This window comes from Peromyscus maniculatus, chromosome 15 (assembly GCF_049852395.1).
Source record: "Peromyscus maniculatus bairdii isolate BWxNUB_F1_BW_parent chromosome 15, HU_Pman_BW_mat_3.1, whole genome shotgun sequence".
Lineage (NCBI taxonomy): Eukaryota > Metazoa > Chordata > Mammalia > Rodentia > Cricetidae > Peromyscus > Peromyscus maniculatus.
The window spans coordinates 12,524,101-12,812,458 of NC_134866.1; the positions used below are offsets into that span (position 1 = coordinate 12,524,101).

Below are 288,358 nucleotides of genomic sequence, written 5' to 3' on the forward strand. Positions count from 1 at the left end.
ACTCAAGCTCCTCACTCTAACCTGGCCTTTTATGATCTGACTTCCCGCATCCTTCCATAGGATCCACCGCTACCTGCCTGTTCTGCTCCTGAACCTCTTGGTCCCTGTCGGGCCATCCCTCCAGACTTCGGTTCTGCATGCTCAAGGCTGAAAGCTAAGCCTCCTCACTCACCTCCACTGCCTCAGCGAGGAAACAGTTCATGTCAGCTCTTGGAAGTGTCTGTTAATACCTTTGCTCTTATTCTTAAATAAAAACTACCAGAGGAAGCAATACATTCAAGGTTACACAGAGTGCTGCGCTTGCTCAACTGTGACCCCGCAGCCGCTCCTAAGGCCACGCGGGCGGCTCCGTGGGCTGCGCTGTCACTCAGGAACCGGTGCCAGCCAGAGTTTTCCAAGGACGGAGGGTGAAGTTCGGAACTCACTGGGACCCTTCACTACCAGGGCCTTCCATCTCCACACCGCCCCGCCGGGGGTCCTGCCCGGCCTCTCACACCCACTCCTCCCGCCTGGGTACCCGGGGGGTCCAGAGACGAGCTCGCTTGCAGGATGTGAGCATGCGCAGTGCACGTCCGGCACCCGCGGTCTCCGGCTCCCGCTCTGCGCAGGCGTACCCCGCTCCGGGGACGCCCCGCCTCCCGCCCCGCCCCCTCGGCGCGGGTCAAAGGTCGCGGGGCGGGGCCGAGTGACGCGCACGGAAGCGCTCTGCGGACCTCGCGAGGCGCGGGGCAGCGGCGGCGGCGGCCCCGGGACGGCGGCAGCGCAGGGCCCGGCGTGGCCGCCCATGAGTCGGGGAACCATGCCTCAGCCCGGGGCGTGGCCCGGAGCCAGCTGCGCCGAGACGCCGGCGCGCGAGGCGGGGGCCGCGGCGCGGGAGGGCGGGAAGGTGACGACCGGCGCGCAGCCCCGGGCCGCGATGCGGTGCCCGGCCGAGCAGTGAGTGAGCGGGGCGGGCGTGGACGCGGGGCCGCCGTGGGGGGCTTGGGCGCCCTCGGCTGCGGGCGAGCCCGAGGAGGCGAGCTGGACCGAGGAGGAGGAGGAGGAGGAGGAGGCGTCCGGAGTCCCGAGCCCCGAGCCTGTCCCCAGCTGGCTCACCCGGGCCGCCCCGCTCCCGCTTTGACAGCTGGCCCGTCCCTAAAGTGAGCCACAGCTCGGGGAGTTTGGGGAAGAGATGAGTCCGGTTTCGTGACCCGCTCACTCCCCGGAGCTCTTTCCCCCCCATCCCCCGACCCGGCTCGGAGGAAGCGAGGTCGCCCCTGGCACGGCCGCAGGGCTGCCCTCGCCACGTCTCTGCCCCGGGAAGACTAGTCACCACTTGAAGAGTGTCGCACCTGTTGGACAGACCTTGGCCACAGGCTAGCCCTCTCAGTTTTACCCTGTCAGAGCCTGGCGGGGTGTCCCTTCCGCCCACCCACTGCTTTTACACACACACACACACACACACACACACACACACACACACACACACACACACACACACACACAATCAGTGCGGTTTCAGAGCAGTTCCTTACTGGCCTAAGTCAGAAGCGTTTGCATTTTGCTTGGTCTAGAGTTGTGTCTACACTTCAGAGTTCGTGGCACGGTCACATATGCCTTTGGACATATTTAAAAAGCTCGGCCAGACTTAATCTTCTTCTTCTTTTAAAAAATTGTTTTCTTTTTGATTGATTTATATGTAGGAGGGTTTTGCCTGCATGTGTGTCTGTGCCTGGTGCATGAGGAGGTCAGAGGAGAGTGTTGAACCCCAGGGACTGGAGTTACACATGGTTGACAGCCACCGTGTATGTAAGTGCTGGGAACCGAACCACTGAGCCATCTCTCCAGCCTCAAACTAATTCTCTTATTGACCTGAAATTTAAATCGTAAGGTGTGTCTAAATGGACCTTTAGGGCTCTTGTAATCTCCTGAAAAGGGGTCTTTTGAAGCCTGGTTAATGAAGATGTGATATAATAGCTCATTTGCCTAGTGCACTGTGGTGGGCTTTGATCTCTTTTATTTATTGAGCACCCTTTTGCGATGGTAATTATTCGTGTAATGAGCTAACGGTTACTGAGGAAAGATTTAGGCTAGGAGGCCTTAACTTTCTCCCGGAGCTAGGCTGGCAATTTAAGAGTCAGTGACATTGGCAGTTAGCTTTGGGACTTGGAGAGCTTTTAGCTCTTTATTTGGGTCAGCATGCTCTGAGCTCCAGGCGTAGTCACTGGGTCTTCTGTAGTTGATGAATCTAGGTATTCTGGCTTTTGCTTGAAATGTCCTGATTTTTCTTTATGTTGAATTCCATAGACAGGTCCGTGTGTGAGTTGGTCTAATCTATGGCTGCCAAATTGAGACTGCATAGGTTAGAAACCTAGGATGTCTCTTGCCTCTGCTCTTCCTCTGGGCCCAAGATGCTTCCTAACTGCTCCTCCTGCCCACCTTCCTCCTGTCCTGAGCCCTTCCCTGCGTGCCCGGCCTGTTAAGTCCTGCAGCTCAGCCTTGCCCTAGCAGTTCCACAGGGCTTGAAAGATAGCTGAACTTTTGAGGCCAGAACCACATTCCCAGAAGGACGCATAGTCGTTTGGTAGGTTTTCTGAGGAAATAGGTTGCAGGTTCTGCAGACACAGCTTGTTAAGGAAGACACAGGTAGGGGATTTCAAGACCAAGTTTCTTGATGCTTGGTTGAGCACGCTGCCCGGGCCCCAAACCCGGGTCTTCCTGACCTCCTTAGCAACACTGGACAGAGGCCTGATTTATAAAGACAGCAAACTTTACCACCCCCCTGTTTGTAGTTGGTGGCTTTAGTAGCTTAATTTCTTTCTCTCTCACTGTCTGTGTTGCCTTAATTATCCCATTCTTCTTTGACTCTTTATCAGGTGGGGAAATGGCGCTAGTATAACTTAATGTTGCTATTTCAACATCACACCACTAGCATATTTTATCTTTCTGAATCAGCATTATATGAATAGTTAATTGGGCTATTTTTCTTTGTGAGGCTTAGGGTCATGCATCATAGAAACATTACATGGTTCACAGTATAATAGATGCATATGTGATATATGCAGCTTAATAGTTTGGGTGTAAATTTAAATTAATATTGTTAAGAATGTGCTTTAAAAATCTGTTTTGGACCATACGGGTCAGATCTTTCTTTCCACTTGGAATCATTGAAAATATTTGCACCTTAAAATAGGGAACATAGTAAGACTAGTCACGATTTGAGATGTTGTATGGAGTCATTTTTTACTACATTTGAGGGGAAATTAATTATGACAGCAAATAATAGCCAATCTCCTGCAGCTGAATTCCATGTTTGGGATGTGACTCTGAGGGTCTGATGGATGGCTGTAGTGGCAGAGGCTGCTCTGATTCTGTCTGGTAAGCTCACATGGCACTTCACAAGGGAGAGACTGGGGAAGAGGGACACATAAACCACATGTGTACGCCGCTTGCTGCCTAGGCCTCAAGGATGGCTGGCAGGAAAACTTGGGCTCCCTTTTGAAGACCAGATGAACTGACTTTCCGTAAGCTCCCTGGCTGCTCGCGTTACAGTTCTCCTTTGCTCTGTCTTCTGCTCATCCCCCGTCCCTTCATGCTTGATCTCTGCTCCATCTGTTGACTACCCCTTAGACAGTTATACCACACTGTCTTTTTCAGGGATGTGACCAAACCAGAAGTGGTTAGGGAAATTCACAGACCACCCCATGCACCCTCTCATTCTACTTGAGGATGGAACTGGTGTTGAATGTGGGATTCACGGTGGGCGGGCTATGCGTGGAGGTGTACCAAGTAGTCTGTGAAGCGCTATGAAATTGAGGGCAAACTTGTGTTTCCATGCTAAAGTATGGATTCTTAAAAGGTCTGGGAGCATTCCCTGACCTGTAAGTATTAAGCCGTTTTCAGGGATTGCCACGCCTACTGTTATGGTATGTGTTTTCTGCCCTTGCCCAGTCTAGTTCACAGGGAGCAGGCTGAGAATAGGTGGAGTGGTGGGGTAGTAGTAGACCCCTCTCCTTCCCTCACCTGAGGAAGAACCTACGTCAGGAATCATCTAGGATGTCTCCCAACCTCATTGTTGAAGGCGGCTATATTGTCCTTACGCACTTCTGGAAGTCACATGGAGCAGCCTGAGCTGGACGTGGGAAGTCCGCTTGCAGAGCGGGTGGACTTTTGGCCCAGGTGCTGGGACTTTCCTGCATTGGCTGCTTGTTTACCCCTTTCTGCAGTCACTGAACAGGGGAAAAGGCTAGGCTGAGTGGTCTCTACTTTTCCTGTGTCTGTGTGGGAAGACATGGTGGTGTCACACTGGCTGACTGTGTCTCACCAATACTGCTTGAGCCATTAGTTAAGTGTGAACGGCAGGGCTCCAGTTCAGACCTAAACAGAATGACATACTCTGCTCTTTTCTCAGATAACTAAGGGGCCTCGGTCAAACACTCACATATTGACGAAGATACTATTTTGGAGGCTGGAAAAATGGCTAGTGGTTAAGAGTACTTGCTGCTTTTGTAAAGGGCTTGGTTTAGGTTCCCACCATCCACACAGTGTGGCTCACAACTATCTGAAACTCCAGTGTCAGGGCATCCAGTACTCTCTTTTGGCCTCAGGCACCAGGCACACACATGGCATACAGACACGCATTCAGGGAAACATTCATACACATAAAATAGCAAAATCAAAATAAATACATTTTTTTTCTGATAAAGGAAAACATTTATTTTATAGTACATCTTTTTAAAACAAAAAATATTGTCTTGTAAGTTGTGTATATAAATTAGAATTGATTTTTCATTTCATGTCTTGAATTAGAAATTGAAACTATGGTTTCACAGAAATCTGCTTCACTGAGCTCTGCCTTTAATTTGCTATTTTCTTGGAAATAATATAATATTGTCTGTACTAGTGAGCATTTACAAGCAAGACTTATCTGCATTTAATGGTCCATTCCTGTAATGCCAGTCAGTACTCTGAAGGTGGAGGTATAGGGGGCTCAGGAGTTCAAAGCCGGTTCATCTGCCTGAGACCCTGTTTCAACCCCCTCCCATCACACACACACACACACACACACACACACACCCCTTTAAAATTTGTTGACATGGAAATCTCTAAGCAGGGTAATAGGTACTAGTTATAATTTAGTATGCACTGGAGCTTACTCAATTTGACATGTTGCTTTCAGAATAAAATAGTTTAGCTCATGAGAAAATGGGTAAATAGTATTTAATGGAACTTGATTTAATGGATCCTTTCAAATAATGCCATGGTGCTAAACTAGGGAATTTCTGGTTAGGAATTATTATCATTTTGGTTTTAAATGTAACTGTCCAGTTTAAACATTAACTAGCATGTCTAGACATTGAGTCATGTTTCTCTTTACTATTTTATAGCTGTCATGGTTTATAGGAGAGAAGCTTTGGCTGTGGTGATGGTCTGAACCTGTGGGGTTTGTGGCCTTTGTTCTTGGCCAGAGTGGACACATCTTTACCAGTAAAAGTTGCCATCCTTTTAGAGCTGTCAGCATTGGTGACTTTATCTTAATGATACCCCTTTTCCTTGCATTGTTTCATTGTCTTCCCTTCCCATAAAAGAAAAACAAAACAAAACAAAACCAGACCTCTACCTGCTTCACATTCTCAGCTTTAAATACAGTTGCCTTTTGTAGTTGTTTTCCGTGTCATATTTTGACTCTTAAAACATCAAGACTATGGTCTGGTTTTGTTCTAGTTCTGGGGATAAAAAGCCCCTGAGCTCCAGCCCCAAGACAGATAATAAAATGGAGTCGTTTTATTTTATTATTTACTGTTGTAGGGAGTGAGCTCCAGAGACTGGGGTACTCTAGGCAAGTGCTGTTTCTTCCTGATCACCCTTAGGTGGTTCCTCCTGGTTGTCACATGCTTTCCTTTCTGACTGTGTCGATCTTCATTCCTTAAAATTGACACTTACCTGGTTTCCAAGGAAACACAGCTTTGGGATCATTTCTAAAGGCTCACATAACAGCTCGATTTTGGTGGCCAAGGAAGTTAGCATATGCTGGTGCAAGGATCTGGGTGAACTGGGTGAAAGTAGTTTGTAGATGCTGTGGGCTGGTCAGCAGCTTCTGCCCCGCTCCTCTTGTGAGGACTGTGTCCTGAACCTCTGCCTTTTTCTGCCCCCCATCCCGGGAATGCTCCTGTTTGCTCTGCTCTGTTTCCTTTAGTTCTTCTCCTGTTGGCCCTCATAGGAGGGTTTTGTTTTGTTTTGTTTTGTTCTGTTCTGTTCTGTTTTGTTTTGAGACAGGGTTTCTGTGTGTAGCTTTTGGAGCCTGTCCTGTAACTCGCTCTGTAGCCCAGGCTGGCCTCAAACTCACAGAGATCGCCTGCCTCTGCCTCTTGAGTGCTGGGATTAAAGGCGTGTGCCACCACTGCCCAGCTTGGAATTTGTATTTGTATTGCCTCCTCTGGGCACTGGGGTTGTGATTATGGTTTTGGTTATTTTGTAAGTTAAGAACAGAGGACCAGAGGGGAGCCAAGTGTTCATGCAGGCTAGCCACAGAATTTGCCTGAAATGCAAATATATGATAGGCGATTAGAACTTAGCTGGAAGAGGAACCGCAGACCATACAGATCTTACCAGCCTTCTCATTGAAGCTGAGAAAGCTGAGGGCAAGATTGGGGAAGTGTTGTCCAAAGACAGCTTCTGAGAATTTAAATATATTAAGAAAGTGATTTGTTTCAATGACTGTTTTAGAGAATCAGAATTTCTCTAATAGGTATAATAGTGGGTTTGACAGAAAGATGTTATTAAATTTGAGAGAAGAATGAAAGCATGTGGTCATATTTTATTTTTGGCCTTTGATCTGTTGTTCCCACGCATCTGTTTGCTTTTAACTTTGGCACAAGCTCTGTGGGTGATCTCATGTCTTTTGCTTGAAATGTCACTGGAGCATATGATCCTTGCTCTCTTACCATCACACTGCTAACACATATACATACATACACACTAGGGAAACAAGCCTGAGAAACCATCACTGGGCAAATTGTTTATTAGGACTCTCTGTATCAGTGGGTATATGAAAATTAATAGTAGCTAAGTATTTTTTGAATACTCATTATTTTAAGTATGTCTTTCTTAACCACAGTCCTATGAAGTAAATACTCTAGTAACTGCTGTACTTAGAGGTAATAAGAGCTGGGGTAAAAGGTAGCTAAACTCTGCCAGTCTGACTTGGGTTCCCATAGCATCTGTTGCTCTCAGTAGAGGGTGGGCCCATACAGAATGTGTCAGGATGTCATAGGAAAGAGACAGATCAGGATTCTGAACCTGTTGGGATGAGAGAACACCTGTAGGAACTCACAGATGTGAAAGTACAGAGCAGTTGTGGCTGTTTTTGGACTGAATTCTGGGTAGTACCTAGGGGAATAATCAAAACCATGCTTTAGGGAAGTGGCAGATATGTACTTTGTATATATTTCACACATATATAATTCATATAGATCAGTATTCGTTTATATGAATGACAAGGTCTTTCCATACTCCAGGCACACCTTGACATCAAGATCTCCTGCCATAGCTTCTTGAGTACTGGGATTATAAGCATGTACCACCACATCTGCATGGTGCAGATTTAGACATTGGTTCTCTCACAGTTGGGAAACACTGGATGATTTCATAAGGTGCTTGTTAGATTCTCACTGCAGTCTATCTCTAGCACCCTTCTTCATCTGTCTCTCCTGATCCGCTGTTTGTCTCCCAGCTCTGTCTGCCAGGCCATGTCCACGGATAGAGATTAGAAGCAGAAGCACTGCACTCGTTCACTTGGTTCCTTCTGTCTGAGCCTGGCACCTCTTCCTTCCTGGTCTCCATTGTGTTTGAAGCTCCTCTCTCCCCAGTTTGCTGTGAGCATGGGGCACTGTCATGGGAGATACTGAGAGTTGGAGGTCTGCACACTCCTTATGTGGAGTCTCCTGATTTTTAAGCTCAGTGCGTTGCTATTTCTTCAGATGGACTTGCTTCTTCTAGTTCCCGAGCCTGGGACTTCCTCCTGGCTTACTAGCTTGCCTTGCCTAGCTGCCCTCCAGCAGCCTTGGGCTTCCCTGCCTGCACCATTCGCCCCTCTGCTTCCTACTGTTCTTTCCCAACACGTCTTTTGCTTTCAGCAAAGGTAGTTGTGTTCTGTTCTCTTTATTGTTATTTGGGGGGTTAATAGTATTTTCGAGGTGCTGGGATTATTACTGAAGCTGGAACACACTGGGCAGCTCTAGCCAAGCCTCTAAATATTCAAGGAAAGGGAGGCATTTTCAAAGTGGGAGCCCTATTCATTATCTTTGTCCTGAATTCCCCCCCCCCCCTGCTTCCTAATACTTAGTAGTTCACTGGTAGTGATTATATTCTTAAAGAAGTTGTCATTAGTGGTAGCCATTGAAGCTTGTGGGGGCACAGCAGCATCTGGGGGGTTGGTTGGTTGCTGTTTAGGGAACAGGTGAAGCCTGGAGGAGTTTTAGCTAAGGGAGCCTGGAATAATTGATTCTCTATTTGCATGTTTTTAGAGTAGCTGCTGTCAGAATTGCTTGTAACATTACAAAAGTTGACATTCCTGTGTAAATGCTTTTATTAGCACTGTCTCTGTTCTTGGAACTTGGTGGAGTCATTTCAGGAGTGTCACTGATTAAGATGCATGCTAGTCGATTTTATTTAAATGGCATTGGAGTCATGTGATCTATGAATGGTCTCATTTAAAGGAAGCAGTTCTGAAGTGGAAAAGTGTTAAGATAGACACATGAGCATCCTAGGACCCATATTTTATTACTGTGGCATCCTGTATATGAAAACAGTTAAATTTCTGTGTCATAAGCATTTCATAAGCAGCTATATATTATCACACATTGGGAAATGTCAGTGAACAAGAGTTTGAAAATATCTACTTTGGTGTGATTTCAGCGAGGAGGACATGTACCGTGCTGCAGATGAAATAGAAAAGGAGAAAGAATTGCTAATACATGAAAGAGGGATATCAGGTATGTTTGGAATTGTTTTGTTTGTAGACCTTTTTTGTTTATAGAAAATCCAGTTGGATTAGTATATCCGCTTTCATGTAATGCGGCATGTATTTCCTAGGAAGTCCTCTAATGCATACAGTCTTTTCTCTATGAATTACTCACTTTGCTGAAGTAGATTTAGGGCAGACTTTTCCTTGCCTCTGTTGACTGCCTTCTCTCAGTTTATTTCTTTACATTCTTAGAACAGTTTGGATGTGAACACAGTTCTCATTTTCAATTGCAAGATGTTTTGAGAAATTAGCTATCCACATATCCTTGTCTGAAGAAAGCCATGTGGCTGTGGTTGACTGCAGCAAAATGGCCATGTGCTTGAGAGCACCCGTCATTTTGTGACTGTACGTAGTCTGTGCTGCTCCCTTGGGCTTGCTCTCACTCCCGCCAGTGCTCCTGGTGTGGACTTGGTGCTCCTCCTGGCTCCCTGGCCTGTGGTGATCTTCCCAGCAGGGGTACAAGTGAAATGTGTCCTTCCATTGCAGATAGGCCTATGCAGAGGCTGAGTGGAGATCTTGATAGAGTGTGTTTGAATGTTACTATCTTTCTCACTGCTTGTGTAATTCACATGTTCTACTTTTTTTGAGAACTGGCTTCTATTTCACTTATGGCTAACAAAAGCATTGTAATTAGGATACATCAAGTTTTGATGTTTTCTGAGTCTTCCTCCAGAGCTGGTCAACTCATTCCAACATGTAGCAGGGATGTTTTGTAGTGGTCCTCCCTAGAACTTCATAGGATGCTCATTCTCCATGGCTCTGTTGTTCCAGATCACTCAGGACACAGAATGCTGTTCGAGCACCATGCTCTTCTGTGTTCACCCATTGCTTGCTGATGCTGTAGAACCTGCTCTTCTCTTCCACTTTCTAGGCTTTGTTGTGAGTCTCTTCTGTCCAGCTCTGTCCCCACACAGGCGTCCAAGCTTTTTAGTGAGTCTTGTGACGTGCAGCTTCAGTCTGACAATGCTCCCGATATCTCAGCCCTGCTGCGTTCCTGCTCTTCCTAAGTGTCCTGTAGCAGCACCGCCTCCTCCACCACAGAGCCCAGAGCAAGACTGAGAGGCTCTGGTTCTCTTGGTTGGTGAAAAGACATTCCGTCTAACTTAGCTCCGTAAAGGCTTCCCAGGCCTTGACCTCCTATCCGGCCTTGTAAATAAAGATCTATTGGACCTTGTAAGTTTACGTTGGTCTTTGGTAGCTTTCATGCGAGCTGAATAGTTGTGATAGAAGCTGTATGCTCCTAAAACCCAGGCTGTTTTCTACCAGACCTATTGCAGAAGGATTTTGAGATTCCAGTCCTAGTCTGTCTGCTCAGAGTCCCAGCTTCCTGGAGGAGCCCCAGTTTTGTTTCTTACCCTTTGGGGTGTGATGAATAAGGTCCAAACCTTACCACTTTGGGTTTTTTACTTCCCTTATTTAATTTTTGGTTTTGGTAATAAAAATGGTCTTCTTCCTGGAAGCAGCAGTGGGAGCCTGTGTAATTTACAGTTAGGAGGAGGGTATTGTAATTCAGTGAGCTGATGAGGTCATCCTGTGCCTCCATCTCCTAGTCTAGTCAGTATGTGGGGATGGCTGGTGTCCTCCCAGAGACAGTAGCCCAGTGGAATTCAGGTAACATTATGCTGTAGCTGTGTAAGTTCTTCATTTCCCCAAGCCTCCCACCTCATACAGACCTCTCATTCAGGACAGGACTAGCCTTCTGGCTTGACCTCTTGCCTTTAGAAGACCGCTGGGACAACTCTACCCTGTAATCTGAGGTGGTAGGATTCCCCTACCCTGCCCAGGGGTCAGGAGTGAGGACAGCAGAGAGGAAGACAGGAAGGGAGTCTTCCTGTCTGGAAGCCCTTCCTCTGCTAGTACAGTGCTTTCTCCACAGGCTCACACCCCTGTTTGGGAAGAACTCAGAGCCCAGAAAGGGTCCCGACCGCCTGTTAGCAGTTCTTCCTGTTTGTGGGGAGGAGAGTAGAAAGGCAGATATGGGAGTACTTCCTTATTCTGACCAGCCTCTTACAATTATTTCTGAATTTCAAAGAAGAAAGGTCTTTATTTAAGGGTGGGTTGTGCAACAGTGATACTGTGACTCTTTCCCTTCTAGGTGAGCCCTGATGTACCCATGCAGAAATATGTCTGTGTTGTCTGTGCATGGATTATTTCCCCCTTTTGTAAAAGGTTGATTTTTCTTTATGAAATGATGAACAATCAGAGTTTTTTGTTTTTGTTTTTTGATAGACAGTTTTTATAATATACTTAGAAAACAAATTGCTGCTCCTCTGTCATTCTGGCTTCCGCTGTCCACTGGCTTGTAAGTGCTTGTGGTCTCTGCTCCTCCTGGAGAAGTCCATTCAGGTCAGGAGCTGTGTCTTCGTTATCTTTACGTTGCCAGTAATGGCACAGTGCTTGACACATCAGAGCTTCAGGGAATGTGTGTTGAGTTGAATGAAACAGTTATTTCACGTACAAGATATGTGGGCTCTCTGGGTTCTGAAGTATTTCTAGGTTCATCTCCTAAAACAGTTGTTAATATCTATATCCTTTATAGTCTAAGAAAGAAGCCAAGATGAACCCAAGAATGTGCCTGTTTCCCTTTTGAAATAACCAAGTGTCATATACATACATGCACATAGTCATAGGTATATATCAAGAAATCAAACCTCATCCATTAAATCAAGGAAATCTTACTTAAGGCCCTAGGTTTATTCATCAGTGTACACACACACACACACACACACACACACACACACACACACACACACACACACACACACACGAGAAGGATGTTGTGGGGAGAAGAGCATCTAAAGGCATTAAAAAAAAAAAACCTGGTAACATTTGTTTGATCCTGAGGTATACTAATTTTGGGGGACATCAAAGGAAGTCTGTGGATTAGCCAACAGCGAGAGCTCTGTTACTTTTTGACTTACTAACAAACTGTAGTCTTTTAGGTAAATACAAATATAATTTTTGTTCGGTATTATCTCTGCCTAATAGATGTGAAATCACAGATGGTGGAAGTTTTTTCTCATGGTTCATCTGCTTACTTCTGATTATAAAAGTGTTCATTGATAACCGTGGGTCAGATGAGTGTGATCTAGGAGGCTCCTGCAGCCGTCTGAGCATAGGGAGAAGGGCTGCCACCTGACTCAGGATTTAAATGAGCAGCCTGACTAACTGCTGTGTGGAGAATGATCTGGAAAGTGGTGACAAGGGAGACCCATTGAGAGACCACTCTGGAGGTGGCATAGTGGTGGCCTGAACTAGAGGCAAGGGCGGTAGTAGGATTCAGGAAATTTTAAAATAGAGAAAGTAAGGAGTAAAGAGTGGATTCCCCTCTACCCCAGGTAAAGCAGTACCTTTATTTCCATTACTCTTTGGTTCATGACTTGTTTTGTTTATTGTTGCCATTTTGATTCTTCAGCAGAACCCAGGCTAAGTGTGGCTCCTGAAATGGATATTATGGACTACTGCAAAAAAGAATGGAGGGGAAATACTCAGAAAGCCACATGTATGAAAAAGGTACAGCCAGCGTGCACCTATTTGAGTCTTCACACCATCTGTCATAAGTTACATATCATCATATTATGTTTTTAGACATTGGTTAAGACAACTGCTATAATAAGACAATGCTGTAAATATTGGAGTTCTAATTTTAGAGATGAGGAAACAGACTGCAAAGATAAGGACTTTGTTTGAAGTCACAGTATTAATATAGTAGCAACATCAGTTCTTCAGTAACTTAGCTTCTTTGAAGAACACATAGCTGTGTTGTTGAGAATTGAGTCAGCAATTGATGGCTCTCTTTTCTGAAATTTGGGAATGCCCTCCTTAACCTGGTGTTGTAAAAGCCTCAAGGATAGTCAGGGTGATTCTACACCTCCTGTGTTTGGACACATGATGTCTAAATCCTAGGGTATAAATTCTCCTGTACTCTGTGGTGATATTGTGTCCCCCAATATATTGTGCACCATAATAAACTTATCTGGGGTCAAAGAACAGAACAGCCACTAGACAGACATAGAGGCCAGAAAATGGTGGCACACACACCTTTAATCCTAACATTCTAGAGGCAGAGATCTGTCTGGATCTCTGTGAGTTCAAGGCCACACTGGAAACAGCCAGGCATGGTGACACATGCCTTTAATCCCAGGAAGTGATGGCAGAAAGAAGAAAGGTATATAAGGCATGAGGACCAGGAACTAGAAACTGGTTAAGCTTTCAGGCTTTTGAGCAGCAGTTCATCTGAGATACATTTGGATGAGGACTGAGAGGCTTCCAGTCTGAGGAAACAGGATCAGCTGAGGAATTGGCAAGGTGAGGTTAGCTGTGGCTTGTTCTGTTTCTCTGATCATTTAGCCTTCACCGCAACACCTGGCTCCGGGTTTGTTTTTATTAATAAGACCTTTGAAGATTCATGTTGCAGTACTCTATGCAGAGAGATCTTGAACCACTTCCCTTATTTAAGGTGTGCCAGGAGCTCCCTTCACTTAGTTCCGTTGCATATACTGGCAACACTAAATAGTCTCCAAGACTGTGGGATGATAGTAGAGCTGCAGCATGCTGTGGCCTCTCCTTACAGAATGATTCCCATCCAGTATTCCTAATCAGAGGGTAAATATGTGAAAGTGCTACTGTTGGACACTCTTGAGCTAGAGAACTGGCAGAGTCAGACTTCCACCTAGCACTTAAGGTTCTAAGTACTTTTTTTCTTGGATTATTTACATTTTGAATATATTTCTTGTGTTCTAGAAATACTGACCAATATTTTTGTTTTTATTATTTATTTCTTATGTATATGGTCTGTTTTGCTGCCATGTATGTCTACACTACATGTGTACAGTGTCTTCAGAGGCCAGAGAGTACATTGGCTCTCCTGGGACTGGAGTTAGTGATGATTGTGGGCTGCCATGTGGGTGCTTAGAATTGAACCCAGGTTCTCTGGAAGAGCAGCCAGTGCTCTTAACCACTGAGCTATTTCTCCATCCCATATTTGATAGAATCATATTTGGTAGAAAAATAGCCTATAATTTTTTTGTTTAGGATTTTAAATTTTTCAAAATTTAATTAGTTTCCCTCAGAGCTTGTGCATTTTTTGTTTGTTTGTTTTTTGTTTATTTTTTTTTTCTTTAAGAAAATATTATTCGTCTTATAGGGTTCACCTTAGGTCCCCAAATGCCTTTTGCCCCTTGGAAATCTGAGAGAAAATGACAGCCTCAGCCCTAATTCTTGTAAATTTGTATCCTAGGCCCTTATATGTGAACTCGGTCACAAAATACCCTGGATCAAAATACCTGCTAAGAGTGAAAGACTTACCCTTCAGAGGCCTTCTGCTGACCATGCTATCAGCTACCCAGGGGTTCCAGCTTCCCACCCAGAAAGCTGAGTGGAACCATGTGTCTTATTTTTCTCACCTGCCCCAGAAATGCCTCACTGACTTAGTAATTTTATTCTGTTGCCTCAGCCTCTTCCAAAGCTCTGTTTTATCAATTGGCACATTAAAGTCCAATACTGAAGATAATCAGGTTACCAATGTCTGCCATGTTTTAGAACTTATGGGAAAAATCATTCCTCTCTGGGATTGGTTTCAGGGAAAGATGGGACCAGTCAGTAATGAGATCAAAGCACCATTTAGAGGCGCAGGTCTGAGAGCTGTGGTGGAAGCTGGCTGTCGTCACTGCCTGTTAACTTCTTTCTTGATTTTATGTTAGTCTTTCCTTGCCTAGTTACCTGTGTTTAGTTTCGGATATTCTCTTGGAAGTGTTTATAAATCTAAATTAACTTTTTAAGGAGTTGGATTCCTCTTTATAATGATATGATATAGATATCATATATATAATGAAATAATAGACTCCACATCTAGCTATGGACCTGTCAGAGTCCAAGGGCTGAGACTTTGTGATCACCCGATGGTGTAGCTGGGGTGTGTCGGGTTGTGTCATTACTGCAGTGACGCTGTCACAGCCCTTGTTAGCTGACCCCTTCACTCTTCTGTGGAGAACAGTGTGCCATATTCTGCCAGCAGCCACTTTATACATCTCATGGTCACTGTGTCTCTTGACTGTGTTGTTGTCTCACACTTGATAGAATCTCTTTTTCACGGTGGCTTGTTAGCACAGTTCCCCAGCTAATACTCAGTAAGAGCTTATCTAGCCCAAGTGTATAGTAGGACACACAGGTAGGTTTGTGCAAGTGCACTCTGATGTGTCCACAGTGATGACATTGCCTAGTGACTTAGTCTCAGAATGTATTATCATCGCTAAGTGACATATGCCTGTATGTACACACACACACACACACACACACATACACACACACACTGGAAACTCGAGATTTTGTATATTTTTAAATCTGGAGATAGAGATACTGCATGTTTCCCCTCCTTTTCCTGTTCTCTTTATTAAAGCATTTGAGATTAATTAACTACAGATTAAACCTTAGTGAATGTCACCAGTGAGTGGCGGCGAGTGCTCCCTCAGTTCATTAGGAAAGGGCTTTGAGGGTGGCTAGTGCTGGATAATTATTTTATATGTCAGATCTGTTGCAATTGTTATAGATCAGTGGTTCTCAATCTGTGGGTCGCAACCCCTTTGGGGGTCGCATATCAGATATTTACATTATGATTCATAAAAGTAGCAAAATTTGCAGTTAGGAAGTAGCAACAAAATAATTTTATGGTTGTGCCGGTCACCACAACATGAGGAACTGGACTAAAGGGTTGCAGCATTAGGAAGATTGAGAGATGCTGATATTTCATACAGCATCATTATTTTAAAATAAATGGAATTATAGTCGAGAAAGACTGAGCTGTTCTTGTTTCCCACTTCCCAGTGATTTAGGGCCATTTTTTTTCTGTAGGGATGGAACTTGTCTTGCTCTCTCAAGCCAGTAACTATCATCTGAACTCTTTGATGTTTTCTCCCAAGGGCTATGAGGAAGTTTCTCAGAAATTCACATCTATAAGGCGAGTACGTGGTGATAATTACTGCGCGCTGAGGGCCACACTGTTCCAGGCCATGAGCCAGCTGGCAGAGCTGCCCCTCTGGCTGCAGGACCCGGAGCTCACGCTGGTATGTTGCTGCACGGATCCAAGTCTCCATGTTTCAGGAAGTTCTTGTAAGAAGATATCTCCTTTCTGCTCATGCTGCCTGACGGTGTTATATGCAGCATGATTTCAGTGTATGGATTTGTTCAATTTTGCATGTCTAAGATGACTTTATATATTAAGAAGATGACTAGAAATAACCAGTGTTTTCCAGAAGAGAAAAATGATAAAACTTAATACACACAGCTAAGCTGAATTAGAGACCAGATGCTTAGAATTCATAAAAAACACATAGAAACAACTTGACTTTATTTTAGTATTTCTGTGAAGTAGGTTGTAGAATTTATTATTGGTGTCCAGCCAGTGTTTTAGGTGCAGTTCAAAAATGACTGTTCTTTCCATGGTGAAATGTTAGTGTTAACGTAGAGAGACGTTTCCTGGGCCTGGCTGTCTTTGGTGCTTTAAATCTGTGGTAGAGTCCTCGGGATCTGTGCCTCCAGGTGCCCCAGTACAAAGGAGGTCACATGCTGATATTTGTGTAGTGGGTTATAAGGACGTTTTGTAAACCCTGGCACTAGTTAACACGGCTTTGCTATTTCTTGTTTACGTGTGAGATGAAGGGCTTTCTGGAGTGTGGGCTGGACAGACTTTTAACTCTGTAGCCCAACCCAGGCTGGCTTCAAACTCGTGGTCATCCTTCTGCTTCAGTCTCCTGTGTGCTGGTGTCACAGGTGTGAGCCAGCATGCCTGGCTGATAAAAACATGGCCAAGATGTTACTTCTGTGTGGTCTAACACTTATCAGTAAGGGTTTCCTAGGAGGAACAGTTAAATGCCAGTTGCACTAATCAGTACTAAGTATAGTGAATGAGTGAGTGTGTGCTGACTAACTTGTTCTTATTACACGTGGGCTTCAAAAGAGAGTACTTTGAAAATTATTATTAAATCATACTGATCCTTTTGAGCCTTGACCTTTGAGGGGCTTTTTAGATTTCTGGGCTTATTTGATACTGAACTTAAATTTTTATACTTTCTAAGAGCTTTTGGTGTACATAATGTCCTAAATGTCACATTTGAAACAGGCCAGGTAAGCAAGGTGGGGTGGTACATGCCTGTAATCCCAGCACTTTTGATGCTGAGGCAAAAGGATTGTGACTTTTAGTCCAGCCTGGTCTCTATAGTGTGGCCTTTTCTCAAGAACTGCCTCCCCCACCCCCGAAAGAGTGAGTAGATAGGCTGCATTTGATATTGATCAATATTAAAATGTGTTCCTTGTAGGAATGATGTGGCTGTCATGTGGTTTTCCTGGCTTAATTGGAGTAATGTACAAACAGCTGCTCAATTCCCAGCGGCTCTGTGTGGTTTCCTCTTCTCCATAGCATCACAAGTTTGCCTTGCTGAGGGCATGGCCACTGGGAAGTCAGTATTCACGCTGACTGATTTGGTGCTGCTCAATCTGTGATGAAGTGACGTTTTTGTTCTCCTGCCCTCAGAAACTTAGTGTGTTTGGATCTTTCTTGACAGTTCGTTTTGTTGTTCCCAAGACTTGAGTGAAACACCGGCCTCGAGCTCTGTTGAGGGTGCTAGGCGAGGAGGGGTAGATGGACAGATGTTGCCCTGTCCTGGGGCCCCCCTGAGTGAGCAAGTGTGCAGTTGTCTGCTTCCGTTTGCAGACCGTGTAACCCTCCGCCTGATGCCAGGACATGAGAAGAAGACACCAGGCTCAGCAGTCCTCTCCTGGAAGGGACCTTCCGTTCTGCTGCTGCTCAGCTTCTCTGACCTTGCTGCTTTCCTGCTTGGCCGCTGAGCTTTGTCTCCTTTGCCCCTCTTTACATACAGCTGTCCCCTTTTGTCTTAGCCCTAGGCTCCCTGTTGGTTGTTCCCATTTCTGTCCAGAACCCAACCTGCTTGACGGCAGGCAGGTTCTCTGACCCCAGCCCCAACCTGGATATGGATGGCCAAAGCTTTTTAGTTTTTAACTTTACTGTGTTTTTAAAGATCTCTGAATGGGTGAAAACTGTGACAACATTTACTAGAGAATGACACTAAAGCTCTCTGTGACTTCATTTTGGGATGATGCTTTAGATACTTGCCATTGTCGTGTTATCAAGGCTAGGTATTGTTAGAGAAAACAGGCTATTCTCTAGGTTAGTCACAGTGGTCCTTAAACACTTACCATAATCATTTCTTGCTTCAGTCTGTTTCTTTCTTTCTTTTGGTTCTTTGAGACAGAGTTTCTCTGTAGCCCTGGCTGCCCTGGCACTTGCTCTGTAGACCAGGCTAGCCTCGAACTCACAGAGATCCTCCTGCTTCTGATGGGATTAAAGGCATGTGCCACCACCTGGCCAGTCTGCTTCTTGCATCTCTTACTCCAACAGAAGGCAGGCAGGCCTGTGTGCTTAATAGAAAGGAATGATGATTTATGTGGACCCCATTGTGACTCATGAAAGCATTTAAAGTTGTATTTACTTCTTCTCAATAAATAAATACAACTCCATTGTTCTTTCCTAATAGTTCCTTAAAAAGCGTGTGTGTGTGTGTGTGTGTGTGTGTGTGTGTGTGTGTGTGTGGCGTACGTGCACACATGCGTGCACGCCTGTGCGTCCATACACACAGTGAGTGTATGGAGGTCAGAGGACAGTTTTGTGGCTTAGGTGGGTTCCTGGGATTGACCTCAGGACAGCAGGTTTACATGGCGGTGCTTTTTCCCCACTGAGCCGTCTTGTTGGCCCTCTCACCTGTGCTTTTCTGTGCTTTATGTTTTTGGACTTTTCTCCAAGATTCCCACATCTGGAAATGTACACCCTGGACCTGGTTAATCACTTTGTCAGCAGATTGACTAGTGAGTAAATGAGATGAGGAAATTAACTTGTATCTCTCAAAAGTAACTGAATTGACTGTTGCACCCGCTTGTTAGATAACTGTCCAGTGTTACAGAGTCCTCTGCTGTTCTGGGCTGCTGTTTATCTCCTTTCCCACCTTACACATCGTTGGGACAGGTACTTTTTGTCTTGAGTATAGTTCTTGAAGGTAGGTTGTAATTTCATTTCATTGCCACTTGAGGGCATGTTAGATTCTGGTGATAGACTAAACTGCGAAACTGCCTGTCCAGGACTCAGAAGTGCAGGAACGTGTGGGCACAGGGTGGGCCTGGTGCAGTTTTCGGTGAACGGTCATTTGTCACAGGAAGATGATAGTGACCACATGCCTTTCCTCCGTGAGTGAGGATGCAGGGCACCAGTACTGTGCTCTTGATTTTTATAGTGACAAAACCATCTTAGCCGCATGTGATTGTCACAGACTAAGAAAGCACAATCAGAAAATTTTTCATAAACGGGCCTCTGAGTCTTAGGTCCCAGTGCAACTGAACGTATCTCATTCTAAGCTGTTTATTACTGTTAAACAAATCCAGCATAGGACATTGGGAATGTGTTTTTTTGTTTGTTTGTTTTTTTGGACTTCAGGGGTGAGTCTTTTTATTTATAAAATTTTAATTCATTTGTATGTATGTGCCTGCCTCTCCTGTGGAGCCATCTCACTGGACCACAGAGGTGAAGTCTTAGCAGTGCAGTGACGTGCCCATAGCTAGCCCAAGTCTGGTTTTTATCCTGACAGACGGTTGGGAAGGCATAGTTTCTCATGCTGTCATCTTTCCAGATTCTTTGATATGTAGGGACAAATGAAGCAGTCCAGGAACCAGAACAAAAAATGAAGACCATAATAGTTACTGTCTTTCTGTCAGGAAGGAAGGAAGGTACAGCTCCCTGACCCTCCCAGTGCTGCTGAGTCTTGCTCATCTTTTCCACCTTATGCTGTTGATTAAATGTGTGTTAATATTGCATAACAGACAGGTCTTGTGTTTTAGTGGGTTGTTTTTATCAGGGAAGGAGCAGGCTTTGACTTGATCATGGGCCTTCTGTGCCTACAATTACCTTGCTGACTACTAATGAGTGGTAAGGTTGCCAGTAAACCCAGAAGCCAAGGTGGTTACTGTGAAGACCCAGTGTGGTACTTCCTTAGCTTAGCCTCAGATTTGCCTGTTAGGTCCCCACCTGTGGTTGGTGTCCTGCAGGCTGGACTCCTGTGCATCTGAGCCAAAAACATTCACCCTAGCAGCCCTCTGTGTGGCTGCTTTCTGAATTTGTGACTTTCGGGTTCCAATTTTCCATCCTGAACCCATATGCTAACTGCAGGAATTGATTCTGGAGATTCAGGTGGGTTTTGTCTAAAGGCTTTGTGGTGTCCCTATGTGTCATAGATATCTTGTAGTGTTGACACCTCATTGTCTGTCTCTGCTCCTTGATGTTCCAGTTACCAGAGAAGCTGATAAACAGGCACAGCTGGATCAAGCAGTGGAAACTCGGACTGAAGTTTGATGGGAAGCATGAGGACCTGGTTGAAAGAATCAAGGAGTCTCTTGCCCTGCTGAGGAAGAAGGTCTGACCCATGTAATCTTTTGTCTCTGATTGGTGCAAAGCTTTCTCTTTTGTTCTCTCAGCAGGTTCAGTGCGCTAGGCTTGTTTATTTATTCATAGTTATTTTTTAAATTTATAAAGAAGGTTCACTATAGCTCTTGGTTCTCTTTTGAAGCCAGAATTTGCTGGTTTCAGACAAAATAATTTTGGGCTGGGTTGTGTAGTCAGTAGAATGCATGCATGACCAGGAACTGAGTTTGATATCCAGAACTCATGTATAAATGCCAGATGGGGTGGCACATGATTGTAGTCCCAGCAATGGTGAGCAGGGCACAGGAGGATCCCTGAAGCTCACTGACCATCTACTCTACCCTAATTGATCAGTGAGAGACCCTCATCTCGACATGCATGCATATACATACATATATACCCTTACACATGTACACACATATACATGCTCACACATTGAAAAAGCAAACTTTAAAAGAACATAAATTCTTCCCATAAAGTCTTTGGTAAAATGGAGAAACACCACCAACATTCTGTATTCTTTGAGGTGGTGCTATATGAGAGTATCTCAGATAACATTTAATTTTTTTTCAGAAGAAACCTTAATAAATATATTTTTTATTCTAAGTCATAATTGTAAGTTTCAGGATTATCATTTAGCCCATATTCCTTTATTAATTTATTTTGTGTGTGTGCGCACGCGCGCTTGCGTGCATATGGGTACCAGTGGAGACCAGAGGAGGGTGTTGGATTCCTGGAACTGCAGGCAGAAGGAGCTGTGAGCGCCAACATGATATCCTCTGCAAAAGCAGCAAGTGCTCTTAACTGTGAGCTGTCTCTCCAGCCCGTTAGCCTGCATTCATATTCTCACTGACCACTGTGTGTTTGTGAAGTTCTTTGCAGTTACTCTCAGATTTTAAGAGTCTGTCCATATGTGTTAAAAACAGTTTTTCAGTAAGTAGATTTAATAACTTGTCTTTTAAAACTATCCCGAGCCTGTGGTCTGGTGTGTATAGTTAACTACCTTTCTGTGGTAGAGCACACTATAAGAACACGGTTATTCTCCTTGCCTGTTGGAGTGTAGTGTGTAGTGTTTAGGGCTAGAAGCCTGCATCTACCCAGTTGCTGGCCTAGTGAAGTGGTGAGGGCAGGCTGCAGCTCTGTGAGGGAAGGAGTGGTGAGTTCATCAGCTTAGCTGTAGATTGCAATTTCTTTCTCATGTTTTTTAGGGTCTGGAAAAACTGTTAGTTTTGTTTTATTATGTATGTTGACTGTAACTAGACCCTCCTTTGGGGGAATGTGTATGTGATGCCAGTTTACAGTAACATTAAAATTGCTCATTAGTAATCTGTGCCAGCAGCTGTCAGACTTCTCTTTGTCATGGTTGGCACTAAAAGGTACTTGGGCTGCTCTACCTTTTCAACCAAAAAAGTGGGATGGCTGTGGTCATCCTGTTCTAAAGATGAGGGGACCACAGCCTGGAGGTTGGCTAAAGCCCTGCAAAAGCCGATTTTAATTGCATCTTGACTTTCTAACTTTAGAGCCATGCTTCTACCCAGCACTATGGTCTGCTTCTAGAAAATATGAGATGTGGACAACATATTCCAGCTGTTAAGATTGGAAAGAGTTTTGAATAGTCATGATCATTAAAATTTCTCTTAGGCTTAAAATCTGGACTGGTGTTTGAAAGAATGCTAATTAATGCTTATTCATAAGGACTGGTGTTTATGGTGACATCTTTTTTTTTCATGGCAACTTAGCAGTACACATATTTACAATGTTTTCTTGTTCATTTAAAGAGTTTGCCTATTATTTGGAAACCGTTATTTTTAATTAGGAGTCAAGGCTTTCCAATTGGATTTATTCATTAGACACTCATGTATCTTTTTAAGACATCATAGGGGTAAGTTTAATAAACTAGTATTCAGAAGATCCCACAGTCTCCCTTGGCAGTCTTCCATTTTGGAGGCTTGCCTGCATATTTCTGGGGTAACTGTCTACAACCTCTTCCAGGTGTAGCCATCACAGCTGTGCTTCATGGCTCCCTCTCACACACGTTTTCTGTTGGGTAGCTCTGATTGTTAATGTTGTTCTTGTTGCCTGGGAAGTTTCGGCGTCAGCATTTCCACCTCACATCCCCGTGCTTCCCCTTACTTACTGTGTGGTACTTCTTTTTCACATTAACAAGGGGAGACGCTCAAAAAGGGCTTCCTGTAGTCTGAAGAATACCACTGTGTGGGGTGAGAACTTGAAGCTTTTCACATTGGCGGCATGTGTCTTATCCCCCTACTTTTGGAAATCACCTTGTACTTATGGTATAGAAGTATGCCAGGGATTTTCAGAACAGTAATTCTAATTGTGACAACTTTTCTTACTGTAGTGGGCGAGCCTGGCTGAAATGAAGACTGCTGAAGCCAGGCAGCTAGCGTGTGATGAACTGTTCACAAATGAAGAAGAGGAGTACAGCCTCTATGAAGCTGTCAAATTTCTAATGTTAAACAGAGCTATTGAACTCTATGATGATAAAGAGAAGGGAAAGGAAGTCCCATTTTTTTCTGTGCTCTTGTTTGCTCGAGACACATCAAATGACCCTGGACAGCTGCTAAGGAACCACCTAAACCAGGTGGGCCACACTGGTGGCCTTGAACAGGTGAGTTGTGCCTTTGAGAGTGTTGTATCTCTGTTAGCCATCACATGGGATCTCACACTTGGTAGGCCAGTTCAGGAGCAGCTTTTCTAAGTGCTTCCGGTCCAGCATCTTGTGAGCTTCGGTTATGTCATTTAAGGCTTCAGTCTTGATTGGGGCTGGAGGGCTTCCTTGCATGTCTTACATGCGTGACTTTTGGCAGAAAATCTCAGTTCTTCATTGGTAACCAGAAGGAGTATTCAGTTCCTCACGGCCCAGGCCCTTCTCTGTAGGGCTGCTCTTGGTGTGGAGGAAGATACACACTCCCACTTACCCCATGTTCTGTTTGGTAGAAGCTAGTCACTAAATATATTCCTTACTCAGGGGAGGGAGATGAGGGTCTACCTTTTTTAGGGAGGCATGCCAAGGACCTACGGACATATTTGTTAGTCCCGACCCTCACGTAGTCCCAGGATTGCTTGTGTAAAGTGGTGGATATCGTTGGTTCTCTTGACTCTCGGGAGGCTAAGCTATTTTATAAAGCACTGGGTGGACCCGTTCAGGTGCCCGCTTCCTCTTGGCTGCAGGAGCCAGTAGAGCCCAGCCTCTCAGGTCTGCCTTTATGGAAGCTAAGTTTGGACTGGGTGGACCCGTTCAGGTGCTTGCTTCCTCTTGGCTGCAGGAGCCAGTAGAGCCCAGCCTCTCAGGTCTGCCTTTATGGAAGCTAAGTTTGGAGTGCTGTGCAGGCACCTCGTGCAGTAGTGACCCCTAAGCCAAAGGTCAAGTCACCCCACTGGGGTTCACTTTTTGTATCGTTTCTTTAAAAAAAATAATACTCTGTGCATGTGTGCGTGTGATGAGCTAACCACTAAAGTAACATGAAGACTCTGAATCTAACCTGCTCCCTCTCTACTTGGACTCCTGTGCCTAACTTTTTGGGAAAAGGCCGATGTGCCAGGACAGATACTTCAAGGAATAGAGAGCCAGATTGGGTTTCTCTTAGTCTTTCTGCCTGGTAGAAATCTATGAAACCTATTCAGTTGTTTTGCTTAAGGACTAAGAAAGAGCAAAAGACTGGTGGTTACTGCCAGACCAGAAATATTTATGATTACTTAAAATAACTACTCAGAATGCAGGCTGCTTATGTCTCCTGAACTATATGTAGCAGAGTCTAGTAGGACTTGGTCTACATGCTAGGCTGAAGTTAGTCCCTCAGGGATCCAGGGAGCTCTGCTGCAATGGTGAATCCTCTTTCAAAACTGCTCTTTTTGAACTATAACTTAAGCACATTAACTCTTCCTATTGAAGCATTGTGACCACCAGTGCAGTCTAGTTCTAGACCGTGTTGGAACTTCATAAAGAAACAAAGCCCATTAGCAATCAGGCTTCCTTTCCTCAAACCTTAGTAGTCATAGTCTACTTCCTGGCTATAGATCTGCCTATTCTGAACATTCTTAGTAATGTGTATTTTGGGATTGGCTTTTTGACTTAGCATGTCTTAAGATCCATTGTGATTTAGAATGTATTGATACTTCATTCTTTTTTATTAGCAGGTAATTTGACATTGTATGGGAATATTGTATTTTACTCATCAGTTTGATGTGTAGTTGGGTAGTTTCTTCTAATTGCTGTGAATATTTATTGACTCTGTGTGTGTGTGTGTGTGTGTGTGTGTGTGTGTGTGTGTGTTCGTTCATTCATGTATTTCTCTTGGGTATATGTCAAGAGCAGAATTGTTGTGGGCATATGGTAATGTTGTGACATTTTGAGGAACAAAATGCTGTACAGGTCTGGAATGTAGCTCAGTGCCAGAACACTTGCATAGCATGCATGAGGCTCTCCCCGACTTTGATCCCCAGCATTGCCAAATGAAGAAAAAGAGAAGCACCTGCCGTGCTTTACATTCCAGCAGCAGTTTATCAGCAGTGCCCCAACTTTCCTTGTCTTCCTTCTGCTTTCACTGCCCTTTAAAATGATGAAGTTCATAGAGTGTAAATTAACCATTTCATGTCTGATGAATCGATAGCATATTTTCAGTCCCCATGTTTTTATCACTCCCAAAGAAAACACTGTATTCATGGGTCCTCATGAGTATGAGTATATACTCATAGACATTCTCATGGGTATGAAGTACTATCCCATTATGGCTTTGGTTTGCTTTTCTCTAAGGGCTTATGATTTAATGTGGTCATTGACCATTCATATATCTTCTTTGGAGAAATGTCTTTCAAGTCCTTCATTCAATTTTAAACTGGTGTTTTATTAATCATTGATTTGGGAGCATTCTTTGTATTTCTGAGTATAAGTTTCTTATCGGATATGCACTCCATTCTTTATTACCCCTGCCCTTGACTAGGTTCAAAGGGGAGGAGATAGGTTGCAGCTAAGCCACTGCTGCTCATTGTCTGGGATAATGGATGCAGCTTGGTGTTGGGCCCCATCTTTCCTGTGGCTCCGCTCAGAACACTCATTTGCTTTTCCTTCCCAGGTTGAAATGTTCCTTCTTGCCTACGCTGTGCGCCACACCATCCAGGTGTACCGGCTGTCCAAGTATAACACCGAGGAGTTCATCACAGTCTATCCTACTGACCCCCCCAAGGACTGGCCAATGGTGACCCTCATAGCTGAGGATGATCGGCACTATAACATCCCTGTCAGAGTGTGTGAGGAGACAAGTCTATGAGAGACACACAGGTGGACAGCCATGGGATGCAGCACAGGTGCACACGGAGCTCCTCCTCCGAGGGCCTCAGGTCTGCAGCTCTCCAGGAACAATCTGGGAGAACTCTTGGGCCCCTGGAGCCTACTTGGACTGTGATGTTCTGAAGACTAGCTGTTGTAATGAGAACTAGCCAAGTCTTCACTCACTGTTCTCTCTGTTACTCAGTGTGATTCACTGGGGGCTTCAGCACGTGCCTTTGGAAGTACAAACTGTGTCTCCATAAGGCAGATGCTTTTGTGTCAGAGGAAACTGTTTGGAAAGGAGTATGTCCAATGAAAGTTCTGACGGTAAACTGGTTGTACTTTTTAAGACAGTAGTTTTGTTTTTGATTTTTATTCTTTTAGGGGGTGGTGGTGATGGGTCTCATTAGTGGTCTTCCTATGAGATATGCTTAAGTGATAATATCCTGGAATGGATAGTTACAGTATCTTTGGACAGCTTTGCCTGCTTTTGGAGGGATGGGCAGTGAATTTATATGCCAGTTAATACTTTTTAAAGTAGATAGTCTCTTAGAAGATTAAGAATTGGGTCCCAGAGTAGATTTTTTGAAGCCCGGAAGAAATACAGGAAAGAATGGAGAGAAGTCTAGACATTGGTTTCTGAGGCTTGGTTCCCTGGCATTGAGAGATCCTGTTGGCACATGGGCTGTAGTGTAGGGGTTGTGGATTATTATAAGTTCCAATGATTATGATTCTACAGTCAGAATTGCGTTTATATCCACCTGTTTATAGAGGTGGATATCAAAACTGTCACGTAAGTTGATGTGGGGCTGAGCTGGCTGCTGGTCCTACTTTGCCCCTTTCAGGAAGATCTCACGAACTGCCAAACTCATGTAACTCATCCTGTGACAAGATGAGAGAGAGCCAACTATCTGGGATGTCAGATAGGCAAGTCAAAGCAGAAGCATGTGGTAAGCAATGCCAAAGTACATTGGAGCTGCTTGGGCAGCTAGGAGGAGGCCGCTGTGCTGGCTTCGATAGGTCTGTGTGTGTGCCACACGTAGTGGTCCTGACTCGGACACGGGTGATGGGGAGAGGTGCTCAGCATGGGTTTCCTCGTGGCCTTTGTTTCCCTCGAGGGCCATAGCCCTTGGCCTTTGTTCATGGGGACTACACACATCCCTCTTTAGGATTCCATCTGTAGCACCCAAATTGGCTTAACATTTGTTGGTGGTGTTATTGGGGTGTGTTGAACTTATTTTATGATAGTTAAGACCCTTAATTTGATCCAGTTTCATATAGATAATAAGCAACTTGTTTTGGGAGGCAGAACAACCCTTTAAAATATAAATTGTCATTTCATTAAAAATTGTCTTAAAAAAATAACTCAGGATATACAAACCAATCAGACCCTTGATGTAGTATTTCTTCCATTGCCTCATAAGTAAAATCACCACATTTTGTTAACTATTTATTCATTAGAATGCTAGCATCAAATGCCATTCTGAATGTATGGGACTATGTTAGAAAGACTCGGTGTTTTCACTGTGAAATGCTATGGTACCCTTGGGTGAGGAGGCACCTAGCAGCCAAGTTAAAATAATGATGGCTTACTGTTGACTTTGACACTTTATTTTATTGTTTGTAATTAAATAGTAGGAAATGCCTGGCATCCATGTTTGAACAGTTTTGAAAGCAGAACTTGAAATGTTTAGATAATTCCCAGCGTGAGTGATATGTGCCCTGTGGGTACCTTTAAGCTGTCCATTGGGCTGACATCGCTATAGAATGTTAGTGACGTTCTTGGTAATACTCATGCTTATCTACACTTTAAAGACAATTCTAATCTTAGTGAACTTGAACTGGACTTCTAGGAACATCTTTATATGTAATAGTACTGTCTTGTTCTTGTGTGTGACATTGTTAGGTACAGTTTCCCTGTATTATGTCCCATAAAGTTAATGTTGCCTTTTCAGAATATTTTCAGATTTTCTCACTCACCTGCACTGGTTGCGGATGTGCAACACCTGTTGGTTGACACATGCATGTGTCATGATGGCAGCATTAGTGCCCCGAACTTAGAGTTGGATCTGAGATAGTTGCATTTCCTCCTGTACGTGTAAGGAAATTCTCTACCTGCACAGAGAAGAAACCATCCTGTTTTCCTGTCTAGCCGCTGACACTTAGATTATACTACACGATATTCAGGATGTCTGATGAGCTTTTTCTTGAAGGAAAACGACATTGCATGTCGTTTTGTGTATTTTTTCCTTCCAGTTTTAGGACTTACTAAGTAAAATCTCATACCATATGGATTGATAAAACTTCTGTTAGAAGAATATCTTTGTTTTTTCATTTTGTTTTGTTGTTAATTTAGTTGATTGATTTTGACTTTTTGAGACACAGTCATCCCCCAGCTTTCACCTCTTGAGAGCTGTGATTCTAGGTATTGCCACCATGCTAGGCGCATTTGTGAGCTTTTGTGTTGAAGCTTTTCGTTTTGATTTCTGAAGTGGCTCTGTGCTATCCTTCCTGTCCCTCCCACTCACCACATGTGCTCTCTACCTAAGAACCAGTAGTCTTGTTTTTGTGACGGTTGTCTAGGTGTTTTTGAGGTGATGTAGCGCCAATGATGAACCTCTAATGGTGAATCCACGTGCAGGACTGACATATACTTCCTGCTGTGTCGTCTTTTGAAAACGTTTAGTTTTATCAGTTCCCTATCTTTTTTCTTAAGCATTACTTTGCAGGTATTCCCTGTTGAAGGCTGGAGCGTATTTTTAGGAGCATAAACCACTGAGGAATCTTGCTTGTAGGTGTACATAAAATAGATAGCTTTGCTGTAAGATCTGTTGTTTCTTAAAAAAGCAATAACCGCAGTAGAAATAGAAAGCCTCCACTGTGTACTTTTCATCTGAAAGAAACACCAGATCCCCAGTTTGGCAGAGGTGGGGTACAATGTCAATTTACAGTTTTAAGAAAGTCTAGGGAACTGTGAGAGGTGAGCTGAAGGATGAACTGGCTTTAGAATGCACTTTAAAATGATATATGTGTTAGTTTCTTTTCTTGTTGCTGTAATAAAAAGCTGTGACAAGCAACTTAGGAAAAGATTTTATTTTAGCTCACTGTTCAAGGATCCATCATGGCAGAGAAGTCAGGTGGCAGGACCTTGAAATAGCTAGTCACATGACATCTGCAGGCAGAAACACAAAGCATGCTGCTGCCTACTCCTTTCTCCATTTATACAGTCCATGTCCCTAGCCAGGACAAAGTGCCATCATGGTGAATGGATTCTCTTACCTCAGTGAAAGCAGTCAAGGCCATCTGCAGGCAAGCCCAAGAGGTTCATGTCCCATGGGAGTCTAGATTCTGTTGTCAATTAACACTAGCTGCCACACTATATAAAAACAAAAGCAGCAGATGCCCAACAGACCCGTGATTAAATTATAAGAGAATATAAGAGTTAATGAATAATAACAATATATTCTATCAACTCCTGCCCCCCAAATTAACTATTTTAGGAAACCTTTTATTTTATCTTTCAGAGAGATAGGGGGATCTGGCACTTAGCCAAGCAGCAGTTGAATGGATGTGAGTGAAGACATTCATGAGCCATGAAATCTTCAGAGTCAGTGGTTTAGGATCTAGTTCTATGCCCTCTGCTGTTTTTTCACAAGTCAGTAACACATAAGTCAGTACAAGAAAAGGATATTGAACTCAAACTATCCAGTCTTGGTCATTATTTTCTTAGTAACCATGGGTGCTTGACCCTTAATTTGGAACCTCAAAATAAATTTTGTGATTAGCTTTCATTTATCTACTGGGAATTGCCTTGATCTGCAACAAAAATCAATGGTGCTAAAAATATGGTAGTCCTTATGGGAACACAGCAGCCACTGCAATGCTGTGACTTCAGAGTAGCCAAGATGATCTTATGTAAGGAACTCCCTTTCGTTTCCAGTTGTCTGTGAATGGGCTGTGGCCTGGTTACCTGCATTTTAGCAGCTCCAGGAGGTTGGTGGCCTAGTCTTAGATTCTACCTGTGGGGAGGGTGTTTTTCTTTCATGGGGATCATTGTGACAGGAGACTGCTCTTATGAACTTGGCTGTGCTCTTGTCTGCTTGATAGCCAAGTCTGCTCTTTGCACACTGGCATGGCAGTGTTGGTCAGATGTCCATTGCCCTGAAAACCATGCCCCCTAAGCTGTGGGCAGTTTGGGCTCTTGATCTCTTATTTCCTACTTGTGAACTTATTTTAGATGCCGAGCACATGGGGGTGAAAGTTTCCTGTCATTTGCCTCTTGTCTTCACTGTTTGAGGCTGAGCCTACTCTGGGTCTTTGCTTTTGATCCCTTTAGTACACACAGATGCCAAGGATTGTGAAAACAACTAAAAATAAACTTAGAAAACTCCAAAGCCTGCTTTGTTGCTGTGGTTAAGCATCTGCTTTTAAGGACCGTGGCAGTCTGGGACCTGCGCTTGAACTTCCTGGCATCCTGTTGAAGGCCTAGCTCGTGCTGAAGTCAACCCAGACATGTCACTGCTTTTGGGTCAGAGGGGTTAAGATTTGATGTAGTGTTACTGGACAGTGCTGAAGTTAGAAGACATGATGTGATCAGCATAGTGCCTAGAGGTCCAGAGTTTTGGCCATGGATCTGGGTTGGAAAAACAGTTTCACTGCCTACTCTAAGCAAGATGAGTTTGGCTTAGGTAAATAACTGATCCTCCCTAAATCTTTCTTTGTCTTGACCATACATAGTTTGGCTCATGTAGTCAGAAGTTTCTCCAGTCCTGCCCAGGTCCTGTGTTTCTGCAGCCACTTACAAAATAATTACTCAGAGGCTTGTATTAATTACTAATTGCATGGTCTATGGCAAGCCTCTTGCTAGCTAGCTCTTATATCTTAAATTAACGCACATGTTTTGTAGATTTACCTGCATCCCATTATGTGTTGCTGCTTGGGTGGCTGGCTCTCATCTCTCCTCTGCCATTCTCCTTCCTGTCTCTGTCTTGGATTTCCTGCTATAACCTGACTTGCCATAGGCCAGAGCAGCTTCTTTATTAACCAATCATAACAATACATAGTAACAGCATACAGAAAGACATTCCACAGCACTTCCCCTTTCTGTCTAATCAAAAGGAAGGTTTTAACTTTAACATAGTAAAATTACATATAACAAAACAGTTATCAAGCAAGAATTATAGTTACAATATCTAGTCTATTTGTATTTAGCAAAATTAAAGAAAATAATCTATCCTATATTTGTGAGTCTAAAGTTTCATATCTAATTTATCTTTTATCATGACCAAGGAAAATTATAACTATCTAGCCTTCAACTACATCAAAGACCCCAGAAGGATATAAGTAAACAAGGGAGAGCATTGTAAGCAACTTCCAACAATCTAGAATGAGAGAGACAGCTGGCTGCCTGGACAGTCACCCAAAGTTCCTCTGCAACATTGGGGCATCCATCTTCAGCCTGTAGACCTAGAATTTTTTTAGCTACTTCTCCCTGTGCCCTGTAGAATATTTGGCAGTCTCCTCTGTGAAGCGGGAATCTGAAGAACCATCTTGTCTTGTTTTGGCAAAATGTAGTGGTCATTTTTCAATGGGTACTGCATGTCTAGCCTATACAACATTTTGTCAAGCAGTCCAGGCAAGAGCAGTTTCTTGCCCAAATGGCCAGTTCTGCCAAGAAGAAGATAAACTCCATATGGAGTGTCTTCGATGCCCATCTTCCTCTTTGAAGTAAATTGGTGCTTCCAGGAGCAGATCTGTCTCATTGTCCAGGAAAGTCTAAGTTTTTAAAACATTTTAAATGCCATATTCTCTAGGTCTTTGAAGTGTTTGAAGATTACCTACCTAATTGAAATATATCTTTACCTAAAAACTTAACTAACATGACTATAAATTTTATTGTCATAGCTAATTATCTGCATTTCCTAATTATATATCGCAGTTTCAAATGAGCTGCACAAATATAATACCTTAAGCAAGAGTAGAATATACATACAGTATAACAAAATTAACTCTAAATTTGTTGCAATAAACTAAAATCCATAGCAATGTAAAGTATTTTAAACAATTTGTTGCTCTTTAAAAGAAGATTCAATAATCTACCTTTTTATCCTATCATATCTATATCCTACATTTCTATATCATATCCCCAATTCTTCTTTTAGAAAGAGATTGCAGTGATAATCAACCCCCTTTAAATAAAAATAAACATTTATAAACAATATTTTGGGAATTTGGACATAGCTTCTCATACTACTTCCTGCTACTTGAGGGTGCTAGCAATCTTATGGGGATCCTGAGAAAATTAAGAATTATGGTCAAGTCCTGACTGGAGTAGTCTGTGATGCTGCATTCTCTGAGCCAGTTGCCTTGAAGCTGTTTTGGATGTTGAATCATCTGGAGACCTCTCGGTGGGCCTTCCTTGATCAAATCATATTAGCCTGGAAGCAATCCATAGGTTCTTGTCTTCTGTGGAAACAAAAGCAGAATCTCTTTTCCAAAGCAATATATCCTTAGACATAAATTTTGAAGTCAAGATACCATATATATATATATGTATTGGTTTAACTTAGCAGCCTTTTCAATCAAATGTCTTTCTGTGGTTAAAAATCCCAATGACAACACAATCCAGATTCCCTGTGTAAAATCCATCTTTACATGGCTTGTTTTTATATTATTTTTACTGTCTCTTTAAAAACTTTATTTTTTAAAATGATTTCTTTATATAACTGTATATATTCCCTTTTCTCTCTTCTAAGCCTGTGTACATTTTTACACATACTATAAACAGTCTTTTTGTGAATCTGTTGCTGTAAACTGTAGCATGGCGAGGACTGAAACAGCAGCTTTGGCTGCTGACTCCGCCCATCTCAGCTTCCCAACATGGCAGAGGTAATTCACCACCAGTGCTGGGAGCCATGCTCTCTGCTGACTCTGGGAGGCAGTGGGTCCATGCCTCCATCCAGCAGCCTATAGCCCAGAAACTTTCTCTCTCTCTCTCTCTCTCTCTCTCTCTCTCTCTCTCTCTCTCTCTCTCTCTCTCTCTCTCTCTCTCTCCCCCTCCCCCTCCCCCTCCCCCTCCCCCTCTCCCTCCCTCTCTCCTCTTTCCCTCCCTCCCTCCCTCCCTCCCTCCCTCTCCCATGTTACTGACAGGAAACAAAACAAACAAACAACAAAAAAAAACCCTTTGTATCTTGAATGAGAGAGTGCTCCAACTCATTGCCGACAGCCTTGGCTCTCTACAGTTGGAATCTGAGGAAGGAGGCAAGAGACAGAGCCAACCAAGATCTTAACTTACAACAAGTACTGCCCCAAGCCAGCCCACCCCCTGGGCCTGGCCAAGGCTTAGCTCACATTCTCTCCTCTTGGGGTCCAGTCAGGGACCCTCCTGTCCTTCACCCTTTCCCCAGTTCAGGCCTTTCATTGACAGCTGCCTTGGTGTGCTAATGCTTCCTCCTTGTAAGCTCCTCAGAATCCAGTGACACCCAGCAGTCCGATGACGGAGCAGCCTGAAGATGACCCTTTGTCTCCAGCCAGTCTTGTTACTGACACGGCCAGCTCTGAGCCAAATGAAGACGTTCGCCGCTTAGCCCCGTCCTGCCTGGCGTCTGCCAGGCTGGACAGTGCACCGACTTGAAAGGATGATCTCGTGAACTCTCTTTTGCTTTTGTGCCCTTATGGACATGAAGTGTCAGTTCAAGCTTTATAGACCCTCAGCACCTAGAGTAGAAGGACCAGCCCAGAAAATCAATGTACTGGCCATCCTAGTAGATTCCAGAACTTTCTCTGTAGTACATGAGGTAAAGCAGTGTATGTGTGTGTGCCAGTAATGGGTGTGCAGGGCGGAGGACACAAAATACCAGTTGGTGACATCCTGGTCCTGAGGACACCTGCGCCTGGATAAAAGGCTGTTCTAGAGGCCCACACCCAGCCCACACCTAGCCTGATGACGCACATGGTGGAGGGAGAGAACTGACTCCTGCAAGTTGTCCTTTGGTAACACCCCCACCAAAAAAAAAAACAAGTTGAAAGTGAATACATTTTAAAATAAAACGTAAGAATCGTGGAGTAACAGGAGCGGGATGAGCTACACAGTGGCTTGCCTACCTCCATCCAGTGCTGCCCTTGGTACTGTCAGAAAGGATAACTCAGAAGAGGGTGGCTGGCTCCCCAGGACTCCTGAGCTAAGACACAGGAAGGGATGACGTGAGAGGCATTAGGAGGTAGGACAGGGTTAATGGGACCTTGATTGTGTATGTGTGTGTGTGTGTGTGTGTGTGTGTGTGTGTGTGCGCGCGCGCGCGCGCGCGCGCGCGCGCGTGTGCGTGCGTGCGCGTAGGTGAGGCATGCGACTCATCTAGACAGGGATGTCATGGAAATAGGAGAGTCGTGTAGACTTTCCCTGTGGTGCCATTCTTCGAGGAGGGAAACTCCTGCCACTTGGGCAGTGCATCTCCAAATTGTCTTCAGGATGGCCAGATGCTGAACTCACCTTGACTCTAGCCAGATGGGAAGACACATAGGTCCCAGGTCCTTGGTGGAAGCAAAGAACATGACCTCTTAGTGCTTCAGAAATGCAATGGGCATGATGACGTGTCTACAGTCAGCATTTGGAAAGCTGGAGCAGGAGGGTTGGGAGTTGTAGGCCATCCTAGGTAAGTTAATGAGACCATCTCAAAACAAAACAATACAGCATGAGGAATATGAAAAAGTCATCGTTTGGGTTATGATGTCAAAGGGCTTTTCCCTCAAAGACTGTGGACCAGACTTCAGATGGCAGGAGTTGGCAGGTTTTCTTCTCAGTCCTGAGCAACTTTGGGACTTGCATATCATGAGTAGGGCAGAGAAAAACTGGAAGAGAGTTCAGAGAAGGACTGTCAGTATGCCTAAAGTGGTGGGAAATAAAAACCATAATGCAGAAAAATATCTGAAGTAAAGTAGATCATTTAACTATGACAGGAAGTTGGGGGGGGGGAAATCTCTTGCTTGGAGATTTTAGCTACTGAGGCAAAGGGCCAAACTTAATACGTAAATTTGAAAAATGAGGAAACCGTAGTTAAGATTACAAAATCAAGTGGCTGGTGAGTGACCAGACCAATGATTAGGATAGGAAAATCCAGAAACTACGAAGAACCTAGTTCTACACGGGCACTTTAGTCTGCAGGGTGCTGTGAAGCTGAAAGGCTTAAGCGGACAGCGTAGCGTGTGTGAGGAGTGGTTCCCAGTCTGGATCTCATTAGAGCAGGAAATGTGCATTGCTGGTCGTGGTCCGACCTTAGGAATGAGGCCACTTTCCCACTGTCAAATTGCATACTGTGTTCTAAAACTGGATCATACATGAAATGTTGGGGCAGGAAGGAGCCTAGACCGTGAGTGGGCAGATGATCAGAGGCCAGAGAAGGGTGGAAGGCTCTGCTCTGGGCTCCAGGCCTCTAGGCTGGAAGCTTCCCTTCAGGGAGCGAAGGAGGGTGTGCTGGTGGGGGACAGAACCTCAAGTGTGACTCTCAGGTTTCTGGAGCTCTGACACCTTACCATACCAGCTTTAGATGGTCACTTCAGTAGGAGACCACAGAGCAAAGCAAACTGGAACAAGGTACTTGCCTCCAAGACCATATAGATGTGGCACCCCCGGGGGTAATGAGCCTGCTTCGTGGTGACATGACAGACACTGTGTGGAGTGCTAGCTCCTGTGGTGTATACCCTGAATCTGCTCTACGACATGAAGGTGGTATGACCTTCACCTTCAGGAGTTGGTTCATGCAAATAGGGGTCTTGGAATTTCACAGCCTTACACCCAGGATCCAGAGTCCTCCTGACCTAACAACGTTCTGCAGCTCCAAAGGCTGCCTTTCCTGGACTCATGGTTGGAAACGTGTTTCTGACATTTATAGCAACCACCACTGTGCATGACACTGAATTTCCATGAAGTTATATACTGTATAGCAGCTGATGCTGTCTAGGGTGTAGGAAAGGTTCATTTTTTCTGCTGATTAAAGAATTAGAAGGCAGGAGAGTTTGAAAGTCAAAAATCAAGGTTGACTCAAAGTGAAAGGACCTGGAGTACCCTCTTGGGGTTCTTTGTCTCCTTAATGAGAGTTTTATTAAAAATGGATCAAATGGAAGCTTGAGGACAGTTTTACAAGTTTAAAAAAGAAAACTCCCAGAGCAGGCAAGCTGTAAATCTCAGTGGTTGCCTCCAGGAGAAAGAGAAGGAAGAAAGCCCTGCCACACTGCAGCAGACAGCCACATGGTGGGGAGAGAGCTTTAGAGAAAAAGCATGGAATCCCGAAGTACTGGAGAAAACGTACTTCGCTTCTTGCCAGTCTTTTAACGGAGACAGAAAAATGGGGAAGTTGTACCTTTTGATGTAAGAACGCAGCTAAGCCGCAAGGCAGCTTAGAGGGACTGTGCTAGGGGGCTGGGATTCTGGGAAGTAAAAGTATCTCATGAAAGGTATTTATTTCCCTTATCTCTTAAGCTTGGCTTAAGGTGAGTCTGCCTTCTTGTGGGTGCTCCACCTTCCTGGTGTGCTCCCAGGTGGTAGACCCGCTGGACTGTGTTCACTCTGACGTGTTGGGTAACTTAGATGTTAGGCCTCTGCCCAGGCCAGAGATTTTTATCCTCTTGACCAGAAGAAACAGTGGGACTTGACTGCTGCTGTGTTAGAACCAGTTTTAGCTGGTCTGTCCTCATCTCCTCCTTGTACATCAAGGAACTCTTACTTTGGGTGTAAAAAGACTCCCAGTTCTTGCATGTTGTTTCAGTGTGTGTATTTGGTTGACGTTTGTTTAGGCAGAAGTGGATGTCTAGTCTTGCTGGTAAAGGGCACTTGGAGCTACATGACCTTACTGAAAGGAGGTACTATCTGACAACATTCACTAAATCCATCCATGTGTATCCGGCAGCTATCAAAGTGCATCTCTCCTCCACACAGGTTTTGAGAGATTCTGGTTGATTGATTGCAAATGAAGGAGAAAAAATTATCAGTGGACTGGAGAGAGAGCTTAGCGGTTCAGAGGGCTTACCCTGAAATCATGAGGATAAGAGTTCGGGTCCCCAGCATCCACTTAACGAGCGATGGGGGTCAAAGACAAGATTGATGGGTCTTGATGGCTTCCAACTTGGGCAACAGAATTTGAGCCCCAGGTTCATAAAGTGACCCCCTTTGTTTGCAAGGAAGCAAGACAGTGATTTCAGACTCTGTATTGTGTACACAACTCACTAAAGTATACATACTCAAAGACGGGTACTAAATAAAAACCTTAAAAATTTATTACTAAAATTTTTGAAGGCACTAGTTACAATTCTGGAACCACTTGTACTTGGCCGAGAATTTGTTTTCTTTGATGGAGGTGCTTTTCCCAGCAGGGAGCCACATCAGTTAGCAGAGCTAACAACAGACCTTCCATCTTGCGAGGGGGAAAAAAAAATGAAGTTTCAAGTCTCTGTCTTCTCGTTATTTTCCCTTTTGAGATCAGTCAGTAAACTATGCAATTAGTTGTGTTTCCTGACTTCTAAGTGTAGTTTGGGTTGTTTGGGTTCCGGGCCCCTTTCTTTCCTGCTTAGCTTTGGGGTGTTAATTTTAGTGGCCAGCCTTTGAATGAGCAGGCACCCGGGCTGGCTTTCTTGCGTTTTTTTCTTCAGATTTCTACTACATCCTGTTTCATGTGCGGTTAGATCATCTGATGAGTCACCTGATGTTTTGCTACTTGGAATGACAGAAATAGAGGCTCCGAGTAACCACACAGAGAAGCATCTCTGGTGGTTTCCAGATACACTGCTCAAAACTATGCTTTCTGATGCTTCAGATGCTTTCTATAAAAGAGCCCTGTGTAGGGGCTGTGTGGCAGTGCGGACAGAAATCACCCGGTTTGCACAGGTAACCCCGACGTCACCCACCTCACCTTCCCAGGTCCTACCAGACCAGAGCCCGCATTGTACTTCTGGCTCTGCAAGTGTGGGGCGGCGTTGAGAACACAGAAGACCCCTCCTGATGGTGCCCAGAGGTTCCCTTCTGAGTTCGGCAGTTAGCTCTCTTGCAGTACTCTAGGTCTGCCACCTGCCTGGTCATCACATACCAGCACGTAATGTTCTGTCACACTCTATTGAGAGTTTTACTGAAGCAGGGGGAAAAAAATCAGTACCAAAAAACATTTCTCCAGGTAACAATTTAATGACAAGAGGTCAGATGTGAAGGTCCCAGCATTCAGGAAGCAGAGACAGGAGGATCTCTGTGAGTTCCAGGTCATCTTGGTCTACGTAGTGAGTTCCAGGACAGCCAGGGCTACACAGAGAAAAACAAAACAACCCCCCCCAACCCTAAACATAAATAATTACAAGAATATTGGTCTTTCCTATTTTGTAACACATAACTCACTCTCGTTTCAGTCTGGGGAGAATGTGGTGAAGCTAGAAGAGAGTTCTTTTCCCTCTGCCCATTTCAGAAGAAAATATCCCCAAACAGAACAGGTAGGAGGGTGGGAGAGCTGGGAGCTAGGAGTGTAGCTCAGTGGAGGGTGTGTCGGACTAACCCTGAGATTTATCTCCAGAGCAGGCATACACACACCCACACTCAGGCCTGCGCTAAGGGAGCGGTTTAATTCCTTCTTTAAAGATAAAGATGGAGTAACCGTTCCCATGATTGAGGTGTGTAATTGTCTCAATCTTGCCAGGGGCAGAAGGGGGCTGCATTGCAGGGATGCAATGCCCAGAGTCCTTGAAAGTTGATGTGCTGAAACTACTGCAGGCCAAGTTCACTCCGCCTCCTAACGCAGCTTAAACCAATAGTAAGTGTTTTCATTTCTGAGGCCCTCCACGGACATCGCCAAGGAAAGCCATCAGCGAATGCCAAAAAACAGAAGGCCTCAAATGAGAGAGGAGTACCTGTGGTGTGAGAGAAGCCCACCAGGGCAGTAGGGGGTGACTGACCAGCTGTTACCCACACATGCAAACAAGTGGCCTTTCCAATGAAAGAGTCCTCGGTGGCAAGTTTCCTGCCAGCTGCAAGCCTCAACACTCCCTGGCCTGCAGTGGCAGGCTTGTCCTGCCGTGAGTCACAGCAATCCTGTTTACTCAGTTCCCGGGTGCCTTAGAGATGCCTTGTGTGCCAGGACCCAGTAAACAAGGGCAGAGCAAATGGCAGGTGTGCACTTAGAGTGACCCCCTGTCACCCCTCAGGAAAACAGTCCTCCCTGCTTCCTTCCAGAGAACCCTCACTCTAGAAAGGCTGACTTCGCAGTATTCAGATGGAAACCTGCCTCAGGCCCTTGCAACTTTAGGTTGTAATTGTCTACAGTTGCTTAACCTTGAGAAAGCCAGACCTGGTCTTCCCGCAGTCCTCGACAAGGGGATTTCACAGGCATGGTCCTTTTCTGTTTCTCGGCTGAGCAAAGTGTTTGAAATAACACTAGGCTGGTGAAGTAGGCTGCTCTAATGCCTTTGGGAAGCAGAGAGTGACCCCTTCCCCATTCCAGACCCCAGGTCCAGACTATGGAATTCTTGGTTTGACCACAACGGCATGGCAGCTTGGAATGTCAGGAGACACACAGGCCAGGAGAAGGTAATGCGTGAAGAAGCCTGCCCTCACCAGAAGATGAAGGTCTGAACAAATCCGGCAGAATTGCAGCTCCATTGCAGAGGCCTGGGCTGGCACTACATCCTGGGTTTTCAGGGACCTTTTCCACCTTGATCAAGTGAGGTGGCTTTGGACTTAAAGCCACATGTTCGAACTGCACAATGGAGAGCCACTAGCTGCTCTTTCTTAAATTTAGAGGGAAAGGATTTTGCTTTTGCAGTCTGATACTTAAGCTCCAACCCCAGAAGCATGAACATAGCCACACGTGTTAAAAAATACTGCTGTTTAATTGTCTAGTCATGTACTTTAAAAAGCCAATACAATTAAGACTTTGAAGTTACCTTTTCAGATCTGCCCCTGAAATCACCAACAAGCACTACGGGAGCACAAAGGACTTGTTCCCACGGTGGGCACGGAGGAAGGACATTGGGTATCCAGAAATGGGAATGCAAGCCGGTGTAGCTGACAGCCAACCCTTGCCCTTCCAGTCTTAACATGAGGATTACACAACACTGAAAAAATAAACACAAGAGATCTGCCTTCTCTTTCCATTTTCCTTTGCCCTTCCAACCTTTACTTGTCTGCTCAAGGGGCTTATTTTCTCTGTAGGTTGCCCATCATGAAAAAGTGTTTCCTTGGCATCTACAGGCCCATCCATTCATAGACAAAGGGCTTTGTAAGATGGTTGTGACATACAACGGTCACTGGTACAACATACAACATGAGTGAGCTGCAGGTATGTGGAGCACGTAGGCAATCACTGAATTGTATTAGAGACATTTTATTGAAAATGCGAAAATAGGAAATGTATTATAGCCTAAAATAAATTACATAACATATACAGCATATATTTATATCTTTAAAATATTTGTTTTGTTTAGGTTCTTTCAGTCTAGTTATTTTGACTAAATCAGGAATTTAGTGAACTGTATCCATAATTTTTTTTTTTAAAGGAAAAAACCCGCTTTCCAAAACTTAGAAAAATATACTGCACTAAATGGATTTCCAATGCACTATTTCAGGGGTATCACATAGTGACTTTGATACTTGTTTATAAAATGTCTTGCTTTATGGTGTGGAGGGGAGTACCATAGCACACTCAGTTGCCTGTCCTGCTGGGCCGTGACTACAAACGGCAGGAACAGGCAACGCATCTACATCAGAAGTTACGAGACAGGAACCTGGCATTAGACTGCTAGATTACGACTTAAAGCTCTGCTCACTGTAAAGAACGAAATGGACAGTTAGAATGCTCCACTTCTCTTGATCTAGTGCCATCTTCAGGGAAGGCGAGTGAAAAGCAAGCCTTCGGGGAAAGTCATGCGGAAGGACGCTGACACTTGGAGGGGCACTTCCGTGACACCCCTGGAAAGTCAGCTCATGTATATACACTGTGGGGAGTGGGGGGTGGGGTGGGCGGCAACTCAGGGAAACCAGGAAAACAACGCGAGATGCTGATGATCAAGTCCATCTGCGACTCTGATCCAATTTCTACAGGAGATTAAATTTCCTTTCTGCCGGCCCAATGTGACCCTCAGCTCTTCGTCTGGGAGCAGGGAGACTCTGGGCTGCAGCCTGTGGCTCACTGGTGTGTGTGGTAGATAGTTCAGGACCCCAAAGTGGGAGGGGTGTGATGGGCACCAGGTCACATCACTGTTACAGCCACAGTCTTGGGGAGCAAGTCAGAAGAGGCTGGGTTTCATTCAACCCGTTGATTCTTACGAGGCGAACACGGACAGGAAAGAGTCTGACCCGAGAGGCAACGGCACAGCCCAAGTCCTTTGGTTCCAAAGTGGAGATTGTCCAAGGGAGTAGAAACGTCGACCAAGAGGTGGCTCTATCTTTTGGGTTTTTAAGAAGCAGGGGCATGAAGTCAGCGGTTCTGTGTTTACAAAGTGACAGTCAAGACCTTTCTTTAGGTCCCCACATCTGTGAGCATACCCAGTATGCTAGAGAATTTATACGAAACCTTTAAATCAAGGCCTCTTTCATAACCAAAAATAAAAATTAAAACTCAGAAGACAACTTGCGGGGAGGAGGAAGAAAGAGATGGTGCTGTTGTCTTGAGCGTCCCTGCACGGGCCCTGGCGGCCTGTGCTTACTCGTTTTCCTCCCTCATCTCTACGATGTCCGTCACCTCCTCTGCGGGAGGCATGTCGGTCATTGCTGAGTCTTCCCCCTCGGTGGCTGACTCATTCTCCATCTTCTTTTTCTAGATAAAAGAAGACACATCAGAGTGGGTGTGTGGACAGGACACACCATAGCAGTACTGTGAGCGGGGATTTAGGGTTTGAGGCATCCTGACCCAGGATGGATCTAGTTCAATGTATTCCTTTCACTGTGGTTATTCACGTACCTGTTGTGTATCTGGCACACAGTGCTAGGTACTTTGGGGGACCCTGTCCTCCATATCCTTGCTGTCACTCTGGAATGTAGCCTTGGATGCCAGCTCCCTACAGCCCTTTCAAATGGAGGCTTTGCTTCTCCCGTGTCCTGCTGAAGCCCCGAGCTTTGACTCTTATGTTCTAGACTAGTCCTTCCATCTGTCATTGGTTGGTGTCCCCTGTGACAGCTCTGGCTTCACTCTGTCCTGCTCACTGCACATCCTAATTCCTGGTGGCCTCTCTGCCATGCTGCTTTGTCCTTGCAGAAGGTGCCTTTTTGGCAGTCAGTCACCACTCAGTCATTTCTGGGCCCATGTGGACCTTGTGTTATCAAAGCTCTAGGCAGCAGATCCAAGGGAGAGGACTTCTACTTCCGCCTGCCTCTCGCAGGACTTCCTCCTCAGAACCTGGCTCCCATCACTGCTCTGCCCATGCTGGTCCTGGCTTCTCACCCCTCCCTTGTGATGTAAATGGAACACTCAGCAATTACAACGACATTCTTTCTTGCTCTTCTTGAGTCCTATTTGCCAGAGAGAACTCTGACCTCAGGCTCAAATCTCCAGTCTCAGCAGGAAATGCCAATGTGGCTGGGGGCCCCCAAGAAGTCCTGTGCTGCAGTGCCCACTTCAGGGGGGCTGTCCTCTGTGGCAAGGCCTTCCCAGCCTGCTCTCCCAGCCCTTCACTCTTTACTCTCCTGGCTAGCTCAGGCTAGCTCAGGCTTTCACACGCCCTTCTCTGTCTTCTGGCCTTCATCATGGCCTGTTGTCAGGGGCAACTTGGCTTTTTACTTAACTGACCCAAGCAAAAGCAACCAGAAGAGCTCCCAGGACTGTCCCCCAAATTGAATGGGGATTCCCATCAGCTGCCCAACCCCCTCGGTATGCACTTGACCAACTGGCTCTGCTGTCCTTCTCCCACTAGTATCCCATTCATTGGGTGCGTCCCCAAAGCAAACACTTCACTCAATTTCATCTTAACTGGCTTTCTGAAATCACATTTATAGCCCTCTCCTCTTCAGAGCAAAACAACTCAAAAGAGTTGTCTATACTCAACAGTCTTCAACATTTTCACCCTTTTCTTCCGACCCCCTAGGCCATGAGGCACGTGACCCCTTCTCCCCTGAAGTCTACCCTTCACAATGAATTCCATCATCCATCCCTGGGCTCTCCTGATTGCTTCCCTGGGCTTTTCTTAGCAGGTTTGTTCCTTTGTAACCCCCAGCCTGAAAGCATTGATATGCCAAGATCTGCCTTGGGCTCCTTCCATCTGTCTATATTCACTCCCTGGTTAATCTCATCTAGGTGAATAACATGGGCCCTTAGATCCCAGAGAACTTCAGAAGAGATCTGAGGAAAGCTGAAGGCAGGGTGTCCAAACTTCATGGGGTACATATATTTCTTTCCTCAGATAAATATGCCCCAAACAGTTTGAATACTCTGCCTTCAGGACAGACTAGCTCTGTGCTTTCAGGTTAAGGGTCTATATAACAGAGTGGGTGTGGTGTGGAAGGGGTAAGGTAGCCCAGCAGGATTAGAATGGATTTCCTGAGAGAGAGCTGATAAGGGAAATTATCTGTGAAGGCAGAGAGAGGTCCTCCTTGTCCCCAAAGTTGTGACCAGAGGTTCTCACCTGTTTCCTATAGACATAGCACGCAGCAATGGCAACCATGGTAGATTCTCCCACAAACCCTGCTAGAAGGGAGCCCACACCTAATGTGGCTCCATGCACCCTGGAAATGAGAACACAAAGACATTCTGTCTGTTAAAACCAAGTCATGACATGATCAAGTTGATGACAAACTCAACTGATACTGCTTAAAACTAGGACTGCCACAGAGCAGTGAGGGACAGAGCAATGGTGTCCTCCATCCACTGGGTTCAGGACAGTACCTACCAGTCATCCATCTTTGTGGTGGACCCCTGTGACTTAGGGCAGAGCTGTCAGCTCCTAGTCCATTGCTATCATCTCAGCCCTAGAGACCAGTCTGTGTCCCCGTCACTAGAGAAAAGGAGTTCTGAGGGCAGGGCCTTCCTCCTCCCATGGCTTTGCACATTCCTCACCGCAGGAAGTGAGCCCTGAGCATCACCTGTGTCCAGGCTAGTGTAGATCTCAAGGCACACTGGTGCAGGCAGACAAAGCACCCTGAACTTCCCGCTCTAATATACTTGGGGATTTCAGTTGGTTATGCAGCTTTAATCCTCTAGACAGAAGACTTCAGGGCAGAGGACTCGCAGCCACATAGCTATGCCAAACGCTGCAAACACATACCCCAGGTAAGGCAGGACCACGAGGCTGGTGATGAGGACGATGATCCGCAGCACTGAGCTGGGAGCCAGGACGAAGGTTTTCTTAAGTGTCATCAACCATCCAGTGAGATGGGCCCTCACAGTCACTGTTGAGGAGAGGACTTGTCAGCTGTGGGGCTTGTTACCACCCTGCTTCATCCCACCCTCCGCTGTGGGCCCAGGAGAGCAACTCTAAGAAATGACGGCTGGCAGGAACTCCTGGCCATGCTGCTGTGACTCAGGCCTGGTCACTGTCTTCCTGTGGTTACTGATTCCTGCTTTGGAGCCTCGCTGGGGTCAGGCTCCTTTCCTACCCAGCTTCCCGCCTCCCCAGTCCTGTGTCTAGGCGGCCAGCGGTAGGCAGCTGCTGCCTTGTTCCACTGGGATCGCTGTTGTTCTGGTGGGCCTGGCTATTCCCAGGATGGCCCAGCCCTGCGCCTCTCCCCCGAGTCTAGCTCTGACCACCCACCCTCTTCTAGGGGGAAAGCTTCTAGAAAAGAGGCAACGCTGATGCTGGGTGAGCAGAGAAGCTGGGAGCAGAGGCTGTCACCCTTCTGTCCGAGAGGACAGAGGGGACGGGAACAGCGGAGAAAGGAGAATGACCTTGTCCCCATCTCCCACTATGCCTTAGGCCGGACTACCCCACCCTGGGCCGTTTTCCTTTCTCCCTCCTGTCACAGTGCCGCTGCTCACTCATTCTGTTGCCATTGCACAATGGCACCGCACATTATTTCCCACACCCGCGCTGGGCATCCAGATTGAATGTGAAGGAAGGACCAGGTGGACAGCACATGCACAACTGAAAGACACAGCTGTGCAGAACACAGACCTTGGCGCTGGCTGGGAAGAAGCGCCCTGACCCCGTTTAGGCAATGCCAGCAAAGTCTCCTGGAGAAGATACGCTTACTCTCGGGTAACTCTTACTTCCAGGACTGGTCTGTGTGATGAAGAACCTGCCGTTTTTTTTCTTTTCTCCTTGTAGTGCTGAGGGTTGAACCCAGGGTCTCAACACGCTAGGAAAGTACTCTACCACTGAGCACCATTCACAACTTTTCCGTCTTCTTGGTCTAACAGTGCATTCTGCCTTCCACGCGGGGGGGGGGGGGGGTGTAACAACGTAAAATGGATGAGGCTTATTTTCTTCTCTTAAGGGAAAGATAGCTCCGCTTCAGTTTGGCCAAGGGAGAGGGCAAGAGTCATGATGGGTGCTGATCTGATGCCCAAATCTAACACTGCTAAGGACCATTGGGGCCTGACGGCTGTTGAGCTTTTCATTGTACAAGAAGGCAGCAGAGTTGAGACCGCGGGCCACCAAGAAGAGCTCACCTCCACCCAGGAGACCACCTGGTCCCCCCTGTGCTTGCGTCTCCAGCCCCCTTCATATCACTGCGAGGGAAGGTGAACTGCACGTGTCGGGTCCTCAATGGCTGCCTTCGCCAGCTGCCGTCAGCTTCCTAAAGCTTGCTCAGCCAGTCCACCCAACGCAGCCCCAAGTCTTTTGTCAATCCCTTCACTCCTGTCCCAGTTCAGAAGATGGCAGCCTTAAGAACTGGCCTCCAGAGGCTCGGGGGCCTCTGTAGGGAGGGGCTGCTTGTTGCCCGACATGTGGCTAGATGGCATGCCCTTGGCCCTGCTCATATCTCTTTTTGTTTTTAAATGGATTTCCCCCCCTCCCCATATTTCTGATTGTGGTTTCTATTCTCCAAATTCCTCCTGGATCTTCTCCACCCTCCCAAATCCACATCCTTTCTTTCTCTAAAAAATAATAATAATAAATGAAATAAGAAAAGAAAAACAAGCAAACCAGAATAGGACAAAACAGACTAAAACATACAAAAAAGAAAAAAAGAAAAAAAAAAGGGAAAAAAAATCACAGTTTTTCTTAAGTGTGGACTTTTCACTCTGACTTCCACCCTAACAGTTCCGAGGCGTCCTTTCTTTCCTCCCTCCCTCCGGTCCTGTGTGCCTGCCTCTTGCTGTGGACTAAACCGAGCATACGGCTACACTCGAAGCTTTGTATATTTTTTGACTAGTTGCCATGCATTCAGTATAGCGTTTCAAAGAGCAGAAGCAAATGTACAAAGGTCTCCCTCTCAGTAACTGATTCCTGAGGCTTTGTTCTTGCTTCTCACAGGTTACCGGGTTAGCAGATGACCTTTAGAGATGGAATATACTTCCGGAGCACAGATAAACGACTGCGATAGCAATAGCTGATGCTTCCTGATCACTCAGCCCACAGCCCGCCTTTCTTGCCCATCAGCTCAGGCACCCTCACAACACTGAGTCAGCTTTCCTCTGCTGTATGGTTTGACATCATTGTTGGCCAAGAGCCATTTGGACCTTGTCTTCTTTTCTAAGTGTCTTTTTCTTTCTCAGTTCATCTTCAGGTTGTAGCAGTAAGCTCATTCATTTTACTTTTCTTTTAACTCTGAAGATTAGCCTACTATAAAACTGGTTCTCTGGTGTATGCTCTATGAGGAACGCACAGATTTGAGGAACCCCAATAATCAAGATAGAGGACAGGTCAACTGTTTCTCACAAATTCCACCCACTGCCCCTGTGGTTCTACTTCCTTTAATTGTGTTTGGAGCTTACAAAAAATAAGCTGTGCTGTTTGAGTCATTTGTAGGGTGGTTAGCCTGCTGGCTGGTGTCTTTGCATCCTCCTAGCACAGAGCGAAGTAATTATACTTTCGCTGGTGATGTGATTCCATTGGGCGGGAGGATAAAGTGGAAACGTTCATCCCCTGCTCCTTACCTGGTACTGGGAAGAAGGAGAAGATGCGCAGAGGAATGACGCAGAGTTCTGCGAAGGCGAAGTCTACTCCAATGATGTCTATCAAAATCTTCTCAGAGACGTTGGGGGTCCAGAACATTACAAAGCAGAGCTGGAGGGTGGGGCAGGACAACATTGAACAAGGTTGTGAGGAGAAGGCATACACAAGTGAAATGAAAAGGTCAGGTCTGACACGGTCTCTAAGTGTTCTAGAAGATGGTGAACATGCTCATTGGGCATCCAGCTGGTATTCCAGGCTTGCAGCTACACATTCCTGCCTTGCTCTCACCTGCCAGTGGGGGGCACCGGTCCACTTGCTGCATGTACCCCATGAGGATAGCCAGTGTGGCACATCCACTGTAGGTGACATCTGCATGGATAACTGGACTAGGAAAGGAGACCACTTTGCTTTCACTGAGGCTTAGCCAGGCTCTTCCATGGCTCACTCAGTCAGTTCTGGGCGGACATGCCCATTAATACACCATTTACAGCCTTAGCAAAATACTAGACTGTGATCTGAAAGTGTTCGGGTGTTGTCTGCCACACTGACATGCAGAGTCATCTGTAACCTGCTAAGTTTTAATGTTACAAGGGTAAAGGAAGGAACAACAACCACAGACTCTGGAATGCTGGGAAAGCAGATGGGCAGGTATGAAAGTTTAGTTAGCTCCAGCAAAAGGAGCCCAATCTGACAGAAATGCAGAACTCACTTTCCACTTCCCTTCCCCTCAGATTAGGAAGTGGGGAAGCACGGCCCTGGGAGGCTGGCTGAAGTCAGCTGGGAGCAGTTCATACACTGTCCTTCTGCATGGCTTGGGATTGTTTCCCTTCAGTTATCAGAGCAGATCAGTCTCTGGGTAAGGAGAAATGGTGCCTCGTATGGCTGAGGGCACAGTTCTGGGGACTCCAGGCAGGGGACCTGCCTTTTCCTCAGCTCACAGAAAGCCGTTGAGGCCCACAGACAGGAAACCAGAGCAGCTTCTCACTGGCCTAAGAAAGACCTGGCGTTCTGAAGGTTTCAGACTCCCTAAGAAGCACAGGTGACATCTCAGCCCTGTGTCACAGTCACAGCTTCCAGGCAGCTGTCAGGACCCTACTTAGACACATGAACCCACAACCAGGGGGCCCCAGACTTTGGTCATAGCCTCAAAGTCAAAGCAAAAAGAAAAGACAATGTAGAAAGAAGAAGAAAAAATAAAATAACAACAACCCTTTGTATCTCACTGGCATTCTCAGAGAGCTGGGGGAAGAGATGGTACCCATGGATCAAGAACAGAATGGAATTGTTCTAGAAGACAATCATGCAACAAGGAAGAAGAGCCAAGGATTAGGAGGATAAGCATAGAAATGAAGAGGGTATTAGCTGAACATGGAGTCAGAAGTCAGCCACAAAGACAGAGCTGAGGAATAAAGGGAGAGTGAGACGTGTGTGTGTGTGTGTGTGTGTGTGTGTGTGTGTGTGTGTGTGTGTGTGTGTATTAAAACAAGTCTAGTATTCTGATACCAGAAGCTCCAGAAAGAGGGCAGAGCGAACCTTTCAGAGGTGGAAGAGGAATTTCAGGATGGAGAAAAACCACCTTTGGGAGGCAGAGAGCCAGCAGGGCACATCCAGCAGGGCACATCAGCATCAGTGCTGGGCACAGAGCAGACAAAGCTTACAGCGCCGGGAGCCAGAAGACCCACAGGGACGGGGTTCAAGGGAAGGCAATTTCTCTCCTAGAACTCCCAACCAAACTGACTGAGCGAGCCTTGAAAGAAGGACCGCTTCCCTACTCAAGACCTTCTGTGTTAGCTACTTGTCTTAGCTCCGGCAAAATGCCTTAAGAGCACCTTCAGGGCAGCCTTATCTTAGCTCTGTTGGAGGGTTAGACCATTACTGTGGGGGAGGCATGAGGGTAGGAGTGGGAGGCAGCTGATCGCATGGCAGGAGGCAGAGAGAGATGAATGTTCATGCTCAGCTTGCTTTTTCCTTTGCAGTTCATTCAGGGACACCCCCCCCCCCCAGCCTATGGAATGGCACCACACACATTTAGGGTGGGTCTTGTCACCTCAACTAATGATGTGGAAAATCCCTCACAGGCAGGTGCAGAGGTTTGTCTTCAGGGATGATTCTAGATTCTGCTAGGTTGACAATATTAACCATCACACCTTTCAGACACACATCCCCAACATGTTCTTAGGGAATTGTCTGTTAAATCAGGGGAGTCAGGGAAAGAAAGAGGAAAAACAGAGAAGATCGGGGAAACTGCCAGGTGAACAGAGGTCATCCAGTTATACTGCCAGTGAGACATAAGAAACCTGCCGAGTCAGAATGCATTACAAGAGATATACAGAGAGAGAATGTGGAACTAAACAAAGGTTAAGAGCACAGCTAATAAAAACGATAAGACAATTATTAACTGTTTAAGATTTAGGATTTGGCTATTATAATTCATCAAAAGAATTTCCTGTAGTATAGGTCAACACAATTGCAATCCACCCAAAGGATACTTGGGGTTGATTGGGGGGCATGCCTTTAGGAGCAGGAGAGGGAACAGGGATGGAAAGAGAATGGATGGGCAGTGGGCTAAGCCATGGTTACCAGGAACAATCCTAATAGAATCAACTTTATATTTTGTGCTGATTTAATTTAGAAATGTAATGATATAACTTTGGAGGATAATGTTCAAACCATGCCATTTCCATCAAATATTTATTTCCTTTTCCTAAAATACAAGCAAGTCTTGTCTAAAACAAAACTGAGTACATTAGAAAATGAGTTGCAGTCACGTGAAAACAGAACACGGAAATCTTAGAACGTGACATCATCATTTACACTTGGGTAACTTAAGTCTCATGGAATTAGGCTGGCCACAGTGACACATTAAGTGTACATTAACTGTGTTTTCCTTACATGTGATGGGCTTTTCCCCCCTGGCTCATCGGCAGCTGGGAGCATATTCATCTGGTTTACAGCAGCAGCAGGTGTGCTACCCTTAGTCAGAGGGCTTGCTGTAAGGATTCACGCCCATTCCCACTCCCTCAGATAGAGCAACTTGGAGCTTGGGGACTTTATTACCTGAGTACCATGGAAAGTGGCCTGCCACCTTTCCCCAGTGCTGGCTCAAATAGTGTGACATCACTCATGCCTACAGCCCAGCACGGAAGCAAATTTCAAGTAACAACGTGCGAACAGCATGGAGTATGGTGCTGGAGACAATTTATCTCCCGATCTGTATCACATCCCACAAACAGATGAAAGATCCCTCTTTCAGGGCTGTTTTATGGTGGGCCCTAAATATTTTCCACAGCAGTAAAGCTATAAACCACCCCTCCAGTCTGCCATGGATCTGTGCATTGGATTTTTCCTAAATGAGCCATTCTGTTTCCTTAGCGGGTAGAATGTGACACAGAGGCCATATTCTGCTCAAAACTCAGGCTTCCCAGAGAATCATTAGTGCGCTTTGTTCTGCAGCGAGAGATGATCTGAACAGGAGACGGTGCCTCAAACACAAGTTGCAATCTCTGTGGGTTTTGCAAAATCATTGTAAAGTAGCTTTTAAGTCACAACACAGCAAAGCAAAGGAGGGTGTTATTGCATGTCAGAAGTGTGGTGGGGGCATGCTTCTGCAGCAAGTGGGTAATTCCTCCCTCTGGCCTTCCCACATGGACGATGGATGCTCCCTTGAAGCCTTTCCTGTCTTGTAGGAAGCGATCTGCTCTCTAGGGGAAGGGCAGTTAATAAGGGGGCAGATAGGGAGCATGGCCCCCGTGTTGTCAAACACACACACACACACACACACACACACACACACACACACACACACACACACACACACACATGCAGGGTCTAGCTCTTTGTCTTTAGGAAGACTGAAATCAAAAGCTACTGCTCCACCCAGCAGAAGGCCATCAAAGGGCAGGAGCCTTGCATTTGGGAGGCCTCTTTCTCCCTTTCCGTGAAGTCTCTGAAGGCAGAAACTTCATGCTTCTAGTAAAGACAAATGGTATGTTGCCTTACAGTCTTCCACAAGAGAACATTTGCTGCACTCTCTGGAATAGGACATGCAAACCACGTAGGAGCAGAAGGACATTTGCTAAAAGCTACGACACCTACATGGCGGCCATGTCCTAGCATGAAAACTGGAGCCAGTGCTTGAGAAAACAAGACTTGGGAGCTCACTCTGCAGGGGGCATTTTAGGAAGCGCTCTACTGAGTTCACCTAGTGTAGTCTTCGCTCAGAGCATGCCCTCCTGGTTGACCATGACATGCTGTGTTCTTCAAATATTTGCAGAGGCCAGTGACATTGACTTTTCCAAACCAGAATGAAAACCTAACAAACGACTGATGACGACGGGCATGATTTGCGCCCTGGAGCGGCCGCGGGGTGGATTTTCTGCTGCAGAGTTTGCTGTCCATGTCATCTCATTAGGAAGGAGCCTTCAAAATAGAGCAGCCCAGCTGGTGCCCAGATCTTGAGTTTTCTATTTATTGTTCAACCAAAGGACCCAGAGCTCCTTAGGGAAATGACCCAGCCTAGGACCGGCGCTGGGAATAGGCAAGACTATCACCATCCAGGAAGGTCTATAGTGCTAGGAAGTAAGGAAGTGCCCAGAAAGCAGAACAATAGTAGGACATGCCAAGTGGACATTAGAGCCACTGGAGTTCCCAACAGCCAAGATGGAATATGAGCAACACAATCAAACAGTCTTGATACAACCCCAAGCATACAACGAGCATCCCAAAGCCCATGCTGACAGAAACGAACAAATAGGGGAGAGAGCACACCTTCCGGCTGACCAAGGACAAATCCTGTCAAAGCACACAGAAAGGGAGACAACCGCCACACAGCATTACTGGGTCACATGATCAAAGTCAAGGTCAACAATGGTGAAGTTTCCTTAACAGGATTTGAGAAGCCAGCTGTTCCCCATTGGCATTTCAATTCGGAACACACAAGGCTTCTGTGGGGTAAGAGAGAGGTGCATCCATTGTTGGGTGTCCCGAGCACTCTGCTCTACAGTGTTGCACAGTGATCTGTGCTTCTGAATTTCCTTAAACCGATGGTTCTACATTTGAGGAATTCACAAAGTTTTCCCCATGGCCTAATAACTAGAATTAGCAGTCAAGGAGAAATTCTGATCTCCTGAAGTTAGAAAGAAGTAAAATGCATACAGCTGTCCTGAATTAAAATGCCTGGTCCAGGGCATCATTGTTATTTAGAGCATTTACTAGAAAGAACAGATGTGCAACTGGGTTGAACTCCCCCACTGGGAGGCCAGTGCTTAATGGCACGATCAGGAGTTCGGCTCGGTAATGAGGTGTTAGCAGTAACTAGTACCGAGTCCCGGCCGCCCCGGGGTGAATTCCAACCACCATTTCTTTGTATTTTGCTTCCAGGCGAAAATGCCCCAGCACCTTCATTTTCTAGATGGGATGGTACCCGCCCTTACAGGACTGCTGTGAGCACCACCCTCCTCAGAGGACCTGTGTGCTGAGTTGGGTTTAACCCAGAAAGGCAGTCTACGCCAGCTTCCTTCAGTGAGAAAGTCGGGCTGTGGACGCAGTGCTTCTGTGTGGCTGGATACCCTTAGCTCATCACTGTCTGCTTCTTCTGATCCAAGTGGCTTCCTGGGATTCCAACAAACATCACTAGTGGACTCACCTAGATATGTTGGGGTCAGGACTGACTTCATTTCCCTGTTTGTATTTGCCCACAGTTTCCACAAAGAATATTGATGAGCAAGGGTGGTAGAATTTGCCTAGGCAGTTAAGGGTAAAAAGACCCCCAAAGAAAAGTGGCCACTTTCTTTCCTAGCCTCCTAGCTGGAGCCCAGAGATGCCAGAAAAGTAAGGTCTAAGCCGAAAATGTCCTTGGTTCTGTCGTGGACAGAGGCTTTGAGAAGCCAGCAAGGGGTGGGCTGTTTCCTTAGCTCTTTCCCTGAAGGAGCACTCTTTCCAGGAAGACACACTCAGGCCACAGCCGCGGCTGCAAGAACTGGACTGACAGCCGTTCCTTCCCTTCCCCTCCATCAGTGAAACATTATGACTCCACAGCTGTGTGGCTGAGGGCCCGTCCCTCCCTGGGACCCTCCGATACAGCTGTCTTCTTCCTCTCTTAAGCCCCCTCAAGTAAAGTAATTCTTCCTGAAATCACCCCCTGTGGCCTGTGAATTTCACTGCTCAGATTCACAAGACAAGAAGGGGGTGGCTTTGGTGGCCACTGAGCTTCCGGGATCCTCACCCCTCAAACTATATACAACAAAAGCTAAGAGATGCTCCCTCTAGTTCAAAGACACCCTGGTATCCCCCTCTTCACCGCCAAACAGAAACAGTTTTAAATAAAACAGATCCCTGTTTATATCTTTGCAGAAAAATGGGTCTCCATGTATATTTTGTCAGGGACATGAGAAGTCATGTTTGGGAGGGAGGAGGCGTCCGAAGGAAGCCGCGGGCTCAGTTTCAGCAGCCAATGTCTCGTGTGCACATCTCAGTTCTGAAGGAGGAAGCCATGATGTCTTGCCAGCGTGGAAATGCCTAGTAACAGTAGCATGCGAAGGTCACGGGTAGGATTGCCTCATGGGGGAGAGCACCGTGGAAGGACAGGGGGCAAGGCTGGAGTGACTACCACCTCCCAGGGAACTGCTAAGCCATCTGCTGAAGGGCGACTTCATGAAAAAACCACAAGAGCCGGCACCTGAAAAGGACAGCGGGGGTGGGGTGGGGGGGGTGGCGGCTTTGGGACAGGCGCTCCCCCGGCAAGGAGGAGGGCACAAGTGGGGAACCCTGGGAGGAAGGATGACTGACAGCAGCCTACAGTGCGGAGAGGTAGGGACTTCTGTAAGGTCAGGCTGGCCAAGGGTCGGCCTGCTGAATACAGCGGCCGGTCATATGCATCCCAGAAACATCTTGGGTTTCTGTGCTGGAGAGCCGGAAAACGCATAGGATAAGACACCGACATTGCACCTGATACTCTCCGTCTGGCCTGCTGGCCATCACAGCTATTCCACATCTGTCATGAATAACTGGTGAAGACGTGGATGCTACCATTTCCTTTTCAAGTGTATTTATGGTAAAATAATAATAATAATAATAATAATAATAATAATAATAATAATAATAATAAGCATCTTCAGATGGAGTTTTATAATCCCCGTTTTTCTATAGAGACGAAAACCATTCCTCTGACTGAGGTTGGATGACATGGTCAAAAGCACATGTCTTGGAGTCACACAGTACTACATGGAGGAAAGACGACATGTCTAACATGTCGAACAGCAGGGGGCGCCATGCACCAAGCACGGAGAGGGTGCTGGGTGCCACACACCTGCCTGCTCCACAGGCTGGATCTACAGCACGTTTGATTCCAGGTCTTACCAGAGCTGCAGGATGTTGAGAAAGTTCCACACCCTAGCTTCAGGGTAGCTTTTCCTTGCTGACTTAACAATCAACCCAGAATTTGAGGTGTAGGGGGAGGGGCAGGGTGCACACAGACTCAGTTCAGCGAAACGAGAGTTCTGTGGTTGGGGGTGTGGTGCAACCATAGGAATGTAACTCTATGTAGCAACACAGTGGGCGAGATGGTAACTTTGGATTAAGTGTTGTTTACTACACTTAAGATGTTTTCTTAGGGGCTGGGGAAACGGATCAGTGGGTAGAGCTCCTGCTGTGTGAGCCTGGGGACCAGAGTTAGATCACAGGCACCCACCCATAGTTGGGGATGCCTGTTGGCTACCTGGAATCTCAACACTTGGGAGGCAAAGACAGGGGTTCTCTGGTAAAAGCTGCCTGACTAGACTGGCTGGAACTGGCCAGCTCCAGCCCAGCAGGAGATACTGCCTCAAAAAATAAAGTAGCCCCCGGTGGTGGCACATGACTAATCCCAGCACTCAGTAGGCAGGGGCGGTGGATCTTTGTGAGTTTGAGGCCAGCCTGGACTACAAAGTAAGTTCTAGGACAACCAGGGCTACATAATGAAACCTAATCTCAAAAACAACAAAGAAAGAAACAAACACAAAACCTTTGGAGTTGGAGAGTTGGCTCAATGGTTAACGCACCAGCTCCCCTTTCAGAGGAGCCAAGTTCAATTCCCAGCACCGACCTGGGTGCTCTAAACCACCTGTAAGTCCAGTCCCAAGGGATGCAACACCCACTTCTGTCCTCTGAGGGCACCGCATGCATGGGGTGCCCAGGCAAATACTAATACACATAATATTAAAGTAAAAATTATCTAAAAATAAAGTAGAGAGCAACCGAGCAAGACATCTGACATCAACTCCACGTGAACACACACACACACACACCTGCATACACCTGTGGACCCACACATACAAACACACAGAGTACATATACGTAAATGCCATCAAATTTAGAGAAAAAGGAAAAAAAATGTTCAAAAAACTGCATCGTAACAGCATAAGATGCTTGACGTCTGTTTTTTCATAGCACATGTGGATATGCACAGTCTAGTATGAAGAGGGCTTGGGGACCAATTTTAATTATTTCAAATTTTCTGAATCTCTCCCACAAATCAATCTCCCAAATCTGCAAGGGGTGCGGAATTAAAAAGCCAGACCCTGTCAGCTTCCAGAGAGAAGCGTGGAGGGGAGGGAAACAGTTCGGTGGGGACAAACTCGGCTCAGTTACCTCAGGCCGAGAGCTTTCCCTGTGATTTCACATAGTCCCCATCCAATGCTGGACCAGCGATGCTATCACACCCTGTGACCGAGACTCAGCGGGCCCCCCCTCACCCCCCCACCCTGGCCCGGCCCTTTCCAGGATGCCCTAAGGCACTGGAAAGAACCCCGTCCTGTGCCTTGGTATGAGAGAGCGGCAACCTCTGTTCCTTTACCTTCCGCCCCATTCCTGCCCCTATACGCACAAGGGAGTCATTTTCCTCCGCGGGATAATGGGAACAATGAGGCAGCAGTCTCCGCCTCATGGTGCGGGGGAGGGGCAAACAGCAGAAACAAAGGCTGACACAGGCAGCCTTTGTTCTAGACAAAGGGTCAGCACGGTACCAAGGCTGGGACCGGCCCCAGCATCGCCCTGGACAGCTGAGCGACAGCTGCACAATGGGGCAGTTGAGCAACCAAGAGGTAAGACCGGGTCATGCCTAGGAGCTCCGCGGCTAATCTGGACCAAGAGGCCACCAGAACAGAACCACTGGGAGTGGTTTCCAATCTTTCACAGCTTGGGTGTTGCCATGGTCTAGTCAGGAACAATGGGATGCTACCAGACAGGAGGTGGTCCTGAAGTGACCGGCATATAGACGACTCTACCTATTGAGCCAAAGCAGACGACAAAATGGGGAGTCAGGCAGCCCTTGAATTATGGTCAGTAGCTCCCAGACGTGGACCCTGAAGACATGAGATGCTGTGCAGACCCTGATCCCGGCTTCTGACTCCTGACCTGGGCGTTTTGGTCACCGTGCCTCTCTATCTACCCGTGGTGTGTGACTCAGACGCACAGGCAGACCTCAGGAGCAGGTGGCTGCCTGGCTCTCCTAGGGAATCAGATACTGTGGATATCAACATGGAGGTGACCTTGTTACCTTTCAAAGGTGGAGGCCAATTGGGGGTGCAGAGGCAGAGCTCCTACATCTTTTTTTTTTTTTTTTTTGGTTTTTCGAGACAGGGTTTCTCTATGTAGCTTTGCTCCTTTCCTGGAACTCACTTGGTAGCCCAGGCTGGCCTCGAACTCACAGAGATTCGCCTGGCTTTGCCTCCCAAGTGCTGGGATTAAAGGCGTGTGCCACCACTGCCCGGTGCTCCTACATCTTTGAATTCACTGAGCCCACTGGTATTAGATCACACTGAGCCTATCAATCAGCACTGGAGGTAATCTGTGACTCATGAGAAGGATGCATGTATTAAAGGAAGATCTGACAGAGCAGATTCTGTTGCTCTGAAGCCTGAAATTCTAAGGCTTTTGGACTAAGATCTTCAGAGTACCAAACGCCCTCCTCCTCAGGTCTGGGTGACCTCCGCTGCGATGGCACTCATGTGCCTTCTGGCGTTGGGGCTTGGGAGACCAGCTGGCTGTGGAGTGAGTTCAGGTCTGGATTGGCAAAAAGACCCAAGAATGGCCTCAGGGGATGCATGGCTGCCCTCTTCTTCCCAGAGGCTACACTATCTGCTCTCTTTAAACTGTTCAGGCTGTGGCATCCTGCTGTGGCAGTGTGCACCAGACTAGGGCACAGCACAGACTTAAAGCCGGAAAAGGTGCACAGACAGCATGAGAGGATCTGAAAGCCAGGCGGGAGGGATTCGGAGCATTCCGTGATAACATCCAGAGGCTCAGATCATGCCCTCAACTTGCTGAAAAACTCCCACGTGACAGCGACTTCTGGAGATGGCTGGAGCCCACTAGGATCCCAAAGGAGGATTCCACGAGGGGCCAGTTCTGGACTGCCAAAATAATATGGCTGCCTGGATCTTACTGGGCTCAGGCTTATTTTGGTGCCCCATGGCTAATCCATAAACACTTGTGGTCTTAAGTTAATGAAAACTCAAGTCAAAGGTGACTTGGCGAGGTCAGACCTGATTTATAGTTTGTGTTTCATTTTCTCAGAAGAGCTACAAGGAAAAATAAAAGAAAATGTCATGGGTTAATAGGTAAATAGGCTTTTGCACATTCTACTGGTATTTACATGGTCCTCAAGACAGTCCTCTGTGACATCCTGAACAACATGCTGTAAGAAATACCAAATATGAATCTGATATTTTATTGTATCGAATACTATAAAATTTGTGTTTAGGTCAAGGAATTCAGTTATTTTTAAACCCTATCCTGTAAGACTTTATGCAAATGTCTGATCCTCCTCACCCAATAATCCCACCGCTTTACTCTAAGAAGTTGATGGCTTGGAGCAGTGACCTATTTCCTATTCCTCCTTCATTTCCTGTGCACCAATTCTTTCCAAACTAGCCAAGTGAATACGATTGTGAGGTTGGACCCCCCCCCCCCCCAGCCAATGGAGGAAAAGGTTCAGCCAGCACCTGAGTTAGAATAGAAACCAGGCGCACTTCCTGCCTGCCCTGGTGTGTGTTTGCTCTTCCCCAGCTCACCCTCTTGATCAAGACCGAGTTTGCCTCGTCCAGACCCTGCAATTGGAGTGGTCATCTCTTTCTTTGCGGCCCTTTCATAAGAGCTCCTTTTTATCCTCCAGGGACACACCCCAGGAATCTTGGGGGATGTGTAAAAACCATACATAATACCAAACCCTATATATACTGATTTTTCCTGTGCCTATATACCTAACATAGAGTTCAACTTACAAATAAAAAAGCAGGCGATTAACAACTAATAAACAACAACACTAGCTGTTATGTCATGGTGTCCTGACGATACTTATGTCAGGGTGGCCTCTCTCAAAATACCTCACTGTACTGTGCTCACCCCTCCGCTGTGGGATAGTACCAGTGTGTGTGATAAGATCAGTGGAGGGGAACAACACAGGCCTGTGATCCAGAACTACAATAATTCAAGAATACGGCATGTACGAAATCACTGCGGTGTGATCTGCCAACAGCAGTCAACCTCACCCGTGACATGGCCACACGTTGCTACAATCAAATGCTAGAGAGATCGAACTCAAAGGGAGGAAAGGCTTTTTTGGCCACCACTCCAGCGGTTTCAGTCTGTCACAGCTGGGCAGGTGTGGCCGGAAGAGCAGCTCCCATCACAGGGCCAGGAAGCCGAGAGAAGACCCATATGCACTGGAGACCTCTCCCTTTCATTCCACCTGGGGGCCCAGTCCATGTCACGGTGCTGCCTAGACTCAGGACAGGTCTTCCTGCCTCCCTTCCCCTCTGGAGAAACGCTCTCAGACACACCCGGAGGTGTGTTGTAACAATCACCCAGGTGTTTCTCAAGCCACCGAAGCTGACAAGGTTAACCCTGGCAGTGACTAACATGCCTGGACCACATGCAGAGTGGCAACACTGGACAAAGGGTAGATTCACGTTCTAGGCAGGAATGAACAAGACGGCATGGGATTTCGTTATGCTACTCAGAATCGTAGTTATAAACTCTCTGGAACTTTCCATATCATATTTTGGGGCTGTGGTTGACCACGGGTAGCTGAAACCGCAGAAGGAAAATCTATGGGTAAGGAGAGATGACTGTATTTTATTTTTCTCTAAAGTACCCGTTAGTACCTGTAGTTGGAGGTATATGGACCACCCAGAGGTAATACATAGTCCCTAATCCCCACAACTACTAAATATACTTTCTCTGGTAACAGGTGTGATTAAATGAAGGATTTTGAAATGAGATCATCCTGGTGGATCCTACATGCTTCAATGTCTTGCTGAGGGTCCATGCATTCTTCAGAGCTATCAGCTAAGATCCCCCTCTACACAGAGAGAGGCTCTGGCAGCTTTCAGTGACTGGCAAGCAGGTTTTCTTGTCACTTATCACATATGCTATCTTTTAGTCCAGTGGTTCTTTGGGGCCTCAGAAGGGATGACAAGATCCCCAAGAACAATTTCATGGCACTATTCAGAGCTCTTTCTTGGGTCTGGACTAGTGACCCATCTGATCCAGAGCCCTTAGAACAGAATGCATGGAACAAAGCCCGGGGGAGCGTCCCTCTCCCTGCTGGATTCCAAGAGTAGCTGCACTCGGTCATGCTGAGGTCCTGGCAGAGCAAGCCAGCACCCTTCTGCTGACCCGAGAGGGGGCTGATTCTTCCAGATTGTTCCTGAACCAAATCATCTCTCACCTCAGCAAAGGTTTCCAGTGGCAACTTAGCATTTAGACCAGGCACTCTGGGTCTTTATTGGGCTGGTTTTACCCTAAGCTTAGTTGGTAGATTTTTTTTTTTTATTTTAATCTTTTTGAAGTCTCATGTAATCCCGGCTGGCCTTGAACTCATTATATAACCAAGGATGATGACCTGAACTTCTGACCCTCTCTCTTTCCACTTGTGGCGTGCTGGATTATAGGCATATGTCACTGTGCCCAGTGCTGGAGATCAAAGCCAGAGCTTTGTGTGGCTAGGCAAGCATCTTACCAAGTAGCCACACCTCCAGCCCTGTATTTTGAGGTAAGTGTCTATGTAGAACAGGCTGGCTTTAAGCTCCTGGAGATCAGTATGTCTCTACACCACCATGCCCAGCAAGATAATATTCCAAAGAATTGAGATACTTTCAGATTTGCTGGGTCCCCACCGGCTCCATGCAAGGCAATCCATCTGTTTCAGGCTCTCAAGGGGAGGAGAAAAGCTCTCACAGGAAGAACCTCTAACGTGAAAGCCTTCAAGACAAGCCAGGCGTCACATCCTCGAGTCTCTCTGACATTTCTTGGGGGTTGTCAGTGGGGTTGGACCCAGCCACATTAGAGCTGAGAGCTGCTTCGTAAACACTAACTCCCATCAGGGTCCCTGGATGGGTTTGGTTTCTGTATTGAAGCGGATCTACTAACACCCATTTTTCTCATGTCCACAGAGCATCTTCAGGCATGCTTCCTGATAGTACACTAATTATCTTCCCGATTCCTTGCTCTGTGACAAGCCAAATGGATCCTGGTCCAGCCACTTCTCTCTAGGACTTTTCTGGTCTCTAAAGGTAAATTGAGGATGGAACGGAGCCTGTGCAGTGGGACTTGGTAGGTAGTGCCATGTCTCAGTGGGTGATGTATTGGAATGTAATCCCCACTGGGGGGTGTTAAGCGGGTGGATATATAATCTGTCCGGTGTTTCAGGTGGGGCCTCAAGGAAGTGATCGCCGTTAGAGTGGACTCTGGTTGGGGAAAGACCAGACCCAAGCATAAGTATTTGAGGACCTCGACCACAGAATGTGAGGTTCACAATCACAGGAAAGACTTCCAAAACCCTGGAGAGCGGGTGAGAGCTCCAGGGTTTGGGGCTCCTCACTCTCCTGTTTTGAGTGTCCCCATACCTCTGCCATTCTGCCCATCATCATCATCATCATCATCATCATCATCATCATCATCATCAACAACATTATTTTGGTTTTTTGAGACAGGGTTTCTCTGTGTAGCTTTGCTCCTTTCCTGCAACTCACTCTGTAGCCCAGGCTGGCCTCGAACTCACAGAGATCCATCCGCCTGGCTCTGCTTCCCAAGTGCTGGGATTAAAGGCGTGCGTCACCACCGCCCGGCTCCATTCTGCCCATCTTTCTGTGGCAACCTCCTGTCTTTTTTCTGACTGGCTGACCCCCCCCCCTCCCGGCCACACCCTCCCCATCTGTCGGATGGTTTATTTCCTCGCTATGGTCCTTGCTGTTTTGCTTCACCGACTTTCGTGGGATCCAGCATTCAGGGCGGGTTGGGATGGCCGGGTAGACTGTTCACTGCACAAAAGTGCCCCCCCCCCCCCCCCCCCCCCCCCCCCCCCCCCCCGGCTCCGCTTGCCGAGGTCCATCTGGACCAGTGCCTGTTCCTACTGTGTACAAAGGGGCTTGGGAAGGCCTCCAAGGCAGCCAGGCCAGTGTTTTGTGTAGATTCCTTTCCACTTCTCCTGGGACGGAGGGGCCCCCATTCTTGGCACCCGCTCCCCAAAGCTAAAGCACTGGGGAATCCGAGAGGAGAAATACCAGTGCTCTTCAAAGGCCATTTGTGACGTCAGCCGGAAGCCGGTCAACTGCGAGCAGCGGAAGCTGTTAGGGCTCCCCGATGTACCACAAATTGTTACAAGTGTCAGAAAGAGTTCAAAGGAAAAGGGACCCCCAAACAAGTTTTGGGTTAACAAGTAAATGCAGTAAATTGAGCGGCCTGATTTCTTGGCTTTCATGGAGCTGACCTGGGTCCTAGACACATGTGGTCTGTCACCTTTTGGGGATACTTATTCCCTACCAACACTACTACTGGGGAGACATGTGCCACGCTGGTCACCGTTTTTACTTCAGCCCCAAGTCTAGAGTCCAGCGGGAACCACGATGCACTCTGTGGTCTTGCACGTGGCAGGGGTTTCCAGCTCAGGTAGCCATTTCCTCCCTCAGCAAGGGAAGTCTTCCTCATTGCCGACTCTGCACCTGCCTCTCCTCATGCTCCTAACATCATCTATCCAGACAAACAGACTTCTAGGACATGCTGGCTGTCACAGGACCTAATCTTTGACACAAAAGTAAAAACAACCGTGGCTCTCTCTGAGGAAAGGCTCTGGCGGCCGAGTGGCCACCGCACGGACGGCCACCTGGTCTTTGAGGCTGGCTTCTCGTCTGGATCACAGCCTCTCCTGTGTGGCTGCAATACAGCATTCTCAGAGGGCAAGCCATCCTCTGACGCTGTTCGAGTCTACTCCCCTCTTCCTCTTAAGGGCTTACTTATCCGACACTCTACTCATTGGAACTGGATCCTTTAGCTCCACTAACGATCCCGAACCGTTCCCTTATCTCACGGGATCTGGCGGTTCCCAGACCGGACAGTTCTGTAAACTGTGATCCGAAGGGTGAGCAGCAAGATGCTAATGAGCCACCATAGCAAGTGTTGCTTTTCTGATTCACAGTCCTCCTGAATAACATCTTCGTAGAGAGCAGGAGCCAGAGACAAGGTGTGACAACGCCTTGGTTGACTCATGGGTTATCATGGATGGGTTATGTGGCCTAGGGACCAACCACATACACACAGACCTGCCTTGTGTATGTCAGAGACTTAAGGGTACCAGTAGATATGCAAGAATTAATGTGTCATGTGATATCAAAAGGTACACACACACACACACACACACACACACACACAGTTCAAGGTTCAGTATAGAAAAACCCAGTTTTACATTTTCTATGTGCTTTTTAGAGACAATTCCTCTGGCCAAGATGTTGGATCAACAGGCTGAACTATTTATTATACGGACAACTGAGCTACAAATTCAAATACTGTAGCTTTTCAGGCTGAAGAAACAATTTCACCTGGAGACTTGGGGAGGTTAATGGGGCCGAGTTCCAGGTGGCTGAGCTCTGGCAGGTTCTATTCCTGGGCATGTGGACGGATCACTATCCTAAGTTGTTTCTTTTTCTGAAACTTAAAGGTTTTAACTGTTCATCTCCCAATCTTCTCACAAGGGCTTCCGTGGCCGTTTCTAAGGTAGACTCATAAGCCAGTGCTCCCTGCACGTTTTCTTGATCTGGCATTAAAATAAGAAACCAAGATGTGCCTGGGAGAATAAGGATTTTTCCAAATCCTGCCATTATTTTAAACCTGCTGAAGATCAAATTTGCAGAGGTTCAAGTTATTGGCTACAAATCACAGTGGGAAAGGCTGTCCTCACACCCAGTGTGGCCAAATTCCCCTTCACTCAATTCCAGCTACAAGCAGGTATGTCCATGTGAGAAAAGACAGGCTGGGGACTCTGGCAGCTGAGTCAATGACAGCCCCCCCCCCCCACACACAACGACAGCCCCGAACTGTCAACTCTCCAAGCAGATGAGGCTGTCCCAGGACCTGGCTTCAAGTCAGCTTTGGACTCCAAGTCATTTAACAGTCTCCAAAAGCTGAGGCCTGTTCCTGGAACAGAAACTTCTCTGGTTTTTTCCTAAAATACCCCTTTGAGCAGTTTCAAAGTTTGTTCAGTGTTTTGCTAACATTTTAGGGAACTATGGAAAAACTGGCACACCATAGGAAGAAAGAAAAAAAAAAAATTGCCAACAGGGGAACAGGTCGCCTGGGGTCAACTCCAAGCACAGATGTGATCAGAAATTCCCTCCTAGCTGGGAGCCCTGGGTTCAGTGTGTGTCACCCATCTCACAGGGACAGGTGGCCGGAGGGGGAGGGTTAGTGGTGCTGGGTGCTGAGGACATGATGCTATGACTCAGTGATTCCCAGAGGCTTTGTGAGCAGATACCTTGGGTGCTCCCTGTCACACACTATCCAGGTGCTGGACCAGATAGAGCGCTGTAGGTTTTGAGTGGCCGCTGGAGGCTTGAAACACATTCAGGGCTAGCTTTTCAAGGATGACCAGCGCCGCTCATCAAGCTAAATGGCTCTTAGGACGATGGTGAAGGTGGCAGTTAGTGTCTTCCCCGTCTCAGGAAGATACCCCAGCCCTTGGCCCTCTGTACTGGTGGTTAATGGTGACTGTGCAGTCATTATACAGCATGTATAGATCAAAATGAAGTTCTGTAGGATTTTAGGAGTAGCATAAGCCACAGCAATAAAGGAAAACCGAGCTAAGTTCAAAGGAGCCATATTCTTTAATCCCTTAGTAATCACATGGCCCAGCTACCATCTAAATTGGTTTGCTTTTCCCTGCCTTTAGTAAATGTTTAAACTATCAATCTTAAAGTGTATAGTATGTCTTCTGGCTTTTATAGCCCGGGCCCTTGCCCTTTCCCTTTCCCTCTTGTTTTCTGAATATTATTTTCCACATGGCAACTTGCTAAAGCCGGGATGTGTCCTTTGCTCAAGAACGCGCACCCAGCTCCTTGGGAGGCAGAGGCAGGCAACTCGCAGTGAATTCTAGGCCAGCCTGGTCTACAGAGTGAGTTCCAGGCCAGTCCCGGTTACAGAGTGAGACTCCACTTAAGCAAAGAAAGTGCCCCCAGACTCCAGGGATTCAGTGGTGCTCTCTCTTATCCACAGGCCCGTCTTCTGTATTCATGCAGAGGTTTGGGAACTCAGGAGAGGCCCCCACAATATGGCCAAGTAAGTCAGCTATATGGGTACAATGTACTTAGGAATTTCTACTAGAGAAAATAAAATACTACTAGTTAAGCTTGGGAAAGGGCAGTGGTACTTACAAAGTTGACTGGAAGTTTAAAGGATGAATCGGAAATGATGTAGCAAGAGAAGAATCCTGGGCTAGGGGTGTACAGCTCCAAGACAGGGAGCTCACCTAGCATATGCAGTGCCCTACATTCAATTCCTAGAAGCAGGCGATGCCTGCAAACTAAATCGATGGCTATGACAGCTGTCTGTAAGCCCGGCGCTTGGGAGATGGATGCAGAGGATCCCTTGGGGCAAGCTGGTTAGCCACACTAGTTGAATCATCATGTCAAGGCTAAATGAGAAATAAGTAAGATAGAAAGAGGTCCAGGAAGGGGATATTCATACACACACACACACACACACACACACACACACACACACACACACACACACAAAAGATAGACAAGAGTATTATTCAATTTTATGCTGCCTTTCTTGATCATGTCTGCGGGCCTGGGAAGCAATGGAACTACTTTTATTCCTAGAGCCCATGGTCTTGAACAACAATCCGTCATTAACTAAGATGGCCAGGTATCACAGCATGGGCTACACGATTCTTTCTTCGAAGACGGCAGGTTCCCTCTTTGTGAACACAGCCGCTCACACTGAGGAAGAGGGAGAGCATGCGCGGTCCCCCACATCCCCCCTCTCCCCTTACCGTCAGTGACAGCGCCATGCAGACGAAGGTGAACTTTTTGATGTGGGCCGAGGTGACCGTGTTGCTCGTGTTCGCCAGTTTATTGCTGGGGTTATTCTGGGAAGAGAGAACGGCAGTGATGACGAGGGCTGGCTTACCCTTGGCTGGGCCCCCAGGGCGCAGAGAGCACCTTCTTTTATTTGACGGGCCTCAAGGACGGATTTCAAGTGACAGCTTGTAAGACGGCTGTCACGTCGGGTCTCTGAAACAGCTGTCAGGTTCCTGCCCAGAAACATTAACCAGAGGCAGCTCTGGGCTCATTCAGTCCTCTGCCCTTGGCACCAGGCTGCCAGCTCACCCCGAAGGGCCTTGGCGCTGAAGCCTGCTTCCTGACTCATGCGTCCCCTTTTGGCTTCAGCAGATCTTGTGCCTGGCCACCTGGGTTGGTGTCTCCTTAAATGCCATAGCTCCCTGACCTCTGGGGTCCTCTCCTCCCTACCAAAGGGATAAAACTTTCCCTGAGCACTTAAAGGCCTGCCCGGGAGCCCAGACGCACCTTCCCACCGTTATTTCTCCCCCTGCATCCCAAACAGGGCTCCTCACTCTCCTCCTACATCCACACATCCATCTTTCCTCCCTTTGCTGGATCTTTTGGTTTTCAAAATACCCCTCTCTTGAAGACCCACCCTCTTCCAGGACCATCTGCTGGGGGAAGCCTCTGTAACCTTTGACTTAGAGATAGTTTCCTGGCCTCACTCCTGATGACAATGGAGCTGTTTGGGTAGACAATGTGTCCGCACATTTTCAGACCCCTGTGCACCTCTGAGATTAAATACTGCAAATCTTGCCCACTCTCTGGCCCAGAAGCACTTTGCCGTCTTCCTTAAACAGAACGGGATCTCAAAGAGCAGTGGCTACCCTGAATTGTAGGCAAATCCTGTAAGCAGGTAGTCCATGAATCCTCTCACAGGTCACCAGGAAGTACAGAGGGAGGAGGCCTGCGGAGGCTGTCCCGGTCCACTGCCAAGCCTGCTCCCAACGACCGTGAGGATCTGGCCTCCCCCCAAGGGGATCAGAGAAGAACCCTGCTCCACTCCAGATCACCTTAGCTCCAGAGCTGACGGACAAAAGCTATGCATGACACCTGGCTCCACATCGGCTTAAGGGGGCTGGGGAGGGAGGTCCACGGTAGAAACCAGGCAACCTCGCCCAGACACACTTAGCCCATGCTGATGGCCGGTGTGAGGACTCCTGCAGAGCACTGTACGAAAGCACATACATATCTCTGCAGATGTGGTTGAAATGAGCTGGCACACCAGCGTTAGAGAAATAGTGCCATTCTACTTGCCTTGGTGAACTCTTTGATAGACACCAACCAAAAAACCAGAGAATTTGCACCCGTGGTTCATATTAGTTAGAAGCACTACAGTTTTCAAGCTCTTCTAGAACCCACAGAGAAGTCAAAGACGACAACAGTCAGACAGGGAACGCCGGGAGCCCACTCAGACAGAGGGGTCTAAGATATCGGTGGCCAGATGGCATTCCCAAATCGGCTTGGGATCACTCACTGGAATGTGTGGAAACAATGGGTGAGGTTTGAAAAGGATCCCAAGTAACTCCAGTTTCTGGCCAGAGGTAGGCTCATTAAAGGAAAATTTTCAAAGCTCCTAACCTCTGTGATCAAGAGTAAAACAATGTTTTTCTTGGGTGCTCCTGCTGAAGACAGAGAGTGTGGCATTGTTGACGTTGTATTATTATAAGGCAGCCGAAACCAATTGCAGATGGGACAGTCCCAGCCCAGAGCTCACCCATCTCAGTGCCTGCCCTTGTCTTTAAGTTGCATTGTATAATCTTATTAACCAAAGGGAGAACTGGAATTTAGCAAAGACTGACACCTGTGTTTGTTTACTAGGACTTACCTCACACGTTCCTTGAAATGAAAGCAGTGATTCTATCTACAGGTTGCATTAACTCACTAAACAGAAGGTCCCTCTCTTAAAGCGACCCAGGCCTTGCACAGTCTCGGGTGTCTATAGGAATCAACTAAAAATACTACCTAGGAGAAACTCTTCATGCTGCTGCTGCATCCAAATGTCTGTAACTGGTGGTGGGCGGGAGCCAACGGACGACTAAGGGAGGGTTACAGCAGCACCGTCCTGCAGAAGACCACTAGGCCGTCTCATGCGAGGATCCCTGGAGGGGCCGCTGCAGTTGAGAGGTGCGTCAGACTTTATGATGAGTGTGTGTACCCAAGGAAAGAAGGGGGAGGGAAATGGAGGAGCAGCAGGAGGCTGGGCAGAATGGAAGAATGCTGTCATGGGAGGTGAGAACAGTGTGTGTGTGTGTGTGTGTGTGTGTGTGTGTGTGTGTGTGTGTGTGTGTGTGTGTGTAGGGTGATAGACGGATGGTGGTCTTTGTCTAGACTTGGGGGATGCCCTGGGCTTAGAGTGTAGAAGGAGTTGTGTACCTTTCTTGGAACCTATATTCTACAAGTCTGGCCTTCCTAATAGACAAGCAAAGGAGATCTTTCAGAGCTGGTGCTGTGAGTAAAATGGAAAAGTTAGAAACCTCTGGCCTGGCCTTGTTTGCACGACTCCACGGGCCTTTTGTGCCCACAGGAAGATGGAGTGAGGGCTAGGGGAGGAGGAGGAAGCAGGTGTAGTATAGTTAAGAACCAGAGCTCAGCGGACCATTTTGACCTGCTGAAGACATTGGCCCTGGACTTTTCTCCCTGTACTCACTGGGCTCTTACTTGGATAACAGAAAATAGAGGTAGCAATGACTCTCAGCTACTGCTAGGAAACATCAAGGCAAAAACACATAACAAGTGGCAGGCTATTTGTTCCTCTTCCATTTTTTCTCTTAGAACATTACACACCATTATATATTAATAGTACACCTTGCTAGCTATTTGCTGCAGAGCAAAAGGCTGTAAGTTTAAACAAGAGAGGTACAGTGAGAAAAATGTTTACTAAATGACAAGCAGGACAGTTCCCACCAAGTCAAAGATGAGGTCAAAAGGGTTAGATGCCTCCCTTGGAGGGACCAGCAGTCGCAGAGGGTAGAGCTGCTGGCCACTGAGGTTTTTGGTTGAGTTGGAAAGGTGGGGTATGGAGCTGGAGAGATGGCTTCCAGCACCCACACTGGGTGGCTCACAATCACCTGTAACTCCCAACTCCAGGGGATCTGATGTCTTCTAGCCTCTGAGGTCACCTGCTTGCATCTGGTGCACATAAACTCATGCAGCACATACATATACACAAATAAATATACCTTAGGAGAAAACCCCAAACAAAACAGGAAGCAAGTCTTGCTACATGGACACTGTCTGTGCCTATCCCCCTGCCTCAGCAAGACAGCCATGAGCCTAGGAGCTCAAGCCCCAGCCTCACACGCCCACAGCTTGGACCTCTAGTATAGGATCCACAAGGTATGACACGGACTAATCAACAATAAGCCACAGGAACAAAGCCCGAAGAACTTGACTGGGGTGGGGATTATTTGCTTCCTCCTTGAAAATACTCAAGAGGAATAACGTGACCACAGGAATACCAACTGGAAAAACATTACAGAATCTGCGGCAAGGAAAGCCTCACTTTCCTCTGCTATTCTCAGAGGAAAACGTCCAGTGTCTGTCCTCGGAGACCCCTGTCCATCAAGTGGCAATGTTATGAAGTGTGTGTCTGACACCAGGCCATCGAGGTCTCACCTTGTCAAAAGCAGGATAGACAGCACGGATTTCTGTCAACCAGCCATATGGCATGTGACCCACGGGGTAGGTAGCTGTCAGAATTGCCACTGCCTGCAAGAGAAGAATGGACAGTGTTAGTGTGGGCATCAGCAGGAAGCCCTCCAGGATTTGCCAGGCCAGGTGTCGAGGCTGGTGACAATCTGCCCAGGTATTCACTAGCCACAAGAAGGTTTGAAACAGAGTAGAGATGATACCAGGGAAGTGTTTCACACGAACTGAATGAGGATCAGGCCAGATCCCCTGCTTAAAACGCCAACATTTCAATCCAGTTTCCTCAGACGCCAGATTCTTGGCTCTTTCCACTGGGGCCTAACCAAGCTCCCGAGTCAATCACAATCTCATGTGGTGTTTTGCATGTGTGCATGGTATGCAAGTGTGTGTTCACATATGTGTGGTGCGTGTGTGGCGTGTGTGTGTGTGTGTGTGTGTGTGTGTGTGTGTATGTGCGCGCGTATAGTCCAGGTTAACACTGGGTGTCTTCTTCAGTTGCTCTCCACCTTACATGTTGAGAGAGGGTCTCTCACTTGAACCTGGAGCTCATTCATCTGGCTAGCCTAGCTTGCCAACTTGCTCAGAGGATCCCACACCTCTGCTTCCCATGCTCTGGATCACAGGTGATCTGGACTCTGGTCCACACTAGTCCCTACACCAGGAGCAGAGTCTTGGGTTGGCTCCCCTTCTCCTCCTCCATGCTGTCCTTCAGAGCAGTGAACCTGTTTGTCAGCAACTTTGTGCCACAAATTCAACACGTGTCAGGCTGCTCCGTCCTTGGGGCCCAACTCAGAATTTTTATTCAGCATAATCAATAAATATTCCATCCAGGAAAGACTACTGACAGGTTTCCATGAAAAGATTTTTCGTTTCTTGCATGAATGAAAAGGAGAAAAATGAAAATTTGGCATCTACGGCCCCACTCTGGTAGTCAGTGTCTCAACTCACTGGTGAAAGAGGAAGTCAGGCTTCATTTGTTTTAACAGACCGAGCAACTGTACCCAGCACACAAGGACACGATGCAGTCCACAGCTATGGGAGGAAACTTGGTGTGATGTGGTGTGGCGTGGCGTGACATAAAAGCACATCGTGATCAGGCAGACCTGGATCCAAGCCTTCCTGTCACTCCTGTGTGAGGTGGGAACCCTCGCTCTGTTGGACTCCCATTTCTGTTTCTCCACAGGAATGGCACTGGCAATATTAATCAAGGCAGGCCTGGTGGGGAATGACTGAAATGCACACGAATGTTCGAGACATAAGCACACAATATGTAATAACCATTGGCTCATTTCCCTTGGGCTGAGCTTCTGTGCCGTGGCTGGCAATTTGGAAATGCCTAATACAAAAATCTGTCCTCTTTTGTTTTATTTATGGGAAGGTGGAATTCTAGCACGTAAGCGATGCGGGTTTCATACACTTCACTTGGAAGATCAGTATTTGACTGAGAAAGCTACTACAGTACTACAACAGCCACCCAAGATGACACCTGCCTGTGCCTCAGATACCAAAATCCAGCAACAAATGGGGGCCAGAGAAAGCACTCTGCTTTTGATTGATAGGCGTCTTCTCCGGGCCAACAGGAGCTCTTCCCAGGCCATGGAAACTGGCAGGGTGCTCTGGACTGGGGAGCTGCTGACGGCGCAGTCAAGGCCAGGTATAAACAGGAGGCCTTAATGAGAAGTCACCAGCCTTCCTAAAGGACCAGCGGTGCCAGCAACAGAATTAATTCTCCAGAAGGCAATGGAGGAGGAAACAAATGAAGTCACTGTTTGTTCATCCCCAGCTCGAAAGAAGGAACGGATGAGTCAACCCCTGCTGCGGCCCGGCAGCCAGTTTCCAGATTCATTTCTGGAGCTTTGAGTGAACGCACACAGGGGACCCTCAGCAGAGGAGGGCTGATTACCAAAGTGTCGTGTGTGTGTGTGTGTGTGTGTGTGTGTGTGTGTGTGTGTGTGTGACACACTGGGACAGAGTAGGTGAGGCCAGGCCGGGTCACCACAGGCCTCCGGGCACTGCTAGAGCTCCTCTCTACAAGGCATGTCCCATCATCCTTTGCAACAACAGTGAAGAAGCCGCACGATGACACCACAGAGAAACGGAAGGGCCATGGGAAGGAGATCAGAAAGCTAGAACGGTCTCTCTATCCCAGCTTCCAGCAGGTTCTGTCCGTGTCTTTCTCTCCCGATGCCTCAGTTTCTCATGTGGTCAGTGAGAAGGATGAAGCAGACGTTTTCTTCCACAGTCATAGAAATGCAAAATTTCACAGGTCACCCCAATCATGGCTTCCTTTGTCACGGTGTCACATGATTTAGTATTTTAGAATTGCTTGAGCTCTGGAGGTGAAGTGGAACTAGATCGGAATCACCGCTATCCCTCCACGTGTGCCCACCACGTGCCCACCACGTGCCCACCACGTGCCCTACCTCTGTGGCAGCAGAGCTGCCGCCCAGGTCCCGGGACACGAAGAGATTGACAATGGGCCGACTGATCCGCTGTGTGGCCAGGATCAGAGCCAGAGGCCACCAGAAGCTCAGCATCTTTCTTATGGTGGCATCGCCCTGTGTGGAGAAACGGAGGGAGGTCAAAGCTCACTCGGTTCCAGAAGCAGAACAGAAAATGGCTTCAAATCAAAGCTTGGCCTTCTTACGCCAATCAACAGCTACTTCATTATGCTTAACAATAACATACAGAAAAGCCCCTGTAGACACGCCAAGTTGAATTAAAATGAACCGTACCGTCTTATTAGAAATTAATTCAGACAGCTGGCAAGCTACTGAGAAATCAAAGCACACACTGGAGCTCGATGGATCCCAACCACTGTTTTCCATATGCGGAACCATACAAGGTGGAGCCCAGCTCCAGGACCTGAGAAGCAGGTTTGAAATGAGTCTCTGTTTATGTCATCACCGTGACTGGCAAGAAGCCACGCCAGTAGGAGGTAACTCTGAGAAATAAAAAGCTATTATAACCTACTTTGGAATCAGTCAATATATATAAATGTGTCTAATGAATGTAGGACTATTTAGCTCAGCTACGGAGACTCCCGCCTTCAAAGCCTTCCTAGGAGTCACACACACTGTGCAGAGCCATAAGGGAAACCAAAGCACACTAAAGGACCAGCCATATCTTAAGACATCCATGGCCAAGGTGTGTGCTATCTTTCAAGTGTGGCTTCTGTTACACAATTTTGGTTTTGTCTCTTAAGAGGGTAGGTGTTACATCATGGAACCATCTCAGGCATTTTGATTTCTTCCCCTCTGCTGGAGGCTGAACATTGAGAGAGAGGAGAGAGAGACTGGTCCCTATCAAAGATAATTGTGGCAGCCAAGTGGTGGATATGACTAGGTAGGATGTCAAGGATAGCTTGACCTAGGATGAGGTACAGGATCAACACAATTACTGTTGTGACATGATGAAAACATTGTATGGTTAAGTTGGGGACTGGTGGTGGAGTGTGGTCAGGGTTAGACATGATCATTCCTGCTTGCCTTATAGCTAGATGGAGAGAAGTGATGCCTAATGTACATGAGCAGAAGCCAGCATGCGCATAAACCCAATACTGTTCATAACTTGTGATGAGCAGAATGCTTGGCCTCTTGTGAAAGGTTGGCTGTTCTACTCTAGACTTGATTTTTTTTATTTTTTTTGTTTTTCAAGACACGATTTCTCTGTGTAGATTTGGTGCCTGTCCTGGAACTCACTCTGTAGACCAGGCTGGCCTCGAACTTACAGAGATCAGCCTGGCTCTGCCCCCTGAGTGTTGGGCTTAAAGGCGTGCCTGTGCTGACTTGATTCTTAACTCACTTTAAAGGCCCGGGACACACCCGGACTTCTCCATAGAGGCTTCCAAGACCACATGACCCAAACTGGAGGCCTGTGGGGTTCTTTGCAGTGCAGATGCTGTTTTGGACTCATCTAGTTTTTGTTTTGTTTTCTAATTATTGCTTCTGTGTTGGTCTTCCCTGCCTAGTGAGTTATAAAACTTGTTGAGACGAGAGGCCATATCTCAAGATTTCCCATCACACTATGGTACCTAAAGCTCTGCCGAGTCCCTAGGAGGTGCCACACTGGCTGGTATGGAGAATATAAACAGAGCCTGGGCCTGTGCTATGATGTTAAAGACAATATAACATGAATACAAAGGTTCCATGGATCCTAAAACTTTCTGGACCATAAAGGAGGTTACCGAGGAGTACAAGGAGGTATGAGTGCTGTTACCCATGACATGACACCCTGTCTCCTCCTCATTTGGTGAGCAGGAGGCTGGATGGTCACTTCTAAGATGACTTTCATCTGTAGAGTTCATGGTTCTCTGACTGCCTTCCCCTCCAAAAACCCTGAGCACTTGAACCTTATTACATTGAGTTCTTATTTCACATTCTTTGGGTCTTGGGCAAATTGGGGTTGAGCAGATAAAGGCTGCCCTGGGGGTTAGGGAGAGAGGGATAGGGGACCGGAGAGAGAGGAGAATCAAGGTGGCTGAGTATGACCAACACGTGATCCATGCAAGTATGAAAAATGCCCAGTACGTCCTGTTGCTTTTTGTACAACTAGCATGTGCCGATACTTTAAAACGTCACAAGGGGCACGCACCCCCAGCTCTGGGCCGCTCCTGTCAGGGATGATGTCGTGGATGTTCTTGTAGTAGCCCAGGCACAGTGTGGTACAACGCACAAGCGCACCCATGTACAGAGACAGGATGGGGATGAGCAGTGGCTCTCGGCATTCCAGGTGACTGTGAAGCAAGATGGCTACGAAAACAACCTGTGGGAGGGAAGACAGGGCAGGTCAGCAGAGTGGGGGAGCAGGCCCAAGAGGCTAGGCCACCCGCCAGAACCCAGCAGCTGAGGGGAGAGCTCACCAGGGGCTCTGACTCCATCCTGACCTCCTGTGACCCAGGTGCAGATGCCTGGGGTTCACTGGAGGAAGCTCAACCATGATTCTGTTAGCCTGCCACTGGGACTCTTTTAAGGCAATTTCTATCTCTGGTAACAACTAAGAACTACCTAGAAACTTGGGCTTCTTAGCCACCTCACTCATGGCTACTGGAGGCTTTTTCCACCGCAGAGGAAAAAGCTGTGGCAGTCGGTGATGTACAGGGACATACGGCTGGAACATTTACAGGACAGAACTCACCAGAAAGGCCGTTCCAAACACCACTGGCAATGATGATGGAACAACCCAACTTAGAAAAATATAAAATTCTCAGCTTGGAAAGGCATTAAAATATTAACTATTATGTGACTACAATGCCCGTTTGTTTACTGAGTGGGAGACCTGGACGTCTTGTGCTTGGAAGGAGCGGGTTTCATATTCACCATCGACAAACCTTAACGCTCCGAACCACAGCGGTGATATTTTAGAGGCTGCAAACAGGTTGTGTGGATGGCGGAAGTGACCACGGTCGGGAGAGACTCAAGTCATGATGAAGTGTTAATCTCTCTTGGATGTCTCGCTCTCGAAAGCCGAGTTTATGATGTATTAACCTCCTCATCCTGCAGCTGCCTGGAGTGTGGCCAACCTCACCACCGGGTCCTCAGAGCACGGGGGGATGGAGGTGCTACACGGATGTGTGGCTGGGAGCGGGCAGCCGAGAACACGGGCGACCTGAGCAGACCCGAGCTGGGGAGGTGTCCACTCTCACTAAGTCGCTCACTCAGTCTCACACATACTGGTCATGCCAGGAGGACATGCTGGGCAGTGACAGAAGCAAGGATGCCCACGACTGCCCCCATGCTGCTTCTAACTGGGACCAAAGGCAGTGAACTCAACGATGTGGAGACCAGAGGAAGAAGCCTTGCCAGGGCACATAAATTGAGCCCGAAGCTTGGGCATTTGAGGCTGTGGACACGATGCCCATACTCAGCTAACTAGTCAGAGCTCCCTTTTAGAGCTTAGACTGGCATATCCATAGCAAGCTTGACATTTTTTACCATCTGCATAAAGTGCACTGGAAACCACAGTGGTGATATGCAGAGTCTGAAGCCTGGCTGCATGAAAAGGGAAAACGTAAAGCTCAGTGTATCCTCTAAATCCTAAGCAGTCAAGACAGTTCTGCAAGACAGAAGTCCGAGGAGCAGGACCTGATCAAGGAGAGGGACACATACCAAAGAGAGGTAAGCCCACACAGCAGAAGGGTGATGGGTGGACGGGCTTGGCAGGGGAGCCCCCAAGGCCAAGGTGGAGATGCCGTCAGCCTCCCCCAGAAATTCTAACTGACTTGAAGCATGTGGCCCAGCACTTGTCACCGGCCACCGCCCTTACCACATCACTTCCCAACTCAGCATTACACCTGTGCACTTTGCCTGCTAGTCTGGAATCACAGCTCTGAATCTGTCAGGGCCACCAAAAACATGTCAGGTTATATAAGAAAGGAACCTGCTGCGTCAGTGGTGAGGACGTTCCCCGTGAAAGCATGTACGGGCCCCAGGCCAGACCCTGGTACTCAGTGATAGAGACAGTCCCGGACTGACCTCTTGGGGCTGACAATCCAGCAGAGGGGACAGACACACCAATCAAACTATGGGCCAGTGAGTACCCACTGCCTGTCATGACAGAGTCACTGTGGAGGGTGGAGTCGGGGGTCAGAAGAGCATCTCTGCAGGGCTCTGCCTGAGCTGAGACCCTTAGACTGAGCAGAGGTGGAAGGAGCAGAAAGGAGGAGAGGGAAACTGAGGCAGAGTATTTCTTCCAGGTTGGAGCTGTGGTAGGTGGACGGTGGACCAGAGAACAGGGTGGTACGAGGACCAGGCTGGGGCTGGACAGGCAGTTTAGTAAGGTTTGTGGGCTTCAGCCCCTCCTCGGTCAGCATGAGGATTGAGAGTTTCAAGGATCCCCGAGGTGGTCAGGATTTCGATGGATAAGACAACTATGGCGGCACTAGGAACAGCAGACGCCAGGGCCGCTGGGTGGGGGTGCGTGAGGAGGCTGCTCAGCACTGTGGGTGGGAAGGGATGACTTTTGATTAGAATGAGTAACAGTAGCGAGGGGGGGGGGCACAGCAAAAGGAAGTGATGCTGGGGACGAGAACATCACCCTCCATGATAAGGGAAGTGCTCCAAGGGTGGCTCTGGAGTTTCTAACCCGATGGTCGCACTTGCCAATTTACTCAGCCAGATTCTTGTTACAGAAGATCTTCAGTTCAGGGGCCCGTTAGTAGCTCCGTCTGGATCTCTAAGAGGGGGAGCCTACGGATATTTAACGGAGGAATCGCAGTCATGTTGTAGTTGCTATAATCCTAGGAGACAACACGATTGATTTGGTTTTCTTGTTATTATAAGAGGGCCTATTTAATGCGGATTTAGAGGCTGGGCATCCTAGACAGCATGGGGCAGGCCCTGGTGGGACCCCTCTACCTACCTTGGCTGTGTTGCTTCATGGCTGATGGCCACAGTGAGAGTGTGTATGACAGGAAAAGATCACTTGAACACATGAAACCAGAGGGGCTGGAACCCTACAACCCTTCCAGGGGCAGCTCTCAATGAACTAAGGCTCCACCTCTTAAAGAGATCAACCCTGCTGGATGGATGAGAAACTGGGGGATGGGAGCGTGGGCAAACGGCATCCACACCAACATGGGCAGGAGTGAAGAGCCCTCATGGACAGCATGAGGCCAGTGGGGGGGCGGGGAGTGTTTCCTAGGGAAAGAGGAGTCTAGAGTGAAGAGCCATTGAGCTGTTGATGAGACAATGGAAACCGCCTCCTGGGTCGAAGGGCACAAGGTTCTTAGTAAGAACCTTCTGGAAGAACTGACAGAAGTAAAACCAGACCTCTGTAGGGAACACACTGAAAAGGAAGTGGGGGGAAAAAGGAGGCAGTGAGTGGAAACCGTCCTTCTAAGAACTGTGGCTGTGAAGTAATACAGAGAAAGACAGGACTGTAGCTAGCTAACAAGATAGGCGGGGATCAAGAGAAAGCCGTTCCGCTGCCCTTGGGTTTTCTATGTATGTGAGCATGCGTGCATGCCCAGACACTCATCCATGGACACACGAGGGTCACTGACAACTAATTAATAAGGCTCCTGAGAAAGCCTGCCAGATCAGGACCAGAGGGACAGGTAGAGGAGAAGGTGGCCCTGAGAGAGAGAGAGGGAGGGAGAGAGAGAGAGAGAGAGAGAGAGAGAGAGAGAGAGAGAACCTCTTCAAATGAGAGAGTGTGGAGGCTGTGAGTTAAGTTGGCAGGACGGGGGGGGGGGGGCACAAGGTGAGAATGTGCTTGCTTCAGTTTTCTCTGAGACCTGGGAGACCTGGGAACCGAGGTCACCTCCTGGGAAGTGTGACAGGGGAGTGACCTTCCGCAGCAGCTCCCCAGGGTCGGCTGAGGTGACTTACAGTTCCTGCAGAAGCATTTGCTGCTGGAGACAGGTGAGGCAGGCACAACAAGGGTCAGCCCAGGGTAGGGTCTTGCCAAAGGCTGAGGCGAAAAGACCATGAGCAGAGAGGGCTCCCAGCTGACCTCTGAAGGCAGGGGTGGAGGGGGGGTGTCTCAGCGGAGGGCAGGGTCTGGGAGGCACCAGGAAGGACAAACAGCATCAGGAGAATTCTCACTCTGATGCCGAACAAGCAAGGGAAGTCTGGATGAACACAGACTAAAGCAAGACAAAGTCCACGGCGATGTCACCGACAGGGACACCTGGAACTACAACTCAACATGGAGGTGGAGAACAGGTCACGTGCCTCACCTTGTACTGTTGTGTGAAACCAACACTTTGGGGCAGTTTCCTAAAGTGGGAGTTGCTGCTAGAACTCTGAGTATTACTAACCACTTTTCTCACTGATTTATCTTCACGCCACGAAAGTTCCTGAAAAAAGCTGCACCCTCCATGGAACCTTCTGCGAGGCTGATTGGATGACTAGAACTGTAGCAGCCCTGGAGAGGTTGGAATGTTGCAGGTCCGCAGCCTGGTTATAATTTATTCTAGTTATAATTGATCTTGAGCCTTGTAAACAACCATTCCTTGTCCACCTTGGTCTGAACTGACATCTTGGGACTAACAGATAAAACCTTCAGGATTCACGAGAACCCCAGTTTCCACCAGCTGAGGCGTCTACAACTTGTAGCTGAGTCTTCTCCACTTTGCTTGGCTGTGACCTGCCTACATACTGTGGCTGCTGATGTATTTCAAGTGTCTTGACTAATCATTTTCTTTGTACTGTTAGAATAAAAATTTCTTCAAACTATGGACATGGAATTTGGGGTACTCTAAATCTGTACTCTTAGGACCATGGTTGCCGATATTTAGCTTCAGAATAAATTATCTCTTATCCCTTTGGAGCTGATGGTTATGTTTTTGCATTGACAAGGGTAGATAGTTTAAAGTGCTTTGCATAAGACCTATTTGCAAACGATCAGGTTAGGTGCCCCGGACAGCTTTCAGGTAATGAGAAGAATGAAATGGGGTGGGGGATTGGGAGGGGGAGCAGGAGAGAAGACTTCCAAAGGAAAATGATATTTATTCCCCCAACCACACTGTGACAGGAACTCAGACAACAAGGTTTAAAATAACTGCTCTACCAGGAACAGCCAGAAGGCATCTGTACTCAGCCTCGCTTGCTTCCCCCAACCAGATCTGTTGGTTCCAAAGAGCAGGGGTCAGGATCGGGTTGGAAAGGAAGGAGGAAAATGTCTGTGGGCGTATGGCAAAGTATTTTCCATAAGCATGTTTTCTTTTTTCTGTCCCTAGATGCTGACTCCATTTATCTTAGGCAGAGCTAAAGCTCCTTCTTCTTCCTTTTGTCTTTCTGCCTTTGTAATAACACACATCTGCAAACTCCCACTGAGTTGCTGCTTCTGTTTGGAAGGCGAGATATTTCTTTCACTTCAAATTAAATGGCAAGTGAACAAGGCGGCTTAATCCAGCTCTCAGAGGATGCTGAATGTAACTCCGGGACAAAACTCTAATAGCGGTACAGGAAAATTAACAAGATAGATCAAAGGATGATGCTAGCTGGTATTCAGGCACACGCATACATGTTAGCAAGAATTATTTTCAATTACTTTCCCACGGAATAAATGCAATTAATTTGGAAATTTAATGCTTGGTCTTTAGGGAGGTTAAACCTAACAGTTTAACTGTAGATTATTTCCATGCAGTGGTTTATAGATGAAGTTGTACAGTTAAGACAAATGTAGGAGCTGACTGTAGGTGGAACTGAGAATTGGGATGTGTGAGCTGAAATGATGGTCCAACCTCTCTTCAGAAAAACGTTATGCTCAAGCCCCATCCCCCTGCATGGCTAAGTCCTGCTCAGAATGATAGGACTGCATGCATCTTCTTTCCCAGAAACGTCTCCTGTCTTATTCTTAGAGGGAAGAAAAAAAAAAAAAGGCGGGCCAGGGCTGGTGCCAGCCCTGAGATTGAAGGGGAATGAAAGGCCTCTTCTCAGACAATGTGGTCAGGCAGTGGAACCAACTTCCTGTTCATTTTAAAATGTGGGAGTGCTGGCTAGTTTTATGTCAACTTGACATAAGCTAAAGTCATCTGAGAGGAGGGAACCTCCATCAAGAAAACATCTCCTTAAGATCAGGGCTATACGCAAGCCTGTAAGGCGTTTTCTTAATCAGCGATTGCTGGGTGAGGGCCCAGCCCATGGTGGGTGGTACCACTCTGGGTTGGTGGCCCTGGGTTCTATAAGAGAGCAGGCTGAGCAAGACAGTGAGCAGTACTCGTCCATGACCTCTGCATCAGCTCCTGCCTCCAGGTTCCTGCCCTGTTTGAGATCCTGTCTTGACTTCCTTTAATGATGGACTAAGATGTGAACGTTTAAGTCAAACAAACCCTTCCCTTCCCAGTTTGCTTTGGTCATGGTGTTTCATCACAGCAATAGTCACCCTAACGAAGACAGTGGGGAATGATGTGTGAGTGACAGAACCTCACAGCACCCACGCCAGAAACCATGTTTAAAAATAATCTCAGTGTTTTGGAGTTTGAGGCAGGAGGGTCGGAGTGTCCAAAGTCAGCCTAGGCTATAAAGAGAGAGACAGAGAGATCTTGTAACAAATAAACAAACTGGAACCCAAACCAAAGCCGAAACAACAATAACAGAAAACCCAGGTCGGTCAGATGGCTCAGGAGATGAAGAGCTTGCTGCTCAAGCCTGGGGACCTGAGTTCAGTTCCCAGATCCGGGCAAAGGAGGAAGGAGAGGACCGATTGGACAGAGCCGTCCTGTGATGCCCTGCATGTGTGCCCCACCCATAACAAGACATAAAGCTTTAAAAAAGAAGGAAAAGAGAATAACCCCATGAGTCCCAAGAGCTCATTCAGGAACCAAGTGACAGACTGTTCTATCAGGCCCTGTAGGGAGTATGTGGACAAGGGCAAGGGCGAAGGGACTACATATGACTGGCCCCACATGTACCTGGTGATCATTGTGTGTGTGTGTGTGTGTGTGTGTGTGTGTGTGTGTGTGTGTGTGTGTGCCTGTGTGCACATGTGCATGAGCACCCTCACTTGTGTCTGCACATGTGGAGGTCAGAGGTTTCTGTGTATCTCTTCTCTCACCCTCCATCTTCCGTTTTGAGACAAGGTCTCTCACTGAACCTGGAGCTGGCTGCTTCATAGACTGGCTGGCCGCACGCCCCCGGATTCTCCTGTCTACCTCCCTGGCGCTGGGGTTACAGACAGACACTCTTACACATTTCCCCCGGTGCTGGGATTCTGTCCTCTCGTCCTCAAGCTTGCAAAGCAGGCACTTTATCCACTGTGTCACGGTGCCCGCACCCTTCCTAACCACTTCACATTCACACGCTTTAAAAACAATGGTTCAAATCTCAGGCACTTCATTTAAACCTGTACAACCTCATCCTAGCAAGATTGCACAAGACTGTACTCTGATTACAGGATATTACCTTTCCTCACTCATCAATCAACCATCAGAATCCATATCTGCTGGGAGCCAAATAACTGGGGAGTACCACCCCCATAGAACTGGAAATACAGTTTCAATGTCTCGGTTCCATCAGTCAATCATTCATCAGACAGCCACTCTGAGGAGCTGTGACAGATACACAGACCGTAGTTACCTGAGCTATGACATCTGAGATTGAGGCACATCCCACCAGGAAACTGTATTTGTGTTTTAAGAGAATGCCAGCATGGGTCCATGCCTGCCGGAAAGAACAGAATTTTTAGTGAGAGACGTAGCTGGGATTATGGGGTCCCTTACATTACGACTTAGTAGGTATTCCTAAAATACACTCTGTGCCTCCAAAAGTCAGAGCAGCAGGTTTGAGAAGTCTTTCACTGGTAAAAGTAACTTCATCCGGTGGCTGGCTAGTGCCACACTGGATTTTCAGTGGAATGAGTGAGTGCACACATTTATTCAGTAGCACCGATAAGGAGATAAGCCAGCTGATTGGGTTGGTCTCCATGGCTGAAAGCTGAATGACCCCCAAGAGTGGAGACACAGGTCTCCCCTGGAGCAGTCTTGATCCCCAAAAGGACATTAGAGCGAGACTTCTGAGGTGGCTGGGACTGAAGTCATCAGCTCATGAGAGGATCAGGACTCTGTGATGACGTTGTCTCCAGGGTCTGAGCTTGGCTTTGTGTGTTGGAGGGAGGCTGGAGGGAAATCCTAAAACAGATGCGGGCAAGGCAAAGCTCAGCAGGTAGCGGGTGTGGAGGTTGATATGCTCACAACAGGATGTGTATAAACTTCACATCTTCCCTTGATGGTTGATTTTGACCAAAAGACTGTACTGGTTAGATTGTTGTCAACTTGACACAAGCTAGGGTCATCGCGGAAGAGGAAACCTCACCTGAGAAAAAGCCTTTAGCAGAATGGTCTGTAGGCAAAGCTGGGGGGAATTTTTTGATTGACAGTTGATATGGAAAAGGCTCAGCCCACTATGGACAGAGCCACTCCTAAGCCAGTAGGCCTAGGTTGTATAAGAAAGCGGGCTGAACAAGCCATAGGAAGTGAGTGGCTCAGTGAGCAGTGTTCCTGCATGGTCTCTGCTTGGTCTCTGCCTCCAGTTCCTGCCTGGCTTCCTCAGAGGTGGACTGCACATGGGAGCTGTAAGAAGAAATGAGCCCTTTCCTCCCCAAGCTGCAATGGTCTTTATCACAGCACTCGAAAGCAATCTAGAACACAGAGAACTAACATGACATCGGAGCTGAACACAATGAGCAAAGCATTGGGTCTGGGTCACGAGTTTGTGTGACAGTGGCTGCCTCTACTTCCTTCCCTGGCTGGGGTCCCAAGGTGTCAAATGTCTGAAAAACAATGTAGATAACATTTGTGAATAGCACTTTGTGGGTGGCCTTGTTGTCTTAATGCCATGGGTGAAAAGCTTCATGACTTCTAAAAATTATCTCCTCAACCAAGTTATAAGGACGGTGCTGCAGGTATGTAGATGTGCATGCCTGCTTGTGCACAGGGAAGATGGTTGCTTTTTATAAATGTTTATTATTTTGGCTTTTATTAGCAGCATCTTACTGTTCTATTGGGGTCTTCAGAAGAATTTATGAATAAAACATGAAGGAAAGGGCCCTCAACACACATACACTCTAGTGTTGTGCTGGGTAACTATCGAAAAATACTTGGGACTAGAATTGTTAGATAACAAAGCCTGGAAGACTTCAAAATCTGTAACAAAATCTGGGCATCATTTTCTTTCAAACCACCACAACTACATTAAGCAAAATAATTCCTGTCTGTCTGTCTGTCTGTCTATCTATCTATCTATCTATCTATCTATCTATCTATCTATCTATCTATCTATCTATCTATCTATGTATCTAAGTTATAGATTGATAGAGAAAGACAGACAGATAGATAACCAGAGGTTGGGACCAAGGTCTAAACACAAAATTTGTATTCTTATACAAAGAGTCTGAAGGTAAGTTTACACAGTATTTAAGGGATTTCTGAGTGTGAATTAGAATCTCACACATGAAATCGACTGTATGGTTTCCCAGATGTGGTTACCATTCAGGACGCTTTAGGTCTTTGAGAAGTTAGGGTCTGGGATTTGGGATGAGGGATACTCAGTGTGTACTGAGCTTTAAAAATGCTGTTGTGGCAAAGAAAACAGCTGGCAGGGACAGAAGGCAGAGCATCTAGGAGTCTGCAGCTCCCTTCCATGAAAAGTCATGAGTTCCCAGAATTCACTGTATAATTACAGCTCTCTGTTTAGATCCCCGCTTCCAGTTTATAGGGTGGACAGAGTGACATCATAGCTTCAGTCTATCCAATTCAACCTTAACTATTTCAGCACCAAGACTTGACTCTGATCTCTGATGAAGCTGCCTATATGCACCAGGTTCCTTGTGTAAAAGTGTGGGGGTATGGGGACTGCACAACCTTGAACTGCCCTTGGGTTCACCTGCATCAGCTGCCAGAGGCAACACAGCTGGCCAAAGTAATAAAAGGGAAATCCAGGTGCAGGTGGCCACAGGTGACCCAGCTCTCCCGCCTATGGTAATTTACATAGAAGCCAGTGGAAGATTTTATTACCAGGTATTACATATTAATTTTGTATTGTCTCTTTACAGCTATACCTAAATGAAAAGAATAAAGCCTTCCCTTCATGACTATTGACATAGGATTCACGACAGCTCTTTTCTTTACATCATAAGCCTGGTAACTAAGTGATGCCACAGCCCCTCCAACTGTTCAGGAGAAGCAATATTGTGAGACCTGCATGTCTGCATCACACAAGCAGCCAGTGTATGAGAAAGCTAGCCTCATCTTCTGTCACTGAACCTATCAGAAAAACAAACGAATCAAAGTGTCCAATTGCGCTTTCTTGCCGTCTGTTAGAACGTGTGGCAGATATATATGTAAAACCATCACAAATCGATGAGACACTGGCTCAAGTTCAAGGGTCAGCTGGGACCCCCTACGCTGTAGGTGGAAATGGTAAGCTGCGGTGGAAATGAGCTTGATGGTTCCTTGAAAAATTAAAAAAATATATAAGCATCAGACAATCTAGCAATCCCATTTCTGAACGTGTACCCCAAAGAACTGAAAGTAGGGACTCAAAGGATATGCGTACACTCAAGTTCGCAACTTTATTCACAGTAACCAAAATGGAGAAGTAATATAAATAAGTAGATAGGTAAAAATATATTTTATCTATATAAGGAAATATTATACTCTTTATAAAGGAATGAAATTCTGACACATTCTAAAGCACAGAGAGAACATTGATGCTATCTATAACAAAATCAGCCAGTCACAAGAGAATACACACAGTTTGAATGCCCTTGTGTGGTATCTTCATAGGGTCACATTCATAGACACAGAAAGTGGAGAGTGGTTTCTGGGGTAGGGCATGGTGAGGTGGAATTACTGTTTAATGGGAACAGTTTTAATTTGCAACATAAAAGGCACTCTAGAAACATGAATGCTCTCCTACTATTGAACCAGACATAGAACAACGCTTAAAATAGTGAATTCTATGATAAACAGATTTTGCCTCAAGAAAAAGGAAAGCCCATGGTTTCCTCTACTTACCATAGCATCCATAAAAGGGAAGGCAGCGAGATAGAGGAAGGCCCTTCGAGTTTTGCTCCCCACAGACTCATCCACATGATGGAGCTTGTTGATGATGTAGTACCCTAAGTCACTGTAGGCTACAAGGGACCAAAACAGACATGGTGTTTACACGGTTTTTGTCTAAGACACTTAAAATAATTTTAATTGTAATATCTGCTTATTGTAGAAAAGTTAAAAAAAACTGGAAGAGACTCATGCATAATCTCATTCTTTTACTGGTGGGGTAGGTGGGGCTTCTAGTTACCAAGTACTTTTATTGGTGTGTCAGGTATGCATGTGAGTTCCAACATGCTTACCTAAGGAGGTCAGACTATATCCTCCCTTCTAAGCCACAACTATCTCGGAATGATCTCTTCTCACTCACCGGATGACTCCCAATGGGTTGATTTTCCTCTGTATTTGCTAAGTAGTGATTTGCCCAATTTCCTAGTATACATTCATGGTATTATCTGACATACTCACAGAATGCTTGGTGGAAACAGTTGAAGCTAAATATTTAAATATTATTAGGTATTTCCCAGGAGAAAATTTCCAGAGTTTAGCATGAGTTTTCAGCACAAGTTTTAACACTTGCTGGGAGGAGGGTGGTCACTACTGGAAATTGTCCCATGAAGCAGAAAGTGATACCCAGAGGGTGTTTTGGGAGTGCTCCTGCATCAAGACTTGTCATGGTGTGGGACTGATGCACAGAGGGAATCCAACACATACTCAGGGTATAACCAAGCCCAACAGGTAAGAGGAAAGATGTAGGCCTTGAGGATCCTGATGGATGCTATTAACAAAGACTAAAGGACGGTCTGCTAGTTTGACCTCACGGACTCAGATTAAGACAAAAATGAATCGACGCTCTTCAAGGCTTTGCAAGTACTCTACCACATATGTCCCGCTGGCATAACTATGGATGTGTACACATGACACCTAGACACGACTCTGACATCATAATGGAGCTAAGGTGAAAAACAGGACCCCCATGTCAGAGTTCGGAGGGCAGGGACTTATCACCACACAAACCAGTCAACGGAGATCCTAATGCTCCTTTGTCAGCATTGGTCTTGAGTCACAGGGATTTTGTAGTAATTCGACCTTGAACATGACTCTTAGAACCTAAAATGGGTCATTGGATCATTGGGAATTGCAGAGGTCATGGTGGGCAGGTAGCCGAAGGAGCTAAGATAGTTCCGAGGTCCAGAGAACAAGGTGGGGTTGAGGTGACGACTGCAGAGGGAGCCACAGTGTTAGGTGAGGAGAGTGGCAGGTCTGTCAAGGCCACTGAGGAGCAAGAAGAGAAGCCCCAGGAGAGGACATCCTGAAGGAAAGAGCAGCTCTGGGAAGATGAGACTTGCTGTAGAGGGGTGGCGGGGGTGGGGTGGGGTGGTGGAAGAGACAGCTGTGCTTGGATCTGCCATTTGGATCAGAAGCCCTGACCGAGATGAGAAGCAGACAGGTGGCCCGAGCTGACCCTGGAAGGCAGCGTGAGCGCTTTTGTCTGAGTCTGCAGTGAGGTACACTCAGCCCAGCATTCAGCGGATGGAAACACAAAGCCCGAATGTAAGAGTCCTGCATCTCACACAGTCTGCTCTGGGGATAGAGCCATGGACATTTTCTTTCTTTTGGCCGCTTTTTACTTACGTGTGTGTGTGTGTGTGTGTGTGTGTGTGTGTGTGTGTGTGTGTGTGTTTATGAGATCGACAAACGTTCACTTGTGCAGGGGCTTGCAAGGGGACAGTCTTGACCCACCCACACGAGAAACCTACTCTGGCAGAAACCACTGGGACGGAAAGGTCAGTGGCGCCACATGCAAGAGCATGGGGCTGCTATGAATAGCGGGTGAGTGAAAATCCCCTGGTAAAGGTTACCGTCCATGGAGCATGCCAGCTGACAAGACCTGACCCCAGGGACCATGGGATAGGGAAGGGCTGAGGGCCAGAATGGTAGTGACATGGGCAAACCATGTCTCCCTAAAGTTCAAACATCAAAGTCCGAACCTCTGACCTTATGTAGCTACAGGACTATTGCAGATATAATAAGATGGGTTCATACTGGAGTGGGTGTCCAACCCAATATGACTAGTTAAGTTGTAAAAAGGGGGAGAGATTAGATGCAAAGACAGGAAGAAAAGCCCTTGTGAGGGTAGAGACTGGGTGATTCAGTTTCATGCTAAAGGCTGCCAGGAAAGTCTCAAAACCAAGGGACAGGCAAATGGTGGCTGTCCCTCAAAGTGCTCAGAAGGAATCAGGCCTGTCTAACACTTTGACCTCAGACTTGTTGCCCACAGAACTGTAAATTCCTGTCATTTAAGCTACACAGTCTGTAGGATTTTGATATAGCAGCCCTACCAATGACTCCCCGTAGGTTCCGAGGAGGGCGTGGGAGTGGGGAAAGATGGAGCCGGGAATGTGTGCACCTGACAGCAGGGCACGTGATCTGCACCTGTTACCTGGGAGAGGGGAAACCAATGGAAGGGAGCATCCTGACTCTCGCAGTGATGGATTTTAACTACGGCATCAAGATGAGAACTTTTATTTGTAAGAGGACAAACAAAAAGGTTAATGGCGGCTTAAGCACAGTGTGGTTCTCTAGCCTTTCTCCCAGATCTGTCTCTGGATGTAAGTACCGCCCTTGTTCTTCCGGTTCCCAGCGCCTGCCCGGCTCCATGTACCCAGCTTCAGAGCATCTGGGACTCATGGGCACCAGGGCTACTTTTGCTTTTTTCTACTTTAGACCCTTCCTCTTTCAGCTACTGGAGGGGAAACCTGGAAGCCAAAGACGGTTTTTCTCTCCTATTTTCTTACTTATTCTTTCTGTGGGAGAAGAATCTGATTGTAACTAAGTGGCTGTTTCCACCCTGGACATGGTGTGCATAAAATCCCAGGAACCATTTCCACCTCATCTTTTCTGTCCCCCAACTCCACCCTCCCATGCCAGCCATCCCCTGAGCTGTTTCCAGATGAGCCAAAGCTGGGGGCTGGGGTGATTTGTCTAAAACGCTGTGCGTAGTCACTAATGACTATTTAGTAGGCGTCAGCACCCAACAACCATCTTCCCAAGACTGCTCTGCAAACTAGTCTTCCTCCCAAAGAGGAGAGCTATAAAACAAATTCAACAAGGCCTGAGCAGAGGAAACGGGCATTATGACTGCAAACAGGAGGAGGACGCTGAGTTGATGCACCCTAAGAGGCTCAAAACTAGAGCAAATAAAGAGCGAGGAAGTCCCTTTCAGTTCATTGATCTCATTACTCCAGGCAACCGAGAACAGCCCTTTCTGCAATCAGTGCTTCGCAAACTTACAGGGCTAGGAGTTACCAGCAGTTATAGCAAACTGCGACATAGTCACATTAATGAGAGATTATCTAAGACAGAATGTCTTCTGGGAACCGAGACCCCATCAATTTCAGTAACATCCTAATGTAGTCATTTCCAAGATGTAAAATGCAGAAACAGGTAGAACACCTGTTCTAATTCAAATTGCCCAGGTATCGATGGGTCAAAGTCTCTCCAGGACCATTTATTGACTCATTGAGTCCTACTTAGGAGGCTTTTTGTAGGAGCCTGCAAGTTCATCCTGGGTTTCTACTGTATGTATTGATTCCAAAGAGCGTGTGCTTACATGGCTGATAAGCCACATTTAAAGCGCTTCGGCAAATATGTGTTGAATGACTTATTCATATGGGGCGCTGTGCCAATCACCCAGCTGTGAAGGGGACAGCTTTCTGCACGAGAGCTGGGACACTGATGCATAATAGACTCAACTATACTCTGTACTGAGCAGCGTTTGTCTGGAAAGCGTGGGGATGGGAGGTGGACATATGGCCAAGGTCTTGTAGAAATAGCCTGGGACCACGCATAATACAAGCAAAGTAAACATGAGATTGTATCCCGAGAGCCAGAGCCTCACTGGTACAATACTTGGCAAAGTAGGAGTCATTATAAGTTACTATGGCTATCGGCATCTCACTGGAGGGTATGTTGTATTCCTGAGTGAAAAACCAGGAAGTAACCTGGGTTTTGATAACTACAGATCGAAAACATTGATAAATCCATCATGCCCCAAAGAAGCAACTGGAAAAGTGTCCTCCGATCTTCCCACCTCTTTACAGCAATGCTCTTTATGAGTTTTCAGCTCCTTTGCCACACGCTGTATGGTTTATGTGCCCACCCCTTGGCCCTAGGCTGGCCAGCAATGTGTTCTGGCCAACAGTGTTCAAACAAAGGGGTGCTACAGTGCCTCTGATTCTTGACTTCAGGGTGCTATGCCTCCACCCTGACAGCGGGAGTCTAGCCGCGGCCATCCAAAGAAGCACAGACAACGCTACTGGACTAGGAAGGAGGCAGAGTAAGGAAAGACTCAGTAGAGGCCACACGGCCATCCCCAGAGAGCACCCTCACTGTCAGCGGAGCCACATCCTGATCTTCAACTGCTCATGTGGGTGGGAGCCCAGTGAAGTCCAAAGGAATCTCACCTGGCCAGCCATGATCTGGAGGCCAAAAGTGAACATTTGCTTTTTAACCCACTAAGTCCCGGGGTGGCTTTTGCTCTCTCTCTCTCTCTCTCTCTCTCTCTCTCTCTCTCTCTCTCTCTCTCTCTCTCTCTCTATTATTTTGAGTCAAAGTCTCATGAAGTCCAGGCTGGGCTCAAACTCACTCTGTACTGAGGATGTAATGGATCTTCTGGTTCCTCTGCTTCTACCTCCCAGGTGCTAGGATTACAGGTGTGCGTCACCACATCTGGGGCTCAGATATGGAGCTCTGTGAATGCTGGGCAAACATTCTATCTACTGAGCAACATCCCTGTAGTGGGAGGTTGTTGGTGCCATGCCCTGAAGCACCACCCCTAGTGAGGCAGCAGGTAGCTGCTAGGTACATGCCCCTTGGGTGACCACCAGGGACCCTTAAGACCTGGGATGTGCATGGATGCTCTCTTCTCTTTGCTACCTTGAGGTCTTGGATGCTGGTGCGTATCAAGGCACAGCTCTCCTGAGAACTGCGTTGGACCATGCCCCACCCCTCCAGGATTCTGTGACCAACTCCTTTATTCTGGTTGTGAGTTAACTTCCCAAATAAATTCCTTTGACCATCAAATAGACTCCGTGGAAATATCCCATTACATTCCCCATCCTCACAGTGGGTTTTCAGACCATAAATGAAACTGATTGGTGTGGTTTTCCATATGGAATCCATCTACCCTTCCTAGGGTTGGTCTGTGATTCATGAGTAAGTAGGGAATCTGAAAAGATAAGGCAGACAGAAAGAACAGTCTAGAGATTATGAGTTACCTATGTTACGAGCCTGTGTGTGTTCAGTTCCCCTACTGGCTTCCTAGGCTCCTTCAGAACATAAAGCTGGTTCCCACGGGGAACAAACTGCACAGCAACAGTTCCTCTGTATGAACAAGGAAGTCAGAGGGACTCACAATGCCCTGGTAGATGAAAATAATCGGGGTTCAACCTGAACTAACTACAATATCAGGTCAGCGACCGGTCCTCGTTACAGGTTTGCTAAGCACAAGCAACGGAATATTACCTGCACCATGACCGCCAGGCTTAACTCAAGTGTGGTGGTGGCAAGTCCTGTCTCTGCAGTTTTTAATAAATGGAGTCTCACAGTGAGTCCAAGGAAGAAGTCACAGCTATGATTAAACTCCAAAGGGAGGCTAAGTGGCAGCCGCCCAAAGAATCTGTTCAAAGCTCCCGCAGTTCAGCTAGTTAGAGACAGGCTGTGGGTGTACATGGGACTGACAGGGACTTGACAGCTACAGAGTCTTCTCGAGGTAAAGGCTGCCAAATCCAACACAGTTCCAGCTGTCTACTCATTTGCTCCATGGCATGAGGCCTGGGTGGGTTGGGTGTCGCGAAGTAAGAGCTGGAGCCATCTTTCCCTCACGGGCTCCACCAAGCTTTCTCGGAGGAAGGGCCCATGTGGTTGGTAGGGCCTGCTCCAGCTGTGTCTGGAAAACTGACACCCATGTGCAGAATTTAGGGACAAGAGACTACCTGTGGTTCACTCTCCAGTGAGAAAAAGAAAATCGGGAAACAAGCGTGAAGGAAGACGACGACATTAGCTACTGCCCAGGCAATGAGGACCCAAGGTAGGTTCTTTCCTTCATCGGGACAAGAACAATTAATAACAGATGATGCAACAAAGGACATCCAGTAAATGCAGCCTTGTAGCCACTAATTGGCGCACAGAGATGACATCAGCAGCCTTGTAGCCACTATCTGGCACACAGAGATGACATCAGCAGCCTTGTAGCCACTAACTGGCACACAATGATGACATCAGCAGCCTTGAAGCCACTATCTGGCACACAGAGATGACATCAGCAGCCTTGTAGCCACTAACTGGCACACAATGATGACATCAGCAGCCTTGTAGCCACTATCTGGCGCACAGAGATGACATCAGCAGCCTTGTAGCCACTAACTGGCGCACAGAGATGACATCAGCTTGATGAGCCTAAGGTGCTAAGTCTGCAGTCAATTTTTCAGATACGGGCATGGTTCAACTTGAAGCCCCTCTGAGTGAAGACGACCCCCCGGGGTCGGCAGATCATTAGCACCAGTACTGTGAACAGTGGCATGTTCACGGTCCCCCGGTCACTTAGTTAAAGTGCATGCTCATTGTTAGGGTTTCTGCAGTCTCTGGAAACATCTGGGAATGACACATGGTTTTAAAAAAACAAATCTAAGAGACCTAACTAAACGGAGCATCAGTTTACAGCATGAACATGATGCATAGCTACAAAACATAGCCAACTGGTCTAAATGTGAAAGGAGATTTTCAGAGCCCATGAGGTTTAAAGACGCACATTGAGAACACGTGACCTCGATTGATTAAAGCTCTATTTAACATACATGAGCACTAGAGTGCTTATCCCATGGGATTATCCTTGAGGCCTCACAGATGTGCCCACTACTGGTAAAGGCATATATAGTAGGCACCCCATCACATCTGTTAATGGCTTCCTGGCTCTACGCTGCTCTTCCTTGTGATTCTGCCCTCTCCCTCTCCAATGCTCTTTGGTTTCCATGTGTCCAGCAGATCTCTTCCTAGGTTTGGGCTCTAAGCTCTGGCTGGTTACCTGACTCTGGCTCCAGCACATGGCAGCCATCTTGCACCTGTCCAATTCCGGTCTGGACTAGTTTGTTTTTGTCCTTTTTCTTCTGTTATAAACACATGGCTGTGCCCACCTTCTCTTCATTTCCTTCTAAGGGCTTGTCCTTTGGTCATGACTACCTGGCCCCAATCCCTCCAAGTCTGGGGTGGGAAAGGCCCCCTTGCTTTGCCATGGGTTTACTCTGCTATCATCTCTCAAAGCTCTCACTGACAGAAATCAGCTTATGCTACAGTTCTAGAAATGGACACCAAATGAATGAACGCGTGCGCACACACACACACACGGACTTGAGGAAAATAGTTAAATTCATCAAAGCAGTGACAAAATAATGCCTAAAGAAACAATCAGACTAGTTTTGTCTGAAAAAAGAATATAGAGAAGTTCAGTTTATGCTCAGATTTCTCAGTTGTGTGTGTGTGTGTGTGTGTTTTTTTAATCTGGCGTTAAGCTCTATGCATTTGTGCTTGTGGCTTCTTGCTGGCATGCCCCGCCCAGGGGGGTGTACGTGATAAGAATTGCTGCTCCCTCGGTCTCAGCCCTGACACAGGTGATTAGGAAGGCACAGGGCTCACACCATGGCTTCTCAGTTCAAGCAGAAGTGACTGTGTGAGGTTTTCACATCTGCGTCACTGGCCCTTGCTGCAAGCCCAGTTAGGAGCTGACTGCTTTCACCCTCACTAAGAGGTGAAAATGGGCTTCGGCGTCCCCTACAGATGAAATGTACCTGGAGCAGAAAACTGCACTGTAGGGAAACGTTCACTGAGTGAGAAGATAGTAACAGGAAGAGGTGTGTGTGTGTGGGGGGGGAGAGCCGCAGTACCCAATATGGAAGACAAGATGGGAAGATCTTACAAACTCCTGAAAGAAGAAGGAGAGAAGAACGTGTGCAAAGATGCCTGATGCAAAAGAGCAGAAATGGGAGAGATTCACCAGTGGGGTTGCTAGAGAAGCTGCAGAGGGAATCCTGAGAGCCTAGATGTAGGGGTTCAAAGTCAAGTGCGGTGTACTTCCTCAGAAAGTAGTCAAAGCATTTGTTAGGTGGAAGGAATAGAAGTGTTAGCTATAAAAAAATAGTCAAATGTAATAAAATTATTTAGTCTAAGTGGGATAAAGAGTACGTTTGATTTAAATTTAAGATCTTAGCATCTTAAAATTTCCATGTTTAAAAGGAAAAAGCAATGGGCTATATCTCGGTCAGGAAAACGTTGCCTGCCCTGCTTGCAGCCCTGTGGTCCACCTCCCTTGCTTCAGGAACTGAGTGTGGTGGTGTATGCTGGTAACTGGAGCTCAGAAGGCTAAGACAGGGGAGTCAGAAGTTCAAGGTCAATCTCATCTACAGAACGTGTCTGAGGTGTCTTGGATTCATAAGACCTTCTCTCAAAACTACAACACAATAAGATGGCAAAGCTCAGAGGTCACGTTTTCCTCATGGACTGTCAATAACATGCTCTGCTCAGTTTTTCTCTTTCCTGGAAGTTGACAGTCACAAGCAATCATCCCAAAGTCTCATCCAACTGTGGCTAAAATAGGGGAAGTTGGATTTATTTAAGGGTCTTCATAGAAAGACGAATAGCAAAAAGGAATTAATTTACCTGTGTAGACAAGACCTTTATTTTAAAATGTATGACAGTTTTCTCAATATATATGCCGTCTTTGGAAATGACTCAAATCAAAGGTAGCCGCAGAAATTGGGTCCAAACACTCGCTAGGGTATAAGCTGATAGAAAGAAAGGCCCCCAGCTCGGCCTGCCCACCCCCTGAGCTCTTAAGCACAAATGAAATGATCGATATCGGCGCTCAGCTGAATTCACCCGCCAGCAGGGCTCCTCACCTCCGCCCTGCTCTTAGAACAAAATTCTATGCCACGGTAGAAGGGAAAACCACGAAGGCCCTTTCCCTGTTTACTCCCTGATTCACAATTACGTGAGTAAACACTGGCATTCTACGAATGAATACACCGTAAGTGGTTTGGGTTAATCCTGTGGCTCCTTTACTTTGTGACATTCATACCTCTCATACAACCAGTGACCATTTAAGGTACACAGCGGACTCATGAAGTACCATTCAAAGTGCTTTAGGCAACCGGCTCCGACAGATGTGCCCTGCAAGTTTTATGCCAGGTAGACAAAGCTGTTTGAAACCACACCCCCATGAGTTCTAGGACCACCCAGAAGGCAGAAGCAGAGCAGCCCAGCCCCGATACAACATGCTTTTCCTGGGTCTTCAGGAGCATGTATGTACAAGGTCACTGTAGTTGGGATTTAGCTTTCTAGTTTCAGTGACAGCCTTGCCAAGGGTATTTAGGCATGCTTTTGAATAAAGTAACATCCAGGAGCCCTGGAGAAAATTAATCTCAATGAAACAACCTGTCATTGTTTGGTTCCCAGTAGTAATAAGCACGAATTCAAAATAACAGCCGCCATACTTCTGTTCTTTGAGAACAGAGCTATCTGTTATTTTGTCCACCTCCTGGAATGCTATTTTTTTTAGGTACTATTGCTAAATACCATTGGGTACTAATACTACTTTAGATTTCACCTCCTGATGAAACCACTCACTCTCTGACTTTGGGAATCAGAGGCACAAAACTATAGTTTTCAGGGGGGAAAAAAGTGTTTTAAAATTTTATTGATTCAGGAGAGCACAAACTTCAATCCTTCAATCCTCTGAAATTTTCATAAGGAGGTTTAATAATTACTAAAGAAGCCACTTAGCCTGCAACTATATTTAAAGCCACTGAGAAGACAAAGAAGCGACTAAAATGAAATGCCTAGGGATGGCGGCAGCCTTACCTATGAGGGTATGGAAGACAGCCGCGACGGCACCGGCCACCACCATGCACAGGACGGCTTTGGTCCTGTCTCTCTTGCTGTTCACAAACACCAGGCCCACGTTCTTAAAGTCGCTCATGGGCCCCGTGAAGAACTTCATCAGAGAGTATGCCAGCCCGTAGCTGGCCAGCATCTCCACAGCATCTTCCTTGACTGCCGCGATGCCCCGGTTCAAGGCCTGCAAGGGAGAGAAGAGCCAACACTGGCATGAGAGACAGAGTCACATCTCTGGAGAATGCCACCTCCAACATGGCACTTGGCAGATGCGCTGTCCAGGGAAATGATGGGCAGTGGGTAGGGTGAGGCTACCCCTAAGTTTGTAGAAAATACTGGCATTTCATTTTTTTTTTTGTTTTTTTTTGTTCACATTAGCTTCATTCTGAGTACCTTTTTCGGGGGAGATACCTACCCATTAGGGAAAGTAACACACCCAACAGTATTTCTGAGTATCAAAAGACAGTTCTAAGAGTATTATTTAAAAGTTGATGTTTTAAAACTCCTAGCCTGTTGTAGTAACTCATGCCTGTGACCCCAACATATTGGAGGTTCTTGGGTTCTAGCCCAGCCTGGGCTACTTTGCTCATATTCACCTCCTCACCTTCACCTGACCTGACCCCTTTTCTCTGATCCCCTTTTTCCTCCTGAAATAGTCTCTGTTCTGCTCCCATGTCACATGTGTGCGTGCGTGCATGTGTGCGTGTGTGTGCGTGCGCGTGCGTGCGTGCGTGTGTGTGTGTGTGTGTGTGTGTGTGTGTGTGTGTAGCTAAATCTAGACCTACTTAAGAGAAGCCCGCACCATGCTGTCCTCCGCATCACCCTCTCTTGTTCCTGCCTGCCCTTTTCCCTTTAGACGGGTTGTACACTGTTTACAGTAGACTTATTGTTAGAGTAGCTTTAAGTTCTTGGAAAAAGTGAACGAAAATGACAGAGCTCGCTTTCGTCCCCTCCCTCCACAAACACAGTGTCTCCCCAGCTATCCTGGCCCAGAGTGGGGCGTTGGCTACAAAGGATGAGCCTGTGTTGACACCCTGTCATGACGCGTCTGTAGTCAATACGAGGGCTCGTTCTTTGTGTCCCACATTCCAGTAGGATTTACTAAAGTCTAATGACATGTATCCACCGTCACAGAGTCATCATTTAAAATAACGACACCCCAAAGCCTTCGCCTGCTGTGTTCACTCTCCCAACAGGAGAGTCTTCCCACAGCACAGTCACACTCATAAAAGCTGGGTTCAGCACGCTAACTCAAAGCAGAAATGCGTTTTCCCTGTCTGCCCCATTTCTTCTGGGCAGATAGGAGTCCATAATTTTCTCTGTAAACAGTTGTGGCACAGCCTAAGTGCCACTTTGCAATCATCTTTAAAGATGCCGTGCAGAGCACTAAGTGTGCCAAAGAGAAAGACGAAAAGCTGGACTCAACCAACAGACCCACGATGGCTCTGCAAACACATAATATTTAAGAATCATTGCGCTAAATTTTAGAAAAGCAAACACCTTCTATGTTCCACTGGCTGTAAGGCTGTTGGTTGTAAAGTATGTTATTTATGTACCACTTAGGTTTATGTACCACTAAGTAGGGATGAAACCCTTCCAATTATAATTGAACACCACCTGCTTATACAATGTATTCAGACTGCAGACATGCTATGGTGTGTGTGTGTGTGTGTGTGTGTGTGTGTGTGTGTGTGTGCGTGTGCGTGAATGTGTGGTGGGGTATTTCATATTTTACTGAAAATTATTCCGAAGGCCAGGTCTCTAATATCACGCACTGTCAGTTCAGGCTTTGCAAAACTCAAGGGCTTCAATTCCTCCTGGACACTTTGTTTCATTGTCTTTAGGAGAGATGCTGCTGAGTCACACAGTGAACACCGACAGAGCAGAACCTTCTGCGCAAGGCACCACTGGGAAGTCCCAGATGCATTTGTAGAAAAATACCACTGTGTGAAACAACCTTAGAAAAGCCTAGAACAAAAATGTCTGACAGCTGAGGAATACATTCTTTTGCTGACAAAGGTGGAATTAAAATGCCAGTTTTTGACAAGTCTTTTCAATTCTATTTCTAATTTATCTTCTTTTTCCCTGTAGTAACTTGAAGTTATCCACGAGATAGTGTTTATAGTTTAGTGTTTGTAGAGCAGTGATAACTCTTAGTTTTTGTTTGTTTCTTTAGGAAGCAAACGTTTCCTTCTATCAAAGCAGATCAAATACCTTAACACCACAGGGCAAACTAAAAACCAAGAAACTCCCAGGTAATAAATCCTGTGTTTAACTAGAGGGCTCCTGTTATGGAATAATCTTCTTATACACTGTGAAGATGTGTTACTCTGATTGGCTTAATAAAAAGCTGAACAGCCAATAGCTAGGCAGGATTTCTGGGCAGAGAGGACTCTGGAAGGAAGGCGGAGACACCAGGAGACACAGAGCAAGCCGGGTGGGCAGTACAGAGATGAGGTAATAAAGCCATGAGGCAGCACATAGATGAATAGAAATGGGTCAATTTAAGTTATAAGAGCTAGTTAGAAACAAGCCTAAGCCAAGGCTGAGCTTTCCTAATTAATCTGTCTCCATATCATTAATATCAGTTTCTATGTGAGCAGATGGTCCAAAGAAAAGCCTGACTACAGACAGGCTCCTGCTACGCTTCAAAGTTTACCAAGTTAGTCCACTGTGAACCCGTGGTACCCATCATGTCTTGCAGATCCCCAGGTGGCAGGAAGCCAAGAGCTGATAGTCACAGGTTATGAGGATGAGTTCCCTGCTTCCATGTGGGTCACTCACACACAGTTCCCCATGGGACCTGGAGGTAGACTCCAGCAGACCCCGACTCTTGCTTCCTCTCCTTAGCACCCTATCCTGCTCACTCCACTCTCTTCAGGATGTGCTTGCTTGTTAATGTACGATATACAAGCACCTATTCTCCTTAGGTCTGGCTCCACTAAAAGTCAATGTAGAACAGTTTTTAATTGCTAGCTTCTCAGCCTACCAGAACCTGCAGAATCCACAGTGCCAACATTACACCATGGAATCCTTTCTTGACCTCCCAGAACCCAAAGAATCCACAGTGCCAACATAACACCATGGAATCCCTTCTTGACCTCCCCAAACCCACAGAATTCACAGTGCCAATGTTATACCATGAAACCCCTTCTTAGTCTCTTAGAAATGGTACTAGTTTAAACCCTCCCCATCTTTCCTAAAGTCTATGATTTTGAATTTTAAATATCTTTTTTTAAAAACATTTACTCTCTCTCTCTGTGTGTGTGTGTGTGTGTGTGTGTGTGTGTGTGTGTGTGTGTATATACACATGCCAGGGCATGTATGTGGAGGTCAGAGGACAACTTGCAATAGTGAGGTCTCTTCTTCCATCATGTAGGTTCCAGGGACTGAACTCAAGTTGTCAGGCTTGGTAGCATGTACCTTGTCCTGCTGAGCCATCTCACTGGCCAGTGAACTGTTTTTAGTGCAAAAAGTATGTTAAAATTTAAATGACATTATTTAGCACAAGTTTCAAATATACTTAGTAACATACCTTTTGTTTACGTGCTTTCTTGACCATTTTTTTTTTTTGTTAAAAACAAATAACCACAACCACCCATCAGTCCTGGCTGTACTTTCTCTTTCCACCAACAGTTTCTGATTTGAGTCCTAAACCTAGAGCTGAGGTAGGCGGGAAGAAGGGCAGAGCTAACGGCAGCTGCTGGCAAGGTTGAGAAGGGCCATTAAGTCCAACAACTATGGCAGTTTGAGGGAAGAGCATGGGGTTCACATGGGCAGACTTCAGCCTGGATCAGCTTCCATCACTCAACTGCTGAGTGGGTCCCTCACCTCGGAAGAGACACGGACAGGCTATGCACAGGGCACTAGTTCCTAGGCTAAAAAGGACACTGAGAGCAAGGACTTTCAGTCAGGAGATGCTGTGGCCCACAAGACATCCCACTGATCTAATGTTTGTGGTGATGCTGTTAGATGCATACCTCACTTCAAAAAAAAATTTATCCTGACTTTAATATTGAAATTCATAAAAAGCTTCAGAATTAAGAACATGTGCTAGGTTAATGCTTTGGTTCTTTTTATTCTTGTTTGTAGTAATTTCTTCCAGCCCAAATTATTAATTTTATGATTTTCTTGATATCAGAATACTGTTATTATGAAGCACCATTGATCATTCCACAGAACTTGTTGCATGCATTTTTAGCCTTTGCTATTTACCCATCTATAATAAGATTATTTTGTTCTACTTTATGGCTTTGCTTACACACTTCACTTTTTTACTTAATCTTCCAGGCACTTTTGAGAGGTGGATCAAAATGAACTACCTCCAAACAGTTTACATTTCTTCAAAACCACATAGGGGACAGACCACTCATCCTCCCCTTCTTTGCGATGACTTCTTACCATCTGTTAGGCTCTGACATGTCCCTCAGCCACCTGCTGTTTGTACCATCTACCCCCCCCTCTTTTGTTCACAACACACACACTTCCTGGCACACTGTATATTCACTGTTATCTCAGGTATCTATCTCCTCCGAGTACAAGCTCCAGGGAGTGGAGACCGACATGGCATGGCTCTGTCCCCAGAACCACAGCTTGGCAGGGTATCCCATGTATGACAGGAGGATGGACACACTGGAGAATGAAATCAAACATGTGTAAGAAGTATAAACATCCACTGTGAGGTGTCCTGAAGGAAAGCAATATGCCCAGGAATTGGCAGTCCTGGAGAAACTCATTTAGGGAGACCGAGGAACCCCCACAAGGGAGCCCTGGAGCTGACATGTGAGAGGTGAGGAGCCGGCAGGATGAAGAGCAGGAGGAAGGCTGAGCCTCAGGAGTGAAGCGCACACAAGGAGAGTTTGAAAAAGCAGAGCATACCAGACAGGGCAAAGAATGTAATTCTGTCACCAGCTGCGGTGACAGGAGTGGCCTGGAGAGAAAAGGGCATAAGCAGGAAATCAAGAGCTCTGGGGGAACCAGACCAGGTGTGGTGGCATGGAAACGTAGGGTAGTACAGGCAGATAGAACCAGATACTTTGGAGGCTAAGTAACGAGAGCAGAAGATGGTCTTCATGGTGGGTGTGAGGCAAAGGGGGAAACGGATGACTGTTGAGGTTCAGGGTTGAGCAGTTCAGAGTTCCCTAAGATAGGGTAGTGGAGACCGAGAGGGTAAAGCTCTACCCAGGTGTGTGGCATGCAGGGGAGCCCTCTGGGTGTAGACCTCCTTTGTAGTCATCAGCATGGGGACAGCATTTAAAGCTGGTGGCCTGTGAGAGATCCTCTGGGAAGGCTATAAATAGAAAGGACCAGAAAGCCAAGAATCCTCCATGTAGGTCTCTGGGGATAAACCCAAGCCTGTCAAGGGCACACACGCCGAGTCCTGTTGGCATGTGACTAGGCTGCATTGCCAAGTTAAGTGGGTTGGTCAGAGGTCTCTGGCAATGCTGCTTGAAACCCAGCTGCATCTTAGGCCAAGCCAAGGAGAGGCTGCTGTGGCTGGGGAAGGGGACCAGCAATGGCTTTAAGATTCAGCTCAAAAAGTAGCTGCGATGCCATTGAGATGAATGAGGTCCCCATGAAGGCAGAATTGCTAGTTCAAGGCCGGTTCCTACACCTTCAGTTTTCCAAAGCAAAGACACTTGAGCTTAGATTGTGGCCGGACCTAATAGTACCCCAACACACGATGATGCTAAAGACGACGCTACCCCTTGTTCACAATTCAGTCCTAGTCCCACATGAGACAGCACGGGTCTCTCCTCCCACTTCAGATCCCCACTGAAGACCAGCAGCAGTGTGGAGCATGGCTTACAGGCACAGCAACTTTCCAGAAAAACCGATGGGTCGCGGGCACTTCCGTCTTGCTTATCCTAGCATTGTCCAGATTCGTGGTTGCCTATTTGCTCTTTTGTTTTGATGCAACACGTTTGTCAAATCACAGGACATTTATTAAAAAGTAAAATTTACACTCTTCAGGGAAATAGAACTCACAGGTTTGATCTGGCCTCCCCTGGAAGAAACTGTCTAGGACAGGAAATCCTAAACACCCAACATTTATTTGTTTGTTTGTTTGTTTTTGTTTTTCAAGACAGGATTTCCCTGTGTGTGACCTTGGCTGTCTTGGAACTCACTCTGTAGACCAGGCTGGCTTTGAACCCACAGAGATCCTCCTGCCTCTGCCTCCTCAGTGTTGGGATTAAAGGTGTGCATCACCACTCACCAGCAACACCTAACATTTTGAACTTGGGACTGGGAGACCAGGCTAGTCTGCTAAACATGTCACCTGTTCCTTCAAGCCTGCTGTCACCCCACACCCATGACAGCTCAAGCAGTCACTGTGAGCCACCTTCAGAGACACACACAAGTCAAGTCTTTAGACGGGGACTCAGTACTTAGTTACCCAGTCTACTCTTCCCATCTTCTGTAAGCTTCAACTTGGAGAAGAGCTGGAATCTGGTACAGAACCTAACCCGCTTCCATGACAGTCTCCAGCCTCCATGGTGCAGACAGCAGCTTGGCTGTTTCCAATCTTCCTTATGGTAGTCCTCATTCCCTCTTAGAAGGACCCGGCCTCCTACATCTTCTATAGCAAGGGCACCAGTCTCTCCTAAATTCCTGTTTGCTTGTCCCCTAACATAAGGTAACTAAACAAAACACCTGTGGCCCAGGCCTTTCCTCATCGCCTTGCTCCTGTTACAGTGTAAAGGTCAGTCTGATCAGGGAGATCAAGGGATGGCCTCTAATCCTCTGGGGGGCCTTGCTCGTATCTGCTCCTGTTTGATCTGGCTTCTGCCTATCAGGACATGTACAGCACGCATCTTGTCCATCTCAAGAAGAAACCTCTTGACTCCGTCCTAACCACGCTCTTTTCTCTCTCTTGTTCGGCATCGCTCTATGTACCCCCAGACCCCACGACTGCACATACGCTGTGTGTTCTGGTCACCTTGAGGCAGAACATGACAGGTTCATTTGCTACCAATTTTCTCAAATTTACTTAACACCATGGATGTCTGAATTCAACATAGGAACAAAGACGAATGATCTGTAACTTATATATGATCATTACTGGGTAAAATCCTAGCTTTGGGCTTGGTTTTATAGGTTTCAAAAAAAATTACAATTCTTCATAGATTTTTATGGACTTAAAATATGGAAAGTGATGACAGGTACACTGTATCTAACCTCATGGTTCTGATATTTGCTGAGTAGATAGGCAGGGTGTCTCCTGATATGTCTGCCCCAGAACACTCTAGCCCCACATAACTGGGCACCCAGTTGTCTCTTAACCACAGTAACAGGGACACAAATAGAATGCAGCATTGGGCCACATGATTAGCCTCGTAAGTATTAAGCTTAAACACAAGTTTTTTTCAACTCTTCTCTTACACTTGCTTTGGAGGGTTCTGGAAAACAGGACAAACTATTCCCTGACAGAGGCAGGCCATGTTGAAGAATTTAGTTGCTTAAGGAGAAAATTAAGCTTATAGGTTAAGACCTAGAGAAAATGAGAGAACCAGCTGAGAGCTGAGTGACTGGGCTGGTAGTCTGGCTTGGAGGTAGAATTCTTAACTACTTACTATACAGGAGACCTTGGTTCAACCCCCAGAACAGCAAATAAACCAACAAGGATAGAGGGTGAGTGTGCCATTGTGGATCTCCAGGTTCCGAAGATGGGGACTGTGAGGACACAAGAGGGATGGCTATCCAATTCAGGAAGTGCCTAGAGCTGGGGACCCAGAAGCTACCTGAAGACCAGGGCCATAGCAGGAGAAGCATCTTGTTGTTCATTCAGAAATGGCTTTTCAAATTCTTCTACAAGGTTTCCAGTTGGGACTTGATACTCAATGCTCAAAGTCCTATTTCTTTTTTTTTTTTTTTAAATTTTAGTAAGATGTTTCCTTTGTCTCATCTTGGATGAGAGAAACCCTGAGACTTACAGGCCTAGACAACCCTTTGTTGTGTGTGGAGACAGTCCAGGATGTTTTCTAAGCCTTTTGATAAAGTTGATTTTTCCCTCTAAAGCTTCAGAGTATCTGTTTCACACATTACACCATGAAACAGATAAAGGGTAGTTCACAAATCTTTCCTGAATTCAACATCTTCAGGAAGGTGACATTTGTGGAGGTGTAGGAATTAGAAGAGCATGGCTAGACCCAGACACCTGTGGGGTCAGCTGCTTCTAATGACTGGGGTGGTCAGACATTTTGGATGGCAGTCCTCCCCAGGATTCTGGGTTCCTGTAATTTTCCACTGTTATTGTTGTCTGTATTTTAAAAAGTGGTTTGAGTTAAATTGGATCATTTGTCTTCCAGGTGCTTTTCCAGCTACGTTTTGTTTTTTTTGAGGGTTTCTCTACAGCTCTATCTAGCTGGAGCTCCAGCCAAGAGCTTGACACCCACGTGTGAGCCTGTGGTCTGAAGGGAACAGCAGGCAAATGAGGCTGGTCTCTTTAGAAATCAAATATGGCTCTGCGCTGTAGATCTCTATTTAGTGTTTGCTGAAAACCCCGGAGATGACCAGGTCCAGCCAAAAGATGATAATGGTGTTTGCTGCCACTTGTGATACATAGATGAGAGTTTATGAGAGAGAGAGAGAGAGAGAGAGAGAGAGAGAGAGAGAGAGAGAGAGAGAGAGAGAGAGAGAGATTCAGGAGGCAAAGGCAAGTGAGTTTGAGGTCAATCTGGTCTACATGGCAAGTTCCAGGCTAGCCAGGGCTGCACAATGAGACCCTGTTTCAATAAATGGATGAATAAATAAATAGATAGATGATAGATAGATAGATAGATAGATAGATAGATAGATAGATAGATAAATGCCAATCACCAGAAAAAGTGTGGCATAATTCAATGTGTTCCTCTTAGTATCTTCATAGGTCTGGGGTACTAAAAAGCATTTTTTTTTAAATTACTGTCTTAATTTGAAGACCGATTTAATCACGAAAGGACGTATTTTAGAGTCACAGAACTTCTCCACTCTCCATTATTTAGACATAAACCTCGTCTACTCAGCCAAATTTAACTGGCGAAGGTTTGACAAAGAAGGAATATTACTAAGGAAATTCTACTGCTAGTCGCTTGCATGCCTATAATCCCAGCACTTGAGAGGTGGGAGGCAGAAGGATCAGGAGGAGTTCAAGGTCGTTCTCAGGCTACATGATTATCTAAAAAAAAATCAGAAAAAAAAAAAAAGAAAATTCTAGTGTCCTTTAGAAAAACACTAAAGGCTTCCTGTGCTCTTAAAACAAAATCAAAACCTCATTTTCACCATGATGTCACATTTTTACTGAACCATCTTATTTCTTAGTGGCTTTTTATACTTACACATGGTCCTCAAATATTTCCTGGTGAATACGTCAACATGATACCTGTTCGTGTCAGACCTGAGTTTAAAAACAACAGGAGGCAGTGGGGGCATGGTGGAGTTGGTAAAGCATGTACCCTGCCACCATGAGGACCTACTTCAGACCCCTAACATTTAAGCAAAACTCTGCTAGTCGGAATGTGCCTGTATTTCAGGCTGGCAAGGAAGAGACAGGAGGGTGCTTGGGGATGGCCTGTCAGCCAGTCTAGCCTAATTGGTGAGCTCTGGGTTCCTGGAAAGAAAGCTCTTGTGTGGAGCCCACTGGTGGACTAGTATCATAAAAGTCACTGGGATTTCGGATTGGATTTGGAGGCCTGCTCCAAAGCAGGAAATTCATGGTTGGTATTGAAACCTTGCTCAAAGGTCCATGGCACGGGAAGTCAGAGGTCCTAGGGAGAACCGACTGCTATTATCATGTTGTTAAGGTGCTTTCCAAGTATTTGTTTATACACATTAGGGCTGCCTTCAGCCATTGCCAGAGAAGCTCCCCTCTGCATCTGTCAGCCATTGATGACAGATTCATAACTGGTCTTCAAAGTGCTGAGAGTAAGTGACTATTAAATACTTAGCCCTAAACAGGGTATTATTTATACCACACTGCCCCGAGGTTCATTATGGAAAAGGGAACAGAAATGATGGAAGGGCTGGAGGATGGAGAGCTGTGTTGTGAAATGCTGTCCCCTGATACGACATGGCCCTCGCACTCACAGACTCACTACAGCTATGGTTTCCTGCACAAGATTCCACACCATCAGGCCAAACACTCTAGCAGGCATCAGTGGGTGCATTCAGTGGGTTCCGAACAAACAACTCAAGAAACAAAAAACAAAACAAACAAACCAAAAGAAAAACAAACGAACAGGGCAGCAGATAGGGTCTGGAAAGGGTCTGGAAAGACGGCTTAGTGGTTAATAGCACTGGTTGCTCTTCCAGAGGACCCAGGTTCAATTCCTAGCACCCATGTGGTGGTTCACAACCACCTGTAACTCTAGTTGCAGAGGACAGGATGCTTCTTCTGATCTTCAAGTGCACCAGAAACACACGTGGTACACACACATGCAGGCAAAACACTCACACACATATAATAAAATAAACAAACCTATTTAAAAAAAGAAAAAGAGTCTTGGGGGTGGTGACCCACGAGAGTATGAGGGGAGAGATGGGGGGTGGATATGATCAAGATACACTGCTTATCTGTATGATATTGTTGAAGAATAAATAAAAGAGATTCTATTAGACAGGCAGTGGTGGAGCACACCTTTAGTCCCAGCACTTGGGAGGCAGAGGCAGGCAGATCTCTGTGAGTTCCCAGCCAGCCTGGTCTACAGAGTGAATTTCAAGACAGCCATGGGCTACACAGAGAAACCCTGTCTCTGAAAACAAAAAAGATAATCAATTAAAGATAGGTGGAGAGACAGAGCGGTTGGGCCAGCGTCTGGCCTCCATAGGCATGCACATGCATAGGGATGCAAATAAACAGAAGTCTAACTTGGGGGTGGAAAGAGCACTTCTAGAACTTTCCATGCTTGCTCTGTCTCTGCTGGCCAGATTTTTCCTGATTACTCTGCCACCGTAGCCTTGGCTGGGGATATCCGGGTGTCCGAGCTGCTCAGAATCTCTACTCCCGGCTGTTCTAGTCCCTAACTTAGATACGTATTGTTCTGTTCTGTCTGTCGTCTTCTGTGATGTCTGCAAATGTATTTACACACTAAGTGACAAGCAATTTGCACTTGGCCCCTCTGACGCCTGTCACTACGGTAACGGTGATGACGAAAGCAGCTGAGCAGCCCGCACCTGCTGTGGGAAACCCTGTGCTAAGATCTCTTTTTCTCATGGTTCTGTGACTCAAATCCCAAGGTTAATCTTCTATTTCAGAAGATTGTTTGTGGAATTGTTACGGCTTTTTAGTGTGTGTGTGTGTGTGTGTGTGTGTGTGTGTGTGTGTGTGTGTGTGTGTATGGAGGAGGTGTTCCTGCTCATACGTATGTCAACATCGGGTATACTTTCCAATCTCTCTCCATATTATTCTTTGAGTCAGGAAGGAGCGGGGTCACCGTATCTAGTGGCAAAGCCCAGGTCTGGTTCCTGTCCTGAAGACGGGGCATGGAAGTCCCCCAAAAGCAGCAGCTCGATGACTCTCCTGGACTGTGGCTTCCAGGGAGTCCTTTGGGGGAAAAGAACAGAACATCAGTGCTGGCTCCTGTAAATGACAGGGGACGTTGGTCCCTGGAAAGGGCACCCGTGGAAGCCAGCACAACCCCAGTCAAGGCCTCACTGACTCCAAACAGAGGAAGACTGTGAGGTTCCCATGGACAGTAGGACAGTGGCCTGGCATCGCCGGGCTACAGGGTGGCCTGTGGGTTTTGCCCAGTGCCCTTGCAGCAGCTCACACCCTGCTAAATCTTCCACAGGTGATGTGCTTAGGGTTTCCTCACTGCTGCTCCATCCTCTGGCAGCTGAAGAACGGTTCCCCTCAAGGCTTCCCACTGCCCAAAGGGGTTATTTCTGTCTGTACAGGTCCTGTGACATTGCTGCTCAGAGCGGACCCCAAAGAAAAAAGAACTTACATGTGGAAGTATTAAATCTTCCCAGGTAAAATGGAGATTACTTTAGATATTAATAATATAACTGTGTGCTAGGAGATTAAGGCTCTCAATCTTCTTTAGTAAAACTCCCTACTGTATATTTATTATTTAAAAGCAACCAGTGTCAAGGAAAACAAGAAAACTGAAAGTGGATATTCTTTCTCCGTGTCTGATGGACACACATTCCCATTTTATTAGACTAATATGCTTATTAAAACTGCACTGGACTCATAAAATATCTCTCATGAGACAAAATTACAAAATTCTGGGAATGCGTCAAACAAGATTCTTTAAATTTTTTCCCATTGATTGACTGTGTGTGAGCATGTGCATGTTTATGTCATAGAGTATGTGTGGAAGTCAGGGGACAACTTAAGGGAGTTGGTGTTGCATGTTTTTGCTCTTTTGGGGGGCCCACCACTCAGCTCCCAGATAAATCATACTCAGGCTTATTCTTACTTATAAATACCTGGCCCTAACTTGACTTAGTTTCTAGCCAGCTTTTCTTAACTTATCCTGTCTACCTTTTGCCTCTGGGCTTTTCCCGTTCTCTTACTTCTGTAAATCTTACTCTTACTCTGTGTGGCTTGCTGTGTAGCTGGGTGGCTGACCCCTGGAGTCTTCTTCCTTCTCTGGCTCTTAGATCTCTTCTCTCCCAGATTTCTCCTTCTATATATCCTCTCTGCCTGCCAGCCCTGCCTATCCTTTCTCCTGCCTCACTATTGGCCATTCAGCTCTTTATTAAACCATCAGGTGTTTTAGACAGGCACAGTAACACAGCTTCACAGAGTTAAACAAATGCAACATGAACAAAAGTAAAACCTTAAAATAATACTCTACTACAAGTTGGTTCTGTCCTTTCATGATGTGGGTCCCAGTATCAAACTTAGGTCATCAGGCCTGGCGGCAGGTACTTTATCTGCTGAGCTAGCTTGCCAGCCCTTCCAACAAGTATTCTCAAATGAAAAACAAATCCTAGCATTTGGCTCCTCAAGGACAAACAATAAGATACAAGTAAATGGAGACTCAAACTGTTTCTTGATGAGAAAAACAACAGAAATACATGAAAGATCTTGCTAGATTTATCTGTAATGGGGTCTGAGTTATAATCTAGCAATTTGGGTTTTCACTTGGACCTAAGACAAATGATTTTTAACTTCATACAGGAGAAATATGACTAGGAACACACAATGAAGTTCAGAAAGGCCTGGCACTGTGGACAGCGAATTGCAGGAAAGGAAAAAGACGCCACGCTTCAGTGGGTTTTGGGGAAATGAAACAGCCAGGCCATCACCATCACATTCAAACTGAAAACAACTGATTAAATCTTCCTGGAATCCAGGCACTTGGAGGCTGAGGCAGGAGCCTTGGGACTTTGAATCAGCTTGATCTACAAGGGTGAGACACTGTCTCAAAAAATAAAAACAAAAACACAGAAAAGAGGAATAAAATTAAAAGTATAAGAACCTCCCGATCCCGTGATCCCCCTTCAGAAACGGATGCACACCACAGCGGAACAGCAGGACACAAGCATGTTTATCAGCAGTCTGGAAGAGCAGGCAGCTGACAACGGTATGGCTGTCCACTGAGAGGGAGACACTAAAGATACGGTATCTCCACGTAGGGAAACAACAGACATAAAGCAGGATGGGACAAAAGCTCAATATATTGAACCAGTAACCAGGGACAGTAGAAGTAAGCAAAGTTATGTATATGAGCGCAGGGAAAGAATTAGAGAGTGACATAGAGCGAGCTGTGAAGACTGGCTACTTTAGGAGAAGGGAAAAATTGTTACACATAACTGCATTACTTATTCAAAGACCAGGGGGTACTTTCACTGGCTTAACCTGGGGAAGTAAAGAGCTGTACGAAGGCACACAAAAATCAACGAGGCGCTGCTTTTCCTCGTGTGCAAATGTAAATACCACGCTCCCTCAAGCAAATGTTGGTGTATTGTTGTCAACACACTCTCAATGCTTACGTGGGAGATCATCTCTAAGCACAGTCCTCCCTGTTCAACATGTTGGAAATGCACCATGATTTCTGTCATTCAAGGATAAATGTTAGGAGCTGTGTGCTGCCCCAAAGCCTGCGGTTCCTCGGGCCCTGATCCTTCTCTTTCTGACTTCAGTACCTAAACTGTGACTTGTCTGAAACAGGGAAGACAATTATAATGGAGTCTCTAGAGCTTGAAGGCATCTTGGCCAATCTGCAGGTCAATGACGGCTTCCCAGAGCCCTAGAAACTTTACAGGACCATCAGGGTTGCCTGTCTGAAAACTACGAGAAGCCAGGTGTGGCGGCTCGTGTGTGTAATCCCAGCACTTGAGAGGCAGGAGGATTGCCGTGAGTTTGAGGTCAGCCTGTGCTACTTAGTGAGTTCCAAACTGGCCTGGGCTAAAGTAATCTTGCTTCACAAAGAACAAAGCAAAGCAAGGTATGGTGACCTGTGCCTGCAATACCATTTGAGAGGCAGGAGGATTGCTGCAAGTGATAGGCCAGTCTGAGCTATGGCATGAGCCTCTCAGGCTCACTCACAAACAAGTGGAAAACACAACAAAAACAAACAGAAGTGCTCTTTGCAGCTCTTTCTACCTTCCTTGGTTGTTTTCCAGCTCGGCTGAGGAGCAGCGGATGGACGCCTCCTCTTACCTTCTACCCAGTTTCTGAGAACAGTCGGGTTGTTCCCCCTGTAGCCCGCTAACCACTTGGTGCCCCGTGGCTGCTCCTGGCACAGCGACTGTTGGCATTTCTTATTTACTCATAGAAATATTTCTCTCACTCAGCTATGCTTAATGATTAGGCCTAGCTGTCTAGCATCATGCTTGCCACAGACAGTGGACATCTTATAACTTTTTATGGCCAGTGCACCATGCACACGGGCTGGGAGCTAAGAAGATGTACCATATGCATTCAATGTATACATGTAGCTCTTTGGTTGGTTGCTTGGTTGGTTGATGTTTTGAGATATGTATCCCAGGCTGGCCTCAAACTCCCTTTGCAGCCAAAGATGACCTTGAATCCCTGATCCTCCTGCTGCTACCTCAGGAGTTCTGGTATTGCAGACATTCATCACGACTTACCTCATCCTGTACATTTCATTTTAGACCCAGCAAACTTTAGAACCAGGATTAACGCATAAGACCCTAAGGTGGACAGACTCAGTAAGCTGGAGACCAGAAGCCAGGGGAAGGGCAGAAAGAGATTCCTAAGAGGGACAAGGACTGAGCAAATAGTCAGATATGGGCAGGATGGCTAGACGAGGCCCACTGTTAGGACTGTAACTCTAGCTGACCAAAATGGGTAGGATAAGCCTTTAGAACAAAGGGCTGTGGAATGTGCCCAGTGTAGCTGTACCAAAAGTAAAAAGTATTTCGTGAGTTAAGAGGTCACTGGGGCTGTGTGGGAATGACCACATCTCAGTTCATCCAGCATTATATATATAAAACAGCGTTTATTCTAAATGCAAGAAGCATTCCAGCTCAGTGTTGACATGGTTTAACTAGCAGTGCTCTGCATTTAGCATGGCTTAAATGTAGTTTGTAAAGGAAACTTAATAACCTCTGACGACATTGGGGTTCAGAGCAATTACTCAGATTCATGCTGTACTTCTGGAGTCCTGGGAACTGAGAAGCCAATCCCCCTTTCTAAGACATGTACTCACTTTTTAGCCTTCACAACTTTGAGTGTGTGTGTGTGTGTGTGTGTGTGTGTGTGTGTGTAATATGTTCAGGCATATGGGTATGCATATATCTGTGGATGTGTGCACACATGTATGTGAGGCCAATGGCCAACTGTAGGTATCATTACATAAGCACTACCCACCTTTTAAAGGTGTGTGTGTGTGTGTGTGTGTGTGTGTGTGTGTGTGTGTGTGTGTGTGTGTAGGGGGTGGATATTCACTGTGGGAGGTGCTGTTTGCTCGTGCATATGCATGTAGAGGCTGGGGGTTGACTTCAGGTGTCTTCTCTATCACTCTCCTGTATTTTGGGGGACAGGGTCTCCTACTATCCCTGGATTCCACCAATTCCACTAAATTGGCTGGCCAGTGAACCCCAGGGACAGCTTCCTCCCTAGCACGGGGATAACCAATGTGCACCATCACTGGTAACCTTCAATTCCATAGAATAGGACACAGCAGACTGTCACAAGCTCAAATGCACTCAGATTCTCCTATAGTCTTTCTTTAAAAAAAAAAAAATACAGAACAAAACGATCTCTCCACAGAAATTTGCTTCCATTTGAAGATGGAAGTGCAGTCAATAGAACACAACAAACTATTTTATCACCTACTTTTAATCCTCACATGGGATGTGAGATTTGTCCCATATGACTGTATTGAATGTTTTCTTAGCTGGTGTAAAAATTGAAGAGAAATTCAAAGAGAAAAACAAGGATGAGGAAAAACAGGAAGTCCCAACTTTGAAAAACATCCAATCTACCTTCTATGCAAACCACAGGAAGATTAGACAAACCAACTACTTGTTGACATTGGCTGTAAACTTTGCAGAAAGGATAGAGCCTTAAAATACACCTGGAACAAGACCAAATCACCTCCTCACTGGCTCTTTTCTATCTCTTTGTAAATTGTATTTTAAAGGAACTGCTAAGCAGAACTCTAAAAACACTTTCATATCCACCTCTGAAGAGAACTGTAGGAAGATGCTACTGCCCTCAAGTACCTTCCTATGCATGCTCTGGGGTCTGGCAGGGCATAGCTCATGAGTCACCACATTTAATTTGATCCTTCTGAAATGCCAGCAAGGTAGTCAGACTTAGCTCCTGTGAAAGGTGGAGAGACAGGGACCCAGTGGGGAGAGTAAGCTCCCAAGGCTACAAAGCTCCTAAGAGGCAGGACTGGAACTTCGGTCAAGTGAGCAGGCAGCCTCTGCCCATCAGATTCACATCTTTCTTTCCCCACATGCAAACAGGGTGATTGTAAGTGACTCAACCTTTCTGAGATTAACTGTCCTCAGCCAAATAAGAATACCCCTAAAAGTCTGCCTCATATACAATGGATGGATTTGAGATCATATTTTGTGGTGGTTTGAATGAGGATGGCCCCCACAAGCTCATGTATTTGAATACTTGGTTCCCAGTTGATGGAACTACTTGGGAAGGATTAGGAGGTGTGGCCTTGTTGGAGGAAGTGTGTCACTAGGTGCAGGCTTGGAAGTTTCCAAAGCCCATGTCATTTCCATTAGCTCTCTTTCTGCTTCAAGTTTGTGGATCAGATATAAGCTCTCAGTTACTGCTCCAGCACCATGCCTGCCTGCCTGCTGCCAGGCTCCTTATCAAGATGGTCATGAACTGTACCCTCTGGAACCATGAACCCAAAATTAAGTGCTTTCTTTATGAGTTGCCTTGGTCATGGTCTGCTGTCACAGCAATCGAAAAATGACTAAGACATATGCCATTCACCTTCTTGTTCTTCCCAAACACGAACAGTAGAGACGTGACAGCTTAAGACAAGAGTTCCAAATCTAAGCCCTGGCACATAGGAATCTCAAGGCTCCAAGCAGAACTCAGTGTGTTATTTTGCTTCAGCGCAGACTGAATACTAGTCATGAAGACCTGTGGCATAAAATTCTAGTGTAAATCTACTGGAATTAACTTCCTTTTTTAAACTAGCCGTAGCTGATAGCCATAGTCAGCCCACAGGCCATTTGGATTGCATTGCCTCTCAGTGAGGTCTTGGGTGGGTGGGTGGGGTTTAGGATGTAAACCAGATGAGCTGGGTTTCTAGAAGTGACCATGTTGCTCTAAACCCGAGACTTAATGATTCTAGTCCAGCAGCAGAGGAACCGATAACTGTTCTGTAATCTGCATGAAAAAGGCAAAGCTACAGAGATAATGATGTCATTCCAACTTCCTTTTGCAGCCATCCTGCCACTTCCCTGGGGGCCTCCAGAGGGAGCAAACATTTCCTTACTAGATGCTCTTCTTTAAAACATAGTTTTGTTGTTCAGTATGGACAAAAACTGGTTTTGAATAAATGCTACTAGCTGTCAGAAGCAACATCAATAAAGCTTCTCATCACCCAATAGTCACCCTCTTCAACTGGACACAGTAAGAGGAAATGCATTAAGTACATGCTGGGGGCACTGGAGGTTCACACCTGCAGTCCTAGCATTCAGGAGGTTGAGACCAGAGGACTATCCCAGTGTCAAGGCCAGCCTGGACGACACAGTGAATTCCAGTCCAGCCTAAGCTGGATAGCAAGATCCTATCTCAAAACCCAAACCAAACTAAACCGAAGCAGACCCGTTTCCAGTGAGACCCCTGCAAAGTCTCCACAGCCTCTGCTGGGGCCTCCCGCCTGGTTCCCTCCGTATCAGGCGATATCAGCCACCCAGGTCCTTCTGGGAAGGGAGCTGCCTGCAGATACTTGATTAAGAAGAATGTGTTGAGACCCTGTGCCTGATTCTGTCCGAGGTGAGCGACATGGAGCTCGGAGAAGAGGTCTAAAAAAGGTGCTCCCTGCCTTCCAAGAGGCAGCACAGCCACGGAGCACAGAGAGGACACTGGGAGACTGGGAGCATGCTCTGTGCTCAGGGAAGGATCTCAAACACGGAGAGAGGGTCATAGAGAGCAAGCGAGCTCTGCCTGCTCTGGCTGACCACCTCTCCTTGAAGTTATATGAGAGAAAACAGAGTGATGTTTACTTATGGTAAAGCCTCCAGGAAAGGAGAGGTGGCTGTCTAAAGAGGGCAGGATGTGTTGGCTGAGTCTGGCTGCCTCCTCCAGCTATCTTGCTACCCTGGCATCAAGCTAAGGAGTCTGAGCTGAGAGGTGTGCCTAGAGGACACTGTCAGAATTGGAAGACTCAACATGACATGCGCTTCTGCCTCTCAGCAAGCTAACATGGATCCCACATACGTACAGCGATAGCGCCCAGGAAACCAACTTCTCCTGAACATTCACACTACTTTATGACCTGGCCCTTACAGCGTGTTGGTGACTATGCCAAAGACCTAAGGGAATTCTCCCAACTCAAGAGGCAGAGCAGGCACCCAGGTGAGCACTGGAGGGGATCAGAGACCAGGAAGACCATGAGCTGAATGGCTGGCTCCCTGTGGTAGAGCAGGGTATGGAGTGAGAAGGCTGAGTAACCGGGAGACACCCAGAGGATGAGGCGGCGGACAAGACATGCAAACGGTCCGGCAGCCAGATCCAGCAGCTGTACAGGGGGCTGGATCCGAGTTCAGCTGGCCTCACAGTCACCGCCTGCCCCTGGTTCCTCGGCTCTAGGGAAATCTGGGTCCTAAATGGGGCGCTTGGCAAGAGACACCTAGTGGCCCTTGCGGGCTGTGTGGCCTTTGGGAACCGCAAGCCAGGCCCCGGCAGGTACGGCCCACATGCTACCCGCCATGGTGAGTCCTCTCCCTGCGCATCTGCTGTCCCTGCATTTCTGTGCTGCTGCTGCTGCTGCTGCTGCTGCTGCTGCTGCTGCTGGTTGAACAATGAATAGAGCGGCCACCCACTGGGGGAAAAATGTTTTTTCTCTAAGTGGGAGAAGCAATGCTAAGCAATGAGCCGTTCCGGCCTGCACAGCAAACGTGTTTGCTAAGCGAGCACTTATCTGATGGCAGACTCGCGTTGGGGTAAACAGGATTAATATCTCTGGGATCTGTTTACACTGGAGAGAACCCGCTCGGAGGGAGGGAGGGGGGGAGGGAGGGACGGACGTGGACAGGGTAAATGCATCTGGGCGCGGGGCTCTGAGCAGCAGCTAACTGGTGTGTGCATACTAGGGAAGGCAGGGTGGTCTGGGCAGGAGGCTAAAGAGGAGTGTGCCGCAAACACCAGTGCATTCTGGGGCAGCAGGACCTGTTTGCACAGGACACTTACTTTCGCCGCAGTGGACACCTTGTATACGCTGATTTTTTTTTTTTTTCCAAGCTCAAACTGCATGCTACTGTTTCCCTGTGTGCCCATCACTGGCAATGATCACAGGGGCAGGAACAGTGGAGACACAGAGACAGGGAAACAGGGTCACTGAGCAGCCTCGACCATGGACTAGTGACAGCCAGCACCTCACAGGAAGGATATTCCGGGAGCATTGCAGGATGACTAATTAAATGCCTTCTCTTGCCCCCCCCTTCTTCCAATCCTAATTACTTAAGAGCTCTCCTACCATAACGACTCCTTCTGCTTGCTGTTGTTAGATCACAATCTAAAGATCAACGTCCTCAGATTTATTAACCGTTCTCATCTGGAAATGTGCTGTGGTGAAAAGCCGGCTCCCCCATAGGCAGATCTCTTGTAAAGTTAGTTCATTATCTTTCCCATTGAGGTGGCGGGCACGATAAGCAAATGAGAGCGCTTGCCACGTGTCATCCTGTAACAGGCTTTTTTTTTTTTTTTAATGGATGGCCTTCAGGTTTGTAAAGCAAGGCTCGGGAGGAAGAGGTTTCATTTTCTTGGAATTATGTGAAGGAGGTTTATTTAGCACCCTGTTGTCCCAGGGCTTCGAAGAAGTGTGAACTACATTCACTTCAGTAGAAGGTGAAGCAACCTACAGGTTTCCTTCTGGCTCCCCAGGGCCCACTCCTGTGTCTCCTTTGCAGGGTGTGTTTTCCCAGGTACTGGGGGTAGAATTTGGAGCACAGGAGGAGGGTGAAGTATTGCTTCATCCTGCTTGTCTGAGGGGAGCAGGAATGCCTGAACTCAAGCCTGACCCTGGCACCACACTCATCGGTCACCATAGTCAACAGTTGCTCTTTTCTCATCCTGAATTCTTTGGATTTGTACACGGAAACGTTTCCATTTCCCCGGTGGCATGCAAATGACCACTGGAACGTGATTGTTGACTCAAAGTCATCACCACCAAATATGAAAACATAGTTAACAAGAGGGCAGGGGGAAATGTTCCTTCAAGGTCGGCAGTGCGATCCAGTCCTGATGGGCTATACACTTATTTCAATAGGAAGCATTTGGGAACAAAATATGCAGCTTTTATGTGACCGATAGAGATCTCAGCAATACTCTGTGGTAATTAAACTCTATCTATAATGCCTACATCAGATGAACCGATTAATAGGAAACAAAACACCAAAGAGAAAATGCTAGGTTCTTTCTTTCTTTCTTTCTTTCTTTCTTTCTTTCTTTCTTTCTTTCTTTCTTTCTTTCTTTCTTTCTTTCTTTCTTTCTTTATTTATTTATTTATTTATTTATTTTTGGTTTTATTTATTTACTTATTTTTTTGGTTTTTTGAGACAGGGTTTCTCTGTGTAGTTTTGGTGCCTGTCCTGGAACTCGCTCTGTAGACCAGGCTGGCCTTGAATTCACAGAGATCTGCCTGGCTCTGCCCCCTGAGTGCTAGGATTAAAGGTGTGCACTACTGCTGCCTGGCTAAATGCTAGGTTCTTTAGCAACATTCATTTGTTTTTTTGGATGTTTGATGTCTGTCTGTCTGTTTGCTTATGCATGACTGGAGGGTGAACCCAGGGCCTCATATGCGCTAATTGATACTGTACTATACTTCGGACTTTTTAAAAAAAATTTTTAGAGACAGCCTCTCTTTCACGAAGTTTCCCACACTGGCCTTGATCTTGCAATTCTCTTGCCTCAGCTGGAATTACAGAACGGAACACCCTAGATTTAGACATCAACAAGCTAATGTTTCTGAAAGAATGTCCCAAGAGACACTGCTTTCTCCAGAGATGGACAGGTACCCTGTAGAACAGCTCCTGGGGCCTGAGCAGATGGCTCAATGGGTAGTCATATGAGGACCAGAGTTTGGACCCTTGGCACCCATGGAATTCTGGGTAGGCACGGGGAACTGTATAGTTCTCAAACTTGGAAGCAGATAGGGCATTTCCCAGAGCAAGCTGGCTAGTGGCTAGTGAATCAGTGAGCTTTGGGTTTCAGCGAGAGACCCTGCCTCAAGAGATAAGGGAGAGCAATCAAGGAAGGGATAGCAAGATAAGGGAGAGCAATCAAGGAAGACATGACTTCAACTGGTAGCTTCAACTTCTTACCCATACATACAAGCACACCCACACATACCAATGTGCAAACATGCATGCGTGTACACCATTCACACAAAAGAAGCATTGGATTAACTGTTTTAAACTACGGAGTGAACACCTCAGAGATTTTATATGCTGTGAATCTCAATTGACAAGGCCTTAGACTTTCTCACAAGTTTTTGCTGGCAGAACTCTGTTTTTGAGATTCATGTCACATAAGCATTCCTGGGACATTCTGTTGCCCTCACTGACTTATCGACGAAGCAGAGCTGGCAGAGGCGGGTCTGTCAGGAATAGAAGGAAACTGAGTGTCTATACCAGCACCCCAAAGCCTGGCTTCCAACGACACCATCTTCTCAGCCTGGACCCCCCCACGCCCCCCACCCCAAGATATGAATCTGTCATGAAGATGACGTAAACACCACACACAGTGGCTTCATCCTTATAAACAGGATGGCTCCTGCCCCTGAGTACATGTGCTATGGACAGGCATCTAGCTGTGTGTATCGGAGGACTGCGACCTGGGCCCCAGCACAGAGGCGTGACTGTTTCCTCTTGGGTCGGCTGTTGGAAAGCTCAGTAGCCGTTTCCTCAGGAGTGTACCATATCTACTCCCACCATCTCCATTCTTGTCTTCATGCCAACGAAGCCCACACCCGATACGCTCATTCCTGGGACTCGCAGGTAGGCAGGGTCACCCTCTACCACGTAGCTTCATGGGGCAGCGCCTGGCAGAGTCCTTATCTCAGCGTGTTCGGGATAGACTCATCATGCCTGACACTGCCGAGGCTTTTCCTTTCTCCTTTTCTCCGTGGTCATCTTCTTCCCATCTTGGGTAGAATCGCTGCCGTACCCCGCTCCCGCGCCCCTCCATTCCCAACCCGCTCCATGCTGGAATCCCGCTGTCCACCGTTCCTTTCCTTCCCGCGCCCCGTGCCCAGCAGTGCTGTTCCTCACAACGGTGCCCAGTGTCCCACCGCTCCTGCTCTTGCTTCTACTCTGCTTCCTGTTTCGCCTTGGGAGAACCTTCTGAAGATGCGCAACTGTTCGTGTGTCTCCTTGCCCACTTCCCCTGCATCCCAGATCCTAGCTTCGCCTTCTCTGCTGGGCTTCCGAGGCCCTCCACCCCTCTCTTTAGCACACCCCATCCTTCCCCAGCTCTAGACTCCAGACATGGCGTCTCATTTCCGACTGTAGACTTCCTTACCACTCAGGCTGGTTTTCTCTCCCTCCTGTTGCGACACTCTCACTACTAAACGCCTTTGTCTCACATCCTCTGGCCCCCAGGCCTGGTCCGTTGCCCTCATCCCATTCCCATTCTCCCATGATGTATATCTGATGCCATGGGATACCACGCATGGCGTACTGAATTACATGGCACACAACAGGAATTCAATACACATCAGCTGAATGGAAGTAGGATTCTCCCCCATCCTGGTAGTAGTACTGTTGGACTGACATGCTCAGTGGCTCTGAGACCAATGTGCCGAGGGATGTCAGGAAGGCACTGTCAATCACTGCAGATACACACTTTGATTAGGGTAAACTGCAGTCCCTGGTTGCCATGGAATTAGTGTCGTGGGTCCCATGCAGCCCTACTATGCTTTTTGGTTGTTTGAGTGTCAGGGCCTGAAGTCTAGGACTGCATCAGGCGGTAGAGAACTTGAAACCCCACCTGGACATTCGCTATCCAGGAAAGGACTGCAGGCCGCGGGCTCCATCCTTTCTAGTCTTTCATTCTGATGTCTTTTTTTTTTTTTATTGTGTTTTCTCCTTCACTTTCTTACTGAATGTCCCATCTCTTCTATACTCTCGGTATCTCAGAGGAATCACTTTACTGCACTGTCAGATCAGATCTGACCTCTTTCCAGCTCAGCGTGCTTTCCCGAGCCTCCCCCTCCCCCACCCCACTGCTCTGGCAAAAATCAACACCACTACCATCACCGCCAGCGGCCACCATTTCTGATGAGCGCATAATGAATGAGACACTCGGTCATCCAATAACTTTATGAAGCGGATCCTATGGTTTCTTGAATTCCCTAGACCCGAAGACACAGAGGCAGTGACCCCCCCCCCCCCCGCCCCGCCCATTAGGCCACACTGCACGACCAGAGGGACAAAGCTGGGTGTGCAGTACATTTCCCTCCCTGTCACGGGAGCTCGGAAGCCACCTCCTAACAGGTTTCTGGTCGTCTGTCCCCCAGCACAGACGCCTGTAATTTCAGGCACGCGGGCACCTGGGCCACTGTTTGCACTCCCGGCACTTGGAGCAATCCAAGACTCCAAAGAAACTCTTGAAGGCGGAATGAATGGATTTTTTTATTTAAAGTGAATGCTTCAGTGGCAAGTATGAAGGAGGCCAGAGAGGGCCAGTGTGTGTGTGTGTGTGTGTGTGTGTGTGTGTGTGTGTGTGTGTGTGTGTGTGTGTGTGTGTGTGCGCGTGCACTGTCCACTCAGCAACAATGATGTAATCCCCAGCAGAGGACTGATAACTGCGGCTAGAGCCTCACCTAAAACAAAGACCGGAACAGAAGTTTGTGAATTTGCGGCTAACTTCTCGAAAAAAAGAGATACTCTTACTGAGAGTGTGCAAATAGAGAAAATGAATGAGCTGGGAAACAAAGAAAGAAAGCCGCATTATGGGGGGCTGCTGATGGCAGGTGCTAAATGATGGAGTCAACCACGTGGAAAATCAGAAGGCTAGCATCTAGCTCATCCTCTGCTGCCGGAGGCTCTGGGTCTAGGGGAGTCACAGGGCTGCTTTATATGACTTGGATTAAGTCAGCCTGAGCAACTGGAAATGAGCAGAATTTAAGTGCCTTCCTTTGTCTAGATTATCATTCTGAGGTGGCGAGTTTATATGGAATTTGCCTGATTTCCAGTGACCTTGCTTTGTACATTTCTTTCCTTATTAGATAGCAGCTCACAAGGATTAGCCCAGTCAACGACCTCCATGCTGGAGGTAAAAGAACCATGTAGATGGTTCTATACTCTGCCCACCTCGCCTCAGGATGTCAGAGCAACACAAAATCGCAGCCCCTTCTCTACCCAAGGCGACTCAATAACACAATATCCATATCCAGTATTATCCAATGTCCTCCGTATCCAATGGTCTCTGTCTCGTCTGTCTCTGTCTCTCTCTTTGTCTCTCTGTCTCTGTCTCTGTCTGTCTGTCTCTCTGTCTCTCTCTGTGGCTTTTGGAGAGGCCTGTATTCCTAAGCACTCTCATTAGCACATAGGTAGGCGTTCTGAGAAGGCACCCACAACATTAAGTAATTTCTGACTTGTTTACACTGTAGATGGGAATGTATCAAACTCAGATAATGCAAAACAGACCCACAGCTAATGCCAGCTTAGAGCTGTTACAAACGTACATGTTGTGCCCAAACCTTACAACCGTGATTTTCAGCTCTCCCTTATTTTTACCATCACAACACTGTTGATTGTTTAATTCAATAGCTTTGGGGGAAACGTAACATGATCAGTTAATATGCATTATCCCCTATGTGGCTTGTCTTCCTCACAACCGCCTCTCTGAGCCCCTAGACCCTCTAAATATCATATCATAGGATATCTTTAGGTAGGGGGAAAACAGTTCAGAGAAGCCTACTGTTTGCTCAGGATCAAGATATTTAATTTTTACATGGAAAGTTCGCCCCGATTTTAGTGATCACCGTTTGAGGTTACGTGGCAGTTGAGGGGTGGAATCCTGGCTCTCTGGTGGGTGATCGCTGCGCTCTTATCATTTGTGAGCCCTTTCCTGAGGAGCTCAGGGGAGCCCTGGCTATGGCTGCGGCCAGTGGGGTGTTATCTCCTCTTAGGAGGGCAGGGATGACTCCAGATAGTGAGGGACACTGCAGGGTGAGTTGTGTTGATTTTGGACACTCTTCTGCTGGAACCGGGCCACAGTGGCTTTTCCATTAGATGTGCTCTGTCCTAGGGCCCCACCAACTTAACTGTCCTCTTGTGAACTCTTGCAAACGAAAAGAGGAAATGCTAGAGAAGACACTCAGATTCCTAAACTAGATTCCTGACAAAGTAACAAAAGAGGACGAAATATGGTATGTGCCTTTTCTTGAAGGAGCCCATGTTATTTTAGACAGAAAGTGAATTCTTCACATTCTGAACAATGCCAAGTGTCACAAATTTGAAAAATATAGTTTATATTAAAAGGCAACCATAGTGTTATTTTTAAAGATATAATTATATCCGTCACCCTTTCTTTCCTCCCATCAATCCCTCTCCACCCCACCCTGCCTCAAATTCATGGCACTTTCTTTTCTTTAATGGTTATTGCTACACACATGGGGTCATCTGAGTTATATATTTCTACTGGTAAGCATTATGTCCATCTGTGAAAGCCTGTATACGAGGCCAGGGAAGATAACTTTGTAGGTGAAGTGCTTGCCCTTTCAAGCATGGGGGCCTGAGTTTCAATCCCTAGAACCCCCCCCCCCAAAAAAAAAACCCAGCTGTGGTGTCACATGCTTGTAACCTAGCACTGGAAGACAGGCAAATCCTTATCGCTTGCTGGCCAACCAGCCTATCTGGCAAGTTGCAGGCCAGTGAGAGACCATATCTTAAAAAATTAAAAAAAAAAGGTGGCTTATACATGAATAATTCTTGAGGTTGGTGCGCGCGTGCACGCGCGCACACACACACACACACACACACACACACACACACACACACACACAAATCTTTGTCATAGTGATACCCTATCTAAACAAACAGACAAAAAATAGTTAGTCCAGGGGTGCATTTAAGAGTATGTGTTGAAATGCTTTGATGAGACAAGTATATAACATGATGAAAAAGCTCTGACTTTTTTTCTTCCACATTTCTTTCTCCATAATACAACCTATGGTGGTGTAAGAAGATGCCTTTCTGATGGAATGAAAAGCCAAAGAGCAAGTTTGGCCTTCAAGGATCTGGTTCACATCGTTTGGAGCTTCCCGGCCCTTACAGGCTATGACATGACGAGGGACCACTTGAACGGGAGGCCTCCAAAGGAAGCTACGGACCCACAGGAAGTGGGGAGATGAGTCAATGGGAGGGGTCCTTCCTCTGAGTCAGTCTGGTCTCAATGTGACTCTGGAGTGGGCACTGGACTCCCGAAGCCAAAACAGAATTAAGATCTGAAACCAAGAGTTTGCTCACAAAGGAGCCTTCACAGGAAGCTGGTTAGGGATGCCAGCTGAAGTCAGGCCACAGCAGGACTCTGTTCACTCTCTAACTTAGCCTGTTATTCCGACTTCCTGGGAACTATGGGCCACCAACGGCTTCTAAGTAATTCGCTCTCAGGGAACCAGCAACCAAGATGCAATTCTGAATTTCATGGGACAGGAGAATTTCCACTATGAAAATATGAAATCATTAACTTATTAAAGAAAACAGGAAATGCAGCAGTGATGAGCATGGACACACAAGGTGGTACTAAGTTCAGAATTAACTTTCAAGGAATCAAACACAGGGCACACAGGGCACAGGACTAACTGCATTAATGTGAACACAGTGCTCGGCCATTTATCGCATTGTTTCCAGAATTCAAGCCCTTTTCCCCCAAACTCTAAAAATGAAACAAACAGAAACCTTCAAGCTTCATCTCTCCTCTCCTCTCAGAAGTTTCCTAATTCACTACTTCAGGACGAACGTTTATCTCGAAATTTAATTTTCTGTAGGAGAGATTCAAATTGTTGTCAGGCTGTGTTTTGCCTCTTCTGCATCCACACCAGTGGGAAGGATGCGGCATTCATAAAACTGCAGATTCAATACTATCATTTCCATGGCGACAGAAGGCCACTTCACAGAGAATTATGATTTCATCAGGGCACCTTGAGGTGAAGAAAGTAGGTGGGAAATAAATGAACTATAAAAAGCGAAAGATAAATCATGTTTGTATAAGTACAGGCCATGACCTCTCTGGTGGAGCCCACGCAGCCTTCTAAATGAGTTAACTCCTGGGCCCTGGGCTGCGAATTGCATTCTGAACACTCTACTGTGGCCGGTAACAGAACGGACACTTGGCTTGGGAGAGCCACAACCGTACCCATGTAACTCGGGCATTTCATGTGCATATGCACACACATACACACACACACACACACACACACACACACACACACACACACACACACACACACACGACAGAGGAAGGCAAAGGAGAAAGCCCAGTGGTCCACCTCGGCACCAGGGCTCCCTTCTGACAACTTCACTGCCTATTCGGAGACATCACACTCTCTGAAGGAAGCCTCCATGTGCAATGGCTGTCAGTAGTGGGAGGAAGCCTTGCTGGCTTCAGTTCACAGAAATCTCAGGGTACTGTAGGCCCTTTTGAATTGCCTTGTGGGAGTAGACCATTGGAACAACAGCTTAACAATGTCCTAATTGTGTTAGACCCAGTCCCCAGAGACAAGGGAACAATTAACCTTGAGTGATAAAGTAACACCAAGAAGGCTGATTTCCAATCCAGTGAATTCATTTTTATTTCAAAAGAAACCAACCTTAAATCTCTCCCTCACATTCCCGGGGGTCCAGTCAAGGAGGAACTATGCTATTTTCTCTGAAGTTCGTGTCTTCTGCAAAACAAATGCCTGGGTGTTTTAAATCTCTCCCAACTGAAACGCCAAGCCAGCTCCTGTGGCCAGGCCCCAGGGCTTGGGACAGACCTCCACTTTATTAGAGCCATGTTAAATATAATCCATCCTAACCCCGTCTCTTCCTCTGCTCTTAATCCTTTAGGCCTAAAGACAACAGGGAAAGAATGGTACCATTGTGGCCCACTAGAAGCAAGTGCTTGTGTCAAGGTTGAGCGTTTTCTTAATTCCACTCATGATCGCTCGTACCTTGTTCTTTCCTGCTTCGTTTACTCTATTTCAGTCATGCGATCGTGAAGATATCAGTTTTTTTTGTTGAGTATATTTGCCTATTATAAAAATAAACAAAGGGGCTCACAAAGCTTGACTATTACCAAAGAAAGACGTATTTTTGTTTTAAGGGTTAACGAAAATTCAGACTTACTTGTTTTTCCTTCCCTAGCTATGAGTAACCTGAGTGTCAAAATTGAGGCAAATCTTTCTGATGGGGCCATATTCTCCAGTCCCCCGTCCTTCGCTCAGGCTAATAGTGTTTGTCTTTGATCCTCCAAGGTCCATCAGTGCACTATGCTCTCCAGCCTCATCCACTGTCCAGGCTGTATCTCTCACCTCTCTTGCATTCCTTACCAGTCGCTATGGAGGGCAGCGGTGCTTCTCGCTCTGAAAACGCCACACAGGCATTTACAGACCTGCCCAAATGCTGTTTTAAAGGCCGACCATGCAGTCTTCAGGCTTGTGGTGACAAAGACCCTTTGGCCAAACTTGAGTAAGTTCCTCCAGGCCCTCTTGCCCACGTGGTCCAGGCAGCCTCCAGCCTGGCTACACGAGTAGACTCCTGATGGACCCCTGCTGACACCTGAGTACCTGCGACATATGGCCAACTTCCTCACCCTTCCCTTCTGGCGATGGTCTGTGTCTTAGTCAGGGTCTCTGTTGCTGCGATGAAACACCATGACCAAAAAGCAGGCTGAGGAGGAGGGAAGGGTTTATTTGGCCTACACGTTGAAGGGGTTAAACTCTCCCACTTTTACAACTGAATTTAGGTTTCAGTCTCTGGGAGGGGTAAACAGGTGTCTCTCCCAACGAAGGGCCATTTGTCAACGAAGGGCCATTTGTCAACGAATTACATTCAGGGACGAGGAGAGAACATGGACAAGGCCTGAGTCAGCCCCACAGTGTCTCGAGGACAGTTCCTGCACTCCCCTTGAAACGTACCCAAGGATGTCCAAAGATAAAACCTCCACCAGTTCAAAGAACACTAATGTAACTGCTGCTTGCTTAACCAATTATGTTCGATGACCTAACTGTCCCTGAAACTCCCCTAGCTGTGCTTCCAAGGAGCCTGCACGCCGCTCTCAGGGTCTCAGCCATTTTGCACAGGTGAGCGACCCCACATAGGCTGGACTATTAATACACACTCTTTACTCTTCCATACTGTTTGAGTCTGGGGTCTTCCTTCAGCGTTTCCTCAGACCCGACAACTTCAGCATTGCTGTTCATCACTGAAGGAAGTCAGGACAGGAACTCAGGGCAGGATCCTGGAGGCAGAAGCGGAGGCAGAGGCCACGGAGGAGCGCTGCTCACCGGCTTGCTTCCCATGGCTTGTTCAGTCTACCTTCTTATAGAACCCAGGACCGGCAGCCCAGGGATGGCACCACCCACCATGGGCTCCGCCCCCCCATGATCCCTAAATGAGAAAATGCTTACAGCTGGAGCTCAAGGAGGCATTTCCTCAGCTGAGGCTCCTTCCTCTCTGATGACTCTATAGCTTGTGTCAAGTTGACACACAAACCACCCAGTACACTGCCTTCAGACCATCCAAACGGGGGTAGCAAGCAGGTTCTGCTCACGGAGTCTGCTCTTAGCAAGTTCAGGCCATTGACCCATCACTCTGTTCCTTGACTATGAAGCCTTCCTCCTTTTTTGCCTTTCGAGTTAAATATCCCACTGGGATTACCCTGGCACCTCTGCAATAGTCCCGAGTTAGGTCACTCTTAAGGATTAGAGTGGTTGTTTCTTGAACCTGCCTTTATCCTCAAATGAATAAAGTGCAACTCCAAAGTAACCGACAGTCTCCTAAGTAAAGACTCGCAACAAACCAATGCGAGTGCTGTCTAGAACTAGGAACAAGAACAGGGCTACCACCCAGCATGGAATCAGCCGAGCTCATACAACAGCCCTGATTTGGTTTTTACTCAGTGTAATCATCCTGGTCATTCATTTTGTATAATTACAGAGGTCCTTATTAGCGGAGCCCGTTTCTCATTGCGTGTGAATATTTTAGGATGATACAAAAGGTTATTGAAAACAGGCCTGCAGATAAAAAAGTATGGCCACAGAGATTTCCAGCAAAAGCAGTATGCAGATTAGTCATATAAAATGCCACCTGAATTTCCTACAGGAACACTGAGTCGAGGTGACTACTGAAAAGCCACTGGGGCACATTTAGCTGAGTCACAAGACAGTATAACGATAGCCAGAGTTTCCCTACATGAACAGCAGGGGAAATTCCAGAGGATGCAGAGAGGTCTCAGCGGTTAAGAGAGCAAACTGCTTTCCCAGGGGACCACAGTTCAAGTCCCAGTACCGGTCAGAAAGCTCACAACTGCCTGTAATTCCAGTTCTAGGGCATCTGATGCCTCTAGCCTGTGAGGGCACCCGCACTCATGTGCTCAGAGTAAAATCAGTCTTAAAAAGGAGGGGGAGGGGGAGGGGAGGAAGCTGTGGTAGCTGTAATAGTAAAAATAATAATTTCTAAGTGATAATGATAACAGGACTGAGGAGCGGCTCGGCTGGTGAAGGCACTTGTGCCCGAAGACCCGAGTGCAGTCCCTGGAACCCACACGCTGGACAACGAGAACTGAATTCTGAGAGCTGTCACCAAAGCTCTGCATTTCTGCTGTGGAACATGCACGTGCATTCATACTCTCTGTCTGTCTCTGTCTCTGTCTCTCTCTTTCTCTCTCTCTGTAAATACATAAATAAAATGCAAACTTTTTTTTAAAGCTTGACTGTGGGGTTGGGTGAAAGTTGTCCTTTGACCTTCACATTCAGGTCATGGCACACACACACATATCACATCACACACATGCACTCACCCACATTCATTCATCACACTCACACACATTCATTTAGCTCATACACATACTCATTCATCACACACACACACACACACACTCACACACACATTCATTCACCACACACACATTAGTTCATTACACACACACTCATACACATTCATTCAGTCACACACATATTCATTCATCACATACATCCATTCAATCACACTCACACACTCACACATTCATTTATCACACACACACACACACACTCACATACATTGGTTCATCACACCCACACCCACTCATGCACATACATTCATTCAGTCACACACACACTCACACACATTCATCACACACACACACACACACACACACACACACACACTTTACCAAATTCTGTGAAGAGGTGCTTTAAACAGTCTCTGTTTAATCTCCTCTCAACTTCGCACAGACACGTTGATGATTCTCTCACAACGCTTTCCCTCCAAAGCTGACTTAGCACCTGGGAGTGACTGAGGTGTGAGAGAAGAGCAGAACCGGATGATGTGAGAAGGCGAGAACCACTGGGTCAGACGCTGTCCGACGCGGGTGAGAATGAGCCACACCATGTGAACAGGGCAGAAATGCCCTGAGACAGGGGTGCGGGTCTGCCCTCACAGACGCGTTTTATTGCAGCCTCACTGCTTTCTGGAGGCCCTTGTCTTTGAGTCCTCTCTGAGAGTTCACGTTCACGTCCGTTCACACCAAGTCTGCCGGACTGTTCCCGCAGCGGAGCCTGTGACAGGTTGGTCTGGTCCTAAGAAAAACTTCTCAGAAACTCAAGAGCAGAGCAGGAGGCACTTCAGCCTTCCCATGAGCTTTGCCTAACATGATGCTAACAAGTGGTCCAATGTGGGAAAAAAGAAGCTTTCTTTTGGGATGTGAGAAAAGATGGGCCGAGGGGCAAGGAGCTGATGCTCTTTTTTTGATTCCTTGGATCGTTATTGCATGTATTGCTGCAAGATTCTTTTGGGCATGGATTCTAAATTAAAAAGCAAAATAAAATCTTTATGAATCTGTGGCATGAGGTTTTCTAAATTCAAGTATTTCCCTGGATAAAACGCTCCGATGCCTGTAGACACAGGTTCTCATTTTCTGTTGCTTTTGCCAAGTAGGCAGAAGGAGAGGGTGGACCATGCAGGAGCGCAGAAGTGGCCATTGCGGGACAGACGATGAGTCAAAGCTAGTGGTCCTGTTGGGCTTTCTGGGATTGTCTGTGGTAGCCTTATGCCAATGACACATCAGAGACCATCTGACCATGCCCGATGCTCCTCGATCAGCACACACCATAACTAAACATGACTGCCAAGGCGGCAGGCTCCTGTGTGTGACGCTAACATGACGGACGATGAGTGGAAAGGAGTGACATGTGTGTGTGTGTGGCAATAACAAACACAGAGAGTGACTGGACAGGAGAGAGAAAACAAAGGCATTTTTCTATGCTACCAGACTGTGTTTGTGGTCTTAATCTCCCACCAGTTCTCGTTACATACTCTGCATTCCCCCAAGACGTCTAACCGGCTTCCCTCGGTGCTCATCTTCCCACTGCCTTTCACCCCCACAGAAGCAGCCAGGAAGACAGTCTCTGCCTCAGAGCATATAACACCTGCTACACTTTCATAGGTTTCGGTTCATACGTGAAGGATTGGAGTGTTGTTTGGTCCCCTAAGGACTTCATCTAGAGCCACACCTTCCTAAGGCTGCCACCCTTTAATACAGCTCCTCGTGTTGTGGTGACCCCTAACCAAAAAATTATTTTGCCACTCCTTCATAGCTGTGATTTTTGCTACTGTTTTGAATCATATGTAAATATCTGTTTTCTGATGGTCTTAGGCCACCCTGTGAAAGGGTTGTTCAACCCTCAAAGGGTCATGACCCACAGATTGAGAAATACTGATCCAGAGACTCACTTCACGAGGGCATCAGTGTCACAGACATTGCCGATTGACCTGCAGTGTCAGAATTCAGCTGAGACAGGGCTCCAACCAGACAGAGTGAGCTCAGACTTCCAGGGCAAAAAAATAGTTTATGGTAACAAGAGCAGCAAGGCTTAAAAATGTAAAAAACGGATGCAAAGCATGCAAAATTTTTGTGTGTGTATATACATAAGTACGTGTGTATGTGTGCGCGCACGCGCACGCTGAGGGGTGGAGACACAGCACACACAAAGGTCATCAGAACAACCCATGGGAGTTGGGTTTTCCCTTCTACCGGGTTAGTCCCTGGGATCAAACTCAGGTCATCAAGCTTGACAGCAGGCATCTCCAGCCACGCCCCTGCACTGCCCTAGCCCACAACCTGGATTTTTAAATTGCAGCTTCTGGGAATTGAATCCTGGTCCTCATGCCCGCAAAGCAAGCATTTTCCAGACGGAGCCATTTCCTCAGCCCTGACGTGAGCTAGGTCAAGGAGCCAGGAACAAGGACTCTCTGCGACCTGTCTCAGCATCTACTCTGACCTGTGTAGTTCGTTAAGTATATGGATGCGGCTTTATTCTATAAGGAAGCCCACTGTTTACCAGCTCTGTATTTGAGTCTTTATCACTCTTCAGTGGGGACAGAGAAGGGGACAGAGTGCCCCCATCTCTTCACCTCTCACCTCTGCCCCTAGTGCGGCTCCATCTCTCTCTTTCTTTTCCCAGCAGAGGCAGGGCAGGGGAGAGGGGGTGTCTCATTCATATAAACACACCCATGCAAACTGGCTCCCACACAACTGGGTTTCAAGATCACCACCTTCTAACAGAAATGTAGAAAATAAAATCCCGCCCTGAAAAGTGGTGATCCATAACAACATGTGGTCGAGAAATGCCTTGAACACAGGTTTTTTTTTTTTTTTTGATTTTCGAGACAGGGTTTCTCTGCGTAGCTTTGCGCCTTTCCTGGAGCTCACTTGGTAGCCCAGGCTGGCCTCGAACTCACAGAGATCCGCCTGGCTCTGCCTCCCGAGTGCTGGGATTAAAGGCGTGCGCCACCAACGCCCGGCTTGAACACAGGTTTTAACGGAGAATGAAATTTGTTTTGCTTCCGGCAAGAGCTAATTTCCTAAAATCATGAAATGCTCCATTCTAAAAAACGATTGCACAGAAATTTATCGAGGTTTAAACACACATGGAAAGCGTCCCCCCCCCCCCCGGCCCCCCGACTGAGGCACTAAAGCCTCAAGTCCCAACAGAGATTCCCAAGGAGGCGGGTCAGCAGGAGCCTGCCCAAGGTCCAGAAGCTGCTGCAGTCTTGGAGGCGGCCCTGGGGAGTCTCCTCAATCATCTTCACAGAAAGGAAAAACTGAAAGCACACAATATGCTCTTCTCTTACCCTCGTCTGTAGAGCTTGTGTGAGACCTGCCCACTGAGGAAAGACAACCAACCGGCAGGAAATGGGCTGATAACCTGTGTCCATGCCCACCTGGGACCACAGTGTTACCCCCAGGTCAGGAAAAGGCATTTGTGATGAATTGTGCTCTCCCAGGGGGGCCCAACAACTACTCAAGGAGAGTTTCTCCACAGGAAAATGTGACTGGATGAGGTCCTAACGCAGTTCTGTCACCTTGGCAGTGGGAAGCATGTATCTGCCAGACAGCCACTCTATGCAAACTCACAGTGACTTCCCAAAAGTAGATAACAGCACATTAAACCTCACCTCTAAGCAACCATCGCAACTTGGTGTATAACACCAGTGGCCGATGAGTGTCTGCATAATTTGGGCCGGACACCGTGGTATGAATGAAGAATACCTTAGTTCCTGGAGAAGTGCACCATCTCCCACTGACCAACCTAAGTCGAAACTTAAGGACTCCACAAGACTGAGTGAAAATTAGTATTTTATTTGATTTTGAGACAGTTGTAGACCTAGCTTGTCTGCAACTCACTACGTAGACCAGGCTATCTCACTGAGGTCTGCCTGCCTCTCACAGGGATTAAAGATATGTGCTACCATGCCCAGTAAAATTGGCATTTTATAAGTAGCATATAGCATTTTTCAGTCTTCATGGCTTAGATATAAATATAATAAGATGTATAATGATATTGATAAACAATGAATTTTCTATGTATGAACTTCAATCCTAACCATAGGGTTCACACTTGCCTACCTAAAGTAGCATTGTTTGGTTTCTGGAATGGGATAAATAAGAGCTTACCATGTATACACTACAGTAAAATGTTCTGATGCTATAATGGGATGAAATATGAGTTCACCATGTATACACTACAGTAAGATGTACTGATGCTATACATGAGCTTTCTGTGGCTCTTATGAATCGCTTTGTTAAAGAAGAGGACAAAGACCTTTGGTATTCACCAGTGTTCAAAGGTTAAACTCTACTGCCACAGGAACAAGAGGCAGATGGATTTGATGAATACAGGAATGAGACGAGTGAGGAAATCGGTGGATGGGGCATTGCTAAAGGGTGACATCAAGGGTAGAGGGATTCTTGCTGGAGGTAGGCAAAGGATTTCCAAACAGCAGAGGCATCTGATCAGAAGCCAAAGGCATTCTGGGAGGGGCTTCACTAAACTGATTGGTAGGAGGACTCTAAAGTCAGGCCAGGTCAGGGCAGATACCGAAGGCTAAGGCTGTGAACACAACTCGGAGGAGCCTTACCAAAACCTGGTTAAGGGTGGAATTTACTATTATTATATAATAATTTACCAGTTACTACCCTTCAATAAATGTATAGTTTCAAGACTGTGCCAAGCCTGCAGGAAAGGCCAACATCATAGAGATAATAGATACATTTCAAGTTAATTTTGAGAGCAAGTCCCGGCTATGAGTCCCTTGAGGTCGATAACCTACGACTGTCAAAATGAGAGTTAATGTTTCTGTACAGCCAGGAAGACAGTGTGTCATCGTCTCACTTAGAATTTACAGTCCTCATTCCTCTCCTCTGCAGATGGAGTGGCATAAAGTAGCCTGTACTCCAGAGACGCACCAGGGAAGGAAGGCAGGTCAGTGTCTAGTGCGTGTGAACGAACGCTGACTATTGACGTGTGAGTGTGGTCTTGTACTTACAAGTGAGGGCTGGGAAGCTTCAGAAATGGCATCAGTGTGACATCTGGGAACTGGCCAGACTAAATCAAAACATTAACCTTTGGGGCTGGAGAGATGGCCTCGTGGTTAAGAACACTTGCTGCTCTTCCAGAGGACCCAAGTTTGGTTCCTAATGTCCGTCTGGCGGTCCACAAACCCCTGTAACTCCAGCTCCAGAGGATCCGACACTCCCCGCTGGCTTCCGTGAATACAGGAATACACATACATGTACGTGACGTTCACTCACATAGACACATGCACACATGCTTAAATAAAAATAAATGAAAAAAAAATTAAACCCGTAACATTAACTTTCTGCAAATGTGAAAGGGGAAGCTTTGATCTTCTTAGGGGGAATAGAACAGAAACATCTTCAGCTGAAAAGTAACCCAAGAATTAAAGTGCTCTGATGATAACTACAATGTTTAATTCTGCTGTATCCCATGTATGTAACCATGGCAACACCAGACCCAGATAGAAGAGTGAAAAAAAAAAAGAGGACTCCTTCACATTATGGCTTTCTGATGTAGAGTTTTAATTTCCTTGAAGAAATGGCTAACATTAGATCAGTTCTTTTTTTCCTTTTTTCCTTCTCCATGAAAACTGTCAGTTCTGCAGGGTAAAAGCATTTAACATGGGCAAATAAACACCTGAAAGAGTTTTATTTTGTTTTGTTTTCTGGAAAGTTCTGTCAACATTTCCCTATTCAAGATGTGATTTTTATTTATTCATTTTTTTACATACGAACAGGCATCTCACATGATCCCTTTTTTCCTCCAGTCTAAAGTGTCAGTCAATTAGTGATGTAACTTCATCATCATTTTAGACCAGCACTACCCAGAGCAGCCACCAGCAGCCACCAGCGGCCACATGCAGGTGCTGAGCATCTGCAATTCACTTATCTAAGCTTCCGTAAGCTATAAACAGAAAAACACACAGGGTGTCAAAGACAGAGTTAAAAAAAATAAAAGAGACAACCCCAACAATAATTTTATTTTGACTTCATGTTGAAATGCAGTCTTTTAGATATGTTAGGCTAAATAAAATGTAATACTGAAATGATGTCAACTAGAGAATGTTAACTGTCATATGTGGCTCATCTGGCTTTCTGTTGGCTAGCCCGACATGAGGCGCTTCCGTGGGGGAGGCTGTTTTCCCTAGCCATCTGAGCAGAGTGAGTATTTCACACTTCAGGAATAGCACACAGCAGAGACACATGATGACCCTCCCCGGGGCCCATCTGCTCAGACATGGATTCAGTTATTATACAATCTTTTTCTCATGTCTAAAAGGTAACTGCCTTTACTTCTCATGACAAGTAGGTATGCATCCAGCACCAATACTAACCTCCACACTAAAACCTGCCCTGATTCAGAAAACTCATGACCACACATCTCTAAATGCATGAAAGGCAAAGAGCCACTTTTGCCCTTTTCGGGTGCCCTATGTACCTGCCAGTTAATATGGTGATTAATTTGAGGTTATCTGGGCTGGGTGATACAAATTGCTACATTTTATAACTTTACAATGGTAAGTAAAGCCTAACACTCAATTGCACACCTGGGATTGACTGTATTCGTTGCAAAGAGTAAAGTATGAACTACAGACTGGAATCTTAACTACCTGGAAGGTCTGACAGCTGAATCTATACTATCTATAGTACATTATGAGGAGATAACTTTCGTTCATTTACTTTATTGGGCCTAAGTGCTTTGAATGCATTTAAATGTCAATGCATTTATCCCTAGAACATCAGGACTAACAACCACGATGTAAGAGAGAGACTCTGTTTATAAAATGAATAATTTGCTGTGCAAATGTTACAGAGGAGAAAAATACAGCATGGGGTTTCGGTGGGTGCCCATCCCACAAATAATCCTGTAATTGAGAGACTGGTAGAAAATAAGTAGGTATTCTCTAGCAAATTGGAGATCACAACTCACAAACGACCTGAGTTTGCGGCCTCTGACATGTCAGAAGTCATTTCCATATTTAAACATTCTCCTCTTCCTGTGGTGCTGCCCAGATAACTAGCGGGTGGACAGGAACCCGCTGGACAAGTAGGTGGTATGTAAGAATATCTCACACCGACCAGAAGTCAGCAGGGCTCTCAGACAGTGGAGCGGAGCGTGGGACAAAACAGGCTCCAGAAATACCAAGGCTGAAATCATCTGTTTGCAGAACTACCTTCCTCCAGGGATTTCAGATGAAATACAAATAGGAAAACACTAAAAAGTGACATAAGTGGAGTTTTTCCAGACTTTTTAATGTAGGTATGCATACGATGCACGATGTGCGTGTGTATGCACATACACACACACACACACACACACACACACACACACACACACACACGAGTGTTCAGTGTGCTGCATGTCAATGTTAGAGGATAAGGACGGGTATGAGCCTTTACCTCCTACCTTGCTAGAGACACCGTCTCTCGTTCATTGCTATGAATGACAGGTTAGCTGACCTGACCCACCAACCTTTCTTTGCCATAGCAGCTGGCTTTTTAGCAGGGTTCTGGGGATTTGAACCCTGATCCTCACGTTTGTCTGACAAGCACTTTAAACACTGAGTCTGCCTCCTTTCTAGATTTATTAGAAAAAAAAAAAAGAAAAGAAGGCAATGAAGGAAGATGGGGATTATCAAGTAGATTTAGCCTAGAAGCGATTTGTCTGCTCTATGCATACAACTTGGTCCTGTCTGGAAATCAGCATCTGAAGGGAAGTGGTTCCTGCGCTGTTCTTTTTCCACCATGATAGAGATAGAAAAAGTAATTCCACTCCTAATGTTAAGATTAAGCTACATTTGAATTAAGTAGAGGTGATAACGCACGTCCACAGCCTCCTGGACGTGCAACTAAACCAGATCCTCAATTCCAGGGCATGGAGTGAGGAGCGCTGTCTGTAACACGGAAATCGGCAGTCATTTTGAAACACCGTGAGTTAATAAATACAATGAAGAGCCCTGCAGCTTGGAGGTCACGTAACCCTTGATATGTTATAAAAGGCTCCTCGGCTCCTCAGAGTCCAAAGTCTGTACTGAATTACTGCCCCAGCCCGAGAGCTGACCCTGGGTGCTTCTGAGTTTTTTCCTGGTCCCTGACCTCGGCTTACTTAGCCTGACCAAGACTAGATCGGTGTTCCAGGCCTCTAGTGTCTAGCCGTGAAAGCTGAGTGCCCGCCCTCACCTTCGCCACTCAGGGAAAGCCATGCTGAAGGACAAATGTGATAAGGACTACACGTGCGAGGCCCAGCACGGTGGTGCACACCTGTAATAAGATCAGCACCTGAGAGGTGGAGGAGGGACACCCGTTCAAGGTTACACAGTGAGCTGGAGACCAGCTGGAGCTACACGAGGAGACTCTGTCTCACAAACACACATGCAAAGAGCCTACCGTGAAAAATGCTTTGGGACCTGGGGCGGACAGGGCATGTCATTACTGACTGTCAGTCACAGACAGATTGGGTAGTTTGCCTGTTTCTGGTGTTTGTATAAAACCCAAATGGAAAGTCCATGACCACAGAGCAAATATGCAGGTGCTTTCCTTGTTTGGCTGCCATGATGGAGGGGGCCAAGTCGTCAGGTTGACAGGGGCTGATAAGGCTCAAACAACTAGGCAACCCTCGATAGCCTTGTGACTTGTCAAAGAGCTGGAGCAGATGTGCGGGCACACAAATTCTTCTGACTCAGCGATTCCAGGCAACCGCTGCTCTTTGTACCAGTACACAGAGGGGGCCCGCTTCCATCTGACCTTTGTGTAAATCTCCACTTCTCAGTGCTTTCCAAATAGTCCTTAGTTCCATTTAAGGGACTTGACGCTGTGGAACCGATCACATCAGTAATGAGCTGACTCATCCTAACCGATCATGCTGGATTTTTTTTTTTTTTTTTTTTAAGGAATAGCTAATTCAAAAGTGAGTCTCTGCATGGTTCATCCTTGGAGACTTACAGGTTTGTGTTTTATCTCCTTTCAAAAAGATTACATGTCAAATACCCATGGCATCCGGCTACTTAACATACAACTAGAATACTAACTGCAGATCCGTGTTAGGACCTTAATTATTATCAGCAGAGTAGGTAAGACGCTGAGGCCAGTTTTGCAGACTGACTGGATGCATACATGGTTAACCTGATAAGCAAATGAGAGTAACCCAACTGATAAAGTACGCACGGATCTGTGTTTTTCCACACACACGAGCATTCTGTTTTCTTGGCAAACCACTCTGCTCATGACAAATTAACTAAGGTGCTATTCTGGGCAACATGAACACCCTGTACGGTCTGTTCTGCAGTATGTCTGGATTTAGTCTATAGAAAGCAGAAGGCAAGTAAGTTTACTTTTCTCTGACCTGCTAGATGACGGAGGAAAAGCCCAGAGGCCCAGAACACACCAGAACTATTCAGGGAATTAAGAGCCCTAGGAGTAGGTATAGAGCCTCATCACCTCATGGCTCAGGGCTATGGTTCCGATGGGAAGGAACCGTTCACGGGTGTGTGGCAAGAGGTCAGCATTGTGTGCTCTGGCAGTTAGTGTACTTAGGTCCATAGTTTTCTCTCCATTCTCATTCCCTCCTTTATATGGAAGGAATATGATTCAAGTATATTTAATGTGACAGTAACTCCTAATGCTTTTACCGTGTGCCAAGTATTCTAAGTGTATGCCATATGGTCATGAACCTCATAATACATTTTGCTAAGAAAGAGGCCTGTGTATGTAGTAGGCTAGACTGTACAACATCGAGTTGTACAGTAGGCTGTACCTTTTAAGTGTGCCCAGGTACAAGCTGATGTCCACACAATGACCACTTCACTCAATGATGCGTTCTGAAGAAGGTATCCATCCCCATGGTGAAACAGCACATGACCATATAGCAAAACTTCAAACGTCTCTCCAATCAGGAATCAAACAGTTGGCTCTCTGTCGACTTCTGGTTCCATGCGATTTTCATGCTTTTTCTATATTTATTTTTATTATTATTGTTAACGATGGGTAGGTGTATGCACCTGCATGTGGGTATGTGCACATGAGATCCGATGCCTACAGAGTCTAGAGTCTTTGGCTCCTCTAGAGCTGGTGTTACAGACGGTTGTGAACTGCCTCACATAGAGGCTGGGAACTGAACCCAGGTCGTCCGGAGGGGCAAAAGGTGCTCGCTCCTCAGAGCTGAGTCATCGCCCCAGACCCATCACCCTTCTTCTCCGTGCTCCCTATACCTGCACAAGGTCTCCGAGTTGGACAAGACATTGACAAGTCTATCTGTAGCCAAACGGGTGCCCTCCAGGCAAGAATGGGCCCTGGCCATTTTGATCATAGCCACATGAAACCTGGGCACTGACGTTCAGATGGGACGATCACACTGGAACTGAGGCGTTTTTAGAGATTGTTTCTTGACCTTTAGAAACGATCAGCACGTATTTAAGTACTAATAGGGGTGGGGTGGGGGTGGGGCTGGAGAGACGTTCAGCAGTTAAGGGTAACTTGTTGCTCTTTCAGAGGACCTGGGTTTGGCTCCCAGCACCCTCATGGTGGCTCACAACCATCTGTATCTGATACCTTCATCACCTGACTGCCAGGTAGACATGTGGCACACACACACACACACACACACACACACACACACACACACCGGCAAAATGCTCAAACACATAAAACAAAGCAAATAAATCTTTACAAAAATGAAAAATGCTAATTTGGGCTGGAGAGGTAGTTCAGTTGGTAAAGTTCTTGCCACACAAACACAAGGACCTGAATTTGGTCCCCAGGATCCACACATAAAACCAGTCATGGAGGCCTGTGCGTGTAGCCCCGGTACTGGGGAGGGGAGACAGGCGAAATACCTGGAGATCACTGGCCAGCCAGCCTACCGTACTTGGTGAGTTCCAGGCCAGACAGAGAGCCTGTCTCAAAAACAAACAAAAAAGTTAGACACAACCAAAAAAGGTACAATGGCATCCAAGGTTGTCCTCTGGCCTTCATGCACATATACAGAACATGCACGCTCACCGGTATATGTCTGTGCCAGCAAATCATCAATAACAAAAGCCAGGGAACCCGGTGTCACAGAAGACCACAAGGGACAATAAAGTGTGTGGGGCTGAGGCCCAGGCACTTTGCTGCCCCTCTGACCAAACAGATGAAATACCAGTGTCCTTCTGAGGGCCCGCAAGTCTGATGGACTCTCTGCCAGTGTCCTTCTGAGAGCCCCAGGTCTGATGGACTTTCTGGTTTACTACGTGCTTCACCATGAATGCACCGGCGAGTCAACTAAGCCTGGGAATCTGGCATTCATGGAATAGAGAAGGGTGGTTTGAGCGCCGGCGGAGAGCACTGGGCCTTGGGGAATGTGTCAGCTGCATCTTGTGTCGCTGTGACCAAACACCCGATGAGAGCAACCGAAGGGAGGGAGAATGCCGTCCATCATGACCGGTAGGCTGCTCACTTAAATCTCAACAGGTCCGGGAGCACAAACTGGGCTGGAACCCTCGAGGCCCACCCCCAGCCACTCACTTCCTCCTCTGTTGAAGGTTCCAAAACTCCCCAAACAGCGCCACCATATGAGGACAAAGTGTCCAAACTCATGGAGAAAGTTCATATCCAGTGTTAACGAAAATTAACCAGAGGGTTTGGGGACATCTACCTCATCTTCCCTGAAGGGCAGAATTCCACATGCAATACTAGGAAGGAAATACCAAGGAAGGAGACAGTTGTTTTGAAGCACCAACTGCACAACTTTGCACAAATGTGAGCTGAAAGAACATTGCTTATAACAATGATACTATTAACACACCACTAAACAGTCCATCAGAATACCTAAAAGGAGATGAGCGGCTGGTGACCTGTGACTTCTCAAACAGCTTTCAGTGCCCTTGGGTTTGTTACTTAATGCACGGTATGACCCTGGAAACAATCGAAGAGGCAGAGCTTCCTTTCAACTATGTTCTTCTCATGAGAAGACGGTTATTTATCTAAGAATGTAGCCTCAAAAAGGACAAAGGGAAAACTGGGCCACCTCTCCATGGACAAGCAGAAGGCTCAACACCAGGTATCTGTGATGTGACTCAGTTTGCCCAGGACTGAGAGCTTCCTGGGTAGGGGAACACACCTGTAATCCTAGCCTTAGGGAGGCTAGGGTAGAAACACCACACTTTCATAACCAGCCATGTGGGTTACATAGTGAGGTGAGTCCAGCCTGGGCTACGTAATGAGTCTCTCTCCTTCTCTTTTTTCCTTTTCTTTCTTTTTTTAATCTTTACTTTCTTTTCTCCTCCCCCCCTCCTCCTCTTCTTCTCTTTCCTCCTCTTCCTCTTCTTCTTGGGTCCCCCTTGATTTTATGATAGAGTTTTGTTATTTAGCCCAGGCTCTCCTCAAACCAGGTGGCTTCTGAGTGCTAAACAAGCCAAAGTGGTGAATGACCTCAGTGTTTAACCGGCCCACCTAGCTGCTTCCCTGGACAGAGCTGGTCAAAGTGGCCAGGGTGGAGGCAGTTTGGGGCAAGAGGCCCCCAACGCTGAGCTGCTGACAGCCTCTTGCTGTCTTGCTTGGGTCTGTTGCTATTAGTCTATTTCAGTTACACTCAAACTGTTTTCATGTCAGGAGAGTTGCTTTTTATCTCTAACTCGTGCGCACATACACGATCCCAACCCACAATGTTGACATATCCCAAGCCATCAGGGAATATCTTCCCAGCCACTTCCTGCCCTCACAGCCTAGAGATGTTTGGATTGGCCTCTTTTAGGGGGTGGTGGGCACACTCTCCTTCCTTTCTATTCCTGTCCTGTCCTGTTGTGCCCACCTCAGGTTATTCTGGCCTGATGGTGTATGTAAATAGAGGGATGTGGCAGGACCCTGGAGGCCAGCCACAGGCAATGTTGATAGGGCCAGGCATTAGGAAAACACTCTTGCCCCATGAGCCCAGGCTAGCAGAAGAGGAATGTTTTGAAGGACATCTTCAAAGCCCAGGAAGATTTCTATGTAACACATCTTGGTAGGAGCTGCAGGTCCGAGTTAGATGAACAGCCTCCCCTCTCAAGCCCAGATGGTACAAAGTGAAGACTGGAAATCACACCGTGATGGTCACCTTACACTCTGAAGAGCATCATTTTAGTGGGTAGGTAGATGCATTCCTGGCTGAAGTTATCAGTGATGATGATTAAAAACTGACAAAACCACTAACCTTACTTATGAATTCTGTATTATTATCCTGTGTACAGGAGAACAGCTTACATTTCTCAGGTCTAAGGAGAACATGGAAACATGCAATGGCCTTCCCAGCTCCCCTTCTGCCTCATACCTCCCCCTTTTCCTACTCCCTCTCATTTATACACAGGGTCTCACTGTGGAGTCCAAGGCAACCTCACACCTTCGATCCTCCTGCCTTGGTTTACTGAGGATTACAGGTGAGTGTGCAAAGGCTTTTTTTTTTTTTTTTTTTTTTAATTTAACGTGATTCTCAAAGAGGCTCTCTTTCGAAGGCTGGTTTTTGAGACACACGTGATGCATGACGGCTGTGCGGCGCTAGCCTGGCGGAAGCGGATTCGGGATTGCACTCCTGCTGATATGCTACACGAGAGCAGGCAACATGCCCAAACACACACTTCCCAAGCATTTGGCGGTTTATTTATAAAGTGGGGACTTGACACTTTCCCCGTTCCCATCTCAGAGCCTGTATTATATATGTAGGATTTTGACATTTTCCAGGAGAAGCTGAGTTCTAACTGCATAGCATATTCAGCTTTTTGGTAGGTTGATGGGATTATTTCTAGAAATCCAGTCTCCAAGACTGAGAAGAACAAAGGGAGTCTGGGGCATCTCTTCATGAAAGCATTCCTGGCTATTACCGTGTAGTGCAGGGTAAAAGTGAATTAATTATTTTACATCCAAGGCCTGAGAATAATGTGACTTTGGGTGGGTCACTTCACGTCTAACTACCAGCCTCCCCCGCATCAGCGAATGGCCAATCAGCGAATGGCCAATCAGCGAATGGCCAATCAGCGAATGGCCAGTCAGCGAATGGCCAATCAGCGAATGGCCAGTCAGCGAATGGCCAATCAGCGAATGGCCAGTCAGTGAATGGCCAATCAACGAAGACCCTGGGACACTTTTCCTAGCATCATTGTGTGGTTTGGGGTTAAACATGCAAGCACTGTGCTTAGCTAGAATTGAGTAAGTCCTTCTGGAGTCTCTTGTCCTCCTCATTATAACTGACAATATGAATCATCAGGGAAGCCTGGCAAGCAGGCTCCGTGGAGAAACGTGCTTGCCACTGAGCTTGAAGGCCTGAGTTCAGTCCCTGGGACTCACATGATGGAAGAAGAGAATGCAAGTTGACCTCTGACCTCCACATTCACTCTGTGGCATGCACTGTCCATCCTGCCGCTTGCCATAATAAATAAATGAATGCCATTATTTTTTTTTTTTTAAGAACCATGAGTGAATTAAAACTGCCCTGAAGGTCTGTGCATGAAAAGGGCATCTTCTGGGTGGCAGCCAGGTAAGGAGCTGCCTGAAGAAGGCCCTTAACAAATACACAGTGTTCCTGGGAGAGGCTCTCTCTAAGTTCATTCTTTTCCTTCTGATTTAGATTGAGTTCAGGGAGCCCCGCGCTGTTTGAACAGCTGTATTCTCCAATAGTGTGCCTAAGGTTTGGGCCATGGTACATTCTCATGAGTACTTTGCTCTTTTTTTTGAGAGTTTAATTTCAGGGCTGTGTCTGAAAAATTGCATTCTAACAGTGAGTTTCTCAGGAGATGGCCCTGGTGGCATCCATAGGGCTCTGTCTCATTGCATAATGCATGTGCCAGGAGCCCTTTTGAATATTAACAATTGATTGCATTTATTCTTATAATTATGCTATTAATTAAGAATAGCTTAAAGGAGGTGGTAGTTTAAACAAGAGCTGAGCATGTGACTCAGAGGCAGAGCATTGGTCCAGTATATGAGGACCTGGGTTCCAGCTCCAGGACCCCAAAAGAAAAAGACATAATGAAGTAGCAGGTGGCAGCAATCACCTGGAAACAAGGCGGCATGTCTTAGTCTGTCACTAAGGTGTGGGCACAGAGGACCACCTGGTATAATCTGAATCCAAACAGTCATGGCCCCTCCCCTTCCTTGGGAACTATTGGCAATCAAATTACCATTCAGACTATGGCCTTGTAACCTGGAGAAGGCCTCTGCTGAAATGCAAGGTAATTGCAGGGAAGGAAAACCGTGAGTGCATCCAATTGTCAAGTTATCGGCGGCCGTCCCCGAGCAGGGGCCCAACATAAGCAGGTGTCATCTGAAGAGAGATACAAGAAAGGTAGGCCTAAGAGTGTACCCATAACCCCAGTGCTTGTGAGCCTGAGCCAGGAGGGTCACAGATTTGAGAGCAGCGTGGACTACAGTGAGTTTGAGCCCAGCCTGGGCTCTATAACAAAATCCTGCATTGAAATAAAAGGGGGACAAAAAGAAAGAAAACTGGGGGCGGGTGGAGGTAGAGGGAGGGAGGGGAAGGAAGTCGGGAGCCCCAGGAGGCCAGCGGAAAGGCTGAATGAAATGCTGCTACCTGTTTCCTGGTGAAATGATTGGTTCTCAAAGAAGTGGGTGGGCTGTGAGTGGGTGCCTTGCAGGCCTCCTTTACGGACGGACGGACGGACACAGGCCGTCTCTTCTCTCTGTCTGGATTGTGCATGGCTGTTGGAATTTAAGTTGCTCTAGACTATTGGTGGATAGTACAAACTCTGGGGCAAGACTGCTGTTTGCACATGGGTCTTCAACTTTCTTTGACTGTGTCCTCTAGATTTCCTTAAATTCTGTGACTTTCTTTATCTCTCTATCTATCTATCTATCTATCTATCTATCTATCTATCTATCTATCTATCTATCTACATATACACATACACACATACATACACACATATATTTATAAAATACTGGCTCATGGGACTGCGGTGAGAAACCAAGATCCGTAGTTTTATATCCCTTAACGATGGGGATATATTCTGAGAATTGCACCATTGGGCAATTGGGTCATTGTGTGATCATGGCAGGGTGTACTTTCCCAATTCAAATGCCTACAGCCAGGAGTGGCGGTGCACGTCTGTAATCTCAGAAGGAGGAGAGGCAGGAAGCACGGCAAATTAGAGGCCAACCTGGGCTATGTAGCAAGACCTTGTCTCAAAAGTGAGGGGAGGGGTGTGTGGGGAGATGGCTCAGTCAGTAACTTGCTTGGCATGCAATTAGGAGGTCATGAGTTCAATCCCCAACACCCATGTAAAAATCTGGGTGCAGTAGCACAGGCCTGTAAGGCCAGCCCTGACGAGGAAGAGACAGGTGGACCCCAAGTGCCGTCTGGCCAGCCAGCCTAGCTGAATGAGAGAGTTCTAGGTTTAGTGAAAACCTTGTATGAAAAAAATAAGATGGCCGGGCATTGGCGGCGCACGCCTTTAATCCCAGCACTCAGGAGGCAGAGGCAGGCGGATCTCTGTGAGTTCGAGGCCAGCCTGGACTACCAAGTGAGTCCCAGGAAAGGCGCAAAGCTACACAGAGAAACCCAGTCTCGAAAAACCAAAAAAAAAAAAAAAAAAGAAAAGAAAAGAAAAAATAAGATGAACAGTGATAGAGGAAGATGCTCTGTGTCAACCACTGGCCTCCACATGTACATGAACACGCACACAAAGAAACAAAATAAAATAAACAAAAACAAATGACAACAGTGTCCTTGTACAATGTAATCTTAAGGAACCAGTGCCATACCTGCAGTTTACATCCGACTAAAATGCTTCCCCAGCAAGGACTACTTACAGCTGAGATTACCACAGTGTCTGGTACAGCCAAGACTACTTACAGCTGAGATTACCACAGTGTCTGGTACAGCCACGAACACCCTGCTTCCCCGGGGAAGGCTGCAGAGCAGGAAGTCATTTGTTCGCAGCCAGCCTAACTTACGTGGTCACGGGATCCAGTTTTCCCTGAAGCCTTACTCTCCTAACAGTTCAAGTAGGGGAACATGCCCAATCTGAGATAGCCATAGACCAAAGATAATCTTTCCTCACATGCGTGCGTAAGAATCCCAATAACTGAGGAAAAGCTGCTACTGCCATGGATGAATGGCTCTCTTTCATCATCCAATGAAATTATTTTTCAAAATTTATTCTTTGAGAATTCCACATGTGTATCCAATGAAAGGTGATCATATCTACTTTACTACATGGCTTCTTAAAAAAAGAGAAAGAGAAAAAATTCAATGAGTATTGTCCATGTGTACATGAGTGGGGGTCATCCACTGGAGAATGGACATCTTACCGGTGGCCACTCTCACCCCAAGAAGGATTCTCTCTCTTTCACTAGCTTTCAACTGCCAATACCTCTTCAGTTAAGGATGGGACGCTTCATGAGCAACTCCTAGATCCATGCTGGAATTCGGGCTAGCCTGATCTTGTGCAGGTCTTCTATAGGTAACCACAACTGTGAGTTCAAGAGTGTCACGTCCAGAGACAGCATGTCACAACACTCCTCCCAGTCCTCTGGCTCCTACACTCTCTCTGCCTCCTCTTCTGTGATGTTCTGGGGCTTTGACAGGAAGGTTGATGAAGACGTCCCAATCAGAGCCACGTCCTCAGCACTCACTGGTTCTCTAACCACTTGTAAATCTCATAACTGACTCCGTCCACTGCAAAAGAAGCTTTTCATACACAGGGTTGAGAGCAACCCAGGTCTATGGATATAAACCTAAATATTCAGTAGACAAGATCCAGGGACTTAAAGGAGTGAAGATTAATTATTTACAAGAGATGTTTTACTTTGAAAACTTTCCAATTTTGGAAAGAAGGAAGAGAAGCTTTGCCCAATGACATACTCAATTTTATATTTCTCCCCAGATCATAATTCTGGGTGTGCCAGCTCTACTCGAAATTACAGTGAGAATTCCTGGCAGCCCCCCTTCCAAGAAAAGCAACTTTTAGATCAGTGATCTCCAAATACAGGGCTTTAAAAATATTTTCTGGCCTAAGAATTCAGCAGAGTTCCTTCCAAAATTGAGCATAACTCAAAAGCTAAAAACATAACAAAAATACTTTAAAAGTACTAAAAGGTGCTGTGGCAAGCATAAATCTTATTGTTTCCATGGAAATTCTGACATCTTTCCAGGTGCTAATAAATATCATTTCCACAATTGTGATATGTTATAAGCTCCCAAAATAGTTTCAATGAAAGGAAAATATTCCTAGATTATAGGCAATTCTAAACTTCACTAACTGAAGTTGATTATCAAATTATTGGCTACTGGGAACAAAGGTAGCTATGCACAGGGCAGAAATGAAATGTAAACAGGGCATATTCAGCAACGAGTCCAGTTCATAGAATCATCAAGCAGACTGGGAAAAAAATTGTAAAAATGACAGAAAATTTCTAATAGATAATTTAAAAATGCCGAGGATCAGGTTGGGTCAGGAAAGCAACCAGTGAACTTTTAATCACTGCTAACTTTAGTTTCCTGAATCTCTAGCTCTCATCTGCTGCCTGCATGACCCGCTAGGCTGTTGGAAAGACCACTCTTCAGAACATCTGGAGCATGCTGGCTGAAGCCAGGTTCAAAAGGAGGATAAAGACGTCTGCTCCAGGGAAAGCAATGGATGAACATTTGGGGAAGAATAAGGCTGTTGGGTGACTGGAAACAGCAACACTCTCTTTTTTAGAAATGTAGTTTACAATGATCATTTCCAGAGTAACTTCCAATTGGCAAAGAAAAGGTAAGTAGCTACAGTTGAGTGACAGCTTTGGGGATCGAACATGTTTTCTGATTTAGTTGGGGGTCCCAGTGCTGCTTTGGTGGCCCTGAGCTTGACAAGCCTACCCCATGAGGCCGCTCCGGGGACAATGCAGCTCTTCTTGCTGTATCAGCTGTATCCCTGGTGACACAGGGACCAGGACAAGGACAATGGCTCATCTCCTGCTTATTTTAATGGCTGTGAAGGGATCCCACTTGCAGATGTCCCGGAGCAAGCAAACTCCCGTTCCTTTCAGGTTGTGGCAAAGCCACATGTTTTGGAAATTCTAACAGAGACTTAACACTAAGAAGAATCAGCTTGCCACACTCATTAAAAATGAGATACATGTCCTGTCAGCTGAACACCTTGCCCTGGAATGTTCAGATCTGAAAAGACTTCATTCACACAGAGGCTGCTGGCTAGCTATGGTCACGGGCAGGCTAGTAAAAAGGCACTGTCATTTCTCAGAGCTTGGTGGGCTGTTAGAAAAACCAACCTTCTGCAGTATTAGAATAGGAAGACACACACACACACACACACACACACACACACACACACGGAGGAGGAGGAAGGAAAGGAGGGAGGGAGCAAAGAAGACAGGGAGGGAGGGAGGGAGGGAGGGAGGGAGGGAGGGAGGGAGGGAGGGAGGGAGGGAGGGAGGGAGGGAAAACTGCTTGCTTTTTCCCTCCTGTGGGTATGAACCCCAGGATGGATTTAGAAGTGAGATAAGCAAGGATTCTATTGAACACTTGCTGCTGCTGCATAACCTCAAGGGCATGTATGACACGTGCAGAGACCTTCCTGGGTAGCTAAAATGCTCCCCTGCATGGACTGGCTGGCCTATGCTGACCCTGAGGATGGGTCAGAGTGACCTGTAGGTCCCGCTGAGCCTATGACACAGTGCGGAGTGTCACACATAAGGGCATCCTCTTCTAGACTGGTCCTTCATTCAGAGGAAGTAAACACTGGTCAGCAAAGGCAGAGCTGGCCTGAGCTCTATTCTATCTTCTCCCTTTTCTGAAAACTCTTTTCAGCAGCAGGAAGGAATTAGGAAACCGAACAAAACCTTCACGGCGGATTACTTGCAGTCACAATGGCAGGCACCTCACTCTGTATCAACCTGGCCTGTATTCAGAACGTGCTCACATCCCGTGAATCTCATAGGCAATGGTTAAGAACAAAGGCGGCCTGGGAGGATCCTGTATAAAACGTGAAGAGGGACTAGCAGAAGAGTTTGCAACGTGTGCACTGTGGGCCTGTGGGGCACAGATAAGAACTGCTGTCTAACTCTGGACAACTTATCTGGCATCCTTGACCTTAGCCTTCCCATCTGTGAAATGGAGATAATCACAGGACCCCTCACAGGCTACAAACAGCCTTCCCAAATAGCCATGGCTTATCACTGTGGCTGGCTATACAGGTGAACATGGGCAGAGACTGGGAAAAGGACACTGTTGTGCTGGGAGAGAGAAACTCATCTGTCCTGGGGCTTCACTGGGGAATTTCTAGAGATTCTGAAAACACATAAAGATGCATTGTGTAGTCTTGAGCAAGTCAACTGAGCCCTTCTGTGCACTGGGCTCCTCGTGGGGAACCTGGACGATGACAGGAGGTTCTGAGGGATCAGAAAAGTGATCACAGCCCCTCTGCTCTTACATCACCATCACGGTCAGGGCTGTCACCACCCAGGCAGAGAGAGCAGTGTTCTTAAAGACACAGACAAGATGGGAAAGAAAAGGTAGTGCTCTCTGTTGTTGTTGAATAACGCCATCGACACTAATGAGTCAAGCAGAATTCACTGCTTCAGAGGCCCCTACAATGACTCATTTGTGTGGCTATAATTTTTTTTTAAAATCTGGATGTCCACAGAGTTTGTTAAATTTTAAAATGTGCCTACATATATTTTTAACTCTGTTGAGCCTAAAGGAGATGGATGTTGCCAGTAGAGATGAACGCTGTACCTCTGGTTAGTTGTTAGAATAATTTGTGTCTTGGCACAAATTCCCATTGTAAAGGGAATCTTTTGAAAATCCTGACAGTCCACACCCGCAGCCAGCCTGGTGCATGCTAAAATGCTACTCGGGTCCAGCACTATTGACTCAAAGATCATTTTTACAGCTGGGTCATTAATCTTCATTGGCATCTTTGTGTGTTAGGTGGTCAGAAGAGCACAAATCCCACACTCTCCCTTAATTGGTATCTGGTTGTGCATTCTATGTGTTTGGATGCTAGGGTTCTGGCAGATGTCTCTCCCGGCTATTAATTATTTTCCTGTTTGCCTTTCTGCTTAACCAGCCACTCTCTGTCTCCTGCCAGGATCACACTCAACAACAGTCCTCTCCAGCTCGAGAAAATCATGCCATGTCGAGTCATGCTCTTCCTAGGGACAAGCTGGTCCACGCCACTACACAGGCAACCCAGAGGGACATGGAAGGCAAGTGCAAGAACACAAACAATCAGACTTGGAGGTGTTTTTGCTCAATTCCAAAGGGGCTATTTCATCTGGCAGCTAAGTCTTTGCACACTTTCTGATAAAGGGAATTTTAGGGAAAAAATTCACTCTGTAATAAATCACTTAGTGAGCATAATGGACCAGTCCACGGAGTGAATTTTTCTGCCAGTATACACAAACTGCAGGTGTGACGAAAGGCAGGCTAAGTCCCTCCCTGGGCCCTGAGCTGAGATGTGCTGGTCACGGAACAAATCATGATCCACATGAGGCAAAGAGTACCCCAGACCCAAGCACCAAGGAACTGTCTTTTTGGAAATACTCTCTCTAAACAACGCCCCCCCCAAAAAATGAGCCAGTAAAACCTTAGCAGTGACCCTTGAGTAGGTTTTGACCCAGTTATCCTAACAGATATCCCAAGTGAGCTCTCACTTTTAGCAAATGGTCGTGTCAGTTTAATGAAAGACCAGAAAACCAAAGCATGAACTGCATGCAGGAACAGAGTATGCACGATGGAACTGCACGTCTGGAACCCAGGAACCCAGGAACCCAGTAGCCCAGTAGCCCAGGAACCCAGGAGCCCAGGAACCCAGGAACCCAGGAGCCCAGGAACCCAGGAACCCAGGAGCCCAGGAGCCCAGGAGCCCAGGAACCCAGGAGCCCAGGAGCCCAGGAGCCCAGGAGCCCAGGAACTCAGGAACCCAGGAACCCAGGAACCCAGGAACCCAGGAGCCCAGGAACCCAGGAGCCAGGAACCCAGGAACCCAGGAGCCCAGGAGCCCAGGAACCCAGGAGCCCAGGAACCCATTGACAGTAGCATTGGTATTTTTCGTGTCCCGGTTTTAATCTTTGTATTGAAACCCAAGTGCCTGGTTCAGAAACATCCAGACTGAGTTCTCATTTCCAGCAAGGAAAGATTGTCCTAATTTTGTCCTTAACACTGAGAAAAGACAAATAAGAACTCTAATACCAATAACTTAAAACTTACAGCTTGACACACAACTCATCTGCACATGAAAATGGCTTAGTGTCTGACACAGGAATTTTATTTGTGCATGTCTGAAGGGTTATGTGTGTTTGAATTGTGAGGTGTGCATGTGCATGCATGGGGAGGCCCGCAGTTAACATGAGTTACCTTCCTGGATTACTGTCCTCTGTACTGAGGCCAAGTCCCTTGCTGAACTGGAGCTCACCAATTCTGCAGAGCCTCGCTCTCCAGCTTGCCCAGGATCCCCTGTATCTGCTTTCCAAGTGTTGGATTAAGGGCAGCCACCACACCTTCCTAGTTTTTATGTGGGTTCTGGTGCTCCAAACCTAGCCCTGTTTGCATGCCAAGCATTTTATCCTTAGGGGCATCTCCTTGGACCCTCCTAATTGATCTTCTTAAAGAAAGGTCTATTAACGGTTTTGCTGAGGCCAGATCTCACCTCACATCTTCTTTCCCCCTTCTGAATAAAAAGGGGGCTTTGTTTGGTTTCTTTGCCAGGGTGGCTAGATGTGATCAGTCTCCAACTCAGATTACCTTCCTGCTGAGAGAGATGACAATCATCAAGCCTTGACTTTCTTCCCCAGAAGAAACTACAGGGTACCAGAAAATACGATGGAATCTGTGGCTCTCACTTCTCCACCCTGCCGTCTCAACACGTTAATTATGCATCATACATAAGATGGCTTGTGTATGTCATGGATGTGTGTGGGACCTAGCATTTATTTGATATGGGAAGGAATGTAAAAATGTAAGAGCATTCAGAGGCAGGGGCATGGCATACACTGGCAAAAGTATCATCTCTCTAACTGATGGCAACTCAAAGCATAGAAAATGGCCAGTCTCTGATCATTCATTCACTGAACTCCATAATTGCCCAGGCTTGCCCTCTATGATGACACAGAATTTGTCCGAGAATAAGCCGGAAAAAGGGCAGGAAGTTCTTCATGTTTTAAATGGAGGGCTCTTGCTTTGTTCCCAATGGAGACGGCACATGACTCCTTACCACATGTTACCAACACACCAGGCCTGCACATGGTGATACCCTAACCCTCTGAGGCTCAGCAAGTGGGCTGTCTAACTGAAGTCAGGAATTTTCCTGGCATTTGGGATTCTTGGGATTGACCCCAGGGCCTTGTGCATACTAGGTGAGTGCTATAGCCCTGAGAAAGATCCCCAGCTCTACAGCATTGTAAAAATAATAGTTTATCTTTGCCTTACTATACAGAATAAAGATTTAAAGAAGGAATGTTCTGCCGGCACTACAGAGTATAAGTACCCATCATTTTCCATTTTGGCTTGGGACAGAAACACATTAAGAAAGTTGCTGCTGCTGCTGTTGCTGCTGCTGCCGCCGCCGCTGCTGCCGCCGCCGCCGCCGCCACAATTTTCTGAACTGTGCGTTATCAGTAACAGGTGATCTCAGTGGAAGCCACTGTTTAGTGACGTGACCCATTTGAAGGAAAGGTCAGTGCTTACGTATCCACTACATAAGACTGTTTGCAGAAGTGCAAGTTTCTACATTTTCAAATTCTCTGTTCTAAATTTCTACTGGCTTCTAATAATGCCCAGACAGCCGCACACACTATCTGTCCCACAGGGAGGTTCTAACACCTACAGACAGTTGAGGTACATCCTGGAAGGTGACTCTAAGGATATCTCCAGAAAGGAAAAGGAACTAAGGAAAGGAGGCTTCAGAATGAAGCCACAGAGAAAGAGCTCAGCTTCTCAACATCCTCACGCCATCTGACCTTGTATAACTCCGTACACTGACACCCTAATCATGATTATGTCTCTTTCACCCAAAAATACATGACTAGAGCTGTCCTACGTGTTTTGAGGGGAGATACATCCGACTAGTGTGCCTGAGGACAGTTACTGTTACTAAGGGGCAGACAAGGTTTTACAATCATTGGATAGAATCCAGAAAATAAAATGGCTTGAGGAATACATAGCTATACACTACTTTGTTTAAATAAATAAAGAAAGGAAGGAAGGAAGGAAGGAAGGAAGGAAGGAAGGAAGGAAGGAAGGAAGAAAGACAAACCCCAGGCCTTTTCAATTTGCATAAAAAGGAACCTAGCAAAAGCAACGGCTGTATAAGTAAAAGTATGTGGTGGTATTTTTCCTTTAGAATTTTATTTTTACATCATCATGTGAGTGTCCATAACAGCCGCCATGTTTTTGGTATGAAGTTCCGTGGCACTAAGTGTATTCCTATTAGGCGGCTGACACCGTAACCCCTCTCCGGAACATGCTTCGTGGTGTGAAGCTGAAACCCAGTGCCCGCTATACACGAACGCCCCTTTCCTGCTCCCCTCAGCCCCCGCCATCCTGTCTGCTCTGTCTCTGTGAAGGTGGCTACAGTGAGGGCCACACGTGAATGCTAGCAGGCGTCACTTGTCTTTCCAGATCTGACTGCTTTCACTTCATGTAGTAATTAATACCTTTGAGGGTGATCTATGTTGTAACATCTGGCACTAGAGGGTCACGGAACTCCCACATTCTAGAATCCAGGGGATTCCAAAGCTCTAGTCCAACGCACCACCCAAGGGCTGCATGCAGCTAAGACGGGCAGCTATGAATGGGGGACAACACAAAGTTGAAGACTTCCTTAAAATATCATGAGGTATTTATTTTTGATGTTTTGTAAGTTGACTGTGCAGCTCTTGAGATGAACTGTCAATGTGTCAAAAGGTATTAAGAAAAATAAAAGGGGCTAGTGTTTTATAAAGGGGTAATAAACTCTAAGCAATTTCTATTACCCTCCCCCCCCCCCCCCCCCCGCCCCGAAGATAATAAAAGGCTAAACAGGCCAGAATTCTCAACACGGTTGGATGAATTCCTAGAAAATAGACACAGAAGAGGCTATTTGCTATGAGGAGACTGGAAACACCATCCTAGCCTGCTTTGAGGTGAAGATGGCAAATAATTAGTGTCCCAGGAACAATGCTTCACTCACCTAGACCTGCCTGGTCATGGGGTGTGGGTGTGTGGGGGGCGTGGCTTCTGACTCGGCTGAGAGCCCTGTCAATCATGTCCACACTTGCTAGGTTTAGAGGCTGCCTATGTGTCTCAGGCTGGAATGAAACACATCAAAGACTCAGATCACTGGCACATCAGAAAGCCAGGCACAGGGGCAATGACCAAGGGACACCCCAGAGAGACTGCCTGGAAGGCCTGAGTCAGCTGTGCAATGCCTACTATGGATCCCTGGGTAATCCTGGGTGTTCAGTCTTAGGTAGCTAGTATGTTGAGGTCTCTAAGGCATAACCCATCTTCTACAGTATTCTGGCTGTGTCTCAAGCTGGAACTGGTCATCCAGGCCTGCAGAGCATCAAAGTCTTTAAAGAGCCTGAGAAAGCACTCAGATAAATTTTGTGGGCTGGGCCTGGAATAGATAAGGCCTGCAGGAGCAGGGAGTACCACTTTTCTTCTCTAGCCCCAACTTGAATGATAAGCTCACGAGGGTCCCTTCTATCATGTTCCACGTGCTTGTGATCCTGGAAGGAACATCATGTCGCATGCGATGGTGGTTACTCTTTCCTTCCTCTTTCAGTCACAACGCCCGGAGCAGAATGTCCTGAACAGGTAGACCCATGAGGAGAAAACCCCGTTCCACCTGGGCCCGGCCTAGGTTCAGCATGCTCTGTTCCCTAGCTCTGCTGATGTCCAACGGCTTCAGTTTCGAGAACTTCAGAGTAATCCAGAGAGCCTTGAGCTAAACACGCCCGGGTGCCCTGGGGCCATGGGCACTTCACAAGAGGTTGTTTGCTAGATACAGACCTGCCAGCAGCTCTGCAGCAGATAACAGCCTGTCTCCCGGGGCAGCTTGGCTCCCTGAACAAGGAGCCTGTGCAGGGCCTCGGGGTTCTTACTTTATAGGTGCACCAGGCACCCACCGGAGAGCTTCTCTCCAACAACTCAGGGCATGGACAAAGACGAGCGCACGTGCAGAAGCAGACTTGGCAAGGGCACACACTGGAGGAGAGTCAGAAAGAAGGTAGCCAGGACAAGGAGAGAAGACGCTGCCGCCGCCCTGACGCATGGATTTCTGCTGACCTCTTCAAGCGATGCTGGCTCTTGGCTTCCTCTTCAGGTGAGTAATGAGAGGGCTACCATTAACGAAAAAATTATATAAGAGGCAATAAGATCAAGCGCGAGGGAGGCGGGAGCAAGAAAGCCAGAACTTTGAGGTCTGCCTGGGCTAGGTAAGATCCGGCTCCCCCAAATAAACAAGAAGTAACAAACAAATGAAAGTGCCTTTCATTCAGGCACTTGGGATGCAGAGACAGGAGGATCTCTGTGAGTCTGAGGCTAACCTGGTCTATATAGATAGGGTTCTAGTTCAGCCTCAGCTACAGAATGAGACCCTGTCTCAAAAACAAAACAAAGCCAGCAAAATCCCACCAAAAACAAAAGCAAACAACAACATACACACAAAGAAGAATAAAGGTGTGGCGGGGTGGATTAAGGGTTACAATAATGAAACCCTGACAGCCAGCTCATAAGGCACGCATCTTGTACTTAAGGAACACAAGCACCAAGCGGGGACTCTTTCAGACACACAGATGTGAGCTTTTGGAATGGACACTATGCTTCCTTTCACCTTTGACCTTTAAGTCCAAGGAGGGATGGAAGGGAGGAGCAGCGTGTGCTTGAGTCGCCCACAAGACCTCCCCTGGAGTCAAGTTCTCATTCACAGTGGAGCCCAGCAGTGACTTGGCTTCGTTATCTGTGTGGCAGGGATCTGCCTCACACTACAAAGCAGCCTTTGCCCTAGTTCCCCTGAAGTCAGGGGTGGCCTAACGTCTTTTTGAATTTTCAATACACCCAGTCTGGCAACCATAGGCCAACCCTAAATCTTATGTACCTCGCCAATAGCCTATTCCTTCTCTACACTAAACAGGCTTGCTTAATTTCAGCAAGTACAGCTACATTCCACCTGCCAGGTGTCTCTGAGTTTACTTTTGACCAAAGGTGAGTGAGTTTCCAGCAATGCACAGGCTTTCAGGGAGCACCCCCCCAGTTTCTCGGCCACCAGCTTAAAAGAAACAAAGTTCAGTTCAGAAGTCTTTCACACCCAGGAAGACTATTGCTCTTTCCTGCTCAATTGCAGCAGCCCCTCACAGTGCAGACTGGCTCACTCTGAGACGCTTCCACCCTAGCTGTCTGTCTTGGAGATGCTCAGAGATGCCGAGAAACAAACAACAGAACTCAAAGGCAACCTCTGAGCTCCCCCCTTTCCAATCACAAATGGGAACTGTCCTTTCTGGCCTTCGTCTCACAGGGGCAGAGGGCCTTGCTATTTGGGACATTTGTTGACACGAGCCTCAGACATCAAGGGTTCCTCATGTTTGAGTCTGAAAGCTGTGCCGGTCACTCCCCATCTCCTTGTTAGTTTAGATCACGCTCTTTGCTTTGTCTCCGATAGCTCTGTTTCTGGGAGCATCTTCCAGGGAAGACAGGAGCCACAGTGTTTGGAACCAATTTTCTCCTTAAATATAATTCCCCCAGGAGGAGAAAATTCTTACCAATCTATCATATTATCGATTTCCTCATGCAGCTCTACTCCTGTTTGCCTACGCAGGCAACGAGGGGAAAGGAGAATGGAAGGCAGCCAATAAAGAAAGCCCTTTGTCTGCAACTCAACTTTCAAAGACTTCAGCAAGCTATCCGACCACTTAGCATCCAGATTAGCGGTATTGATAGAAACATGTCTCCCAGTGACTTTTTCCAATTGCAACCTTGGTCACAAACAGAAATGAGTGGTGTTCTATGTTTTTACTTAATTAGCAGATGTGGAAGAGTTTAATTCAGATGCAACAATGAGTCTGGAGATTTCTTTTTCCATCCACTCATACCCAAAATTCCACTGTGCTGAGGGGCGAAGCCATCATTGTTGGCTACAGTTTGGTTTGATTTTTTTGAGTCAGGGTCTCTCTACGTAGTCCTGCCTGTTCTGTTCTGGAACTCACTATGTAGCCCAGGCTGGCCTCAAACTCACAGAGATCCACCTGCCTCTGCCTTCCAGGTGCTGGGATTAATGTCACCATGCCCAGCTGTCTGGTTCACTGCAAACACTAAGAAAGGACACGAGGGGAAGACAGTACAAAGTAGACGAAGCAGGCCTGTTTGGGCTGTGTGTCGAGGAAAAGCCTTCATGAGGGTGGATAGCGAGATTTTTAACCCACTTGCCCTCACTGCATGGTCTTACAACACTGCAGATCTTCTGAGGTCAGGAGTCAATTGGACGCCAGGTTCTTCCCATAATGGGCTCCCGAGGACTGTCAGGGACCATAGGAACAGGGTGACGAGGACAGATGCAACTAGCTACGACATGGAAGAGGTGATAGAGTTCTACGCAACGTCCTTAGAAACCTTTCTACCTAGCAGCACCCTGAGATCATCTAGGAAAATCCGTGCTTTCTAAATACAACTGAATGCTAACCGAGTATCTTTCAGTAAATCATGCTTAAGGCAGAATGTCAAACGCTAAGGAAGATGGCTTGGCTTTTTTAAAAGTGTCAAGTCTGTCATACAAATGTCTAAGAATGCTATTCCCAGCTGGGCCTATGGGTGCTCTCCTATCATTCCAGCATGCAGAAGCAGGATGCTGAAGCAGGAGGACCGAGAGTTTAGAGTCTCAGCTATAGAGCAAGCTCAGGGTTATCCAGGCTACACACACACACACACACACACACACACACACACACGCACACGCACACGCACACGCACACACACACACACACACGTGCACGCACACACACACATACACACACACACACACACATACACACACACTCACATACACTCACACACGCACACACACACACGCACACACACGCGCGCACACACACCCCTGACACCTAATGAGAAGAACTGCTAAGAACGCAGTGAAGCCCTGGCTGTTGTCTTACAGGGTGTCTTACGAAGGGCCCCTTTTCATCTGCACTGTGCTATTTGGAAGGACAGGGAGAAAGCCAGTTATCCGATCAAAGCAGAGCTTGAATCCACACTGAGGGAAAAAAAGAAGTAAGCACCCCACCCCCCCCACCCCCATGAATGAGTAGGTGACTAGTCAGAAGAGCATGGCGATAACAAGGAAATCAGAGGCTGGGTTCCGACAGAGCCTTCTCTGTAGTGAAGGCCAGGGATGTGCGGCTGAGACCTGGCTGCGGAAGAAAGGAAGTAGTACCCTTAGGTCCTTGGGGACCTGCCACCTACAGCAAAGGCAGGAGCATGCTCACAGAACAGCAAGGTGAACAAAGAGCAGGACCACGGCCAGCATCGGGGGCTGCCTGGGTCCTCCCGTGATCTTGTTTAGAGCAGAATTGTTCCTTCAGATCCCTGCGACTGCTGTGAGCATGGCGGCCGAGTGACAAGCTGTCTCGCTGCCCAGGCTTCCAAAGCACGTGGGCTAGCAAAGGACGTCTGCTTACTCCGGAGCCCGTCTCTCTGACAATCTGAGGATAAAGAGGGTTTTCTCCTACTCAATATGGGAGGAACATATGCTTTCAGACAAGCACCACTCATTATGAGCCTCTAGGAAATTGACAGTAGACAGCCAACAAGGACTCGTTTTCCATTCCTGGGCTTACCACCATGTTCCATAAAGAAGCAAATCTTTCTCGCTAGTGTTCCTTTTTGCAATAAGCAGTAATAGTTACCAAGAAGAGAACCCTGTATTACGGAGAAGACTGAGTTACACATTACTCTCAGGCTGCTGAAGGATGACTGGTTGCATGTATTCTCCCCGCCTACCTGCCTCTCTACCACTTCACCACGAAAGGCCAGAGCACAAATCCCCAGGCCCTCAAACATGAGAAAGAGAAGCATAAATGTTTTCATGTCGACTCCCAGGAAACACAGCAGCACATACGTGAGGTTATTCCTCATTGGGGGAAACCCCAAGGATGGGCAGCTGTGTGGAATTCCGAGCCCCCATAAGGCTGATGACCCATAGTCCTCTCTCCCAGAGGGGTCACAGATCAGTTTAGAAGCCCCATTATCACCTCTGGGGCACATCCATGCTTGGCTTTCTAAGGTTTTAGTTTTACATTTCGTTCCCTGTTTAACATAATCTAGCCTATTTCAAGAAGCCTGTAAATATTTTCGTGCAGGCTAATGGCAACCTCAAACAAAAGGAAACTGCCAGAAGTCTGCCAAGGTTGTGTAACCAATGATTTAATAACGTATGTAAGGAAACATTGGCTTTTAAAACAGTCCCAAACACATAGGAGATGTGCTTATGGCGGGGAGGAGACTGCAGTTTACAAAACAGGGCTGTGTATTTGGACACACCACACTTCTTTCTGCCCCTTTCTCCTGAGACGTGCACCTGCGCCCCAGTCGCGGTTTAGAATATCAGATTTCCTCCGCTGGAGCTGCACACAGGTGAGTCCCAGGCACATTTCTCTTCCGCCGCCTCATTTGGAGATAGATGGGGGAGGGAAGGCACTCCAGTTCTGTTTCTCAATACTCTCTCTCCCTTTGTGGAACAGTGAGAAAATAGAATCCTCCCACCGCAAGGTTTTTGTCCCTCCAGTATTACCCACACTGAGCCTGTCCCCAAATGACCACTATTCACTTTACCTGCACAGAAAATTGCGAGCGTTTATTAAGGTACATATTAGACGTGGGGTGGGGGTGGGGAGGTGGTGAGCTCAAAAAGAGCTGCTCACTGCTTGCAAGCCTCCTCTACACCCTTTCCCTACAGTGGACCCCCTCGGACTGACGGCTTGCGCTGACTTCCCTCCCTCCGAGGAAACCGCCTCACAAAACACATGGTTTTATCTCCCTAGATGAACCTTCTCACCAAATACAACAATAAAACCGCTTTCAAACCAAGTACGATGTCCTCGTTTGTAATCAGCTCTCTCTCCAAAGGCTGAGGCAAACTCAAGGTCGACCTGGGCTACCCAGTTAGACCGCGTGGGCGAGGGCTGCGTGGTGCGTACGCACGCTGCAGAAGGCAGCTCTTTTCACTGCGCACGTAAGCTGCTGCCAAACCCGCGTTCAAGTCCCAGCCATCATCCGTCCATCATCCGTCCCCGAACACGGCCCATCTGCTTGTACTGGTTTGCTTCCACCTCAAAGTATCCTCGGCTTTGCTGACGTATACCCTGAGCTTAATGTGCACACCACCGTGACGTGTGTGTGTGTGTGTGTGTGTGTGTGTGTGTGTGTGTGTGTGTGTTTAGGGAAACACCTAACAAACTTCGTGCACTCACTCCATTTACAGAGAAAAGTGGGCTCTGTCTGACAGAGATGGACTAGTCTGTGTCGACACTCACCTCAACAAAATTACATTGGCACCTGATATGTCCACGATTTCCTTGACTCTTAACTTGCGAAAGCTCATCTGAAGTTCCCACTGTGTGCAGAGCTCTACAGGAGAAGAAAACCTCCGTGGACACCGGGACAGAGGCAGTGTCCCAGAGCAGCCCTGTCATAGGGGATCATGGGAAGCCAGAGGATGTAATGGTCCCTGTAAGGCAGCGGGCACTGCCGCCCTTCTCAGAAGGGTGGAGCGGAATCAATGTGGCTCCTTCTCTGCCTCCTCTGGAGCTGGCTGCCGAGGAGAGGAAAGGAATCCATCACAGTGGCAACCAGGGCAACTCACTCTGAAACTAATGAATGCTTGGCAGGGGGAAAAAAATCTTTAAAACAGACCTCAACTTATGAAAAGGTGCTGAAAAGCTGGGGAACTTCACTGTGTGCCAGAAGGCGCTGCCAATTAAAGTCCAGAGAGCCCACATCATGTATTTTTTTTTCACGCTATGATTACATTTTAAGAAAGGGGTACACTGTGTATCAGAGGGAACTGTGCCCATGTTAGTTTAGGAGAGGGTGGAGAAGGGTCAGAGAGAGATGGGGGGGCACAAGTCAGAGCCACATGTTAGGGATGTTTAGGGACAGATGGGGAACGGGGTAGAACCTGCAGTGATGCCGCAGCCTACTTGGCTCTAGGGGTAACTCATGCCTTAATGGCGACAGGGAGCATCCCTCACCTCCTTCATCACGACAGTACGAGATCCTGGAAGGGGATGGGAGGAGACTTAGATACCCAGAGCAAGGGGAGGCTAGCTGTGATGGCAGGCTATCAGCAACCCTTAGGTCACTAAGTCAGGCCACTGTACATGACACTGGTCTCTAGAATCCTCCACAGTCCAGGGGGGTCCTGTCTTAGAGGAGGGGAATTTAGGCAGGTGCATGCTCTCCAGACATCACCGAGGGCTGTCACTCTTGTCCTAGGCAGGCCACTGACAATGTACTTTGCAAACTAGAGGTGGTCTACAAAGATGAAGTGCACACCAAGCAAGGAGGCACAACGCACATTCCGTCACGTACTGAGATCATGCTGTCCACCTTCTGACCGGGCATGGTGGCACACACCTGTAATCTCAGCACTTGGACTATGTAAGTAGGAGGATCACTGTGAGTTCAAAACCATCCTGGGCTACAGAGCAAGTCTGAGGCTAGCTAGACGACATGAAACCTTGTCAAACAAAACAAAACAACAAAACTAAAACTATCCATTTCTTCTGAAATTAAGGGAGTAGGGGGGTAAGCATTTGTTTTTTCTTTTTAATCTTTTTCTTTTTGACAGATTGTTGTGTCTCAGTTATCTGTGGCTGGCCGGGAGCTCACTCTGCAGTCCAGGTTGGTCTCAAACTTGCAATTCTCATCTTCAGGCTTTTGAATGCTGGGATTATAGGACTGCAACAACATACCCAACAAACACTTGCCTTCTGTGCCTGCAAGTGGAAACATGTCTTATATTATAGATGACATGGTTGAGTCTCCAAAATATAGACATATACACAAATAGATTAGAGATCGTCCTCTTATAAAATGGGTATGCTCTAATTACAGAAAACATTTTCTTTTGCTCAGCTTCCTAGTACTTTATAAATCTCTTGCTATTAATATGATGGGGTGGTTTTTTTTTGCACTATTTTGCAAGGAAATATCAACTTAAAGGACATATAGATAACCCTAAATCAAAAGTTGCAGATGGGTGGTTTTAAATTACTCTCAGTAAAAACCCAGCAATACTATAATATAAATAGACCTGAGTGCCCCCTGAGGACGAACTGAAGGAATGGAAATATGATATGAAAGGGACAAGGTTCTGGAAATCTGCCAGGCCTGCAGGATAGGGCGAGGTCACAGTGAATTACAGAGCAGGGAACATGAATGGTAACGTCTAGGTAGCTACCTACAGATCATCAGGACACTACGTCTCTAAGAAATGAGATGTATTTTCAATGCTCAAACATTCTAAATGGGGGGGGGGGCTATAGAGAAGGCTCAGTGGTAAGAGCGCTTATTGCTCTTGCAGAGGACCTGGTTTCCATCTCAGCAACCACATGGTGGTTCATGGCTGTCCATTAACTCCAGTTCTAGGGGATCTGATGCCCTCTTCTGACCCCACAAGCCCAAAGCACACACATGGTGTGCATATATACAAATTCTCTGACATAGAATAAAAATCTATAAATCTAATTAAAAAAAAATCTTGAGTGGCCTTCATTGCGACCCCAACAGCAGAAAATACGCTGGTCCAAAAACTGACAGCACTTTACAGGCAGTGGGTCGTGACTCTCTGAAACAATGCCCCCCCCCCAGCAAAGGCCACAGTCCCTTCATTCTGCCCCACTCACTCCCCACCCCAGCAACCCAAGCCAGATGCCCCAGGGGAGCACCTCTGCAGCATGCGCAGTAAAGTGCAACCCAGGTTCCCAATCAGTTCCACCCAGGGGAGGTCCATTTCCCAGAATCCTCCTGGCTTCCAAGTCTTTGTCAAGCTGTGCCCAAGGAGGCTACTCTCACTCACTTCTCGCTCCTGAGGGTTTGAAACACTTATAGTCACAACTGTGAGTCCCATGCATCAAGAAGACATTTTGATTTTAAGTTAATATTATCTCTATGGCTCTTGGCACCAACTGGCTCCCCAGACTGCCCTCACCTCCCTCATATTATGATCAAACTAGTTGTTCTGGTTCAGAAGGACAAGACAAACATTTTTCCTTTTTTTTCCAGTAACACAGCTCTTCTTTGATGACAATTATTTTGACAGCATGGCTTTACTACTATTGCTCATGGCAAATGTATCTTATTTATTTACTTTTGAGACAGGGTCAATAGGCTAGACTAGCACTTTGGAGTCTCGTGTGTCAGGCTCCTCAGTGCTGGAATCACAGACACGTGCTACCTTACCAAGCCGAGACTTGTAACAGTCAGAATACACAGTTGTGGCAGAGTGGCTTAGAAACTCAGTCACACAGACAGGCGTGGTGGCATGCACCTTTAATCCCAGGAGGAGCTCTGTGAGTTCCAAGCCGGCCAGAGCTACAGAGCTACAGAGTTCCAAGCCAGCCAGAGCTAAAATCTGAAAAGGTCTTATTAATAAAACAAACCAGGAGCCAGGTATTGGGGTGAACGATGAAAGATCAGAGAAACAGAACCAGCCACATCCAACCTCACCTTGCCAGTTTCTCAGCTGATCTTGTTTCCTCAAACTGGAAGTCTCTGTGTCCTCATCTGAATGGATCTCAGCTGAAACTGCTGCTAAAAGCTAAAAGCTTAACCTGCCTAGTTCCTGGTCCTCACGCCTTATATACCTTTCTGCTTCCTGACATCACTTTCTGGGATTAAAGGCGTGTGTCACCATGCCTGGCTGTTTCCAGTGTAGCTTTGAACTCACAGAGATCCAGACAGATCTCTGCCTCCAGAAGGCTAGCATTAAAGGTGTGTGCTACCACTGCCTAAACCTATGTTTAATATAGTGGCTGTTCTGTCTCTGACCCCCAGATAAGTTTATTAGGAATGCACAATATATCAACCACAACAGGACCCTGTTTCAAAAAGAAAAGAAAGAAACAAAACCTAGCCACAATTTATAATCTCATTTTTACAGGGGGAAAAATGTGTTCTAAATGACTTTTATGATACAACTAGATCGGAAAGGTGCAAATAATACAAAGAAACAAATACAAAAGGATGCCCTCCGAGGCTGGTCCACCTGTGGCTGCATCTAGATTACAGAAAGACAGATAAGGAGCTGCACTGTATTTCCAGATGGTATCTCTCTGCTGTCACTAGGCTCCAAAGTCCTAATGTAACCCAATGGCAAATAGTCACAAGTAGTGTCAAATCTTCCATATCATTATTTCATTAAGGCAAACGGCTGAGAACCGACCCCATCGTGATAAAGCGCTTTTACATTTTACAAGAATAAATGAATATTCACAGCATTTGCAGTTGGGCAAAAAGGAATTCTAAAAAGAGCCCATTTACAAAGAATGTAGTAGAGTGCTTGTGTGTGTATGTGAAGGGGGGGACTATCAAGATCCAGATATTAAGTATGTTTTTATAGCTTCCACTATTCATTCATAATTTGTATTCTTTCGGTCAAGTAATTTCAAATATATTCAAAATCTATTAATAAATTAACAATGGCTAGAATAGAGCCTCTTTATAAAAAGGTGTGTGTGTGTGTGTGTGTGTGTGTGTGTGTGTGTGTGTAGGTCAGGGTATAACTTTCTGCAGTTGGTCCTCTCCTTCCACCGTAGGGTTCCAGGGACAAACCCTGAGTCATCACTTAGCGACTGTGGACAGAGCTATGTTGCCAGTCCTTGAACAGAATCCTTTACCCTCACTTAGATCTCTTTAAGTGGGGTGGCTGATGGATCCGAGCCTGAGCCATGGTCAAGTCTATCTGATACTAGGGTGGCTTCCCCTCCAGCCTCTTGGGTCGCTCTAACCCCTAAAAGGCTGCAGCCACCTAATTGGGGGGAACCACAGTGGCTCCCTAATTGGTCCCCTCCATTCATCAGCCACACAGAAACCAAAATTACATGTCAAATATGCATATCCAAGCACACTGCACCCTACTAAGAACCAGTTCTTGTTCCATCCGGCTCAGGAGCAAGGCCACACTCTTGGGTCCAGTCCAAACTTGTGCCCCGACCAGTCCAGCTACGTTTCCAAACACAGCCATTCTCAGTTCCTACAGGCCCGGCTCCACATTTAGTAAACCCGTGTCGTGCCTCAGTTAGAATGGGGCTTTCCAGAGGAATGTCCACTCCCTTCAGGTCTCAGCAGGGACAGAAGGCCACCTTGCCTCTGAGGATGGAGCCAGGGCTCCTTCGGCAGCATTCCAGAGCTCGCCTCCCCTGCCCTGGCCCTGTCTCAGCCCTGATTCTATTATTTGATCAGTTGCTCTTCTAGGCAGACTCACTCGAAGGGAAAGACTTCTTCAGTCTTCTTTTTCCCTGGTGGAAACCAGACCTCTCTGTGCTGACCAGGCTGGCTTTGAACTCCTAGCTCTAGAGATCCTCCTGCTTTAGCCAGGACCCTCACAGCAGCTGTCTCATTGTTACCCATGACTAGCTCTTTGCCTGGGACATCATAAGTATCCAAGAGACATTCGTGGTCTCCATGCTTCTGAGCCTCTATTCTTTAATACACACACACACACACACACACACACACACACACACACACACACACACACACCATATTAAGTGCCTGAGGAAGCCAGTCACAACTTCAAGCTCATTAAGCAGCCACCATATACTGTCTCAAAGCACTCTGGTGTGTTCCTCTCATAATTGTTGATAAAATCCAGAAATGTGTGATATCATTTGTAATGTGAAGATCACAGTAGCCACCATCCCCAATCCTGTGTCAAAGAGTAGCTTATAATGAAAAGAAAATTAAATTTAACCGATCTCTCCAAAAAACCCACATAACTTAAATTCTAGTAACACAATTAAAACACACACAGATGAGAGACTCCGCCCTTAAATGTCCTTTCCACAAGGCTGGGGTAGGGGGCCGACATGCTGCACTATCCAAATTCTCTAAGCACCTGCCATGTGCATGTCTCCACGTACCCCGGGCCAGCTGGCTGCAGCTTAAGAAATCTCCTTAATTAGAATCACTGGATGGACATAAGGCGAAAATATCATTTGCAAAGACAAGCAGGACCATGAGCTCAAGTCTCGGCAAGACTGCATCCTCTACACACAGCACCTCACGCTTTTCAAAGGACTTCTGTACTCATGTTTGTTCTGCATTCCTCCAAAGGAAGTTGTGTCACCCCATTGTCCCCACCACCTGACAGTGGGGGAAAGGTGAAGCCACACACCAAGTTCGTGGTTCAAGGTCACAAACTCAGTGAGTACAGAAACCGAAGTCAAATCTGGTGTCCTGACTCCCAGGAGTCTGTACGGCAACATGCTTGTTTGGACCCGAGTGTTCCACCTCTCAGGGAAGGAAGGAACACGTTACAGGGACAGTGGTCACATTGGCATTAATGGAAACCCTCTCTGCTCCCTCCTCTCTTCCCCTCCTTTCCAGCCTACAGAAGTGGGAAGTCCAGGAAGAATGGAAGGAGCCACGGTCATCAAAATAGGGACGAGAACCCATGCCCCTTTCCATGCCCGCTAAACCTCAAGGCTGAATTTCTCTACAAAATCACCAATGCCACGTTTCCAGGGAGCTGCACGTGAGCCAGAGGCCTCACAGGCCACAGCTGTTCATCCTCACCTCTCCGGGCAGGAAGGTGACGCGCTTGGTTCATGCTCCTTACTCAGGGCCAAGGCTCTGTCTGCGTTTTTCCCTCTCTCACCAATGTGTTCAAAGGGAGGCCAAACTTCTCTCAGTTTGCCAGGAAAATCAACAGAATCCCCATTTTCCTGCACTTAACACCTAGCCTAAAGTCCAAAATGTGAAAAGAGAATCCAGAGTTGGCTATAAAGTGATATGATACCCTTAATCAACCAGCATTTTAGAGTGCTTTTAATAAAACAAGCCATGGAGTTCAAGACCATACAGCTTGATAACTAAAGCGCAGACTTTCAGGGAAGAAGCCACAGACCATGAGGTAGCTCCCAGGCAGGAAACACTCTAGGCCAGGGCAGAGCAGTTCCTAAGAGAAACTGAGGCAACTTTCCACAACTAAACGTATAGTATCTAAAGAGGCCTTGCACACATATGGCACATACATGGGACCAAATAAATAATCAAGTTATACAAAGGTTTCCATACACACACACACACACACACACACACACACACACACACACACACACACACACACAAGTTTTCATAGCATTACCAGTAACAGGAATGAAACACAATCAACCTAGCTACCGAGAAGGGGTTAAATAAATTATAGCATGGTCATGTGACCTCATGCTAGAAACACCAGCCCTCAGACTCCAAATGAATATTTAAACCAAGTCGAGTCACCTAGCATACATAGAAGGTGGGAAAACGCTACATTTTTTCCCCTAAAGCACACACACAGAAAACAGATGCAAAAGAACATGTACACAGTTAGAAGCACACCCAGATGGTGAGCATCAAAAAGCTGTGTTCTCTATTTGAAGTTTGTCTTTTGTGGCTGTCAGTTTTGGGGACAAGTTCCTACTGTGTTGTCCCGGTTACACGGAACTCCCTATGTAGATGGGAAGTGGGAACCAGCGGGGGTGGGGTGGGGTGGGGGTGGGATTAAGGACTCCATGCCACCATGTCCAGCCTTTCCTTTCTTTATTATAAGAAGGCTGTCTGAAAGGGGAATGTAAGTAACACATGCAATTTTTAACAGGGATCTTCAAAAACCACACTTTCCCACTAGCTTACGATGCCTATTTCAATTTTTTTTTAATTGAGAAAAAATACATAAGCATTTATCTTTGTAAGGGTTCTAAAGCATACCCACCAGTGATGCTGAACAACCGCCACTGCGATCAATTTCCAGAAGTTTTTTTAACACCTCATATTGAAATTCTACACTATACCCACCAAGCAGTTCCAATCCCATCTCCCCTGGCCAGCGGTGTACACCTTATGTCTATGACTGTGGCTAAGGTAGTTATCTCTTATTAGTGGGATCATACAGCTATTTTTGTGTTTGGCATATTTCACCTAATGTAATGTAACACACATTATAATTTTCTTTATTGTTAAGCCTGGATAATAGTCCAGGCTTACGATATATATATTATATATATAATATATATAGTCTATTACGATATATATACATATACATATGTCTACTTTATATTCATTTTAAATATACATTTCAAACTTAAGCTGCATTTTGAAGTGATGATAAATACTTTCATAAAGAAGTGGCTCCAGAGGTTGTCATTTAGGGACTGAATACCTATGTCATTTGAGCAGTTACAAAGGCCAAAACACAAATCAGAGCACCAGCTGCCTCCACTGGAGGGGCCCCCAGGGGCCCCAGGGCACTCTCTGAGCTGATAAGATGGTTCTGTATCTTGATGGGTGTAGACGATGCACAAGCATGCATTTGCCCTTTGTCAAATTGCATGGAGTTATATGCTTAAGAGCTGTAGATTTCGTGTGTGTGTGTAAATTACAGGTCACTTTTTAAAAGAGGAAAACATTCTCCCCTGCCCCTCTGAAAGAAGATACGAAATAAGAATTTCTGAAGAACCAAATGGATTCTGCAGTTCAGCCACTGATGCTCACTGCCATCTTCACTTTGGGGACCATCAGTGGGTCACTAGCACCCCTAAGTTTCAGCCCGGGCTCCTTTGTCTTCCTGTGTAAGCGCCACTTTGCCTAGGAAAGTCTGTTAAATACACTGTGGGCTGAGTACCTACACTGCCACCACGCCTCTCCAGGCTGATGGGTGGTGTGGCGCATAGCACTCCTCCGCCTGGGAGCAGGAATGAGGTGTGCCTAGTTGCAGGTCAGGCTCAAGGACAGGTATTCCAGGTGATGCAATGCTGAGTCTGAGGCCATCACCCAACCCAAGGAGAAGGCCTCTGGAAGGACCTAAGACACCATGAGGTGAGCTCTGAAGTGAGGGGAACAAGGTCTTGGCCCTTACCAGGCTGCCTGCAAGCTATTACTGTGCCATCGAACATGGCTAAAACCATGAAGTAGTGTGTGTTCCTCTTTCCTAGTAACCATGGCTACACGCCTCCACTCTGTGCAGTGAGTCTCCATAAATGACAAGTGTAGACCACACCCAGCCATGACGAGTTTCCTGTTAAACTACCTAAACCACTCCTAAGTCACAACTTTTTTTTTTTTCAATTTGCTGTATAAATTCTCCTCCACACTGCCCGACCCGGGGTGGGGGGTGGGGGGTGGGGGTGGGGGCGACAGTGGAAGCTTATGTACACCAAAGAGCAGCAAACTTCTATCTTAAAGAGTCTTGGAAACACAAAACAGGGGCACCCAAGCCCAAAAACAAACCAGAAAAGGACAGTCTGGGCCTCCTTACATGTTTCCCTGGCTCGTTGCTCCAGTTTAGAAAAGAAGGTAGGGGACATGGGAGAGCTTGCCGCCACAGGAGCGCTATCATTTGAGTGGAAGACGCACTAATGCCAGCTCTCCCGGGGAATGGCTCCCTTGGATACCAGAACCTGAAACCTCAGGACAAAAATACTCCTCTTTGGGTCCCTCAAAATAGCCGGCGTCACTCCTCACACTGTCAACACTATAATCACAACACCGAATTCCACCCTCCCATGCCAGTCTCCTCTTGCTTCTAGGGACCATCTATCATCAGACCTCCTGCTTCCTGGTTATCATTCCAACTTAGTGTCCCTGAAGGGTCCCAGCTTCCTTTTTCTAGCTACCTTTGGGACTTCCAAACCAGGATTCCCACTTTTTTACATCCACCTCCACCCCCAAACACCTCCTTAGGTCTCCACCCGTATCTCAGCCAGGGTGTGGTGGTGGCCAATGGCTAGGCATGGGTGTGTAGATGGAGCCTCACACGTCGCCTGTGCTCTGTGATAAGGAGTCACACCCTTTGTCAGCGCATGGGACAGTGAAATCAGTCCATGCTGGTGAGTAGACTACTGAACAGGACCCCAGATGTCACAACCAATGAAAATCTCACCAACCTAATCCCATGGAAATATTATTAAAACTGAGAGCTGCGTGGAATGGAGCGTGCCTGTGGTAGCAGCACCAAGGGAGGCTGAGGCGGGAGCCTGTGAATTCTAGGACAGCATGGCCGAAATCCTGTCTCAAAACAAACAAAAGCAATGGAAAGCCCATGAACAAAAATCTGAAAACCAGTAAAGGCCCGCTAAGACCTAAGCTACACGGGATACACAGCTCTTCTTCGGGGCAGAACCGTCAACTTCCCTCCAAGGGCCCTGCACCAGTTCCTGATCTAGGTACACAGGCTGTTAAGGTAAATCCTCATCTCGGAATAAATAACCCCTTTGCTCTAACAAATGGTTATTTTTCTCCTCAGGTCGGATTTCAAAATCACGTTTGGAATGAAGAAGCCACCACATCCAGTGGTAAAGGAGAAACCGTGGCGTTACTGGGTTGTGACAACTCTTAAATGTCACCAGTGTCCTTTGAATTTCGTCTGTTCTCGCAGCATCACTGTGGGAACCTGGTGGTTGTCCTTGGAACAGAAGGATCCCGGAGCGTTGGGAGTAGCAAAAACAAATCACACCAAACCTAAGTTTGCAAGGCTTGGTTGGTCTGAAGCCTGCTCGTCTCCCCATCTGGTCACCTGTCCTGACTTCTGGAGACCAGGGCTGTCCACTTTGACAAGAGCTTCTGGAGAGAAGAGGCAAGGGGCTGCCTCGTCTTCAGGAGAGCGGTATACAAACATCTTGCAGTTGCTTTGCCGGCACCAGATTAATGCTCTGCTGCAATTACCCAGGCTGCTTGTGTGGCATGGGCTGGAGTAAACTGTGCCAGCCAATCCGACCGCCCAGCCTACTCTGACTGCAATGGTGTTTCCTATGGATTTTCTTTCATTTATTTTATTATAGTGTGCGTGTGCATGTGCGTGCGTGTGTGCGTGCGTGTGTGCGTGCGTGTGTGTGTGTGTGTGTGTGTGTGTATGTGCACAAACCACATTGTGCGTGTGGAAGCCAGAGGACAACTTGCAGGAGCTGGGTCTCTCCTTCCACCTATAAGATCCAGGAGAGCAAACTCTGGTTGTCAGGTTTGGTGGCAGGCACCTTTACCTGATGAAGCCATCTCGCCACTCCATGTGGATTTTTTTTTTCTTTTCTTTTCTTTTTTCATTTTTCTTTATTAAGAAATTTTCTACTCACTCTACATACCAGGGCTCGTGTATTTTCTTAAACCACCTAAGCAATTTGAGGGTAGGAAGTCTATCAAATGCAACAATGCTTTCTTTTTTTTTTTTTTTTTTTTTTTTTTTTTTGGTTTTTCGAGACAGGGTTTCTCTGCGTAGCTTTGCGCCTTTCCTGGAGCTCACTTGGTAGCCCAGACTGGCCTCGAACTCACAGCGATCCGCCTGGCTCTGCCTCCCGAGTGCTGGGATTAAAGGCGTGCGCCACCACCGCCCGGCTTGCAACAATGCTTTCTTATCTTATAAGATCACTTCAATGAATATTCAAGGCTAATATCTGTAAATGAGAGAAAACACACAATGTATGTCTTTCTGGGTCTGGGTTATCTCCCCCAGAATGACTATTTCCAGATCCATCATCCATTTACCTGAGAATTTAATAATTTTGGTTTCCTTAACAGCTGAATAATACTACATTTTGTAAGGGCACGACGCTTTCACTATCCATTCATCAGTTGATGGACATCTAGGCTATTTCTGCTTAATGGGTACTGTGATTAGAGGAGCAATGAATATGGATGAGCAGTTGTCTCTGGAGTATATGACCATAGGGATGGAGCTGGATCATGTAATAGATCTAATTCCATCTTTCTGAGGAACCTCCCATTGATTTCCATAGTGGCTGAACCAGTTTGTACCCCCACCAGCAGTAAGTGTCCTTCTTTTCCCACATCCACGCCAGCCTTTGTGATCATTTGTTTTACAGATCCTAGCCATTCTGATTGGGATCAGATGAAATCTCACTGTAGTTTTAATCTCATTTCCCTGATAGCTAGGGATGCTGAGTATTTTTTTTTTTTAAGTTTACCAGTCATTTGTATTTTGTGTCAAGAACTCTGTGTTCAGTTCCATACCCTGTTTTAAAATTGGGTTGTTTGCATCCTCGATGCTCAGTCTTTTAAATTATTTGTATATTCTAGATACCGACCCTCTGTTCAGATGTATAGCTGGTCAAAACATTTTTCCCATACTACAGACTGCCTCATCACTTGAACCACGATGTCCTTTGCTGTATGCAAGCATTTCCTGAGGTTCCATTTATTAACTGTTGGGGTTACTACTTGTAGTTTTGGGGCCCTTCTCAGAATCTTCGGGCATATGTATTGCATTCAAAATACCCACAAAGTTCAGGAAATAACTAAGGAGTCATCTGGGAGATCTCAAGAAGGGCAGATAGAACAGATGGTATAAAGGGTTGAAAGGGATAGAGGTACAAGAAGGGTTTATGAGAGAGGCAGATAGAAGGGTAGAGTAGAGAATGGAATAGGGGAGGGTTAACTAACATTGAAGACATTTCAGCAAAGTCTACCACTATAGAAGTTTCCTGATATACACACATATGTGGAGTTTAAATGGAGTTACACTATAATGGGGCAGCAATCCTCCTTCTAGGCACCACAGGATAATAAATAGAGAGACTAGTGTTAGGAATGGTAGCCTCCTTTGGAGTTGTGGGTCAGCAAGGTCTCACAGACGCCCAAACATTATAGACTATTGCCAGTGCCTTTGTTACCCTTTTAAGACCCTATCGCTTAAGATACCATACACATGAGTCATCGGACATGGAGAAATCAAGCTGGTGCTCACCAGGAAACTTTATTCCTACTGGCTAGCCTTCACGGTACTGGAAGGTGCTATTCACACTACTGGGGCAGAGAAAACAAATTACCAATCTTACCCAGTTGTGAACCCTATGAGTTGCATCAATGACCAACCTGGCAAGATATGCCCAGTGGTGGAATAGTGGTATGAATGTCATGGGAGTAACCAACCACTTTCCCAATGGAATTACATCATGCTCCACAGGATAAAACCCATACTTTGCACCATTATCAGGCCAAGAACCTATGTCTAGATAAGTATAGACACTAGGAGAGAACCTATTACTATTACTCTGTTAAATATACATAGTATATTAAACTGACTCTTAATGACTTATAGTTATACCTGTTGATTAGTGCGTCTTTCAAGCATAATCAGAAAAGCTTCCTTTTGCAGTAGATGGTGATTAATACAAAGACCCAAAACTTATCAAGGTGCAGAAGATAAGAGACTATGGAGTGTTCGGCTCTAAACAATACATCTACATCGCACTCCTCCTCTCAGGGCTCAGGAAGAGGGGACAGAAAGAGTGTAAGAGTCTGAGGTGATGGATGACTAGAAGGAGACAATGTTTTCTGGATATAGCAGGGCAATTGCACATAAGAAATCAATGTCATTAAAAGACAGTGTGCCCAAGACCTGTGAGGGCTCAGGCCAGACAAAATTCCAGCATGGAGAGGGGAGGTGCTGGCAGTTGATTGCTGCTGAGAGAGAGAAAGTCAGTGTCTTTAAGAATGTGACCCAGGGTGGTCTGGCGGCTCTTCATTGGGATGCCACACACCCAAGAGTATACAAAGAGCATAAACTGCACTTAATGGGTCTAAGTACTTTAAAAAAAGTAAGACACAAAGTTGGGTAAGTAGGGATGGAATGATGTATTTAGGAGACATGGAGGGAGGGATAAATACAATTAAAATACCTTGTTTGAAACTCTGAAAGAACCATAAATGTAAAGGACAAAAAACAATGTGTCACTGACAATGACTCTAGATCTCTCTAGAAGAGAAACAAAATGAACAAAAGAAAAACATGTCACTAGAGGCTACTAGAGGCTACCAAAGTTATTTATTCTTTATTTTGCCTGGCAGTCTAATGAATTTTGGTTTCCTGGATACAGACCAGACCCAAGGCAGAAAATTTAAAAGCAACCTCAACAAGCTGGTTATTTTAATTGCATTTTGTCACTGTTATTAAAGAGGTTGGGTAGGCACACTGTATAAACGTCAGTCACCAACTCTCTGGGGAAAAACAATGAAAGCAGATACATGACCTAAAATAAAACTTTTAAAATTTAAGCTCTATCACACATCCAAGGGTCTCCAAAGCTCATAGGATTAGTGCCCACACTTGGCTCAGGACTGGGCAAAGTCAATTCCTATTGCTTTGTGTGACATTGTGGAGTATTTTGAAGATCACTGTCATGGCCAGCCTTATTACCTAGCACAAGACAGACAGGCACAGGCTGCCAAAAATGTTGTACTATGTTTTGCAAACTATATTTCATGAGGTAGAGAAATACACAATATGGACAGATGTTGTTTAATGAGATTAGTTTTCATATTAAAGAAAAAGAAAAGATTTTGTTCTTAAAAGGCCAAGCTTCAGTTGTTAAGAAAATTCACTGCTGTGAGTCACTTGTATCCAGGTAACACAGAAGAAAGAAGGCCTCTATTTACTCTCCAGGGTGACTAACAGAGCCAGAGGACTCACGAGATCACCCAATATGTATCTTCTTTAAAACATGAAGATATCCCCAGGTCTCTCTGGCATGGTATACTAGGAATTTTACAGGGTTTATTGTCTCCAGCTTAATATGACGGTGAAGGAGTTACATATCCACCCAGGATCTCTTCCCTTCCCACTACACCATGGCCACCTCCATCACCCCAAACCAAACAAGGAAGAGTAGAAAGAAATGAAAACCAAATTATTTATCATTAATATACAGCTGAGCGTGCCCCATCTCACAAGTATTCCCATATTATAAATGACATTACACTCTACACCACCAAAATCACTTTTAAGAACTTGATCTACTCCTGGCAAGAGGTGTAGATATGATCCGCATGTGTGAAGGACAGGCTTGGAAAGAAGCGAACCGACAAAGTACCATTTCAGCTGCTCATCAAACCACCTCAATAAACAAAGGACCACAGACCAACCAACCACAGGATTAGACCTTTGCGTCTCTCCAAACAATCTGCTTTCCTGAGTAACCTAAAGAGAAGTACTTAAAGGCAGATGCACTACTGAGGAGAATTGGAAGCACAGGAGGAAAGAAGTCACCCAGAGCGTGCTAAGGAGGTCACACTGTCCTTGACTAAATATGGACTGTAAGAAAAGCATGACCTCATTTTCTATGTAAGAATGACACACTGAAATAGGCTCAGAAGCATGCCAGGCATAGAGCCCAGGGCGTCAGACAAAGCACAGTATGCAGTTGTTAACAGTGAGATGTCCACTGAAACTTGACTTTGCAAAAGAACAGACAATAGGGTAATGTACAGCAAAGAGACGTAAAACATGTTCATAAGTCAAATGACATTACTATGCTGCCATTTAAAGCCGCACTTCAACCCTTCTAGTTCTTTTGTTTGCTTAGTTGGTTGGGCTTTTCTTTTCTTTCTTTTTATCATATTATTATTATCACGATTATTATTTTGGTGGAGTAGGGGTGGTAGTGTTGAGGATTGAAGCCAGGGCCTTTGAGCATTCTATATAAGGAGTCTACCCCTAAGATACATCCCTAGACCCATAAGTACTTTAAAATTATTTGGGGAAAATGCTTCTGTGTCCTATGAAACATTACACACACACACACACACACACACACACACACACACACACACACACACACTTACACTCTCCTCTCTCTCTCAACTAGGTTAAAAAAACTAGTTGGCAAGAGATGTCCAAATCATTAAAATTTTCTCTTCATAGTGGAATTAAAAAAAATACCTTCCTCCCTAGCCCTGCTTTTCAGTTCTTACCAAACGTTAACAACTAGCATAGTTTACGTTTTCGGACAGGTACTCATTACGTGGCCTGGGCTTCTTGAGTGCTCGAATTCTAGTCATGCCCTATAGCACTCGGCCACACGTTACTTTTATAAACAGAAACATAATTATATTGACATTTACCCTACCAATACGGAACAGACTGAAGGGGTAGAGTGTCTCTCCTACTACCATTTAGAGACTTAGCTTGGGACCGACACTTGTGTTTCCAGCACTTTGATGGTGTGCCCACAGGTACAGATACTCTGATCATGACATCAGGAAATCCTCCTGGGAGGTCCCTGAATGGCTCAGCGACCCTGAACGAAGGAAGAGTCCTTTGCAAGTGAGACTTCTGCCCCACACTAATACTTACCCTTCCTGTCCCTACACCTCTTCGTCTATGGAAAACTTTGTTTTGCGGAGGCAGGAAGATGTGTTCTAGAAGGGAAGAACCCTTACTAACATTTCCCCCCGGCCCTTCCAGTCTCCCCTCCTCCACTTATGACACTGATAATTCAAGACACCCCTAACTTAGAAGTCTAGGCTTTCTAGATTACAAAGGACCTTCTTAAGAAAGGCTAGGCTGGGGCTGAGGACACGCCTCAGCAGTACAGAATGCACACTGCTCTTCCAGAGGACGGTTCCTAACATCCATGTCAGGTGACTCACTATGTGAGATGACCACATTGAACTCTACCAAACTCAGTGACTCCTTTAGAGCCACTTGAAAAACCTGCTTGGCCTAACAGCACATACCTCTCGTCTCAGAGCTTAGGAGGCTGAGGCATGAGAATCAAGAGTGCAAGTCTAGCCTGGGCTACATAGCAAACTCCTGTCTTTGGTGGGGGTAGGTATCTACCTAGTGTCAGAATGAGGACAATCTGGCACTGGGTAGAATAAATTTCATCTTGGGAACAACTGCAACGTTCTTTGTTTAAGTTGCCCTTAACATTTTAAGTGCTATTAAGTACCTTTTGAAATAGTTATTTATTCTATATAACTTGATGTGCCAGCTGGGTTTTATGTCAACTTGGCACCAGCTACAGTCAGCTGAGAGGAGGGAGCCTCAGTGGAGAAATGGCCTTGTAGGCAAGACTGTTGGGCATTTTCTTAATTAGTGATTGATGTGGGAGGGGCCAGCCCATGGTGGGTGGAGCCACCCCTCTACTGGTGGTCCCAGGTTCTATAAGAAAGCAGGTTGAGCAAGCAGGAATAGCAAGTCAGTAAGCAGTACTCTTCCATGGCCTCGGCATCAGCTCCTGCCTCCAGGTTCCTGACCATTTTGAGCTCCTGCCCTGACTTCCTGGAAGGATAGACTATGATGTGGATGTGAAGACCAAATAAACCCTTTCTTCCCCAACTTTCTTTTGGTCACTGTGTTTCATCATAGCAATAGAAACCCTAAGACACTTGGTGAACCTGGCTTCAAGAAAATTAGGGACTCTGTACTGGTGATCAAATAGACATTCAGGTTGCATAAAAAAAGAAATATGCTGTATTCCACAAATCTGTCCTTTGACCGTCACATGTGTGCTGTGGTATACATCCACACACATATGTATCTACACACACACACACACACACACACACACACACACACACACACACATCTACTAATAAAATTCTAAAATAAAACATACCCTAGCCTTTGGCTTCTCTCCTTAGCAATGGACAGGGCTCTGCAGTAAAGGCTGGTTTCAACAGCTTTATGATGAGGTATGGGCTGCTTCTTATTCCTTCTCCTCCAAAGACTAAGCCAACCTTACTAGAATTAAACATTGTTTCCACTGAATTATCTGGATGATCATCTCTTCTAACACAGATTTCCAGGTTCCAATTTCCCTTTCCTGGGAGAGCGCGCTTTCATAATCTTCCTTTATCTATGGAGACTTTCAAGTTCAAACTATGGGAGCTAGCCAGACGGCTCAGCTGGTAAAGGTGCTCGCCGCCGCTGCCAGGCCTGACACACTGAGTTCAATCCCTGGGACCCACATGATGGAGGAGAGAACCTAACCCTCCACAAGTCCTTCTCTGACTTTCACAGGGCATTTGTGAAGTCCCCCCCCCTCCCTTCACTCCCCCCGGGCCCCCCCCCCCCCGTGTGTGTGTGTGTGTGTGTGTGTGTGTGTGTGTGTGTGCGCGCGCGCGATGTACATTTCTCACTAAATCAATAAATCAATGAACAAACAAATAAAAATTTAAAGGTTCAAAATATGGCAGCTAAGGTTAAATTTAGGCCTAGGATGAGATCTGGAAAGCTAGAACTTACTTCTAAATTTCCTAGAAACCTAGGAACTAAATTATCACCGTGTAGCCTGGAGCGGAGGAGGGTGACCATGAGAACCAGCAAGGGCCGAGGTGGGGGTAGACCTCAGGTCTACCATTTACTCTTTGTGTATTTCTTGGGCATGAGATTGGCCATGCCTAGGCCTCCCGTTCATCCCTCAAACAGAAACATGCATAAATACAACACGATATTTTAAGCATGTACTTGATAATCAGTGAATGGAAGTGATGGAGGCTTTAGATGATCAAGCAGCAGCAACGGGACTAAAAGGACAATGCTCTACCTATAACTATCAAAAGTCGTTTCTGTGAAAATAGATACTTTAATATATTTGTATACTTTAATATATGAATGTATGTGTCATTTTGTTCTACATAACTTTCTTGTTCAGTGGAGAGAGCTCAACCCACCCCAACTTCTCAAGACTGTCAAGTGTTTTTAATGTGATGATAGATTGGTTCGTGGGTTTTGTTTATTTGTTTTGTTTGTTTTGAGACAGAGTCACACTGTGTGTAGCCCTGGCTGACCTGGAACCCTTCCTGTAGGCCAGGTTGGCCTTGAACTCAGAGATCCACCTGCCTCTGCCTCCCTAGTGCTGGGAGTAAAGGCGTGCGCCCCCAGGCCCAGCTGATAACACCTCTGTGATTGTTAGACTACTCCATTGTATTGCCTCACTAACAAGCCGTAAAATGACAGAGAAGTCCATACTGTTCCTGCAGAGAATCAGGAAGCTAGGAACAGATTTACAGGTCTCCTGCTGGACACCCTACAACACACATGCTCTGAGACCCTCATGTGATTCCTCCATGCCATCAATGATGTGCAGTATCCAAACTTTTCAGTGGAACCTAAATTTCCACTCTGAACGTTCTACCACAGTCTCTGAGGAAATCACTAACTGATGTTTATAATTATAAACAAAACCTACCCAAGAAACACTTGAAATGCTTTCCCTAGTCTTTTGTTCTCGGCAAGTCAGAGACTTAAAAGCTGATCAGATGTTTTGATAACCGCGCATTTCTTACTTCAAGGCATGTGAGGCTGATACCTCGTTTCCTTGTGCTTCTGTACCGCCTCTTCACCTTCGCATATGAACCATCATTGCCCACGGAGAGGTGGACTACACCTGCCTACCCAGTGACGGTGGAGAACTCCTCACTCCCGCCTCCATCCCCAAACACAGGATCCCCATAATGAACGAAAAGACATTCCTTTATCCCACTGCTTTGAAGCATGGTGGAGGAGGGAAAAGAGCCCATTTGCAAAAGTAGCTCTATCTTAGACTACTTTTTGAAAAAGATGCAGCCCCGGTCCTCAAATCCTCTCCCAGGCTTGAGGATGTAACTGCTTCCGCCTGGAAGCCCTGCAAAAAAAAAAAAAAAAAAAAAAACCCAGTTCCTACAGGCAAAGTGTGGGGTACCCGTGCCTCACAGCCGCTGGAGAGCCTGCCGCACCAGATTGGCAATGACGCCACATGGAGATAATATGAAAAGAAACAAGGACGAGAAGACAGCACCAGATATGTGCTCCTGTTCTTTACTGGTCCAAGAGGGTGGAAGGAAAAGAAAAAAATAAAGGAAACAGAAATCCTAAAGTAGAGATAGTCAGTGGTCCGCTAAGCAAGGCACCTTCAGGACAGCCCTAAACCTTATTCTAGGCTACAAGCGAGGATGCAGAAATTGGAAGTACGTGGAAAATCAACTTGGAGACATGGTAAGGCAAATTCTCCCACCATCACTATCACCACCAACCGAGTGCAAGTAAAAAAAAAAAAAAGAAACAAAACAAAACAAAACAAAAAAACAACCCAGCACTCAATGCTACTAAAAACTACATGGAGTTCGGGCCCGAGGTTTACATAATCACAAATTACATAATACTCATCCCGGGCACGAAACCCCCTTCTATAGGTGATGCTCCCCATCATCCCGTCGCTTGCCATTTTCCAGAGAAGGCTGGAAAAGTCTCTAATATGTGCGGAGGTGGAGAACAGGGTGCTGCAAAAGTCACCCTCGGCAAGCTGCAAAGCCATGTCAAATGTTCCGGGGGAAAGGGGTCTCGGAGCAGGTGACTCCCCTCCTCCCGCATCCCTCCCGGCCGCCGGGGCGTTCAAGGCCGAGGCCGGACGAGCGGGACGCACCGGGCGCCGCCGTGCTTACCTGCTCCCCGAAGTCGATGGCTATGTTGGTGATGCCGAGGGGCACCAGGAACCGGATCAGGGGCCAGTAGTGCGTGAGCGCCGGGAATTTCACCATAGTCCCCGCCGTGGGCTGACCCCACACTCATCTGCCGCCGCGAGGGCACTGTGCTGGGAGGCGCGCGGGAGCGCGGCGCGGGGACGGAGGCCGCGGCCGGCGGGGCCTGGGGCGGCGGCTGCTGGCGGCGACGGCGCCCTCTCCAAGCGCGGCTGCTCTAGCAGGAGAGCCGCAAGCTCAAGTCCATCCCCGCTGCCCTCCCACACAACAAAGATCTGCCGGGGAGAAAGAGAGGAGGGACAGGGACGACCGCGGCGGCGGCGGCGGCGGCGGCAGCGGCAGCAGAAGCTTCTGCTGACAGCGGCTCCATTATAAGCGCTCTGGGCCCGGAAATAAATAAATAACCGCGCGCACGAGGCGCCTCCGCCGCCCGCCGCCGCCGCCGCCGCCGCGCGGAGGAAATCAGGGGCGGGCGGAGGCGCGACACCGCTTGGCGACCCGGGAGGGGGCCGGCCCGGCGCCGCCTCCCCGCCCCGCTGCGTGCGATCCCGGCCACCGGGGGCGCTGCGCTCGCACAAGCCGCCTGGGTCCTCTGCCGGCATCGGACCCCGGCGCTAACCTCGGCCGGCCGGGCGCACGGAGCGTGGAGGCGAGCAGGGACTCGCGGCTGCACCGGCTGGGTGACCCGGCACTGACGGCCCCACGCTGTCCTTGGAGGGCCTGGGAAAGCAGAGTTGGGAACCCGGCGCAGAGCTCCGGGGACAACCGGGCTGGGAAGGCCCCGGTGTCCTGGCGGCCTCAAGACTGGCAGGGAGGTGCAGGGAGCTGTCTTAGATGGGGATGCTCTGGCTCAGAAGGACAGGAGGAAGGCTTTCCGCAATGAGTTTCTCCCTAGGGGTTTCCAGGGACGACGGAGATCTGTGGCCCCTGGGGAAAATACACCGGGTGGCAGGGACTGACTGGCTGCCCGGTAGGCTCCCGAGCTAGGGTTCTGGGATGCTCCATACTGGCCTCCAGTTTTTGCTAGCAATGTGCAACTATTTATTCATGTAAAGCCAACTGGTAAATCTGCCTTTAAATTAGAAAGAAAAAAATAAAGAAAAAAATCTGTTCGGCCGTGTTATAATATGCCCCAAGTGATTCCCTGATAAATTAGTTGCTGTGCTGAGACTCTTACCTAAAACTGAACAGCTTGACAAAGCCAACATCACCCGGCATCCCAGCACAGTGTATGAAAAAAAAAAAAGGGTCCAAGGCAGTGAAGGCAAAGGGATGCACAGCAGGGCGGGGCTGGCCATGCGGGCATGTGACAGACATGTACAGTCACAAAAAGCTCAGCTCCCAGCAAGGCCTGGGCTCGCTTTGGCACTAAGCTCTTGCCTTCTTTAAATTTTGTCATTAATATATATTTTTTAATTTTTACTATTTTATGTGTATGGAGGTGTTTTGCAAACTGCATGTATGTCTGCGCACCATATGCATGTCCCGTGCCCACAGAGGCCAGAAGAGGGCATTGGCTCTCCCGGATTACAGAAGTTTGTGAGCTGCCCTGTGGGTGGTGGGAATGGAACCAGGGTCCTCTGGAAGAGCAGCCAGTGCTCTCAACTGCCGAGCCACCTCTTTCTTCGCACTCTGGTCTTGCTCTCTTGATATTATTAATTTCTGAACAAGGGGTCTTGGGTTTTCATTCTGTAGCAGCTAAACTAGGCAGTTGGTTCTACTTGTACCTGCATACGCATCTTTTAAAATAAGCATAGTGAATTAAAGAGACGTATTATTTTAAATAGTGAGCTATTTTGTGCTTAGGAATGAACCCATTCCCTTATCTCTGTAAGGCTTGTGTTAATACTGCATTTGAAGCTGAGGCAGAGGCAGGAGGATTGCTGTAAGGACCAGGCCAGTCTGGGCTGCATATAGTTCCAAGCCTGCTAGGACTATATAGGGAGACCTTGCCTCAGAAAACTAATTAAATATACAAATAGGTAAATACATATTAGAGAGCTTGAGACATTAACTTTCTGGTGCAGATATTTCCAACTCTATTGAAAGTGTTAAATATTTCCATATTTGATGCCTTATGGCCCCTTCGGTTCTACACACTCTGAACGAGGCCCCCACAAAAGGTAGGAAACCGATTTACCTGCAGCTCCATGTAACCCCAAATTACATCATGTGTAATTAAAACAAAACTTTGGTAATTGTTCATTGCATTTGATATGCCAAACAGCTACCTTTAAAGGAGATTTTCCAGCAAAACAGGAAGATCTTGTGTACAGGACTCTGCTCAGGAGCAATTCCTGAAAGGCATGTTTCTGTGTAGTCAGCTATTAAGTTAACCGGACAAAAAGGGAGCGGGTTATTTAAAGAAATCCACTGAGAAAGGCTTCTGTTCTAAAGCAAATATGGTCTGGCGCTTTACCCATTCTGTTAGTCTAGCTTTTGGAAAGCTCATTTCAATTAAAGTGGACTAATTGTGTTGACCTGTGTCTGGGGTGTGAATTGATGAGGTCCTCGATCAATGTTCCTGAAGGCCAGTTTGCTGTCACTGGTCCCTGGACCAGGGCTGCTGCCACATCTCAGCTGCAGTAGCAAATGCACACTCATGGTCTGAAGCGGGCAGTGAGAAAAATCAGTTAAGGGCCATTGTCCTTGAGTATTCTTAACTGTATTTGTAATGAGTGAGTTAGTGTCATCTTTGATTAAGGCAAAGAACACTTCTTTAGACTTTAGGTGAATATGGATTCCAGTAACACCAGGGCAACTTGAAAAGGGAATGTAAGATTTAACCTTTTTTTTTTATGTTTTTTTTTTTTTTTTTTACACTGCAGAATCACAATCAGAGCTTGAGAAATGGCTCAGCAGTTAAGAATGTTTACTCTCTGGAAGAGGACTCTGGTTTGGTTCCCAGCCACCAAGTCTGGTGCCTGCAACTTTGGCTCCCTGTGTTCCAGCGCCCTCTTCTGGCCTCTGCAAGTACCTACACTCATGTGCACCTCCCCATAATTAAAAAGAAAACAAATATTTTAGAAATTAGAATCATAATCAGATACCAGATTTATTTTCTCTGCCTGCTAGCCCCACCTTTCCTTTCTCCTGCCTAGCTATTGGCTATTCAGCTCTTTATTGGACCAATCAGGTGCCTTAGGCAGGCAAGGTGAAACAAATGCAATACATGTTTATATAATGAAACAAATGCAGCACAAACAAGTGTAACACATCTTTACATGGCTAAACAAATGTGGCATAAATAAGTATAACACACTTTTACACAGTTAAAGTAGTATTTCCCAGCATAAACAAATGTAACACACTTTTACACAGTTAAAGTAATATTTTGCAGCTTAAACAAATGTAACACATCTTTGCCTAGTTAAAATAATATTCCACAACAATGGTAATAGGAAGTTTTCTAAATCATGCAGAAACTGAAATATCCCAGCAGTATGTAAATTAGGTTTAGAAGACAATATCTTGGGAAAGGAACAGCTTTATTTTTTATTTATAAAGCCTTGTATTGGATCACTTTTAGCCATCATTACAAGGTTTACAAACCTTGTTACTGTTACACTGGTCATGTAACAGAAAAAAAAATCCTGAAGGAGAATATGCTCAATTATTAACAGTAGCTGTATTTGCATGGCATAAATATGAGCAAGAATTATTTTCATCTCTCTGTGTTTAACAAAATGAGCAAGTATAAACCTGTAAAGAGAGACTGTTTTAGAAGACAAGGTTTGGGTGAGACTGTCCCCCATATGATCTGATACTTGAATACTTGGTCCCAGGTTGGTAGTTCTGTTTGGAGAGGTTGTGAAATGCTGGGAGGCAGAGCCTTGCTGGAGGAAACATATCACTGGGGATGGGATTTGAGTGTTTATGGTCTCCTTCCACTTCCTGTTAATTCTCTATCTCGTACTTGTCTTTGACAAGGTTCTCAGCTTCTTGCTCAGACACTACGACTGCTTGCTGCTATGGCTGCCCACCATGATGGACTCTTACCCTCTGAAGGCTGAAGCCCAAATAAACTCTTCCTTCTATAAGTTACCTAGGTCATGGTATTTTATAACAATAGAAAAGTAACAAATACAAAGGTATTTATAAAACATTGAAGGCAGTATTGCTTTCAAAGTAAAGAAAAAGTTATTGTTTGAAAAAATAGTTTCATAAATGACTACTAGTATTATTTTATTGAATAAAGTTGTTGCTAAGCTCCCACCTTTTTTAAAAAAAAAAAAAATCCATAGTTTTACTGTGTGGTCTTGACTGGCCCCAAACCCATGATCCTGTTGTCTCCCAAGTGCTGTGACTACCATTGTGTGCAATTTTTATAAAAAAAATTTAATGCAAAAGAATAAATGTCACATACATGTCTGACTTACCTTTCTTTTCTGAATTAATCTTAAATGTGTAAGTTCAAATTGTCCCTCAACACATTTGCTGCAAATGACAGACTAAAATATCATGCTTAAGATTATCCAGTTTGGGGACTATGTGACTGAGATGTCCTTGACTTGAGGGATCCAGGGACATCAGACTGGGATGATAGTGATGGTGCTGGTTTGGCAGCAGATGCCATGAAGACTTGTGTATGCTCAACTTTCTGGAGCTACCTACATCTGTCATTGTAATTATACTGCATCCTGTGTTTAGCATAACCAAATTAGCAATTTGCTCTGATGGAAGCCTTAGTCCAAAGATTGATGCCTAATATTCAAATGAGTCATATGCCCCCTAAAATAGGGTAGGCCAGATATACATTCAAGTCTCAGAGCTCTGCAGCTGGGCCTGGTGCCAGGTTGCTCCATAGCTGATTTCAAGTGGGAGGAAAGGCAATTTCTGTAGACTGTGTTCACATAAACATCAGCCTACTGAGCAAGGTTGCCGCCCAGGTCTTAGTGGCCAGGGACAAAAGGGAGAACGTTTGCTTCTTCCCAACTGGAAATTTTATGCGTGGTATCCTTCTGTTGTTCTAGCCCAAAGCCTGATAATTAACCTGAGGGAATGATCAAAATTAGCTTTTGTGCTCCCAGCATGTGGCAGGTAGTTGGAGGCAGGAGGTAAGTGGTAAATTATCCCCAATTGAAATTTGCAGTAGATAAACCAGAAGTAGTCAGATTAAGCCTGATGAGTTACAGTTCCCACTTCTTTAATATATTTAAGGGACTACATAGATGCCTCAAACAGCTGTGCTATTAAAAGGAATGGGGACCATGTCTACCTACAGATATGCAGTGATCTGCAGAATAATTTGTTAAGTGAAAAAGCAAGGTGCCAAGGCATAAAATGGCAGGCTACTTGGGTGCTTAGAAGAGAGAGAGAGAACTATGACTGTGGAAGTATTTATATGCATGTGAGCCTGCTTTTATTTGCAAATTGATGCTGGCAAAATAAGCCCAAGATTATTTAAATGTGTGAGGGAAGAAAGAGATCAGGGTGGATTGGATAGAAGAAAGGCTTCTCTAAGTGCACCATATTGTCTTATTTAAACTTTGGAAAACTTTCAGCCTTATACATTGAAAAATCAGAAAAAAAAAGTATGGATACAAGGCAAAGTCATACAAGTTTTCTCGTTTATTCTGTATTTTTTTTTTCTACAGGAAGGATTCAGGGCAACTTTAATCAAAGCTCAGTTTTATGCCTTGCATGGCTTTTTGGGTTTGTATTTTCTCTATAATTGCTAATCAGCAAAACATTTGGAGAGACTCTTGCTAGGTTAATTATACAACCTGTTGGCTTTGTATGCTGGTGACTATTAATTCACCCCTGCCCTTAAAAAGTGGTCTGAAGACAAGAGTCAGTTTGGAGTAGATGCTACTGTTGTTGCTCCAAGATGTCACCACTAATGACAATGATGATGAGAAATTTGGAGATGCATTAGCTGATAAGTTGCTGCTTTGCTCATACGGAGAAATAGAAAGGAAGGGCTTGTGTAGCTCCTCCTGGCTCTGTAGACCTCAGCTCAGGCAACTCTTTCCGAACAGAATGGGACAGAGAGGTAGCAGTGGGATTGACATGCAGTTGTGTTTCATCCTTCTAGTCCAGCTCTTGTTCACCTTCTGCCTGCTGCATTTCACTGGCCACATAATATAAAATGCCCAAGACTTAAAATAGTTAGTGAGGTTTACATTTTGAGTTCTTGCAGTAGTATGACTTTTACAAAGATTTCTTGTGTAACTCACTTTGATCATTTGTTTTCTGTTTGAAAAAAAAAAAAAAAGCTGCATTAGTCCCTGTTTCTAGTGTATAATTCTCCACAAAGTATTACATTCTCTGATGTGGGACTTATTTACAATAGTTCTTTAACCGTCTCTTACTGCTTCCCCACACTCTAATATACTAATAGATATAAAAACATTTATGTTTGAATTGAGTCTTCCTTGAGTTTTTTACATTTAATCTCTGGTGTAACAAAGTGTTATCTTTTCCATCACATGGTTAGTGCTGATCGGGCTGTATCGTCTTGTGTTAACACATAGGAAGACTTGCCTGTTTTCGAGGCTTTCTTAAGAAAAAGGAGGACAAACAAGGACTCTTTGGCTGGGCACTGCATCTCGAACTGATCTGCTTTTCCTCTTTGGAATGGCATCAACTCATTAGATGAGCGAGGATGCCATGTCACTTGCACTCCATGCAGCTCACCTCGGTATTCCTAAACTCCACCAGAGGACTTTTTGCACTTGAAATTATGTTATGTTGATGTGTTAGCTCCCTGCTAATTACATGATTTTGCTTGTGACTCAATAGATGGACAAGGTGCTAATAAAATCACTTTTCCGGCTCTTTGTAGATCAGTTAATTTTGTTATAGTTCATCTTGCAGCATCTTTTGAGTGTCTGCTTATGCTAGGCATATTATAAGATGCTGGGTATATGATGATACTGGACAGAACACAGTTCTTTTCAGATGGGGAAAAATATGTCTCTGATTACTCTTATTCAATACTCAGTGATAATACTAGTCAATGCAATTGGCATGCAAAAGAAATAAAAGGTACACATTTAGGAAAAACAAACAAACAAAAAACCACTAACTTTTGAGCCGAGTAAATACCTATAATGTCAATACTCAGGAGGTTGAGGTAGGAGGCTGCACAGTGAGAGTCTGCTGTAAACAAACACCTGATTCTTTATTTGCAGATGATGCGATAATTTATGCAGAAAGTCCCACAACTTCTGAAAGGAAGCTGTCAGACTAATGTGTGCACTTATCAAAGTCATAGAATACAGCATCATAATATCAACCCTCAAAACAATCCTGGGAGAATGAGACTCTGTATGTGTAGGTTGAGGCATTAATACAAAGAGGAGCCAAGTACAAATAATCTCAAGTGTCATAACTGATGTGCAGCGAAGTGATACCCCAACCCTGGTACTTAAAAATATACCCATTGTTCTGCCAGGGTTCTTGAACTTCACATGCTTGAAATGCAAAATTTCAGTCCTTGCCCACAGATTATGACTCAGACTCTAGAAAGGGTTCTTTTTGGAACTTCATTCTTACAAAAAGCCCAGGAGATTTTGAGGCAGGGCATTGAAAAAACTACGAATACATGCATTGTGTGTTCTGTGTGCAAACAGGAGTGCTACTCTATGCACAGAGTGTTTCAGCTCTCGGTGAATGCCTGCAACCTCATATAGCACCAATACACACTCCCCCGTCTTCCTCTTTCTTAAGAAGAAAGCCTCAAAAATAGGCAAGTCTTCCTATGTGCTAACACAAGACGATGCAGCTCGATCAGCACTAACCATGTGATGGAAAAGATAACACTTTGTTACACTGGAGATTAAGCATGAAAAACTTGAGGAAGACTTCACATACACACATCCCTGTGATAGCATTTAGTTATTAATTAGGTACAGGAAGAAATTAACAATAACAAAGTAAAATAACTATAAAGACATACTGTGATAAAAGTAAAATGAATATGGTGTCTCTCTCTAATTTTTTTTTCCTTCTGTGAGATAAAATTCAGGGTAGCCTGAAACTTACTATGTAGTTCAGGTTGTGCTGGGATTTGAGACAGACCTCCCGAGGTCAGTCAGCGGCCATACCTGGCTTTCTTTGTTCTTGGTTTGAGATGGCAATCTTTTTAACTAACCCCGGCTGGCCCAAAACTCCAGCTTCTTCTGCTTCTGCCTCCCAGTGCTGCTGGGATTACAAGCACCTGCCATTGCACCCAACTTCAAAACAGCTAAATCACCAGAAGATGTAGTGAGATGCCAGAAGAAGCTAGAGGGGCTGGCAGCATCATAAAAGGCTAACCAATGGTTCTCAACCTGTGGGGTGCGACCCCTGGCGTTGGACAACCCTTTTACAGGGGTCATCTAAGACCATCAGCAAACACAGGTATTTACATTACGACTCATACCAGTATCAAAATGACAGTTATGGAGTAGCAAGGAAATAACTTTATGGTTGTGGGTCACCACAGCATGGGGAACCCTATTAAAGGGTAGCAGCCTTAGGGAGGTTGAGAATCACTGCGCCAAGTCCCTTGTGAAGCCCACAGCCGAGCTGGAGATTCAGCTCTGTGGAGAGGACCTGCAGGGAATGCCCGGCAGCCCCATAGTCCTGCAGCCTCACAGGATGGGTGTAAATAGCACGCGTGAGAGAGCAAGCAGAGCCTGGGCTTGAGTCCAGAGCTCAACAAAGGCACCAGAGAGCACACACGGGTAGCAAGCAAAGGGTCACTAAAACTAGGAAGAGACGTGAGGGCAAAACTATTCGCTGCCCATTTTATTGTTATCATTGATATAACTCATGGATTCTTTTCCTTGGGAAAAGTGCTGTGCACACTGCATGCATGATTGCATGCTATCTTTGCAAGCCCCCCTGGTGGGGGTCATTTATCATCCCCATTCGGCAGATAAGGAAACGGAGGTCCATAGAGCTTAGAGGCAACCCCCCATACATTACCCCTGGACTGGAATTACTTTCCAAAGGCTGTTTCGCCTTGTCTACGTTTGTTTCAGGCTGCTCTGTTCAGCAGTCTTGGGAGGAGAGGCAGATGTCAGACCGTGCCAAAGCTGCAGCCATCAAGGCCACCGGCTGGAACAACGTGAGGACAGCTTTGACAGGGATTGCACAGCCGTCTCCCAGTGCAACGTCACTGGCGATAGATTCTTCGATTTGGGGTTTGATTTTTATTATTTGATTTTATTATTATCAGTAACTGTCAACCTGACAGAGCCTAGAATCACCTGAAAAAGGCGTCTGTCTGAGTTCAACAATGATCTTCCTCAGGTTAGTCTGTGGACCAAGCGATGGTCTTGGTTGTCCTCATTCATGTAGGAGGGCCCAGTCCACACCCCGAGGGCAGGTTTCCTGGCCTGAATAAGAAAGCTAGTTAAGCTGAACTAGAGGGCAAGCCACCCGGCAGAACTCCTCTGTAATCTCTGCTTTCAGTTTCTGCTTCCAATCCAGCTCTGACTTCCCTCCGTGATGAACTGTGACCTGGAAGTGTAAGTAAAAAAATCTTTTCCTCTCTCTAAGTTGCTTTTGGTCAGAGTGTTTTATCACAGCAGCAGAAAGGACACCATAACATTTTGGGTCTTTTTTTTTTTTTTCTTTAAAGACAGGGTCTCCTATAGCCCAGGCTGACCTTGAACTTACTGTGTAGCCAGAGATGACCTTGCTTGAACACCTGATCCTGCTTCCACCTTTCATGTGTTGGAATTACCACATACCCAGCCTGCAATGTAGTCTTTTTTTTTTTTGTCTTTGTTTTTCATTTGTTTGCTGGTTTGTTTGTTTATTTCGAGAGAGGGTCTCACTCTGTAGCTCTAGCTGTCCTGAAACTTGCTATGTAGACCAAGCTGGTCTTGAACTCAGAGATCTGCCTGCCTCTGTGTCCCAAGTGTATGGTGATATTTTATTTATGTTCTAACAAAAAACTTATCTGGGGATCAGAGAACAGAACAGCCACTAGATTAGACATAGAGGCCAGACAGTGGTGGCACATACCTTTAATCCTGTCACTCGAGAGACAGAGATCTGTTTGGATCTCTATGAGTTCAAGGCCACACTGGAAACAGAGCCAGGCACCAGGCATGGTGGCACATGCCTTTAATCTCAGCACTTGAGATCTCATGTCTTTGCTTGGGAAGGACACACACCTTTAATCCCAGGAAGTGAAGGCAGGAAGCAGAAAGGTATATAAGGCGTGAGGGCCAGGAACTAGAAGCTTTTTAGCAGCAGTTCAGCTGAGATCCATTTGGGTGAGGACTCAGAGGCTTTTAGTCTGAGAAAATAAGATCAGCTGAAGAGTTGGCAAGGTGAAGTTGGCTGTGGCTTGTTCTGTTTCTTTTGTCTTTCAGTTTTTACCCCAATATCTGGCTCTGTTTTTTTTTTTTTTTAATTAATAAGACCTTTTAAAATTCGTGCTATATTTGGCACCCAGCATGGAGCTTGCCACACAAGTGCTGGGTTTAAAGGTGTACACCACCATGCTGGGCTCCTATAATGTATTCTTTATAGCAATGTGCTCATTTGTCCTAAACTACATGAAGGTATCTTTGTTGGTTCTTTTGGTACCATATATAAGAAAAATCAGTTTAAATAGTTGACTATGGTGAATATGAGTTGTCTCTCCTGATACTCATGTTAGTATTAAATCCCCACTGTGAAAATAAAAAGATGAAAAGTTTAGAGCAACTTTGTTATTTAAGATGACACTTCTGAGAAGTGATTATGATTAGATAAGGTCATCAGTTTGCGCCTCCACCGAATCCTTGTATGTTCTTTGTCTCTTGCAATGATGTGCCTTGTGATCATCTTGGCATTTTGCCACAATAAGACCTTAATAGGTACTCAATCTTGGATCAGAACTATGAATGAAAATCAACCTAGCCTCAAGCATTTCGTTATAGAAGTAGAAAACAGACTTATAGAAAACTGGCCAACAAAAGGAGAGATTGATTATGAAGATATAGATGTGTTCTGTGGAACCCTAGTGAAAAACACAGTGACCTTCAGAAGGGAAGGGACTAGAGCCAGGTAATAAAACATTGCTAGGACTCTCTCTGAATCTCCAATCATCATTTTCTCCTCCTCCTCCTCCTCCTCCTCCTCCTCCTCCTCCTCCTCCTCCTCCTCCTCCTCCTCCTCCTGTTTCCTACCCCATCCTGCTACCTTCTACATTTCTGGTCCAGATCATAGGTAGGTAGGTAGTGACAATGCCCATCTCATAATGTCATTAGGCCTCTTTTGCTACTATGTGTGTATTTGAACAAAGGGACCTCTGAGTAGCTCAGCTTAGGGATGAGTCAGGAGGTGGGGTCATGCTGTCCATTGTGACTGCTGGGTACTCATGAGAAGGATAGCTGCATGCATAACTCAGCAGGCGTGGTATACATGGCGCCCTCCTCTTGGTTTTGAAGAATTATATATACATATTGTATCATATGTGGGTTTTCAGAGATACTCTACCTAAGAAGACCCAATTTTTCTAGTTACAACTGGGTACTCCACACTTGGCAGACAGAAGATCACATCCAGCCACTCAGCAACATTCAGATGCTAACACCAGGGTGCATAGACAATCATGACTTTTTCCATAGAAAGGAATATTAACCCTTTGACCACATAAATTGATATTCTCTGGTTCTAGGAATTAGCAACTAGATATATTTAGAACATATAATTAGATTATTATAAAAATCACCTCACTGAAATGATAATGGAATTAATTTTCATAAATTTTCTTTAATCAAATATTTCAAGATCCTCTTACAACATCTAATAAATATGCAAACATCAATGAGATGCTTTGCATTCTGTTTTCCTATTAGTGTTCAAAATCTTGTGTGCACACAGGTATGCTTGGTTCTCTCCATATCTTTGGTTGGTTTGTCTTAAACTGCACTCACCTTGGGGTTAAGTCATGGTAGAGGGATCCTCTAGGATTATTCATTCTGTAGAAGATGAGTACCTTTGCCCAGAGGAGTAAACACCCTGGGCACAGTTGTCTGGTTCTCTAAGCCTAGGTGCCAGCTGTCTAGAAGCAGGGTTGGGAAGGCCAACTGTCTGGTCCCAGGAGACTTTGGCTGTAGCCTTTCCCACAGGAGTTGAATTCAGGACCAGTCTCTTTTTCTGGTGGTTGCACATGAGAGGAGGGAGTGGTCTGGCAGAGTACAGTCCTTGGATCCTATTATCTTGCTGCCAGGATATGAAAACACAGGAGAGTGCCCATAGTCATTCAGGTGGCAGCTCTGCTTGTCCATGCAACTGCACATGTTAGAAATAAGATTTTAGTCTCTGATCCTAAAGCTGGTTCTCTGCACTGCTAGTTCCCCTGGCTCCTTGGCGGTTGGCCATATATATCTCTGCAGGGTGGAGACTGGGGCCACCACTAGACAGGGCCTGAGGTAGAGCTGCCTAGGGAAGGCAACTCCTGAGTAGACTGAGGTAGGGGGCGGCATGAAGGCCTGGGTGAGGATGGGGCAGAGGTTAGGGCGGACTAGGAGTTGGGAAAAACAAGGGTGAGCTCACATGGCTACTGTAAAGGCTAGTGCCTCAGGAAGAGCCTTCAGGTGTGGTCAGCCCCAAGGTGGCTGCCATGGCTGGGCTGCGTGAAGGGAGACTTGTTTTGGATGGAGATGAAGTGCCAAGCTGTTTGCTTTTCAGTGAAATGCCCCACCCAAGAATGTTCCAGTCATCGCTCTAAAGACTCAGCCCCTCCAGAGAGGGTCTGGTTTCCCTGAGTCAGTAAGTTGGTCTCCTTCTGTCTAAGGACTCTGCCAATTTGTCTCCAAGAGTGTTTTGCCCTTGGAGATGATGGGACTCCCACTAGTTCCGGATTGGAACCAGTCCCCTTGGCCTTTGGAGTAGTAACTTTCCAGGTCTTTCCCAGCACTGGGGCCGCAGGTGGGCATTGGGTTTGAGCTTGACCCTCAGCTGGTCAGCCCCAGTAGCCAGAGCTGTTTGTGCACACACAGCAGGTACCCATGAACTTGCTGACTGACAGCAGTTTGCTCACCTGCTTGCCCAGAGAGCTGGGCTGCGGACAGGCCCAGCCAGCAGGTAAAGAAAAGCATGTTGCTCTCACTCCTGTATCTGGCAAGTACTTTACAAGTCTGTCCTCGGTACTTGAGTGTGTGTTTGCCAGATGCGTTGAGGGTGGGCTCTCTCTGGATCCCCACTCAGATCCTGTGGCAAACAAGAGTGTAGATCGGTCACCAGAGCTCTAGTCCGGTTCCTGCTGCCTTCCCCAGGGTTTGCTTAACTTTCTCCTACAAAATTTTATACACCGAAGCTTATATAATCTCCAAATCAACATGATAATCTTTACAGGTAAAGTTGAATGTGTTTTCTAGATAAATAGTAATAAAAAGAAAAGGACAACATTTAGGTCACCAATGGTAATGCGTGGCTACAATCTCAACTAGACAGGGACTTCATGTTTGAAATCAGGCTGGACTACCAAGAGAATTCAAGGTGAGCCAAGGCTAAATAGCAGAGCCCTGTCTTTTAAAAATCAAACAGACAAATCAATTAAATAAATAAAGAGTTGGGGCTGTGGCTTCGTTGTGGAGTGTTCACCTCCTGTAGATGAACCTCTACTTTCTCTCCTCACTCTAGCTCCCACCCCGTAACCCCCCCCCCCCAAACAGAAAAGCTACATTTCAACATCCGAGAGAGAAAGAGGGCTGGACTTGGATTTTGGGGGTTGTCGGCAGGAAGGTGATGAAGAAGGGTCATAAGAGAGTGATAAGATTTAAGGGTCAAACACCAAACACTTGGCCCCAAGGCTCACATTGGAAGGGGGCAGCTGCTCCGAGGAGGAGTTCAAGGAGGAGAGAGAAAAAAGAGAATGATTGCTTTTTTTTTTTTTTGAGACAGTTTTACCTGTAGCCTTGGCTGGCCTCAAAGTCTCAGTCCCCCTTTATCAGCCTCCCCAACACTGGGCCTGCATTTGCATACTACTACCCCCAGCTTAGGGGACACTGATTTTGACAGCAAATGGAGAAATTGGCTAAGCACATGGATAAGCCAAAGAAGCCATGACTGAGAGCTGACCGCAGTGTGGATTTACGCAGCCGGCAAGATTGTTCTCATCTTTGAAGTGAGGACGCTAAGACTCAAAGAGGCTGAGTAACTTGCCTGGATGGGAATCAGTGTGGGGTTTCTCAAAAAATTAAAAACATATGAGCTTCCAGAGCCAGCACTGGCTAGCGTGCAGAGCGTGTGAAGTCAGTGTGACGGAGAGGCATCAGCGTTTCCGTGTTCACCGCAGCTCTGTTCACAGTAACGGTGGCATGGGAGGAACCCACCGTCTACCAGCTGATGACTGGCTAAAGGAAGCGTGTATATACCACAACAGAATACTGTTCATCCCTTTACAATAACATGGGTGAACCCAGAGTACATTCTAATAAATTAAATGAGCCAGGCACAGGAAAACAGCTCCCGACACCACTTGACTGTGGAGTGTAAAAATGTTTAATTATAGAATCGGGAAATAGGAATGTTGCTCTGTCAAAGGACACAGAAATTCAGCCAGAAAGAGGAAGATCTTCCAAAGATATGGAGCAGGTAGGTTGATCAATCAAGTAAAAATACCCGTAGCTTGCTGTGTGAGTCTGACAATCCCACCGCGGGCCAGCAAGAGCCAGACCGATTCCCAAAGGTTGTCCTCTTCTCTCCATGATGCAGGCACACCCTTACACACACATGCTTCATAAGCACATACAAACAATAATTGCAAAAATGTATTTTAGAGCCCAGCTCGGTGCTACACACTTATAATCCCAACACTTTGGAGCCGAGGCAGAAGAATAAGGAATTCAAGGCCAGCCCTGGCTCTACAGAGACCTCGTCTCAACCTCCCAAATTTATTATGAATCATGTATGTTTCATGTTTCAAAACTGGTAAGGCAATGTTCTCACCACAAAAGATAAATGTGAGGCAATGCACATGTTAAATAATCCAATTTATCATTACATAATAGAGCCATGTATCAAAACATCATGTTGCACACAATAAAAATACACAATTATCTTACTCATTTTTAAAGTTTAAATTTTTTAATGCTATGGTCTTTTATAGCAGAGGTTGACCTTGACTTTTGACCCTCTGCCTCCTCTGGGATTATTAGCATTTGATGCACATCCAGCTAACACTCAATTTTTTCTTTCGTTTTTTTGAGCATAGGGTCTTGCATCTCTATTGGAACTCACTGTATGAGCTGGCTCTTACTTTAGTGACAATCCTCCTGCCTCAGCTTTCCAAGTGCCAGGATTATAGATAATATGTAGCACTATGGGTGGTCCCAAAGATAGAATTTAAAACATTCTTAAAATTTTGTATTTATGTCTACATATGTGTGCCTACTTACATGTGAGCATACTACATGCGTGAAGGTGTCTATGGAGGCCCGAAGAGGACATCAGACCCCTTGAAACTAGAGTTACAGGTGGTTGTGAGCTTCTCAGTGTGCGAGCTGGGAATCAAACCTGGATTCTCTACAGTAATAGCAAGTGTTCTTAGCCACTGAGCCATCTCTCTGAACCCTTAAAAATAATTTCAGAGTATTTTTTTGCAATGCTGGGGATGGGCTACAGGGCTTTGCAAATGCCAGGCAGGTGTTCTACCACGGGACTATGTACCTTGCTGGTGTCACAGTGTTGAATGATGTGGTCAGAACTCAAACTCAAGTTCTCTGGGCCCCGAGGCTGCCTGCTGTTCGACCTAGACCACCGGGCTCACAGTGTCCTCCCCACTCCCACTGAGTAAGTCCAGGGTCCTTTACCCCAACATCTGTGAAAACCGAGGCAGGGCTTCCTCATTTGGAAGTGGCTGATCACTGCAGAATGTTCTGAGAGTGATTCAGAATGAGGCTGCGGAGAGGATCAGGCACCGTGTTTAGCAGGGGCTTCTTTACCACGTAGATTCCATTTCAGCTCAAGATGGCTTGAAGAACTTCCCATTAGCATGAGAGAAGGAAATGGCTCAAAATAAAACTGTTTATACTCAAAAACTGCAGGATGGAATTTGAGTACCCCTCACAGAGGGCGGGCTGCAATGCAGAACGTGGGTGAAGTCGAAGCTCCTCGTGTTCAGTTTCTTCTCCCGTTCTTTCTTTCATGCCTAGTGCACATTTTTAAAGAAAACACCATTTAGAATCCTATCGGGTTAGCACAAATAATCCTCATCCCCACAGCATGTTATTGAGTCCTCGAAAACTGTTCCGCATGCATGCGACGCGGTTTTCCTCCTTGAGAACAACGTAGCTAAGGAACTTCCCTGCTTCGTAGATATTTTTTTCAGGCTGTGCGTTCTTAAAATTACTCAATATTCTGAACATAGATGCTCAAATCTGGGGTTTTCAAACCAAATCTGAGTGGGTTTAGAATAAGTTGTACAGGCTATTTGTACAGTTAAAGATTTTTTTTTAAGGTTATACTTAAACTGTGAATGACTGTTGATTTCAGTTTAAATTCATTTCATCGGGACCCATAACAAATAATTGAAAGTTCAGTGACTTAAGCCAGTTGGATTTCTCACAGTTTGGGAGATCGGAAGTATGAAATAATGGCCACATACTCGCTGAAGGCTTCAGTGAAAACTGTAGTCTGCCTCTTTGAACTTGATGTGGCTAGAGGTTTTCTCAGGATTGGCTGTAGAGGCCAATCTCTGCTTGTCTCCACATGCCTCTGTTAAATCCCTCCCTCCTGTTCTCTGGGAAGGACACGGTGGAGGTACCCTAAATCCAGGAAGACCTATCTCCAGACCCTAGCTTTGTTGTTTGCAAGCATCCCTTTTAGATATAATGGTCACAGCTGGGTGTGGTGACTCACACCTCTAATCCCAGGACTTGGGAGGCAGAGGCTCTCTGCTCTCTGTGAGTTTGAAGCCAGTGTGGTCTATCAAGTTTTGGGACATCTGGGACTACACAGAGATACCCTGCAGTTAAATAAAACAAAATAAATGATGGTCACACTCACTGCTGGATGTAAAGGATTTGATTGTCCTGTTTGGGGAGTCACTGTCCATCTGGCTGTGTTACATTCTAGAGGAAAGAGGTGGGAAAGGAATCGGAGCTTTAAGCTAGACTTCCTCAGATGTCCAAGTTCATGTTTGTGCACACTTCCCAAGCACATAGGTTGAGCATCCCCAATGCAAAATGTTTGGAACCAGAAGTGTTCCTAATTTGGGTATTTCTTGGGCTTGGGAGTACTGCATGGATTTTACTGGTTGAGCATTTCTCACCACCCAAACTGAAATGCTTCTAAACTCAAAGTTTTTTTTTTTTTTTTTTTTTTTTTTTTTTTTTTTTTTTGGTGCTGGGCTTTGAGTCTAGGAAGCATAAGGTACCACCAAGCTACACTTCTTGCCCTATAGAACCCACTCACCTCCCCCACTTTCTTCCTTTTTTACGTTTTTTTCTTTTAGGTGAGGACTTGCTGTGTAGTTGAGGATGACCTCAAACTTTAATCCTCCTGCCTTATCCTCCTAAGTACTGGGAGATTCTAGGTGTGTGTCACCATGTTTGACCCCAACATTTAAAAACCTTTAAAAACAAAAATAAAAACAACAGGACCTCACATAGCTCAGGTTGGCTTTCAACTCACTTGTGCAGTTCCTCTGCTTCCACCCCCCAAAATGCTGAGATGACAAGTGTGTTACCGCACTCAGTTCTGAATTAGAAACTTGTTGAGCACTGTGTCATCATCTCAGTATTCAGAAAGTTCTGGAAGGCTGAAGAGATGGCACAGTTCATAAGTGCTTGCTGGGCAAACTCCAGGACCCAAGTTTGGTCCCCAGAACCCACATGAAGAAGCCAGTCATGAAAAATGCCAGCCCTAGGAAGGTGGAGGTAAAAATCTCTGCATCATGCTGGCCTGGCCAGTCAATCTAGACAAATCAGTGATTTTCAGGTTCTGTGAGAGACCCTGTGTCAAAGTATAAAGTGGACATCCTTTGAAGAGGATACTGATGTCAACTTGCATCCTCCACAGGCACACACTTATGAATATTCAATGGTATACACACACAAATGCATGCACACACTGTTGAATCTCAGATTCCAGACACTCAGTCCAAATATAAACATTTAGAGAGGCTCACAGAAACATCTAAGGAATAGTGGCTGATATAACTCACATATATCCCCGCCCCCCCCCCCCCCGCGCGCCCCCCCCCCCCCCCCCCCGTGGTTCTCTGAGTCCCACAGCAGAGTGGGAAGAGAAGGTTGCCAGGATCAGGCATTCCTGGCTGGGAAGTGAAATGTAGATATAACCATCTTGTTAAATAAGAAACACAGAGCCAATGCAGAGATGAAAGCCCAAGAGGTCAGAGCAATAGCTAAGAGGTAAAAACTTCCTTCACTGCCACTGCTGTCCTCCTCAGCAAGAGAGCTACTTCCTGTGTGTTTGTCCTTTTTATCGACTTTCTATTGTGCCTTCTCATTGGTTGTAAACCCAACCACAGGACCTCCTCGTCACTGCCTGTCTGTACAGACCTCCAGGTCTTCTATGGTTGGTAATGAGATTAAAGGCGTGTGTCTCCATGCTAGCTGTATCCTTGAACACACAGAGATCCGCTTAGCTCTGCCTCCCAAGTGCTGGGATTAAAGGTGTGAGTGCCACCATTTTCTAGCCTTTGTATCTAGTGACTGTTCTGTCTCTGACCCCAGATAAGTTTATTAGGGTGCACAATATTTTGGGGGAACACAATACCACCACATTTCCCCTTATTTTGTCTAAAATTTTAAAAAGCTTATAACTAACACAAGAAAAACTATCCAATAAGTATATACAATATATACAATCAAAAATTACATTAACAATGTCTAGCCCATTAACATTTGACAGATTCAGACAAAAACTCCATTATACAGATTAACAATGTCCAGTCCAGTAACATTTGATAAACTTAAACAAAAAATTTTTCATTGCTTATCCTATTTAAAACAAGTAGTTCCTTTTTAAAAGTAGATTCAAAAATTGATCTTTTTATCTTATTATATTCATATTCTCTTTTTTCTTTTCATAAAAGTTTCAATAATCTACCTCTTGTCATTTTTATATCTTCCCCTTTTTCTTTTTAGTGTAGATTCAATCATCTACCCATTTATCCTATTATTTCTTTATCTTTTTCCTCAGAGTAGATTCGATGATCTACCTCAGAAGTGGCTGTCAACAACTGGCTGTGTGACCTTGACAGCTTTCCCCAGAAATTGTAGTGTATAGTTGAGAAATACAGATTAATAATTAGTCACCTATGATAATCAAACTTACAGTCATGTTAGTTAAGTTTTCTAGGTATACATAGATATATTTCAATTAGGCAGGTAATCTTCAAACACTTCAAAGACCTACAGAATACGGCATTTAAAATGTTTTAAAAACTTAGACTTTCTGGACAATGAGACACATCTGCTCCTGGCAGCACCAATTTACTTCAAAGAGAAAGATGGTCATCAAAGACACTCCATAAGGAGTTTATCTTACTCTTGGCAAAAGTAGCCATTTGGGAAGAAACTGTTCTTGCCTGGACTGCTTGACAAAATGTTAGACATGAAGGACCCATAGGAAGGTGATCACTGAACTTTGCAAGGCAAAATGGTCCTTTAGGTTCCTGCTTCACAGAAGAGACTGCCAGATATTCTACAGGACACAGAGAAAAGTGGCTGAGAGACTAGGCCTATGGGCTAAAGATGGATGCTCCAACATTGTAGAGGAACTTTGTTGACTGTCCGGGCAGGTAGCTGTCTCTGTCATTTCCAGAGTTTTGGAAGTTGCTTACAGTGCTCTTCCTGTTTTCTTAGGTAATATTATATCCTTCTGAGGTCTTTGATGTAGTTAAAGACTAAACAGTTATAATTATGATTTTCCTTGGTTATGATAAAAGATAAATTAGATATAAAACTTTAGACTCACAAATATAGACTAGATAGAATATTTTCATTAATTTTGCCAAATACAAATAGACTAGATATTATAACTGTAATTCTTGCTTGATTACTGTTTTGTTATATGTAATTTTACTATGTTAAACTTAAACCCTTCCTTTTTGATTAGACAGAAAAGGGGAGGTGCTGTGGGATGTTCTGTATGCTGTGAATGTGTTGCCCTGATTGGTTGATAAATAAAATGCTGATTGGCCAGTAGCCAGGCAGGAAATATAGGTGGAATAAACAGACAAGGAGAATTCTGGGAACAGGAAGGCGGAGTCAGGAGACACCAGCCCACTGTCCAGGGAGCAGCATGTAATGACACACAGGTAAAGCCACAGAACACATGTGACATATAGATTAACAGAAATGGGTTGAGTTTAAGTGTAAGAGCTAGTAAGTGGTAGGCCTGAGCTAATGGTTGAGCAGTTTTAATTAATATAAGTTTCTGAGTGATTATTTTTATAAGGGCTGCAGGGTCTGTGGGGTTGGGCAGGACCAGAGAAAACTTCAGCTACAGTAATGACTCTAGCACACTGACCAGGTGATCTGAGAAATGTCAATGTCCCTTCTGCCCATGTGGATCCAGATGCCTACATTTCCTTTCTAATGCAATTTGGCTTTTAGTTATAGCCCCTGGAGCTCCACAGCTATGAAGGAGCTAGCCTAGCTCCCTATTTCTCACCTCTGGGAGCCAGGTTACCGAAGCCCCTGCTCCCCAAGGATGCTTCCAAGTTCACTCAGCTCAGTCTCTCCCTGCTTGTACCTCTTGCACTGTGGTGCCCTTGCTCACCTGTTTGCTAGAAACCCTCGTGACTTCACAGTTTCAGCAACTCCACTTAGCTCCATGAGACCTGGAACAGGCTTAGTCGCTGCCCTAACAACAATACCCCAGGTAATGACTTAAAGACCTCTGAGCTAGGTGATGAATCAGCCCCAGAGCCGGGCTTCTGGTCAGTGTATGTAAACTAGATTTAAAGTGTAAAGAACTGAAGGTTGTAAGGAGTAGATTGTGGGAGTCTGTCAAGAGTCCAGCTCCAACCTGCTTTCACCTTTCCAAGGTTCTTGGGGGGAGGAGAGAGGAATGAGGAAGTATTAGATAGAAAGATAGAAAGAGATGATAAGAAAGACAGGGACACAGAATGGCTTTGGGAGGGCTCTGGGTCAATACCCAGCTGCCCAGAGCTTTATTCAAAAGGGCTTTTTATAATATGCCAAGGGGAGAGGCAAAAGACTTCCCCCTTGCTAGATCAAAGCACACCATACAGCCAAGTGTAGACCCTTCCAAACACCTGGTAAACATGCCCCTTGGCAAATCATCCTATTATGCAGCCCTGATGGTTAAAGCAAGCTCAGATTCTCTGACCCTGAGTAAGGTCTCACTAGGAAGCCTCTGTGGGCCACCACAGTAGACCTGTTGTGAAATGTATGAACTGAATGGATTGTTGCAGCTGCAGGTAGAAATTAAGGCCCTGGAGTTGGAAACAGCTCTTGTAATCAACTGGTCCTGGGTGACCAGGAATTTGAATGGTCCATATGGGATCCTCTTCTCAGCTGTGGCAGGTCATGGGCTTTGGGACGTCAAGAAGGAGCTCTGAGCTTGAACTTGAGTGATCCAGACAATCCATCTATGGTCTCTGAGCTCGCCTATAAAAGCACAAATGATAAAAAAAAAAAAAGCCAGATGTTACAGGTTATTGGAAATATCAAAGTCTTGGTGGGGCAGTTGGTTCTTTTGCAAGTAATGTAATAGGGCAGTTGTAAAGCTCTATGGAACAGCCCTTCTGTCTGTGGGCAGCTGTTATCCTCTATACACAGATGAGCAATAAATGTGGTCCCATGAAGATGGGTGCTAGGCCATCATGCCATCATGGAGGGTTTTGAAGCTCATCATCTCTGGTGTACTTTTATTTAAAGAGTTGGGTTGCGGTAGTGCTTCTCATATCGTAGTGCACTTTCTTACCATTGCCCTGGGGAACTTGTCTAAATATAGACTTGCCATCAGCCCTATGGCTGCATCTGAGTTCCCGGTGATGCCATGCTGGACCTAACACAGCTGCAAGGGGCCTCAACTAGGATCCTGTCGCCTGGATACCATGATGTCCTCAACAGCTCTGTGCAGGATCTACTGAAAGCTGTCTGCTACGTCTCCTCCCCCCAACCCCCCAACCCTCCCCCCCTCCCCCCAGAACTGGAAGCACATCTCCTTCAGGTCAGGGTCAGAACTGGAGAGACTTTCCTCTAGGATTGCTCTTACAAATGGAGGTGGATTAGCAAAAAGAAACTGCTGTTTTGATGAAAGCCGGTTCTTCAATCAATAAGCAGGCTAACCGAAGGTGATGGGAGAGAGTTCAGGCTTCTAGACTTTAACCTGCACGTGCTAGACACGGCACTGTCACTCGGTCTAGTTCTCATCTAACAGCCTAGTTCATTCCTTTTAAAAGATCTTATATTCCCTAATGTCCCCCCAAGATCTCCCCTCCTCTGTGAGGGGTCTCCTGGCTCCCTTTCTCCCCATGACTCTTTGAAGGAAGCTATGGAGACTTTGACTCAGTCTTAGAGGGGTCTCAAAAAACCTGTGGCACATATACCTTGTCCAGGAATAGTTACAGTTGCAAATTGTAGTTCGAGTAACTAAACTAACAACAGTGCTGGGATAAATTACAGGTTTGTTGAAACAAAGACTCATTGCTAATCCCCATTTAATCCTTAAAAGCCACTCAAGTCTTGTTGACTCCTTATTCTGCAGATGTGGCCCCAAGAGCATGGAGAGGTTAAGGAACTTGCCCCAAATCACTGAGTTGTCATGCAGGGGAGCTGAGTTCCCGTGTCTTTAATTAAAGAATAATAGTGTTCATTGATAGGACGTTTATTCTTTTTCCTGTTTTTGAGATAGGATCTTACTGTCGAGGCTAGAACTCATTGGATAACCCAGGCTGGCCTTGAGTTCACGGCAAACCTCCTGCCTTATCCTTCTGCATGCTGGGATTCTGGGAGTGAGCCACCATGCTTGGCTTTGTGTGTGTGTGTGTGTGTGTGTGTGTGTGTGTGTGTGTGTGTGTGTGTGTGTGTGTGTATGTGTGTGTGTGTGTATACGTGTGGAGGTCAGAAGTGGATTTGAGTGTTTTCCTTTCTCACTCTTCCCTTATATTTTTTAAACCTGCTTATTTTCTGTGCACAGATGTGTTTCTGAGAGTATGTATGTGCAGCACATGTGTGTAGAAGCTCATGGAAGCCAGAAGAGGGTATCCGATCATTTGGAGCCAGACTTACAGATGGTTGTGAGCTGTCATGTGGGTGCACAGAGTTGAACCTGGGCCCTCTTCAAGAAGAGTAAGTGCTCTTAACTATGGAGCCATTTCCCTGACTCCTTGTTCCTTCCTTCTGGGCTGACTGAACCTCGAGTGCACCATTTCCTCAAGACTCGCTGTCAGGGATCCCCAGGGACCCTCCTACCTCACTTCCCCAGCGCGAGGATTACAGGTGTGCTCCCCACACTTGGCTGATGGGGATCTGAACTCGGGCTTTTATGACAAACACTTTACTGACTGCCCCAGCTCCTCAGCCTCAGCCAGTTCTGACCTTCCCTTCGTGGATATAATAGCAATTATATTGAATGTTTTTTTAAACATTCTTACTTAACAAAACAGACTGAGCATACTAAATTGGGATCATTTTCTTTTTTAAAGACCTTGTGAAATACCAGTGCTTAGTAATGAATGACTGCTCTAGAGGCATCAGAAGGCAAGGATTAATGGAGCCTTTGTTTGACAGCAAATAGACATGTGACTTTAGTGGGTGCTTCTGAAACTATAGTAAATGCTCATGCTCCACCCACCAGTGGATTTTTAAAAACAAACAAACAAACAAACAAACAAACAAACAAACAAACAAACAATCTATTCCAATAGGCACCCTGTAGGGCTGGGTGGGAGCAGACTTCTGAGTGTTGTTTGCTTTTCTCTGCTCATACAGCATTTTCATCCACTCTGACTGTCATAAAGGAATTTATATCAGGGCAGCACTGTTCTGGAGACCCAGAAATCCAAGATCGGGCTCTGATGGATTCAAGGTTGGGTGAAGGGTCTTTCTCTTCTGCAGAGATGATGCCTTCTTCTGTTATCTCACCTGGTGGAATGAAGGTAGCTCTCAGGAGTTTCTTTTATAAGAACACAACTCCATTCACAAGAGTGGAGCCCTCCTGAGCTCATCATTTCCCTAAAGCTGTCACTTTAGAGGTTAGGGCTTTTACAAGAGAAATTTGGGGGAATATAAACATCCAGGCCATAGCAGACAACTATTGGATTCTTTTTGAAAGTGTTTTGAAACCGTTCAAAACTCTCTTGCTTAGGAGCATTGGTTTCTAGAGGCTTAGAGCAACATGGTTAAAATTTCCAATGGGGATGTGACTGAGGCAGCAAGAGCGAGTCTTAATGGTGCTGAACAAAGAGAAGGCAGGAAGAAAAGAACGGACCCTTTACTCAGTGGTTCATCAAGACAAACACCAACCAAAATACACGCAGACACATACACATTCCCAATCCCCTGAGGTCACCGGCAACAGAGCACTTTCTGAGAGTGGCAGGTGAGCAGATGGAATTCTCACTTTCTCAAACTGGGGAAGAGCAGACTCACATGGGTGGTCTTTCTCATTATGTTCATATGATTGCCAGATGATCAGAATGACTGGCATAATAAATACAGAAATCACAACCGTTTCCTTTCCCACATTCCACGCCATGATCAGGCTCCATACCTATGAAAGGAACATCTCCTGGTCCCTACACTCTAGAATCAATCAGATCCCCAGAACTGCAGAAAGTATCCTTGTATAAAGCAGCAGACCATTAGAGATAACACCAATGATGCAGGAACCATCACCCTAGGGAGGGTTCTATGTAGGGCTGACCTCATCTTTATTGTCCCTAGGTGAGTCATCCAACCCAATGAACTCTTGACATTCCGTATTTGCCATCATGATAGTAATGTCAATATTCATTGCTAAGTAGCTCCAAAGTTAAAAGGCCTCGGGGTAACATCAGAAAGATTGTGGGATTAAAGCCACTAGAACTACCTTGCGAGGTAATGGATTTATTATGTCTGTTGCTTAATAGCCACTCCCCTCCCCCAAGCCAGATGATGCTGAAATTAGCAATGGTCAAGTCTCAAATCTGGTAACATTTCACATCTGCCAGTTCCTCAGTCACAGTAAGGAGGCAAGGATTTGCAGGGCTATTTCTTTACTTTGACAGATGGGACTGGAGGAATGAGCCCAAGTTTATACCAATACTTTTATTATTTGATGAGAAGGAGAGTACAAGATTCAGACATTCATTTCTTTCCCCCTTGAAACAAGGTCTCACTTTGTAACTGACATTGGCCTCCAAGGCCTCCAATTTACAAGGTAATCTTAAAGGCTGGTCTGGAACTCCTGGAATTCATGCCTCAGCCTCCTTGGTTCTCTCTGTCCCTCTGTCTCTGTCTTTCTATCTTTCTCTCCCTGAGACAGGATCTCTAGCAGCTTAGGTTGACTCTTTACTTGCTGTATAGCTAAGGATGACCTTGAAATTCTGATCTTCTTGCCTCTAACTTGGAAGTTCTGTGATTACGAGTATGAAACACCTCTCCCTGTTGACTTTGTCCCCTTAGGTAATTTCATACCTGGATACAATGTATTTTGGTTGTATCCGCTTCCTACTCCATCCCGCAACCCCTCCTGGAACACTCCCTTGCAGTTTTCTTCCAAGTTTACTTCCTCTTTTCCTCCTCCTCCTCCTCTTCCCCTTCCCCCTCGTTTTCCTCCTCCTAACCCTCTGAGTCCAACTCGTGCTGCTCACATGCACAGAAGTGCAGGACCATCCTCTGGATCATAGACACCCGACAGTGGGTCATATGGCTGGAGAAAACTGACTCAACAGTTACCACTTGCTCTAAGTTCTTCACTTAGGGGTGGGGTCTCATGAGACCCTCCCCTGTCCAGGCTGCCGTGTTGACTGGCTTGATCTTGCTTAGGTCTTGTGCAGACAACTATAGCTGCTGGGACTTCATGGTTGTGATGGCCCATAGGACTGCACTTCATAGCTGCCCTTTTTGCTTTTGCTCTTTCTCTCTCTCCCACTTCCATGATGTTCCACAAGCCTTGGGAGAGGACCTATGTTATAGATGCCCCAGTTAGGGCTGAGCAGTCCACAGTCACTTATCGCTTACTGTCTGTACATGACTAGCTGTGAGTCTCTGTGTTCACTGCATGTGGAAGCATCTCTGATGGGGTGGCAGATGTCCTTATTTCTGAGTATAAGAACAAGCATTTAGAAGCAGTTTGATACTATGTTCCTTTAGTAAAATCATACCAGTAGGCTCTATCCTAGGGCCTATGACCTCTCCAGCCAAGGTCTTACTGTAAACGCTGCTGTACCAAATCTGGGTTATCTTTTATGAAGTAGATCCTAAATCCAGTTTGAAAGCCACACAAAATTTGTACTATTATAGCACCAATGAACATATTTGCTATGTCTGTTGTTACTCTAGCTCATGTGGTTCAGAGCTGTGGAAAACTATTGATGACTTCTCTCCTAGCACTAGCTTGCAATCTAGTTAATCACAGTTAAGCACCAGCTTGCAATCTTTACAATGTTACTCTAATACAAAAGTGAGATTAAAAACAATAACAAATATACCTATAGTGGTTTGGAATTAAAATGGCCTCTAAAGCGAATGGCACTATTAGAAGGTGTGGCCTTGTTGGAGGAAGTGTGTCACTGTGGGGGCAGGCTTTTAAGATTTCTTTTGCTCAAGTTTCCATCAGTGTGACAGTTAGTCAACTTCCTGTTGCCTGCAAGATGTAGGATTCTCAGCCACATCTGCCTGCATGCTGCCATGCTCCCCATCACGATGATGAGGGACTGAATGCTTCATTTATAAGAGTTGCTGTGATTATGGTGTCTCTTCATAGCAATAGAAAACTCTAACTTAGACAGAAGTTGATAACAGTCCTGGTATTGTTGTGATAGGCTTGACCATGTGTTTGGAGGAATTTGGACTTTGGTACTTTGAGTTATGAAAGCAGTGGAATGCTTTAAGCACTGCTTAATGGGCCGTACTAGTAGGAGCAAGGTTTCAGAGGAGAAGAATTTTAGTGTATTGTGTAAAAATCATTCTTGTGATATTTTGGTGAAGGAAGTGGCTGCCTTTTGCCTTTGTCTGAAGAGTCTGCCTGAGGCCAAAGTGAAGAGTTTTGGATTAATTCTGTTGGCAGAAGAAATCTCAAAATAGCCTAATGTAGAATCTGTCCTGTGGGTATTAGTGGTAACTCTAATGAAGATATATAATCAAAAGGATCAAATTGAACAAGGAAAAATATTTGAGAAGAAAAAGGGCACCAGAAAATGGAATGCAGCTAAGTCCTCTCTTCAAGGAGATAAACGGATTAAGAAATGGAATAAAGGGAGTGGTGACCTCAGGGCAAGATCCCACTCAGCTAAATTTCTAACTTGGGAAAAGGAACAGAAGAAAAGCCAGGTGTAGTGGGGGCACACCTTTAATCCCAGCACCGGGAAGGCAGAGGCTGCTAGATCTCTGATTTGAAGCCAGCCTAGTCTACAGAGCAAGTTTCAGGACAGCCAAGTTTAGGCAGTGAAAGACAGAAAGCTGATGAAAATGTAGTTGAACAAGGGTACCATGCTCCAGCCCCAGCAAGCAGCAGAACTCAGCAGCTTCAGCTGGCTTTAGAGTTAAGGACAGCAGAAGGGAGTTATGGACGAAAGTCGCTGAGGCAAGGGCATGTGTCAGGGGTGTCCCTAATTGGAGGCCTAGAAGAGAGGCCCTTGTGTGAAGCTGTGAAGTTGAAACCTGGATTGCCTTGGAGAAGCCAAGATGTTAGAAACGCCAGAATCGTGCGATATTTGCTGAGGAGAGCTGCTAACAGGGAGTAGAACCAGCCCAAGAGAAAGAAGAGTGTGGCAGTCAACAAAAGCGAACAGAACTGGAGACCTGGAGAGTGTTTTGACATCAGACATGGAGATGCAGAGTTTGGATCTTGCATTGGTCTTTGGTCTTGCTTTGGTCCAGTCTTTCCTCATTATGCTCCCTTCCCTGCGTTTTGGAATGGTAATGTATATCCTGTGCCATTATGTGTTGAAAGTATGTGATCTGCTTTTTGATTCTAATTTTTACAGGTGATTACAGTTAAGAGACTGCATGAATCTCAGAAGAGACTTTGGACTTTGAAATAAGTTTGAGACTGTTATAGGCTATGGGGACTTTTGAGGTTGGACTGAATGCATTTTTGCATTATGATATGGCAATAAGCCCTTGGTGGCCCCAAAGGGAATGTGGTGGTTTGAAAGAAAATGGCCCCCAAAGGGAATGGCACTTGTTGGAGGTGTGGCCTTGTTGGAGGAAGTGTGTCACCATAGGGGCAGGCTTTGAGGTCTCTTTTTGAGCAAGCTTCCCTCAGTGTGACAGTCAGTCAACTTCCTGTTGCCTGCAAGATGTAGCACTCTCAGCTCCAGCACCATGTCTGCCTGCACACAGCCATGCTCCCTCCCCATCATGATGATAATGGACTGAACCTCTGAAATTGTAGGCAAGCCCCTCAATTAAATGTTTATTTATAAGAGTTGCCATGATGATAGTGTTCTTCACAGCAACAGAAAACCCTAACTTAGACAAGACCTATAGCCCAATATCCCTAAATAACATAGATTTTTAAATTCTCAACAAAATACTTACAAACTGATTATAGATACGCACCAAAAAGACCATCCACCATGATCAAGTTGACTTTATCCAGAGATTTAGATAAGGTTCAAAATGTACAAATTGATAAATGTGATAAATCATTTAAATAGGGTTAAAGACAAAAATGATATAGTCATTTCGATAGAGTCAGAAAAGGTCTTTGACAAAACCCAACATTCCTTCATGATAAAAGTCCTAGAGAGAATAAGACTGGAAAGAATATACCTCAACATAATAGAAACTATATATGACAAGCCCATTGTTAACATCATCTTGAATGTTAGCAATACCATAAAAACCAGGAACAAGACAAGGCTATCTGATGCCTCCATTCCTGCCCAATACAGGTCTGGGGTTCCTAGCTAGAGCAACAAGGCAAGACACAAATAGGAAAGGAAGATGTCAAATTATCCCTATTTGCAGATGATAGGACACTATCCATAAAAGATCCCAAATTATTTCCACCTGAAACCCCCAGCAAAGTATCAGGACACAAAACACACATACAAAAAATTACCAATAGCAAGTATAATGAGAAAGGAGTGGAAGAAATTATCCCATTCACAATAGAATCATAAATAAATAACATTGAAGTAAACCTAACCAAGGAGGTACAAGATTCCTACAACAAAAGCTTTAAGTCCCTGAAGAAAGAAATTAAGGAAGACACTAGATGATAGAAAGAGCTACCATGCTCATGGATTGGTAGAGTTAATACTGTGAAAATGACCATCCAACCAAAAAAAAAAAATCTACAGATTCAAAGCAATCCAATCAAAATCCCCATGTATTCTTCACAGACCTTGAAAAAAATCTTCAAATTCATATGGCAGCACAAAAGTTCCTGGAGAGCTGAAGGAACCCTGAACACATAGAATGTTCCTGGAGGGATTCCTATACCTGATCTCAAGTTATACCACAGAACAATGTGATAAAAGTATGATGATAATGAAACAAAAGCAGACATGTTTATCAATGGATATAAATCCATGGGATTACAGCCACAATTTTCCACAAAGATGCCAAAAACACACACTGGAGAAAAAAACTTCAATAAATGGTGCTAGAAAACTGAATACCCACATGTAGAAGAGTGAAATTAGGCCCTCATCTCTTGCCGCACGAGAATCACTTCCAAATAGACCAGCAACTGCAATGTGAAACCCGAGACTTTACCACATAGGCACATATGACCTTTTCAACAAGACTCTGCTTGCTTAGGAATCAACACCAACAATGAACAAATGAGACCTCATCAAACTACAAGTCTCTATAAAGCAACCACACCCAAACTAGGAGAGAAATATTTGCCAGCTCTGTATCTGACAGAGGATTAATATCTAGACTAAACACAATGGTTAAGATTAAGAAAACAAATGACAACAAATGATTTGATGCTTTCTAATGGACAGCTTAACTCCACTACTGAAGTGAGAATTGAAAGCTGGATTTTCATTTCTATAACTGTGCTCTGTAAAGACCACATGAAGATGCACCAGGTACCCCAACCCGTGGGCTTAGAAACTTGTCTCCAACAGCATCTGGAATTATGCTCTATGTAAATGGATTGCAATGGATTAAAAAGTTCAGGTTCTCCCCCTCAAGGCCTCTGGGTATGACCTAATTTGGAAGAAGGTCTTTCCAGATATATTCAAATTCAGAAGAAGTCATACTGGAGCAGGGTAGGCCCTACATCTGTTGTCCTTAGAAGAAAGGAAAATTTAGATCATAGGCGGAGGGAAGATAGCCATAGGACAATGGGCTGGTGTTATGATGCAAGAAGCCCAGGAATGTCCAGATCATCTGAGTCTAGGAAGAGCCAAGATAGGTTCCTCCCCAGGGCCAAGCGGGAAGGTATGACCCTGTTGACACCTTTTTCTTTTGTTAATATAACAGACTTATTGGTTAAAAAACAAAAAACAATACTTCATTTGGAAAGTACCTTCCTTCTTGGACTTTCAAATAATTCACAACACTTCATTTGATCACTTACACAGTAGAAACATTAGAAATGAGGAAACAGGAGAAGAGTTCGGCTATATTCTCTTGTGTCTGCATGCCTGTGCATATTTACATGTGGGTGGGGGTGCATGTGTATGGAAGACAGGGTCTACACACTGAGGTGTCACCCCCAGGTACCATCCCCCTTGAGTTTTGAGAGAGGGTCTCTAGGTGGTCAGCAGGTGCCAGAGATCCACTTGTCTTTGCCTCTCTAGCACTGGAATTACAAGCATGTGCCACTGTGCTGCTTCGCTTTTTAAATGTGGATTCTGGGGATTGAATTCAGGTCCTCATGCTTGTGTGGTAAGCAAGAACTTTATTAACTGAACCAATTCCTCGGCCCTTGTTTGTCTGCCTGCCTGCCTTCCTGCCTGCTGCCTTCCTGCTTACCTACCTCCTTCCGTCCCTCCCTCCTTTCCTCCCTCTTTCCTCTTTTTCTTGTAACAGGCCTTCAGACCTGAGCACAGCTGATACCGTGATGGAAGTACCATCTAGACCACAAAACTCAGCATGTTAAACATCACCACCTGCCAACGTGAAAACAAAGACCGAATCTATCAAAATCCACCGTTCTGGGAAGGTCTCTAAATGTACTAGCATTGCTCTTGGGCTTCTGTAGTTCTGCTTCTGGTTAAATGGAGTATGTGAACGCAGAATATAGTTTTTGTGCTTAAAAATTTACCTTGAGAAAGGCTCAGGGCTAACACTGGGATCCCGAACGCACAGTGTAGTTATCAGCTAGCTAATAAAGACTTCTATTGGTTTAAAACTGTGTCCGAGTAGTCTTCTTTGATGGATAGCCTACAACTTTCTCTCTGTCTCTGTCTCTTTCTCTTATGCTGTAGATTGAAACAAAGGCCTTGGACATGGCTGCTAAGCAGGTAGCAGCTGCATTTCCAGCCCTGGGTGGATGGCTTTTATGGATTAAGCATACCTGCACAGCTGCTGCAGTCAGCCCCTGGGCTCTGAGGAGGTCCAGGAGCCATTTATTTGAAATGTTTTCACTTATAGCATCATCCCACTTCCTGCAGCAATCCCAGGGAGATGTTTCTGGTGTTTTTATTTTTGGAGACAGGGTTTCACCGTATAGTCCAGGCTGGCCTGGAACTGCAGCCCATCCTCCCACTTCCAGTGTTGAGGTTACAAGCACACACTACCATGCCTGGCTTATTACAGTCCTCTCGACTACACTGTCCTATCTTGTCTTTCAGGGACCAGATGGCTAAGATTCCAGAGGACTAGGTGTGGTGGTATACACCTATAATCCCAATGCTCAGCAGGCCTGGCCGAAACAGAGGGGATTGTAGTAAGGTCTAGGCCACTTGACTGGATTTAAGAAACACTTAAGGCGTTGGTGAAGCTCACCTTTGTGGTGTCTGTGAGAGAATACTAACAGAGGATAGAAGACATACCCTAAATGTTGGCAGGACCTATCCCCACAGTCTGGGGTTCTAGACTGAATACAAGGTGGGAAAAGAGAAAGCCATATGATCAACCATCTCCTTTCTTTACTTCCTGATCCATCCACATGTGGGCATTCTCCTGCCTCCACGCCTTTCCTTCCATTGTGGACATAACATATCCCCTCAAAGTGTGAGCCCAAAGGAGTCTTTTGCTCCTTAAGTTGCATTAAGTAGGTTTTAACCTACACTTTTTTTTAAAATTTATTCTTTCAGAACTTGACACACGCTATTGAAATGAGAGACCTGACATGATACAAGCACTTCCGGTAATGTCGACATTCCATGGTGAGGCTCCAGAAGGAAGGACAGAGGGTAGGGGAATCACTGGTCTCTCTTCCCTTTTCCATACATGACAGCCTCAGTTAAATTTGCAAGATATTGGGGGACCTGCTACCTCCCTGTGGGGCTGCAAATGAGCAACAGCGAGACTAGACCACCCAGTGGCTTGGTCTGGGTGCTGGCCTCTAGGTGACAATGCCCTTCCAGAGTGGCTCTTCCATGGGGAAAAGCATCCATTATTGCCTGGGTTGAGTTGTTGGCTGACTGGGCCCCGGGGGCTCCTGTTTCTTCCCTAACTAACAGCTTTCTGCTCTTCTTTTTGCGCTTGAATTACCTTCTTTAAAGACTCCCTTGCTTGCCAGTGGCCACAGCCCAAGCTTTTGTGTTTACTTTTTCACAGTTCAAGGCCTCTACAAATGCAGCTTCCCCTATCTGTAACAATATCCATTGCAGTCCAAGAAACACAAAGCCTTAGAAACTCCGTTCTGAATAGGCACATAATGTGCCCATTTGATGTGTGTGTGCGTGCATTCATGCGCGTGTGCGTGTGCGTGTGCGTGTGCGTGTGCGTGCGTGCGTGCGTGCGTGCGTGCGTGTGTGTGTGTGTGTGTGTGTGTGTGTGTGTGTCCATGCATCCCATAGCATGTGTGTAGAAGTTAGAGGATCACCTTTGAGTGTTACTTGTAACCTTTACAGTTTTTTCTTAAGACCAGGTCTCTTCATCACTGTGTAACTCATGCTAGCTGACTCATGAGCTTCTAAGACTTTTGTCTAGACCTCTCCTCTCCCCATGGGGATGTGCTGAGGTCATAGAGACTTGAGCTGCGGTGTCCAGCTTTGCCCCATGGGTTCCTGGGGTCCAGACTCAGGTCATCAAGTTTGCATGGCAGGCGAGCATGCTTTACCCACTCAGTAACCTCTCCCTTCCTTCCTTCCTTCCTTCCTTCCTTCCTTCCTTCCTTCCTTCCTTCCTTCCTTCCTTCCTTCCTTCCTTCTTTCCTTCCTCCCTCCCTCCCTCCCTCCTTCCTTCCTTCCTTCAAATGACAGCAGGAATGGATATAGTTAGATGAATATTAATTCTGCAGCAGTCTTCTGGAAAGTTCTGCAGAGTCCAACTAACCGTTGGTGCTGAGCATGTAGCACGCGAGTTCTCGGAGGAACCCTTCCAGAGTCAGGAAAACATTTGTTTGGATGGTAAAGGCCTGGTTTTTGAAATGTATCAGGACACCTGGACAGAGCCATCTGGGAGCCTACCCTGATGAGAAGTGACAATGAACAAGAAGGCTGAGGGTCACTCAGGAGAAATGACTCTCTGCACGGTGCCGGTCCGATGGGCAAGTTCTCATTACATTTTCAAGGCTTTCTGTTTCATGTACAATTAGCATGCTTTCTTGGGCGGAACATATGCTAGGTGCAGTTGCTGAGGCTGTAACTTCAGAAAATATGCAAAAACAAGGACTCTTCATTAGTTCCTTGCCTAAGGTGTTTTTTTTTTTAAAGAGGGTCATGTGACAAACACATAAAAAGTCACAGTAGATTTGTACCAAATGCTGCCTTTCTTCTGTTCTCCTCGTGAAATGACCACAGTGGTTGAGATGGGGAGAGCTGCACCTTATGCTCCTCTTTTTCTTCTTTCTTCTTTTTTTTAATTAAGAGATTTCCCACCCATTCCACACATCAACCACAGATTCCCCTGTCCTTTCTCCTCCCACCCCCAGCCCCTCTTCCCAACCCACCCCCAACTCCCCCCTCCTCCAAGGCAAGGTCTCCCATGGGGAGTCAGCAGAGCCCAGCACATTTAGCCTAGACAGGTCCAAGCCCCTCCTCCCTGCACCAAGGCTATGCAAGGTGTCCCACCATAGGCACTAGGCTCCAAAAAGCCAGCTCATGCACTACGGACAGGTCCCAATCCCACTCCCTGGGGACCCCCAAACAGTTCAAGCTAAACAACTGTCTCACTTATTCAGAGGGCCTAGTCCAGTACCATGGGGGCTCCTCAGCTATTGGTCCACAGTTCATGTATTTCGACTAGTTTGGTTAGTTGTCTCTGTACTTTTTCCAATCATGGTCTCGATATCTCCTACTCATAGAATTTCTCCTCTCTCTCTAGTCAACCAGACTCCTGGAGCTCTGCCTGGGACCCGGCCATGGATCTCTGCATCTGCTTCCATCAGTCACTGGATGAGGGTTCTATAATGTCAGTTAGGGTATTCAGCCATCCGATCACCAGACCTATGCTCCTTTTCTGCCTTCTTTTTAGGTACTATAAATGAAACTAGGAAAGAGGCAATCCAGTGTGAGAAGATGAGCTCAAGAAGCATTTGCGGAGACAGATGCTGAAGAATTCCAGCGAAGGTCTGTGTTTTAAGCTATGTGGTCACAGCACCTTGATTTTATACTTCAAGCCCCCAGACCTCCGAGGAACAGATTCTGCCATCCCTGGCACTGGGTTTGGGATCATTTGCTACAACAGTTTAGGAATCCAAGATGGGGAGTGAACAGTGCAGCTACGAGACAAGATTTCTCAGGCTGGAGGAGAGGCAACTCAAGTGTGGTCTGGGAGAGACACATTTTAACCACACTAATAATGAACAGGGCTGTGTGGCTACATTAGTACCAGGTCAAGTAGACTTGGAAGTGAGCCTGGTCAACAGGTAAAAAAAGCTATTCAAAAGGATCCCAGAACAGCCCTAAATTGTAGACAACTGATAAGATGGCTTTAAACCACGCCAAGAGAAACTTGGCATAACTGCAAGGAAGAAATAAACAAACCGTATCTGAGCTGTGGCTGTTCCCAACGCAGTTCTCTCGGTAGCGGACAGAGCAAGCCAGCAAAAAGCAAACGCTGTATGCAGAGAAAATAAAGAGAAGTAATTGGATGCTGTCATTCCCCAATTTATTGTCACCAACACACACAGAGCAATGAGCTCAACAATTATAAAAGAAATCATGCCACCCTTTTGGTCCACAGATGTGCATGGCACCCCAAGTCTTCCCAAAGGCTGGCAGGTTTGATACATATTATTTTCAGACTATTTTTTAGTAGTGATTATGTGGATTTCGGTAGAGATAGTAGACATAACTTGCAAGCTCCCTCTCTCCCGATTTCTGCTTTTGATGACGGGATACTGGCACCTGAAGAGGGAAAAAGGCCAGGCAGAGGGCGTTAGAGTGTGTTAAGGAATACACAGTTGATGTAAGATCTGACCTGCAAACACAAATGTTCGTTTGGGGGATTGTAGGGAGTGGTGGGTAACTCTGCTGATGAGGCAAGAGTTCAGAGCTTGGGCAACCTTGCTCCTTTCCCTTGAAGCAGGGGAGAGGCAAGGCTGTAAAAGGGGAATGAGATAAGGATTGGGCCAGTGGAAAATTATGGGAGGCAGTACAGATGTTAAGAATGTGGACTTTGGAGTCATCCTGCCTGGGTTTGAATCTGGCTCCATCCCTTACTAACTGCGCGGCTCTGAACAATTTCCTTAACCTCTCTGTGCTCCATCCCCCCAAATGAAAAAAATGGGAACTGTGATTGACATGAGGTATTTGTGATATTCAACAAATCAAATGAGATGGTTGTGTTCCAAACACTATTCAAGTCCTTGTGGAAGAGACACAAGGTGGACGTCCTCTATGTGCATACCCAGTTGTGAAAATCATCAGTGCAAAGGTATAGGCCCAGCTCTGAGGGTGCCTATCCGTGGACTCTCAGAACATAGACAGAGCATCAGAGAGTACCAGACAGGTGGGCTTCCCCCCTTCTCTGCCAAACGAGGAGGAAACTCCAGCCGGGGACATGTTCCCTTCTCCCGGCATAGCTGTATCTCTCACCATCTTTTTCTCCTGCTCACATGGTTGTTGGTGTCTTGATCCCAAGGACTTCATTCTTCCCTAATTATGAAGGCCTCTAATAACTGCAGCATTGTTTGTAATAGTGAAAAGTTGGGAAGAGCCTGAATGCCTGGCTACCCATAGGGAACTGAGTTCATATACAGTGTAGATTTCATATACACTGGGGTTTGAATGTTAAGCATCTCCTGTGTATGAACACTCGGTCCTCAGCTAGTGGTGCTGTTCTAGAAGGTTATGGAGTCTCACTGGAGAAAGTGAGCTACCGGGGATGGTGGGGGTGGGCCTTGGGATTTTATAACCTAGTCCTACTCCCTGCTTCCTGACTGCAGATAACAACACAATCACCTCCCACTCCCAAGGCCATGCTATCACCAGGATGGACTGAATTCCTGCTTACACTGTGAGCTAATGTAAATCCTTCCCCCCCTTACTTAAATTTCTATTGCTTGGAATTTGTCACCATGACAGTAGAAGTCAAAGTATAGTATGCCACCTTAGTTTGATGAATCCCACGGTAGTTAAAATAGGTGAATTGGTTTGCCCCAAGCACCCAGGTGGCTGGCAGACATCTAACATTTAGCAAAAGTATGGTCTGGCCATGTGGCAAAGCTCATGCAAATTTTGAAGAACACAAAAAGTAGCATTAAGTGATGTTGTGGAATATTACTTCAACGATGTAAAGATGTGTTACCTTTGTTTATGCTGAAGAATATTACTTTAACTGTGTAAAGGTTTGTTACATTTATTTCACCTTGCCTGCCTTAGGCACCTAATTGGTCTAATAGAGAGCTAAATGGTCAATAGCTAGGCAGAGAGAAGGATAGGAGGGTCTGGCAGGCAGAGAGAATAAATAGGAGGAGGACTCTAGTCTCAGAAGATAAGAACAAGAGAAGAGAAGAAGGAGGAAAGAAGGAGAGAGAGAGAGAGAGAGAGAGAGAGAGAGAGAGAGAGAGAGAGAGAAAGAGAGGAACACACTCCAGGCCAGAAGCCAGGCAGATGCCAGCCAGACATGAGAAGTGCTGTGGATATCACTCTATATAATAAAATACTGATGGCCAGTGACCAGACAGGAAGTATAGGTGGGACAAGGAGAGACCAGAATTGGGGAAACAGAAAGAAGGAGGGAGAGACACTGCAGCCACTGCCAGGACAAGCAACATGTAAAGACGCCGGTAAGCCACCAGCCATGTGACAAGGTATAGATTTATAGAAATGGGTTAATTTAAGATAAAAGAACAGTTAGCAAGAAGCCTGCCACGGCCATACAGTTTATAAATAATATAAACATCTGAGTGATTATTTTATATGTGGATTATGGGACTGCGGGGCTTGGTGGAACCTGAAGAGAAGCCCTCCAGCAACAAGAAGCAGTGTAAGTAAGATAAACAGAAGGAAAGAAAGGTAAAAATCCCCAGGCAAAACATAGATGAAGAGAAACAGGTTAAGTTATAAGAACTAGCAAGAAATGAGCATAAGATAAGGCTGAGCATTCATAACCAATATTAAGTCTTCATGTCATGATTTGAGAGTCAAATGGTAGCCCCAAAAGAAAGCCTGTTACAAAGTGATGTCCTTGAAAGCAAGAGCTTAAAAGAACAGGGGTTGAAAAGATGATTCAGTAGTTAGAGTGCATACTCTTCTTGTAAAGGACCTTAGTTCAATTCCCAGCACCCATGTTGGGTACTAACAATTGCCTGTAACTCCAGCTCTAGCCTATCTGCTGCCCTCTTCTGGTTTCTGTGGTGATATATTGTGTACCCTAATAAACTTGCCTGAGGATCAAAGGACAGAGCCAGTCACTAGATTAGATATAGAGGTCAGGCAGTGGTGGGACACACCTTTAATCCTAGGAAATGGTGTTTGGGCAGAGAAAGGGATATAAGGCATGAGGAAAGAGGAACTCACTCTCTTTAGGCTGAGGATTTCATAGAGGTAAGAACTAGTGGCTGGCTGTTCTGCTTCTCTGATCTTTCAGCTTTCACCCAATATCTGGCTCTGGGTTTTTTATTAAAAAACTATCCGAAGATTCGAACAACAGGTTTCCATGGGTACGTGCTCCAATGTGCACACACCACCCCTGCATGTAATTAGAAACAAAATAAACCTTAAAATGAACAAACAAAAACAACAGCTAATTTTGGGTGGGAGAGTCCTTATTGTCCTGGACTTTCCCTGTTTACAAAACAAAACTTCATGCCCGCTTGTAGACATTTTACCAAGTAAGAAGTACTTAAAAAGTAATGACCACTCAGAAACAGCAGCCACGGTCCTTTGCCTTAACCCTGACATGCACAGATGTGAAGATGAAGTGTCATTGTGACAGTTTTATAGGATGCTTTTTAAACCGATAGGCTTATAACTTCCCATGTCATTAAATGTTCTCTAAAGGCATCTCCACTATCGGCCTCTCCACCTCAGCTCTGCTCTGGACTCCTGCTAAGCGGTGCTGACTCCGTCCAGCTGCCAGGGTTAATTCACACCACTTTACTATGGGATGTTTGCCCTAGGCTGTGCCTAGAGGAGGAGAGGAAGATGATCAGCAGGGCATCCATCCAGAGAGCTGCAGCTCACTCTTTGGGGGAAATGCCTGTGTGGAAGGCCAAAGGCAAAGCGTGATCAGCTCTGGTATTGAGACTCACATCATGAACTTGCAAGCAACTGGATTCCTGCCTGGAGCTGCAGTGCATGCCCACAGTCTCAGCTCTTCTGGAGGCTGAAATAGGACAGCCAGGAGTTTAAGGCCAGCCTGGGCAACAAACGACATAATTAGTCCTTCAAAACCAATGAATAATCCCAAGCACAATAAAACACAAAACAGAAGGGTAGACGGTGTGGCTCAGTTGGCAGAATACTTTTTTTGTTGTTGTTGTTTTTTGTTTGTTTGTTTGTTTTGGTTTGGTTTGGTTTTTGGTTTTTCAAGACAGGGTTTCTCTGTGTAGCTTTGGAACCTATTCTGGGACTCATTTTGTAGACCAGGCTGGCCTCGAACTCACAGAGATCCACCCACCTCTGCCTCCTGAGTGCTGGGATCAAACGCATGTTATGCCACTACTGCCTACTTGTTTTTTTTTTTTAAATTTTTTTTAAGACAGGGTCTCACACTGTACCCTAGGCTGGCCTTGAACTCATAGTAATCCTCCTGCCTCAGCCTTCCGAGTCTTGTCCTTTCTGCTTTCCCTTAAGGATAGGTTAGAAATGGAAACACATGAACAAATTTGGCTGTTAATTCAGATCTATTGCCCATTGTCATAACCAGGTGTGGCCTGTCAGCCATATGATACTGGGACTTAAGATTAATTGCGTGATGTTATTTTGAGCTGTGTATTTTGATATATGTTTGGAATGGAAGCGTTATTTCTTAAGGAAAAAAATCTCAAATGGATTGTCTGAAATAAAATATGTTTAAACACTAAAACAGATCACGAACAATGACTTTAATTCACCTCTGCCAACACTAACATTTATTCTCTCATTTGTCTAGCTGGCTACACAAACTGTTTCCAGCTTTGGTCACTGTGTGTAATAGGATTTGTGGGTGTTGTCTGTTTCCGACTATTTCCTATGGTAAATTTCTAGGAAGAGAATTATAGATAGAAAAATGTGTACACACCAGTAAGCCCATTGTTATAGACTGCTGAATTGATTCCTGAAAGACTAGACCATGTGAGACTCCCTACAGTGGGGTAGGGAATGTTATCGGTTGGCCCTGAATTCACTGCAACCCTCCTGTCTTAGGCTCCTGAGAGACAGGATTATAGGTGTACATCACTGTCCCTGTCCCTGAAACTGAATATCAAGACTCCTAAGTTCACACTGCTTCTGCCATGGTTTATTTCTCGTGCTCCTCTGAGCCTGTTTTCTTTTGGATTTCCTTTAGCAGGCTCAAAATTTAGGAAAGGAGTGGCTTTTGGCTAGAGGACAGGCTGGGTGGGCGATTTCCCTAATATTTGCTCCTGTGGGAACCACAGAGCCAGCCCCCTCCCTCAGCTGCATTCAGTCACTTCCAGTCACCAGGGGGACGGCCTGAGTTGCTCAGCACCTCCTACGCTGTGGCTAACACACAGACACAATCTTCCTTCACAGAGGAAGGACAGCCTGTTATTTTGTAGCTGTGGCTGTCTTCTATCAACGGGAGGCCAGGAGCAATATTCTCAGAAAAAACACATATCCACCCTCAGTGGCTGTTACTCCTTAAATGCTAGAATGTGACCCTGAGGTTCCCTATACTCAGCCGGAAACCCTTACTAAATGGAGCGTGTTTCCATGTCTGAAACTGATTCAGATAAGGGGGCAACCAGGGAGTCTTCAGTGGCTGAGAGACGGACTTTCAGTATAGTCCTATTAGTTTACATGTGAGGGGGGTTGGGTAGAGCTTGGATGTTGCTTATAGCCCATGTCTTAGTTAATTTTCTCAATGACGTGACGAAATAGCAGGTAGAACTACATAAGAAGAGCTGATTTGGGCTTGAGGGGGTATTGTCTATCAAGGTCGGAAAGGCCCAGTACTGAGAGCAGCTTTCTGCTATGGTGGTAGGCATGGGAGGCAGCGGGTCGCATTGTGTCTACAGTTAGGAAGCAGAGAGAGTTGGGTGCTGGTGTTCGGTGCCCTCTTCCCCTTCCCTGTTTGTTCATTTAAGGACTTTGGCTCACGGGGCAGTGTTGTCTACAGGGCCTTCTCTTCCTAGTTAAGCTTCTCTGCGGACATCTCACTGATACACCCATGAGGTGACAGTTGAAATTAACCTTTATAGCCTATGACTTTACTTCTAGGGTATTAGTAGAAATAAGCCCTAACAATTCTCTCTCTCTCTCTCTCTCTCTCTCTCTCTCTGCATGCATGTATGTATATATGTATACGTGAGTGCAGGTGCCCAAAGAGGCTGGAGGCATCAGATACCCCGGAGCTGGAGTTACAGGCGGTTGAGAATGGCTAGCTGTGGTCGCTGGGAACTGAACTCCAGTTCTCTGGCAGAGCAGTGTACGCTCTTCACTACTGAACCCGTCCGAGCCCCAGGTGTTCTGAAAGAGCATTTCATGTTTCTGCTGTGCTGTTTTTATGGGCATACTGACCTAAAGCAGGGATTTCTTGCACTCCCCAGAGCCGCCATTAGATTTCTGTTCATTCTTCTTTTTAAAACTAACAATGTAGCAGCCTCCCTTGGTACTCAGGATAAATCACTTCTTCACCATGGACTTGTCTGGTTTCATTTCATAAATCTCTCTTCTTCAGGTCTCCTTGATCCTCCCTTTCTAGACTGAAAACCGAACGTATTCTCCTTGGCCTCCGGGCCTTTGCACATTCTAACGTCTTTCCCTAAAATAGACCCTTTCCTCTTGAAAATGGTTCCTGGCTCAGCAGCTCCCACCCAACTCTCTCCTTCCACCAGTTTTACTGGATTTGTTAAACTGAACTCAAATGTCACATCATCAGGAAAGGCTGTCTCCGGTGCCCCAGGCAGTGTCCGGCCTCTGATTTATGTTATCAAAGTGTCTTGTGGTTTCTTTAGGGATGCTCTGTAGTTTGTGAAGCTATGTTTATCTGGGTCGCTCATGTTTGGTGTTGGTCTCTCATTGGTGTGTGAATTACGTGAAGGGAAGGGCTGTTGTTTCTCACCAGCTTGAACACGATGGCCAGCTAAATGCTGAGCAGAGTGTTGCTGAACAGATACTTAACAACTGATCTCATGCTGCTGATGGCTGGGCTGGGCTGGACTGAGGCTGAGTACCTTAGCGTGCAGTTCCTTCCCATGGTGACTATTTCTTGTGCCGAAAAACAATGCCATTAAGAGAGGAGGCTGTAAGACAGGTGTGTGTGTGTGTGTGTGTGTGTGTGTGTGTGTGTGTGTGTGTGTGAATTTACCCACTAGTGATGAGAATGTGTATCACCTTGAGTCCCATTTTAAAACAGAGACAATAGCTTTCTTTACATTTCCTTCATCCCAAATCATGATAGACTTTAGCATGACATCACTTTTCAATGAGAAAAAGACAAGCCATGGCAATACATTAATAGGCAAATAATCAAAACACACAATCCTTTCTCCCTACCCCCAATCCTCTCATCAGCACCCACATTAAATGCACACATTGGTTACAAAACACCCAGTTCCTAGGCATGTCTATATTAAAAAAAAAAAAGAAGAACACCTGCCAATTTAGGCAAAATGTGACAGCCTTCACCTGCATTTTTAATTTTATTGTCCTTGCGGCCAAATACCTGGCACAAACGACTTAAGGAGAAGAATTTATTCTGGCTTGTGGTTTTAACCATGTCAAGTGTGCCATAGTAGGGAGAGAATGGTGGGGCAATGCAGCTCACACTGAGATAGCTAAAAAGTAGAGCGTAGGAAGGGCCCAGGCAAGACACTGCCCTCCAGAACATGCTCCCAGTGACCTCCCTCCTTCACCTTGGCCCCACCTCCCACTCTCCACCCTCTGAGAAGGTGGCTCCACCAAGGTGTTAGTCCGCTGCTTAGATCAGAGCCCTCAGCATCCAGTCACTTCCACAAAATCCATTCGCTTGGCAACCGAGCACCAGACACAAGAGCCGGTGAGGGGCAATTCATATGCCAACCATAAGAACTACTGTGAAAGACAGTTGCTCAGTGAGAGAAGCAGGACATGCCTGTAATTCTAGAACTTCGTGAGCTGAGGCAGGAGGATCACCAGTTCAAGGTCATCCTGGGCTCCACAGACCCTGTCTTAAAATGAAAAGGGCTGGTTGTGTAGTTCAGAAGAAGAGCACTTGTCCATGTTGGGAGGCGCTGGGTTTAATCCCTAGCATTGAAAAATCTAGAAGTGATGAGTGAATTGTTACTAAACGTCTAACATACTGCAAACATTTGCGACTGTTAACACTACTACTTCGCTTTGCAAGGGTTAGCCTGTGCCCAGCCTGATGTCCTCTTTATGAACTTGTTCTCCACCCCCACCCCAAAGATCTGATGAGCACGGAACACATGACAGAATCTGGTGGCATAGCCTGAGCAGTCACGCTTTGCAGAGCAAAGCTGTTTGGGGGGTCACCTCTTGCACGGGAGGGCATTAGTGGAAGGAGCCAAGGGCGGGGCTCTTGGGCTAAACCCCAAGGGTGCAGAAGGCCTGTTTGGTGGGCCTGCGTTTGCTGCTTGTCTGTTGTGGTCAGGACGTTATTGTTGTCCTTTCTGCGTTTTTGGGGAATAACACGGGCACGTTTATTCTAAGAGGCCACTGCTGGGTGTTCCCAGTTCGAGAGCTACCACCTGGCTCAGGCCTTCGTTACTTTTTGCCTTACCATCGCCTCCCAACTCAGTCCCTCCTAAAAGTCTTCCCTAGAGCCAATTTAATTCCACGTAACACACAGGAACAGGGGACACGACCCCACAGCCGCCATCCATTCCAGTCCCGGAATGCTCGTCTCAGTTCCCTGGATTTCTGGAGAGGTGCTTTGCCAAGATAGGGAACTATGTAACGTGGGGTTCTTGTGACCCATAGAAGACGCCGTCAGCTCCCCTAGTTCGGTGCGTAGTGTTTCCGCAGCCAGACCCTGTGCCCTGTGCCGTCGTGGTTTGAATGAGAAATGTCCCCAGGAGATTCTGGCGTTGGACCACTTGGTTACCAGCTGGTGGTTGTGTTTGGAGAGGTCTAGGGGGCGTGGCGACCTTATTGGGGGTGGGCCTTAAAGTTTCAAAGTCTAGTTCCATCCCCAGTTCGTTCTCTCTCTCTCTCTCTCTCTCTCTCTCTCTCTCTCTCTCTCTCTCTCTAAATAAATAAATAAATAAATAAATAAACAAACAAGCAAAATAAGTAAATTTAATGCATATGATAAATAAAATTAGGTAACATACACTTATTTTATATTATAGTGTTTATGTATAGTCCACACACTCAGGTGACAAAGTGTCCATTATTTATCACAAGAATCTTCAACAGAAAAAGGATGCAAAGGGACTCCTTACTTTTGTGATAATACTTTCCCTCTTTTGGAGGGTTCTTCCTGAACCACCTCAAGGGTGCAAAGGAGCCACCCTGTTCCCTGCTGGCCAGAGGTGGGAGCAGATGCTGTTAGTGATGTGGGTTCAGTCAAATGCATCCCTTCATGCATGGACCCAGTGCTCAGGTGCAGACAGTGCATGTTTCAGACCAACACTTGTCTGTATAAGGCTTGGTTGTGTTTGCATGTGAGGTAGAGGAGCTGAAGGCAGAATCAACTCTGGCGTGGTAACCTGGATTTAGGTCCTAGAGGGCAAGGTCATGTCTGAGGTCCTCTCAGCTGTGCTGGATGCTGGAGAAGGCCCTGACCACCAGCATCCCTAAGAGCTTGACTGACTTTCCCAGATTTCAAGAACATTTTATCACGGGAATCATTCTAAGCCAATGCTTATCACATCTGAAGGCAGAAATTCAATGGTATCTTGGAGTAAGCTAAAAAAAAAAATCATTTGGTGAATGGCGAAGTGTACTAGAGTTTTTGTTGTGTTTTGTGAAGCCCTAAAGTTGGAGGTAATGACATTTTAAAGATTCCCCCCCTTTTCCTCCTCCTCCTTTTGTGGCACTGATGACTGAACCTAGAGCCTCCTGCATGCTGGGCAAGTGCTGTTACACATCCCTGGATTGTTTTGTGGTTTTCACTTTGAGACCGTGTCTCACTAAACTGCCCATCCTGGGCTTGAACTCATTCTGTAGTACAGTCAGTCTTTGAATTTTCAGTCCCCCTGCCTCAGCTTCCTGAGTATCGGGGATTGGGGATTATAGACCTGAATCACTAGGCCTTCCTGACCTTTTTTTTTTTTTTTTTTTTTTTTGCTTCTTTATAAAAGTCATGTGCATATACAAACTCAACCTCCATATAGTTACTTTTCTCATTCCTGTTATGAAATACTTAACAGAAAGCAACTTAATGGAGAAAATATTTTTTTGGCTTGTTGTTGAAGGAGATTTAGTTGATCATGGCAGGCAATATAGGGTAGCAAGCCAGCTCCTGTCTGTGGCAGGAGGAGACTGCCTACTCACTTCTTGGAGGATCAGGAAGCAGAGAGAGCAGAATGTACACACTCAGCTGCTTTCTGACTGTCTCCCTTTTTTTTTCAGCCCAGGACCCACAGTCAGGCCAGGCTCTTCTGCCTTAGTTAATCCTCTCTAGAAATACCCTCACACGATCACCAAAGTGTGCTTTGCCAATGTCTAAGTGTTTCTTAATCTAACCAAGTTGGCCACCACAAGTCTCTTCCACCTCTAAGATTGACTTTTATTTTATGTGTAAACTTGCCTGTATGTGTGTGGGGGCACCATATCTATGTCTGGTGCCCCTGGAGGCCAGAAGAGGGCAGCAGATCCCCCTGGGACTGGAGTTCCAGAGGGTTGTCAGCTCTCATGTGGAGCTGGGAACCAACCCATCATCCTCTGTAAGAGCAACAGTACTTTTGACCGTGGAGCTATCTCTTCAGTCCACTATTTTGGGTGTTTTTTGAGTCTCATGAAACTCAGGTTGGCCTAAACTCTTGTTATATAGCTGAGAATGACCTTGAACTTTGGATCCTCCTACCCCCGTCTCCTGAGTACTGAGATTACAGCCATGCACCACCACGTCTGGCTAATGTAGTACCTCAGTAGTACATTGAATGCAGGGTTTCATGGATACTAAGTCAGTACTCTACCAACTGAGTTATATCCATAGCCCCAAATGTCTTTTCCAATGACCAAATTACATTGTGATCTTTCTCTTGTGATCCGAGTGCTCAGCAAGGTTCAAACTGTCACTGAACAGTAGATGATTTTCAGTTCTTTCATCAAGAAGTCGAAATAGTCTGTTCTTGCATTATTTTAACCAGATGAATAGAAACAAACCATCGAGTGGTGAGCTCTCATCAGATTTCCTAGAACGTATGCAGCAAGAAATTTCATTCTTTAGGTATTTCCAAGCCCACTGATTCTTGTCAGAATAAAGTGATTTGCCTTTCAGTTTTCTCCAAACCCATTTCTTTTCTATAAAAGACTCTCAACGGAAGCGATACACGTACCATTATGTTGTTGGTTTCATTGCTAGAGCCCAACACACTTGAAAAATACTTTAAACTCTCATTCAAGGACCGTTTTTTCCCCACTGTACTTTTATGTAGAGTGATGGAGACTGTTTTGACACCTTGCAGATGTGTTCATCAAATCCAGGTCTAATAAGACAACAGACTCCTTTGTCTTAGTAGCAGCCCAGTGTCTTAGAAATGCTGAGTAGTCAGTCTGGCTGGAGTCACAGCCGCAGAGGCCTTATTCAAAGAGCTTCGCCTGCTGCCTAATGACCCTGAGAAAGGATGAACAAGCTTTCTTCCTAATTTCAAAGGCAGTCCTCCAGCAGACTGGCTTTGTGGGGGAAAGCCACAGTTACCATTTTTGCCTTTTATTTTATTAACATAAATAATGCTGGCTATTGAGGGGTTCTCAAGTGATCACTGGGGAATTATTGGATCTGAACTCTCATCCCTTCAACTACAAAGCTCCACTTTGAAGAATCTCTACTGTATCTTGGAGCTGCTAACCCTGGGTGGTGACTAAAAGGCTTGAATCCCACTCCAGCCTGGCCAAAGTGCAAAAACCATCATTCAAAATAATATCCAAGAGAATCTGAACAAGCTGAACTATCTGACATTGCCATACAGTAGGTAATCCTTTAGTATTATCTATACAGGTAGGCAAACATCATCTATCTAGTTACAAAAGAATTACTGGGATAGTTTGTTTCTGTAGAATGTGCTTTTCTTTTTACTTAAAAGTAGTTGGTACATCAATGTCTAATTTTGTTCTCCCCATTCCTGGGAAGGATTGCATGGCTCTTAGGAATAGTGATCTTAATCTTATGATGTGAGCTCCTGAAAATACACATTGTAATAAGGAAAGCATGCTTTTGCTCTGCTACAGCAAGGTCATGGTCTTTGCTGAAGGCAAGAATAGATCGAACAGCAACTGTGTTGCTGAAACCCCTCAGGGAGCTTGTGATTTCATCAGTACGTTTATTTTAAAGTTCTGTTTTTGAACGTAGGAATGTACGGTTTGGAGACAGGGTATGATGTAGCCTAGGCTAGGCCAGAAGTCCTAGTAGAGGCTGGCCCGTTTCCCCCATCCTCCTATCTCTGCCTCCTAAGTTCTAGGGCCACTTCACAGTGCTGCATTTTCTTCTGCAAGCCAAGGATTTTGGATTCAGTATTGCTGCCTGAAATGTATGCTTCAGCCCAAGGAGGAGCTGATGAGTCGGTAGTGGATCTGGAGGAGGACAGCTAACAATCCCTCAGCAAGTTTCTTTCAGCACATGGGGAGGTGGGAGTGAGGTTTCCATTTGCTGGGTGAGTCACAACAGATCCCAGCACCCACAGGAAAAGTCAGTCAGCACAGATGCATCATGGATGCGGCCCTCGCCACTCCTGCCAATGAATTCTCCAAGAAAAACTATCATGTGTTTATAATAGAATATAGTTACAGAGGTGAAAAGGCATCCATTAAATATCCCTGAGGTCATATTAAATACTTGTTACCTTTCTTCCTTTCTCCCTCTCTTTCTCTTTCTTTAAAATTTTATGAATATGAGTGCTGCATATATATGTCTGTGTACCACTTATGTGCCTGGTGTGCTCAGAGGCGAGAAGAGGACATGGATCTTCCAGAACTGGAGTTACAGACAGTTGTGAGTCACCATGTGGCTGCTGGGAATTGAACCCAGGTCCTCCAGAAGAGCAGAAAGAGCTTCTAACCACTGAGTCATCTCTTCAGTCATGTTACATTTCTTTTTGAGGGGTATGTGTGTGTGTGTGTGTGTGTGTGTGTGTGTGTGTGTGTGTGTGTGCACTTGCATGCACACGTGTGTGAAGGCCAGAGGAACAACCGTGAATGTCACTCCTCAGGTTCTATCTGCCTTGTTCTTTTTGAGGCAGGTAACCCCACTGCAGGGCCTTGCCCATTTGTCTAGGCTGGCTGGCCAGCCATCCCCAGGTATCTTCTTGTCTTTGCCTCTCCAAGGCTGGGGTTACAAGCATGTGTCACCACAGCCAGATTTTTTACATGGGTCCTGGGAATTGTGCAGACAGTTCTTTACTGACTGAGCAGTCTCCTCAGCCTCTGTAATTTTTTTTTTTTTAGTGTGTGAGGGATAGTAACTGCACAGTGCTATAAAAATTTTCCTGTGAAGGAAACCAGTAAGATGAAATCTTTAGAACAGTGGTGATAAATAATTGCTGTAGGCATCTTCATTTTTATTTTCAGATCTCTTCCTTAAAAATATTCTGTGTTTGCAAGACAACAGATCTTCTAGCCTGCTGGGGCTTAGGATGGTATGTCCTTAACTGGTTCTTCTCCTTAGGATTCTGCTGTATCAAAAATGTTAGTAGTGTTTTTTTGTTTTTTGTTTTTGTTTTTGTTTTTGTTTTTAAATGGAGAGAAAAGGACATTATCAGTGATCTGGCTCTATTAGCCAGTGTTCTTCCAAGGAACAAAATTAATAGTATGGCCGGGCGGTGGTGGCGCACGCCTTTAATCCCAGCACTCGGGAGGCAGAGCCAGGCGGATCTCTGTGAGTTCGAGGCCAGCCTGGGCTACCAAGTGAGTTCCAGGAAAAGGCGCAAAGCTACACAGAGAAACCCTGTCTCGAAAAAACCAAAAAAAAAAAAATTAATAGTATGTTTACGTATTTTACATTTAGATGAAGAAATTCATTATAGGGACATAGTTCACATGATTCTGGAGCCTGTCACATTCAGAATCTGTGGCTTGTGCCAGTGGGATTGAGACAGGAGTCACTGGTGACAATGGTGCCCAGGGTCCTGGAGAACTCCCTCTGTTAAGGGCTCTGTCGTCCCATTCTGTGGCCGCTCATGGTGTGGGGATCATTTACAGCCTGCGGAGCAATTGCCTCCGTCAAAATCCAACAGTTTAAATGTTCATCTCAACTAAAAATACCCACTAAATTGCCACATAAAATTAACCAGTTAGTCATTAGGAAGAAGGAGGGAGAGAGAGAGAAACACTGTATGTTATATTCCCCAGTGGGCGGCGAATCTCAATATGTAGAAACCCAAAGACCCTGAGAAGTTCCGTGATGAAGATATCTTTTTATATGTATGTAACCTGGTCTGTCCCAAAGGTATTTGCTCATAGACTCTTCTCTGTAAAACTTATTACAAGACTGTTTTTCCCCTGCTGGTATCAGTGCCGAGAGGAGTACAAATCAAGCACATCTAAGCAACTGGCTAATTTGGAGATGAAACCAGCGACACCAGCTTGATTAACAGAAGCTAGAAGCCCAGGTGGTATCCATCTGCTTGGTGTGTTTGACACCTACCGTTTGATGTCGGCTAAAGCCTGGTGCCGAAGGATGGACAGCACCGATATTCATCGAGATGGAGGAAGATACACATGGAGGTATCTCAGACAGCTGGGTGGGGTCCTGTTGCTGTTTTGCTTCATCCCCTGATTAGAAACCCTGTTGAGCAGATGACACCGTCAGAGAAGGTGGTCCCCAGCTTCTCAGTGTCTGTAGATCATCCCCTGAGTGGAGGTCCATGCTCAACAAGGATGATGTGAGACACAGGTGCTCTTCAGCGTCTCCAGCTCCAACACGAAAGGGACATATGATGAGGACACAAAAATAGGCTGGAGCGAAGCTCAGCGTACATGACCGCCTAGTATGCACAAAGCCCCAGACTGAATCACCATGATGAGAAAGGGAGAGAGAGAGAGACAGAGAGACAGACAGAGACAGAGAGATAGAGATTAATAGATTGTAAATTAAAAAGATAATTTGAGTACATGTTCCCCAAGGGCTCATGTGTTTACAGCTAGTCCCCATTATGAGGAACTTAGTGTTTGGAGGTCAGGCCTGTTACAGGTGACTAAGAATTGGTAAAACCATCAGGGTTGAGTTTCCATGACTGAATCCTGGTCTCGGCAGCAAAAGGGAGGAGAGCCAGAACAGATGTACGTGTGCTCCATCATCTTGCTCCGTATCGCTTTGGAACTCTTGGCGAAGGCCCTCCACAGAGCTGCACCACCAACCTTGAACTACAAGCCCAAATAAACCTCCTTTTTCCTTATAACACACCCAGCCTCAGGTGTTTCGTAGTAGTAATGTAAAATGAATAAAGACAGAACATTGGCAGTGAAAGTCGGGTGGTGGCTAATTTTAAAAATGCCCCAGATTGTGCTAACAGCTTCGGAATTGGTTGGAAGAGTTTGGGAGAACCAAATGGAGAAGGTTGTATGTAACTAGTTCCGAGCAATACCACCGAGGGCTCGGAAAACGAGACTAGGGGACCGATCTCAGATGGGAATGGGAATGAGGGCGGTACTGGAAAGTGGGAAGGGCTGTCTTGGAGGACAGAGAACTTGGATTCATTGTGTGTGAGTCCTGAGGCTTTCTGGAAGGTTAACCCGGAACATGACCGGCTCCTTTACCTGCTGGAGATCTCAAAACTGCAAAACACTGAGACTGTGGCATTGGAATCCTTGACTGTTTGGGGGTAGATTCATAGAGAGCCCTAGAAGCGAAAGCAAAGAGCTGGAGAATCTAGTTACATAGCTACTTGTCAAGAGAGAAATAGACATGTCGGCCTTAGAGACAACTGGTAAAAAGTCCTCCAGGGTGTTTCCAAATCCTTCATTCCTCCTCTCCCCGGCCCCCACAGGCTTGCAGAACTTGCAGGGAGGTGAGTTTCAGAGATTGAGCTCAGGACAGGATCCAAGGGCTTGGGACTTCCCTCTCCAGATCCAGTGGGTGAGGCACTTTACAGATGCAGCTGTGGTTCAAATGCGTAAGCACAGCTGGTGTGGCGGTAACTTCCACCTGGACTTCAAGGGAAACTCTAGGAAGCCTAGCCATATCTGTCTCTGCAGAGAGTTCATAATGGGATGGCAGCTGGTGGGGTCTTAAGTGTGGAGCCACAGCAGATTCTCCAGAAAACGTCATATAAACACATAAACACAGAAACATGCAGACAGACACACGATCACAGAGACACATAGACATACAAACACACAGAGACACACAGGTACATGGATATGTAGACACACAAAGACACAACAGAGACATGCAGACAGACACATACAAGCACAGAGACACACAGACAGACAGATACACAAGCACAGAGACAGACAGACACAGAACACAGACACAGAAGCACACAGACACAGAGACCCACAGATAGACAGACACACAGAATCTCTGTCTCTCATCATGTGACACCCTGTACTACCTGAGACTCTGCTAACAACAAGGCCATCACCAGATACAGGCTCTTGAGCTCAAGGACCAGAACTGTGAATCCAAACAAAGCTCTTTATAATTTGTTTACATTCTTAACTATAGGTAAAGAAAGTGGATCAAGAGGGCCACTATTTTTCCTTTTGTACACTCACAGACTTCAGATACATACATTTTAATGCAAAAAAAACAACCAAACAAAACAAAACAAAAAAATCCTCCAAAAAAACAAAAACCCAGTGAAACACCTTGTGATCATTCTGGAAAACTTGAAGAGGCCTATGCAGTCAAGTGTGTGGCAATGCTCGGTGAATCATGGAAAGTTGCACAGCTCAGTCTCCAAACAAGTGCTAAGTCCGTACAGTCAATCCACAGATAAGGATCATGCTGAAGCAGTAACCACCTCATCATGAATGCAATCTATATCATACCACCCCCCTCATGCCCTGCAGTCATTTTCCCTGGTCTTGGATGGCAGAGGTGGGCATTGCAGAGAGTCAAGGTAGGCAGGGAGCAGGAGGAGCAGAGAGAGGGCCGTCAAGGGCTTGAGAGCTGCTGACTATTTTGATTTGAGAAAGATGCCCTTGAAAGGGACACCTCTCAACAGGTGAGCTGTGTGCATGTGCTGGTTCGTTTTACCTGTCAATTTGACACAAACTAGAATCACCTGGAAAGAGTATTTTAATGAGGATTTTTATTATCTAGATCAGGCTGGCCTATAGGCATGTTTCTGGTGGCTGTACTGATAATTGATGAAGGAAGACCCAGTCAATGGTGGGTGGCAACATTCCCTAGGCAGGACACCCAAAACACTAAAAGAAGGGAGAGTTAGTACAGGCAACCAGGCAAACGAAGATATGCATCCCCCTCTCCGTTTTAACTAGCTGCTCAAGTGCCTGCCTTGATTTCCCTGAAGTGATGAAATGTAATCTAGAATTAGAAGACAAATAAAATCTTCCCTTCCTTAAAAAGCAACTGGCTATATCAGGGCAGTTGACACAGATCAGAAATGAAACTAAAATAGTACTAAATTATATAGCACAATGTTCTCCCACAATAAAGACCTGGAGAAGTTCTGAAGCCTTTTAGGACAAGAGTGGGATGAACGGGTATGCATTAAACATCCTGATGCCCACTGAGGCATAGATTTGTGTGCAACAGTGTGGACGATCAGGTTTGCCTCCCCTCTCACACACTGAACAAGAGAACACAGCTCCAGGATGCCACAGACATGAGCCTCACAGCATGGTTTGCTTTGCTACGATGAAAGCTTTTGGGGATCAATTTATCCCACAAGCAATCTGTGCACAGGGAATACATCTTTCCACTCAAGACCCTTCTCCACCTCCTGTCCACAGAGGCCTCCATAACAGCGAGGGCTGTCGTTAGCACAGAGCTGGCTGCTTCTGTCTCCTCTGGGTGCAATGGATATGGTCTGTTGTTTAAGTGCTCTGATGGATGAGATACTGTCTGCCCAGGTGGAGCCTCAGGGCCTCTGGTTTCCACAGCCGCTTCTTTAACACAGTCGACAGGTGGAATTCGTGACAGGTAGGGCAGGAGACAAGGAACTGGCTGATAGATTGCCCATTTCTCTCCACTCCTGCCTTTTCTGAGTGGCGGCTTCCTGAGGCCTTTCTGGAGATGGCCCACTCAATCTAGAGTCTGGGAGTATTGGGGAGGAAGCCATAGCTGCCTTGGCCACCTACAACCTTTGACCCCATCTCTTTCTCATCCACCTAGCCCTCTCACCCCTGCAACTGTTCCAATAACCTGCAGGTTTTGCCCGAACCTTCTATTTTCCAGGGAAGCAATGCCAGTGTAAAAACACGGGAGTCAGGCTGCCTCGCAGGGGGACTTCTGTGCAGGACATAATGGGAACGCCATTAATACTTCATTAGAAAAAGGTAGAGCCTTCAGCTCAGCCCTGACCCACCAGCAAGAACCATTGATTCCACTTTAAAAGAATTAAAGTTAGAGCCATGTCCAGATGGGTTTGGAGGCCTCAGGACAGCCCTGAGCCCCCCACCCCTCCTGCCTGTCTGAGCACCTGCCAACTCTGCTCAAGCTTTTTCTATTCTCCTCTGTCATTTCTGTGCATTGTTAACGGCCAGTGGTAGCCTCCAGCCAGGCTGGACTGCCTGCTGGTCCGCTCCAGTTATCTCCCAGGAACCAATTACTGTTTTTATGAAGACTCCGCTTACAAAGTTGCATGGGTTTGGATCCTATTTTTTCTCATAAATGCTGTAATTTTCATGCATGATTTTTGAAAATGTGAGGTGTGTTCGGGATACAGATGTAATGTAGCAGACATGTTAGCATCCTAAGGAGATGTGGCACAAAGCCCCGTAGGGAGGAAAGATGCCGCAGAAATTGTTTCTAGGGATGCAGAGAATGGCATCCAGATGGCTGTATGATTATTGATTTACTTTTTTGTTTATGTCAGGTTTTAAGAACTCAGTCTTTCTAAGCCAAGTGTGATGGGGATGCCTGTAATCCCAGTCTTTGGAATGTGAATGTGGAAGGATCAGGAGTGTACTGGCTGGTTTTGTGTGTCAATTTGACACAAGCTAGAGTCATCAGAGAAAAAGAAGCCTCAGTTGAGGAGATGCCTCCATGAGATCCAGCTGTAAGACATTTTCTCAATTAGTGATCAATGGGGGAGGGCCCAGCCCATGGTGGGTGGTACCATCCCTGGACTGGTGGTCCTGGGTCCTATAAGAAAGCAGGCTGGGCAAACCAGGGGAAGCAAGCCAGTAAGCAGCACCCCTCCATGGCCTCTGCATCAGCTCCTGCCTCCAGGATCCTGCCTTGTTTGAGTTCCTGTCCTGACTTCCTTCAGTGATGAGCAGCAACGTGGAAAGTGTAAGTCAAATAAACCCTTCCCTCCCCAACTTGCTTTTTGGTCACAGTATTTCATCATAGCAATATAAACCTTAAGACTAGGAGTTTAAGGTCAGCCTCGGCTACACTGTAAGTTGAAGTCCAGACTGTTCTACAAAATCCCAAATGAACAAACCAACTGTGCTGGTTAGTTTTTCCTCATGTTGACATAAGTCAGGGTCACGTTGGAAGAGGACACTTCAACTGAGAAAATGCCCCATAAGGCTGGCCTGTGGGGCATTTTTTTGGTTAATGATTGCTGTGGGAGGGGCTAGCTCACCTTGGGCAGTGCCACTCCTGGATAAGTGGTCCTGGGTTGCAGAAGAAAGCAAGCTGAACAAGCCATGGAGAACAAACCAGTGAAGAGTGTTCTTCCATGGTCTCTGCTTGGGTTCCTGGCTCCGGGTTCTTGCCTCGTTGTCGTCATCGTCGTCGTCGTCGTCGTCGTCATCGTCGTCCCCTGATGATACACTGCAATGGATGAACCAGATACACCCCTTCCTTTCCAGGTTGCTTTGGGCCATGGTGTTTGTTTCATAACAGCAATAGAGAGCAGACTGGGACACCGAGAACCACGCCCCCCACGTCCAGTCTTTCTCCATGGTAAGAGAGACCTCATTTTATAAAGTGACTATGTTGTGTAACTTTGGGCCTCCTGGGCCCATCCTCCTTTTCCAGTATGTTCTGTGACCTGCAAGTCTGGCTACATCAATGGAGACTCTCTTGGTGTAGGGTCTATTGTTGGGCCCAGCCAACATCTGGCATGAAAAGGAGCCTGGATGGTGGGTGATGATTCTAATAATGCTTTAGTTAAACTCCTGGCTTATGTGCCACCCAGTTCTTGCTGGGACTCTGACGAGTAAAGAACTTCTTTTGGAAGGTGTACACAGTCTTTAACCTTCAGCAAGTGAGTGAGCCAAGTCGTTTCATAAACGCTTGTTAGAGTCATTCCTACCTACTGTAATTAGAAACTAACAAGAACGGGAGGGTATTTCACTGTGTCTTCAAACAGAAGAAAGGAGTCGCTTCCTCAGTCAACGGACATCCCCCAAATGGCATGGTAGCCTACACTTGAAAGCAGGCCATTTAAAACATCATCCGCTCTGTTTTCCAATGATTCAGAAGGTAGCTCTGGTAGACGGCCATGTCTCCGGGTCATGGTCATGACTCACAATTATAATTGTGTGAAGCTGTGTGGATAGTCTGATGAACAGGATACCAGCAAGCAGCAGAATATTCTATGTGTCAGGATAGAAATCCTGTGAACTGTGATAATTATTACTAAGTCATTAGTAAAACAAAGACACCGGACAAATGACGGCCCTGGAAGTTTTGTACTTTTAAAATAAAACCAGAGGTGTTTGTGGATCACCTTCTGCAGTTCAGACACTCTCCTCGTCTGTTTACTATGTCTGTCATCTTTGGATGGGCTTCTATCATGACCTGAATCTTGCCTCCCTGTGCCTCAGAACAACCCAACAGAGTGGGTTTTTGTTTTATCTGTTTTATAAACAAGGGGATGACAGCAAGACCAATACGTCTGGGAAGGAATAAAGCTGTGGCTAGAGGCTGCTTCCGGAAGTCCTTCCTGTGTCATGGTCCCCGCTGCTGTCTCAAGCGCTGTTGGGAGAGAATCCAAGAACTCACAATGTGTTGGCTGTTCTGACCTGGCATGGCCCAAGCCACCATCAAGAGGTTCATTCTGGCTTGTGGCAGCAGCCAGGGCTTTCTCCTTTCTTCTTCCTTCTAGGTGGAACTTGCTAAGCCATTGCTGAGTGTCATCTTGCTGCAGTGACAAAGCACACCAACCAGGCAGCAGGACAGTCAGTCCTTCAGGGTAACGGCTGGCACTTATCATGCACCAGGTCCTAGGACCACCCGAGGAAAGGAGTGGAAACCACCACATCAAGAGATCCCCTACTGTGCTATGAGGTGAGCTATGGAGACTAGAGCAGACAGGGAAGACTTATCATGAAAGCAGTAACTTTGACTCACTCTCAAAGACCTGTCTCCAACTGATACTCTCAGCAGGCAAAAGGCCAGCTTGTGTTTTGACATTGCATGGATACGACGAGATTTTGAACAAGAAGGGACAATTAAAGCTTATTTTTCAACATTTAGCACTTCTCAGACATCCTTCTGAGTGGGTGTTAAATCCTCAATGGTGGCTCAGTCATGAAGAATTCATTTAGCTCCTTTGGGGAACATGGAGGAGGATGGTACCTGAAGACCAAGCTGGGATGTCTTCTTATACTGTACCTCACAGGCTGCTGTCAACAAGCTAGCCAGGTGAACGTGGTTGGAGTCTGAGCTCTGCAGAGAGGCTGCCTGGGTCCCTAGCCTGACCCTGGAATGTGCCATTGTATGACCTAATTTCCTTGTCTTGGAGGGGAAGCCCTTTGCTTGGCATCAGGTAATGCCCACGTGGCATGAAGAACAGCATGTTCTGTATATGTGTTCATGACACATCCCATAATTTTCCATTGTCAGGGGCTCAGAGTGAGCTACTTGTCTAAGGACACACAACAGTGGGAGGACTGGGAATGCAAATGAAACCTGGGCCAATTCAAAGCACTCCCCGCCCCCCCGACTCTTGGGCAGAAAAGAGCAACTTAGATGATCTAATACAGAGCTGGTGTAGCTAGAGACACTTACTGACTACGGAGGAGTGGGACACAAATGTCCCTTATCCTGAGATTGGCTATGGGCCCTGAAGCTAGACTAGGGACAATGTATGAACAGCATCTCTATCCATCCAGGACCCACAGGAGGGCTTTCATGGCACATAAGCAGAGAGAACCCTTGGTATATCCATGCGCTACTCTGTGGGCCAGAGTGGCTCTTAGTTCATTACCGGGAAGGGCACTGTGTGGGTAGGGGAGTGAGCTGGGCCCTGCACGTGGAACGATTGTTTCAGTGATTCAGGTGAGAGCTGAGGGGACCCTGGTGCAAGTGCGGGTGCTGAGAGTAGCCTGGAAAGAGGTGTTGGGAGGATGTCAACACTTACTGGACTCATCATATCCTGCCCCGAGGCCTTAGCTGTCCCCAAATAAAGTGAGTTTATAGTTTCCAGCTGAGAGTGTTGGACAGCTACCAGCGAGTGCTAGGAACTGGCTTTTATGGAGTGGCCACGATATTCATTGTTTTTAACTTCTCAGCGCCATCTGTGTGGTTCTGCAGTGGGTTTCTTTCCATACTTAATTGAGACCTATTGAAATGGAGTTTAATTCAGAGTTCTTGCCTTTAGGAAGTCACTGTACATGTTCCCATTAATCTGGCATTAGAGCAATTCTAACATCCCCCTCTCTCTCTCTTTTTCTCTTTCTCTCTCAGCTATAAATGGCTCCACGAATTACGAGAGCTGACTGCCCTATAACTTTGATTACAGTGCCAGGGAGGGCAGACTTCAGTAGCCTGGACGCTCTTGTAACCTATATTAATGACCTACTTTGTCCATTGGATTGCAGGCGTCAGCAGCCTTGGCTCTGACAGCAGTTGTCCTGTGTTAGAGATCTGAACAGCTCTAAAGCAAACGCTCACTTCTTCCCTCACCGTCTCTCTCATTTGCTGGAACCGGAGAACATATCTAGAGAATGGCTCCCTTGGGTATCAGCCTCAGGGCCTGCTCTGGCTTTTGTTGTTGAATCTGCCATTATTGCCTGCTCACACCAAGACAGATGCTTGACATGTGTCAGAGGGGAGACAAAGGTCAGTCAACTTCCACTGAGTGACTTCACACGGTCCCTGAGGACCTGCTTCCTGTTCATACAGTGTCCCCTGCTTAGTTTATTTCTCATCTGTCTTCCTGTTTTACCTGGGCATCTGTCTTGGCTTCAGGGCTCAGCTCAGCTCACCTGTATTCTCTCTGCCTAGATGATCCCTGAGGGACATCTTCTGACCTAACCACAAGGACTTGGAGACTGCTCTGTGCTCTCTGGGTGAGGGGGACCTGAGAGCTGATTGTGTCTATGGCCTTTCCCTGGTTGCTCCTGCTCTGAGATGCTTTGTGTCTCGGGGTGGCCATGGTGCTTGGCAGTCCACAAACAGGCCCGTGTGAGCTGAAAGAGAAGCTTGCATCATTGTGTAGGACATCCCTTCCGGACACCTCTCAGCCATTCTACAACTGGACGTCACGTTTCCAAGTCCTACCTCTCTCTGAATTCATCATGTCTTGAAAACTCAACACACATAATTTTTATTCAGTGAAAACAGACACCTTGCTGCCATCTTTTAGGCTGTGCTCACAGGTTTGCATTTCAGGTGTGTCTCTGCTTTTTTGGGTTTGATGGTCTTCAGGACATGCCATCCCTAGATTTGGCACATTGGCAGAAACAGAAGTAAGAACATGTCTCTTACCATCCCTACCCAGTCCCCTGCAGCAGGTCACAGACTTTGGTCTGAGGGTGGCCCCCTTACACCTGGAGGAAAGGACAAGGGATCCCAGAGAAGAATTTGGGCAAGTGCGTCCGTTCTCTTCAGTTTTTCACCGCTGGATGAACCCCCATTGGTCCAGTTGTCCTTCTCCATACTTGGTCCACATTTTCATCACACCTAACATTCTAGCTTCCTTTCTGTTGCTGTGACAAATCGCTCTGACTGAAAGCAACTTGGGGAGGAAAGAATTTATTTGGCTGATACTTCCAGGTCATTAACTGTTCATCGAGGGAAGTCAAGGCAAGCACTCAAACAAGAGCTTGAAGCAGAAACTATGGAGGAACTGCTTTCTGGCTCACTGTATAGCTTGCTCCCACCCACGCTCAGTGAGATTCTCTATAGACCCCGGGGATTTCTGCCTAGGGAATGGTGTTGCCCACGGTGGGCTGATCCTGTTGTAACAGTTAATAATCAAGATAAATCCTTGTAGGCATGCTGAAGACCAACCTGACAAAGACAATCATCCAACTGAAACTTCTTTTCAGGTGATGCTAGGCTGTGTAAGTTGAGAGTTAATGCTAACTAGGACAAATAGAATAAAATAGTATATGAATTCATTTGTACTTTGGACTCTTAATTTCTGAAGGCTCACATGTCCCTTAAAAAGTATATTTAAATATCCTTAACTCTAGTTCTGTGAAGGCAGAGGCAGGATAATCATGAATTTAAAGATAGTCTGTGCTACATAGCAAGTTCAAGACCAGCTGAGCTACATAGCTAAATCCCGCCTCATCTACCAAGCATACAAGAGGTTATATTAAGTAAATTCGTATGATTTTCTAGGTTTAACTTGCCTTAGCTGTGACCCCCCAGCTGTAGGTAAGACATTTCTCACTTTCTATGAATTCTATTTTCCTCTCCCTCCTTTCTTCTTCTTCTTTTTTAAATTTGTAGGGCAGGGGTTACTTACCTTAAGTCACTGAACAGTGTGATCAGTGCGAGAGGTTACGATAGAAACGTGAACAGGTTTGAAGAAGGTCAATGCCAGCAAATGTTGCAAAAGCAGAGGAGCTACTAAAAAGAAGTTGCCTGGGCTTTGCGTCTGCACTCTGTGGTCTACTGCCTTGCCCTGCTCAGCCCAAGGTGTCTGTCTTCACCTGAGGTACGGCCTTGAGAAAAGTAAATGGCAGCTTGTCCCCATGACAGAAACGCCAAGGGACATTTTACAGCAGCAAAACGAGTGTTTGACATTTACATTCGGCATGCGCTGCCAAGCTGTAGGATGAAGGTAAAGTTTTGTCTAGAGACGGTTTCTCAAAACCCATCCCCGCTTCTCAGAGAAAGATCCGATAAAGGGAAGGGGGATGGGTGGTCTCAGTCTCATCCCTCAGGGGAAAGGGATCCGGAGAAAGGAGCATGCTGGGAAGCAGACAGTGCTGACTGAGAGCACGGGCATTTGCCCCACCCTTATGTTTTGAGTTTGGGGTTGGGGTGGTCTTACAGGCTGCTCCCTCTCAAAGCTGGGGCACCAGCAGCACTGCAGGAGACTGGGGCGCCAGGAAGGGCCAAGGTTTCATTTGTGTGAGTGAATCCTGCTTCTGCAGCTGGACAAAGGGAACCTAGAATTTCCCTTTCTCTTGGTATTGATTTGAGGAGGGAGACAGGCAAGTGCATGAATGGGTAAAAGAGGGGGGGAGATGGTGACTCAGAGGGGCTCCCCTGAGGGTGAGAGCCCCCCCCCCCCGGGAGGTCAGGCCAGTGAGGAGGGAGTTTTGAGCAGATGCAGGAGGATGTAGGGGAAGGCATACACCGCACCTGCTCTCCTTAGTAACGGGCTGGAGGACGTGCTCGAGGAACTTGGTGGTGAACACACAGGTCGATGGAATGGTAGATAAGACCCTAGTCTTCCGCTTCTCTAACATTTCTCAGCCAGGACGTGTTCAGTTCATAAAACGGAAAAGCAAAACTAACGACGACAAGCTGCAGAAACACACTAGACGTAATTATTCCAGAACATTTGCTTCTCCAGGGTTCCCAAGTCATCTCTACATGTTTATAAACATAAATTTCCTGAGTTCTCATTTCTTTAACATGTGTGGATAATTTTGCAGAATAGAATTATACTTTCTAGTTCAGTCTGCTATTTTTCTTGTTCTTCTACCTTTTCTCTTTCTGCCGTGTGGCCTCTACCCTCTATCTCCCCAGGAAAAGTGTTAATTATCTGGTGTGTCCCCATATTACCATCATATGTTCATATGACTATGTACGTGGGCATGTGTAAACTCCATATATACACATTATATGAACATTTGGACTCACTCATACTCATAACTACATTAAACTTTATTTCTATCATAAAGATAGGCTTAGTGTACTTGTATCCTGCATCTTTAAAAAAAATTTATGTGTGTATATCTGTGCACCATGTGTGCGCCTAATATCTGAGATGGTGGATCCCCTGGAACCGGAGTTACAGATGGCTGTGAGCTGCCCTGTGGGTACTGAGAACTGAGTCTAGGTCCTCTGGAAGAATAGCCAGTGCTCATAACCACTGAGCCATCTCTCCGGCCCCATCTTCTGTTGTCACAATTACCTCTTGGAAACCCTCCAGTTCAAGGGCATAACTCCTGGTCACCTCAGATGGCTTTAATGGCCTCCCGCGTAGGTGTGTTATAGCTCACTTGGCCACAGCCGTGAGCGCTCCTTTTCCCTTAACTTTTTGATACGGCCACTGACATTTGAAAGGTTATTATATGTTCTAAATTGCAACAAGTCTAGCAATTAAGTCTTATTAACCTAACGATATCAATGTTCCTAGATTAATCATTTTAACATTTATTTATTATGTGTGTGAGGGTGGTGTGAGCTGTTCACAAAGTGTGTCTGGAGGTCTGATGATGACTTGCAGGACTGGATCTCTACTATGTGAGTTCTGGGGATTCAACTCACGTTTTTCAGCCTTAGTGGTAAGACATTTTACCCTCTAGCCAACTTGCTAGCTCATTAGATTATTTTTTTCATCAGTTTCTTTTTACTTTACTGCTAGACACAATTAAAGAATATTTAGGACAGTTGGCTAACAGCTTATTGTCTTTTATTTTATTTTTATTTAAAAGTTTTTTTTTCCATTTTATATACCAACCACAGTTCCCCCTCCCTCCCCTCCTTCAGCTCACCCTCCCATCCATTCCTCAGAGAGGATAAGGCTTCCCATGGGGAGTCAAAAGTCTGGCACATCATGTTGAGGCAGGACCAAGCACACCGCCCACCCCCCCCCCCCCCGCCCCCAGTATCGAGGGGTTAGGAAAAAAACTGATGCTAGGGAAATTCCCAGGAACCCGTAGGAATGAACCCAGCTAAGACTCCTAGCAATAGTGGAGAAGATGCCTGAACTGGCTTTCCCCTGCAATCAGATTGGTGACTAACCTAATTGTTATCATGGAACCTTCATCCAGTAACTGATGGAAGCAGATGCAGAGATCCACAGCCAAGCCCTGGGTGGAGCTCCCGCAGTCCAGTCGAAGAGAGGGAAGAGGGATTATATGGGCAAAGGGGTCAAGATCATGATGGGGAAACCCACAGGAAAGAGGCCTTCTGAATGTGGCTGACAGTTGTGTGGCTTGGGCAGTTTGTGGGGCCCACTGGCAGTGGGACCAGGATTTATCCCTAGTGTATGAACTGGCTTTTTGGAACCCAGTTCCTATGGAGGGATACCTTGCTCATTAGATTTTTTTTTACTTACCCCCCCACCCCCATTGTGTGTATTGTATCCATATGAATGTGTGGGGCTGCGTGCCCACATGCACACATTTGAAAGCCAGAGCAGGGGTCTAGGCGCCTTTTCTACCACTTTCTACCTTATTCCCTTCAAAGAGCGTCACTCGCTGACCTGGAAGCTCACTGTTTCCGCTGGGATTTCTGGCTAGTGAACGCCTTAGCTCTCCTGCCCTCCTCCAGCTCTGGGGCTGTCAGCGTGCACAGCCATGCACAACTTTTTACGTGGGTTTTGGGCATTCAAGCACGCGCTCACCTCCTGGCCTTCCAACCTACCCCATTCCTAGATTTTTATTCACTCATTTCTGATGACATCCAAGTTGTCTTTCTCCTTTGCCCACCAGTCACTGCTCTCACAGCCAGTTTTGCCTGAGACTCACTATGTAGCCCAGGCTATCCTTGAACTTTTTGCAACCCTCCTCGTGTCTCTGCGTTTTAGTTTCCTTTCTGAGGCTGTGACAAAAAAGGTAACTTAGGGGTGAGAAGGTTTACTTCAGCTTACAGTTGTAGCTGTAGACCATCATTGTGGGGAGATCAGGGAAGAGCTGCAGCCAGCCAGTCACATCGCATCCGCCATAAGGAGCAGAGAGGAAGTGCAGGTGTGCTCACTGGATTGCCTCCATCATCAAGCTTGAGTTCTCCACTCTTCAATAGCCCAGGGCCCTGTCTAGGGAGTGGTGCTCCCCACCACGGACTATGTCTTTCTACACTATTATTATTTCCAGGACAGGGTTTCTCTGCGTAGCCTTGGCTGTCCTGGAGCTTGCTCTGTAGACCAGGCTGGCTTCAAACTCACACAGATCTGTTGGCCTCTGCCTCCCAAGTGCTGGAATTAAAGGCGCCAGGTACTACATATTATCTTTTTGTTTGTTTGTTTGTTTTTTTTGAGATAGGGTTTCTCTGTGTAGTTTTGCACCTTTCCTGGAACTCACTTTGTAGACCAGGCTGGCCTCGAACTCACATTATCTTAAGACACTCTCTTCACCCCCCTGAGACATGCCTACAGACCCATGTGATCTAGGTGGCCCTCGGTGACTCTTTTCCCAGGTGATTCTAGGTTGTGTCAAGTTAATCATCACATCTGGCCTCCCAAATGGTGGAATTCCAGGTGTTAGCTTCAAATATCATCCTTTATTTTAGGGCTAATACTTTTTGGTTAATGCGAATGGTATATGACGGCATCATAGGTAATTATTCAACAAACACTTCAGAGTCTCTGCTAAATACAATATAAGCTTCACATCAGTGGTTCATTATGAAACTTTCCTAGAACCTATGCTGTTATCCACGGACATGTTAAAAACGGACCCAAATCAGGGAGATGGAGAAATCTATTTGAAGCAATCAACTGTTAGAAGATGGAATTAATCTTCAGAAGGGAATAACATTTTATGGTATTATTAAAATTTTCATGACAATGGTTGCATTAGGTGTTTTACAGTACTGCTTGTCCATATCTATGTTTTAGATGTTAATAAAACACATTAGTATCATATCATCAGATTTCCCACATTCTCTCAGACAATTAGCTTATACCCCAAAGACAGGAGTTCTAGACCACTGACCACTAACTGAGATGATTCTTGATTATATATGTAAATCCAAATTTTAAAAAGGATACACGTAATATATAATATATATATATATATGTATACATATGTGTGTGTACATATTTAAATCCCCATTTAATTTTTTTCAGCCTTTTGGGATTTTTACCATTGTTGGCGGAGAATGGATAAGATAATACTCCCCGACTCCAGTACTGGCGATTGAACTCAGGGCCTTGGGTGAGCCAGGTGAGCACTCTGCCGCTGAGACATATCCCCCAGCCTAAAGTGTACATATTTTAGTCTTCCAAGTGTTTTACACCATGCTAGCCAAATGTGAGAAAAGTTCTTACTGCTTAGCTGAGCTCATCTGGTGACAGATTACAAATCACTTCCTATGCCATTTTAGCCACAGGAAGAGGAGTCCGTTCGTTTATTTGCTCTAATTGTCTGGCTGTGGCTTCCATCACAAACAAAACTGTGAAACACACTCCTCCGCTGTCATAAACTCTTGACAGTTAGAAACGAATACATAATTAAAATCTTTTCTCTTGAGCCTAAGTTTAAAACCAGGTAGGACGGCCCAGAGGTTTGCTAATGTTGAAGGTGAGTCTTCAGCTGTGGGGGAAATGTGATGTTGGGTGTGATGGTTGAGGCTGATAGTTTAAAAAGAAAAACCGACGTGCTTTTAAGCCGGAAGTAAAATCGGAGAGCCTCCACGGTTGCCTGTGCCGTCCCTCGACTCTGGGCAGAAACGGTGCCGTTCTTCACCCATTGCCAAGAGACTTAACAAGCCTCAGAAGCCCTGGCAAAGCTAACGGTGTGGAGAGAGAGGCTTACAGCCCTTTGCAATTACGGGGCTGACTCACCTCCTTTGCTCTCTGGATGTTTTTCTACTCACGGAATCTCATCTCCAAGGACGGCGAGGAAGGTGAAGCCCAGACAGCTGTGGTGAGAGGTTTGGTGTGAGGGAACACTCTCCACCACCCACTCATCCCGAGCCAGTGTGGGCCGAGTTCCGGCTGACTCACCCTGTGCTTGCTACCTAGTCATATCCCCAGTCTCTGTGATGTTTGTTTAACAGGCAGAGCCAGCCCCCTGCCTCCCCAGTATCGGAAAACTCCAGAGGCTTTTTGGGGGTCTCCCAGTGCTGGAAGGAGAGAGCTTCCTGGCCACCCCCACTTCTTCCTGGGCTTGGTTGATGACAGCATTTAAGATCCAGGGAGAAATATCTTGTGGTCAAGTCCAAGTGGGCATAGATTTCCTGTTTTTCAGATGTGTCCTCTCTACCCTGACTAGGTTCATTCCACCAATCGTCTGTGATTGCCTTGTCTAGAGGCCATGCCTTTTGAATCTCAGAATTGTATTCAAGCAGATCCCCATTGACAGGGAGAACTTATGGCTCCACTTCAATGTGATTGTCCGCACTGAACTCATACAGGTGTGCATCCTCCAAGGGCGCACGTTAATGGTATAACGTGGTCAGAAACTCCATTTCACTGCCGTATTTAGAAATGACACCCGTGGGGAATCATTAGATGATCAGGTAATGAGCGTGGAGAACTGGGGTCAAATCCTGGTAGCACCGGAAGGAATAAGAAAGAAACCACGTAGAGATGCACATTCTTTTGTAATAATTGTATTTATGTATTATTATTATTATTATTTATTTGTGTGTGTGTGTATGTGTGTGTGTGTATGTGTGTGTATGTGTGTGTGTATGTGTGTGGGTGTGTATGTGTGTGTGTGTGTGTGTGTGTGTGTGTGTGTGTGTATGTGTGTGTGTGTACACCATGACATATGTGTAGAGGTCAGAGAACAGCTTTGTTGAGTCACTTCTCTCCCACTACCCTTGAGCCCAGCTTTTGAGATCTTTAGCAAGTACGCTTATCTGACAAGCCATCTTGCTGGCCCTGACTTGCTCGTTCTTGTTATTAAGTTATATAGCTCAGGGGGACCCTTGCCAGAGCCTGTGCCATGCTGTTTGCACTTCAGGATTCCCAAATTATGAGCTAAATAAACCTGTTTCTTTATAAAGTAGCCTCTCCCTCCGGTATTTTATTATGGTAGTAAACAATGGATTAATATACCTTCCTTAATGGGAACTATGACTATCAGTTAAGATAGGACTTTTATTGTCTGAGATGACAACATTTCCTCTAGGCATGAGGCCCTGGCTTGCTACACTGTGGTGGATCACTGTTTGGGAGCCTGGAAAGGAATGACAGAAGAATGGAAGGTCTCATTTATCCATGCCTGTGGCTCTCCTCTCCAAATTTCCCCAGAAATGGTTCCCACCCTTAGCTCCCACTGCTTGAAGTCCTGCTTTGTGCATGTCAAGAGCACTTAAGAGATGGTTGTGTCTCCAACTATAGTCAGCTTTGGGTTTCTTGGTTGAGAGTTGTCCTATGGAATCAAAATATCATTATTGGTACCTTTGGACCCTGGAGACTTCCAGCTGTGTTTGCAGCTCTGCTCCTGCTAGCCTCCTTTGTCACACAATATTTTCATTACCCCTAATTTCTAACTCTAGATGATGACATTTTGATGTCACTCAAAATGTGACAACTTTAGGATTTATTTCTCTATAAATAAATTCTGAATTGACAATATGGCTTCCCTATGTTTTTTTTTTTCTTTCTTTAGTTTAAATGAAGAGTCAGGTGTGGCAGTGCACATCTGTTTTCCAGTACTCAGGAGGTGTGGCAGGAGGATCAGGAGTTCAAGGTTAGTATTGACTATTTAGTGAGTTTGAGACCAGCCTGGGACACATGAGACTCTCTTTCAAAGCAAACCAAAAAAGCCAAAACAAAAATCAGAAAGTAAACTACATTTGTAGACATGTCAAGGCCATGCATGCACTTGGATATTGTTAGTTGCTTTTTACTCTTTGTTCTTTTGGGGGCTGCCACCCTGCTCCCAAATAAATCACATGCAGAGGCTTATTCTTAATTATGAATGCCCAGCTTTAGCTTGGCTTGTTTCTTGCCAGCTTTCCTTAACTTACCCCATCTACCTTTTTCTTTGGACTTTTCCCATTCTCTTACTTCTGTAAATCTTACTCTTACTCCATGGCTTGCTGTGTAGCTGGGTGTTTGGCCCCTGGAGTCCTCCTCCTTCTCTGGCTACTTTTTATTTTTCAGATTTCTCCTTCTATTTATCCTCTCTGCCTGCCAGCCCCTTCTATTTCCCTCTCCTGCCACATTATTGACTGTTCAGTTCTTTATTAGATCATCAGATGTTTTAGACAGGCGAAGTCACACAGCTTCACAGAGTTAAACAAATGCAACATAAACAAAAGTAACACCCCTTAAAATAATATTCTACAATACTAGGACGGGTCTCTACCATTGAACCTCATGGAGTTTGTAGGATCTTTTAGAAATGTGATCTTTGTTACTCTGTTTTAAATGGAAGTTGTGGGCTGATGAGATGACTGTGTGTGAAGAGGCTTGCCACGAAGCCTGAGAGCTGGAGTTCAACCCCTGGAACCCGCATGGTAGAAGGAGAGAGCTGGTTCCTACAAGCTGTCATCTGACCTCCATACGTGCCACGGTACATGCACTTGTGCATACATGTATGTGTACACACATAGAGATGTAATAAAACAAATTTAAAAAAACAAAACCAAAAAAACCCCCAACAACTTAAAGTTAGTCATAGCCAGGCCTGGTAGGGTAGGGTTGGCTGGCCTGGAATCCTAGCTACTTAGAAAGCCATGGCAAGGAGATTCCAAGTTCAATGCCTACCCGGACTACAGATTAGGTTTAAGACCAGTCTAAGCAACTTAAGTAGGACCTTGTGTTAGAAAACATAAATCAAGTGATGTGGAGGTTTATGGGGGTGCAAACTTGTACAACCACTTTGGAAATCAATATGGCAGTTTTTCAGAAAATTGGGAATCAATCTACCTCAAGACCCAGCTATACCACTCCTGGGCATATACCTAAAGGATGCGCCACCATACCACAAGGACATTTGCTAAACCTTGTTCATAGCAGCTTTATTCATAATAGCTAGACACTGGAAGCAACCTAGATGCCCTCCACTGAAAAGTGGATAAAGAAAATGTGGTGCATTTACACAATGGAATATTACTCAGCTATTAAAAACAATGATATCATGAAATTTGCCGGCAAATGGATGGAACTAGAAAAGATCATCCTTAGTGAGGAACTCAGATCCAGAAAGACAAACATGCTATGTACTCTTATAAGTGGATATTAGCAGTAAAGTGTAAAGGATAACTATGCTACAATCCACAGACCCAGAGAAGCTAAGAGACCCAGAGGGCTCAAGGGGAGGGGGGAAGATGCATGAATCTCACCGTGAAGGGGAAATAGAATAGACATCACCGGTAGGCATAAGTGGGTGTCTGGGTGGGAAGTTACGAGTGGGAACAGGAGGGACCAGGTTGGGAGAGGGTGGAAGGAGAGAGTACTAGGAGAGACAACTGGAATTGGGGGAGCATCTCTGGGATGAGCTAGAAACCCAGTGCAATGGAAAGTCCCAGGAACCTATGAAGGCGACCTCATCTGAGACTCCTGGCAATGGAGGATATGGAGCTGGAACTGGCCATCTCCTGGAACCAGGCAAGACTTGCAGTGGAGGTACTGGGACACCAGCTCAGCCACAAAACTTTCAATCTACAATTTGTCCTGCTTACAAGATGTGTTGGAGTAAAGGTGGTGCAGAAATCGAGGGAGTGGCCAACCAATGACTGGTCCAGCCTGAGACCCATACTGTGAGAGGGAGCTAAACTTGACACTGCCTGGACAGCCAGGACCCTGAGGTGGGATAACCCAGAGACCTAGGATAGAACCAACTGTCAGAAAAAAGTCAATGAAATGATTCCTAATGATATTCTGCTACACTCATAGATTGGTGCCTAGCCCAATTGTCATCAGAGGCTTCATCCAGCAACTGATGGAAACAGATTCAGAGACCCACAGCCAAACATTAGGTGGAGCTTGGAAAATCCTGTGGAAGAGGAGGGGAAAGAATTGTAGGGAGCTGGAGGGGTCAAGGACACCACAAGAAAACTCACAGAATCAACTAACCTGGGCCCCTAGGGGCTCACAGAGACTGAACTGGCAATGAGGGAGCCTGCGTGGGACTGACCTAAGCCCTCTGCATATGTGTTAGAGTTGTGTAGCTTGATTTTCTTGTGGAACTCCTAACAGTGGGAGCAGGGGCTGTCTCTGACTCTGTTGCCTGCTTTTGGGACCCCTTCCTCCTACTGGGTTGCCTCATCCAAACTTAATAGGAGAGGAGGTGCCTAATTTCACTGCAACTTGATATGCCATGGCTGGTTGATATCCATGGGAGGCCTGCCCTTTCTGAAGAGAAACAGAGGAGGAGTGGATTGGGGAGGGTGGTGGTGGGAGAGACTGGGAGGAGAAGAGGGAGGGAAAAAACCTGTAATCTGGATGTAAAAACAACAACAATAAAAAAGGTCTGGGGATACAGTTTAGTGGTGCAGTGCTTGCTAAGCATGTTAGGCCCAAGATTTGAACCCCAACAGTGCAGGAAATGGAAGGATGATGGAAGCAAACCTTCACAGTGGACAGTGCCTACATCCCCTTCTCAGTAGGGTTATTCAACAGTGCCTGCTGGTGCTGGAGGGCCTAGTGAACAGTGTTCCAATGAGCTTTTACTCATGACTTAAGTTGATCAGGGTTGGGTTCTATAAGGTTATCTTGGTTATTTTGTAAGAAGAAATTCTATCCATGGATTTTTTTTTCACACTAAACTCTTTTTAAAATTATATGTAAGAAGTCGATTTAACACACATGATATTCTATTCATCATTAACACCAAGATAGCTTTTATCATCTTGCTGTCAAGTTGACATGAGTTCTCTCTTTGAAGAACACTGATCTATGCTGTGGCCCTTTGCTTCAACGATTGTTAGTCATGATGTTTCACCCACTTAGGATACACAAGCCTGCTTTTCAAGATCTATACTGACAGAGGAAAGCTAGACAGAAAGGGAGACACTGTGTCAATCAAACTGTGTCTAATACAAATAATCCCAAATAGGAATACTTTCAAAAGAATGCTAATATTCTTTTACTAACCACAGTCCTACTTTTATAGAAATTATTCGGACTGATTCCCGTGTTTCTAAGCAGCCTGATTTATGAATCCGCATGGTTGTAACCCAGAGCTTTCATGCTGAGGCATGGCAGTGAAGACAAAAAATGAGAACTTGAGTTGGTGTGGTTGTTGAGACCCCGGGCTTCTGTGCGAAAAATTAGTTCAAAGTCAAACTCCAACTGTTTGCTCTCACTTTGAACAAGTTATGCAGCCTTTCTGGGCTTTTGATTTCTTATGTATGCAGTGAAAAACCGTCAGGAGTGGAGACCTCAAAGGATTATTTTGAGGGCAAAGTGGAAAGCTGTTCAGTGCAGTGTCTGCTACATGATAAATTCAGTGCTGGTGAGCTTTTTCTTCAGCCCAGTCTGACCTCAAGCTTGCTGTGTAGCCGAGGATAGCCCTCAACTCCTGATCCTCCTGTGGGTGCTGGAAATTGAACCCAGGTCTGCAAGAACACTAAATGCTTCCAAGTGGTAAGCCTTTCCCCGTCCTGTGGGGTTATTTCTTGAAGTAACTCCTGTTAGTATTTTACCTAAGCACCTATTCAAGTGTTCTATACTATTATTGTTATTTTAGTTTTTTAGAAATGGTTTTTCATGGAGCCTAAGCTGGGTCTGAACTCCAGATCCTCTTGCCTCAGACTCCTGGGTGCTGGGATTTCAGGAGTGTTCCACCTGTTGACATATGTAGGAGATATAAGAATCTCCCATCAATGGCAGAGAGACTTGGAGTGGATGGAACTTCTTTCTTATATTGGGATAACCTAGTTCTGAAAAATAGTCACTAGATAAATTACGTTCCCATAAGGAATTTTCCGTTTGAAGTCTGGGCATGATGGCACATGTGTATAATCCCCAGTTCTTGGGAGGGTGAGGCAGGAAAATCATGAGTTCAAGGCCAGACCCTGTCTCAAAACAAAAATGAAAACATACATCAATAAACAAACAGCAGAAAAAAATTTAAAAAGGACTTCTCATGTTTGGGTTAACTTAATTATTACTAATAACATTTTCATATGAAAGAAAGAAAATAAGCTTGCCTAGCATGCATAACATGCTGGGTTCAATTTCCATCACAGCCTAAAACCCACAGATGGCACACACCTGTAATCCTGGCACATGGGAGCTGGAGGCAGAAAGATCAGAAGTTCAAGGGCACCATTAGCTACAACAGTAATATGAGCTTTTTATGAGCTTGTAAGTCATCTGTACATCTTTGAGAAACTGTTACTTACATTTATTAATTCATTTGTTCTTGACCTCTCTCCCAGATTTTTAATATGTAGATAGGCTGGTCTTGATCTCATAATCTTCCTGAATTCAGCTCTCAAGGGCTGGGGTTACAGGCCAATTCAAATTCTTTGTCCTTGATTGTCTGATAAAGTGTACTCATGATGGTACCCAGGGTCTTACACATGCTAGGCAAGTTCTGTGCCACTGGGCCACATCATCAGTGCTTTTGCCCATTTTTTTGGATTTTTTTTATTTTCTCTCTTTGTTCCTGTTCTTGTTCATATATTTTGAATGCTATTCCCTTATCACATTATTATTTGCTGATATTTTCTCTAATTTTACAGGTTGCCTTTTTTCTTTCTTTTTAAAAATTACATTTATTGATTTGTTTATTTATTTTTATGTGTGTGTACATGCACATGTGTTATGGTGTGAATGCATATGGGTGAGCGCATATGGGGAGAGTCCGTTCTCTCCTTCCATGGTGTGGGCCCCAGGGCTTCAACTCAGGTCATCAGACTTGGCAGCAAATGCCTTTTCCTGCAGTGCTGGCTAGTTTTAGGTCAACTTGACTCAAGCCAGAGCCATCTGAAAGGAGGGAACCTCTATTATAAAAATGTCTCCATAAGATCCAGCTGTAAGGCATTTTCTCAATTAGTGATCAATGGGGGGGGGGGAGGGGTGCCATCCCTGGGCTGGTGGTCTTGGATTCTATAAGAAAGCATTCTGAGCAAGTCATGGGGAGCAATCCAGTAAGCAGCACCCCTCCATTGCCTCTGCATCAGCTTCTGCCTCCAGGTTCCTTCCCTGTTTGAGTTCTCGTCCTGGCTTCCTTCAGTGATGGACTACAATGTAGAAGTGTAAGCCAAATAAACCCTTTCCTCCCCAAGTTGCTTTTTGGTCATGGTGTTTCATTGAAGTGATAGAAGCCCTAACTAAGACAACTGCTGGGCCATCTCAGCCGTCTTTTTCTCTTTCTTGATAAGATCCCATTTGACACACAAAATGAAGTGTGTCAGATGAAGTCCAATGTACCTCTGTGTTTTTTTTTCACTGCTTATGCATTTGGTATGAAATCTAAGAATCTGGAGAGAAATTTCAAGTCATAAAAATTCATCCCCTTGTTTTCCTCTGTCAATTTCATATTTAAAGTTCTGGTGTTTAGGTCACTAATTTTCTCTAAGTTATTTATTTATTTATTTATTTATTTATTTATTTATTTATTTATTTATTTATTTATTTTTACAAATGAGGTGTGTGCCCAACTCTATTCTTTTGCATTAGATTACACAGGGTTTTAAAAGAACTATTAGTGAAAGAGACTATTCCCTCTTGAATGGTTTTGATACTCTTGTGTTAGGGTTTTTATTCCTATGCAGAGACACCATGACTACGGCAATTGGGGTGGTTTACAGTTTTAGAGGTTTAGTCCATTATCATCATGATGGGACATGGTGGCATGCAGTCAGATATGGTGCTGGAGAGGTAGCTGAGACTTCTTCATCTTGTGTGGGCAACAGGAAATGGTCTGTCTTACTGGTTGTAGCCTGAGCATAGGAGACCTCAAAGCCCACCCCCACAGTGACACACTTCCTTTAACAGGGCCAAACCTACTCCAACAAGGCCACACTTCCTAATAGTACCACTCTCTTTGGGGGCCATTGTCTTTCAAATCACCACACCTTGTAAAAGAAATTGGCTCTAGGTGGTTTAGTTGATGTCTGTGCTCTTAATTCTGTGTCACTGGTTTATTTGGATACCTGCATGTTGGTAGCGTATTCTTTTAAATAAATATATGTGTGGTGCTGACGATTGAATTCAGGTTCCCACATACATTAGGCAAATGTTCCCACACTGAGCTACACCCTCAGTGGTGTGTGCTCTTGTAGGCTTTGAATCTAGGAAATGTATCTTCTAAATTTATTTTCTTCTCTCAGTGTTGTTTTGGATATTCAGGGCCATTTATTTTTCTGCATGGATCTTCTGTATCTGCTTTTCCATTTCTGTAAAACACATCATTGGGAGTTTAGTGGGGTTTGTATTAGCCACATGTACAGCATGGGTTTCTTTGGGAGGGATTGTCATTTTTGCAATGTTAGTTGGTTCTTTTGTTTCTTTCTTTATTTCTTTTCTTTTCTTTTTTTTTTTTTTTTTTTTTTTCTGAGACAGGGTTTCTCTGTGTAGCTTTGCGCCTTTCCTGGAACTCACTTGGTAGCCCAGGCTGGCCTCGAACTCACAAAGATCCGCCTGCCTCTGCCTCCCAAGTGCTGGGATTAAAGGCGTGCGCCACCAACGCCCGGCCCATCTTTTGTTTCTTTTAATAATGTTTATTGTTTTCAGTGGAAAATCTCCGTTGACATAATTGGTTAAGTTTATTTCTGAGTTTTACTTTTTTGAATGCTCTTGCAAGTGGAGTTGTTTGCTTTCCTTTTGGATTGTTCATTGCTGCTGCACAGAAACATAGCTTTTTGTGTGTTGATCTTGTACCCCGAAAGCTTGTTAGTTCTCACAGTTTTGGATGGATTCTTCTAGATTTTCTTACATCTAGAATCACATCACTTGTGAGCAAATAACTTTTTACTTTCTTTTTCCCAATTTGGATGTCTTCTGGGTTTTTCTTCCTTACCGAATGGCTCTACTTAAGATTCCCAGCAAAATACTTAATAAGAATGGCAAATGTGGGAACAAATGAGGATGGTTGTGTCCACCTGTGCTAGGCAACGTTCTCCTGAAAGTCACGGATTCTACAGAAAAGTGCCATCTATTCTAATTCACAAGCTAAAGCCGGTGGTTCAAAAACACTTTGCTTCTTAAAGATTTGACTTTGGGGCCCAATTTTCTGTATAGAATATTCATAGCTGGGGATGTGGAAATAGGATAGTCCTCCTGGGAGGAAGGTGATGGCTGCCTCAGGACTCTTGAGTCTTACTCTTTCAAAGAAGGCAGGGTTTACATTTTCTTCTCTTTCTGGAGGTGAAGTCTCTATTTGTAACTCAGGGTAGCCTTAAACTCATGCTCCTCCTGCCTCAGTCAGTCCAGTGCTAGAATTACAGATGCACCTTGCTCACCTAGAGCCCGCTCTCTGATAGGAGCCCATTGACTCGGAATTGTTTGCGGAAAATGAGGACTACTGGTTAGTGAGATTGCTGTCTTCCTTTGAAATGTCTAATCATTTGCAGTTATGTATAATGGAATTTTAAAGGGTGGGGAAGAAAAGGGAACTGCCAGTGGTGGACAGTTTGATAAACGAGAGTTGGCAACTAGAGAGAATGTGGAAGAAAAGCAGAATTAAAAGGGATTCAGTGAGGGGCCAGCCAGAAAGACTTTCCTGATCATCATGCCAACTGCACCATCCTAACATCGTCAACGGTGCAATCGCGCAGTCAGAAACTTTTAATGTTACATCATTTGTTTACTTGTGGGTGTGTGTGCCCTTGCTGCAGCATGTGTGTGGAGGTCAGAGGGCCACCGGAGGGACTGGTTTTCTAGGTCCACCTTGTGGGTCTCAGGGATTGAACTCAGGTTGTCAGGCTCAGTGGCAGGTTGGTGGCAGGCACCTTCACTGGATGAATCATGTCCAAAATCAGTACATTTTTAAAATGGTGTCTGTCTTGCAGCCCCTCCTAGCCTTCCTGGGACATCTTCCCCAAAGTCTTCTAGCCATAGCAGATGGGAAAATGGTAACACAGACAGTCATAAGGGCTTGGGAGACCACAATAGAAAATAATCTTTTGTAATGATCTTTGTTTAGATGGAAGACAAAATTATGTTTAGTATAAAATATTCAGAACATTTAACAGTCACATACACTTCCTGGATTCAAAACTTACTACAAAGCCTACAATAATAGTACACAGTTGAGTATGTAGCTCAGGGTAGAATGTTTGTCTAATGTATGTGGTAACCTGAACATAAACATACAAAGTCTTCAGCAGGGAACATTTCAATTTCACAGAATTTACGTTTTTGCACATTTTCTCATTCTTCAGCAATGCCAGGGAAATCACCCATCATATGGAGTGATCAAGTGATCCACAGAGTTCTTCAGACACATTTCTGATGAAGGGGTTAGGGAACAGACACGAAACATCACAATAACATTCTTGTAAAAGTTGATTGACGATTTTCTCCAGGAGCCTCTGTGAGAGTGATTTGAAGATTGGTCAACTAGTAAATGTGTAGACCAATGAACAGAGGGTCATTTCCTAAGCAATTCAGCTTAAAGAAACCACCTGACTCATTTTTTAAACCAAGAACCTTTTGAGGAAGGGGAAACACATAATTAACTGTACAAGAGTAGTCGGCACAAGCCAATACTGTTGGACAAACTTGTCATTCTAGCTAAATCATTAGGATTGCTTGCATTTTATTCTTATTGTTCCTTCTGCTTTGCCACAGAGGAGAAAATAGTAACAAGAGAAATGTTCACTCTTCTGCATTGTATTGCAGACTTGCAAGGGGCTAAGCCTGGTATTACAGAGGCTCCCTTTCCAGTCCTATGTGATTTTCCTGTATAGGTGGCCTGTTGTAGTGTTAACAGGGCAGACTATATTTAGCCCTGGTTATCTAGTAATCCTGAATGTGGCGCACACAGGCTGCTGGTGGATTAGGTGAACACAAAGACCAGGACCAAGAAGAACAGGTGCTGGCCTAGGTCTGTTGGCCTAGGTCTGTTGGCCTTTCTTGTGTCTCTTGAGGATGTCAATATGGTCCTTGGGTCCACTTGTTTCACCAGGGCTCATGAAGTATGGGACAGTCCTGGATCTGGCTCTAACCAGACTCCTTTCCAGTCCTTGGAGGAGTAGGGATGGATATTTCTCATGAGGGACAGCTTAGCTCCTCACAGCTAAGCAATCAATAGAAAGTAAAAGGTAATGATGATTCAAAGTTAGATATTATTTGGTTTAGTTGGGTGTTCCAAAGGTTCCTTGTCTGGTCTCTCATGAATTACCACTTTCCAATCTAAGACCAGGAGAAGGATGATCACTATAATGAAGCCCTTGTGGATAAGATGACTGTTGGGACAATGACAAAAGTACAAAGTCCTCTTTACCTATAGTTTTTAGTTCTGTGGCTTCATTTGCTGATGCCAACAGTGATCTGAAAATACTGAGTGTAAAACTAACGAGACAAACAACTCATAAGTTTAAACTTGGGTCATTCTGGGCAATGTGGTGAATCCCCTGATATCTGGTGTCCATAGCCACACTGTACATGTCATCTGCCAGTCCCTTAGCAGACCAGCTGTCCAGGGATGGCAGGGCTTATGCTCAAGAAGCCCTGAGTTTACTTGATGACCCCACAGCACAAGAACAATGTTGACAATTTAGCTACATTGAAGACAAGCCATAAAGCAGTGGTTCTCAACTTGTGAGTCGTGGCCCCTTTGGGGTTTTGCATATCAGATATTTACATTATGATTCATAATAGTAGCACAATTACAGTTTTGAAATAGCAATGAAATAACTTTATGGTTGGGGGTCACCACAACATGAGGAACTGTATTAAAAGGTCACAGCATTACGCAGGTTGAGAACCACTGCCATAAAGTGTTCTGTTGTGGAATATTATTTTAACTGGGCAAAGATGTGTTGCATTTGCTTATGCTGCAGAATATTTAACTGTGGAGAGGGGTATTACTTTTGTTTATGCTGCATTTGTTTAATTATGTAAAGATGTGTTGCATTTGTTCCACCTTGCCTTCCCGAGGCACCAGATTGGTCTAATAAAGAGCTGAACAGCCAATAGCTAGGCAGATGAAGGATAGGTGGGGCTGGCAGGCAGAGAAAAGAAATAGGAGGAGAAATCTAGGCTTTGGGGAAGAAGAAGGAGAAGAAGAAGAAGGAGAAGGAGGAGGAGGAGGAGGAGAAGAAGAAGAAGAGGAGGAGGAGGAGGAGGAAGAAGAAAGGAGAGAACGTGGGACATGCCTGGGACTGGAAGCCAGGCAGCCACCAGACAGATAGACACAGAAGAACAATGAAAGTAAGATATAGAGAAGTAAGAAAGGTAACAAGCCCCAGGGCAAGATGCAGATGAAGAGAAACAGGTTACTTTAAGTTAAAAGAAATAGCCAAAAATGAGCCTAAGTCAGACTGAGCATTCAAAACTAACAGTAAGTCTCCATGTCATGATTTGAGAGCTGGTTGGTGGCCGAAAAGAAAAAACCTGGCACAGTGTTCCTTTATGAGGAAAGCAAAGATGTGGGGGGGGGGTGGGCATGCACGCATATTCCTATGTCTGTTCTGTGTATTGTTATGAACATTCTACTGTATTAGTCTTTATTTCCCTCTTACTGTGCCTGCCTGATATATAAACCATCTTTTGCACACACATATGTACTTATAATTTTAAATATAGGTTCTCTATGTAAGGGGAAATGTGACATTTGTCTTTCTGAGTGGCTTATTTCACTCAACATGATGGTTTGCAGTTGTGTGCGTTTTCCTGAAAGTGTTACGATTTCATTTTTTTTAATTCACACACCAGTTGATGAACATGATCAACACATGGCTAGTCCTATGTGCTGGCTATTGTGACCAGTGCTGCAAGGAGCATGGATGTGCAAGTATTTCTGTGGTGTGCTGACTTAGAGTCTTTGGGGCATATCCTTGAGTGGTAGAGCTGGATCATATGACAGGATTATTTTTAGTGCCATTATATATATAAATTAACCTTTGTCATGGGTATGTGTTATAAGAAAAAAATACAGTGTACATGGATTTCGGTACTACCTGCCATTTCAGGCATCACCGTGGATCTAAGGACATTCTCCTTGCACAGGGGGAAATTATTGCAACAAAGGTCACCCATGAGCAGTTGCTTCATACTAGGTCTAAGTTGCCTAAAGTAGTGTGCTTGCTTAGTCTGCAGCATTTGGATGCAGGGCTGGAATTCAAGTTCATGGCTTTCCCACTGTGCTACTGACCTCAATACATAGATGAGATAGATAACAGACAAGCATTGAGACACACATCATAGGATTTGTGTCTTGGTCAGGTCATGTGATCTCTCTGACTCACAGTTTATTTGCTTGTTATAGAATGTAGCACAGGTCCTAGCTGAATCCCAGGACACTGGTGGAAATTAGACACACAGGAAATCACTTGGAGTGTACTTTTTACAGTATAAAGAAGAGGTATCAAACAGACTTTGAATACACTGCGTCTTTTAGGAAAGATTCTCTCCGCCTTTTAGAAGTTTCTTCTTGCTTTTAGAAGTGTAAATGATGGGGACACTCTTTACCCTCACTCATCCCTGAGTTTCCTTTTGCCCTTAGATGACAATGTGGGATTCCTTGTGTTCTCCCTCTCCCCACTCTCTCTCATTCACCCCTCCACTTCTCTTTCTCCCTGAAGATGTGAGGAGTGGTTTACGTAGACACATGTGTCCTGTCATTGACATCTCTTGTCCTTAGCTGAAGCTCAAAACAGTGGGCTGCCTCATCTTAAACTTGAACCAACAGGACTCTAGCTGAGTAAACCTTCTTTTCACAAGTTGATTTCCTGTGACATTTTGTAGGAACATAAAGCTGAGAAGAAAACATGGTTAACCACTCAGGGTAGAATGTGTTCTGAGGAATCAATAACCAAGGCCCCATCCAATAAGGCAGACTGGAAGGGCAGGCAGAGCCTCACAGCAACATAAAACTTTATTCAAACTCTGCAGAGTTGTCCCTTTGTACGGCTGCTTCTACGTCCCTTGGCACACCAGCCATTTCAGACTTCCTGTCACTCAGAAGGGTTCGTCATAGACATGGAGAAACTTACATTCCATTTCCTGTTCTGTTGCTACAGTTTTTAGCTCATTTTGAGATTTCAATGTAGAATTTCCTGCGGTGAGACAGGAAGGATGGGTTATCATCTCCATTTTCTTCAGCTGGAGTTCCAAGCTGAATACAAACTCGTTAATTTCTGTCCACTGCTACCTAAGTTTCCAGCTAGGTCTTTTGGGACAGTCCTTCTTAGTGTCTGGAAATGTATGAGAAACTCTAACATGTTCCTAGGTGTTAGCATGGGCTTATTCAGGTTGGCATTCTAGAAACTCAGAGAGCTTTGATCACGTTCTGGAACATCTTGAAAACAACATTTTACAGTTGCCATTTTATCTGTTTATTTCTCCAAGTAGTTTGTCAAAACTGTCAAAAGGGAATGCTCTATAGCAGTGGTTCTCAACCTGTGGGTTGTGACCCCTTTGGGGGTAGACCAACCCTTTCCCAGGGCTTGCCTAAGACCAGTAGAAAACACAGATATTTGCATCATGATTCTTGAAGTAGCAATGAAAATAATCTTATGGTTGGGGGGTCAGCAGAACATGAGGAACTATATTAAAGGGTCATAGCATTAGGAAGGTTGAGAACCACTGCTCTATAGACTCTGGGTTAAAATCCTGGTGCTTACTAGTCAGCTAAGTGAGCTTACGTTCCTGAGTTTCTGTGCATCAGTGTAATAGCAATACCACCCCCTAGGTTACAGTGAGGATTCAATTAGATAACATACACAATGTGTTTAGCCAGTGACTGGCATAGAGAAAGCAGCCAGTTAATGTTGAAGACTGTGCTCACCATCTCTGGCATCCACGGGAACACAGCACCAAGCCAGAAGGTTGCATGTGTGGTACCAGTGTCTTTACACTGTGAAGTAGCAGGGCAGAGAGGGGAAGGATACATCCATTAATGGTCTTTCATGGAACTCACCATTGCTTTCTGGGAAATAGGAACTGAAAACAAGGTGGAACCAGGTTTTGATGTGTGGATAAAGTGCCATCCATAGTCCAGGACTTTTGCTCTGTACCTATTCTCTGCTTTTCAACTAAACTGAGACAACGATTTTAGTTAAAGACATTGAGATGAATGTAGACAGCCCCCGGGGGGCCTGCAGGAGGTTGTCACAGCTGAAGTGTTCAAGAGGAGTCTGGTTACACCTCACAGAGGATTTGCAGAAAGCAGTGAGCCTGGGGAACTTGACAAGAAAGAAACCCTGTCTTGGAAGTGACGTTACTGCCTTTCCCTGAGTGATTTGTTGACTGTTTTAGCGTCCGCTCAGTCTGTAGCTTCAGACTGGTCAGTGTCCCGGGACACCTGACTATACAGCCAGCTTTCCTATCTGTTCCCTAAAAAAGGAAGTGTTCATCTGATGAAAAAGATGAGATGCTGTCTGTTTGCATGCAATTGAAAATGATTTCCTGATGAATGAATTAAGACAGATGTTGGTTGATTTTGTGTCTTCACCTACAAATTCAGTTACAGGGCAGCTGTTTACAGGCTATGGAACTACAACCAAGCCAGTATGAAGAAACACTTCCAGTGTGTTCCGTCTCCTGGAGGAAATATTTGAGACACCCAAGCCTTTCCTTTCTACTGAGCCAATCTTCTAGAAAGTTCCTGGTGTGGGACAGCCTGCCTAAATGGTCCTCTAACTTGCCTCTGAGGATAGTTGGAGCTTGCTTTTTCAGCTCAGCTTAGAACGAAGTATTTGAGCTTCACTAATTTTTACAGTCGAGTGAACATTTAATGTGGCAGCAAAAGCAACTCATTGTGCTTATGACAAAGTACAAAAACTGTCTAGAGGAATATCTGCCAGGCATTTAACTGAGAACCATGACTAAGAGTTAGCTGAGTGGAACGTGGGGCAACGACTCCCGAGGGCCACAGGAGAAAGCTCGCAGCCTTTCCTAGCAGTGACAGATGAGGACCTTCCTCTCCTTCTTCATCTTGTTCTCGTAGTGCTGGGCCTCACCAAATTCAGGGCCTCACCAAATTCAGGGGCTCACAGGTGCTAGGCAATGCTCTATGTCCAAGTTACATATTCAGCCTAGTTACTATTTTTTTAAATTCTTTTTCATTTCTATTCTTTCTCTCTTTATCCTCTCCCTCCATTTCTCTCTTTTCCTTCTTTCAGTTATTTACTCAGTTTTGAGATTGGGTCTTACGTAGTAGCTCATCTTCCACCTCAGCCTTCTGAGTGCTCAGATTGTAGACAGGTGTGCCACCATACACCCAACCTTCTTTTTTTCTAGGTTTAATATAGATAAGGTGGAGATCTCTGATAGCCACCAGTCTTTCATTATGATTCAGAATTTAAAAAGATAACAGCGGTAGGCATTTCTTTCATTGAGCTCCCAATGAAAATTAATTTCTCCCAGAGTGCATTCTGGCCTAAAGGTCCAAGGAAGTGCAGTACCTGCTGTAATATCCGGGAACAGGCACCTCCATGCCATCTGTCTCTCCAGGCCTTCTGCATGAATGCAGAGACCACATTTAACTGGGAATGTCGCCTCCTGTGCTCAGAGACCAGGGGACCTAGAGTTACAAAGGGCATTTCCTTCATTTTCTGTGTAAAAACAAGCCTATCTCATAAAATCCAATGCACCTTTTATCTTTGACATTTTCCTGCCTTATCTTTCATGTCTCAGTATCGACGAGTCCTCGGTTGGTTGGAAATGGTGACATCAGCTTGATTTAACAATGACCTTCTGGAATTGTTAGCATGCTCTTATTTAGTGAGCGGAGCTTGGGAACTGGGTCAGTTAGCACACATTTACTCTGGCTTAGTTCCATTAGGCAATAATAAAAATTAATAACAGTTAAGTCAAACTGATAGTCTGAGTCTATTTGACAGTATCAATCAAAGTGCCCTGACTCAGAGGTTTGTATTTCTAATGTTGTGATCTCCAGGGAACTGTATGATCCATAAGTACTCAGAGAGGCAGTGGCTAAAGGATTACCGCCTTCCAGTGCCCAGCCTGACGGCTGCTTACATCTATCAAGTTAAATATAGTCTGCTTTCTTCACCTTGCTCACCAACACGACATTTATCAAGTCTCATACAGGCTGTAGGAGAGATGACAAGATCACGTTAGTAATGCTATCCTAAAGTTGACAAGAATGATGAAATCTAACTTGAGATTTGTTGTTACTTAGCACTTGGATGAGTGTTTACCAGCACACACACACACACACACACACACACACACACACACACACACACACACACACACAATATACCTGGAGAATGCACATTTAAGAAAAAAAGGTTTTGCTTTAAGTGGCTTGTGCTTTGAAATATTGGTGTGAGAGAGAACTCATAAATAAAATCTCATATGTCCATAAGAATGATGATACCTTCTTTAATCAGCTGTGAATGGCTTACCCCAACAGAGGCATTACCACCTTAGACATAGGCATTGATTAAATCCTATAGCTCTATGGCCAGTCATATAAAACTGTGTTTAGAGTCAGAGTCAAGCATTGCTCAGAATTCTTACCTCATCATCTCTGCCTGTAGCAATGCATCAAATGAACAGCTATGCCAGGAGAACAGAATGGAGGACTCATGTCCTACATCTTCCCCTGTTCCTTCTCTCTCTGCCCCTTGTCTTTCAAGCAAGTGGCAAGGCCATGCTGTGCTGCCCAGACTGGGCTTGAACTTGTAACCTTCCTGCCTTAGCCTTCTGAGTATTGGGATGACAAATTAGTGTGGTGGTACTGTGTTCCCCCAAATATTGTGTACCTTAATAAACTTATCTGGGGTCAGAGAACAGAAAAGCCACTAGATACTTAAGATAGGCAGTGATAGCACACACCTTTAATCCTAGCATTCCAGAGGCAGAAATCCATGTGTTCAAGGATATAGCCAAGCATGGTGACTCATGCCTTTAATCCCAGAAAGCGAGCCTTTAATCCCAGGGAGTGGTGGTAGAAAGCAGAAAAGTATATAAGGCGTGAGGACCAGAAACTAGAAGCATTTGGCTGGTTAAGCATTTGTCTGGCTAAGCTTTCAGGCTTTGGAGCAACACAGTTCAGCTGGGATTCATTCTGGATGAGGACTCAGAGGCTTCCAGTCTGAGGAAACAAAACCAGCTGAGGAACAGGCGAGGTGAGGTAGCTGTGGCTTGTTCTGTCTCTCTGACCTACCAGCATTGACCCCAATAACTGGCCTCAGGTTTGTTTTATTAATAAGAACTTTTAAGATTCCTGCTACAGATTAGTGCCACCATGCCCAGGTAAAAAGAACTTTACTGAGGACAATTTTTTAGCTGTTGGGTTCTCGGCAGCTTCTACTGGGGTCTCTGACTTGATGGCATACTGTCCCAGTTGGCTTTCTGTTGCTGTGGCAAACACCATGACCAAAAGCAACTTGAAGAGAGGGATTATTTCATCTCATTGTCCATCACTGAGGAACGCCAAGGCAGGTGCTTCATGCAGAAAACACAGAGAAACACTCACTACTTGCTAGCTTTCCCCCAGGCCCATGTCCAGCTACCTTTCTTATACACCCCAGGCCCATGTGCCTAGGAATTGTGCCACCCACAGTGGACTGGGCACTTCTACATCCATTAGCAATTAAGAAAATGCCCTACAGATGTGCCCACAGGCCATGCTGATGGGAACAATTGCTTATTGAGTTTCCCTCTTCCCCGGTATGTCTAGTTGACAACCAAGATTAGCCATCTCATATACAAAACTTTTCTGTTATTTACATGGACTCTTTATCTTTTGATCTGTTGTTAGGTAGTTGTTTTACCCAAAGCAAATGACACTGGCCCCTGTAATCTCAGCACTAGGCAGGCTGAAGCAGTAGGATTAAGAATTTCTGGTCTGCCTGGGCTACATAGTAAAATCTTGTCTCAATAATGAGACAAACTACAGAAAAAATTTCCACTGGACATTGAGTTTGTGTGTAGCATTGCAGATGATCCCACGTCTCCAACGAAAGGCTTTATGTCCCACTCAAAGCTCATGTTTGTTCCTGGCTGTGTTTGGTTGTGCCGCCCCACCCCCAATTTTAGTTTATCATTAGAGGAATCCATTGATTACATTATAGGATTTGTTTTAAGCAAGTCATTACCACATAGGCCTCATCCTCAAGGTAGGCTATGTACTTCTGTAGCAGGAATCTTAAAAGTTCTTATTAATAAAATCAAACCTGAGCCAGGTATTGGGGTGTATGCTGGAAGATCAGAGAGACAGAACAGGCCACAGCCACCTCACCTTGTCAGCTGATCCTGTTTCCTCAGACTGGATGCCTCCGAGTCCTCATCCAGAATGAATCTCAGCTGAACTGTTGCTCGAAAGCCTGAAAGTTTAACCAGCCAAAATGCTTCTAGTTTCTGGTCCTCATGCCTTATATACCTTTCTGCTTTCTACTACCACTCCCTGGGATTAAAGGCTCGCTTTCTGGGATTAAAGGCATGAGTCACCATGCTTGGCTATATCCTTAACACATGGATTTCTGCCTAGCTCTGCCTCCCAAGTGCTGGGATTAAAGGCATGTGCTACCACTGCTTATCCTCTATGTTTAACATTGTGGCTGTTCTGTCTCTGACCCCAGATAAGTTTATTAAGGTGCACAATATTTTGGGGAACACAATACCACCACATACTTTCCCAAATATTAGAGAATTTTTGGAATTCTCTTCAGAGGGTTTTCCTGCCACACAAGAGAATGAACAACTGTTCTGTTTGCCTCATCCAGTCCCTCATTCCTTCTGTTACTCAGATGAGCCTCATTCAGCTTTGCCCTGAATTCTTGGCCACTTGGGTTGACTATTCATGAGCCCAGGAAGAAACCGATACCATCTTTGGACACCTCTGGAATGTACAAGCAAAACAAAACATAGCAAGATGCTTTCTGGGAATGAAGTTGACCTTTGTCTATGAATGACCCCCAAATTAGAGAATCAAGTGAACCCATCTCCTCCATGAACCTGAATTCTGTTGTTCTAAAAGCCTTAGGTTTGTTAACTGCCACAGGTTTCTTCCCAACCCCCAACTCCTCATGTTTTACTCCCCCAAGAAGGTGACATGGAGTTTTCTTCTATCTGCATCTCTTCTTGCCCTCTCCAGGAAAGCATTACAGTTTATGATTCTGAATTTTTATCATTTCGTAGCCCACAGCCAAATGGAGGTTATGCATTTTTCTTGCCTGAAGGAGCTTCCTTTACATATTGTGCTTATTTTTCCATCCATATCCTTTAAGTATTGGATAGCAGACATTTAATATAGAAGCAGAAGTAAATGTTGATACTAATAAATAAAACCTTGAGAACTGCCTTTCTGTCTTCAAACTCCACGTACATCCCAGCATTCTGGAGACAGAGGTAGGTGGATCTCTGTGAGTTCAAGGCCAACCTGAACCTACAAAGCAAGTTCTAGGACAGCCAGAGCTATCACACAGAGAAACTCTGTCTCAAACAAAACAAAACAAAACAAAACAAAACAAAACTCAATGTACAAAATTAATGAGATCTTTTAAAAACTGTATGAAGGGCCTTCACTTAGTCAACCTGAACTTCTGGTTGCACTCTTAAAACCTCTTTTGTAGGGTAATTTCCATGAGGTCAACAGTTGTGTCTTCCTTAGCTTTCTATTGTATATCCTGTGCTTCGATTAACATTTGGCACACAAACGACTTGACCATTTGCTCTTAGGCTGTTTCAAGAAGTTCAAAGACGTTGATAACATTGGTTTTTGAAGTATGTGGTGTGGAGCAAGGCCAGGCAGGGCAGAGTCCACAGCTATTCCTGCATCTGAGTCACTGGAAATGTACACTGCTATTGGACATACCATGCTCAGGGCAACTGAAGTTGGGAGATGTCTAATGTGTCCATACAGGGGGAAGTAAGCTGGGAGATTTCCATTTTTATAACATGTTAATTAGACATGGATTTCATCCTTTTGCCCAGAACATTTTAAAATGCTTCTGATTGGAAACCACATCCTGTCCAAACATTTGAGAAAATAGATATAATTTTCTTTCCTGTTTAACAACCATCTGACCAGTTGGATGAAAAGAATTGTTCTGGTGTTTTTGGCACCGTAAAAGAATACTATTTGTTAGTATGCACTGTTATATCCGATGCTGCATGAAAAATAAAACCAGAAGTTCTAGGCTTAAGCAACACAATTGCCCAGTTGAGCAAGCATAGCACCAAGGGAATAGAAGGGTCTCCAAACACAAGTTCTCTGGCAGGAAGCATGCGAAGAATGGTAACTTATCAACACAGCTAGTTGGGATTTCAGGACTGTGACAAGGCATGGCCATGTGCTACCAAAGGAGGTATCGGTCGGTCCTCAGTTCTGCTTCAGAGCCTGTGGTCATCAGGTACTAAAGCAGAGTTTAAAGTCAATGAACCAAACAAAAATCTCCAGCTTGGTGACCTGTTGTAGAAACTATTTTAAGGTATGTTACTTTTGTTTATGCTCCGGAACATTTGTTTAATGATGCAAAGATGTATTATATTTGTTTGATTAAATAAAATTTACCTGGAGGTCAGGAGGCTGAGTCAGCAACCAGCTAACAGGAAGTGGCAGGGCGGAGCCAGGTGGAGAAGGGCATTTTGGGAGAAGAGAGCAAGGAGAGGAGGTGAGCAGCTTGCTAGTCAGCCTCTCTGAGGAGCAGAATTCCACCTTACCCTTTGAATCTTGAGTTCCTTAGAGGGACAGAGATTTCGATAAGTTTCCTTAGTAGCTTTGAAAGAGTTGGTGCCCGAGGGAACAGAATGTCAGGCTGCATGTGGCCTTTGCAGCCGAACCACTGCTGTAGGTGAGGAGTTGCAGTTGCTGATTAGGACAGCGCGGCTTAAAAGGCAGCAACAGTCTAAAAAAAAGGACAACAGTGACCTTCTAATCAAATGCCTCTTTGGGGTGGGGGTGGGGGGTAAAGGCATTAAGGGACCAGAGACCCTGATCCAGCTAGGACAGAAACAAACAAGCAAGCAAGCAAAGAAACTAAAAACAATGGCAACGAAACCAACCAGAATTTAAATTCAGTGCATTGCCCCAGCACCCCATTACCTATTTTCTTCATGACCTTCTTCTCTGAATATTTATTCAGACCTTAACTAACGAGCGCTCATTTCTACAGTGGAATCAACATAGGCTATGTTAGAACAGCCAGGATAAGGCATACTTATCCTTCTTGTTGAGGCTTTTTTTTGTCCTGAAAGGCTGGCCTTTTCAGTTCCACAGTGAGCCTTTGAAGTGAGCCTTAGAAATGATCAGGACTCCCGTTTCCATTCTGAGTCAGTGTGGTGCTGTAGGCATCCCAGCACCGGCGGGAGAGGGAGACTTGGGTTTCACAGTGTAATTATTTTTGCTTGGGCCTTAACGTAGTGCCAGTGAGCCAGGAACAAAGAGCAAGCTGGTAGTGTGCTATGCAGATTTCTGTAGGGCATTTAGAAAAATGAGTGGGAAAGGATGGAATGAGAAATAAGGCATCTGAAGGTCTTCATAATGCACAGAAGCAGGTGATGTCTTTGTCCGGTAGCTGGAACGATTTTGGAGCCCACTAGTTCCCAAGATTCCTAACTCAAATCCCAGGCAAAGTCAACGCCTCCATGGTGCTCATTTATGTATCCCTGAAGAAATAAGATTTTTTTTCTTCCCTATTCACTGTTGTTTTAGACAATAGTTAATGTACACTAAAAATTAAGCATGGCTAGCATGATGGTGCAGGCCTATAGTCAAAGCACTCAGGGAGGAGGCAGTAAATTGAAGGCTTGTTTAGGCAACACAGTGAGACCCTGTCTCAGAACAACAATAACAATGACAACAAAAAGAGAAAGCAAAGACTGACTTTTTGAGGCAGGGATGTAGCTCAGTGGTAGACTACGATCATCATGCATGAGGCCCTGGATTTAATCCCCAGCACAGCTAAATCACTAGCTAATAAAACTTGTATTAAAGCACAACAAAACCAGAGAAAAGCAGGTGATGGAATTTCACAAGATGAATTAAATTATGTCACCCAAGCCAAGACACAGAACATTGCTGTGAACTCAACGTCAGTCACTTTTTAGCACATGCTCAATGACTCCAGTCTCATATCCCAAGTAAAGCAATACCCTGACTGACTTAGTCACTGTTAGTTGTACAAACTGAATGTTATTCCAATGAACGCCTGCCACGCATCCTTGTGAGTACAAAATGTGTCTTAGTCAATATGCTCGTGTATGCAGTTCCAGGTGGTTGGCTTGTTCACTTGCATTTTTACTTGGCAATTCTACTTCGTGAATGAATCACTGATTTGTCCATGAACTATTTATGGACCTCTGAGTCTAGTCCTTTGCTCTCAGTTTTTCATTATTGGGAAATTTGTTTCTCTCAGCACTCTGGGGCATGTATTTTGGTCCATGTATGTACTCATTTGTAGTAGAATATTTTGAAATGTGTTACTTTTGTTCACGTTGCATTTGTTTAATTCTGTGAAGCTGTGTTACCATGACTGTCTAAAACACCTGATGGTCTAGTAAAGAACTGGTCAATAGCAAGGCAGGAGAAAGGATGGGTGGGGCTGGCAGGCAGAGAGAATATATAAAGGGAGAAATTAGGAAAGGGAGATTGAGGAGGAGCCAGAGAAGGAGGAGGACTCTAGGGGCCAGCCACCCAGCTAAACAACCAGCAACAGAGTAATATTTACATAAATAAGGGAATGGGAAAAGCCCAGAGGCAAAAGGTAGACGGGATAAGTTAAGTTAAGGAAAGCTGGCTAGAAACTAAGCTAAGCTAAGGCCGGGCATTCATAAGTAAGAATACATCTCCGTGTATTTATTTGGGAGCTGGGTGGTGGGCCCCCCCAAAAAGACCAAAGACCAACCAACAACACTCATTTACTTTTGTGGATATGTTCTGGAGTAAAGTTGATGACCACAGGGAGAGCCTGTGGTTAGTGTTAATTATATGGCCACACTGTTCTCAATTCATTGTACTAATTTATATTACCACTAGTCTTTGGAAAATCTAATGCTAGATAGCCTCTTTGATAGTGATATTTTGGTAGCTATGTGGTACCATTTCACTGCTGCTTTCCTTTTTTCTTTTTTTGTTTTGATGTTAGATTTTTATTTTTCTTTTCCTTTTTTTTTTATTTGTTTATTTATTATGTATACAGAAGAGGGTGCCAGATCTCATTACAGATGGTATTGAGCCACCATGTGGTTGCTGGGAATCGAACTCAGGACCTCTGGAAGAGCAGTCAGTGCTCTTAACCTCTGAGCCATCTCTCCAGCCCTTCTTTTCCTTTTTAAAAACATTTTAAATGGAAATATAATTACATCACTTTCCCCTCCCTCTAACTCTTCTCAGGTACCATTTCTCTAATCCCTCCCACCTCCCTCAAACTGATAGTCTGTGGTTAGAGTTTTCCTGCCTTGCCCACAGTCAGGACAAATCTTTGTCACCCGCCAGTCTGACAGCTGCTCAGACCCAACCAAGTAAACACAGAGACTTATATTGCTTACAAACTGTATGGCCGTGGCAGACTTCTTGCTAACTGTTCTTATAGCTTAAATTAATCCATTTCCATAAATCTATACCTTGCCACGTGGCTCGTGGCTTACCAGCATCTTCACATGTGGCTTGTCATGGTGGCGACTGGCAGTGACTCCATCTGCCTTCCCGTTCTTACTTTTCTCCTCTCTGTTAGTCCCACCTATACTTCCTGCCTAGCCACTGGCCAATCCGTGTTTTATTTATTGACCAATCAGAGCAACACATTTGCCATACAGACCATCCCACAGCAATAGTCTCTTTTTCTTTTACTATTGTTACAAACATATGTGTGTGTGTATGTATATATGTATGTGTGTATGTATGCACAAATATATAAATACAACCTGTTGCTGGATGTGTTGATGCCTTCTAGGCATGTAAGGAAAGATGATAAAAATGTAGCTGAGGGGCCTGGCATGGTGGCTCATTAATCCCAGTTAATACTCAGGAGGCAGAGACTTATTCAAGGCCTCCAGGAACTAGATAGTGAAACCCTAGCTCAAAAATTGGGGCGGGGGCGTAAAAGGAAAGCTAAATAGGAATGTGCTCAAAAGAGGTATCCTTTAAGACATAGTCTTGCCTCAAAGATTGAACTTGAGTCTAATAAAACCCTTAGATGTGATTTCTACTCTACAGAAGAACATAGAAGTTAGAAATAAGTGATAAACTCAAGGAAGCAAAAACTAGAGCCCATCAAAGGCCCACTTCTTATTTGGGCTTGGGCTGAGCCTAATAACCTAATTGATGCATGAGCCAACGCACAGAAAAGTAAGGAACATGGAGGGAGTGTCTTCATAAAGTCAATGAAATCCAAAGAAATGATCAACGCATAATATTTCTTTTTAAGAAGAGCACTATGTTTTCTTCATTAGGAACAAATTGGTTTTTCAGTATTTAAAATGAACTCAGTAGTGAGCTAGCTTGAACATGCACATGGGTTGCCAACTCCAGCTCTGGTTTTAACCGAGCTCCCCACCCCCTTCCCCAATCTCTCTTGTTCTGATTTTCTTCTGGTCATTGTCTCCAGATTTTCACTCAGGCATGGGTTGGTGGTGTCTGTACATCATCCTTTACCTCTGAGCCACAGCGTGGGGGCCTGTCTATAATTGCACCTTGGTCAGAGTACATGTGACAGAGGCCAGAGGAAAGTGCCCATGGTCAGCCTGCCATGGTGTCTCCTGGAACAAAGGAGCTTGCAGTAGGAACTTTTGTGTGATCCTGGGAGGCTGCTCTACTCAGAACTCTCCCAGAGGGCAGTGTTTGGCATCCCTGTGTCATACACATCTCAGAGAAATCAACTCTGCAAGTCCTACAAATGCCGGTCTGGACATTTGCACCTCCTCGTTGCCTTCTTGAACAATTTTTTTTAAAATTTATTTTTTGTTTTATTTATTTATTTATTTATTTATTTTTGGTTTTTCGAGACAGGGTTTCTCTGTGTAGCTTTGCGCCTTTCCTGGAGCTCACTTGGTAGCCCAGGCTGGCCTCGAACTCACAGAGATCCGCCTGGCTCTGCCTCCCGAGTGCTGGGATTAAAGGCATGCGCCACCAACGCCTGGCTTTATTTTTTTATTAAGGAATTTTTTTTTATTCATTTTACATACCATTCACAGATCATCCTCCTCCTCTTCCCTCCTCCTACCCCTTTAGACTCACCCTCCTACCCCCAATACCCTCCTCCAACAAGGTAAGCCCTCCCATGGGGAGTCAGCAGAGCCTGGTCTATTCAGTAGAGGCCGATCCAAGCCCCTCCCCCTGCACCAAGGCTGTGCAAGGTGTTCCACCATAGGTAGTGAGCTCCAAAAAGCCAGCTCATGCATTAGGGATGGATCCTGATCCTACTGCCAGGGGACCCCTTAAGCTGATAAAGCTGCACAACTGTCTCGCTCATGCAGAGGGCCTAGTCCAGTCTCATGGAGGCTCCACAGTTGTTGGTCTAAAGTCTGTGAGTTCCCACTAGTTTGGTTTGGTTGTCTCTGTAGGTTTCCCCATCATGATCTTGATGTCCCCTGCTCATAGAATCCCTCTTCTCTCTCTTTGACTGGACTCCTGGAGCTCAGCCTGGTGCTTGGCTGTGGATCTCTGTATCTGCTTCCATCAGTTACTGGATGAGGGCTCTATGATGACAGGGTATTCACTGATCTGATCACTGGGGTAGGCCAGTTCAGGCACTCTCTCCACTATTGCTAGTAGTCTAAGCTGGGGTTATCCTTGTGGATTCCTGGGAACTTCCCTAGCACCCAGTTTCTCCCTATCCCCATAATGTTTCCCTCTGCCATGGCATTTTTTTCATTGCTCTCCCACTCCATCCCTGTTCCAGCTCGACCATCCCATTCTCTATGTTCTCATCCCCCATCCCCTACCCTCTATTTCCCTCCCAAACCCACAGTTTACTCATGGAGATCTTATCTAGTTCCTCTTCCCAGGGCAATCCATCGATCCCTCTTAGGGTTCTCCTTGTTAGCTACCTTCTCTGAAGCTTGTAGTCTGGTTATCCTTTGCTTTACATCTGGTATCCACTTATGAGTGAGCACATACCATGTTTGGGTTACCTCATTCAGGATGATTTTTTTTTTCTAGTTCCATCCATTTGCTTGCAAATTTCATGATGTCATTGTTTTTCTCTGCTGAGTAGTACTCCATTGTGTATATGTACCACATTTTCTTTATACATTCTTCAGTTCAGGGGCATCTAGGTTGTTTCCAGGTTCTGGCTATGACAAATAATGCTGCTATGAACATAATTGAGCATGTGTCCTTGTGGTATGATTGAGCATTCTTGGGTATATGTCCAAGAGCGGTATAGCTGAGTCTTGAAGAAGATTGATTACTAATTTTTTGAGAAACCATCATACTGATTTCCAGAGTGGCGGTACCAGTTTACACTTCCCCAAGAGTGGAGGAGTGTTCCCCTTGTTCCACATCCTCTCCAATATAAGCTGTCTTCAGTGTTTTTGATCATAGCCATTCTGAAAGGTGTAAGATGGTATCTCAGAGTCATTTTGATTTGCATTTTCCTGATGGCTAAGGATGTTGAGCAATTCCTTAAATGTTTTTGGCCATTTAAGATTCTTCTATTGAGAATTCTCCTTGTAGCGCTATAGCCCATTTTTAATTTGGATTGTTCAGTATTTTGATGTCTAGCTTCTTGAATTCTTTATGTATTTTGGAGATAAGCCTTCTGTCAGATGTGGGGTTGGTGAAGATCTAATCCCATTCTGTAGGCTTTTGTTTTGTCTTATTTACTGTGTCCTTTGCTTTATAGAAGCTACTCATTTTTAGAAGGCCTCATTTATTAATTGTTGCTCTTAGTGTCTGTGCTAATGGTGTTATATTTAAGAAGTGGTCTCCTGTGCCAATTTGTTCAAGACTACTTTCTACTTTCTCTTCTGTCAGGTTCAGTGTAGCTGGATTTATGTTGAAGTCTTTGATCCACTTGGACTTGAGTTTTGTGCATGGTGATAGATGTGGATCTATTTGCAATCTTCCACATGTTGACATCCAGTTATGCCAACACCATTTGTTGAAGATGCTTTCTTTTTTCCATTGTACAGTTTTGGCTTCTTTGTCAAAAATCAGGTGTTCATAGGTTGTGGATTAATGTCAGGCTCTTCAATTAAATTCCATTGGTCCACATGTCAGTTTTTATGCTAATACCAAGCTGTTTTGTTACTATAGTTCTACAGTAGAGTTTGAGGTCAGGGATGGTGATGCCTCCAGAGGTTGTTTTATTGTACAAGATTGTTTTAGCTATCCTGTTATTTGTTTTTCCATATGAAATTGAGTATTGTTCTTTCTGGGTCTGTGAAGTATTGTGCTGAGATTTTGATGGGGACTGCATTGAATCTGTAGATTGCTTTTGGTAAGATTGCCATTTTTACTGTGTTAATCTTACCTATCCATGAGCATGGAAAATTCTTCCATTCTCTGATATCTCCTTAAATTTCTTTCTTCAGAGACTTAAAGTTCTTATCATACAGGTCTTTCACTTGCTTAGAGTTACCCCAAGATATTTTATATTATTTGTGGCCATTGTAGAGGGTGATGTTTCTCTGATTTCTTTCTTGGCCTGTTTATCATTTGTATATAAGAGGGCTACCATTTTTTTTTGAGTTAATTGTGTATCCTGCCACATTACTGAAGGTATTTATCAGTTGTAGTAGTTCCCAGGTAGAATTTTTGGGATCACTTATGTATACTATCATATTGTCTGCAAATAGTGAAAGTTTGACTACTTCCTTTCCAATTTGTATCTACTTGATCTCCTTTTGTTGTCTTATTGCTCTAGGTAGAACATTGAGTACTATAGTGAATAGATATGGGGAGAGTGGACAGCATTGTCTTGTTCCTGATTTTAGTGGAATGGCTTTGAGTTTCTCTCCATTTAGTTTGATGTTGGCTGTTGGCTTGCTGTATATTGCCTTGATTATGTTTAGGTATATTTTTTGTACTCCTGATCTCTCTAGGACCTTTATCATGAAGGGGTGTTGGATTTTGTCAAGGGCTTTTTCAGCATCTAATGAGATGATCATGTGTTTGTTTTCTTTTGGTTTATTTATATGGTGTATTACATTGACATATTTTCATATGTTGAACCACCCTTGCATCTCTGGGGTGAAGCTTACTTGATCATGGTGGATAATTTTTTGATGTGCTCTTGGATTCGGTTTGCCAGTATTTTATTGAGTATTTTTACATCAATGTTAATGAGGGAGGTTGGTCTGTAATTCTCTTTCTTTGTTGTGTCTTTGTGTGGTTTCAGTACCAGGGTAACTGTACCCTCATAAAAAGAGGCCAAAAGAATTTTTAGTCTTGTTGAATGTAGGAATGTAGGAAAAACAGACCAAATGGCTCTTTCTAAAGTTCTTTGAGTGACTCAGCTTGAAGTAATCAATATACCAATATTTTTTTTAATTGAGCAAATGAGGGCATACACAATGAATACAATTTTCAAAATGATTAGAGCTTGAAATAACTTATGCTAGAGTCTTGGGAAATTAGCAGTACACAGTTAAAAGCATTTCTTAACAGATGAAGTTGGACGAAAATGTGCTTTTAGAAATTTGATGTAATATTTTGTCTAAAATATTTTATGGACTGCTGTTTGACATCCTCCTCCCCTGAGGGTCCCTATGGTTCCAAGTGACCAATAAATATGCTAAAAACAGAAAGAAGAGAGCACCCTCCCAAATCTAAAGGACAATGAAAGAAAGCCAAACCAGGAATGTCAAAGTGGGTCTCCACCAACCTGCCATTTCTCCCTCCTCACAGGACCAGAGGAAAAAGACCAGAGGAAAGCCAAGATGGAAAAGGTACATCTGTGATTTTTATCTTGAAACAGATAAATAACTCCTTTAACTCTCGAGCTAGAAAATAGATAATTTAACAAATACCTCTATGCCATAAGAGAGATAATTTTTAATTTTAAACTGAGACATGGAATAAACTTTCCCCAGTGTTGTGGAATATTAGGTTAAGATGTGTACATTCATTTATGCTGTGCAATATTTGTTTAATGATACAAAGATGTGTTGCATTCTTTCATGTTGCATTTGTTTAACTCTGTAATACCGTGTTACTTTGCCTGCCTAAAACATATAATAAGGAGCTGAACAGCCAATAATGAAGCAGGAGAAAGGATAGGCGGGGCTGCCAGGCAGAGAGAATAAATAGAAGAACAAAGAGGGAACAGTGAGAAAAGGAGAAGGAAAAGAAGACTCCAGGGGCCAGCCACCTAGCTACCCAGCCAGTCATGGAATAAGAAGGAAAGATATATAGAATAAAGAAAGATAAAAAGCCCAGAGACAAAACGCAGTTAGACAGTGATGGGATAATTTAAGTTAGAAAAGCTGGTAGAAACAAGCCAAGCTAAGGCCAGACATTCATGAATAAGAATGAGAGTTCATGTATTTGTTTGGGAGCTGGGTGGCAGGCCACTCAAGAGTAAAAAACCAACTACATGCCAGTATTTTTTTTTTTTTTTTATTTATTATGTATACAGTGTTCTGTCTGCATGTGTCCCTGCAGGCCAGAAGAGGGCTCCAGATCTCTTTACAGATGGTTGTGAGCCACCATGTGGTTGCTGGGAACTGAACTCAGGACCTTTGGAAGAGCAAGCAGTGCTCTTAACCTCTGAGCCATCTCTCCAGCCCCGCCAGTATTTTTTTTAATTGATCTCTTTTTGACTGTTTAAAGGCTTTTCATCCAAAGATCATACAGAACAGACCAAGGTATCATTTGTATAGATAATTATTAGTAAAATAATATATTGTACTTTCTTTTCCCTCAAAGTTTGTAATTCCATTTTAAACATACAATCAGGTGTAAACATAGTGATTCATTGATAGGTGTGAAAATCAATGGTGACTTAGGACAGATCAGGAAGAAAACCACAGAGCAGGGGCGTGGGGTCCTGCCCCACCGGGAACTTAGGTCACCTGTGAAGAGGTGGCCTGGAACCGAGGAAAAGTAAGTGTGCTGCTCACCTGTTTCCCAGCCTTCCTCTTACCTGGAGACAACCAGACACAGCGGGGGAGTCAAGTCAAGCAAGAACTTGTTTATTGTTAGGCAGTTGATAGGCAGTGAGCCTCTTTTATAGCAAAAACCTCAGAACCCTAGGAGGGGGTGAAGGAACTGACCAATCATTTTAAAGGTCACCCTACATGCATTTTCTTGTTTACGAGTTGTTTTTGTACTGACATCATCTCCTGATCTTAGTATCTTATTTCAGCATAAAATACTTGAGCTAACTTCCTCTCAGCACCATTTGTATCTAATCTCTGCGTAAACAACTTGGTCTAACTTCCTCTCAGCACCATTTGTATCTACTTTCTGTGTAAACTACTTAGTCTAACCTCCTCTCAGTACCATCTTTGTAGCTCATGTTTGCCCCACACAGGGGTGGAAGAAAACCACAGAGTAGGGGTGCAACACCTTTTTGGGTCCTCTAAATACAACAAGTGAAACGTTGGGGAGAGAATGAAGTATGTTAGGTGGGAAATGGTGTGACGTTTTGTCAAGTTACAAAGCTAAGTTTCACGCTTGTAACAGACTGGAGTCACTGCCATGTCCCTGTAACATTTCTAGCTTCTGAGTTCATTGAGATCCATACAGTAATGAACAAAATTCTGAGGTCTTATGGAGCTTGGTGGAGGCCTGGAAATAAAATCAGCATATATAGTATGTCAGGTGGGAGGTAGCAATAAGAGTAGGCATTGAGGGACACTTTAGTCGGAGCAGTCCAGGAAAACCTTATTGAGGGGGTTAAATGTGGGGGAAGTGAGTGAGTGAACCCTGGGAAAAAGCTTTCTGCCTAGGAGAACTATAAATGTAAAATTCACGGATTTTTGCTGTGTAATTTATTTATTCTCTGGTAGTATTGGAATCATAGAGGCCAGGATCTGTGCATGCTAGGCACGCTCTCTGCTGCTGAGCAAACAACTAGACCATGGTGCCTGAGGTGCTCACGATGCCCAGTTCTTTATGAGGCTGAATCAGAGGGAACAGCTTCGGCACATGCTTTAGAGACCAGCCTGGGCAATACAAAAAGGCTTCATCTCAGTGCAAGAGAGCCACAGTGAGTGTTGTGACCAGTATTTTCAGAATTCTCAAATGAGCGTATAAGAAATTTATTTGTTTTTTAATGGTTTTGTTTTTTGAGACAGAGTCTCACTTTGTAGCTCTGGCTGGCTCTCAGGCACAGCTTTGCTGGCAGACCTAAGTGGTCTAAATCTTTGAGAACGAGGTTCAGAAGAAAGTACTGAAGACAGTTTAAGGGGCTCTCAATTTTGAAAAAAAAAAAAAACAAAAAAACCAGCATCAAGTGCCACGCTGTCAGCTTCTTTGATGTTTCCACAGTTGCCACTTTGGTGTTCTTCCTGCCTCAGTTTCTCTTTCATCACATTTGTAAATGGCAGCTAGGTGATCCTAGTGGCCGTCCTTCCTTCCTCCATCATCCTGCTTTGCTTTGTTTGTTATACCAGTTACAGTTTTTTCCCCCTCTGAGGTCTTTTTTTGATTGTATTATTATTCTTTTTCCAGCCAGATTCCTCAAGTTTAATCAGATTGCTGAATTTTTAGTTGACATCATCTACCATCACCCAGTTCCATCTTCCTGTCCCACTCCGGGAGGTGTGAGGTTAATTTGTTAGTTTCTGATTGGAGGATTTTTCTGAACTATGACACATCATGCTGTGGCTGAGATTTCTTGACTTGAAACAAGTGATGTGACTTGTTTCACTGAAAAAGCAATTTGAATTTGTAGTAGTAGCTTCTTTTTGATTTAAGCCATGTTTTTCATTACAAGCTGTTAAGAGACTCCAAAGCACATTGCAATTTATTTGATTCTTCCTGTACTGTGTTGGTAGAATAAGTTATAGACTTTTATATCAAGATTTCATTTGCTGCATCTTGAGTTGCAGTGAATTCTGGGTTTAAAGGGTTCCAGTCATAACTGGGTGTCAATGAATCGTTGGCATTTCTAGGACACGTGGATGCCACTTGATAGGTCTTCAGAACGTGCCGTGGCTGAAATACGCAATGCTTAGCTGCAAAGGAATTCTTTTCTGTCACTTTTGTAGGGATTGTCGTAGGTAAGCTTTCCACTTCTTGGAAGGCTCCACTGAATCCATTCCATTTGTTAAACTGCTCTGTGAATTCAAACTATTTTCTTCACTATCAACTTTAAAAGAAATGACCTTGTCTGACCTGGCTTCTAACTTTTTTTAGCAGGTCTTCCCCTACTTGGTGCCATTCTTTCTGATTCATCAGCAGCGGCAACTCTTGTGACTGGCTCTCTTGTAGCGGATGAAACTGATTATATGCATTGATTCATTGCTATCTACTCTTCATTGTGGGTATCCTAGAACTAGCTGCTTCAAGTTCCTGCTATAGCGGTGGACTATAACCTGTAATTGTGAACCACACAAACTCTTTCTCCCGTAAGCTGTTGGGTATTTTGTGACAGAATAGGAAACTAAAGTAAGCTAATGATCTTCTGTTCCATAACTCTATTGCTCCATCCCTGAGCTAATAGCATATTCTTAATGGCTGTGTCTTTGCAGTGTGTCTCACGGTTTGCTTGTGTAAAACTCCAAGTTCAATTTTATCTAGATGGTCTTAAACTTTCTTGGGGCTGGACATGGTAGTGCACACCTTTAGTCTCAGCACTCAGGAGGCAGAGACAGGCAAATCTCTGTGAGTTGGAGGCTAGCCTAGTCCACCACTGAGTTCCAGAACAACCAAGGCTATTACACAGAGAAACCCTTCTTGGAAAAAAAAACCCACACACATATAAACATGCACAAAACCACCACCACCACCACCACCACCACCACCACCACCACCACCACCACCACCACCACCACCTTTCTTAGACCTTTTCATTTCCACATGTCTTAGTTAGGGTTACTATTGCTGCTACAAAAACACCATGACAAAAGCAAGTTGGGGAGGAAAAGGTTTATTTGACTTACACTTCCAAGTCATTCATCATTGTTCATTATTGAAGGAAGTCAGGACAGGAACTCAAACAGGGCAGGAACCTGGAGACAGGAGTTGATGCAGAGACCGTAGAAGGGTGCTGCTTACTGGCTTGCTCCTCATGGCTTGCTCAGTCTGCTTTCTTCTAGAACCCAGGACCACCAACCCAGGGAAGGCACCGCCCACCATGGGTTGGGTCCTCCCACATCAATCACTAATTAAGAAAATGTCTTATAGCTGGATCTTATGGAAGCAGTTTCTCAATTGAGGTTCCCTCCTTTCAGATAACTTTAGCTCGTATCAAATTGACATAGGACTAGCCAGTATACCATGTAAAATTTAAATCAGATTTCAATTTTTGACAAAATGTCCTGCTGGGATACAGACTCATTTGAGAATAATTGATACCTTTACAATATTATGTTTCTCACTATATTAGATATTAAAAATTTCTTTTGATATTTTTAATTTTCAGTGTAAGGGTCTTGAAAATTATTATTAGCTTAGTTCCACTATTTTCTTGCATTATTACACTAGCTAATGCCTGTGGCTTGAGTTGAAGTGACTACCGTGGACCACTTACTTGATTCACTATTTCAAAGTAAGACTTCCTTCATATTTCATCATTGACTTGGGTGCTCATTTTCTGTAAATACAACACATTTTATACCAATGAAAAGGAAGTTTTAGTCTGTTCCCTACAAGAATGTGCTGTTGTATCATGTGCAATTTGTTTATTAATATGATCCTGTTACATTAAATTTTTATTGCTTTATAATTAGTTGTCTTGATTTTCTAATTTTTAAGGTTTATAATTTTTTGCTTATAGAGCGCTTATAAAGAGACATTTGTTTTTCATAGTTGTAGAGTTGGGAGGTTCAAGATCAAGACTCCTGAAGAGTCAGTGTCTAGTAAGGATCACTTTCTGTTTCATTCATGGTACCTTTCCTGTTGTATTTTCATATGGTAGAAGAGACCCAGAAGCTCTCTGGGGTCCTTTATAAGGCTTGTTTTTAGTCTTCTGAATATGAAGCCAATCTTGAGATCTCTTTCCCGAGTCTACCTGACTTGATTGTGATATATTGTAGTTTTGTGGTTACCACTGCTGTTTTGAGACAGGGTCTTGCTAAATTGCCCACACTGCTCTCGGATTCTCTGCTGTCCTTTTGACTTAGCCTTTCGTATTGTTGTATTTATGTATGGCTGGATCAGTTGTGTTTAGTGAATACATCAGCATATGTGAATCCCCTATAGTCATAGACAACCAGTGACATATTTGAAATTCAGGGAATTTGATTTACAGCTCATTACAAGCAAAGGAAACATTGGCCACAGGAGGAACCATTGGGCATCTATGAGGTAGTCAGGAGCTGGTTTGGTTGTCCATAGCTGTGATGTCAGAACTGAAGATATGAAGGTAAAAGAAGCTAAAGGCCAGGTTTAACTTCACTCCATGTTCAAATCTGTGTTAGTATACCTGGTCCTCAGGAAGAGGGGTCAATGCTTCTAACCACTGAGCAATCTCTCCATCCCCCTGAACAACTCTCTTCTAGGAGAAAAGACTCATTTGCAGAAAAAGGGGCTGAGAAGTGAGGACCAGGCATGGTGCCACACATCTATAACCCCAGCTACTTGGGAGGCAGAGTCACAGGGAGCATGTGTCTAAAGCCAGCCTGAGCAACTGTCTTTTAAAAAATTAATTTATTTTATATGTGCGGGTGTTTTGTTTACATGTATGTAAACACATACAGTCTGTGTGTCTGTGCATCACATATATACAGTCCTCTTGAAAGACAGAGAGGGCATTGGGTACTCTGGAACTGGAGTTTCAGCTGGTTGCTAGCTTTTCTGTGAGTGCTGGGACTTGAACCTGGGTCCCCAGGAAGATCAGTCAGTGCTTTTAACCACTGAGCCATCTCTCTATCCCCCAAACAACTCTCTTGTAGGGGAAAAAGAACATTGGAGTGAGAGCTGGGGGTTAGAAAGGAATTATAAAAGAGTTGCTATTTTCAGGGAGAATTTTAGGAAGTAGCACTTTGCTTCAATCACATTGCCAGGAAATGAGGATGTTCTATAATTGAACATCTTAATCTTATCTCAGAGATGGAGAGAGTGCACTGAAGCCAGAGCTGTAACTGGTGAGAACTTCAGTAGCCGCAATGAGAAGACATTCAGTTGTTTTTATGGTCTGAGCACTGGTCTTGTTTTGGTCTGTCTTTGGACACGGTTATAAACTTGTCTTGATTCATTGTAGTTACACGCTGATCCTTCAGGCTACTAGTTTTCTCTGAAATGGCTTAATTTCCACAGGAGTACATGGAGGCTTTTCTGGGGGTACTGTCTGATCTTAGGAATGGATGTCAGGGCCAGGCATCTCCTAGGGGTCAAGGGCTGCTCTCATTTTATGGCTTATCACCTGTATTGATGAAGAAAATGGTCATGTAAATCTTCTCTTGTGTTCTTTCCAGATTCTGGTATCAAACTGACTTTGGTCTGATAAAATGCATTAGGAAGTGCAGCCTCTTTCTCTATTCTGTAGAAGTTTCTTCAGCATTTGTATAGTTCATTCATTTTTTTTTAAATGAAAAATTAACTTTATGTGTGTGGGTGTTTTGTCTGCATGTATATCTCTACCCCATGCTTGTGCCTGGTGTCTGAAGAGGCTAGAAGAAGGCATCAGCCTGCTGGAACTGAAGTTGTAGATGGTTGTTAGCCGCTATGTGGGTTCAGGGAATTGAACCCGAGTCATCTGAAAGAGCAGCCAGTGCTCTTGACTGCTGAGCCATATCTCTTGCCCTGATATCATTTATTCTTGAATGTTTGGAGAGAATTCCCCCGGTGAAGCCATCTAGTTACTGACAAAGGCACCCTCCTGGGTAAAACTTTAGTCAGGCTGTTGTGATTCTTCTTTGTGATTGAGCAATGACCCTGGCCCTTGTCCTTGCAGGGCCAGGTAGACTGTTGTAGCAAAATCTCACTAAACTGCTTTAGCGAGAACCACGTTTGGTATCTCTGCTCCTCTCCTTCTCCTTGATATCTAATCAGATTGCTCATCTTCTATGTTTGCATCCAGTCATCCTTCCAACCAGAGCCTTCTTAGGCCCCTGTGTAAGGCCCCTCCCCCACTTATGTCATCTTCTCATAGTGATTTCCAGGTACTTACCCCTCATTCTCCATATATATATATATATATATATACACATATATATATGTATACACACACACACACACACACACACACACTCTTTTTCTACTATTTTAAAAGAGATTTTCTTATAAAGTCTTATGCTATCTTTAAGTTTTTTTCTGAAGATTAAAACAAAACCCCAACCTACAACAAGTCCTTTATATTGTAAGATGATGTTGAGTCTTAGCATAATTAGTCCCATATAATCCCTTATTCCTGCTGGTACTTTGGTCGTGCAGCTGAATTACCAGCATATTTAGGAATCCACAGGTACTATTTCTGTCTTATATAATTAATATTTATTTAGATTTCCACTGTTCATTAATTTTAAATCCACTTTGTGTTATATCCTTTTGTGACACACACTGGGGAAAACACTGCTGAGTGTCAGATTAATTCTTCCTCTTCCCTTGGGTTTCTCAAGGCCACTTTAACAAAGATGCTCTCTTCCTGGCCCTATAAAATTGCATGAAGCTTTGCAGGGTCCACTGCCTCTTCAAATTTTCTACCCAGTTTCTTAGTCTCTATCTCAGTCCTAAGAAACTCACATCTGTCCTGAAGGTGAAATTGAAGTTTACTTCACTTTGAACATTTCTCTTCCTTCTTGGATCTAGTGCTTAAATTTCACCTGCGAGGCTTCGGCCCTTCTCCCCTGCTTTTGGCTGGGTATGTATGTGTTCCAAATTGAAACATTCCCTCCTGGATGAAGCTGAGGAAATTTTTTGGCCCAGGAGGCTAATGAAACTTACAAGACTCTGGGTGCTCAGAGAGGTGTAAGATGTAATGTCCCTCCTCCAGGTATGTCTTAGTCACTGTCCCATAGCTGTGAAGAGACATCATGCTGAAGGAGCTTATAAAAGAAACTGAACAGAGGGCTTGCTCAGAGTTTCAGAAGGTTAGTCCATGACCATCATGGTGGGGATCATGGCACAGGTGGGTAGTCATGGTGTTCAAGCAGTAACTAAGGTCTTACATCTTATCCTAAAGAGGTAGGCAGAGAGAGAGAGAGAGAGAGAGAGAGAGAGAGTGTTGGGGTGGTGGAGGTTGGGCCTGGTATGGGCTTTTGAAACCTCCAAATCCACCCACCATGCCTCCGAATCTTTCTTAATAGTCACACCCATTGGGAATCAAGCATTAAAATCTATGAGCCTATGGGGGCCATTCTCATCCAAACCACCACAAGTTATACAAGCGGTAATCAATTGCTGGAGAAGGGGAACATCTCCAATGGTTGAGGAGAAGGCTTCATGCATGTAGCCTTTAGGAGTCAACTCCATGCTGCACTGGGCTTTCCCATGATGCTACTACTACCTTTGGGTCATGTGTGGTCCCCTAATCTCAATAAACTCATTGCTTTCCTAGGCTAGTCTTGAGCGGAATCATTTCTTTTGCTGTCTGATTTAGGGTGACTACACATCTATTCCCATCTATTTCTTTTTCATGTTTTCTGACTATTCTATCATTGTCAGAAGAAAAAGCCCTGTAGTTATTTCTTTCATCGTCTGTTCTCTGGTGTATGGGGAGCCTTCGGTCATCTAAGCAGCAAACTTTCCATGTGTTAAGAGTCTGTAGGTGAGAAGAAGTAACAGAATGATGGAGCTGCTGTCAACTCCAGATTCTCCTCTAGTAGGCATACAGTGCAAGAGGGTGCAGCATGCTTCCAGCTGACCCCTTGTAGCCCTAGAGTGATGCAAATAATGCAGTGGAGACCACTGAGAGTTGAGGACTCTAGGAAGGGCCTCCAGCCATGACATACCTGTGTCTTTTCCCCCAGGCCTGCTCTGGAGCCAGAAATTCTTTCCACGAGGAATACTCTCCATAGCCTGGGGAAGTTTACAAGTTTCAAGACTCTGAGGTCTGAGTGACACTGGCTTTGGTGAGTGACATTAGATTTATCCATAGGAGCAGGAATGGGTTGCTGGGAAAGGCATGCTATGGTAGGAAGACAGGAGCAGAAAAAGGAAAAAGAGCCCCCCCACATTAGGACCTTGCCTCAGCTGTGTCTGCAGTCCAGGGCTGTCGATGCTTTCTTTGCAGCAGGGACCAGGTTCTCTGAGACTCCTCTTTTCCTACATGGACCAGGAGTCTGTACAAATGTGTAGACAAATAAGTATGGTGTTAGCCAATGAACTTTTCCATTGACCTCTCCCTCTGCCACCACCTCCTGGGCACCAAGATCGGACTGCAGGACGTCCAGTGGTAGGAAGGGAATAATGACCACAATTTGTACCCCTTTGAGCTGCGGGGTCATCTCTTCCTAGCTTTTTGTCAAGAGTGCAGCTCTTTTGAAGCATCCCTTACTGCTGGAGCTTAGTGTAGTCTTTGGTGTATAAATACTCTCCTCCATCTGTTGTCTATTTGTGTATGGCATTCTATAAATACATTAATTGGTACCACTTTTCACTTAACTGTCACTGCTGTCTCTTTTCATGACAAGCTTATATTAAATGGGACAAAATATGATGGAATAAAGTAAAACCATCCAGCAATAAGGGCCTATTTTGGCCAAAAAGGAATGTAACCGGAAGAAAAGTTCCATCTTTCGTGGTAAGGAGAGGATAGTTTAGACTCATCAGCGATAGTTTGTGTGTGAAATCGAAGAGTAGAACTTCCTTCTTAGACGGAGGCAGGAGAAGCCCTCCAGGAGATGGTTGACAGGAGTAAGGAAGGTAGAGTTATTAGAAGAGCTGCAATTTGGGAATGGAGTGAACCAGTTTTGTGTTCATTTAAACTTTTGTAAAGGTGGACTTATTTTAGACAGCTTCGGTTTTGGTCACATTTCATGGACCATAATCCATATATACTCATTTTTGCCTTGACAGACTAGCTATTTATTTAACAAGGAAAGCCCATGGTTACAAATGCCCATTTCAAGCATATTCTAAACTTGACAGAAATTGGGGCCAAATGGCTGTGCAATAGAGAGAGTACATTCTTACTAGATCTCAGCTATGTGGCTTCTAAGGATATGGGAACAAGTCAAGTCAAAGCTCTGCTTCTCCATGTCCTAAGGATTAAAAACTGCCATTTGGAGACTTGGAAACTGACTAAAATTGAGACTATGGAAAGGTACTTTCTGTGTGCAGGCGACTTTAGACTAATATTCGGGATCAGCAGATTATGTCTCATCAAACACAGACACAGCAACTGTGGGGTGCTCCATATGTCCTTCCTGAAATGGGTGTCAAGAAGAGAGTCCTCAGAAATGTGTCAGGCCAGAGTGGAGACCCCGGTTTGATTTCTCCATCTCCTGGGAAGGCTTCAGCTTTGCTCCTAAGGCCTTCAGTGGATTGGAGGAAGCAATCCCAGGTGACAGTGGGTAATCTCCTCTCTCTAAAGGCCGCTAACTGCTGATGCTTAACCACCTCCACAAAACACCTTTGAGGTGGTGATGATGACAGGGGATCAGAGCCTTGCCAAGTTGACACTAAAGACAAACTGTCTTCACCCGTCATGGAAACCCTTCACTTGGTTTGAAGATAATCATCCAGCAGTACCCTTCAGTGGATTCAGGCTGGAAGGCCTAGCCTGCCTGGCCAGCTGCTGCTCTCACTCCATCCCAGAGTCCTTGAGATGCAAAAGAAAGCCCAGGATGTATTCCTGTTCTCTCTCCCTCCACCCCTGCTACCCTGACTCCCTCTCCAGTCCTTAATATCTCAGTAGCAATCTGATCTCGGGACACTAGACTCAAGTGTAGAATGTCCTTATTTATTTTCTAATAAAAGGTACACAGAATAAATAAGCAGTCAAACACTGCCTCTTTTTCTTTATTTCTGGGGAGCAGGTTCAGGGGGGTGGCTTTGGGAATGTGTAGACTGGGTTTAGTTCTGAAGAATAATTTGATAGATACTGAAGTGAATGAAGGTTCTGCAAGCATGCATCATTTACTTAGAGAATGTAAGACAAATAGGGCCATAAAAGTAGATAGTGTTCACTTGGTCAACCAATATTTGTTTTATAGAGGCTTTCAGTGCTGCCTTATAATTTTTGTAGGTGGGATCATATTAAATGTGACTCTATATACCTTCTTCAGTTTTTTCAGTAATTTCCTCCTCCCTCTTCCAGTCTCTGAGTCTCTCTCTCCTCCACCCCTCCTCCTTCTTGTCTTGTTTAGTAATTTTATATTATTAACTATATATTGTGTTAGAATGTACAAAATAAGTATGATGAGTGAATGTAATATACATTGGATAGGAAAAGAAATAAACTTGAACTGGAGCTTAGATTCTATTTTTAGGCTACTAAGTACTGACCTATCAAAAATACAATATGGAAGAGAAAAATAATCCAATAGATTTGTTGAATGTAGTTTGTCAAGTGAGGTTGTAGAAATTCTCATCTTCCAAATCTATTTTGAGTCTCTCTTCTTTTGTGTGGCTGCATAGTACCAGCTATGTATTTCAGCTGTATCCTGAAAATGCAAGTTCTTGGCCTGACATGGTGATACATACCTAAGGGAGGCTAAAGCAATGAGGCTGGAGAGTTCAAGGCCAGCTAGGGCTACACAGTGAAACACTGTTTCAAAAACAAGTGACGGCAAAAAGAAAACAGTGCTGAGCACATTTACCTCCCAGTAAGGTGTATGACTAAGGTGTATGACGGCTGGTCCTTGCAACACCCCCCCCCCCCCCTTTTTAAGGCCTCCAAACCTGATCACTGTACAGGATAGGAGAAGTTTAAACATTTTGGTCTTTATTCTCATGATGAAATGATGTTGAGAGACTGCTACAAGAATAAAACAAGGAGACTTTGAGGTTCTCTGGCCTGCAAAAAAGAACAACCATACCGTTCATACTTGGAGTCCATGAGCAGGTAGTCACATGTTACATCTAGTGAGCTGACCAAGCCAGGACTACAAGGAAAGCCACTCCAGAGTGATGAATGTGTCGTGTTGGTCAACCACAGCAGCCTTTTAGCTTGTGGTGGGAAAGTCTGCAGCATGGCAAGGAAGAATTTTAAGACAGGCCTTTGTGTCTTGACTGAGGATGAATAATATGAGCGGCAGTGTTTGAATTTGAATTTCTTATAACTGTCTTCTTAGGGGGTAATATTTCATGTCTTAAAACATTTGAAGTAGGAAAATGCAATCTGTGCTCTTTAGTTCATGCCTGGGTGGGCGATGGCTGGGTGCTGTGATGTTTGCCCATGGGGGTTGAGTTGGATGTGCTCTGGCTTGGATATACTCTTTCTGCAAAATCTAGGAAATAAGTCCCATCACTTGTCTGCTTCCAGTGTTCGACTTCAGAACATTTGGCTCCAGTATTCCAGTGAGGCACCACGCAGAGATCCAGAGTGCAGGAGAAGGCCCTGCTCTGCGAGGGTAGGCTCCCTGCCCTCCAAACACTGCTCAGTGAATGCTGCCAGCAAGCTGAGCCAGCCCGAACAGTTCTCTACTTAGAAACTGGAAAGCACTAGTTATTGGTGGTGATGTCTCACCTCTATTATCACGCTTCCAGTCTAGGAAAGTTCCATTTTACACCGTGACTTAGAACACAGCTGTAGCTGTGGATGTACATATACAATGAACTTAAAAACTTTACCAACCAACTCGAAGTCTTTTAATTCTTTTTATTCTGTCCTACCCAATCTCTTCTGATCAATCCAATCCAATCCAATCTCCAACCTAGTTCAACCTAGTGCAATCCAATCTATGCAAACCTACCCCAACACACTCCACCCTGTGCCACCACAGCCCATTGCTCTCTTCTCGACTTCAGCCTATCTTCTCCAATGCAAAGAAATACAAAGTAGCCTGATATCTACTATGTCCTCTATAATTTCCAGTTGTATCCCAAACAATCTGTCCTCTCCTAGGTCATCTACTCTTCTCCTATCCATCCTACTTTACTTTATCAAATCTCATACTATTCCATACACACACACACACACACACACACACACACACACACACACACCTGGAACTCACTATGAAGAGCAGGATGACTCACAAAAATATGCCTGATATTGTCTCCCAAATGCTGGGATTAAAGGCATTTATCACTATGCCTGGCCCTACCTAATCATATTTTTTTTCTTTATCTAAAATCCTAATCATGCCTTCATGACATTTAACACTTTTATTTTATGTGTGTTATTGTTTTGCCTGCTGTGATGTCTATTCATGGTAGTCAACTTGACTACATCTGGAATTAACTAAAATCCAAGTGCCTAGATACACCTATGAGGGAGTTTTCTTAATTAAATCATTTAAAGTGGGAAGATTCACCTTTAATCTGGGCCACACCTTCAGGGGTTGTCTCTATAAGGGACATGGAAGAAGGATGCTTTTGCTCTTTGCCTGCTGGCCCTAGATCTCACTGGTAAATCCATTGTTTCACTGTAATTAGAGCCTACTTCTTTGAGATTCTGGCATATACTGAAGGCCAGCTGGGACATCTAGTCTCATGGACCGAACAACTATTGGATTCTTGGACTTTCTGTTGGTAGACAGCCATTGTTGGATTAGCTGGACCACAACCTGTAAGCTACTCTCACAAACCTCTTTATATATGTGTGTGTGTTCATTCTATCAGGTCTGTCATCTAGAGAACCTTGACTAATATGCCCACATATATGTGTGTATACTTTGTGCATGCCTGGTGCCTACAGAGTTCAGAAGAGGATGTCAGATCCCCTGGAACTGAAGTTACAGATGGTTGTGAGCCAACTTGTGGGTGCTGAGAACAGAACCTGGATCCTCTGTGATAGCAACAAGTGTTCTTAACTGCTGAGCTGTCTGTCTAGCCCCATACTTTAATATTTAGGTAAAATAACTAATTACTTCTAGAAAACACAGTCAGCGGTATAGCAGCATCATGAATGTTTACGATGAAAGAAACTCTCATGCACTGAACACTACTGCCTGCAGGTGTGGTGCAGGTGTGGTGCAGGTGCGGTGCAGGTGCTGTGCAGGTGTGGTGCAGGTGTGGTGTAGGTGTGGTGCAGGTGCTGTGCAGGTGTGGTGCAGGTGCTATGCAGGTGTGGTGCAGGTGCTGTGCAGGTGTGGTGCAGGTGCTGTGCAGGTGCTGTGCAGGTGTGGTGCAGGTGTGGTGCAGGTGCTGTTCAGGTGCTGTGCAGGTGTGCTGAGTCTGCCAGTTTGTGTAGCCCTCCTGTGTACTCTCTCAGATGGGACAAGTAGATGCAGGGATGCCTGGATTTATTTATCCATTTATTATTTATCTGTATCGTTCCCAAAGTTGATTTTTCATTCTCATGTGTGAGGTAGGTTAAGAGGGAAGCCATTACCAAGTACAATTGGAAAGTTCTGGGCATGGGGACTTTCTTCAGAATTCATGCAGAGCTCATACCCCAGGGAAGTCAGTAGCAAACAGCAGTGCCTAGCAGAGAAGACCTTAATCATCTGGAGTAATGTCAGGAGATGGTATTCATTTTGTACTCATGGTTGGCTCTGGCAGACACACTAAACAACCTCAGAGAAGGAATTCATTGCTGGCTTTTCCTGCCATCTTAGTGGTGCTCCATTGGGTGTTCAAAAGCAACTTTCAAAGGAGGGGGTGATTCGGTCTGTAGTTCTGTTTATTTTGGGGTTTCCAGAGTCTGGACTTCTTTATTAAAGGCTGTCAACTGAGGGCTTTGACCACAAAGATTTAGCATCATGTTTTTAAGAGAAAGTCAAAACCAGGGTTAATGAAAGTTAAAAGTCTTTGAGTCTCCCTGTAGGTCTCCTGTACAGACACTTGTTTTGCAACTGTCTCTTGCCTGGGTGTGCCAGGTCTTTGCAGACCAGCTCAACCAGAGGAAAAATAAAATAAACATGAGCAGTGGCTGTCACAGCCTGCAGCCTCCTTTTTTCCTACCAGACAAAGTCTTGTTTCCTCATTAAAATTGAGTCTGTATTTGACATTTTGAATCACCGTAGAAGGTGGAACCTTGTTTTTGCTTAAGCCACATGTCTTCTACCTGTGTTGTCTGGGGAAGCCCTGACCGTCTTCTCATTTCCTCAGCCCAGGAATCCTGTTCTCAGCCTCTCTAGGGCATGTTGGAGCCAGTGTGGGCTCAGGTCCCAGGGGCTGTACCCAGGAATGGTGCAGAGGTGTTACTCCATGGCCTCCCAAGAGACCTGATACGTGGGAAGCTGCAGTGTGGCTGTCTAGATTTCAGACATCAGATCCTATGAAATGCTCCTAAAGCCTGCAGAGGTTAGTCATGCAGCGAAAGGAAATTAAGAGATTCATGAAGGAACCAGTAACTGGTTTTAGATGCCCACTCACTGGCATGAGTGTCCTGCCGCCGCTGACACATGGATGTGCACTTGGACTGCTTCTCTGGCTTTGTGTCTCCAAATGGCCATCCTCTACTTTCTCATCCTCCCTAGAGTCAGCCTTACAGATCTTCTGTTTTCTCTACATGTAGACTCTTACAACGCTTTCTGTCCTCATGCCATGCCAGCATGTAGAAAGTTTCCCCCAGTTTGGAAGACATGACCATCTCCAGCTTTTCTTTCCAGGTTTGACAGACAGCCTCTAGACCTGTGATTCAGCCTGAAGGGCATCCCTAGTGCACCTACAGAACTTGTTAAAATACAAATTGCTGGGCCTTGTCCCCAGACTTTAATTTGCATTTCTAGCACATACCTGGGTGCTGCTGATGGTCAGGGATCCAGTGTGAGAACCATCACTCTGAAGAAAGCATCCCCTGCTTCTCTCTTTCATTCACTGCCTGACCTGTCCCTACTTCACATTGTCCCCCTACTTTTGGCTTCCACATGTCAATTCCCAGGGGAGCTTTGTCCCCTTTGTTACTTGAGCCATTGGGTGACTGATCTGTAGC

At 45.5% G+C, this 288,358-nt stretch overlaps 2 protein-coding genes and 3 long non-coding RNA genes across 8 annotated transcripts; 3 read left to right on the plus strand and 2 right to left on the minus strand.

The window, feature by feature from the left end:
* Positions 1-719: 719 nt before the first annotated feature.
* Positions 720-26,119, plus strand: Otulin (OTU deubiquitinase with linear linkage specificity). 4 transcript variants are annotated; one of them, XM_076551705.1, is made up of 7 exons: positions 720-936; positions 8,896-8,972; positions 12,420-12,517; positions 15,922-16,065; positions 20,350-20,475; positions 22,843-23,112; positions 25,577-26,119. In XM_076551705.1, exons 1-7 carry the CDS (start codon positions 785-787, stop codon positions 25,769-25,771), a joined length of 1,062 nt encoding a protein of 353 aa, XP_076407820.1. In that variant the 5' UTR covers positions 720-784; the 3' UTR covers positions 25,772-26,119. The 4 variants fall into 4 exon arrangements, with proteins under 4 accessions (XP_076407820.1, XP_076407821.1, XP_076407822.1 ...); XM_076551706.1 differs by having other exon boundaries at positions 12,423-12,517; XM_076551707.1 differs by lacking the exon at positions 8,896-8,972 and having other exon boundaries at positions 797-936.
* Positions 26,120-39,608: 13,489 nt separating this feature from the next.
* On the minus strand, positions 39,609-177,736 carry Ankh (ANKH inorganic pyrophosphate transport regulator). Its single transcript, XM_006979988.4, has 12 exons — positions 177,252-177,736; positions 94,219-94,435; positions 84,271-84,389; positions 80,834-80,917; positions 73,404-73,574; positions 71,234-71,368; positions 68,778-68,870; positions 65,090-65,185; positions 46,767-46,896; positions 43,993-44,116; positions 43,354-43,453; positions 39,609-41,552 (listed from the first exon to the last, which is right to left on the minus strand). The coding sequence occupies exons 1-12, from the start codon at positions 177,345-177,347 to the stop codon at positions 41,439-41,441; spliced, it is 1,479 nt and encodes a 492-aa protein (XP_006980050.1). The 5' UTR covers positions 177,348-177,736; the 3' UTR covers positions 39,609-41,438.
* On the plus strand, positions 56,961-61,092 carry LOC143268630 (uncharacterized). The gene is made up of 3 exons (XR_013044676.1): positions 56,961-59,815; positions 60,216-60,335; positions 60,472-61,092. It is a non-coding gene; the product is annotated as an uncharacterized LOC143268630 (long non-coding RNA).
* On the plus strand, positions 119,880-125,767 carry LOC121822702 (uncharacterized). Its single transcript, XR_006063879.2, has 4 exons — positions 119,880-120,227; positions 121,046-123,528; positions 124,088-124,142; positions 125,537-125,767. It is a non-coding gene; the product is annotated as an uncharacterized LOC121822702 (long non-coding RNA).
* LOC143268631 (uncharacterized) lies at positions 156,714-174,869 on the minus strand. The gene is made up of 2 exons (XR_013044677.1): positions 174,446-174,869; positions 156,714-158,833 (listed from the first exon to the last, which is right to left on the minus strand). It is a non-coding gene; the product is annotated as an uncharacterized LOC143268631 (long non-coding RNA).
* Positions 177,737-288,358: the final 110,622 nt, after the last annotated feature.

What these genes read in the sequence shown, in the direction of transcription:
- Otulin (XM_076551705.1), top strand. Translation starts at nt 785, where the DNA reads ATGAGTCGGGGAACCATGCCTCAGCCCGGGGCGTGGCCCGGAGCCAGC. An exon ending in ACATGAAAGAGGGATATCAG is followed by an intron (nt 8,973 to 12,419) that starts GTATGTTTGGAA and finishes TTGATTCTTCAG; the next exon opens with CAGAACCCAGGCTAAGTGTG. An exon ending in ACACTGGTGGCCTTGAACAG is followed by an intron (nt 23,113 to 25,576) that starts GTGAGTTGTGCC and finishes TTTCCTTCCCAG; the next exon opens with GTTGAAATGTTCCTTCTTGC.
- Ankh (XM_006979988.4), bottom strand. Translation starts at nt 177,347, where the DNA reads ATGGTGAAATTCCCGGCGCTCACGCACTACTGGCCCCTGATCCGGTTC. An exon ending in CCATCGACTTCGGGGAGCAG is followed by an intron (nt 94,436 to 177,251) that starts GTAAGCACGGCG and finishes TCTCCCTTGCAG; the next exon opens with GCCTTGAACCGGGGCATCGC. An exon ending in TCTCAGATGTCATAGCTCAG is followed by an intron (nt 73,575 to 80,833) that starts GTAACTACGGTC and finishes TCCCTCCCACAG; the next exon opens with GTTGTTTTCGTAGCCATCTT.